At 40.7% G+C, this 261,053-nt stretch overlaps 12 protein-coding genes and 1 non-coding gene across 31 annotated transcripts; 5 read left to right on the forward strand and 8 right to left on the reverse strand.

Annotated features, from left to right (window-relative positions):
• Positions 1-709: 709 nt before the first annotated feature.
• Positions 710-3,473, reverse strand: LOC139637450 (uncharacterized). The gene is made up of 2 exons (XM_071506171.1): positions 3,187-3,473; positions 710-2,153 (listed from the first exon to the last, which is right to left on the reverse strand). The coding sequence occupies exon 2, from the start codon at positions 2,006-2,008 to the stop codon at positions 1,043-1,045; it is 966 nt and encodes a 321-aa protein (XP_071362272.1). The 5' UTR covers positions 2,009-2,153; positions 3,187-3,473; the 3' UTR covers positions 710-1,042.
• Positions 3,474-6,029: 2,556 nt separating this feature from the next.
• On the forward strand, positions 6,030-9,105 carry rfc3 (replication factor C (activator 1) 3). The gene is made up of 9 exons (XM_071506340.1): positions 6,030-6,239; positions 6,722-6,859; positions 6,971-7,038; positions 7,146-7,243; positions 7,406-7,587; positions 7,708-7,844; positions 7,941-8,039; positions 8,125-8,194; positions 8,295-9,105. Exons 1-9 carry the CDS (start codon positions 6,153-6,155, stop codon positions 8,484-8,486), a joined length of 1,071 nt encoding a protein of 356 aa, XP_071362441.1. The 5' UTR covers positions 6,030-6,152; the 3' UTR covers positions 8,487-9,105.
• A 14-nt stretch (positions 9,106-9,119) lies between these two features.
• kl (klotho) lies at positions 9,120-19,797 on the reverse strand. Its single transcript, XM_071506339.1, has 13 exons — positions 18,617-19,797; positions 17,692-18,122; positions 17,503-17,582; positions 17,250-17,412; positions 16,442-16,547; positions 15,708-15,857; positions 14,860-15,095; positions 13,488-13,683; positions 12,887-13,065; positions 12,257-12,364; positions 11,928-12,033; positions 11,449-11,575; positions 9,120-10,336 (listed from the first exon to the last, which is right to left on the reverse strand). The coding sequence occupies exons 1-13, from the start codon at positions 19,331-19,333 to the stop codon at positions 10,002-10,004; spliced, it is 2,934 nt and encodes a 977-aa protein (XP_071362440.1). The 5' UTR covers positions 19,334-19,797; the 3' UTR covers positions 9,120-10,001.
• A 2,414-nt stretch (positions 19,798-22,211) lies between these two features.
• On the reverse strand, positions 22,212-54,812 carry pds5b (PDS5 cohesin associated factor B). Its single transcript, XM_071506338.1, has 36 exons — positions 54,684-54,812; positions 52,566-52,753; positions 46,330-46,457; positions 44,368-44,571; positions 43,964-44,050; positions 40,126-40,223; positions 39,011-39,137; positions 38,571-38,651; positions 37,708-37,848; positions 36,759-36,874; positions 36,116-36,210; positions 35,742-35,887; positions 34,578-34,729; positions 32,892-33,005; positions 32,529-32,610; positions 32,370-32,418; positions 32,044-32,183; positions 31,321-31,436; positions 31,102-31,207; positions 30,493-30,653; positions 30,210-30,333; positions 29,697-29,855; positions 29,506-29,574; positions 29,111-29,247; positions 28,739-28,862; positions 28,293-28,497; positions 27,622-27,736; positions 27,150-27,282; positions 26,900-27,019; positions 26,322-26,384; positions 26,061-26,206; positions 25,679-25,751; positions 24,319-24,737; positions 24,106-24,186; positions 23,211-23,307; positions 22,212-23,087 (listed from the first exon to the last, which is right to left on the reverse strand). The coding sequence occupies exons 3-36, from the start codon at positions 46,435-46,437 to the stop codon at positions 23,055-23,057; spliced, it is 4,221 nt and encodes a 1,406-aa protein (XP_071362439.1). The 5' UTR covers positions 46,438-46,457; positions 52,566-52,753; positions 54,684-54,812; the 3' UTR covers positions 22,212-23,054.
• On the forward strand, positions 54,794-56,961 carry zar1l (zygote arrest 1-like). 2 transcript variants are annotated; one of them, XM_071506342.1, is made up of 4 exons: positions 54,794-55,381; positions 56,144-56,236; positions 56,316-56,390; positions 56,525-56,961. In XM_071506342.1, exons 1-4 carry the CDS (start codon positions 54,794-54,796, stop codon positions 56,666-56,668), a joined length of 900 nt encoding a protein of 299 aa, XP_071362443.1. In that variant the 3' UTR covers positions 56,669-56,961. The 2 variants fall into 2 exon arrangements, with proteins under 2 accessions (XP_071362443.1, XP_071362444.1); XM_071506343.1 differs by having other exon boundaries at positions 56,331-56,390.
• A 533-nt stretch (positions 56,962-57,494) lies between these two features.
• fryb (furry homolog b (Drosophila)) lies at positions 57,495-120,002 on the reverse strand. 9 transcript variants are annotated; one of them, XM_071506335.1, is made up of 66 exons: positions 119,845-120,002; positions 94,673-94,866; positions 92,689-92,742; positions 92,373-92,512; positions 91,767-91,857; positions 91,239-91,318; positions 90,935-91,015; positions 89,290-89,458; positions 88,884-88,976; positions 88,527-88,625; positions 86,114-86,215; positions 85,494-85,597; positions 85,217-85,325; positions 84,541-84,627; positions 83,670-83,841; positions 83,450-83,582; positions 83,035-83,142; positions 82,774-82,900; positions 82,023-82,136; positions 81,611-81,775; positions 81,216-81,302; positions 80,823-81,082; positions 80,531-80,720; positions 80,029-80,153; positions 79,249-79,306; positions 78,788-78,879; positions 78,454-78,626; positions 78,052-78,212; positions 77,806-77,916; positions 77,416-77,570; positions 76,966-77,065; positions 76,649-76,820; positions 76,277-76,533; positions 76,035-76,181; positions 75,729-75,897; positions 75,502-75,589; positions 75,229-75,302; positions 74,031-74,181; positions 73,113-73,216; positions 71,883-71,974; positions 71,606-71,699; positions 71,203-71,422; positions 70,853-71,004; positions 70,472-70,659; positions 70,238-70,332; positions 69,905-70,103; positions 69,199-69,420; positions 68,635-68,833; positions 68,397-68,494; positions 68,018-68,188; positions 67,521-67,661; positions 67,228-67,413; positions 66,934-67,098; positions 66,395-66,469; positions 65,820-65,990; positions 64,955-65,149; positions 64,681-64,818; positions 64,382-64,596; positions 63,799-64,003; positions 63,467-63,616; positions 63,205-63,303; positions 62,977-63,060; positions 62,601-62,618; positions 62,279-62,389; positions 60,804-61,039; positions 57,495-60,404 (listed from the first exon to the last, which is right to left on the reverse strand). In XM_071506335.1, exons 2-66 carry the CDS (start codon positions 94,790-94,792, stop codon positions 60,146-60,148), a joined length of 9,000 nt encoding a protein of 2,999 aa, XP_071362436.1. In that variant the 5' UTR covers positions 94,793-94,866; positions 119,845-120,002; the 3' UTR covers positions 57,495-60,145. The 9 variants fall into 9 exon arrangements, with proteins under 9 accessions (XP_071362436.1, XP_071362431.1, XP_071362433.1 ...); XM_071506330.1 differs by lacking the exon at positions 119,845-120,002 and adding an exon at positions 109,401-111,606 and having other exon boundaries at positions 75,229-75,299; XM_071506332.1 differs by lacking the exon at positions 119,845-120,002 and adding an exon at positions 109,401-111,605 and having other exon boundaries at positions 70,853-70,974.
• A 684-nt stretch (positions 120,003-120,686) lies between these two features.
• On the reverse strand, positions 120,687-163,885 carry rxfp2a (relaxin family peptide receptor 2a). 7 transcript variants are annotated; one of them, XM_071506351.1, is made up of 21 exons: positions 163,415-163,882; positions 156,154-156,300; positions 151,347-151,430; positions 149,512-149,617; positions 144,243-144,314; positions 142,360-142,431; positions 141,830-141,901; positions 140,959-141,030; positions 138,923-138,997; positions 138,188-138,259; positions 135,370-135,441; positions 134,347-134,421; positions 132,278-132,349; positions 132,120-132,191; positions 131,777-132,006; positions 129,330-129,475; positions 128,223-128,318; positions 126,961-127,129; positions 126,542-126,694; positions 124,055-124,273; positions 120,687-123,837 (listed from the first exon to the last, which is right to left on the reverse strand). In XM_071506351.1, exons 1-21 carry the CDS (start codon positions 163,497-163,499, stop codon positions 123,572-123,574), a joined length of 2,427 nt encoding a protein of 808 aa, XP_071362452.1. In that variant the 5' UTR covers positions 163,500-163,882; the 3' UTR covers positions 120,687-123,571. The 7 variants fall into 7 exon arrangements, with proteins under 7 accessions (XP_071362452.1, XP_071362454.1, XP_071362453.1 ...); XM_071506352.1 differs by lacking the exon at positions 163,415-163,882 and adding an exon at positions 156,710-157,152 and having other exon boundaries at positions 120,690-123,837; XM_071506353.1 differs by lacking the exon at positions 126,542-126,694 and having other exon boundaries at positions 163,415-163,872.
• Positions 163,886-191,968: 28,083 nt separating this feature from the next.
• On the reverse strand, positions 191,969-212,914 carry b3glctb (beta 3-glucosyltransferase b). 3 transcript variants are annotated; one of them, XM_071506069.1, is made up of 15 exons: positions 212,722-212,914; positions 211,818-211,855; positions 211,680-211,719; positions 210,934-211,043; positions 204,582-204,658; positions 204,357-204,468; positions 203,244-203,380; positions 202,635-202,698; positions 201,543-201,659; positions 199,378-199,447; positions 198,024-198,137; positions 196,026-196,125; positions 195,743-195,862; positions 194,867-195,011; positions 191,969-193,356 (listed from the first exon to the last, which is right to left on the reverse strand). In XM_071506069.1, exons 1-15 carry the CDS (start codon positions 212,780-212,782, stop codon positions 193,222-193,224), a joined length of 1,440 nt encoding a protein of 479 aa, XP_071362170.1. In that variant the 5' UTR covers positions 212,783-212,914; the 3' UTR covers positions 191,969-193,221. The 3 variants fall into 3 exon arrangements, 2 of the variants coding, with proteins under 2 accessions (XP_071362170.1, XP_071362169.1); XM_071506068.1 differs by having other exon boundaries at positions 193,082-193,356; positions 210,934-211,055; XR_011694592.1 differs by lacking the exon at positions 191,969-193,356 and having other exon boundaries at positions 194,876-195,011; positions 195,680-195,862; positions 210,934-211,055.
• Positions 212,915-215,758: 2,844 nt separating this feature from the next.
• LOC139637609 (mesenteric estrogen-dependent adipogenesis protein) lies at positions 215,759-217,620 on the forward strand. Its single transcript, XM_071506449.1, has 5 exons — positions 215,759-216,081; positions 216,197-216,333; positions 216,605-216,720; positions 216,816-216,989; positions 217,107-217,620. The coding sequence occupies exons 1-5, from the start codon at positions 215,873-215,875 to the stop codon at positions 217,119-217,121; spliced, it is 651 nt and encodes a 216-aa protein (XP_071362550.1). The 5' UTR covers positions 215,759-215,872; the 3' UTR covers positions 217,122-217,620.
• On the reverse strand, positions 217,548-220,950 carry alox5ap (arachidonate 5-lipoxygenase-activating protein). Its single transcript, XM_071506450.1, has 5 exons — positions 220,720-220,950; positions 220,518-220,599; positions 219,189-219,259; positions 217,946-218,027; positions 217,548-217,869 (listed from the first exon to the last, which is right to left on the reverse strand). Exons 1-5 carry the CDS (start codon positions 220,790-220,792, stop codon positions 217,707-217,709), a joined length of 471 nt encoding a protein of 156 aa, XP_071362551.1. The 5' UTR covers positions 220,793-220,950; the 3' UTR covers positions 217,548-217,706.
• Positions 220,951-226,933: 5,983 nt separating this feature from the next.
• On the forward strand, positions 226,934-227,005 carry trnae-uuc (transfer RNA glutamic acid (anticodon UUC)). Its single transcript has one exon. It is a non-coding gene; the product is annotated as a tRNA-Glu (tRNA).
• A 528-nt stretch (positions 227,006-227,533) lies between these two features.
• Positions 227,534-239,182, reverse strand: uspl1 (ubiquitin specific peptidase like 1). 2 transcript variants are annotated; one of them, XM_071505839.1, is made up of 9 exons: positions 239,024-239,182; positions 238,258-238,414; positions 237,508-237,630; positions 236,440-237,409; positions 235,583-235,693; positions 233,988-234,117; positions 233,747-233,872; positions 231,462-231,622; positions 227,534-230,730 (listed from the first exon to the last, which is right to left on the reverse strand). In XM_071505839.1, the coding sequence occupies exons 2-9, from the start codon at positions 238,381-238,383 to the stop codon at positions 228,920-228,922; spliced, it is 3,558 nt and encodes a 1,185-aa protein (XP_071361940.1). In that variant the 5' UTR covers positions 238,384-238,414; positions 239,024-239,182; the 3' UTR covers positions 227,534-228,919. The 2 variants fall into 2 exon arrangements, with proteins under 2 accessions (XP_071361940.1, XP_071361941.1); XM_071505840.1 differs by having other exon boundaries at positions 238,314-238,414; positions 239,024-239,158.
• A 3,508-nt stretch (positions 239,183-242,690) lies between these two features.
• On the forward strand, positions 242,691-247,180 carry LOC139637270 (high mobility group-T protein-like). Its single transcript, XM_071505841.1, has 5 exons — positions 242,691-242,849; positions 245,272-245,432; positions 245,744-245,892; positions 246,059-246,233; positions 246,371-247,180. The coding sequence occupies exons 2-5, from the start codon at positions 245,286-245,288 to the stop codon at positions 246,521-246,523; spliced, it is 624 nt and encodes a 207-aa protein (XP_071361942.1). The 5' UTR covers positions 242,691-242,849; positions 245,272-245,285; the 3' UTR covers positions 246,524-247,180.
• The last annotated feature ends 13,873 nt before the right edge of the window (positions 247,181-261,053 follow it).

Consider the following 261,053-nt stretch of genomic DNA (forward strand, 5'->3'; position numbering starts at 1 on the left):
CATTGGCCTAAGCCTGTCCCATAAGTGACTTTAAAGGCTACTTGGTCAAAACTCTGAGAACGACCTCACAAAAGGAGCAGGAGGAGAACAAATCCTTTCATTTCAGGCCAAGGAGTTGGAGAACGGCGTGCAGAGCGCCAGAGGACCGTTATGGGAACGTGCCAGCGGCTGAGGGCTGCACTGACAGGTGTGAGAACACAGTCCGGGGCACGCTCACACTAAACCATGCCTGCTGGTGAAGTGCATGCTGGGAGGTGGAGCACGGGCCAGGGTAAAAAAAAAATGAGAGGAATTTATGATTGAGGGTATATCTGCCAAAATATCGCTTTGCATTTTTCAACATATAAAGCCACTGTTTTCTCCTTCACTTCAAAAACTCATAAGAATTCAAATGATAGTGAGCACTTTGTCTCTGAGATTAGCAGCATAATATGCGTAGAAGACGACAAGGGGGTGTCTCTACACCAGATTACAGCTGCTACAACTACCTTTGACTAATGGACCAACAGTGGAGACATTCAGGATGCAAGCGATGCCCAAGCAAAGATGCCCAGCCACAGCCAGGGACACTGTGACCACATGTCTGCATCTCTGAGTCTTTGCATCTTTAATTTAAACCCAGAAATACATCCAGTTAAGTGGGGTAAATTAATTTTAACAACGCTGTTAGAGCTGTTATCTGGTGTATGGAGATCCTCTGCTTCCCTGGACATAGTATAAAAGCTTCACAACAAGCACATGCTGAAAAAAAAACAAATGAAACAATTTGACATTGCTGCCCTCTGGTGGTGCAAGGAGGCTTCACAAAATTGGCTTTTTTTAACACTGAGGACATTTTACACAGGTGTGAATAATAAAATCAGTGATATTTTGCGTGCTGGCTCACACTTGAATCATGAATGTAAAACGTGTGCTTTTCCTATGATGACGAGACAAATGTCCGGCTGTGACAAAGGCCACGTAACACAGACATGCAGCTCCTGAAGTGCTTTCTCTGGCAGCTCTACACAGTGAATAAGACGTCTCTGTCTGCGTTATCACACTACCCCCGTCTTGTTTGTCTTACCTGTTCTCCATTGTTCTCCTCTTCCTCCTGGCTACCTGTGAACTCGGGTTTGCCCTCGTCGGTGGGCTTTTGCCAGCCAGATGCAGCGCTGTTAGGCTGGGCATCCTGTCTCTTCCTCAAGCACTTCCTGTTCCTGCTCAAGTTTCTACGGCGACGACTGACCAGGAATTCCTTATATTGTAATGTCTCAGGAAAAACATCATCCTCATCATCATCATCATCACCACCATCATCGTCACCCTCTCCTTCTTCAGTGTTGGATGAGGAGGACCCCCCACCATCAGAGCTCCCATTGGCACAGATCGCCTGGCTGTCAGAGCTACAGTCATAATCGCAGAAGACAATAGCGCTCGGGTGGTGCTTTACTATTCTGAGCAGATCCAACGGGCCGTCCTCTGATGCATTCACAGATGCTGGCAGGTGGCTACAACTACTTTTATCCAGGGCTGGTGAAAAGGCAGGAAGCAACTCATCAGAGCAGGAGATCTCTGTGGGGCTCCTTTCCTGTTCCTGAGGGAGTGTGGCTCCACAATGGGCCTCCATCTGAGAGTTAATGTGAACAGCAGCTCCGCAGTCCAGGTCCGACACCTCCATGTCCTGGCCTGTTCCAGCAGCCATGTCTGGACTCTGGCTGCTTCCACGGTGTCCATTCTGCTTTAAATCAGGCCGAGCTGTGTCACAAGAGGAGCTGCTGTCCGTCTTCAGCTCTGTCCATCTTTGAACATGACCGGCAACAGGATCCAGAGCACAACTTAGCAGAGGAACAGGTTCAGACATGGTTCTTCTTTGATTGTTGGAGCTTTGGGTCAGAAGTGGAACTTGACCTTGCAGGTCATGCAGAGGGACACCCACAGCCTGGGGGTAAATATGCATGTCAGACTGCTGCTGGACAGACAGCGCAGCTACTGGACCGTCATGCATTACGACGGAACCAGTCCTCATCTGTTAGTTCTTTTCTGGTGTCTCTAATGTTGAGCCTGATGAATTGAGAGATCAGGTAAAGCTGCTGAAATGAAGCTATGAGTGGTTAATATTTTACACTTTGGTCCACATTTGAATTCATCTGAAAATCCCTCTGATACCTGAGCTGCAGAGAGAAGGACAGAAAGAAAGAGACTCGATGTAAATTTGGGCAAATTGATTCATGATCACACATGCACACTATAGAATATACCGAGAATAATCCAGTGTGATAGGTGTATGTGTCTGGATTCAAGTGTGCTGGTTAAGAAGCATAAATTTCTACTTTGACAGATTTATTTGCCCATTAAATCGAGGCCAATCAATCATTTTTGTCTCTAAACAAATAGACCTCTGGGCAGTGGGATGAGCCCTGTACTCCAGTTTAACAGTCTACTACAGGGTTTAAACTCTACTGGCATTAGACACGGTAAAGTTTAAAATAAAAGCTCATTATACTTGATTATCTAATTTTTCAGGACTAAAGTATAAATTGTAAATAAAAATAAATTTGTTGGGAAAGAGGATGACATGGTTTTAAATGGCATAAACAAGTGTAATTTTTCCATTATTTTTGAAACTGTGAAACTCTACTGTTCGTACTGGATATAAGTTCAATGGGATATTTTAGGCCAGAGGAACCACAAACGTCAATATGATTGGCTCATGCCAAAGTCAACAAAGTTTCTCTTCATAACAACCCCACAGCACACCCCTATGTAGCTGTCAGACTTTTTTTTTTTTTTTTGAACAAAATGCATTTTGCTCAAACACATTGTTTTTTCCTGGTGGATATTTTTGGCCGTGGCCAACACACCCTTTCCTTGCCTGACATATTTTCTTTGTCTTTCGAACACACAGCGGTGTGTTTTAAAATCCTGGAAATTCTATTGCTCTAAAACTCATAGAGGATGTGTCTGTAAAACGTACACGTTTTTTCCTACAAGAGTTTCACAGTACACACTTGCAAACAAAGAGGCGTTTGTTCCATGTATCAGCCGGTCTGTGAAAAGATATTACTGTACAGTCATTTAATAACTGTTATTCAATTATACCAATAAATAGTCAACAATTAACATAAAGGGGCATTTAAACATTTTCTTGACAAAAACATTCTATCGGAAGCTTTAAAGAAACCTAGATTTTATATTTCAACATACCAGATGTTTTTGTACAGAAGTTGTATCGTCCAAGAACACATCCAACACAGCAGCCTGAAGAACCAGGGGGTAACACTAAAGTCCAGCCAGCGCCTGTGAGCTGCATGACACGGATAAAACAGATAGAGTCAGTTTACGTCCGAAAAGACATGAAATGCTGTGAGGGGAGGAGAGAAGAAGAAAGGGCTGAGGAATGCTTTTCCCTCCTACATTACCTCAGCAAGAAAACAGGGAGCTCCACAGGCAGGTGTTTGTGCTATTTGTGCAAATGCGTGTGTGTGTGTGTGTGTGTGTGTGGATGTGAGACTGTTAATTTTCATGTGAAAGTACGCACTCAAAGCAAATATAACATTGTGTTGTGGAAGTGATGAACCAGAGTAAACAGCTGCATGTACATTAGTCTCACAAACTGTGATTAAAAGGCTTGGGGGTCTGTGGTGCATGGTTCGCCCTCCCCATTCCTCCTTTTCAGTCATTGCTGTATAATATGGCTGGAGGCAGATTTTTAAGGTTGGAAGCACATTCCTTGACAACACATGAGGTAATGCTTTAAACATGCGCTTATCCTTTCTTAAACTCTCTCATTTCATACCTTTGGTGACTACAGTAAAGCTGCCTGTGAGCCTCAAACATAAAGAAAGGACTTATGGCGCTTACAGAGCTGTCGACAGACTGAGGAATTCCTCAAATTTGCCAGCAAACATTGAATTTCATGTTTCGGAGGGAATGTCTTTGGTCAGGACTAAAGACCTGCTATTTGTACGTTAACACTGAGGATGATTCTGCCTGTTGAGGCGTGTTTGAACCTCAAGGTCTTGGGGAGAAGAGATCTGGTCAAGGTGGAGGTGTGATAAAGAGGTAAGAGGGCAGTATTTCTAATCTGCTCTCTGTGATGTCTCTTCACACACAACCACAATAAAACTTTCTCCCAGTGACACTGAAGAACCTAGAAAGCTTCAGATGGATTTGATGAGGTATAAAGATACTGGATGTGATTCATCTAAATACAAAGTGGCTCAGCAATGGTACAGTGTGTTTGTAGCGGTCACAGTATAACAAAATTATATTTGAAAAACTCCCCTCTTAGACAGACAGTTTATATTGAGTTTAGAGGATGAAAAGACCATAAACCAAAAGCCATTAAAAGTTTCTCTATGTTCTTGGGTGAACTGACCCTATAAAGTACCTTTTCTCCCCAGTACGTGAAATAGAAAGTACTATTTAAAGACCATCAAGCACAAGTTGAACTATCAAGCAGGCAATTCATAAAAACACACTTATTCATGAGTCAAACTGATACATTATGAATGAGCTTAATAGATTACTGTACCTGCAGGAACTTGATAAACTTCACCCCACTTCACGCCTGTCAGATGCTACACTGTCCTACATTGCTGTGATGATGGACGCATCCTAATTTAACTCAAACATTTCAATACAAGCAACGCCAACCTGCTGAGACACGCTCCTCCATATATAACATTCCTGTCATGGAGAGGTATAGTTACCTGGGTCAGGCCGAAAAAAATAGGGCAAAGAAAGAGAAGAGAGGAAGACTCTGTAGATACAGGTAGATACAGTAAACACACAGCGAACTGTATCAATAACAGCTTGGGTCTTTATTAAACTATAAATCAATTCCCCTGAGAGAAAGCACATTAAAAGCTTATGAAGACTAGCAGCAGAAAAAAAAACCACACCAATACATCCACACTGAATTATGTAAGCTGTGTTATCTTGCCAGTGTGTACTGTAGATACTGTGTAAATTATGAAAGACAATAAAATCTCATTTTGACAACAAACATTCACGTGCATGGAGTCAGATAAGAAAAAAATCCTAACTCTGTGATGGAAAACTTGGATTTTAAATTCTGCACTTTGTGCCTGGTGGGGTAATGGCTGAACCAAATACTTGCCTATTTGTTTTTTGTATGTGAGCCGAAATTGATTCGGGTGAAAGTTTTTACTATTTCATCCTTTTTTTTTTTTTTTTTTTTGCACAGCTCAAAATATTGCCAGATGGGGACCATAAAACAAGGGTGTTTAATAAGACCCCTGTACAAAAAGCAACACATTTACCGGCTCCTACCTTCTCATTATAGCATGGGGGACAGTTTGGTGACATTGTGAACTTTTGTTTCTGTTGCATGGGATTAACTGTCTCACATTCCTTGGTGGCAACAGACTGTTTCCCTGTAGCCGTGTAAACACCTACAAATCTCCTGCAATAAAGAAAAGATGTTATCCTCCCAATTCCATATGGGATATAGGAAGATTAACCTGCTAGTGGGCCTCTAGTGTGCTCGGCCTCTTTCAGACCCTCATCATCCTCTGGGCTTTCTACCAACAAGATAATGTTTGTCCCAGGCTGTGTACCTACAAATATCTACTTACACAAGGACATAACATAAGTTGATCTTTGGTATCATCTGTTTATGTATTGCATAAACAAATGTACAGTACATAGAGGTACAGTACTGAGCAATATGATGATTTGGAGTAGAGCTGCAAAGATTAGTTGATTAATCAATTAGTCATTCAACAAAAAATTAATCCGCAGCAGTTAATGGATTGTAGTAATATTACCTCCATATCAATAGATCTGACACTTACCTGCTGACTCCCACATTTGAGAATCAGACACCGGTGACTTTTTGACAAATCACCAATTAATAAGTTGTTAACTTAAATTTTCTTTGCTGGTTGGTTTTTTTTTTTTTTTTTTGGCGTCGGGTGAAATCATTCAACTGCTGCGGGGCAACGTCAACCTTTGCACAACAGTTTCCAGTGTTGTGCATTTCCCACTCGCCTGAAGCCATTTTGACCCTTTCGACTCTCCGTAGCTCGGAAACAAACGGCGGCGCGGTTCGTGCGTCAATAACAATATTTCGCGGGAGAGTAGCAGCTAGCGACCGGCTTTCCACTGTCAAAACGGACTTTAATTGTCACTAAATTCGTAACAAAATGAGTTTGTGGGTGGATAAATATCGACCGACTTCCCTCGGGAAACTTGACTACCACAAAGAGCAAGCGACGCTGCTGAAAAACCTGGTAAGAGGAGAAACAAACCTGTGTTCACCGTGTTTTCAGGCGAGCATTAGCATGAAGCCCAGTAGCTAACACGGGTCGAAACTAACAAGTTTAATTTGTGCAGGTCAGACGTGAAGAACTTGGTTAAAATCGGTCATTTGCTTGTTTATATAATGTGCAACCCTAAATACTCTCTGTGATGGCCTGTCATTTCTGCTTCAAACTTCCTTTCTCCCCAGTTTTATCAACAATGAAATAGTGTGTTAATCATCAAAACAAATGCATAGTGACACACAACTCTATTAGTCTCATGAATAGCAAGGGAAGCTAGGAAGACCCTCAATAAAGTGACTGTATTGGATAACAGGATCCCAAACAGAGTAAAACATCATTCAGTGCAAACTTTATTTCCTCAAGATTCATGAACATTATCAGGAGGTCTTTGCATTGAATCAGGCTAAATCGTTTTAAGGAAGAAACCTCTTTGTACATGTTTGTTTCAGGTTCAATGTGGCGACTTCCCACACTTGCTGGTGTACGGGCCGTCAGGCGCCGGGAAGAAGACCCGCATCATGTGTCTGCTGAGGGAGCTGTACGGAGCCGGGGTGGAGAAGCTTCGCATAGAGCACCAGACCATCGTGGTGAGACCCCTTTACAATATACCACTCACACGTCTACAGGCATCTCTACTTCATCTTCATCGGTGCAGTTTTCTGATGAAGGCTTGCTCGCTTTTCTGTTTTTGACTGCAGGCTCCTTCAAAGAAGAAAATTGAGATCAACACAATAGCCAGCAACTATCACTTGGAAGTCAATCCGAGGTACCTTTACATGAGCGTTTCCATTTTCTGCTGCTTATACTTCTACTTTATTACATTATTGTGCTTTTTATTATGAGACTTGACTATTTCTGTTCTGTGTCGTACAGTGATGCAGGAAACCAGGACCGTGTGGTGATTCAAGAGCTGATTAAAACTGTGGCTCAGTCTCAGCAGATCCAATCAAGCACCCAGAGAGAATTCAAAGGTAGGAAAGAAACACAACCGTTTGTTCCTTTAGCCTGTGAGTGCTGGAGCATGTTTTTAAAAATCAGAGCGTCATTCTTCCCCTATGAGCTAGCTTTCCCCGATGCCACACTGTAATATCAGACTGTCGGTCTTGTAGTAATTGGCACACTCTTGTTCTCAGTGGTGTTGCTAACAGAGGTGGACAGACTCACGAAGGATGCCCAGCATGCTTTGCGACGGACGATGGAAAAGTACATGGCCACCTGCCGCCTCATCCTCTGCTCCAACTCCACCTCCAGAGTCATTGGGCCAATTCGGAGCCGTTGTCTGGCTATCAGAGTTCCTCTGCCGAGCACCGAAGAGGTAAGACGGAGATGATGTGGTTTAGATTGTAAATAATGAGCATATGAAGTTGCCTAAAATGTTCAAAGTCAAACCATGACCAGGACATTTTCAGCTCTTCTGTTTTTTCCTGTTTTCCAGGTCTGTAATGTTCTGACAGCAGTCTGTAAAAAGGAGGGTTTGCTCCTCCCGCCTGAGCTGGCCAAGCAAATCAGTGAGAAGTCTGGTCGCAACCTCCGCAAAGCTCTTCTGATGTGTGAGGCCTGCAGAGTGCAGCAGTAAGTCGTCACAGAACTTAATGTTCGTCCACGGCATTATCTGTGGAATCTAAATGAAAAGTTCATTCTTATTTAGCCTGTGTTAATCTTTTCTAGGTATCCCTTTTCAGTGGACCAAGACGTCCCAGAGACGGACTGGGAGGTGTACCTCAGAGAAACAGCTAATGCCATTGTCAGCCAGCAGAGCCCTCAGAGGTAGGAGAGGCAAAGAGGGAGAGAGGAGCGGGTTGGTTCTGTGGAGAAGGTTCATGAGATTTGAATCCCCGTCTCTTTGTTCCAGGTTGCTGGAGGTTCGAGCCAGACTGTACGAGCTGCTGACTCACTGTATTCCTGCTGAGATCATTATGAAGGTACCGTTTACCACACGTCCTCTCCCATCATAGTGTTGAAACAGTGTAGTAATATTTTAAAGTAATGAGTATAAAATTTCCTTGTCCAATCCTCTAACAGGGGCTGGTGACAGAGTTGTTGAGTAATTGTGACGGCCATCTGAAGACAGAGGTCGCCCACATGGCAGCTTACTACGAACACAGGCTACAGCTGGGCAGTAAAGCTATCTACCACCTAGAGGCATTCGTCGCCAAGTTCATGGCCATCTACAAGAAGTTCATGGAGGATGGTCTGGATGCCATGATGTTTTGACTCTGAGTGGACTTAAATACTGGTTCTTTTCTTGGCAGGAGTTCAACAGCCCTCATTGATCTTTGCCCCAACAAGACAGTCATTGGACTTTACACAGATTTACGTGTGTATTCTGTAAGGCACTGTGGTGACCTAGAATGATTCTTGATAGTCTGACAGTTTGTGGCTCTGTGCCACGGATTGTTGCCCAAAACCTCAGCACTGTACACAGTTTGTAAACCTTGAACTGTCTCTTTAGTGGTGTAAAATACGTAATCTAAACAGCAGCTTTGATAGTGACTGTAGCAGGCAAAGGTTTGTACAAAAAATATACTGCAAGGACAAATGTTTCCCTAAAAATCTACATCAAAATATTACAATAAATTGCTTTGTGTACAATATGTAAAAAGTCTGATGTTGCTCTATGGATATGATCAAAGATGGACGTTATTACCATGAACAGACACAATCCTGTAACACTTAATGTTACAAACATCACATCAGCCTCATTGATCATTACTCCTGAAATCATAATGAGCTTGATGTTGACGTTCACAGGTACCCAGTATGTGAGTCCTAATAAAGATTCCCCACCCAAATCAAAGCAGGGGTGTGTTGCAAGTATCAAATTCACTAAAAACTGAAGTGTCTGCGTTTGTTTTTTTGTTTAAGAAGATTTATTGTCAGCTGAACAGTAACAACAGAAACAAATATTCATTACAGTCACAAAACTGCACAAACATGGGATGTCAGCTGTAATATGCGCAGGTTTCTTCTGGATAATTTCTCCTTTAGATGCTATGTGGAAATGATGGTGGAGTGCAAAGGGTCTCAAAAAACAGAAACCCCGTATTGGGTGATGCTCGAGTTTTGAAAAGTCCTGAGTTATACACGATCATCTGGATCAGAAAATGTTCAGCTTTGTTTCCAAACTTAATAAGTTGGCACATGATATTTTTCATTATATTAAATGTTAATGTGACTGATGCATTAACCTGAACCTAACCTGGAATTAGTTTTGTTAGGTTCGTCACTGACTGTCAGACCTCCTGCTCCTGTCACATTCGGCAAACTTATTATCTGTGGAGCTTCCTTTGTGATTCATCATACTTAATCCCTTTACTCGCAGTGTTTACCTATGTTTGTCTAAGAGCTGGGGTAGAAGAAGGGCCAAAGACATTAACCCATTTGTAAAGTTGCTCTTCCATATTAGTCATTCCACAATATTCTGAAAACAACTGGAGATGCCGTCAAGTCTTTAAAAGATGATCTAAAAACATCACTCCTGTGACATTTACAGATTTATCAGCTGTTAAAGGGGCCTAACAGCTCTGCAGCAAATTTACACCGACCTCACATCACATTTAACAAAAGCTGTGAGACCTAAAATGTGAGGATGATTTCATCACTTGGCACTTACTTCAGATGTCATTAAGTCAAAACAAGAACAATAATTAAAAGTTGACATGAATTCTACAGTGCTGAATGAGAGTCATTGATAAAAAGACACAAAACAAATCGGTACAGTCACAATCATCAGTAACACTCCTTGTGTCTCTTGGCCGTGTAGTAGATGATGAGGCCCAGGGTGATCAGCACGCCTGAGCCCACGAGAGTCAGGAAGCCCACCACAGGCCTCTTCACCAGCACATGGCAGCCCAGGCAGGGTTGAGGGAAGCTGGGACACTGCTGGGGCGGGGCTCCCTGAATGGGAAAGCCGTTGTGCTGGATGATGTTGTGATAGTTGGAGAGCGAGGCCTTGACGATGACCTCCTCGTGGACTTGGCCGTACAAGCCAAACCCCGGGTCCCTTTGGTCGCTCAGGGCGTAAGCAAAGTAACCCTTCAGGTTTACCCCGTCCAGAGTGTACGCTGAGGAGGGAGGGGGGCAGACTGAACATGTGAGATGTCCAAATTTAATTACATTCACTTGTGCTACTTATTACCTGAAACATAGAATAAATAGTTTCTAACAAAATATAATTAAATTATAAGAATGTAGGGACAAGTACTGTATTGTATTTTCAACAATTATAACTTCTCCTGTGTGAAGACACACTGTTATATAATAACAACTTCAGTAAAATATTTCAAAAATAAATTAAATCTGCTGCTTACAACTACATTATAGTGTGATATAAGATATTTATTGAATATTTATGAACTGCTTATAAATGTTATTTTGAGGTGTTAAAATAAAGTGTTTACAAAAACATATTTCACCTAAAGCTGTTTATAGATTGGAAATCGCGCAAAAAGTTGTAATAATAAATTAATTGAGTAGCATATCGTCTATATTGAGTATTTGTGTATTGGAAGCCCATAAATAAAATATTTCTCATAATCATGATGTCATTTTTTACAAGAATTTAACATGATTTTCAGACATTGCTATTTATAGAAAATGGCTCAAAATTATGCCACAGTCACATGTTTAACTTTGCATTACACTATTATTAGATATAATGTATATTAGAACATATTTACATTCTTTTTCATGTATTTATTTTCTCAGCCTGAATGCCCCCCCCCCCCCCCCCCCATGATAAATGCACAAAACTATAGACAAATATCTGTGGATGGCTGCCACTTAGTGGTGACAAAGCACACTACAACATATGACATACTACATCATAGTATGACACTGCAAGTTTGTGAGTGTGAGCTAAGAGTGAAACCCAGTAAACTTTACAAGGACAGGTAACTAGATAGTACATAACCTTGACTCAACAATTCAGTGTGGAGCGTGTCTCTCTGTTGATATTTTTGTGTGCATATGTGTGTGCTCTGAGTCAGCTGACTATTCAGAGGTCAGCGACTTGTCTAATATTTAAGCTCCGCAGAGGCTGTGTAATGAAAATTGTTGACGAGTAAGGAGGAAAACTTCAGTCAGCCCTGAAGGATTAATGACTCAGTACACAAATGCAGTAATACCAACCTAATATCAGCCTTCAACAGCAACATGCGTGTGTTTGCGTTCTCACCTTTCAGCGCCTCATTTATGTAGTTGTACAGGTAGTAGACTCGTAGGCTGTCTTTGAAGCGGGCCGGGTCTTCCTGGACCCCATTAGCCATCACATAGACAGGCACGTCACAGTAATGCTCCTTCACCTGACACAGCAAAGGAGCAACCTCACTGTTATCAGATCATGTTTAAATACATCTAAAAATACTCTGCTTTAAATAACAGTTGTTAAAAATATAATAACCCGTATAAAAAGCCTTAAAGCTAGAGCTTCTCTCTCTTTGAAAGATCCAGATTCTATGAATACGCATATGAATGTCTCCTACTTCACTGAAAAGCCCATTCTCAGTGTATATGCACTGAGAATTTACATATTGTGCATGTGTTATTTTGCACAGTGAAGAGCAAATATCCAAGTGAAGAATCAATAAGCAAAAAAAAAAAAAAAATCTGAAATTAGCACCAAACTAACAGTGACTCAGAGCCCTCCACTCTCACCCAGTTGAGGGCTTTCCTCAGGCCCCAGGGCACAACAGGCCTCGGGGACATGATCCACGTGGTGTCGATCATGTGTTGCACCTCTAGCATTGCTGTGTAGGTGTACCTGCAGACATGGAGATGATACAGAAGCTTATTATGGGCTGCAATCTCATGCCTTGTATCAGGGCAGCAGATTTGTCTTCAACTAAACTGGGCTACTTTAACACCGGGACAGTGAAGAACTCTTATAAAACTATAAAAAGGTGGTGTCCAGTGGAGTTGTGGTTAAGATGCATTTAATGTGCCACCTTCAAAATAAAGGCAAAAAAACTGATATCATCTCTTACGAGTCCTCCTTGACATGTGTCACCAACTTGGTACTGAAGTGACTGATGGCAAAGAAGTCGTACGTCCCTTTAACCAGCTGTCTGTCCTCCTCATTGAAGACTGGCAGGCTGTGGAAACACACAGAACAGGTGAATTTTTATACAGAAGATATAACAGTAGTATTTACTAGGTACAAGTTATTCGTTTTGGCTTTGCTCCATTCAGTATTAATTGTGTACACTTGACATTATTAATGAGACTTAAACCTAACACTAACTCTAAAATCATCAATAATCTACTAAATGTGAATATGTGGAGGATTCATGTCATAGTTATTACAGGTCTGAGCAGGAAATGCTCCTCACTGAAAGCTCTGAAAGTTATCTCGTCATGAATGTCAGATTTCATGACAGTCCATCCAAATTTTTTTTAAAGACATTTTACTCAAAACCAAAAATGTCAGACTCGTGGTGACAGTAGAGGAAAAGTCTTCAAAGCAAGTCACCCCCTGGAGACCACGGATGTCAGCACAAAACGTCATGGCATCATCCGTTAACGTTTCTTCATTTTGACTGTAAACAGTTCTTTCTGTTCTATAGCTACCAAAGTAACTGTGCCGATGTATGAAGTATGAACGAAAGTATTTGTACTCCAGTGAGTTGAGCTGACGCAGCCAGCTCCTCATTCCCAGAGGATAGTCCCCGCTGCCAAAGATGGGCTCAGCGAACCAGCCGACTCGGAAGTCTAAAACCCTTTTGGCTGGTTCCACGTCTTCACGGCTGAACGAGAAGGCTGGTTCCACCCAGTCCATGTGCAGAGCCAGAGACACCTGAGACACAGGACCAAGACATGTCAGATAGGAGTGATTCAACCTGTACCTAATTCATTTACACATGTTACACTGACTATATCTGCTGTCTCAAACACATTGTCCAGTCCTCTGGTGCACAGTGTTGTATTTTACATTACTTGCATTACTTTTCATAAACAGGTGTAGCACAAGCAGCAAAAGCGAACATGAGTAATCACAGGAAAAAATAAAAATAAAAAAATCCCACACACAAAATGTCATCAGCAGTAAATCTGTGAAATGATGTGTAGAGACTGATGCAAGAACGAAACAGCAAAGACCGCTTTGTTTCTACAATAAAAACAGAATCCAGCAGATCACCGTTGCAACGTTTAGACAGACCTTTACGAACACATACACAATAAATGAGGAAAGTATTTTGACACTGCAGCTCTACCGACCTGTCCTCCCTGCGTGTGTCTGAACTCGCGGTCGTAAGCGTGCCAGGCCAGGGCGTGCGCCCGCAGCATCTGGTGACCCTCCTGGTAGCTCACCATCTCATCATTGGGCTCGTTCAGGGTGATCCACATCTTCACATGGGCGCCTAGCTCTCTGTAGCAAAGTCTGGCATAGTCTGCGAACGCCTCCGGAGTCTTCCTGAGAGAAAAGTCAGGTGTGGAAATCTTACATACTAAGATGCGTCATATATATATATATATATATAATGTATGTATCTGCAGTCAGTCACATGTTCATGTATAAAGTAGTGCAAATGTTTACTCAGCAGATTAATAAATGATGAAAATATTCATTAGTTGCAGCTCTAGTATTAAGTCATTATGTAAACATGACTTAATACTCGCCCCCCCACCACCCAACACACACACAGTTATACGCCTACGTGTGAAGAAATAAATGATAATGAACATATTAGATGAACCTCTCAACAGTTTTGGTTACACCATTACACTTATCTGTAATGTAAATTTGGTCTGACAGATTGTAACAACAACACTAAATGTTGTGCCAATAAGGATGAAAATGCCAATTTATTAGTGGATTGTTCCATTTCAAATATTATGATTATATCAGTTTTAGTGACACCTCTTTATTACAGGAGTAAGATAAATGATACCACGGCAGCAAGTGATGGTTTTATGTTGATGGCAGCAGAGACAGACTGTTCCTAGGAGCATTGTTTCACGTTTACTTTTAAATCAGACAAGTCAGTAACTTGTCAGAAACTGTATCCAAACACAGATCAGGGGTCCCACTCTTTTCTAGAGATCAATTTCCATGATTTTTGGACTTTTCCAGCACATTTTCAGTGATGATGTAGCTCGGATGATAGACATGAATCACAGCATACACCAATGTGATTTAAAATAAGTGCAATCCTCCAACCTGCACGCATTTAATGTGACGTCGGCGTGCATTCACAGTATTGCCAAACAAAACCAATAGCAGCCTATTTTCATCCATAAACTAGCCTATTATTTGATGATCCTGACATGATCCTCAATATAACTTTGTCTGAAAATAGGAGCACGTTGGAATCATTTTCCAGGACATTTTACGTTTTCTCTCAGTTTTCCAGGTTTTTCAGGCTGTGTGGGCACAGATAGATGTTTATTAGTTCTGTATGTGGGACATATTTCTAAGTTCCACCGGTCATGAAACTTTTTCAACATTCGTAAATAAATAATTGACCATTTAAATTCAAAAGAGAAACAGACCCTTGAGGAAGAGTAGTGAGATAGAGGAGTGTTATTTAACTGAAGAAAGACGGCCCTCAAGCCCCCTGTCCTGCTGCTGCTCTGCCCTGTATCTGACCTGTTCAGCCACTTGTTGGCGGTGTCCAGCGGCGCCGGCAGGCTGCTGCGCTGGCGCGTGTGGTGCCACAGAGTGACCACAGGCGTGACGTTGGCCTGCAGGAGCTGACGGGTGAAGCAGCGGTAGTAGCCCAGCAGAGTGGTGTTAGGATGTGCTACGTCACCCGTGGGCACCAGAGCCGACCAGTTCAGAGAGAAATGGAAGTGGTTTACCCCCACGTGCCTGATGTCATCCACCTAAAAAGAGAGGGAGACAAACATGTCACAACTTCAAATATCATACATACTGCACACTGTGCAAATCTTTACAGTATTTTTAGTATGAAAGCTTGTTGCTGGGGGAGTAGTTTATATCAGCACATGACAGTAAGTGTTTCTGCAAACCACAGTTTGTAATGTCCAAAAATATATTAAGTTCTGTGACTGTGACAGAACAATGGCCAACTATATAATGATGTTTTCATTATCTTACAAATATGTACCATATGTGACAAAAATATTATTTTAAACAATACTTTAATTATTAGGTAATACTAAGAAAACCAATGTGCTGCAAACTTTTTGTTTATTACCTATTTATTCATTTGACGAGGACATAATCCCTCACTGACTTCCCACACATGATCACTGTCAGATGCGTTTGATACACACGTCAATTCTTAATCAATGTGGTACCTGAACTGGCTTTAGTTACTCAACCTTTAGTTCAGGGTGAAAAGCAATACATTTGTATTTAACTATCAGAAACTAGGTTGTGACTTTATCATGCACCCAGAGGTGGTGGTTCATAATGTGGCTGATATGTTAGGAAAGCTATTCAAATGATAAGTGATGGGCAGAAAGACAGACCTGGTGTCGGATGGAGGCGTAATCTGCACAGTGGGCGGTTCGGCGTAAAGGTGGCGCACTGAAGCCCTCCAGCTTTATCAGCGCTCCGTTGTTGGAGATGTTCCAAAGGTAAACACTGGGGTCTGCAAACTGGCTGGGTATGGTCTCCACCTATGACAAGAAGAGAAACCGAAAAAAAAAAAACACACACCAGTGCAAACATTACCAAACTATCGCTTGGTAACCCTCTACATTTACTACATTTACCTAATACACACAAATGCAAATATGGGCCAAATAGGGCAAATCGATATGAACAGTCGGTCCTGTGCTGTTAAACTCAGACGCTGTGAGGTTATGTGGTTTATGATTAAGAGAGGACTCATCGCCCTGGATGTTTCTGAGCTGGGCTTTCACCATGAAAACTGAAAGTCTGAAATAATGTAATGAACATGATATCAGTTAGTCAAGGAGAAGAGCAATTCCTCTTTTTTTAATTTCCTTTTTCAAAGCTCTCAGTCAAAAATAAAATAATAATTATAAGAGCAAGACTTAAAAATGTCCACTGGAGCAATGAGTTAAATATAAATGATATGCTGGGCCTTCATCATTCAGCTGATGTACAAAATTAACAAGGGGCATAACTTACATACACTGACGCCTCACTAAATATTACTGAGGTTTCCTGTCCTCCCACAAACACACATACAGTGCACACACTCCTCCTTCGCTGTCCCCAACAAACACACACATACCTGAATGGAGTTGGCAGACACCCCCCAGGCGAAATCACATGGGAAGACTCCCTGTGCTGGCCTGTTCTCTGGAAGTTCAGGGAAGCCATTCCTCTGGATGACGTTCCTTTGGGAATAAGAAATGAAATGATGACCACATTAGGAGGAGCTGTGCTGAGAGTGAAGACTATCTCTGTAGTTGTAAGGTAGCATCACATTATATGGAAAGTTTTATCAAAAAAAACAATACCACAAATGCAATACTTTCATGCCATACTGGCCAAATTTAAGAACTAATGTTCTGACCGTTATTCAAAATGTATACAACAACTGAATTAAAGCTGCCTAATATTTTGGTCATTGTATCTGTATTGAAAACATGATCAAACCCACGCTGCCTGTATCGAACTGAATCGAGTATAAAGGTTTGTTTACATATTGTTTAAATGTGACAGTTACTATGAATGTTTAAAAAAAACCTCTGTTGGCTGAAGGGAACTGAAGCAACAGTGTGACAGAAAAGCTTTCAATTATTCACCTGCAGTAAAAAAAAAAAAAAATGGAAGAACTAAGTGAAGTGACAAGTTTATCAAAAATAAATATTGGCTGCATAATGAGATTGTGCTCCGCTCCTTGCTCTAATAAATCAGAACCAGTAATAATAACATCTGCATCTGCGCCACAGTGTCACTCTTATGGTGCTCTGGGTAAACTCTGCAGGTGAGATCCAAACCTGCAGTTGTTTGGCAATGACAGAAAAATATTGCTATTGTTTTTGTTATCAGACCAAATCAATCATTGTTCATCCCATCACCACTCGGTCGTTTACTTGTAAAAGGTGGCAGATGTCTTTGGCTCCCTCTTCATGTCCGGAGTGTTGAAGTCAACATAGTAGAGTCCCCGTCGTATCCCGTACTCTCTGTGCCACTCGAAGCCATCGATCAGAGACCAGGCCGTGTATCCAATAACATGCACTCCATCTATGACAATCGCTGCACGGCAAACACAGACAGATGGTCGGCCCCAGATTTAAGCCAATACCCAGTGTCATGTCAAATGATTCATCCTGTGTCATTACTCACACTTAAGAGCCTCTGAGATGAACCTCTTGAGGTAGTACATGTGTTTCGGGTCTTCTGTCTTGGTGTTGCCGAGAACATACCTGTGTGGAGCAAAAAAACAAAAAAACAAAAACAAGATGCTGCACAGCACAGCAAGCACAAGAGGGATCACAGATGCACAGGTCAAACCAAGACGACATGGACACCTACCAACCACTCTGCACCACGAAGATGGGCGGCTTGTCGTACTCGGCGTTGACCCAGTAGAGCAGCATCCTCAGGTCCAGATCCTCCTGCTGCCCAAACTTCAGGCTGTCGTTGATGAGCTGGAAGCTCAGGGCCGCTCCGTGAGAGAGGGCGAAGAAGTCGGCCGTTCCCCTCACCTGCTCCCTCTCCTCCCGTGTGAAGGCGGGCAGCCGTGAGCCCAGCCTCGCCTTCATGCAGGGAGGGTAGTCCCCGTCTGTGAACAGCGGCCGTGCGAACCAGCCCAGGACGTGGTCCAGGGAGCACTGGCACTCCCGCAGGCTCTCCAGGCGGGTGCGGCTGGGCTTGATCCAGTGAGAGGCCAGCGCCATGGACAGCTTGCCCTGCTGACGAGGCCGGTAGCGGCGGTTGTAGAGGTGCCATGCTGCTGCATGAGCCTGGAGGACGGACAGACAGAGGAACGATGGGCGGACAGAGGGGAGGGAGGAGGAGGAGGAGAAGTTGCAGAGGATGGATCTACTTAGTTATTGTACTTTATACACAGAAAACTAATTCATTGCTTAAACAACTCAACAGTTTATAAACTAGCTTCATATTGCTCCACCAACAATAAAATGATCATAATAATGAATGGTAAAGGAAAAATAAATAAATAAAAACATATCTTAAATTATTATAACTGTGTAATATTATCATTCATTATCTGTTTATATACCAGCCTTCACTTACCCACGGGAGTTAAAATTACAAATACATTAATAAACACTATTTCCCAACTACATTATAGTGTGTAAACCCTTTATGACATGTTTACATATATAGTTTATGAATGTTAATGTTATAATAAGTAATTATTATAGTGTAATAATTAGTATTTAAAGTTACAGTTGAAGTTAAAGTTGACTGATCTTGTCAAACCTTTACCTCTCACCTTCAGCAGATTGTGTCCGACCCTGAACGGCAGATCGGGGTCGTTCTTTATCCCGGGAGCGACCACGCCGGTGCCGTACCCGTGCCGCGCCACCACAAACGGGTTATCAATGGTGATCCAAAACTTCACATCGTCCCCGAAAGTCTGGAAGCAGAAATCGGCGTAGTCCTTGAAGATCCCCACAAGCTCCGGGTTGCTCCAGCCGCCCAGGGTCTGCTGGAGGTGATCGGGCAGGTCCCAGTGGTAGAGCGTCACCACCGGCTGCACACGGATCTCCTTCAGCCTCTTGATGAGCGTCCGGTAATAGTTGGTGCCGATTTCGTTGTAACTCCCGCGGGTGCCGTTGGGAAATATCCTGGACCAGGACAGGGAGAACCTGTAGTGGCTGACCTCTAGCTGCTTGATGGCTCGGACGTCGGCGTGGATGTTGTGGTAGCTGTCGCTGCCCACGTCCCCGGTGGCCTTCCGGTTCCCACCGCGCGTAAAAGTGTCCCAAATGGAGAGCCCCTTGCCGTCCTTCTCAAACGCGCCCTCCACCTGGTACGCCGCCGTGCCCACCGCCCATATGAAGTCACCGGGGAAGGTATCGTAGAGGAAAGCCTTGTCGCCGGGATAGGGCAGTTTCCTGAAACGGCTCCACGTCTTCAGACCAGCGTTGGGCTTCGCGGCCGCAGGCGTGAGGGCGACAAATGTCAAAAGGGCGAGGAAAGCAGTCATGGCGCCTGAAGAAACCGGCCTCGGGTGTCCAGCTTTTGCCTCTTCACTTGACCATGCTTAGAGGCTTTTAGTGGCCAGGCAGCGGGCTGTGGAGTGCAGCCAGCCAGCTGTGAACCCACCACACGCCGCCTCTCCAGATCTATCAATTATTAGCCAAAGCACCTGACGCACGAAGGTCTCCGGGCGCAACACGACGTTAAGAGCCCCAAATGATCAATCTCCTGCAGAGCGGGGGCGCATCGGTTTCACTCTAACTAATGAGTGTGTTCATGTGATTGTTCTTTTTAAATCTGGCCTCTGTTTTTACATTGACCTGAATATGGTGACAGCTCATTCAGAGGGCAGAGCAGGAGAGTGACCCAGGTGCACAAGCCCGAGTGTGATCTCAGTGACAGCGCCATAATCGTATGTCTTCAGATGGCAGATAATCTCATAAGTCCCGTTTAAAATGTCACACGTCCAGAGCACCAAAAACTGCATCTGCATTTTTCCCTGGATCAAGTTCAGCCGGGAGGGCATGCAGGCAGAAGGTGATGGAGGGGGAGGGAGAGAGAGAGAGAGAGAGAGGAGGGGTGAGGAGAAGATATGCAAACAGCAGAGTCAGTGTTCCCTGCTGCACCACGGTCACATTACTTCCTTATCTTCCTGCTTTCAGCGCGGTTGCTTGGAAACTCAGGCCTCTAACTGCTGATCATCTTGGTCCACACAGCACATGGAGAAATATCTGAGGAGGTGCTGGCTGGAGTGAGTGAGTGAGTGTGTGTGTGGGGGGGCAAGAAGTTGTCAACTTGCAGCTTGAAGCGTGAAACCCAAGGTCAAGTTGAATGTTTTCTGGACAGGCCAACTTTTACATATTAGGCCCATAGTATTTTACATCTTTAACTTTAATACATTTATAATACAAGGTTTTGGAATAAACAAGATTAAAGTAGATCAACAATAATGTAAGACAGCGACAATTGAATTGTGTAGATCTGAAAAGATTAGTCTATTAATTGCTTAACAGAAACTAATCAATTAACTATGAATTTTCAAACTAAAATGCTTTTTAAACTCAATATATTTGGTTGTTTAAAGTGTTGGTTTGACCCAAAAAAAAGAGAAAAATTATTTGGGACTTAACATTTTGGATTTTTCGCAGTTTTTTTCCTTAAAAAAAGAAAAAAAAAAAGAATCAGTTAGTTGCAGCCCTAAAATTGTGAATACAGTTTGGAAAAATCCAGCTGTAAATTAACCACTTTGTTATTCACACAGACAAAAAAAAAGTGATCAGTTATCAACAGAAGTTATATAATATATAACTTATATAATAATTTATATATAGTAAAATACTGGCAACCTGTGCAAGCTGGGAATCTTACATCTGTCATCCACATGTATTTAAAATATAAATGTCAACATATATTTATATAAATCACAGCCACAGCCCAGGGGCCTGCTCTGAGGAATCAACCTATGATCTGGCAAAAACCATTTTGATATTTTTCACCTCAAGTGTCAGACGGTATTTGCCAATTTCTTCAGTGAACCGGCTCTTTATTGAATAAAGCTATCAATCACATAGTCACAAGTACTTAAGATGTTTCTTTTACATGCTGTGTTTGGTGACTTTGGTAAATTTAAACAGGAGCATAACAATCAGTGCAGCCACTGCTTCTCAGTGAGCGACAGAGGTGGAGGCGGTCGTCATTCATTGAATTTGCCTTGAAAGGCAGGTGGTTTATCTGATGCAGGAGACCAGTCACCTGGCAGCTGAGCAGACTGTGATTGCGGCCGGTCATGGATCATAACCAGGGCCAGAACGTGGTGTGTGGGTGTTTTTCCACTGAGCTGCTCTGCACTGGAAAGTTCGGATCTCCAGTGTACATGCATAAACAACGTAAAGCACTGCCAGTCCCCATATATAACACAGGAAGAACACCATAAAGTGATGCTAAGCAGCCTGAGAGCACAAACTGTCCGTGAATGGACTGTGTGTGTAGTTAAACTCAGTGCTGTACACACTGCAAATAATGAAATCAGTGCTGTTACCAAAAAAGACTGCTGTTAAGTTTTATTACTCTCATCATGTAGTGTGTGCTGTGTTGTGTACAGCAATACCTGAACAGCAGGAATTAACTCCTTCTTGCAGGATGCAAGGCTCCAAAACCTTTAGAAGCTGTAATGTCCCTTTGCTTTTTTTTCTCTTTTTGGCCTGACAACAGATGAAAGATGCATCAAATTAATTGCTCTTGTCCAGTGGTAGTTTTTTTTTTTTTTGACACATTGATGGATTAGCAGCTAATTTCATACTTTTCTAGATGATTATACAGAAAGATGTAGCATCAATATCTCAAAACCAGTATTTTTACAAACTGTCTATTGTAACAGAAAAGATACAATTTGTCCCAAAGCCATACACCTACTAATTGTTCGCAGTGGAATATCTAGCGTGTACACACTTAATAAAATAAAAGTAAACTCAAAACAGTTCGTATGCATACTAAAAAGGCTTGATTTGAGTGTGCCGGTGATGGACATTGTTTCCCTACAATTCAATACAGCATAAAGCAACGGAGAAGGTGCTCACAGCTGGGAACATTCATTCGTTCTTTCAGCAAACTCAATTAAACTAGTTGTGGGTGGTGATGAAAACAACAGACTCAATTATAGATGTTTTGAAAAGAAAAAAAAAAATTACCTTTCCACAGGGATTCCAGCACAGACAGACTCAAAACTAATCTCATCCGACTTGAAACACTAAATTGCAGCAGGTTTTGTGGCACCACTCGAAACAGTTTTCTGCCTGATCTGCCTTTCATCAGCTGACTGAATTGACAAGGACAAGTGAACAGCTTCATCCAAGACTTCAAAGTGAAATAAAGAGAGATGGAGCATGTCAGGTTTTATAGAGAATTATATTGATACAACGGAGGATCTGACTGGGTGGATGTGAAGCCAAGTTAATCAGCAGTGACAACACACGAGAACCACAGCTGCTCATGACTTCTGTCTACCAGTAAATACAAACCTAAAAAGGAGACGCACACTACAATCTTTTCCAGAGGCAACTCTACGATTGGACAGGTTTCTGACATTTTTTAAATTTTTCAGTACATGGTGTAAAAAAAAAAAAAAAAAAGAAAACAAAAAAAGGTATTAATATACAGAGCTGTAAACAAAAACGCATGTTTTCTGTTTTGTTTTGTTTTTTTTTTTTTTTAAGTAAAATGACACAATTAACGTCACAAAAAAAGATGATGGTTAATCTCTTTCTGTTTTTAAAAGTGGGACACAGTGGGGAGATTGATAAGCAATACTGCTTTATGGGAGCACTTTAATAATAATAATAATAATATTGGTGGGTAAAGGCTTTACAGCATCCCCCCAGTCAGCGTCAAACACAACAACAGAACATGAAACAGACATAAGAGACTATTTACAAGAGTGATCGTTTTTTTTTTCGTTTGTTTTTTGTTGTTTTCCTGTTAAAATTGTTTCTACTTAATGTGGCGAACATCATCACAATGCAACACAATGCAACAAACCACAGCTGATGACACGGATGTACGGATGTAGTGTGCATGTGGTATATGCAAGTGTGTGAATTTGTGTAACAGTAGGGAGCGTCGGCGTATGAAAAGTTTAAAAAGTTCAATGTCCTTATTTTCTTTCCTACGTCAATCCTCCACGACTTCAGAGCAGACATGGTGTCTTCTTTTGTCCTTTTTTTTTTTTTAGCTCATCTTCTTCGCCCAGCTGCCTTCTTGCGACCCTGTGAAGAAAATAAAATAAAAAAAAAACAAAACAAAAGAGCTCAGGCTCCTCTCCACTCTACGACTGAAGTTAGTCTAAGACCCAGAGTTCTCAGGAATGATTAACAGACCCCTCTCTGTACCTTCGGTGTTGGCTCATCTTCCTGCTCCTCCTCCTCCTCTTCTTCTTCTTCCTCAGAGTCATCTTTAGCAGCAGCTGCCTTTGATCGCCCACCACGACTGGATAACACAGAGGGGATAAACACTGAATTAGGATTGAGAATGCCTAAACATGTAACAGGGAGGCACCAGCAAATGTAGAAACATGAGGAAAACACAGCACCACCGCCCATATGAGCACATAGCTGCAGCCTGGCTCAACACAGAATATCTGATTTTATTTATTTATTTATTTATTTTTGGTTAATTCTCAAAATATCACACACACACACGCACGCGCGCGCACACACACACACACACACAATTAAGATACAGTATTGCTTCAAAACTTGTAATCTAGATTCTGTTGCACTTTGCTGCAGTCTGTACAGTTATGGCAACATGAACTTCTTAAATTTGACCAACTGAGAACAACTGACTCTGCAGACTCACATTTGATTTTCTTCTAACAATACCCTTAAAATTTACTGTAGTCATTGGACCAAAAGCAGCATAATTACTGAGACAGTATGACAGGACAGCCACCATGACTATGTTACACATGAAAAATGTATTTTGACAAAGAAAAGATATTTGAGGTTGAAGGTTTATTTTTGAACTCATGACATGGTGGTTTAAGGAAAAAAAACAAAACTCAAACTTGGTAAATGTTTTCTGCAGTTTTCAAATCTGGAAAACTGCCAGTGGACCTTTGAGCTATGAAGTTGGCGGGTCTTCTGTAATTATTTTCAGCAGGCAGTGGGTCAGGTGAGCAAAAAAATGTAAATTTCATGATACACTAACAATATTCCAACACCCTCACTATGATGGAGTTTATGTAAAAAACCTGGATTATCACAAAGTTACTGAGAAGCTTACGTCGGCTTCTTGGCAGGTGGCTGAGCTGATTTGGGTGGACGTCCTCTCCTCTTCTGTGGCGTGGACTCTGCTGACTCCAGGCTGTCGAGTGAAGGCAAAGTGCAAACACCAGAGTTAAAAGTGAATCTTGCTGACTGAGATTATCGGCGCCAAAACGGATGTTATTAGTGAAGCTGATCCCACTTCATGGGGGGCGGTTTTTCTCTTTCTTACCCTTGTGATCGCCGCGGTGCCCTGGCTTGCCTTCCCCCCTTGGTCTTCACCTCCATGCTTTCACTGCTCCTGTCATCCTCTTCCTCCTCCTCCTCTGCTTCCTCCTCGCCCCTGTCCTCGTCCTCCTCCTCCTCTTCCTCCTCGTCTTCTGGTGGGGGTGCGGCCTTCTTTCGCCCCCTCTTACCCTTGGGAGGTGTGTCCTGACTGGGAGTAGCGGATTTCGGAGGCCGGCCCCTGCGTCCTTTTTTCGGCGGGCTGTTCTGCTCATCCTCCGGCCGAGTGTCGTCGTCCCACTGGTCCTCGGACTCGGCAGCTGCGGTTGTGTTGGCTGCCGCCTTCTTGCGTCCACGCTTTGGCTTGTTGTCCTGGTCGTCATTAGAGGTCACGGCCCGTTTACGACCACGGGGCTTTTCAATATCCTGTAAAAGAGGGAACATGGTTGACGGGGACTGTCAGACTTCCTGCTGCAGCCTGTGTGAATCATGTTTTCATAGTTAAGCCAGAAGCCTTCTGGTTTCCATTGTTTTGCGCCCTGTGAAAATAAACTGCCTAAATCCCTAAATCTAAATTCAATGAGTGTGAGAAACAACTTGCAATGTACTTTTAAATAATACTACATTCCTGTAAAATAACGGAAATGACTGTACTATTCATATTTTTAAATAGAAAAAACCTTTACTGTTGTTAACTTTTGGAGAAGTATAGTGACACACAACAAAACACAGACCAAAGGTGGTGGAGCAGGTCTGATGGCTGTTATTAATGATAGTTTACACAACGTGTGCTTGCAAATCCAATCTTGACTTAGATCCAGCTGGTGTTTGCACAGTGGAATCAAAACACAGGGACACTAGAGTTTATGACTGGCAACTCTTAACTGGATCACAGCAACACGCCTGTTTCTATCTGACCTAAGCTACTGAGTCATTTCAGATCATGATCTTTTGTTTATTTGTGCAGTCACACTATAGAACATATTAGGAAAATGACAGTGAAAATTCTGTTTTTTCATAATCCATATTACTTTACAATAAAATGTAATTAAGATCAGCTTGTATCCAAAGGTCATTTTATTTTTGCTGTCTCCCTCTGGTGTCATGGGTACTCTTATCAAAAACTAAATTACAGTAATAAGAAGAAAATCAAGCTTCAGTTCCTAGAAATAGGGTTATCCAATCCCAGTGATCTTTCCAACTGGGAAGAGGAACATTTTCAACACGAATATTTTCAGGATGACTGCTGGGGCTTTCAGATCATCAATCATTTAGGTGTAGTGACCACACAGATGTTCATTTTCACTCTCATTCACTTTCTCACATCACAGCAGATTTTATATCAGGACATAAAAAGGTTTTAATACCTTGTCAGTGCTGTCTGCTCTCTTCAGGCTGATGTCCTCGTTTTCACTGTGATCCATCTCTGTGCTGTCGTGCCTGAAACCCAACCGTTATTATTCATATACAGAAAACAGAGATGCAACTCAAGGTGCAAAAAGTGTCAAGATAGAAAAGCCATGTCTTTCTGTTTTCCTGTGGCGTCTATTAGCATATATCAGTGAACATCTTCACTCTCTGTGCTGTGAGGCAGTTTGCTTTCTTTATTTACTTTCTCTGTAGGTTCAGAGATCGGAATCAGGGTCTTTTTTGACAGCACTTGTTTGACATCAGGGTCTGAACTTGGGTTTGTTGGTCCACCCTGTGGCAGGGTGAGACAAGTGTGTATGGGCGTTACATGCTTTGTACCTGGTCTTGCTGCGCTGTGGGGATCCTGGGTTGGACGAGGAGTCGTCGTTGCTGGCTGTCTCCATACGAGAAGCTTTGCTCTGGAGCTGTTTCCCTGCCGACGACAGTGGCTTGTTTACTGCACCCAAAACGTTAGCTGATTTAGGCTTAAGGAGGGAAGAGTGAGAAATGACAGGTGAGTTGGATTTCTTTCCATCCAACAAACACAGAAGTGATTAAAAAAAAACAAACATAACTATTTCAGGGGTTGATGAAACTTACCTTTCCTGGTGTGAAGAATGCCTTCATCTCTGGTGGGAGATAATTTTTTGTGTTGCTGAAATTCTGAAACAGAGAGCAATGTTATGTCAGGGAGCTTGTTTGTGTTGAAAGAAGAACAATTACCAAAAACCACGTCAAACACAAGCTGAGGATTATGAGGAGATTTGGGTTGGTCCTGCCAAACAATGTCATTAGTCAACATGTGTGCAGTTATGTTGATAATTCCTAAACCAAAGCCCACGTTGACAGAAAAAAACTGGGGCGCAGACACTAAAAACAAGGCTACAATCTACAAGCAGGAAAATACAAGTCATCTGTTCATCTGCGTTTACCCAACACTTTTGTATGTGCATCTTTCAAAGAGGTGCAAATGCATTCATGCCTGTAAGACTCAAAGGGCCTGTGCATCTTGACTCATCATTTACAAAGTCAAAGAAAGGAAAATGCTTTGCATATTGCAATAGAAGCTCAGATACTGCTATTAAAATACATCAAAAAAGAAGAAAAAAAAACAACATAAAAGTAACGGCTAGAAATAAAACATTTAGGATTTAGGCAACATTTAGGCAACCACCAACCTTGTCGGGTTTGGTGAAGAAGCGTGAGGGCAGCACGGGGTCTTTCGGAGACTCGAGGCTGTAGGTGGTGCTCTTTGACATGATAATGTGCATGGCTACATCACACACTGTGTAGAGTTTCTGCACAGGGAAGACAAAGGTCTGGTCAGAGGGATGGTACTCAGGATGGCAGTTAGAGCAGTGGATGAATATATACAGTCCATATATAATAAATATTCAGTGCACATGAACTTGCAGATGTACTGTGTACCTCGTTGGTTTTGGCGTCAGTGGGGGCCTGGGCATCTTTCGTCTGCTTGATATTTTCCACCATTTTCCTTATGAAGGCGTGGCTGTTGTTCTCGTTCTTGGCCATGATAATCTCAAGAACAAACCACAGAGCCCTGAAGAAGAGGGGGGTGTTTGACATCAGCATTCAGGACTTTGAATTATAGCAATCTTTTTTTTTTTTTTTAGTATTTTCCTTTTAAATTATTGGCCTTAAAATTCTTCAGATACTGCAGAAGATGCAATTTATGAGTAATGACAGTAATAAAATAATAATAGCACTATATAATCTCTGTGGGGGGAGGGGTTAATATCATTCAGTGCTTAGTGTTTTTAACATAGCTGCATGTCCCCTGAACATTTCACTCTACATGAAAACATACATATATATATATCCTTGTATTCATTTTCTGAATAACTAGGTGTATTTCTCCAATTTTATACATATCACTTACTCTTTAATTTCTTTGAGCTGCTCGATGTCTTGTACTTTGACGTAGTCAGGGTCATGTGCCAGCAGGTGGATGGTGTAGGGCACCACATACTCCGGCAGCAGAGAGAACAGCTTGTCTGTTGGTGCACACAGGGTAAATATTACAATGTTACCTCATCACAACAGGGCTAATGATTACTGTCATATGCAGTGAGATGCACTGCAAGGAAAGTTAAAGCTCTGATTAAATCCTTTTCCCCTGACCAATTCTTTTTCATTTCATCTTTCTAGTCTCATCACTTGATTTTATTCACCTCACAAATATTCTGGTTTCAGACACTTTACATGTTTGGATTCTTATCCGTCATACAATCCTTAAACAGATGGTCTGGCCCCCACAAAGACCTGATCTCAGCATCATGGAGACAGTCATGGGATTACATGAAGAGACAGAAGACACTGAGACAGACTAAATCCACAGATGAACTGTGGCAGATTCTCCGAGATGCTTGGAACAATCTTCCTGCCAAGTATCTTAAAACTTTGTGCAAGTGAAGCTAGAGAAATTGGTGCCATTTTAAAAGGGTAGTCACAGCAAATGTTGATTTGATTTAGGTGTTTTCTCTCTACTTTGTATGATGAACTGATTGATAAAAAAAAAATATTCGTGGCATTATCTTTCAGTTTCTTTACCGCTGATGGCCGCGTGCTGTTTGAGGTACTCTCGGCGTATGTTGACGTTTTTCACCAGGCACTGGCGAGCATGAGCCCTCCTCTCCTTAACAGGGTCCTTGGCGCACAAAGCAAACACTGCCATGTATTCCAGGGGCAGGCGGAGGCGGCACAGGCCGCGGTGGAGCTTCTGGGAAAAACACTGCCGCACCTGGTAGCACTCATCCTGCAGAGTGAAGACAAAAGACGCACAGAAAACAGTGACAGTGATTAGGAGGAAGAGACAGATGATGAAATGGTTGAGAGAAATGTGGGGATGGTGTGCAGAGGTGGAATACAGCTGGGTGCCGGAGAGGAAGTGACACCCGTTGGTAGTGCATCGTTTTCAAAACAATATGAAATTTAAACCATTAAAACCAAAACCCAGCAGAGTTTTGCATAAAAACAGGATACGTGGCGCTGCTTACATTGATGACGAGAGCACACAGCTGATATTGCTCCAGCGTGATTATTTCGTGATAGCAGGGCTCCTGTGCCAGCTTCAGCAGGGCGCACGCTGCTGCCAGCCGCAGCCTCGACATGTCTGGTTTACTGGGGGATGAGGGGAAAGAGACAGAGAACATAAGAGTAAACAAGGATTCCTTTATACAACTAAAAATGTGTGTTCGATTAAAGCCTAACATCCCCCAGGGTCCATAACACCCATGAAAATCCAGCAGTTCACTGAAAATTACACGACTATAATGTGGAGACAAAGCTTTCCCTGAGCTGCTCAAGAAGCTGACACACACAGGACCCTCAGGTTTGTCTGATAAAGAAGAATAGGCTTTGTCATTTACCCCATCCTGCCCTGTTCAGTTAGGTCGCCGTCACTGTGAAGAATAGCAGTCAGCATCCTCAGGGTGGAGTTGCCTGATTTGCTCTGGTTGTTCTTCACTCCTAGTAACCACCTCACCATCAGCTTAATACCCTGGATCTGAACGGAGGAGGAAAGTCCAAAATCAGTTTTGGGGAAATCACAGTGAGCATTCAGAACAAGGAAAGGTGTCATCTTTTCCATGTTAAGGTGAAGAAATAAAGCAAGACTGTAGGTATATGATAGTTAACATAAAAATTCTGTCTGTTTTATTTATTTATTTATTAAAATCTGAACAATACTTTCAAAGATGAAAACTCAGCAGCAGAGCGAACAGGTGGACAGATTTAGAGAGATACACAAGAGTTCACTGCTGACCTTGGCCAGAGTCTCCGGGGATACTTCATCATCAGGAACCCAAAGTTTGGTTGTCTTCTTGCCAGGGATCTACAGAAAAAAACAAAACACATAAAAGCCTTAGTTCACTTGATAAAAACAGACAGATGGCAACAACACTGATCCTAGAACTCTGATGGACACATCTGTTTTTCTACAGATGATGTGTGTACCCTGTCATTCATGAGCAGATCCTTCACGATGAAGTTGGCGACTAGAGATTTGAGCGGTGCAGCAAACTGCTCTGGGGCCAGCTGAGCCAGGTGACCCAGGGTGGTCAACGGAGTGATGAGCTGCTCCAGGTTAGCTGGGTCCAGACCTTTGTGCAGAGGCTGGAGAAACATGAACGCATAACGTTTAATAGACTGGTCACGTTCCACCAGTAGAGCTGCATGTCAAGGTCAGACAGACACTGACTCAGATGGATCAGGGTTTCATCATTTCATTTTACTGATATACTTTATATATAGTTTCTTTTTACAGTTTCTTAATATTTTACACACAATCTACCCCGATCCTCCTCATACAATAAGAAATGTCCACTTAAACTGAAAGAGCACAACAAATGGAAAAGCTTTGAAAAGTGCGTCAAACCAGGGGATGCACATGCTTTGTTAAAAGTGATTCACAAGTTCTTTTATCTCATGTGTTAAAAAGTATAGAGTCACAAAGAATCTTCGGCTGACCTCGAAGATTTGGGCGAAGTGTGTGTCTCTGTTGCTGAACATGGCGTTAATGCAGTGGATGGCATACTTGGCCTGACGAGGGGGGCCCCTCTTGGCTTTGGCCTGCAGTACCGGCAGCAAAACACTTGGGGGAGCAGGCAGGAGAAGGACAATTACAAACCATCAGAAAGTAATGTCACAGTCAGTCAGATACATAAAGAACCACAGATTTAACTGTGGCTGGTGTCCATCCTGCTGTAAGCTAGAGAATGAATGAAAGCTTCAATCAGGCGACGAAACGTACGATTTGATGTGAGGGAAACTCTCTTCCATCTTGCTGCCGGTGTTCTTGAAGATCTGCAGCGCAGCCTCGGCCACCTTCTCGTCATCCATCTTCAGACATCCCAGCAGAGACTCGAACGTCTCTGCGGAGTGGAATGACACCGGATGTGTGAACGACAGCACCTGTGGGAAAAGAACAACAAAGGGTCAAACATCTGGATAACATCTGACAAATAATGTTCAATAATTTTTATTGAACTGTTTTAAAGTGGCTGAATATAAACTAACTGAGAAGATGTGAGAAGGCTTCATGCCATCATTACTAAAGCGATAAATGTGTTCGCATCGCTATAATGGCCGCTGCTGTCGCCAGCCCTGCTTCCAGGGCAAAAACTGCAGGAGGGGCATTATTCATCACTGAATGTTCATTTCTTCCCCTAATTGTTATTCCATAATCATTTCATTTAACACGAACAGTGAAAAATTATACATTTAGTCCTCAATTCACACCGACATCCCAGCAGCAGCAGAACTGATAGAAGCACAGAGCCTATGATTTATCTTGCATGCACATCCATGTATCCATCATCACAGTCTGTAGAAAGAGATTGGTTTGGATTTTTCTCTTTACCTTCAGAAGTTCCAGTCCTGCTCTGATGGCCTCATCAGTAGGAACGCCCTCCTCCTCATCATCAGCTGTTCCGTCTATGGATTTGTTCACCTGTTTTATCAAAGCACTGATAGATGACAGAAGGGATGAAGAAAGAAATAAAAAGGTCAAATACTGCACAACTGAATCAAATGTTACTGATATTTGTAGCCTTTGTATTGTATATAATATGATGAGCACCTGATGGACTCGGTGTCGATGTGTACAGGAGCAATTCTCTCCAGCAGGAACTTGACCATTTCCAGGAACGGATTGCTGGGCTGTTTGGGACTGCCAAGCTTTTTAGTGATGTCTCGCTGAATGGGCGAGGAACAAATAATGAGAACAATAATTAATAAAAATAATCATACTGCAGTGCAGGAAAACTGACTATCCCTCTATAAGTTGTTGGGTTTGTCAGCTATTTAAATGTGTAATTTTCAGATCTGGTAAAGTACTTTTGGCCTTTTTAGTGCTGTAGAAATGTGAGTGTTAGTAACATATTGGAGCAATGACATAAGGGGGACATGCAAAAGGGGTCTGAAAAGTTTCTTTTAATATTTGGATCCTACCACATTAAAAACTAGTTACTGTTGGACTCCTCTGTAACAATGCTTTGTGAACAATGAAACTATAAAATGAATTATATAAAACAACCTTAAAATACTAATCTAAGACTCTACACTGACAATGACAACAGAAGCACTGCAAAAGAAACATCGAAAGGAATTGAATTTAAAATTAAAGACATTTCATACTAATGCTCGAGTATAATACGTCCATTTTAGACTGAAACCTTTATGAGTCAAACAAATTTCAGGCTACTAAATCTTTAAGGCCATCAATTAAAATAAAAACACATCCAGTGGGAGGATGACATCATTTCAGTTACAGGGCACTGCACAGTGAACCGTCAATACTCACCACACACACTTCAGCTTGCTTGCAGGAGCAGGTGGGACTGACTAAGGTTTCCAACTGATCTCTGATTCGCTCGTCATCATCCAGGACCTGAGCCAGCTTCTTCACAAAGTCCTGAGCCTTGCCCGGGTCTGGAAGGTTCCCTGTAGAAAGACAGAGTTGAAATGAAAGGGTGGCAAAGTCATTTCATTAGAAATGTTAATTTTCTTTTCCTACTTAAACTACACTAGGTGGGAGATTAGTAAGTTAGTAATTCAAACCACTGAATACAAGTTTTCTGAAACAAATGCAACTTATTGAAGTCATGTCATGTGTGTGAGGTCCCTTACTTGTGATCACCATGACCTTGGCAAATACAGCTTTGCTGGATGCTTCAGACTACAACAAAAACATAAACAACACAGCAACTAAAGGTTTAGAGACAGGAGGACAAGGTTTATTAATCAGCTTGCTTTTAAATGTGTGTAGTGTGCTTTGGTCACAGTTACCTTGGGTTTTTTGACCAAGTCCAGCAGGTCTTTGACATGGTGTCTCAGCAGATTCTGGCACTTCCACATCTCATTCAGAGCTCTGAGAGCCACAGAGGAGGAAACAAATGGCGCAGAGATAAACAAATGTGAAGGAGGTACAGTAATAATACAGTTGTAGTGGAAAATAAAGCCCTTCCTTTGACTTTTCCTACCCAACAGGTCAAAGTTGGGTTATTTTTAGATTAAATCTTCCTCAGACCATCACTTTCTTTTCCAAATCGTCACATTTCTACAAAACAAACAGGACTGAAAATGCCATGCTCTTTTTTGCTGCTGTCTTGATCTCATGCATACGAGTGTGTGAGAGTGAGAAAAACTCACTTGACAGCATTTGTGTCGAGGGTGGCATACAGGTAATACAGACACTTCATCCTCTCAGTGGTTTCCAGGTTGTGAGGAACCATGTACTGGGCGAAGACTCGCTCCACCAGCAACCTGTGCACACGCAGGGAAACATTAAAGGAGAAACACAGATTCAAATTAAAAATATCCTCAGAAAGTAACTCTGGTTGTTTGCCTTGTGTTTATTGTCCTTTAAATGCAATTTTACTGTCATCTCAATGGCTTATTTTTAATGTATTCCCTGTCATCTTAATGTCTTATTTTTAATGTATTCCCAGGCCTCAACAAAGTACTTTGAATTGTCTGGTGTCTGAATGGTGCTATATAAATAAACTTAATCTGTTCTGCTCTCTTTAAAGGGTCTGAGCTGACGGGACCTGACAGTCATTAACTGATCATTAGACGTGTTTAATAGGATTATCTACACCAGGGTCTGAAATGAAGGCGGCCTGGGAAAAAGTCTCATGAAAAAAACAAAAAAAACAATCAACATTTTTAGGTCCCCTGTTGATCTGCGTTTCTCATTATCAAATAGTTATGCATGACTGAGATTACAGTCCCTCACTGGCAGTTTCTAATCAAATATATGACAGATAAATCTAATTAAATAGATTGATATGATTTCTCCTCTGCCCAGAAATAATCTCAGATTTTAAAACCTCTCAAGTAAAAACAGGACCTTTTTAGGCATTCAGTGATCTTTAAGAAACAAGGAAATACACTCTTTGTCCCTCCTACCCACCTTCTCCCTGTCCCATATTTGGACAGACCACTGGGCATACTGGGACAAATCTCAGTGAGCAACTATATTGCAGTGTTTTTACTGGCGCTTTCTGTGTACCTGTCATGTGTTGTGCACATGAGAGTGTGCTGCATGTGTGTTTGGGGGCTGAGCTCACTGGACACTCACAGCAAACTCTGAGCTAATGTTGGCTTGCTAGCTAGTTAGTGAGCTAACTTCTGTATATCTGCAACACATTACACAGCCGTCTTTGACACCAACTTCAAAGCTGTTATTTCCTCACATTCTGTTGATAATCTTAGTGAATTTCTCAGTGTGTTCAACTCAAACACTTACATATTGGCTCTTTATGGGAGACTTTGCTGAGTGTTTCATTGCTGCCCGGCTTCACTTTCATCTAGTTACACACATTCACACACAGGAACTGCCTGTTTCAATACAGACTTTTCCTGTTGGCAGCTGAGCAGTCACACTGCAGCAGAGTGACTCAATGATTAACTACAGCCCCAAACGCTCCTATGCAGTTAGTTCTGAGACTATTGTGCTTTGTGGATTTGTTGTGTTATGTCATTTAGGCTTTTTGCAGAGGTAACCACTTTGCCTCGCCATGGCTCATCTACTTGACATTTCACAGAATGACTGTCAACAAACCCCAGAGAGGTATTGCAGGCTCTCCATGTTGTGCATGTGTAGGTGGAAAAACAGTTAACACCCCAAATTTTCCAGTTCAAAGTGAAGTGAGTGTTGAGTCAAGCATCTGACTCAACACGGATCCGAGAGTCAAATCAGCATCTTTTGGGAAACAGAGGATTTAAATGTGCTACACTTACCCCCCAAGGTATGAAACACTTGATTAAAATTCATGAGTGTTTTGATTTTCCATTATTTCTTAATAGAAGAGACGGGAACACATGCACGCTAACCTGTCATCGATACTGTTCTGGTAGTAGATGTGGAGCAGCTTGTCTTTGATCCAGGAAATCTGTTTGGAGGCCTCCCTCCCTCCCTCTCCCTGCAGCGAGTACTTCCTGTAGATAGATGCCAGGCCCATCATGGCTTCCTTACGTACACGCCACTGATGAAGGAGGACAGAAAAAGATGAATGGAGACAGCTAGTTGTGACAGCTTGTTAAGTCGGAGCTTTACGAGGTGCTACAGAGGCTGTAGTCTCCAAAAGAAAAATAGTTGTATGCTGACCGTGATGTAAATTCGATGAGCTATATTAATTTGATAGAAATTTGATAAGCTTAATTTGATGTGGTACTAAAAATTGATCACGTCAGAGCAACAAAGTTATTTCTTGCCAAACACATTGCAGTCCTTCTGGAATGAACAGCCGACTGAGTTAGCTACACACACCACATGCTGCTGTTTTGCTATCAGAACCTGGATAGTTAGACAGGAGAGACAAGTGCTCCCTCAAAGGAAACTTCATATGTCAGCAAAGGAAGCAAGAGCAACCCTAAACGCTAAGAGCTGCTATGGATAGAGAGGTAACACATTGGTGGTGTAGAGATGCTTTGGCCACTTGAAGCTCCGTTTGGCCACAGAGTGGATGAAACAGTCCCACACGTCGAGGCTAATGCTACCTTAAGTCCCCCATGAAACAGATATGTGATGTAGGTGATGTAAGCTAAAAAATGTGCCCACAGAGATGGGAAATACCACAAACTACACGTGTCACCTTTTAATAAAGCAGACTGAGTGCAAGCACTTACGCTCACCTGTCATTGGACTCCTCCACTGGAACAAGCAGGGGGGCTCTCAGAGCAGCATCCCAGCAACAAACTGTAACATGACTATATGCTCCCTCCCCTTTAATAGACATGCTGCTGTCTATTAACACTTTCTAAAGCTTTTTTTGTGCCGACAGATATTATTGAAAATGAGCATTTTAAATGCCACACACTGTGGGACTCCCAATTATTTAGACTGCAGGTTTATTTTTGCATAAATAACTAACTGTAACTATATTTTCTGTTTTCAGCTCATACAACTGTCACTTTTCTGGTTCTTGATATACTAGCAAATCTTTCAGCCCGACAGAAATCATTTATAGCATAATAAATATCAGAAAGAACTCTTACTCTCTTGTCCAAGGTCCTCTCCTTTACAAAATTGAGCAATGCATCGTTGACTAGAGACAAGTCTTTCTTGGCAGCGGTTACTATAGAGACAATGACATCATGGCGGATGGCCTCCTCTGGGTCATGTGATCTGACCCTCAAGTATTCTGAGAGAGAAAAAACAGGAACAAATGAGTGGGATGTGAGAGAAACGGCCACCTCTTCTACAGAGAAAACACCCGGCAACTGCCTCTCATTTCATCTACATCACACACTCACACTCTCGTTGGTGAATTGCAGTGGGGTTTTTGCTGATTAATATCTCATCACACAAGATGAAGGTTTCCCCTAAACTATATCTGCTTAGAACTTGGTTTTCTTTTCAGCTGATGTACCTGTGAGGTCTTTCGCCAGGTCTGGGTGGTTCATGAGACAGTGACTGGCAAACTTAACACACTCCAGTCTGATAGGCACGTGGATGTCATTAAACCTTTGGGGAAAAGAAATGAACATTACGATCAGCAGCTCTACAAGGTGACACACACGCACGCATGCGCACACACACACACAATCAATCATCCAGGCAAAAAAATAAATAACCTAGGGCATATTTGCTACACACACACACACATACTGCTTCTCTGGAGGCTAAATTTAAGACTTTGTAATGCACCAACAATGCAACAAACAAAGAGACAATCTGATAAAACAAGCTTATTCCAAAGTAAATATAGCAAAAATAATTTCACAAACCACCAAGAAGTGTGTGGTAGACAAATTAAGACAAGGCAATTGACTGTTATAGACTATGAATAAAAACTAATTAGGTAAAGCGAATGTGATTATGGTGCGAGACAACAACAAAGACTCGATTGTATCACAACAACAACAACCCTGTCTTGTATTATGTAACCTCCAATAAGAAACTAACTGCTTGTTCTGTACAGATTTTCGCCTCTTTAAAAAGTATCAAATCTAGGTATTTTTCTTTTCTTTTTTTCAAGCATCTGTAGATGGCATAGCCAGACTGAAACCCACCTGCCCAGGTAACACTGCCAGAGTGGTTTGTTCTGTGCGGCCAACTCAGAGTCCTTGGCTCCAAACATCTTAGCCAGCAGCTTCACCACCTGCAGCCTCTCATCATTATCATTACTCTGCAGAGACAGAGGGAAGGAGAGCCACAAAGAGAGAAATGACGCTCAGAATCTGGCTGTGTCCATCAGGCAGATGTGCCAACTCATTTACATTAACTTCATTGGAAACATCGCCGTTTTCACACAACATGAAGGCAGCAGTTTCTTTGGTATCAATCTTTTTTTCTTTTTGTTTTTTTTGTAGAATGAGTCATGAAGAAGAGCAAACAGCAGAAACAATGAGAAGTAAAGATAAAGGAAGAGGAGAGTTGGGAGGAAGGAAGGAGCGAGACTGAAAAGAAGTAAAAAGCAGTAGGGGGAGAAAGGAGAGAAAAGGAGTGGGGAGAGATGAAGATGAAAAGAGCGATGGTGAGAGAAAGAATGAGTGAACATGAGAGACACAGAGAGACTGTGTCGTCTGTGGGGGAGAGATTTTATCGCAGCTATTATTTTGAGGAGACAGCAGTGATATACACTCCCTCTGAACAGTTAATGAGCGTTATCCATCAGCAGGGCGCCTTTATGAGACACTGCAGAGGCAACATTATGCTGACTGGCTGGCTTTATCTTTCTAATATGAAACAACAAACCTGCAGAGAAAGAGAAAATGTGCAGTTCTGTGGGTAATGGGTCAGAGAATTCAGGTTTTTAGTCTGGTGTTTGGATAAACTCATTATACCAACATTATCAGAAGCATTGCTGCCGCTTCCATCTCTTTAACCGCTATTAATATTGCAATTCTGTATCTGGCAAATGTCCCAATAGAAATGCAGTAAGGTGTGTCAAAGAAAAACAGCTTTGAAAATCCACCAAGTTTGGCCTCAATGTTAAACTGAAAAGGTGTTTTTCTATACCTTGAGTTTAAACTCCAGCTGTGGCAGCACAGAGAGCAGCAGGTGGCTGTCGATGTTGTACAGCTCCAAGATGAGGTCAAAAACATGTTCAGACAGATCACTGACAGAGGTCTTCCCCAGCATCAGCACCTGGTTGAAGAACTGATGAAGAACACAGAGAGGGAGGAATAATAGTTACTGACATGTCCAAAAAAAAAAAAAAAAACTCTTTGCAAACTCTGACTTTTCTGATACATGGCTCCATTTTCCTGATGACCTCCATATGGCTCGCGTGAAGCAGATTTAGAGACAGGTGCAGACCTCATCTATGTTGAGGTCAAAGGTCAGGCACAGAACAGCATCTTTGGAGCAGGTAGGTGTGCAGTGGTTTACTCAAGCACCACTGCTCTGCGTGAACCTGGAGCCTCCAACTCTGGGACAATCTCTAAACCTACTATTACACCACATTCCAGCAGCCTCAACTAAAACCTGAATTCACAACACTGAAGCTGCATGTGTATGATGCAAGCCTGAGCATAGATATTTGGATGCATCAAATGTTTTATGTTCAACAGCTGATTTTAATGTCTACCATATCACTTAGCTTCATCATTTGCTCAGATATGAGCCTCTTGCAGTGCCAGACATTTCCAGCATGGCTGGCCCTTGTTCAAATACTCAGGGTTAGTATCCTGCTCGTCCCAGTAGGATACTTGAGACAAACTCTTAGACTACAGTATTCACCATTTCACCAATAACTGTTATAACTGTGGAAATAATCATTTCTCAATTTAATGATTATTACAGGATGTATACAACTACAAGATATCTAATGTTTAATGCAGAAAAAAATAATCAAGAGTGTGTCAAAGATTTAGTCTTACATTGGTGATGTAAGGCTCAATAGCCTGAGCGGTCCTCTTCAGCAGGGCTTTAGCCAGGTCATAAGCTTGTTTATTCAAATTCTAGACAGACAGAAAAACAAGTCAACAGCAGTTCAGAGAACATGTTCACACAGATGGCTTGAAGACAGACACTACATATAATGTGAAAAACACTGGTGCAGTCCATCACTTCTTGTTTATTCTTCACTCAGAAGAATCCCAAAATAAGCACTGGAGCAGACACAGATGTAGAGCTGCTCTACCTCTTCTCACCTGCAGGGGTCTCACTGAACTACAGGGTATGGAAAATGATATTGGCTTCACTCTACTGGTGATATCAACTCACTTCAGATTGTCCCTTACTGAGGTGTTTTCTACTTATATCATCATTCATGCTGGGACTGTGTGTGTGTGTGTTTTGTTTGATTGTGTGCACATACCTTGTGTGCTGGCACCAGGTTGACCAGTACTGTGTCCAGCAGCTCCTGCGATACAGTGTCTCCCTCGCAGATGATGGAGCTCATCAGGTCCACCATGTGCATGTGCACCTTCTGGTTGTGGCCGTTGCTAGGGAAACGGGAAACAAAGCAACAAGAGTCAAAAGTCAAGGAAAGCATCACTGCATAATTTGAAATGTAATATTAAACACAGGTTCCTTTAAGGAAATTATTCCTTGATATTCTTTTGTGTGAGCGTCACCCATTCTGAGTGAGGACAGTGAAATGTGTGCACCATGGCTGAGATGTACTTTGCTGGCAGCAGGCGTTTTGTAAGGATTCGTGTTGTTCACTTGCTGGATTTCTCATTTTGAAAACAATCTGGCCGCACAAACTGTCCACGACACAGCAGTGCGCTGACCACGTACAGGGTGGGCGTACATGCTCATAATGATCTGCATTAGAGTGGGAGGTAAAGCGTATTACCTCGATTCTAAGCAAATAAAACTAAACCCTGTATCTCAGCAACTGCTGTCCTCAACACTGCCAGGCATAACTGGTCTCATTACCTCCCATTCACTGAATGTGTCACTTCTGTGTACACACACAAACATGCGCACACACACACACACGCGCAGGCTGCATTCCCCTACACCTCCTAACTCACTGCAAACATTTCAAATGAGAGGCTCTTTAGAGAATCTTCTTATATAAAAAGGGCATTGTGTTGGCACAACCTTGACACATACACACACACACCACAATTTTGTTCAAATGGCAAAGAGCCAACTTCTGTACTGCAGAATTCAGCCCTCAAGGTTGTGTTGAGCAGAGTGAAATTGAGAGGAAGGTTGGGAGGAGGGATGTGGAAAGGGGGGGGGGGGGCAATCCAAGAGAAACAAGCAGACTGCTACTGTGCTGTTTTATGATGTAGCAGTGGAGACACACTGAGGTGTTAAGAGAGGGCCACAAGGGCTCATTTGTGTGATTAATGGCCACTGCAGCCAAAAACAGGAGGGAATGTGGAAAAATATAAGCTGCGCCCACAGAATACAAAATGATGAATATGGACACACAAATATTAATGAACTGGGGTGAGCATTGATAAAACAACTTACTTGATGACCTGGAAGAGTGTTCTGTAAAGCTGGGTGAATATCTCATTGCTGTCTTCAAGCTCAAAGCAAATATTGTAGGACTTCACCCAAGCTATGTTCTGAACAATAAGAGAGGAGGAAGGACGTTAGTGACAATGCAATTTACAATGCAGATGCAAACTAGGAAAGTGAAAGAAGAGTGTGGTGAGGGGAGGGAAGAACAGTCTTGTTTGCTTAGTAGTTGTCTTTAAATAGCAATCTGTCAAAAACCAAATCTGACTCATTTCCATTTACACCTGCAATACCAGATTGTTTTGGATCAGTTAGGGGTCAGCAGAGATTTTATTTACACAGAGCTTATTTACACATGCAGGAATTACAAAGCAACATTATCACTCAGAGTCATCAGTCCACCTGGTGAATACAAGTCCAATAGCCACTCTCTCTTTTTAGCACTGTTTTTGGTCTCGACCAACCCCTGACTCTTTATCTGCTCAATGCTCCACTATGTTCACCAGCTACCTGCCAACTTCGTCTGGCTGCTTTCTGGTGCTGACAGGTGATGGACAGTGCTGCCTGCGGCAGCCAAAAACAGCACAATGAGAGTGAACCAAAACAGTAAAGTTGTAGGCAGATAAACAATTAGATGAAAGGTTTGTAGAACCGAGGGGAGCTGCAGATTCAGGTGAATAAAAAAAAAAGCCACTTTAAATGATCCAGCATAGGCGAGCTCTGCTTGCATTCACTGTCTGTTTATAGAGATAAAGAGATTAGTTGAGGTTTCTACTCCATGTTAAATTAAAAAGCTTCATCTTATATACACCTTCATGCCTACTGTCGGTAATAATTTGGAGTGTAACAAAATTATCATCATTAAAATCGGTAGTTGGATTTCCTCTATCGCATAATTGCTTCCTATTGTCCAATTATGACCCGTAAATGGCGCTGGCTTTCTAATCACAATCTTAATAATAACAACTCACCTGCAAACAAAAGTTATTTACTTCCACTTAGACTAAAGTTGCCCCTTGATTTCATTGGGAAATAGCCTCTTGTTGCAAATTCCCATAAATGAATCAAAAATACTTAGATTCAACAAATAGAACCACACAGGCAACAAGACTGAAAAACAAACCAAACCATTAATGACAATCAGCAGAGTATCACTACAGAAATGATCCTAAGAATACTGAAGGATTGAGGCTAATAATGTTTGAAGGCATAAAACATTTTTAATGATCTGTTTCGACTTGGTGTATAAAAAGAAGTTCAGATGGTGTCTGCTGCATGTACTGACGGAGATTACAAGCAAAACAGCCAGACTGCCGCAGATATAAACACATTTCCTATAAGCCTCTGTTGCAGAGAGAGAGAGACACACAGAGAGAGAGAGAGAGAGAGAGAGAGAGACACACAGAGAGAGAGAGAGAGAGAGAGAGAGAGAGAGACACAGAGAGAGAGAGAGAGAGAGACACACAGAGAGAGAGAGAGAGAGACACACAGAGAGAGAGAGAGAGAGACACACAGAGAGAGAGAGAGAGAGACACACAGAGAGAGAGAGAGAGAGAGAGAGAGAGAGAGAGAGAGAGAGAGAGAGAGAGAGACACATTCTATCACCACTGCTTCCTCCTCCGTGTCTCTGCACTCTCCTTCCACATTATTTATTTAATACGATGTGGTTACATAAGATCTTAGAAATGCAGGGGTCAAATATTATGAAAAATTCAAATTCAAAGGGATAAAATAAAACTACAGACAGTTCTTCTATGCGCAGAATGAGCCACTGGGTCAACAATCCACACACCAGCTAAAGTCATACACAGGTTAAGTTGTTCACATTAACCTTTTTGAGTTAGTATCTCTGTTGAAATTTATAAACTCCAAAATAAAATATCAGTCTACCAGCAAAAACGTACAAAAAATGAGAAACCACTGGCTTCTCTTTTCTGGTTGGTATACAGTGGACCTTCAAAATTTTCATCAGTAGTCCAAGTGTACTGTGCAAGTTGGCAGTGAAGTAGAGAAACGTTTACATACCAAAACAACCTGTTACAAATTACATCCAACCCCAAACCAGGTGGCTTCATCCGCAGGGGTATTTCATCACCAGATTACCAGTCAAGCCAGGTTTACGCTTCAGGAATTCAGTTTAATAAAGGAGGTTTAAGTAAGTCAGGCTTAAGTTACTTAAAATTCCCCTACAGACATGTTTAAAGGCATAAAATGACTCTGCTAGGAATAATAATCTGTGTCTGATATAATCTATTACAAAGGTGTAACTTCTGGAAACAAGATGCCTCCTACTTCACTGAAAGGTTCATTCTCAGTGTATTTGCACAGAACGCTTCAACTTTCTATATCATACCTGTGTACATTGCATAATGAGCCACAACTGGCTTCTAAACTAACTAATGTCACACAATCCTGTTCCTATCTACATGTCCCAAAGGCACATTTAAGGGAACTCAGACAGACTTTTCCTCCAGCTCTCTAGTTTCAAACTATATCTTTCTGCACATTAGCTGCGGTGAACTGCGCATGTTTTTTCATTCTAATTGAAATTCATCCAAGTGAAAATTTCAGGTCAATTGTTTACATTGAATGTTATTAAATAGGGTCTGGTGTTTACATGCAATGATGCATTTAATGGAAACAGCTGTGTGGCATGCACTAAAGTGATGAAAACATCATCAGGAAAGTAATCAGGTTAAATCACTGACATGGTACAATGTTTATAAAGAAGGTTTAAACTACCCCTTTGCATGCGGTTGAAATTTCCATCAGTTTGGGTTTGTTTATTCTGAATGAGGTGTTTTGATGTGGAGCATACTCATTCTGTTTGGACATTTAAACCAATTCTAATCAGATTGTTAAGATCCACATAATCATACCTAGTGAAGCTCAAACATCCAAGCTAAGTAACAAGAAGGAAAACACATTTTTGAGTGAAAGGGCAAAGTAACCAGTGTTACAATAAATCATCCAGACAGAAACTATTTTTCCCAAATTTGCTCTTCCCTGCTCCATTGTGAACATGAAATGTGGAGTACAAGACAGGCTTCAATAAGCCCCACTCTTCTGAGTCTTCTTCATTAAACATTACTCAGGTCTGGGACGTGTCTCTGTGCATGTAACTACAGCAGCTCATTAAGGTTGGGTTCCAATACTCAGTTCCCAGCTGGCAAAATACCCAGATTTGTTAAGGTCCAACTCTAACAAATCTCTTTTTGAACCTTTTATTTCTCTCTATTTTTTTTTTATTAGCAATGAGCAATGTAGAAAACATTTGGGTCAGAGGCTTCTCATTTTACCCAGCACTGATTGTTTAACGATTAAGTATAATGGCAAATATCAATCATGGCCGACTGTATTAGCTGTCTCTAATTACTGCTAATTCTGTAATTAAGAAAATGAAACTTCATGTGCCCTCGCCACTTGGTAACATCCTCTACAGCAGAGAGTGGGCTGTTTTTGAAGTTCCCTTGCTTAGAGAAACCAGATCACATCTCTCAGTAAACTTTTATGAATCTCATATCAATATTTTAAGGTCATGAAATTAATAGTTGTGAATCTGTAGTAATTTGGATCAAGTCACTTGTACAAAATGCAGTGTACAAAGTGGGCGACAGCTGTTATTTCAATGTGCCAGACACATTTAATCAACACTTCAAACCTTCTGGTTCATTGCATTTTCACTTTGTAGCTATAAGTTGTGAACATTAATTAGGCTGCACCTTAAAAAGCTTCTTCCCTCACATCCGACAAATGGTGATTAGAGATCTTCAGATTCAATAAAATCAATATTCAATAAGATCAGACTTCCACCGTACCACTGATCAATACACATACAGTCACACACCTCAAGCAGGTAGAAGTATCTGTTGAACTGAGCACTTTTGGTGTCCTCCAGTCCTTTCAGCTGTCTGGTGATGAACATGAAAATGTCCTGGAGACAAGAAAGAAACACAAACAATGAATGCTGATTTGTGTCTGTCTGACAAAGAGCTTATGTTTAGAAGCTCCATAAAAAGGCGAGAGTCACGTCAAGTCTCCAGCCAAATGCCGCACAAATTTCAAGCCAACTTACGCAAAAGTTGGCAAATGAAACTAGAAATCAATTTGTCAGTTTGTGTTACATGAATACTCCAGAGAAGGTGCAACAAGGTTGTGTAATTCAAACATGGAGCAGTTCTGATGGTGCGGAGTGATGTCATTTTGCAGTATTTAGTTTTATGTGCACCAGCAACATCTTCTTCACTGTACCTTCAGTTTATCTGGGGAGGTGTAGGGCGCCTCCGGGGCGTATATTCTGAATATGTCTGCTAGACAGCAGGCCACCAGCAGACGCACGTCCTTGTCTGGGTGTTTGAGGAAGAAGTCTGAGGCCAGGTGGAGGGCTAGGTTCAGATACAGCTCCTTCTCCTCCTCAGAGTCCTGGTCCATGTCCATGAAGGTCTTCACAACCATCTGGAAGAGCAGTGAGGGACATTAAATGGGGAGAGCAGGCGCCAGAGAGTGCAGTAGTTCTCTAAACTTTTTTTGTAATTCACTTTTTTATTGCTTTTTAGATGGGGGGGGAGAGAAAAATACAGTAACCTCACACAGAACATAAAGAGACAACAAACAAAAGAGACAATGACAATAAAACCAAGACCACAGAAGATAAAAAAAGGGAAATTATAGATGAGGTAAATCTATCTATACACAGGGTAAGCATTGTCAGCACCTATCATATCACAATGCTTTCACTCACGTACCACCATGGCATATGAGGCAGCTATAATTAACACCTAGAACAAAATGGCAACAACAAATAGGATCTGCCAGGGCAAGTATAGCTACGCACATGGTTGTCACTCACAACCACAATAGTTCTCAAACGTTTTTGACACACCCCCCCTTAAGAAGAAAAAGTCCATGGCCCCCCAAAAACCCCAAAATTTTCATCAATAGGACTGGGGTGATATGCTTATGTCCCGATTCAATATGTATTGGGACATTGACTCTACAAGTATTGTGATTCACTAATTCAATTTATTGCTATTCTTTTTTACTTTTTTTTTTATAAAAACACTAGACCATGGAAAAAGTTGAATCATACACTACACTAGAGGCTACATACTCATGTATATTGTGAGTCATTTATATCACATGTCAGTCAGTCTAAGTTTTATTTCTGCAGCATCATTGCTGTAAACCACTTGACTCTGTCTTAAAGCCTTGCTAACACCTCTTCAGCCACTATGCTTAATCCCCTGCCTGTTAGTTAAATAAAGCACTGTTGTACTTGGGTTAAACAATCTGTTACAATAACATGAAATAAAGTTTAAGTTAAATTAAGTACTGTTGTAATAGAATTAAATACAGTACTGTTATAACTATCTTAAATAAACAAATATTATGAAATCAATCAAAGCAGAACCACTTCTGCTTTAATTCTGAAGCATGAAGCTTGTCTCAGGTCAGAGGTGTTGATGTAGTTGTAGTGAACTTGAAGCTTCTGGTCTAAAGACAGTCGGACAACAACAGTTAGCCGTTAGCTGTTTGCAGTTAACAGAAAGTTAAACCTTTACAAGTCAACGGCATCGTCAAACATCAGGATTTATTCACTGTGAGCGGGAAACAGGCGGCCGTTTTCTGGCTCATACGCCGAGGCTAAAAGGCTAACCATTTAGCTCTCAGGCCAACTGTTAGCTGCTATTACATTAAGCTCAGCATAAATAATAAAATATCAATATAATATCATTTCAGGATTAAGGAAATTAATACATTTTTCAATTCTGTATTTATCAATCATTAACAATGACAGGGAAAGCAACAAATAAACAAGGATCCTTGTTTACTTCCCAACATAAACCATATCCATTCCCCTTTGTTTCATTTCCATGTTCACACGCCCCACCCCCTCCCTGCAGAAGCCCGCCCCTCCAGTTTGAGAGCCAATGGTTAAGATGGGTTGGCTGAATAGCTAGTCCTGTTCATCCAATTTGGGTGAACCATCACTGCAGGACAATGAGGCTTAAAATCCCTCCATAGCATTCAGTTTCTGCTGTTGCACCAAGCAAAAATCAAACTTCAAAAAATAATCCTTTCAATAATGCATCAGTAATAATGTATTTTGGTGAATTACAAATAGGAACCACAACAAAAACACCTCATTTTTAAATCTTAAAATAAAACCTAAATATTGCTACTACTTATTGCAGCAGAGTGGGACACACTGACCTTGAGCCTGCGGACCATTTCCTCTTTGGAGATTTTGTCAGAGATCTCCTTGACCCCCGGGGGGTAGGTCACCTTCCCGTCTGTGGCTCGAGCTTTAGAGTGAGCCATCCTCTTTAGCTCTTCACTGCCTGAGGAGAGAAAGAGAATAATGTTTGTAATTCACCACCTCAGAGAAAGAAAGAAGGTGAAGGGGGAATAGAAATAGGGAGTACAAGCTTAAAAGAACTGCTGTGCTTGAAAAAAAAAAAAAAAAAGAAAAAGTAAGAAAAGGCACATTGTTAACTATTTGGAACCCAAGGCAAATCTTTTTAATACTTCAAAAAGAAGTCTGCAATAGAGCAACCTCTGAAATATTCGGCAAGGTATTCACAGCGCAGTAATAGCTTTCTACAAGCAGAATTGAGGATGTAATTGCTGTATTCAGAGAGCAGGCTGTCTTTTCATTGTGAGCTGCTACTATCATTATGTTCCACATTTCATTACTGTGGCCACTAGCCTGTCAAGGATTACACACAATTCATGTTTGGGGTTTTCACATGATGCAAAATGTGCGAACTGGTCAGATAAATCATGCTGCACTTTACAATGCTCTTTGGCAATGGCTACTAAACTGACGTGTCTCACCTCGCAACTGCTTTTTGTCCATTAAAAATATTTAAAAAGCCAAATATGTCCACCCACAAATATGACTTCATTTTTACTCCTACAGCTTAACTTCATCCCCCTTTGTCAGAGAAACTAAAGCCTGACTCATAGTTCATGCATATACAAGAGTCTGCATGGTGAACTTCAGTGCAGTAGGGGTTCATAAAATATCAGCATTTAATTCAGCAGTGTATTAATTACAGCAACGCGGCTTGAAGTCAGCGGTACTTGCCACGAGTTCTGAGTATATCAGACGGAAGCTGAACGGAGTCTGATACATAGCAACTGATAAATCAGAAGACTACAGTGCCTGTCTTGGTCTGTTTTTGTGCTAATTTTCTCAACTATTCATATCACAGTTCACAGGACTGTTGCAACTCAGACCAGATGATGTAGCCAGTTATCATCTATCAAAGCCTGACCGATCGTCAATATATTAATCACTGTGGTCAGCAAATGCATCAGAGCTCAGCTGAGCACAGAACGGAGTCAGCGTTTGTGGATGTGTCTTGTCTTCATGGACAGTTGCTCATTTTCAAGCATAACACATTGTTTGAATGATGACAATAAGCTAAGCCCCCCTCATGTCTCCCTTTCAGTAACCTAATTCAGTCTGGCAGCAGTTGTCAGCTGCGGAGGCTATAGCTTAAATTAACTTAATTTTAGGTTTATTTGTGAAATAGTCAGTGAGACAGTTCTAGTGAGTCAGTGAACAGCTCTGTCATTTTCTCCCTTGTCAGTATGGCGCTGACAGCTGATGTAAAACACATGCTTGCAGTTTATTTGTTGCTAAATCAGTTAGCAACGTAGCTCACCTACGCCATGGCTCGTCAGAGGAAGACGGCTAACTATCTATTAATATATAGTATTATACTAAATCAGTAAATTGCACGTCAACACAGTTACTATCAGTGCACTGAAAAAACACTGACACATTTTGATTTTCATCGATGATATTATAGCCCAACAACCCCCCCCATACCTAATGTCTGGCCATTACATCTCAAAACAGCTGTCACTTGAAAGGGATTATTATTACATTAGTGGAAAAAAGCTGAAAATAAATGTGTGCCCACTGAGACATGTAAAGACGGAGGAAGCGGATTCAGACGCTCACCACGCCCCCCCCCTCAATAACTACACGTTGACTGTGTTTTTGTTATTCAGTATGATGACCCAAGGCACAGTTCGCCTCTCGTTCACACACACCCACCAACGGCAGCAAGCTACTATGCATGGCACCGGGCTGGCCTTCGGGAGAAATTTGGGGCCCGGTTTCTTGCCCAAGGACATGTTGGCATGTGAACTGGAGAAGCTGTGATTAATGTGACAACTATCTCTATTTGCTGAGGTGATGCTGAGCTTCGCCGGAGTCTTCTATTTGAACTTTTCTGCAAATCACAACTTACGGACAGCAACTAACAACACTTACTATCATTACTTATCATGCATTATAATTATCAATTATTCTGACAATAATTGATAATTATTAAGTGAAAAACATCCTTTCACTCACAGTTACTAAAATGTGAAACTACTTTTGGTTGTCCTATGTGGCAGTAAACTGAATATCTTTTGGCTTTGGTCACCTTTAACTCTAGGAAATAGCGATTTCACATTTCAAAGACATGGTGTACAATCAGATTTTGTGTAAGTCATACCCAGAAACCACATTGTTAAAGTGTAAACACTGAGCAACCGTACTGTGACATGGACTACAGGGATTTCACACAGGATATTGGTTAGCTGAGGTGTTAGGCACTCACCTCCGCCAAAACTGAGCTACTCGCATGGTTAGTTTGTCTTTGTGAGTCTCATGAAGGTGTAGCACAGAGAAAACTGGTTTTGGATACTACTTCTTGCGTGAACATGTGGAAAGAATGTGTGTATGTGTTTTGGTGGGTTGCCTTTATTGGGTTGTAGAGGCTTTTTAAACACATATTTGTGTACCTAGCCTCTCCTTTTTCCAAAATGTTAACCAGCTCCATTACTGCCCTAATTTAATGAGTCTTAGAGTTCCAGTTTTCTTCCCTTTAAACACATTTTCAGGGCAAAAAAGAGAAGAGAAGTTGAGAATTTATTACACCACTTGTTTAAATTCTGATTTGGAGGCAACTGATTTAGAGTTTCAAAAATTAGTTGAGCGATCTATTACTCTATTGACGGGTTAATCTGCAACTACTCTGATAACTGAACCTTTTTTGGCCATTTTAAGCAAAAACAGAAACACTTCAGAAGTCACCTTGGCCTGTGAATCTTCTTTCAGTGCTTTCTTACATTTTAGAGACAAAACAATTGATGCAAGCTCAGAAAATGGATAAAGAAAATAGATGATGAAAGTAATTGTTAATTGCTTTACTTCATTTTTTAGTTTTTATTATCCAACTATAACACTGTCATACTAAACATCACATTAAAAACTGCACCTGATTTATACAAGCACATGCAAATCAGACGGCCCTCTTCAAGTTCAATCAGTAACAAAACATGTAATCTCGGACCCATTCTGACTCCTGTGATACAACAGTATTATAAGCAGTCAACTGGTGTGGTTTCATAGAAATCCAAAAATAAAAATTTAAATGCACTGCTTCTCCAAGTATTGTCAAAACCAACAAATGGCATCTGATGTACCTGGATGACAGATGGATGCCAGCTCAGGAAAATGGAAAGACAGAGGCCGGACACTGGCTGATCCATCGCCCTTTCTCAGATTACTGTCTCAAGTTCAGAACTACAGTGCAAAGGCAGTTGACACAAGGAAGATTTTTTTTATCACATTTTCACTTTGTCTACCTTCTCCGCTTTCACCGGTAATGTACCAAAATTGTCTGAAATGTGGAATGCATCAGCTGAACATCTTTTTCTGCCCCGCTCCAATATCTCACTGCACAAAATCCACCTCTGCCAAGAGGCTCGCCAAAACAAGGTTATACTACTTTTCAATAAACATCGCTGCATATACTCTGTTACAAACATGGACTTTTCTTCTCCAACTGCGTCCCTGTTTGTGACTTCTCATAATTTATGTTGCTTTGAAGCAGAATTGATTATTGTGAAGCAGTCTGGGTCAGTAGGTCTACTGTGTGACAAAAGCACTCTCTGGGTTTGATTTAGAGGCCAGACTGCAATACTGAGTTTTAATCACAACCCAACAATTTTCTGCAGCTGTACTTTGAGTTTTATAAAAAAAACACACACACACACACACTTGCAAGAGGGGCCAAACACACACACACTGGACACTGGAGAGCTGCCAAATTGCTTGATTCTGACCTTCTGTTCCACCCCACAGCTGCTGCCAAATTTGAGTCCATCTCTCTCTCCATCCACCACACTGACACACAGAGAGCCCTGGCAGCCAATCAGAGTAGTGTATTTCTCAACTTAGGGGGTCTGTCTGGGTACCATCCACCAGGGAAAATTTCATTTTAAGAAGCAGCAGTAAATACACACAGGCAAGCTTTACCCTTTACTAAACCGCTTGAACATGGGCTACTTTGAACTCATTACTGGTTTATCAAACACATTTATCCCCCCACCGAGGGGGGTTTCTATCTGTCCGCTGCTTCTGCTCTCCCCACTTTAGCCCTTTAACACAGCTGCCAGCAGAAATATGAGGAGTCAGAGCAGTTCTCCTAACCTCGTCTGAACCTTGACACAGACATCCCTGATTTTAACTCTGTGGACGATCAAGGGAAAAAGTGGTACTGCCAGCAAACAGCAAGGACTGGACACCAGCTGGTTCTAAGGGTGAACTCAACAACCTCCATATACACACACACAAAGTGAGGGAAAGCTTCTGAAAAGGGAAGCACTGGCCATGAGTCTAGTTTTCCCCAGATGACATGAAATAGACAAAATTTAGTCAAGCATGTCTCGACCAAATCTGATCCAGCGAAGACCAGCTAGAAATAACAATCAAAGAGTAAATGAGGAAGTGAAACAAGTCCAAGGGTTGTGAGAATGAGACAGTGAGGTTGGAGTAAACCTCCAAAGAAGCCACACGGGGAGGAAAGCCATATGACATGCCATCGACAATAAGACAACAGAATCTGAATCACACGTCTAAGGTTATTAGGCCTCTGTATTCATTCAGTGCAAACAAACCATCACAGAGAAACACAACTAAAGGTCAGTGTGGCTTTTGCAGAGTAAGAATTTAACCAAACATTATTCTTTGTTTCCCTTTTAGTTGAGAAAAGTTACGTTGAAGTTCTGCAGCACCAAACAAATGACCAAATCTAAGAATGAACTCCAACCATAAGTGCGACCAAGAAGTTCCTGATGAAACATTAGTCCATTACATTTGGTTTTGTGCACAGCCATTCAAGATAATAAGCACGAAAATATGTGCACAAGCTGAAACACAATCATTTTATTTGGCCAGCATTCATTAAAACATTAAATCCCAATTTGGCGTTTTAAGGAAAGTTATCTTAAATGGAATTAATTTTAGTGTGTTATTTAACAACATATTCCAATGAAAACACTTTCTAATAACCAAAGTCCTTAATAGATCAGAGTTCACTTCTTTTTCAACAGCCTGTGATCCGTTGACGAACCCACAATAATCGATAATCACAGGCTAGTAGCTGTCAAAACAAATGCACTGACACCTGTCTCAGTTTATAAAAGACCATGTGGTGCCTAATCTTAGACAGACCTCCTCCTGTCTTTGCGGTTTCTATTGCCGCTACTCCTTCGCTCAAATCCTTTTGTTGTTTGCAAACGTTGTGTTCATATCACAACAATAACTGTGCAGAGTACCAGGTGTGCTGCTTTGCAATAATAAAGGGCCCCGATTATAAAAAAAGTGAAATATTCATTTGATCGCAGCCGATCAACCACTAAATAAACCATTTACGCTACGAGACGATGTCTGCAATAAAAAAAAAAAAAAAAAAAAGCAACGCTAAGAGCCTCAGCGATATAATGTTACACCCGAACAGCCGCCGGATTTCTATTACCGTTATGTTGAATTTATTTCCACGGTAAAGTAAATACACAGAGGAAAACGTTGTATGAATGGTAGGTCTTATTGTTATGGTACGGCAGCATGTCAAGGCCGGGGACAGTGGTGTAGCCGGGCTCCTTGTTGCTGTAATGTTAACCGTGGCTAATCTAGTTAGCCGCAGTTAGCCAGCTAGCTGGTATGCACATCTCGCTAGCATAACGGAGCTAGCATTAGCAGCAGCAGCAATCTCAGTGACAGAGGGCGGACGGATAGCAACGTTACTCCAAACAAAACACCCCGGCTAACCGCTATTATAACGACATCCGGACCGCAGTCATACAACCAAGTCGAGCCGTCCTTTGCTCATGCCTTTGGGACGTAAAGTCTAGCGAAAGGGCTCGTATTTCTCTAGCTAGCCATTCTGCGCCGCAGGACCAGGTCAACCAGCGCCGTGAATCGGGACACGGCTGCCGAGAACACAGGCGAGCAAGGCGGGCTGCGCTTCACCTCTTCGGGCTGGAAACCCGGCTGCTCCGCGGATAAATCCCGGGTTGTACCTTGTTTTTCGCAGCAGCGCCTGAAAATACCGCTACGTTTGGATATCAAGGGTTTGCTTTTTTGTGCATTTTCTTACCTGTTACGGTGAATTGTGATCAATCGTGTCCTCCTCTGCAGCTCTCTTCCCCCTCCTAGCTCCAAAATGGCGCCAATATGTGTGGATCTAGTGCCCATGGGTACGAACCATGAATGAGGGCACAGCGCCACCTATAGAGCGAGTCCATGCAGGTCTACTGGGCCCTTCACGGGATGCTCGTATCATCCCTATTTCACAACATGATTACATTTATATACATACAAAAATATATATATTATTATATTATTGGATTTCTAAACACAAATTGGTCATAATGAACCCAGTAGCTATAGTTTACAGGACAGTTTTCCCTGTGAAGCCACTGATAATTTGTATGACAAATATCTTACAGAAAATTGACAATTTGTTACAGAAGGAGAATAATACAACTGCTCATTTTGTGAATCTGAAATTTACCCAGTGCTACATGTGTTTGAACTCTTTTTTTTTTTATTAAAAAAAAAAAAAAAAGTATTCAGACTACATGGTTGTCACAGATTTATAACTGCATGAAAACATCCCCAGCAATGTTTCTGATGAGATAGAAAACTTGATGCATCCCTTAACAGTCTCTAAAATTGAGAGGCACAAAAAACGGCCCTTGATTTGTTCTCTCAGATTTTTTGGGGGGGATTATTATATTTTATTAATTATTATTATAATTTGACTATGGAACTGTATGTATGTACAAAAATGTCATTTCCCTACTACAGTTTATGAATAAAGTTTAATATCTTCAAAATAAAAAAACAGACTAATAAAATATGAGTTCCTTTGCATTAAGTTAATTCAGCAAAGCAGGCAATTGCTGTGGTGCAAAAATAAGGAGAAAAACTCAACATTTTAATTATTCATGTAAAAATGTGGAAGTAACACTGCAGCCTATAAGTTAATAGTATTTACAGCAGATGCCAAACAAACACATTTTGCATACTAAGTGCCAGTTTGACAGTTGCCTTTACTGCCTTTCTGGGCTCTGAAAGCCGAGTGTTTCCGACAGCACTTGAATGCAGCAGCAGGCTGTGTTTCAAATGAGGGTTTTTTTCTGTGTGAAAAATGATCTCATAAATGAAATAGGGTCACAAAAACATAATGTTCTCATTAGGATGACATTCATGTTTCCTCTGTGTGAACTATATTTACAATCCAGTAGCTGCTTCTCAATAGGGCTATTCATATTTTTTAAAGGTGTCCCTGCCTATTAAAGTGCATTTTATCAAGTCACTGTGCCTCTATTCATGCAGCCTTTTCTCAGACACATTTTAGACTACTGTGGAGCCATTCATATTTCCCTTTCCATGCCCTGCTAACCTTTTCATTCATATAACACTTTCCCATGCTAGAACATCTGTTCCTCTTTAATCTCATCTGCTGTCACTGATTATCCGGAAAAAGCCACTTGACTTTAAACTACTCAGATCTTCTTTCCAAAATGGTTTTTAATAGAACCTCAAACTAAGAGGAATACATGTCTCAAAGATCAGCTGCTTGCATTGTCTTTTTACGATGGGTCTCTGGCCAACATGAGCTATAGGGGGAGCTCCAATATAATCTATCAGATTTGCACTGTATGGGCTGTTACACAGCAGAAAACATTCATATTTAGCACATTTTGAGAGAGTGTGACGTGTTTAGCTTCAAAGCATATTTCATTAAGGCTGTTTGAAGTTCAGGCCTACAGATGGTGTGGGACCCATAAGCTCTGGTTTCAGCAGTGAACCTTTGGTGCTGCTGAGTGAATTATTTTTGGATTAAGCATCTTTTATGGAAAAAGAATGGAGACAAGAGGACAATATCTAATTAGGCTACATGAAATTGCAATGAAATATAACTAATATCAAACATTTAACAGGGATTCTTCTTTTTTTTTTTTAAAGATGATCAACAAAAGCTATGGTACAACTAAACACAGTATGAAAAGGCTTTACCTAATATGAATTTTACAGAATGCATTGCTCTCTATACACAGGCCATATGCCTTGTGTCTCTGTGGGTCAGCAGCAAATGTAATGATGACACAAAATATGATGTAGGCATAAACCTTTTCATTTCCAACCTGTTGTAGCTGAATTATTCTTAATATTTTTATATATGGCAACGCAATTAGAACTCACTCACCCCTGTTCTCAATTAACCAATTAGTGCTGAAAAAAAAAAAAAAAAACAAAAAAAAACGCAACTGTATAAATCCCAGCTTGAAGAACTTGGACCGGTTTCATGGCTCCAGGATGGAGGGGTACCTGTCCACGTTTCCACCGTACAGCGTCTGCGGTAACGCGGTCTGCGCTCCCCCAGCTCAGGGCGGCAACTGGGGCAAGCGAGAGGGCCGCTTCATGACCCCCCAGGGCCTCAACTACCTGGAGCTCTGCAAGGCCATCCTGTCCCAGGTCAACCCCGGGTTACCCCCTCCGCTCAAGAAAGCCAACACCAGAGAGTGCGGCGTGCAGGTGAACGCCAGGGTGGATAAAATGGTTCAGTGCTCGCTGGGTCCCAAGACGCTGTTCGGCCTGGAAAGCGACCGTCCCCCTGCGCCCTGGAGGTCTCCCAAAAGCCCGGGTCTGCTCAGCGCCGGGGGGAGGGCGCCGTACAACACACCGCCGATGAGCAGCCTGCGTTTCCTGAGGCCCGTCTCCATCTACTCGCCGGTGTTTGACCGGAGGATCCTCCTGAAGAAAGTCGGCGGCGACGGAGGAAGCGAAGGAGAAGCTGAAGCCGCCGAGCAAGCCGAGTCTGACGGGGATGCTGAGGCGGATCGCAGCGGTGAGGACGCGGTGAAGACAGCTTTCCGCCAGCCTTCAAAGAGCTCAAACTTTCAGGTGGGTATCCGCACTTACGTGAAGACACACTCACTGGGGTCTAATTTCCACTGTGAGAACTAACCCCCAGCTTCCAGTTAGAAACCCAATGAAGACCAAAGCTACAGAATGGCCCAAACTGGCTATGATTAACCTGCAAAAGTGAGCTTCCAGCCCCCTGGAGCCCTGCTTCCCTTACACGTGTGTGTGTGTGTGTGTGTGTGTGTGTGTGTGTGGTAATTGAAGACATTTTTGTTATACAGAGGTACAAAACTGAGCTGATGAAGATTGCATGCAGACAACCTATTCAGGAAGTGCAGAGCTCCAAGATCAGGAACTAAAGAGTCACTCTAAGGCCCTTATAATTTATAGCACATTTAAACAAGACAAGTGAAAAGTGCTTTAAAAGAGACATATGGAAGATATAAAAGAAGCATATGGTAATATGAAATGAGACACACAAGTATGATTTTATAGGAGGCAGAAATAAAATGGATGATCAAAATAAGCTAAGACGGCATAAAAAATTACGATGCAGAAAGTGAACAGATACTTTTTTTTTTTTTTTTTTAAAACATGCATTAACCCTGGAACTTTTGAGGCCCCTGGAGTACTGGGGTCCCTGGGTCAGGTGATCCATTCTTGTTTGGTATGAAGGTTTGGGACTTTCAGGCTGTGTGTGTGTGTGTTTCCTGCATGCGTGTTTTCATTCAAAACATAATCTCTTGCAATGTCCCTGCACAAACAATCTCATAAAATTTCAGTTTTTGTTTTTCATTTCAGTTCCTGGAGCAGAGATATGGCTTTTTCCACTGCAAGAAGTGCAACATCCGGTGGGAGAGTGCTTACGTGTGGTGCATCTCTGGAACCAGTAAGGTAAGTGGTTCATTGTTTGCTACACTGTATGATTAACATGTTGATGATGATTCAGAGTAATTTTTTCTTATCCTCTCAGGTGTACTACAAGCAGCTCTGCCGGAAGTGTCAAGTGGGGTTTAACCCCTACAGAGTGGAGCCAATTCTCTGCAAGGTACATTTACTTGTCTTTATCCAAGAAGCAAATGTTGCAGTAAAAAGGTTTCTGATGATGTTTTTCAGTCTCTTAAAGCTTAAAATATCTTTGCCTCTCTGGTTCACATTCCCGTCTCCTCCCTTCTGGCTCAGGGCTGCTCTCAGACTTGCTGCAGCTGTGAGAAGAAGCAGAGGCACATCAACATGAAGAGGCCTCACCGTCAGGACCTGTGCTGTCGCTGCAAGGGCATGCGCCTGTCCTGCGACGCCACCTACAGCTTCAAATACATTGTCTGAGCTCCCCAGGGGGTTCGCTCTGGTCTGGAGTCACCCATTCCTCATGTTGATCTGATGGCACTTGTCACCAAGGGGTTGAGGCCATGTTCGTCCAGTAACGGACTCAAAGAGATTCACTTATTCTCCAGCCAGTGAGTAGCTGAATCTCTGAGGATTTGAGAAAACCTCTCAAAAGGGCTGTATTTGTTTCCCTCCATTTATCCTGGTGCTTAACTAATCATGAAAAAAAAAAAAAAAAAATTCCAGAAGAAACCAAGTTCATGAAATAAACATATGGCACCTCAAACATTAAATTCTTGTAGATGATTTTTATTCATTAAGATGTGTTGCATGTAACCTGGTATAAATCTTTTGAGCTCTAGCAGCTCAGCTGGATTTGACTCATGCTGCTTATGCAGGCAGCTTATTATCCTAATCAACAGAAACACTAAATGATATTTACCAAGTAATTATGTTCAGTACTGCAGAGTCAATGAAGAGCAAAAACATCAGCGCCAAGGCTTAATACAAGACAATAGGCCTAAATTTTAAATGTATAGCATTCATTCATTAGCAATACCACTTATGAGGGGGGCAATCCCACCTGATGCTGGATGAGACAAGTCGCCAGTTTATCACAGGGCAATTTAAAGAGTGGTGTATGTCTTTGGACTGTTGGAGGAAGCTGGAGTACCTGGAGGAGAAGATGCAAACTCCACCCAGAAAGGCTGCAGCCAGCAGGTTTGAACCCAGACCCGTCTTGCTGGGAGGCCACATTGTTAACCACTGCACCACTGTGCCAGTCAAACATTAAAGTGTGTAAGGGTTTTAAGTGAAACACTCAAGAAATATTTGATATGTCTTTACTTTGACACCGACTTGTACAGAGCATCAACTCAAAACAACTTCACAAAGGCTGTAAAAGTATTTACATGGTGGAAAAAAAACAACTACAGTCTTCATCTAAAAAGCTTTAAAAATGTGCAATTTCTTGTTTGGCATGCACACACACACGTTCTTCCACACACATGGGGGGGAAAAAAAACATACCCGCATGAGCTTAAAGCTCCCTTTTGTACCTCATACAAACATATCTTTCAGATAAAATATGATTTTTGTTAATAAATATTTCCAACACTCCATACAGTACACAGAAGATGCATGCATGGCAGTTTGATTTGAGAGAACAAACAACAATATAAAACCTAAATCAAAGGAGTGTTGATTTATAGCTGATCAGATATAAATAGGAAAAAGACATTTGTACAGCAAAGGGGCAAATGACTGCTCGAAGGGAAATGAGGGAGAGGTCACGAAAAGGGCTGACGACAGGAAGTGTTCGACTTCAGTAGTAGCACGAGTTTTGTTTTGAACGTCAACAATGAGTGCTGAATGTCAGCATTCCCTTACATGTAAGGTAACTACAAACCACACACAAGCATATGCTACTATGGTTGTGTGCCCATAACTATTAACAGAATACAGACAGAAAGACAAAATGTTTGAGTGTATACATGCACCATCCTCTTGGCATGTGAACACAGAAGGTCAAAGTGTTACAGTGTAGGACAGTGAGAGATATATTGTGCACACTCACTAATGATGCTTCAACTAGCCACAGAGGAGTGTGCCACGCACGGATAATGGCATAATTTGTCTACCAATGTTTACAACAGTAGTCAGAGGACAAGCTGGTTCACTGATACAGAATATAAACAGAGCAAGGGCAGCATAAGGAATTTGCGCTTGAATATTCTGCATCCGGTCTTTCTCAATCAGTCTCTTCAGTCAGTCTGGAGACGTCAGATGTTTAAGGAGCAAAAGGGACACTAGTGTACAGTAGAAAGCATTCAACTGGGTCATGCATTGCACAGTTTTCCTCCAGAGGAGGTCTCAAAACAGTAGACACAACAGGAGAGAAACGTTACTCCAGATTTTGGCTTTTCCTTCTCAGTAAAAGTTACAGCCTTTTCTCTCACAGTAACAAAACAAACAGTAACATGACTGCATTTCTGTAGCATTTCCTTTTAAAAACTAATACCAAAACTCCAATTTAGTGCAATAGTGAAAACCCTACCAGTGATATTACGTAGTGCCACGGGTAGTTTCCTCACTGTCTCTGCTGATACTACCAGCAAACTGTCCATCCTGATGGAGGCAGCAACAGTCAATCAAGTTCAATCAGGTCTTGAGTTCCTCTAGGAAGCGAGTTAGAAATCTGAGCGAAGTGCCTTCACAGGTCCTCAGGTGCAGAACAGGTTAGATGCTGAATGATGACCATCAAGCAGGACTTAAACTAGGAGCACATCAATTGTATTTTACAACATGAAGCTGTTAAGCGAAGCTTGTGCTCGGATATAATCGCATCAGGTCATCTTCATCAGCGTACAGCAGTTCTTATATCCAGTGGGTTCAGTGGTACGTCCCATTATGTCTGGGACGTGACTTACTGTTCTTAAAAGTGTAAAAGCTCCAGGTATCTCTGGGGCGTGTCATCTCCTTTTTATAGATACAAAGATCTAAGTGTTGGTCTGGAATAGTTAGTTCCAGATGTTTGGATCCACAGAGGTCTACGCTCTGTCGTGGTCAGTTTGACGTCTCAGGTCTGGACATCTGACGGTTCAGCATTCAGGAGCCCCCCTACTTTCAGTAGGGGCAGGGCGGCATGCCCCACCTTCCCCAGGTAGCGAGATAAGGGCATGGCAGCTCCACCGAGGGAGCAGCAACAACCCCATGCTGCAGCTTCTCCTGGAGCGGAGGGACAGGGAGGGGGAGGGGGGGCAGGGAGAAGGGATGAAGACGGGGCAGGGCCGTGGGTTAAGACTGTGTCATGGCCCGGGTGCAGAACTGAGGATAGGCATGAGTGTTTGTATGGCGAGCGGGGGAAATGGGGGAGATGGGAGCCCTGAGGCGGGATGGGTGATGCGTTTGTGTCAGAGCGTGTAAGCAAGGTGGGTTCTGAGGTGACAGTCAACAGCGTGTTAGGTGTTAGAGATGATATCGGGTGTTTGTTGCTGTGCGAATGTGACAGTGGTGAACTGTGTGATGAATGTCCTCTGAAAGGACAATAAAGATTAGTGTTCTCATCGAGATAACTCCTCCTTGGTTCTTTTGTGTGCGGCAGTGTCAAATCTGGTTGGCCTGGTGTGTTTGAGCAGCTGTGCGATGAGAACAGGTCCGGGGGTTTGGGGAAGTCAAGCCAAGAGCCATCAGAGTCCCCAGCGGAGGATGAGGAGAGCAGAGAAAGGTTTGGGTCATGGTCTGAATGTGGTTCTGGCTCTAGTGTTGTGCAGGGCGGTAGGCAGGTATCTGTCTGGAGCTGTGCAGCCGGGGCAGCAGACACACAGGAGGAGGCAATGGCCAGGTATGAGCGTGCTGGGCCTCCTCTGTGAGAGCAGGCTGAGATGGCAGCGAGGGATGTGGAGGCGGAGGTTTTGGCTGCAGCGAAGGGGGAGGTAAGGGTGGGGAGGGAGGGGGAGGGGGGCTCCTGAAGTCCTGTCAGAGGCTTGTCCCGGACACGCTGGAGTCGGGGAGGTAGGTTGTGACGACCCGGTAACCCTGGGCGCGGCGGATCATGTCGCGGATCTCCCCGTTGAGCTCCAAAAGCTTGGAGCAGATCAGGCTTAGGTCCTGGCGGGAGCCAACCAGGGCAATGGTCCCTGTCTGGCCCAGCGTCTGGTGGCGGAAGTAGATATTGAGCAGCGTCTGGACCTCGCTCTCTGAGCTGCCACCGAACACTCCACTGGGCCACTGCCTCCTGAAAACGGGACAAAAAGGAGGATGTGACTGGTCAGTATGAAGAGAGCAGTGTGCTGCGTGCACACATGTGACAGTGTGTTCAGGAAGTGGTTTTCTGGATGAGGTCTGCTGACTTGAAGGGGAGAGCAAAAAGAAGTTTCGATGTCATATTGATCAATCATGCATTGGTTTTTGATTAGATCCAATACTGGGCTTTCATTCCAATAATAGCAGCCTGTGGTGCAGCTCTGTAAAGCGACTGAGGACAACTTTTCATATTCAACAGTCTGATGTTTCAGAGTCTCTCCTACTATAATTTTCAAAGACACAAATGTGATTCTTTTTATAGAAATAAAAACATCCATATTTTACAACTATTATTGGCACAAGTTGTGTGTAGTTGTGAGTTGTTACTCACCTGCACTCCTGGATGTAGCGCACAGCTTTGGTGAACTCGTGGTTCTTAAGGCACTCCAGTATGGCCTGCACAGCTGCCTCTGAGGTGGGGAAGCTGGGCACAACCATGGCTGCCACCTGGTTGGCGTGCGCGTGAGTGTGGGCCAAGAGTTTGTGCTCCAGGTCGCTGGCTACAGCCGCCTCTGCTGCCTGCAGGCTGGTCTTCAGATCAGTGAGCTCTCGAGACATGTTCAGAAGCTACGAGGTGGGAGGGAAAGAGATGGTGGTTTAGTGTGTGTGTGTGAGCTTCTGTGTAATTACAGATGAACATTTATATCGTTTAGGAGATAGAGGTGTGGAAACGTGTTCTCTTTAGTTCAACAGCATTTTTAAAAATGGATTTATTTAAAATTGTTAAATGTTCAGTTTCTTTACGCCAACAACTTTCATGGACACAGGAAGGTACAGCAATGATGTAACTTATCTTCATTTGCTGCCATTAGAGTCAGTATTATCACATATACTGTGTCACAGATATGCTGTGCATACCATTAACTTTTTGTCATACCGTCTGTTGGTTGACACAAAAAAGTAACAAAAGATGTTAAATACCTACATGGTGGCGGAGAGTAACCTATGGGATTCTGAATAATTAGGTTTCGACAGCTGAATGTTTGAATATATGTTGAAGTGAGACACGTTTGCTCGGTGAAGAAGAGCTGTGCTCTTTCTGTCTGCCAAGACATGCTCCCAAAATAAAGTCAGGGACTAGGGGAGAAATCTGATTACTGACCTGCGTGTATGTGTGGATTTACAGCAAACAAGTAACTAGTGTCCAAGTAAACACACCGAGTGTCGCCATTACATAGTTGGTCCATCAGAGAGCACTGACTGTTTTTAACTGTAAAATGTCCTGCCTGGTGCATATCTTGGCCACAGTTGTTTAATAACCAAATGTGACGGATCCAAATTCAATGTGGATAAAACTTGATAAAAAAAAAAAAAAAGTTATATTGGCAGATAAATGATTTGTTCAACTACCCAAACTACCACTATTTTTCATTTTTATTGCAGGTGTGATCATGTGATCGTGATTTGAAAATGGTCACATGACACATGCAGTTGAAAGACAATAAAACAGGTGTAAAAATAGGTACAAAATATACAGTTAAATACAGTATAATTTTGCTAAAAATTGTTGTTTAATTGTTAACTAGGAATGAAAAATGTGTTTTGTTTCATTAGTAGTGTGATGAGAGCTCAACAGGCTGCAGAGTGTCATTGTTCTGTCTTCTGGCGTTGTGACACAAGACTGTGGACGTTTGTATCGTGGCTTCGGTCTCAGTTTCAGAATCGTTAAACCTCTACAAAACATCCACAGCAGTGGTATTGAATCTATTTGATTCTGGCAACAGATTAGTTGTATAGTGAATCTTGTCACATATACACAGAGGAACTAACAAGATAAACATCTTAATGAAGTGTGATTCGGCTCACCTCAGGCACAGAGCTGATGGCGTGAACCTGACCAATGAGCGAGCAGTAGGACTGGAAGAGGAGGAGAAGCTGGAAGTGCAGCTTGTAGAGCCTCTGACAAAGCTCCAGTTGCTAGAAGACAAGAGCCACATTCATCAGTGGCAGAGAACGTGCAGACACGACAACACAGTCACACGATCTCAAGAGAACACATCATGCGTACACACACATGCAAGGGACACAAACACACAGTAACGTGACTAGCTGATTGTCTTGTGAACTAAGCAGTTTATTTAAGATGAATCTGAGGCAGTGAAGTGAAGAAACTTGGAAGAGAACTTACTGCAAGAGACTCCATTTGCTAGACAGCGAGAGAGCATGTTAGGGCATCAGAGTGAGAGGAAGACAAAGCGTCAATCAAACACATGCACGGCACAGCATAAACCACAGTCCAGCTAGCAAGAATTAGTCAACAGTGTACAAAACCCAGCAACTTTCAAATTTCAATTAGTTCTTGTGTGGCTAAGGGAGAAAAAATCAGAAGGATAAAAAAACACACAAACATTTCAGTGTGACAAAATCACAGAGGAGCAGAGAGGCAAAGAAAAACAGGAAAACAAAGCACAGATGAAGGAGTTACCTATATGTTGAATGAGTTTGTCTGTAAACTATAGACAACAGTTTGTTACAGTGAACAAGATGTAAATAAGTCAACGTACCTTCTCCTCTGAGTCTCCAGGCTGGCAGGTAACCACGCTGTCACCAGGACACCTGGGAAATGTGTCCTTACAGTTCCTCAGCCACTGAAGGAAAAAATGAGACAGATAACAAGAGTGAGGGAAGCGGCTGGGAAAGAGGAGGATTGAATAAATTCAAATTTTATGGGTTAGTCACACATTTACATGAAGAACAAAAAATGTATCAATAATGTGGAGAGGCTGAGTTACCGATACAGCAGCCTCCTCTTTGGTGTTGTAGGTATCCAGGTATTCCTGCAGCTCCAGTGCACTGAACTTCATCTTTTCAAGGAGACCATAGGACATGATCTAGAAAGACCAACAAGGAAAAGGGAGGAGGTGAAAAAAATGGGACTTGTCTGACTAATTCAGCACAAATCCTGTTTCTCTCTGTTTGCAGGCAACCATCGGCTGGACCAAGCAATACGCCGCAATCACCGCCAAGTCAACTTCGTCTGCCAGCAGCGCTCACCGTGTCTGCATCAATGTAGATTGTGGGGCAATCTGAGCATGTGGTTAGCATCTGTGAGGACCTGAGGAACTTTGATCCGATGCCCCTTAAGCCCTCTCCAAGGTAAGTGGCAACATCGGTTGTCAGGGTGCAGAATTTACCCTGGATGTTCTGGGAAAGGGAGAAATGTTGAGGAATTATTGAACTGTTGCACATACATGCATTTAAATCCTACTGGATCTCTTGTTTGATGCTTTCTTAATGAATAAAGAGGAGGAAAATAGTCACAAGCAGAAACACAAGGACAAAAATCTACAAAGTGTGATGAATTATCAATGTTTTCAACCGTTTACCTTAAAGAGAGACGAGAAGACTTGAAAAGTGTAGACGGCGCAGGACCCATCGGAGTCTGTCACAAGCTGGTTGATATGACAACGCCACGCTTCCTCAGCGTCGTCACACACTGTGGGTTGGAAGGCTGCCAAGATGGCGGAGAAAAATGGAGAGGGGGGAGGAGGAAAACCAAGGTCTTCCAAGTCATCTACATCATCACGTAAGCTGTGACCATGGGAATGGGAAAGAAACGGGGGCACAAAGAAAAAAAAGGTTTTGATAGTTTTCCCCCCAAATAAAAAGGTTTTATATCAAAATCAAGTGCCCAGCTACCTCATGGGAATAAATAAGCTGGATAAAAATGGATACAAAATATAATGTATACACCTCAAGTATTATGTTAATTATGTTAATCTGCATTGCAACCTAATATTTCCCACTATGTTTGTAGTGTGTAGTGTTGGGGTTTGCATATCCATAAAAATTGGATGTCTGTTTAGACTGCAGTTTAACTGAGGTTTAGTCCGATTGTCGTTAAAACCTTCCAGTAAAACTATATTCCATGTTGTTTCCTGCCCTGTTACTCCTGTCTGTCACATTCACCTGGGCAGACAGTTGGGGTCTAGAAAGTCCAGCGGTGGTTGGCAGTAGTCTGGGTTGAGGGTGTGGTCCAGATTGGGCAGCTGATCCTGAGGCTGCCCCGGCAGCTCCAGGGTGAAGCTCTCACCGCAGTCTGAGCCGTGAGGGAGCTCGTTGGCGCTCAGTGACAGTTCGTCATCATGGGCCTGAGTGTCCTCATCCTCACCACAGACCCTCCCCTGAGGAGACAAAGGTTACATTTTCCTGACGATAACAAATGTAACCGTATAAATACATATCTTTACTAATAAGTGTTATCTCACATGTAGGCCACTGTGATCATCATGGAGGGCTCCCTGGCCAGGTGTGGTGGCATTGAGGGATTGTGGGTCGGCAGATGTGTCGTAAGAAGTGGATAAGGAATCAGTGTGATTGGTCTCCTCTGATGGAGAAGGGTTGGTCTGGAAAAGGAAGGCAAACCAAGAATATCCACAATTTTTAATTCTGTCAAATTAGGTCATGGAAATAAGGGACAATTAAGTATTTTCAGCTACCAGTGGATGTTTATGTACAGATCCAACTGTTAAGGCTACGCACAAGCTGAGAGTGAGAGAGGCTCTGGCTGGTCGAAGACTCCTCTTCCTCTGACGACTCGTCTGAATCGTGGGGGTCCTCGTGACCCAGACTGGGGGTGCTGCCTGAGTGCTGGCTCTCCTCTAACAGGTCACCCAGCTCTGTACTGTCCAGAGATCGACGACGCACGCCCCAGTTAAAGTTATCGACAGTCTCGCCCTAGATGAAACACACACACACACGCAAGCATTGGAAGACAAGAGCAGCGGCAGTGGTAGCAGTCGTTTCCACTGCTGTGAGAAGGCATTTTCATGTTAACTTACAATGAATGGTTGCTGCCTAAGAGCGTCTGGTGACAAGCACACGATGCAAAATGAACTGTTATTCATGGCATGAAAATATGCTGGAGAGGCTGTTTGCATTCAATCATAAACTATGATAATCTTTATCCCATAAAGACTTCATAATATCATTTATCTCCATTATGACAAATAGCAGTATTGTCAGAAATGTAGTTTAGCAACCAAGCTGTGAGAGCATAATGAAGCATGATCAATGTTTTTTTTTTTTTTTTTCCTAGTGGGAAACAAAGGAGCCAGCAACACCAAAGCGCTGATACAAGCTAATGCAAGTGCTCAGTGTGAGACACCTTACCTGGAGCTCCTAGGTAGCAAGGGGGAAGAGAGAGAGACACAGAGTTAGACAGAGAGGAGACAAGGAGGAGGGGCAGAGAAATACATTTCAAATATATCGATGTTAAAGAAAGACAGGCAGAAAAACTGAGACATACAATAAAGGTAAAAGGGGAAGGAAAGAGAAGGACACTTCACCATATATACTGTTAATGAAGTGACCATGGGTGAAATAACAGTGATATATGATATATCACCTCTCCGTCCTCCAGCTCCACGTCCAGGAAGTCGAAGTCTCTGAACACTCTGAACTGCTGCTCACTGGCAGTGTCATCTAGCGTGTCCTCCCTGGTTCCTCCGTCCTCTGATGACACGCCACTCTCCCGCACCTCCATCATGTCCAAGTCGCCACACGATGAGAAAATCACCTGACGAGAGGAGGAAAAAAAAAACTCATCACAGACAGCTGGGGAAGACGGAGGCCTTATTCTTCTGTAAATATCTGCAGAGATTGGAGGACCTCACGAAGTTTAACGATTTCAAAAGCTTAAACTCTGAGGAACACTTTGCACATCTGTTCAGTGAGGCAGATGTGTAGGAGCAGGAGGAATGGATCTGAAGAAACAAGCTTGGCAAGATTAAATAAATAGTTTATTGCTAATTAGACAGTGTGCAGGATTTTTTAGTTGCAAAAAGCCCTAATTCTAAAAAGAATAGAGACATAATTTGCCTAAAAAATGGGACTTCTTCTCTTTTGTAGATTTTTGTTGTCTGTAAACGAGCAGGCTGCACAGGTAGAATATTGTAAAACAAGACATGGGACATAGCTCACAGATGGGTTCTTGGTGAGTCCGACTTCTTGTCCGCAAAGAGACAAAACGTTCACCAGCTTCTCTCTGGTTCTTTTCTGTATGTGAGAGAAAGACAGAGAGAAATACAATAAAGCATTAATCAGAGAATGAATTGCCAAAAACTCTATAATCCTCAACTGTCCCTTTCAACTTTCTTGGCTTGTTCATTTTTATCTGCTTCAGTTTAAATAAGCTATAAACCATTTGAGACCAGTTGTTCCATGAATTTAACATTGACATCTACACAAAGTCGAGCACAGTTAATGCTTGTGCTATTTAACTGATAAATATGACGAAAAAAGGTAGGTGCCACAATGTTATTGGATACATCAAGCAGTGGCAGCTCTGATATTTGCACTTGTCATAATATTACAATTAAACTGTGTGTCAAATGTTAAAATACCAAGCAGTACTGAGAGGCTATGTGACAGGCGTACAGTTAGAGCTACATAAAGAAATCTACTTAAACCCACCTACAATTTCAATATGGCCACGCGTTAATGGTAGGGTCTAACTTTACCTGAGATGACTGTGGTCGCCTCCAGCTCACAGGCACCAGGATGGTGTTGGAGTTGGATCCAGAGGAAGTGGAGGAAGTACTGCGGGTTACCGCCATGGCTCTGGCCTTCCCCTCTCTACCCCCTGAACCCTGGAGCTCATCGAACCGACGCCCAATCACTGGAGTCTGTGGAGAAAACAATGAATAGTTTGGATATCACGAGCATTCATGACATGGAATCCTCTCTTACCTCAGAAATTGTTAATGAAGCACTGTGCTGTTAAAGGGTCTGGTTTGATTTAGTTGCTCCCTCACCTCAGAAATGTCAAAAGTGAAGTCCAGCGTCTTCCCGGGCAGAGCCTTGGCTGAACCGTCCCACACCCTGCTGACCTCCAGGTTGGAGAGGTCACCCTGCGTGTGGCCGTACACCGGATGAACTAGGCTGGCAGAGCGTGACACCACCAGCTTTAAGATGTTCAAAGCATCCTTCCAGTGCACTGTCTGTGGAATCACATCAAACACACAGTATGAGAGAGACAGCTGTGTGTACTTTACAGCACACAATAACACACTGAGCAGTGGTGAAACAAGCACTGTGGGACACTCACCTGGACAAACTTCTCAATGGTCTTCATGACATCGGCATTGAACTGTTTGACTTGTACAGCAGTCAGGTCCATGTGGCTGAGCAGGCAGTAGATGATCTGGAGGAGAGACTGCTGCATGCTGGGAAGGCCCTTATCCAGCAGCTAAGAGACGGAAAGAGACATTTATCCAGTGACAAAGCAGGCAACCACAACATTGATCTTGCTTAGGGGCAAAGTCAGTGGGTGAACAGCAAATATAACACTAGACTGCAGCTGATTGGATTATCTTGTTCTAGCTGGCAGAGTAAAGAGAAAAAAATCTTTCAGCAAAATATCAACATGAATCCATTCTGCACCTCACTGGAGAAATGGGCCACTTACTAGCTTCCATGCTTCATATACACCATGTCCTAAATGCAATGAGTTGAGTCCAATACTTGTAGTATGTTCGAGAAGCCACACAGGGAGAAAGCTAATCATGTAAACCTACAAAAAATTGTATATTTAAGAGCATTTACCTCAGCCATGTAGGTGACCATGTTGAGTGTGATGTCGGAGAAAGCCTCATGGAGGTAGCGGCAAACCACACTGACCCAGGAGAAAGGGTCCCGTGTGTAGGAGCGTGTCTTATAGAGAGTCATCACATGGGCCAGGTGGGACAACTTTGTGTGTTTCTCCTCCAAACACACCTGAGTGACGCAATGAGAGGCAATATGAGAGGGAGGAAGACGCACACAGTTCAGCCCAGTTCAACTTGGGCTTTTCACTTTTCTTGTCCCATTCAGATTTTTAGATAAACTTGCTTTAATGCCTAATAAAACCTGATCCAACCAAAACCAAACTGGAGGAACCAAAGGGAAACTCAAGTAAACTGGTCTAAGCTCAACTGCACTGTACCTGTGCGATCCTCTCAGCGCTCTCCTTACAAAACTGAGTCGGGTGGCCAAAGTGCTGCACCAGGTGCGGCAGCAGACACAGCACATTCAGAGGGAAACCTGCACAGAGAGAAGAGCTCAACCTTCTGCACTGCCCAGTATAAATAAAAACAACAGACTTTGTCACTGACTGAGCCAACAGAGCTCTGCAGGATTCTACAATGATCCAGACTGAGAACAGCCTGATCTCCAGCACCTACCTACGGACTGTGAGCTGTCGACCACAGGAACACGAGAGACTGGCGTGAGCTGGCAGAAGAGCTGTAGGGTGAGGTCAGAAGTGGCCTGGGAGGTAAAACCCTTCAACAAAAGCTGCTGAATCCCGGAGAACCCGCTCCACCTCAGCTGAGCCTGCAGCTTCTCCAAGCGCTCACGGTTCTCTGCTCTGTCTAAGGGAACCTGGGAAAAAGAGTTTTTGGATTTAAATTTTGTGTCTTCCTGAAATTCATGATGAATACCTGAGGATATTCTATTTTTTTTCTAAGGTCAGTGGATAATCCCCTTTTGCACAAATTAATAGCCAGTTGCTACTACTACAAAGTGCTGATAGCAGTTCTTGCTATTTATATGCTATTTATATGTTGGGAAGCTTAAATTGGGAAGCTTAAATTGTAATTTTTTATCCCCAATAGCAAGTGTTTGTGTATCTTATGATGGCTTGGTGAGTCAAATGTCTTCGTCCAGTAGGGAGCGGCCATCTCTGCCATATCGTTTGTTTCTACAATTACATAAGCTTTCGTATCAGTAAGTTTCATCTTATCTACCTTAGACAGCAGCTTGTGAACAAGGCGAAGTGACATCTGATATTCAAACTCAAAGTCCGACTCCATGAGAGACACCGCCACCCAGAAGACTGTGGCCAGTATTGATGAAGGATGGGAAACGTGGGCAGGATCCGATAGAACACTGGGATCGATACGATTGGTCGATGATGTGCAGGAGCCAGGGGTTCTTCCTGATCGGGAGAGGCCGTGACTGTTGCAGGCCTGTACGTTGAAAATTAAATCAAGAATAGATCTTTACTGTTCAGAATACAAGAGGTGTTTGATGTCATTAACAATAGACAGTTTTCCTACATACAGCAATATCACACAAAGCATCTACTCATCTTTGCTGCTACTTTACAATTTCCCGAGCTGGTTTTACAGCTCTGGCCAGTTTGTTTTTATTTGCTACAGTCCGGTTGCCGTACAAGGCTGAGATTAGACTGAGATAGCCTTTCCTGCTATCAGGCAGACATACACTTGTTCCAAAACATTTTGACTGACACCAAAAGCTCTTAATTTCTGATTAAGTTTAACTATCTTATATATAGCATCAACATTGTGTGTGAAATTCAGTTAATTCAGCCTCATATACCATGGCAAAATATGGAAGAGACCAACTATCATCAGCATATTCTAACTGTTTTAAACACAGCATCTCCTCAAGCATTAAGTATCTGACCAAACACCAATCTTCCTCTCTTGCCTGTATGCGATCCAGAGTCGCGCTGCGAGGAGGATCACTCGACTGGTTGCCACACTCGCCAAACTTCTTGGGGACCGAGTAGGAGCGCTGATGTCGTTGAGATGACAGACCAACAAATCCCGGGCCAGGGAAGTTCAGCTGACCTGTGCTCTTTCTGTTCATCAATTTGTCACTAGTCACAAAGTCTGGTGAGGACGTCCTGTGTATCAAGCACAGTAAAAAGTCATATACTTGAATACGGTTATATACAGTGAATATGGTTTCTGTATTAAATCCCTAGCAAAATGACATGGCTTTCAGCAGTATAAAGACTTGTAAAGAGCAGAGGCCTACCTGGTTAGAGCTGCCATAAGGTCGCTGTTTTTCAGACATTCTGCTAAATTCACCACCACTGACTCCAGCGTCAACAGTATCTCCATCACGTAGCCCTGAAACACACGTTTTGTTGAATTAAACGAGCACAAACATCAGCATCGGCATAAATTCTCATCTGCAGAGTAAATAAAAGTGTCAAGCACTAGAAAGTTCTCTCCTAGGCTGTCTCCAACCCAACAATCTCTCATTTACCTGCACCTCATCTCCATGTTCTCCCACCACCTCAACCAGTCGTGAGACCAGGTCAGAGACAGCGTGGTTGTTGATTGGCTGTTTGAGGGCTCTGAAGATCTGGAAAGAGCGGCCAGCATAGTGACGTGAGGAGCTGCACAGGGCTGTCTGTAGCGCCACGTCACTCAGCTCCTGCTCCAGGTGGAAGTCTGTATCAAATGATGGGTACGATAACGCATGAAGAGACACACACGCAAATTCAGGTTTGTCATCAATTATCGTGACATTTTTGGAGATAAGGCTTGTTACTTTTAATAAATGACATAGTTGTCGAGAAGATTGGAGATCTTTTTTATTATAGTAGTTAAAAGGCATCTGTTGTTAACATGAGCAGTTTCTCACCAGACTTGGACTCCTTGAAGACAGATACGACGTGGCGCAGGAAGTTGGAGAGCTGCTCCGTGCTCTTGGAGTTGGGGTTCTTTGGTGTGATGTCCTCATGCACCCACAGCGGCCCAAACGCTCTGAGCAACAACAACACAGTACTCCAGGCACTGTATACCCACCACCAGTAGCACCACATACATGTTACACAAGCACTTAAATCTGTGCACAGTGCACACAGCGTGCACCGCAGTGACACTTTCACAGACACACGCACCTTACGAACACACCTGTGTAAACATTTGTTTGCCAAAATGCAGCAGCGGCACCTCTAGAATTGGACAAAACATCAGAGGAGGTGTGCGTACCTGGTGGAGAGGAACTCGATGAGTTTGTTTGTCTTCTCATCCGTCTCATTGGGTGCATCATCAAGATCCTCCAGGTCATCAGGTGTTACAAGGGGCAAATTTCCTACACTACCCGCAGTGCTGCCGCCGCCCAGACTGGCAGAGGACGAGTTGGAGGTGGAGCTGAGGCCAGAGTCCACCACAGGAGACGCCTGCCACTCTCGCAGGAAGTCAGGTGCATCTAAGTGAACATGATGATAGAGCATACAGAATTAAGTGTAATATTAATATATAGCTCTGTAGCTTTATACTGTTGTTATGTACTGTACTGTTTCTGGACCTTTATATTAGTTACTATGTGAAACTGATGAAATGTCACAGGATTAATAAATGTGTATATGCAAGTTGAGCGTTTTCTACTTACGTGACTGCTGGTACTCTGTGTGGTAGCTGGACTTAATGGTGAGGGTCTTGTTGTCACTGATCTCCCTCGTCAGCATCAGAACTGAGGCTATGACCTGGAAACGCAAAAAGGAGGTTTCTTCAGTGGCTGGTGAAATATGACCAAAGCTCTGATGATGAGTGTATGAATTCATTTTTTGCCTGAATAACTTTCCATTGCCACTATGTGCATGTGTAATAATAATAATAATGATAATAATAATAATAATAATAATAATAATAATAATAATAGCTCTGACCTGGAAGTTGTTGTTGCAGGAGAGGGCAATGAGGAGGTGGAGAAGGAGGCGTTTGCTGTGTTCATAGACCTCTGCTCTGTAGTGGTCCAGACCTGACCAATAAAATACACATTCAGGAAGAAGACAGGACAACAGGATTAGGATTGCACACAAAGCTGAACACAGACTATATTACACAGAAATTTATCTGCACATCTGTCTAATGCTAGATTCTGTTGCTGCGCCCAGAAATGTTTGTGTATACTTTCTTCAACGGGCACAATCTTTTGTTTTACTTCACTGGTTGCTATAACAACTCCTAACAACTCTTATGCATAGTAGGTACCATAAATAGTACATCTGGAGCGCCCCATTGGCTCATCTGGTAGAGCGCATACCACAAAGGCTCGGCGCTAACTGCAGCGGCCTGGGTTCAAGTCCAACCAGTGGCCCTTTGCTGCATGTCACACCCCTTCCACCCCCCACACTTTACTGTCTCTCTCTCACTGTGACTATCAAAATAAAGGCAAAAAACAACTAAAAAAATATTTCTTCGAAAACCCTCCCTGTAAAAAAATTCATGAAACAATACAACATGTATTCTTGGACAACTTCATACACACAGTAACGTGATAATGATGATAATGAACAGCCTGGACTTGAGGGTTAGTATGCTGAATATGCAGAGTACATAATAATAGATTTCCACACAGCTTACTGTCAGGTATGTATACATGTATTAGATTACACAGTGGTGGGTGGTGAGAAATGCAGGCCCTGGGGAATGTGTCTGTGTCTGTGGTGACACAAAAGGACAGTCTGTCCTGAAGTGTGTGTCCATGCGGGATGGAGATAAGACCTCACACTGTCACGCCATGAGCTCACTGGGCGTCACAGAAAACACCTACACACCTCAAGGTTATTTTTGTGTGGACAGGTGTGTGAACGTCATGTTTGGACGGACAGTGACAGCGAGTGATGATTTTCGATCTTATCTTTCTAGAGCAAGTTCCTTTTAGTCAACCTCCTGTTCTCTCATGGGAAATAAGAAAAAGACAGGCTGGAGACGGCTGGCCAGCAAACTAGTCCAGTTTTTCACAAAATCATATCACACTCTAACAAAAACTGGCATGACAGGGTGTGTATTTTATCCATCTGTCTATATTTAGGCTGTGTGCGTGTTCTTATCTCTTTCCCTTTCCAAGATGAATCAGCTAAAGCCTTGTGTGTGTGTGTGTTGTGTATACCTACCCAAGAAGAGGGCATGTAGTAGCAGGGGCAGGTGTAAAGCCCAGTCCTCTCTCACGCTGTGGTCCACCACCATCTCAGTCATAAAGATCACTGCAATGTTACACCTGAGGACCGAAAACACATAGATCTAGTGAGAGCGCAATAAAATCAACAATATTTGCTACTTCCATCGGCTGTGGGGTGGTGAACTGGGCATAAACCCAAACTTATGACCATCCTTGGGTTAAGCTTGGGTTTATGCCCAAGTGACATCAATCAAGCCCACATGCAGCATCTTGGAGCAATGACTGAGGACAACGCTTTTCTGTTACTCCCTCAGACTTCAGTATAAAGCAGTAATGAGAAACAAATTCCCTCCTTCAGTCAATTTAATAAGAAAAGAAAAGATAAAGGCAAGTACATTCAAGAGGAAACCTTTATCTCTTATTGGTTATCTGTGTGAGCTATTTCAGGAATGTGCTAGAGACTGCTGAGAGACAGACTGTTGAAAAACACAATCCATCTTAGAAATGAATGGCAATTAAGGTGACACAGAAAATCTATTTGTCTGGATAAAAAGTTCCATTAATGTAGAATAGCAGCCTGCTCTCCTGTAATGTATGGTAAATACATGCATAAATCTAACCCGGATCTCGTTTTAATTAATGAGAGAGAGAAGAAGAAGATAAAAGAGTAAATCCCCTCTAATAATCATTCTCTACATAGCAGAGGTGGAGGGAGCTGGCTAGGTTTCATTCTGGGCCGGGGATTATCAGACCATCAGTGAGGAGGTGTCACTCCTCTGTGTGAAAGAATACCTTTGCTTTGCTGACTCTGCTGATCTGCTGCTGATAGTAACATTGCTGCTCTAGGTCTGAGCCGGTTTTCTGTGGTGGTTGTTTCTAAGAAGATTGTCTGCACAGTGTCGTTTGTGTGTACCTATGCAGTGGTCCTCTCGGTGTGATGGTTTCTGGGAGGTAGTCAACCAGAGGAGCCCAGCAACCCCCGTTAACGGGCATGGGTAACGGCTGAGGATGGTTGGTCTCCAGAACACTCAGCAGCCAACCAGCGTAAGGTGGCAGTGGGTCCGCTACAAAAACAGAGCAAGATTTAGTCAAGAAAAATATACTTAAACGTATATCACATACACAGGCTCTTTCTTTGACCTTCAATGTCACCTGCTCCAAATACACTGACCACAGACTTTCAAGCACAAGCCTGAGAAAGCAGCGACAGCTCATGTTACAGGTTACTTATAAAAAAGCTAATTCAAACTAAATGGAACTAAATTGGATGTTCATTTAATGTTTTTACAGTTTGGTTTCTGTACTGATTAAACAAACAAGACATAACCACAATACACAGAGGTGCTGGTAGGTGGATTTTGTTATCCTTGAGAGAGCCAGGCTAACTGTTTCCCTTTGTTTCCGGTAAGTGGCTAAGCTAAGATCGCCAGCTGGAGGTGGGAGTCTCATGCTTAGCAAACAGACATCATCTAGCTTTGCAATACGTTTGGCAAGAAAGCAAATAAGTGTAATTCCCAATATGTCCAACTTTTTACTTACTTACATTTGCATGCAAGAGTTTGGGCACATTACAAATTTTGTTGATTTATGAAGGGAAAAGAAGTAAACACAACCTCTGCAGCAAACAAAAATGTAAATGCACTGCTACTTTTTATTTTCTGAACTTCAAAGTTAAATTGGTTTAACTTCTAACTTTATAATAATATATTTTCTTTAAAAAATCTCTGACAACGTAAAACAGAACCTAATTGTCATGGTTTAGAAACTGACCCCTCCTTGTACTTGGCTGGTTACAGTCCGGCTTAATCACATGAGGACTACAGCAGCAGACTCATACCTGGAAGCTTCCCAACACAGATGCTTGCTGAAGATAGACTAAGTACCATCACTGTGGTCAAGGTTGTATTTGTGTCATAGGGACATTAGAGACAATTAAAGTAAGTGTGCTTGTAAGTGGGGAACAATAATGACTGATGGGAAGAATCCATATCCTGGAGCTCTCTCTGAATAACAGACAGATGTGAGTCCCCCTGGGGGTGCGCGCATGAGTACACATTGTACAAGTCCAGCAAGTTTGTACATTTATTCTCATGAGAACCAAAACGACTTACTCTTTTCATCCTCGTAGGAGCCTCCGGAGCTGTTGCTGTAGCGCGACTCCAGTCTGTTGTGAGCCCTGGCCCTACTGAAATGACATGAATGACATCAAAAGTGAAATTCTGAGTTTACAAATTCACACAATCTACAGTCTAATATGATGCTTACATATTTATATCTGCTTGCAATACAATGAATACAACAGTCTTAATGTGACAGCACATTCAGATTGTTTTTTTTTTTAAAGTCATGTCAATACAAGTTTATAAAAATGCGTTAGTACTGACCGCTCTTCCTCTCTGACCAGCTTGTTCTCATCTGTGTCTGGCAGGTTCTCCTGACCAGCCACCACAGTGTTACTGCTGGAGGTGGTGCCTACACATAAGAGACAGTAAAGATCATCCTCACAAACACAGAACTGTCCACCATCTGTCACATAAAAAAAGCTGTGAGGTTCACAAGGAGAGTCAGTGTTGAGATGGAAAATAAAGGGGGCAGGGACGTCTCCTCTCACCTGTCTGTGAGGTGGAGGCTTTGTTGCTGGCAGCGAAACGGTAGAAGGGAGGGTTGTCACAGTGCAAGACCACTGGGTTGACTGGGTCAGTCTGCTGCAGCTCAAACAGGAGCTCCTCCATAGTCTGGATCGTGTTGTTGCGACACAAGTAGATCACCACCTTCTTGATCTAGAACAGATTCAAAGATTGTATTTATTGGTTTTTATCACATTATCTCTATGTATTTGTTATCATAAAATGTAAAACACCCATTATCTTTGTATCAGTAAAATTCAAGTGCCTCTGTGTGCACAGACTAAACTTACATAAGGCAATAGCGTGGTATCGCTGCTGACTCCACACAAGCTAATAAGGAACTGCAGGGTGATCCGTAAGTTGTTGCTCCACCTCTCGTTGGAGACCAGAGCGTTCCAGGCATTCTCGATCTCTGGGCCGGGAACCTCGTCTCCATACTGATATAAGCAAAGAAAAGAAAATCCATTTGAAAGTCAGGAGATGTCATTGGTAAAGAGTAATTTCACAAACAAGCACAGAGATGATTTCCCACCTTAGCGGTCATAAACATGAGGTTGTTGAGCACCAGCGAGGTTGCCTGCAGGGAGCCCCAGCCGTTGCCTCTCAGACTCGGGGCCACACCCATGCCCTGTGCCTGACCGCGAGGTTCTTCCTCTGGTGTGCAGGGGCTCGAGGCAGGAGGTAGGAGTCCCGTGTCCACCAGCTCAATGTTACTAAGCCAGGGAAGCAGGTAGGATAACATGATCTGTCTGCCGTTGGGGTGGGTGGTTGGGAAACGCTGGCTCACCTCTGCAAAAATGAATGATTGAAGTGTTTTGAGGAAGCTGAACATTCTTTAAATGAGTATAATAACAGAAGAGCAAATTTAACATCTTTCTGAAGAAGAATACTGGGGAGTATTTACCTGAGAAAAGAGGCAGAGTGAGCTCTGGGTACATGCTGGCGAGCTGAATGGAGAGCTGAGACAGGTTGACACTGTACAGTGGAGGCAGGGGCCCGTGTGTTCCATACAAAATATTACCAGGCTTCTGCTCCACCATCCGCTTGGAGTACGCACACAGCTTAGACTCCAGCACCTGCAGACATGTTAATTATCTTTAACAGTCAAAATGCACCGACAAATTTTGGCTTTCTCCTTTGTTCCCCTTTCCACCTGTGCAATTAATGTAATATTGGATTTGTGTGCTGTCTGTGTGTGTGTGTGTGTGTGTGTGAATGTACCTGCATCAGCTGCATGGATATCTCATATATTTCTCTGCTGGTATCTGAGGCTTTGAACAGCACCAGATTGAGCAAGGTCACTAGGTCACATGGGTAATTCCTGGAAAATAAGGAGAAATGCTCGTTGGTGGTTGGTGGTTAAAATGAAAACTTCATTGGTTCAACAGGAAATAAGATAATAACTCTCATAAGACTAATAAAACTAGACTAAGTAAGTATCTATTATTAAAAAGAAACTTGTTCACATCCTGCATCAGTCTTTCTAAATGGTATTTTAATAACAGTAATGTGACCATTTGTTGATCCCCGTAGGGAAATTTTATTTTTACTTAAACTCTCCAGCACAGAGGTCAGAAGCTATAAAGCTGTTTCCCTGGAGCTGGAAGGTTTTCAGTGTCTTAAAGGGAAAACATCAGCGGAGCAGACTGTAACCAATGCATGATTCCCTACCTGTTACCGCAGACGGTGGCGATGGCCTTGAAGCAGCCACATGCCAGCTGGTAAGATCCAGTGAAGCAACGGTCCACGGCCCAGTTGAACAGGTTGATTTGGTCTGGGTTCAGTTCTAAGAGCAGAATCACCACCTCACAGCCGAGACGATGCACCTGTTGTTGCATGTTGTTACATGTTATCATGTAGAGGCACAAAATGAGTGTACAGAAAAAAACAAGATTTGAATCATAATTTCCTGCTTAAGTGCTGAAATTTAATAATGTCAGAAATATTCAAACTGTTTCATGTGTACTGTCCAGAATATATTTTCAGAAGAAACATAGCATGTACATACAAAGCTGCTGTGCAACAAGTTAAAGACAACGGTATTTCAAAACGCTGACATACCCGTAGGTCGTGGCAGGCCAAGATGTTGTCAAGCCATTTGTAGAGATAGCCATCAGTAGAGAGACCCACATTGTCAAACACTGGACCACAACACAGAACTGCTGACATAGCCTAGGTGAGAAAAGTTGAGCTCAATTTATTATTTTTTTAAATTAACACTAAAGTGTCTTTAAAACACAATGAAAGGAAATCAAATACAGTGACAGAATAACTCCTGCTGTGTAGCCGAGTTTGGGTATCACTTACCTTCAGAGCACAGTACTGGTAGCGAGTGATCTGGTGGTTGCGGTCACTGTAACGATCGAGGGGAGTGAACATGACACTGAAGGGTCCAGCCCATTGGCTGAAGAGGATGAAGAGATGGTGTCTCAGAGACTGCTGAGGGAAGAGGAAGCGCCTGTGGTGGACTGCACAGATGGTGAGTGTGAGAGAGGAGAGCCACGGAGGGTCAAACAGGGGACAGATACATTTAAGTTTACATTTGTAATCTATGAGCATTTGTGCTGACTGCCATTAAAATTAGTTTGTGGCTGCGGAACACTGCTTAATGGAAATATATGGATGATGGAATTTACTTCTATTGACAGATCAATGTAGAGTATAACGATATATAGTATAATATCGTAAAAGAGGAATTAAGTGATTTACCAGGAACACACTGGATGAGATTGGCCACCATCCCGCTGAAATGGGCTCTGATGTCTTTCAGCACGTCCAGCTCCTTCTCATTCTCAGCCTCCAGAAGCATCCGGGTTAGATCCACATACTCAAGAAACAAGGCACCCAGTGCCAGGGAGTCACGCTCCAGTGCTCCATTGGTGCTATAGAGGAAGGAAATCTAATTATAGCAATCATACAGATCTTTTATGTTACATGGGGAATGTTATACATGTATTTTCACGGGTAAAAGAATTAATTATCACAATAAAGTTGCATAAGACCAAAACAAAATGGCACAGAGTAGAGGAATTTTGTTTGCTACCTGTCACTGATAACTCCTGCATTGGCCAACAGCTCAAAGATCCTGAGCAGCTGCAGCCTGAGAAGATCCCTCCTCTCTCTGCGCTTCTTGTTCTGAAAGCACAGACAGGTTTTCAGTTTACTACACTACATACTGGGGAGTATGATCAACACTCAATGTACACTGCATCTTCAAGTCCTTAAACTAATAATGTCAATTCTGCAGCTGAAATCTAAAAGAAAAATGATGTTTTGTTTATACTGGGATACTGAAAGGAAAAGTAACTTTATATTAACAGAGAAATAATCCATAAATCTATATTTATAAATAAATAATAGCTTATTTATGGAAAACATCTGTAACAGCTATGAATACAGACTATAGATGTTATAGATACTTCATCTGCAAAATATACTCAATTTCCTGCCTGAGATCAATAAAGTCAAAGAGTTTCTCTCTCACTCTGTGTGTGTGTGTGTTACCTCAGGCCTGCGTTCCAGTGCTTCCTTCATCAGTGGATGGAGTTCTTCAACTAGCTCCCTGTAGACACACAGGATCAGAGGGGGGGGTCAAAATCAACTGATTGCCTCACTGCTGAGTTGCTAAATAAGACGGATCAATTCTTCCCTCCTTGGACATAAAGGACGGTTTGATTTAAGGGAACAGTGTGGTTTGTAATAGATATCTATCTTGTGCACACCCAAATGTCACATGCACTAAAACCACTAATCCCCAACCACAGTAACATTTGAAAAATTATTCTGGGGAGAACTAAATCCCTTTGATAACAGTGAGCGCCCTTTTGGAAAACATTTCAGGCTAAAAATAGATGATGGCTTTTAAAATGAAATACCTTCTTCACAATGGAACCACTGTATTTTGAAGAAAAATGTAATACATCTCTGTCCATAATAATTCCCTTGTAGATCAGTGATGGATTTTTCTCTCTCTGAATGTCACAGAGGTATGCAGCTCATCTCAGTTATGACGAGAATGTACAGACAGATGGGATTAAGTCATAGATGAAGGCAGCGTAAAACTGACAGATGAATCATGTCTTCTTTATGTAAAATAGAAAGACTTTCATTCCTGCACATCATCCATTTTCTGTTGTAATCTAAATATATTTAATGTGTGTGTTAACAAATTATTATTATTGCATGTAAAAAAAATGTTCCGTTTGACCCAAGTCTAACACATAAGATGCAGGTTGTGTGTGTGTTTTTTTAGGTGTGTATTTGTGCATGTTCCAGCACCAGTACCTGAAGACCAGAGCATTTGTGCATCCAAACCCCAGCACCAGAGACTCTGTGATCTCCAGACTCTCAGCTCTCATCAGCGGTACAAGCTGTTTTAGAAGCCAGGCTACTGAGGGAGTGCCTATCACCTGAGCAATAAAAAATAAAAAAAAAAACACACAAACATGGATCAGAATGACACATATAAAATCATAAATACTGATTCTGTAACTATGGGCAACATTAACTCTAAACTAATCTAAAATTGATCTAAATTTGCAAAAATGAATGCTGATCGTGCTAATATGATATTAAAGGCTGTCTCTAATTCAAATCACATTCATCTATGTGTTAGGTGAGAGCAACAGTAGATTAAATATTTTCCCTTAAGAGCTGAAATGATTCATTTTCAAGCAAAAATACCAATCAGTCACTGGTCCCAGCTTCTCCAGTGTGATGATTTGTTGCTTTTCTCTGTTTTATATCATTATAAACTGAATATTTTTGGATTTTGGACAACACACACCTTGTTGTCATAGGTGACACTGCCGTCGGGCGTGGTGGCTGTGATCTCTGGTGTGGAAGCCCTGAGGTGACCGGGAGACATGATGCTCGGCTTAGCCACACCGAGACACAGGATCAGGTAGTTGCGCCACAGTGAGATGTAGCTGTCACTGGAGCCTGCTGTGCTGGTCTTCTTAGCATTCACTGGGCTGCTGTGGAGAGAGGTGGATAGGCAGGTGGTCAGATATGTTAATGTCAGTTGTGTGGCCACAAATGTCTGAAGAGTGCGATGTAATTAATGTGTGTTCTTGTACTTGGGGTCAACCAGTGGCAGCAGCAGCTGTAGCCGCGTGAAAGCGTAGGGCCAGGCGTATCCCAGGGCGATGGGGCAGTGTTTGGGCAGGTGCTCCTGCCGCAAGAAGATGTGCAGACAGAGCACCCACGGGTCCTTTAAGCACTGGGCAAAGATCCAGACGTGGCTCGGGCTCTTCACGTCATAGGAACTGCTCACCAGGCGAGCCGTCCACTCCACCAGCCACTGGAGGTCGACGTGGTGGCTGAGTGGTAAGGTGGACTGAGGGAGAGGACGGGAGGAATTTAAGAATAATACACAACAGTAAAAGCAGCAATTTGGAAGATTGTGATCTAAACAGTTTATCTGATGCGCTAACGTTACTGATACACTGATACAAATACAGAATACTTACTGAGTCCGATACAGCCACATGAACAAAGCTGTCCATAACAGCTGGGCTCAGCTGGTCCATGACCTCTATCATGGGTTTGTCATCATCCTGGAGGGGGGGACATTTATAGAATCAGCTATTTTTGAAACTGCATCATACAATGTGAGAGAATTCACAAGCTGCAATGTGCTACAACTTTAATAACACCTTCTCCTTCCATCCAGCTATTTCCACACCCTTTGTCTTTCTTTGGTGACAATTTGCCACCAGCTGTCTGTTACATTTGAACTGTGTCTTTATCTGTCTTGCCAGTCAATTACAATCTATACAGGTTTTTAAATAGTGAGAGAAGATGGTGAGTTGTTTTCCATCCACTGTGTTTAGTTTGCTGAAGATGTGAGTTTCCTGCGTTGTACCTCAGCATGTCCCAGAGCTGTGAAGAGGCAACGGATTTCTCTTAACACACCGACCGCCAGCTTCCTCGTGCTGATCTGACATGAGCAGAGGAGCAGCAGAGCCAGACCCTCAACCGCATGGAGCACTGAGCAATGAGGGCTTCGATCTGGCAGTCTGGGGCTGGCCTGATGGAGAGGAAAGACACAGAGGTAAGAGAAGTTAGTGTGCGTCTTTGGACCAATGTATTTCAGAACAAAGAAACTAAAACAACCAATCATTTCTGAGATTTTTGGTTGTGATGAGTTAACAAATAACCAGATGTGTCTGTAAAAGTGTTTTTTGAAAGAAATAATTTTAAATGAAAAATCATTGCGACTGATGAAAAAGAGGAAAAAGCTGGCTGAAGTGTAACTAACTCTTCGCTGCACAAACCTCAACTCCACCTCGCATCTTCCCCTGGAGCTGCAGCGCTAACCTCCACTGTGTGAGCAGCTGGAGGAGGAGCTTCACAGATGCATCCTGCAGACCCTGATGGGTGTCTTGGACCTGGAGGGACATGTTTAGAAGGGCTGTCAGTGTCAATATGTTAGCATATGCTAACATATAAGGATAATTTTGAATCACTGTTTGATCTGTGGCTTCTGATTGGCCTTCTGTGGCACAGAAGATAATTTTGCACCAACAACCTACTTAGATCATAAACCATGGAGACAGATAACCAGGGGCAATGTTTTAAGGGTTTAAAAAAAATTAAGATTCACATTTAAAAAAGTGTTGTTGTAGCAACCTACTTTGAGACAGCCTGTTTTTTATTTCTATGTGGGTTCTCAATTTGACCTCGATATCAAGCATTCAAGCTTTTGTGTGATTCTGAATACATTATTTCTGCTGTTAAACAGCAACAAAGATTGTGATTGTTTTTATGACATTTTAACCTATCACTCTTTTAAATGGTTAAAAGATCAACTAGGAAACAACAGTAGCATAATGGCTCTTGTGAAAAACTGTATTTGCTTTTAGCAATTTGAGGCTGATCCCATCAATCTGTACTACCGTTTTCTTCTCTTATAAGATAAGACAAGCCTAAACACAAGTCTGAACAAGGCTAACGCAGGCTATAATCTTTCACTGTGTCTGTTGTACTGTCAAAGTTGCTGAAGGTTGCTGTCAAGCTGAGTTATACCTCGCGCAGAAGGAAATGTGTGTAACCAAACAGGACGTCTTCCCTCCAGTCTGAGAAATCCAGTAACAGGCTCTGCAGGGAGTTCTGGGAAATAAGACGAAGCTCGTCGTCCATGTGCACTGTAAGTCTGAGGGATAGATGACAACACATCAACAAAGGAGAATGAAAGAAGATCCAGCTGACAGAAATTAGAAACTGAATAAACTCATATTGTTAGTGATGACAAACCACTTAAAAACACAAGTTGTGCCTCTGACTCACCGTGAAAGCAGGTCAATGAGCTCAGGTTTGGACATGCCATCAGGAAGGATGCGAGGAATAGCAGCCACACATGTCCTGAACAGGTCGATTTTGGGCTTCCTCTCACCACTGTCAAAGACGGAGGGAGACGTTAAACAATACTCATTCATGAAACATGTGCTTAATCAGGAAAGGAACTATTTCTACCGTCCCCAACTCAAAATACAGATAAGTCATGTTTGCAAAAGTTAACAATATATCTATTAGAACCCATTAAAAACAGACAGAAGCTCTGACAGTAAAACAGCATAATATAAATAACAATTCTGTGTTCCGTTGTTAAAATAGTGTTTTAAATATTGAATCAAACAGAATAACCCTCAGCATTAAAAGGCAGAAGAAAACAGTTCATTTACTGCACTTTGTATTCACATACGTGATCATGTCCTCTGGTTCTTTGTTGAGCATCTGGACGCTGGTGAGCATCATGCACCGTCCCACCTCCTTGTCCAAGTGTCTAAGGATGTTGTCCAAAGCCTTTCGCACCTGGGAGTAGTACAAGGACATGCCTGGGAAGGGGGGGGTAGACAAAACATGGAGTTAGAGATGACAGTCAGATCACACTAGCTTGAATGCCTACAGAAACACAGACAGACCTATAAGTTTGGCTTCCTCTTCAGTAAGTGTCTTGCTGAGATAAGTTTTCTTCTTCTTCAGTGAGTTTCCAGAGGGCAGAGTGGCTCCTGTGTTGGGCATAGGGGGCTCTCCGTCTTTCTGTTGCAGAGCATCTGCTATCACCAGGAACGCCCGCAGGCCGATGTTCATGCGCTGGAACACAGATAAAGCTCCGTCACCATCCTTACTACATGCCAGAGAGTCTTGTTCATCAAGAGCAATGGAAGTGGGGATTGAGTGAACCACTTTAGCATTGCACTCCTATGTATCCAATGTGTCAGACAATGAAAAAAAAAAATTCTTCTTCCTCATCAAAACATGGCACCTATGTTACCCACAATACAACTCGCCTGCAGTTCAGCAAGGGAGTTGGGTGGGTTGTGTTAGCAGCAGCTAATGAATCGTGGGCTACAAAGATCAACTAAGCTCACCTCCTTCTAACTTCACACCCCCAGATTCTTTTTCATTTTAAAAATTTGTCTTCAAATCCAACTTACACTGACAAGTCACATCAGTTGAAACCGTTTATCAGATTTCAGATGTGTAAAGTCACTGGAGTTCTCCTTTGAGCTGCAGTGATTTTCACAGTTTGTTTCTGTTCATATAACCACAATCCTGCGGGCACGCATGTGTATATGATCGACCTACGGCTGAGATGGTGGTTATTCAGTCTGGTGGCACATTTAAATCCAAAGATTCAACAGAGAGCATACTGTTATCTCCCTCGCTGACTGAAAACCAAAACCGACTGACTACAAATAAAAACTAGAACGCTTACCCTAACATGGCCCTGGGGATACACTGTTGACTGAGTGCACACGATTGAATGTCTGTGTCTGCTTTCATTTTTACCTCCGGGTTGAGACTGAAGGCTTTGGCAGGTTTCCCGACACTCAGCAGGTCAAATATGATCTCCTTCATGGCGAAATCCAGTCTCTCCTGAACACAGGTCAAACATGCTGGTGTTAATGACTTAATGCAGTGTGACACTGGTTTCATGTTTATAACATAACTGATAATATTAATAAATCGTAAATAAGAGGTATAAGGTCTTATTCATTTGATCTATATTTGAGTCATGAATACATTCAGTACATCCACACTTTTGCTAAATAGCAAATATGCAGTTTGGTAACAGCAGCCATATTTGCACAGATGCAAAACACTTTAAAGAGTGAGTTTCAAAACCTCAACCTCTCAAACAGCCATTAGATATTCAATTTTGATCATGAATTCTGGTTAAATGTAAAAAATATCAGATAGTATTCTTGGTATTTTCTTATATAATATTCTTGGTAATTCTGTATTTTCACTTTTTTTTTAGCTTTTGACCAGTTTTTGGATTTACCCCACTTTATTTCTCATGTCCTCTGACCGAAACCAGAGACAACCAACCTACATCATGCAAGTCTGTACATCAGAGTGTGTGCAAGTACTTTATTTCTCATGTCCTCTGACCGAAACCAGAGACAACCAACCTACATCATGCAAGTCTGTACATCAGTGTGTGTGCAAGTGTTATACACACCTGAGCAATAAACTGGATAATCTTGACGAAAATATTAAGGGGCATGTCTCTGGGCACAACGCTCCGGCTGCCTTTGGGGAACAGAGTGGAGGTGATGGACGTCAGACGACTGAGGGAGGAAGGAGAGACAAGGCAGGAAAGATACAAAAATCATTTCCACATCACTTTTAAGGTGAAAGCATCAATTTTGTCACAGTATCATTTGTTCATAGCAATTATAACAAGTCACATTTGTCACATTTTAATGGTGAGGAATATAACCACGCGTGGCTGTTACCTCTGTGTTCCAGTGTTGCTCTCGCACTTTATTCGTATCATGTAGACCCACAGCAGGCGGTAGAGAGACTCCAAAGCCACACGTGCCATCTTGGGGTCTTTATTCTGCATCCACACATGCAGGAAAAAAAGGAGTCATGTTTCATGAAGTAGAGTATTTCACATACCTCCACTGAACAACGGGGGGTTCCTCTATGTCAAATGAAGTTTCTGAGGGAAATGCAGCAGCACCTTGGCAGGCATTCCTTCCTTCTTGACACGTCATAATTCCCTGTATTCACTACACACACTGCCTTCTCTGCATTTACAGTGTGATCATGAATCAAACTTGTACCGAAGTCTTTATGAGCTCCCATCGGGCGCAACGATCTTCACATGCTATGTTTCCCTTGAGGCAATACATACTGATAGTGGATTTTATAGTTGGAGAAGCATTAGCTATTGCTGCTGCAGCAGTTTGTTGCATGAAGTTCAGTGTTGTGTGCATGTAATGTTTTTTACTTTGTCAAAATCATAGCCCCAGGGCTGAAATTTACTACACAGTTTTTGTGATCTATTCAAATAACCCCTACTACTACAATAGCTCTTGCACTTGCAGTGGTGTAGACTGAAAAGGCTGACCTTGAGGTTTGACAGGCAGTTGTTGAGGAAAATGTGCCAGCGGCTGAGGAAGAACTGTTTCTGACTGACACACAGCAGGCAGGTCACCAGCGGATACAGAGCCTGGTGTGGAGAGAGAAGACAGATGAGAGACATTTACATTTCAGTTGAAGTATCAGTGTATCCACTTCATCAGTTGGTGAAAAGATCCAGCGTCGTTTCCTACATTAACTACGCAGCTTATTACTTTCTTCTCTATAGACATATAATCTTTTAATGAAGTCAAGTCTGAGAATCACTTATTCAATCTTAAATCTAATTTCTAAACTTCCCCTTCAGCTTTTAATAACAATGGGGAATTAAATTATTCAAGACTAATGTTAACATTTTTTTCACAATCATGTTCCACTTGTTTCAGGCCCTGTAAATCCACAATTAACCTATTTTTTTTCCTCAATCATCTATGTCTGGAATCAGTTCACTTTAACAAAATAAAACACTTCCCCCTCTGTGCTTTATTTTGCCTGTAGGTCTCATAAGAAGAACAGTTGTGTCTGACGTTCAGTTCATCTACAAACTTGAAATTGTTCATTGTTTTTTTCCCCTTCTTTTCTTGGACAAAATTAAAACAACGACAGTATGAAAAATGCCATGTTTAAAGAAGAGACCCACACGTCAAATAGTTCAACATAAAGTTCACTTACAGGAATGTGAACTTCAATCATGTGGCATGGGCATGAAAGTCTGCATGCAGATCATTCTTAAACGCGAATGCCTTGCTAATGGTCAATGTGAGCCCAGGTACACCCTTGTCATGACTGGTTTTGGAAATGCTCGGTTTGACAAGTGTATTATTTACCTGTCACTTCTTATCAAAGTCGGTATTTGTTATGTGTCTTTCTCCCATTTCAGCCTCTCCTCCCTCTCTCAGGCGCTCAGAATGTAAAAGAATAACAATTATGGGAATGCACCAGATGACTGTCATTCCTGACATGTTTGTCCAGTCAGCTCCGACATGGCAGGTTATTGTTTGTTTGTGTGCATGCCTGTGCGCTGTAGAAACAGTATGTATGCAAAGTGGTGAGTCAAGTCTTGAATGCATGGGTTGCCTGGGGTATTTGGAGAATCTATGGAAGGAAGTAACTCGTTGTAAGAGAAGAAGACCTTAAGTCAGGGGTGAAGAGTAACCAAGTACATTTACTTGAGTTTAGGACCTAATATAAGTATATAAGTATCTGTATTTGTATCTTGTTTTTTTTTTTTCAAACTTATGACTTTTACGTCTCTATACTTCATTGTCAGCAGAAGGAATTTTCTGTTATTTTCAAAAATGCGGTAGACCATACATTGTGTTCGCCACAGGAGAAAAACCAGTCACAGCAAACTCCTACGCTCTCAGTCGTGTTGTGATTTCTGCTCAGTTTGAACTTGGCAGTGTCCTAATGATGGCTATGTTAGGAGATAGAGAGGTGTAACTAGGTTAGGATTTTTTTTGGGGCGGGGGGTTTTTGGAAGCTGCATATACAGCAATTCAACTGTCTGTTTGATGGACACACGCATGAACACACACAGACACACACACCACACCACACACACACTGTGGAGCTGTGTCAGAACACTGGCATGCTGATTTGTGGGGGGTGGGGTGTGTTAAGAAATACGAAAACGACAGTGGATGTCCTCTTGTTGATTCTTTTGTGTTTCTATGGCCATTTCTATCAGCTAAGGAGCAGATCCTACACACTTTTTATCCTCCTGTGTCTACAGCAAGTCAGTGCATTCAGTAGGTTGCTTCAGAGTCATTAGGCTGTGTAAACGCACAATGGAACAGTGGAACACAGTGGAACAATACACTGACATAAAAAATGTTCTTTTCCCTGAACAACTTTCACTTCTATTGGGAGTCATATTTGAGTATTAGTATAAAAGAGTATCTATACTCCGACTCAAGACTGTGTTATGTACTTTGTCCACATCTGCCTAAAGTACTAAAATACTTACTAAAGGACCAAATAGGAGGTGTTTATTAGAAGAAATCTTGTTACAGGGAAAATTTTGATAATTCTGTCAAATTGTTGCCTGTTCATATTAATTCAAGTTAAAACTTTTTGGGAATGGCAAAGTTAAGTTCCATACCCGTCCGGACTATTAAACAGAGTTGTTTTATTGCATGCTTGCCCGTGTGAGACCTCTATCTTAATCAGGGAGATATACTGCATCTAATTTGCTGATCGCGCTGCCTGCTTCCATGCTGTGAGCAAATACTCCCCATCTGGCTGCGCTTCCAAAACTAGCCTGTGTACTGCACACTGCATGCAGCAATAAAAGCCCACATATAGGAGAGTTACAGTAAGTGCTTTCGCCAATTGCCGGTAATGGAGAGGAAATGAAGAGAGATAAGCAGTGATGACACAGAATATGTGGATAAACTTACCAGAGAGTGTTTCTTCCTAGAGGACAGGTCCAGCGTGGTATCGTACAAACTCTCTACGAAGTTTCGCAGACACGGCACGTTCACCTCATTCTTCACAGTCTGGAGGAGGACAAATACTGCAGAAGTCACATCCATACACATTCTTTCATTTTCCTTTAGAAAACAGTTTTTACCTGTGCCCTGAAAAGACACTGCATATCCATGAGCTTAAGATTTAAATAATTCTGTAGAGCAGACATACTGTACAGCAGCAAAAACAAACAATAATAATAAAATCTGACTGAGGCAAAAAAAAAAAAAAAAAAAAAACTGAAAAAGTGAAAGTGTATCTTGAGCAGTATGATGACATGCACTTACAGCAGCTACAGGTACGAGTATCTCCACAAAGAGTCCAGCTAATGAGTGTTTAATGTCTTTGTCCTTCACTTCCAGGAAATACTGTGCACACTCCTACAGAGACAGAGTCAGAGACAGCGAGAGAAACAAGTGCATGATGATTCTGTGAATGCAAGGTCACTGGTTCAAATGCTCTCACAGCTGCAATTACCATCATAGGGCCAATAAACAAAGCACTTAACTCCTAATTGCTTTTAGTGGAAGTTCTCCGGGGCTGACAGTACAGCTCTATGATAGCACTAAACTGCTTCCAGACATGAAATGTATGCAGAGAAATACTCCCTGAGATTCCTAAACCAGAGCCTTTTTACTATTTGTTGACATGTAAATAACAGGTGAGGAGCCGAGTGGTATCAGCTCAGTCTACCTGCATGAACTGGAAGGAGGCTTCGAAGTCTTCCACCGGGTACATTTTGATGCGGAAGAACTTGAGTCCCATGATGAGGCTGATGGTGGACTGGATGACGTAGGGGCTCTGCTCCTTCTGTCTCAGCTCCTTCAGCTCGGAGATGAACTTCTTCCTCACTGCTGGGAACCTGTGGAGGAAATGGGGGCCAGATGTGAACAGCCGCTCTTGGCTTATAGTAAATGTTGCCACATGCAGGGCTCAGCTGGGTGGTACTGTTAGTCGAATCAGCAGCAGAAAGTTTTTTTTTTCATGTTTGGTAGTATTGTGTACTTATCCTCCTCGATGCACCTGTTTCTTTTTGCATACGCACATTGGTGTGTGTACAACAGTGCTCTGCAGTCCTATATTTAGAATGGCATCTGGAGGGGTGATGTGGAGGGAATGTGTGTATGTGTGTGTGTGTGTGTGTGTGTGTGTGTGTGTGTGTGTGCTTGCTCTTAGGGCGTCTGTGTTTTTTTGCACATGCTTTTGGGGGGGGGGGGGCAGTTAAGTAAGATGAACAGTCATCAGCCTTCTGTTTAGTCCTGAGTGTTTAAATAAGATACACATATAAACACTGTGATCCATAAACCAAGCAGCAGAAACACACAGATATGTGCTCAGAGTCTTTATGTGTGCACTAAACATTTTCATAGCCCTGTGTGTAAATGATGCAAATAAATAACAGTGAAAAGGCTGCTGGAGTCAACTGAGGAGCTTAATCAAGTGGAAAACCAGTCATTTAGACGGAGGACATTTACATTTGCTACATTAGATCTAGAAGTATTGACTTTGATCCCTTGTTAAATGACTGTGTTAAATGATGTAATGGTTCAGCTTGTGTGTGTGTGTGTGTGTGTGTGTGTGTGTGTGTGTGTGTGTGTGTGTGTGTGACAGTGGCAACTAAGCTGCCCGGTGAACCCACGCCTCCTCCATCACAGTAATGACCTCTTAGAAAATGGGAACAGCGCTCATCTCTCATCACACACGGCATTACACAGACAGAGGATCATCATCTGGAGTGTCATTATCCTCAGTACATACACACACACACACACACACACACACACAAATGTATTTACTAACAGACACACACAACCAGACGACTAGCACACAGAGCACACACATCATTTGTAATTGGTGTTCCGACTGAAAATGGGGTCAAGAGGAGGACAGGTAGCTACTGTAACTACACATTCAGCTTTCCACCCTGACAACTCAGCCCGCAGCTGCAACATGACCTGGATTATGAATTCTGCTTTTACTGAGAGTAAAGACCCATAGACTTTCATTCTTCACTGTAAATATAAGTAAAATGAAGTGATTGCCGCACCTGCCTTGTGAGTAGTGGCACAAAAATAAGGGCGATTGCAGGATTCTTTTACTGTAACACACTGAATCTTCAGATGATGACACAGATTTTCACTTATGTGGGTATGTGGTAAACTGGAGATTACCTCAACAAATTTACATACAATTATCACCACAAATTAAAAAATATCAGTGTTAATGTGAACAGGTAGAATTAACTTTCTGTAGATATACAGACATTATTGTTTAAGTGCACACCGCCACACATGCAGTATAAACATTCATTTGCACAATTAGTGGAAGTCTACAGTACCTGGACTGAGCCACAACTCCCACTACTTCAGCATAGAGGTCAGCCACTATGTGCATGTTGCCTGTGTTGGGTCCCAGATATCTAAGAGGTAAACACAAACATCAATAACCACCATGTGTCATGCTGTGTAGGACTGTAACAATACATACATTTGGAAGAGCCGTGCATACATGCGTGTGGATGTCACAACTGCATGTCAGTATGTTGCAACTGGTGCAAAAGAGAACGCACTGAAACTCTAAACCGTGCTTCCTTCAATTCACTTATGTGAATTATCTGTGTTTCTAAATGTTATCATTCTTACCCCTCCTTGTACTTGAAGTGCTTGAAGGCCAGGTTTATGACTTCTTGGATGAGTCCATCCAAAAGAGGATGGAGGGGGATCTAGATGGACAGAAAACATTTCAATCCAGTCTGTCACTTGATGGATTTGAACATTTAATAAAAATAAGAATGCATCCAAATAAAAAGGTGCTATTTCCTCCTTTTCTGCCCATGTCTGGTGTTTATTATATTATCTATAGTCTTGACTTGATGAAGAATATGCAACATGTTTTAATGCAGTTACAGTTTCACATGAGTGGAGTGGGAAATACTGCATCTGGACAACTGAGGTCAAGTTAGTTTTTAGCCAGAGAAGATGTGTGTTAAATTTTCAAATTGTTTTAGATTATTACAGTGAGCAGGCATCCGTATTGTTTTACCACTGCTTTACCAATTGTTTCCAGTGATTGGAATAATGAGGACAGACTCTTTTATAGTTATGCTAATAGATATGGGAGACATTCAACATTTGAACATGCAGTACAGCTGAGTGCAGACTGAGACTCACCTGCTTTAAAACCTCTATAAGCACTAGAGAAAAGATGAAATCTATTGCCAAGTCTCTCCTCTCCAGTAAGTAGTCCTTCTGTTGCTCATCACTGTGACAGACAGCGAGAAACAGAAACAGAGGCATCATTTGTCACAGTCACTGTAATAGTGTTGATCCTGTTTGTGCACACTCCTGTTCCTGCCTACGCACACAAACATGTCACACGTGAAAATCTGCTCTTATTAAAGTTCCATTGATCAGTTAAATGTAGGCACCATCTGGTCCATCATAGGAGTCTGTGTACTCAGTGTGTTGTTTGTTTGAGATTCAGGAACAAGCTTCTGTCAAGGGGACAACACCTTCACTTGTTCATTAGTTGGAGCACCTGTGCAGTTTGTTTTTAATGGTAGTATAGTTTGTTTTTACTGCTACTTGTTGTGCACGATACAGTTTATTGTTTAACAGTTTCCGACTTGATGGTTTTCAGGGCCTTCATTACATTTCTGAATGAACAAGACATTAATGCCCAAGATTATTTAGTCGTCTGAATCTGTTCCCGCTCCTCAGGTAGGTGAAGATAAGAGCTCTGTGACTGAGTGTGCTGAGCTGCTTGTGTTCTCTTACTTTTTTGACTTGGTGTTGGCCCGGGGTCGATACTCATGGGACTCGTCTTCCAGGCCGTTCTGCCTCTTGTACCAGTCGAACAGAGTCCTCAGGATAGATGGCAGGCAGTACTCTGCTAGAGAACTCATACTGCTGATCAGCTGCACAGAAGGATGGAGGAAGAGGAGGTGAGGGTGGGAAAAGAGTGATCGAAGAAAGTAAGAGGTTAATACCATTTCCAAAATAAAAGCACATTTACAGCTAGATTTATATGATGGAGGAAAAATACATCGGCAGCACGTATTGCTGATGATGTGTCCATATCGGGTGTACACACCTGGTCAAACTGTGGGTCCTCTCCTCTCTGCAGAGATTTGTTAAGTGGCTTCTCCTGCGAGATAAGAACAGACAGAGGGGAAAACATTCATGTCAGAAGACATGTGTGCAGCTAAACAAATAAACTGATCTTCAAAACCTTCTGTCTTTCCTTTAAGATGTTTACATGGTGATGTTTAAACCTGAACTCTCTTTCAAATCCAAGCAACAAGCCTCATAGCTGCAGTAATCAAAACACAAGACCACTCGAAGGTGTCAGTGCTGTCTGGGTTTGTTAAAACTGCCTGTATTTCCCCAGACTTCAACCTGTATACCCTGTAAAAGTTTTGTAAACCTATGCTGGTGTTGCACTTTCAGCAAACTGAAAAAATGCCAGAAACAAATATGTAACTTTGAAGTTTGAAGCCTGGATCTGATTTCTTCACTTAGATTAGATTAGACTAGGTTCTTAGGAACTAATCTTGTTATGTTCCTTTCATGAAACATACCAGAGCTAAATGCCATGAAACACACACAAAAGGCCAAACCTCTTAATAGCAATACACAATTTAGATTGTGCTCCGACATTTTGATTTATTAATGAGCCCTAACTAAATATGCTTTTACTAAAACCCCAGCTCAAAAGAAGCAGTTTCTGGCACACTCACTGTCAGTGAGTCAAACATGAAACACAAGAGACTGGTTACGGTAATGTTACACTACCTCAGACATATTTGTTTAGTCCTGCAAGCAGAGAAAAATTGATGTAATGGATATAAATATTGGAATATGGGTATCCTAGACATCCACATGGCAAACCATTCATCTGTTTGGATCAAATCCCCCCAGCTTCTGTGTATTTATTTCAATTTAAAAACTACTGGACCTACATAAAAACTTTTTATGTATTTATGTAGTTTTATAAAAACTTTTTATGTAGGTCCAGCAACCAGTCAAGTCGCAGGAACTATCGGTCTCCAACCTCTGTTCCTAAATAAAGGCCACTAGTGTTTTTTCGGAACATTATGATGCCACAGGGAAGTTGTTGCTTGACTGATATAATATATCATCAGTTCATCATTTTATCATATAAGACATTAGTGTTAAATTCTGTTATAATCAGCATATGAATTATTGAGTTATGGGCAGAAATCTGTTTTGTTGGGTCAAAGTGACCTTTGACCTTTGACAACTAAATTGTTATCAGTTTATCCTTGAGTAAAAGTGGATGTTTGTGCCAGATGTAATGAAATCCCCTCTAGGTGTTCCTGAGATATCGTGTTCCCAAGAATGAGACGCATGTGAGGACACAGTGACCTCGACCTTTGACCTTTGACCACCAAAATCTAATCAGTTCATCCTTGAGTCCAAGTGTGTCCCTGAGATATCGCGTTCATGAGAATGGGACATAATGGCTCTGGTGCAGAAGCATAAAAATGTTTGTGTCTGCTCTAACAAACTTTTTGTAGCTGTGGCTGTTTCACAAGTGCATCAGAGGTTAGACAGAAAAAGGCAGTAAAACATACAGTGGCATTTTAAATCACTGGCAAAGGCCTTGATAGATTTGGTTTACTGTGTGAAATCTGCATATTTTACTCTCTTATTTTGTGTGGGTTTCAAGCTCAGGTACAACCTGCAGGCACAGTGTGTTTGTTTCTGTCTATGTGCTGTATTAGATTGTCTATCCCCTGTCTAGTGAATGCTGAAATATGCTCCATCCCTCATGACCTTGAAGAAAAATGGACAGACACAGATACAGATTGAAAATCTGTTGAACCTGTTCTTAATTAATAGACAAATAAGCCTGGAAGCTGAGTGTACACTATTTAAGAGAACGGCACACTGCATTTTTTCCATAAAAAAAAAAAATGAGTCAACAAATACTGTAATAAAAAGCCACTCTGCATAACATAATCAGATAAAATGTGGATAGTGTTGTAACCTGAGAGAGATGTCATGAGAAATATGGACAAGACAACACGAAAGATCGATGCAAAGTCACTCACCAGTGGCTCGGCCATGATGATGCGGATCTTGCGTTCGGAGAGCAAGGTGAAGTTGGCAAACAGGCTTTTTAGGACGAATTCGCCCGGCTTACTCTCAGGGTCCACGTTGACAGGCGCCATGACGACAGGACCCTTCCTCTCACCCAAAGTTCCACTGACTGGCGGGAGTGGTGGCTTCAGTCCCACTGGAGAGGCTGGGGAGAGTTAGGACAGGTCAGTCAGCCTAAAGTCTGATATTATGGGTGCGTTATGTTTTGTCTTACCTCTGTCTGAGCATTAAGTTTTAAAACTGTAGTTCCAATAATTTGGGGATTTCAGGGGATGCAAACAGGAAGCATGAATTGAGTGAGTCAGCAGTGGGTTATAATTTGAGCATTGTTTTTCAGCCTGTATTTGTCTAGTCTGTGTCTCTCTGCAATGTAGACATGGATGCACAGACAGCTAAGGGTTCTTTAAAAAAAAGTACCTTAATTGCCTCCATTTCTTGATAAACAGCCAAACCAATAGGCCATACCATGGTAACTAACTTTCAGCTGTTTTCAGAACACCAGCACAGACCTGACCCTTTGCCTCACGTCGCACCCTTTCCTCACAGTGTAGGGTCATGTAGTAACACCTCTTATGCCTGTCTGACATGCAGCTATAAATTCTCCACCCAGTTCTGTGACCATCTTCACACAACAACAGCTGAGGAACACAGCCCTCTCTCTCTTTATTGCACTTGTCTTAATGAACCTCATACTTTGAAGAAACAGAATTTGTCCGAAATTAGAATCATTTTATGATTTCTTTCTGTAAAGTTAAAACTCCTCAGTCGTGACTAATCTATGCTGAGTCAGCGTCCAGGTTTGACTAAGTACACCTTCCAGGCACACAGATGGACACACACACACACACACACACACACACACACACACACAGGGCTCTGCAGTCCATGTTTTAATTTCTGCCTTCTGATTACATCATTAAGAAAACTGGGCACTATTAATTCTCTGATAAACAGAGGAAGACAGACAGGGAGTGGCTGGAGTGTAGAAACGGCAAGAGTGAGAGACAGACAACAGACAGGGGGCATTTCCTGTCACGCGTCTCTAAGAATATTCACACGTCATGCCCTTAAAATATAACAAACTCATCACATAAAGGAACAACACATTTTCTCAACATCAGTGACTCTGCACTATAAGAGCTTAAGCTAGACTCTGCAAGTAACAAGCATGTTGCACTATGGCCTATTGTTGACGACAGTCAATCATAACCAATGTAATTACAAAAAACCCCAACACACCTTCACACACAGTTAGAACGGAGTATTGGCTACGGCTGCAACAACAGCCAACAAAGGAGGCTTGTGTGTCTGAAGCAAATTTGCAGGTTTGATCCCCTTCAACACGCCAACAAGAACAAGGTGCGGAAAAATACTTTGGTGAAACAAAGCAATAATTTACCCAAGCATTTCCCAGAAGTGACAAGTGAGTGCGAGTTCACAACTCTGTCAGATCTAACTGACCTTTTATGACCACGTGACCTGACCCCACTGGGGAGGTGGGATGTACACAGATACTAATTCCCAATCAGGACAGCACCCCAGGCCTCATACAGCACAGCAACTTGTTTGTGTGAAACCTAAGCACTCACACAATGCAAACATACTTGGACATGAACGCACACCCCTGCATGCTTACCGAGGCCCTTGATGAAGCTGATGACACTAGCCCTGCTCCATTTAGTTGGCATTTCCATGGTGCAGACAGTCAGATGGAAAGATGCAGATACAGTGGGTAGAGGTGGGTAAAATGGGAAGAACCCGTAGGATGGAGGAGGAACGGGACACTGTAGTTTACAGGGTGTAAAATACAGCTCCCATGATAAACAAAAGTAATTCCTTACAGGAGATTAGAGGCACAGGAGTCTGTCTTTATTATCCAACTACTCCACCATGACAGTAACCGCAGGCTTAGGTGCTAGGCAGGTTTAACCGAAGCTAAAAGTCGGAAACTCCATCCTCCAGAAAATGATAGACAGGTAAAGAGACAGACGTGTGCCAGAGGCAAGAAAAAAAAAAACTCTCATGTCAGCAGCATTACAGCTGTATCACGAATTCAAACCATCTGAAAGAGGAAGATCTGCTGTATCCACAGGCCTGAGCACGGGCAGCCAGAGTGAGACCGACGACTTGACGCCTCAGAGTTGTGGGTGTTGCAATCACAGAGGAAGAGATGGTGTCAGTGTCTTCTCAAAGTAACAGAAGAGGCAACCAACTTATTCCGCGGTGAGTGAATTCTACCAACTGGGATAGAGAAATATTCCACTGTGCAGCTCCAGCAGAGGCTTGGCGAGATCAGAGGTTGTGTAGGGCCCCATGCTTGTGAGCTATATGAGCCTACATACCAACTATCAGTTTCTACTTAAGCTTCTGCTGCAACTCCAGCCTGCCGTCACGTCTCTGTACGACGGCCCCCGTGACCTTGGGATCCTCCAAGCCCATTGGAAAGTTGTACTGAAATAAAGTGCTTCTTTAAGAGTGGTTTTGTGGCTGTCCTTTAGTTGTCAGTAGCAGTTAAGTAAAGTCTGCTCCTTGTGGAGATCTGACCAGAAGAGTTTGGTTGGAATTTCAACACTGCCCCGAGAGAGAGGCGAGGGGAGGAGGGAGGAGCTATATATAGACTACTGGCGGTCACTCTCTTACATACCCACCACTCCCACTGACCCCTACTCATACACAAGTGCACACACATGCAAATAGAGATACATTCACGGGGGCAGAAACACACACTAACACACACGCACGCACGCACACATACACATGTGCACTCCAGTTGTCCAAGGCAGAAGCGATAACTCAGGAAAACGAAGTAATGCGGTTAAACTACAAAGCAAATGGCACTAATCTAATTCTGTGAATACAAGGTTGACTCTAAACAGAGATAATCCATTGTAGCGTCTCGGTGACATGAATTTAAAATGTGTGTGAATGTGTACATGCATGTGCGTGCGAGTCTTAAGCATGTCGCTGGGGAGAAGAGATGAGAGGACGAAGACGTCACCGTGTTCGACAGAGTGTCAATATAGCGCACCGGTGCATTTCCCAGGACCCTCGGTGACATTTGCATGACTCTGCATTTTAAGAGATGAATCAGCAGAAATCTGTCATGTCTAGTCAATACGAGTCTACCTTGGTTTACAGCATATCGTATATCCTGAAAGGTTTATTGAACATACTGTGTGAGCAAGACTGAGACAAAGACAGAAAGGGGAAAGAAAAATATGTCGAGGAAGAGACCGAGACAGATGAGACAGAAGCAGTTAGGATGATGGTAACGGGATGTTAGTTACAACGATAAGTCAAATAAAAAAATTAATAAGCAACTATTTTGGTAATCAAATAATTATTTTTAAGCAAACAAAAATATTGCCTTGTTCCAGCTTCTCCATTGTGAATATTTGATGCCTTTTTTTGTCATACATAACAGTAAACTGAATATCTTTGTGTTTTGGACTGCCGGTTGGACAAAACAGGACAGTTTAGGACGTCAACTTGAGCTGTGAGAAATTGTAACTGGCAGTTTTCACTATTAAAATCCTGGCTGCAATCAACAGAATCACTGATAACGATGATGGTTAGCTGCAGGCCTAAAATCCAGCACATCATACAAGCAGACAAGCACATTTAAGTGATGAATCATGACATGCATTGTGAGGCAGGCGGATAACACACATGTACACATCCTCACACATCACGCAGCTATCAAACATAAGTCATCACAGCTAATCCTGCACTGCGTGTACACACTGCTGGCTAAGTGGATTGCAATGACTCACGTTTAAAAGCACAAACACACATCACCACAAACACATATCAACGGCCCTCGACAAGATCCAGCAGAACCAAACTTGCATGTTGTCAGAGGAGGCCCTTGACAAACTGCTATTGTGAGGATTTTCACTATGATACCTTGAGTTGGTTGCATTTGAGCGTATCTTTTTTGTTTCTATAAAAGATCAACAGGATTACGGGAAAGGTACTGAAGCCATTTGCACCAAGCTTTGTGGAGTCATGGGGCTGGGAAGAATCCTGGATCTGCAGGTCCAGATCCTGGAAACTTTTATCATTGTCATTAAGAGTTTTGTGAGATATTTCAACACTTTCTCAGTTTTTCAGGAAATAATATCTGGATTCTGATGACTTTATCTATGACTTTATACAATGTATAAAATAATAATCTGGATCTGACAGACATGTAGGATTATTTGGGCTTTACTGAATGCCATTCTAGTCACATACACCATTGACAGTTTGACATACAGCTGAAAAATAAAAATTATGTTTCTCAACAATAATTCCTTCTCTACTCCTGTTCTTCCACACGATAAGATGTAAACAAACCCATCAGACGGAGCAGAAAATAATTTACCTTAGATGTAGCTGACAGGTTACAATACAGTTTTTCTATTTTGATAGTAGGGCAACACTTTTGTTTACATTTTGATTCAGTATTGTTCTTTTAACCATCAATACCATGTAATAATGAAAACTAAAACGTCCTGTCTGTGTTAAAATCTCAGCTTGTTTCAAATATGTTTGTTGATGTAGTTGATATGGGTCTATATATGATTATTTCAGGAAGGCTGGTATGAGATGGAGCAGGTTCAGCTTGATGAGGTCAGCTATTTATCTAGTGATTTCACTCACTCAGTGCTTGAAGCACAGACCTAACTTGGACTTACGGGACCCTTTTCTTTGCTTTCTAGCCTCCTGACTGTCATCATTATCATGACCTTGGAGCAGACGAGCCCTCACATGATTGAATATGGACCTAAAGCTAAAACAAACAGGAGACTCAGATGAGGAAAACAAACATGGCCTCTGTGGTTTCTTTTTTATGACATCATCGTAAATGGGAGAGGGGAACCATCAACACATCCCCTGCGATTCCTCCGTAACCAGCATAACGCCTGCTGACAGTAACCTTCACCACACAACTAATATACGAGCTCGACCCTGCTGCCCTGCTAACCACACACACACACACACATACACACACACACACACGCTAGAATGTTTTCGTGGTATCTAATGAAAGATACACACAACATGAAGACCATTTAGCTACAGAGCACATACAGAGGCTTCTATACAACTCTTAAAGGACTCACATAAAAGTGCCCACACATATACTGTATGCACACATACACAAAATGAAAGCTAGCACAACCAGTGTTTAGTCAATATGTGAAATCGCACAACAACAGGAAAGCCTGCATGCTCATCTCCGCAATCTATGCCTATGTGATCTATATCAGGGATATATCAGGAAGTACTGTTGTTACAGTAAACTATATGTATCCCAGTGGTGCAATTAGACAGTAGAGCTTTCTGCTTACTGTAATGTCTCATGTTCAGGAGCCCACTGCTCACTCTGGGGGAAAGTACTGTATGTTCAGTTGGCAACAGTCTGGGATGATGCTGCTGGGCATTTATCTCAGACTGACTCAGAGTAGCATACAGCAGCTTTACCTTGGCTGTTTGGTAAACACTGACTCACTGACAGTGGACTTGATTAGGTGATTTGAGTCTTTTGAAATGTAAACAGAGCATTAGGGAAGGTTGACAGAATGATAACACATGTAAACATACTGATCTGTTTCATATTACATTATTAGTATTTACATTTTGGGTGAAATTGACAGAATTTTTTAACAAAACTCCTTTAGTTCCAGGCACAAAGACTGTAAGAAAGTCAAAGAGTGACTTCTTCTTTTGCTGAGTAATGTGTTGTATAATTAATATAGAAAACTGCTGAGGAGCCGGATTTATCCTCAGCTAACCCCTGGAGCACTTCTCTCTCTTTCTCCCCACCCCTTGTCTTTCATTGTTCCATTACGTAACATTGCCAAATATTGACTGTGTGGATCATGCTGTATACTGCCTGTTTTTCAGCTTCATCCACTCCTAACACACAGAGATACACAAACAACATACGCGTAATCTGTACACTGCAGGATGAACTGACGACGAGTCAGTCTTAAGAGAGCAGACCGTATCATGCATTTGTCTGGCATGCCAGCAACAACAACTGTGATGTGTTAGCTGTACTCACTCCCTCCTAAGGACTTGAGAAGAGACTTGATGCTGATGTCAAAGAAGCCTGAATCCTGCTGGCTGGTCGCCATGGCTGCGGAGGCTATGTCGCCACGGTGACAGACAGCAGAGGGGGGACAGGACGGCAGGATGAGACGTTGCGGACAGAGCAAGCAAGAGAAAGAGTATTCTCCGAGAGAGAAAGACTGGGAGAGAGGGAGAGAGGGATGCGGGTGGGCAGCCAGCGATGCGGATGCTGCGGCTGTCTGCTGCTGAGTGTGTGTGAGTTTGTTTGTGTGTGTGTACGTGTATGTGTGTGTGGTGGTGAGAAAGAAAAAAAAGAGCGGCACTCAGCCTTGTCTGCGCTCTGTGTTGCTAACACCCCCCAACCCCTCTCTGTTTTGCTCTCTCAGGACAGTGATACACAGATGTTGGTAGACGCAAGCAGCCAATCCTCTTAGAGGAAAGGAAGAGAGAGAGAGAGAGAGAGAGAGAGAGAGAGAGAGGGAGGGAGGGAGGGGGAGAGAGAGAGAGAGGGGGAGAAAAACATACAGTGGATAGTACCGCACAGGGGCATCACAGAAAATATGGGAGGGAAGATGGGAGGGAGAAAACTCCTGAGTAATGGACCATGAGGAGATAACAGAAGAAGGGATACTGGAATAATTAAGATGAATGAGGCAAAGAGCAGTAATGTAATGTTTCCTGATCACTGGATTACTGTCCAGTTCTGTCTCACAATAGTGCTGAGTGAGCACGCTGCAAGCCCACCCTGACCAATCAGAGCAAAGAAAAGCAGTGACAGGCAGGCTGCACCAACAAATAGCCAGAAATAACGACTAGTTTATGGCATCATTGCTTCAGATGTGTCCGAATTTCATTATAATAATAATTTTTAAAATAATAAATAAATAATAACAATAATAATAATAATAATAAGAAGAAGAAGAAGAATGGTAGGTTTATGGAGAAGTTAATCTAAATAAATAAATGAATAAAAACATGTTACATATACATTTTTATACATAAACGGTTTGGCAGGTTGTTCTCTAGTTTTGTTTCCCTGACAGCAAAAGCTCTGTCCCCTTTAGTTTTACAAGACGACATGGGAACCTCCAACTGGGTCCTGCCTGAGGAGCACAGACTGTGTGCAGGTCGATAAGGATGCAGTAATTGAAAGGGACACTCTGGAGCCAGGAAATGAAGTGCTTCAAAAGTAATGGGTAAAATCTTAAAATCAATTCTGTAATAAACTCATAGCCTGTGTAAAAACAACAAGGAGGGAGGAACAGGATGTTTTTTCTTGGTTTTTGTTAATAGTCTAGCTGCTGCACTCTGGGTTCAGTGTGTATGACAGTTATGAACGAATGATAGTTTTAAGCAACGTTCCCTTCAAGCAAGATTGGACGAACTTGCTAAAGTGACCAAGTAACAGGATTTTAAATCTAAGCGGTTGGGATCTGAATCTGAGTTTAACTGAAGACAGTTGGCACACATCCAGTTTTTAAAGTCAGACTTTTATGGTGAACAAGCTAGTAGGGTTCAGGCTTTCCCGGGACATATAGCGGTTTATCATCAGCATAAAGGTGGAAGGCAATGGCATGCCTAAGAAAGATATCCCCTAGTGGGATATATTTATACTATAAAAATAGAACCGGTCCAAAAATGGAGACCTGGGGGAACTCAAAAGTTATATATCATAACCAGGTTTTGAGTATGTGTGTTCACACTGAAATGGTGACAAAACAAAGTATGCTCAAAGATGCCAGCATATTACATACATTACACTTAATTCACTACTTCCTATCCTATGAACTATGAGTAGCCATGCCAATAGACAACAAATTTTGGATTACATTGAGTCAGTGCCAATAACATAGTACAAGTGTTAAAGCTTTTAAGAAACATTTTGCTTCCTTTCAAAGTTTCAAAATTTAGCATCCATCCTTCAGAGCACATCTTGTATCGTTTCCTCTTTGTAAAAAACAGTTCAGTCTATTTATTTCTATACTAACTAGAAGAAGAAGAGAAGAAGAAAAAATGGTATACTGATTATTTGTTGAAACTGTTTTAGAGAAGTGTTGAGTTAACCGTGCAGTCATTTTAGAGGACACAGTTTGTGGTGCTGTTGAACTGTATTGAATTATACAGTAAGACCTTTTTTTTTTTGTCTGCCTTCATTAATGTAAATGTGGTGGACAAAATAATAGAAACACGTGTCAGCAAAAAATATATCAAATGTATAAAAAAATCTGAAGGAGATAAAGTACAATCCTCCTGAAATACTTAACCACCTTCTACTTAACATGTGAAGGTCCAGTAGGCAGGACCGCATCAGAAAAATATGAAAGGTGATCAGCTGGAACATACTTAAAGATCTGCTTCTTCAACCTCAAGGCCATCACCAGCTGAGTGATAATCAAACCTCAAGCAACTAAGATGACACAGCAAACAAACATTCAGTGCATTCATTCAAGTACAGCTTTGTTACAGAACATATTAATTATAATTAACAGACAAAATTAGAAATTAGATTTCGACATGACCCAATCCAATGGACTGGGTCTGATACTGGATTTTTGAGTCCACTACCGTTATTGATATTTGGGAATTTACAAAAGCTGATAATAATATATCGGTCTGGCAATTTTATTATTTCATTATTCATTATTCATTGTTATTTCACAGATCTATTTTTCTTTAAAACATTTTGACCAAGCTACCGTACATACTGAGCTGATTTTAACAGATTAACTTGTGAGTGGTCCCTCTGGACAATAGTATTTATTAGTGACACTGTTTCCAAATTACCTCAAACCTAGTTTGGATTTCTGTACTTCTTACTCATCACCTTCCATACACTGATCCTGATATATTTGCATACAGCTAATATTGGTTGATATATTGGCCTTGCACGATTTATTGATCTGGGTTTAACAAGTACATGCGCTTGACACCAACAGCAGAAATAGATGATGCATCAGGTGATGAAATGACAGCACTGACATATAATGGTGTTGCACAGTTAATTAACTCTCAGGTCAATGTTTTCACAACCTGCTCAGCTACATTCACTGCTTGGCAAGTAAATTCATGTTTTGGATTAGTTTCAGGTGCCATGATGGATGACACATGACAAGCTGCCCAGTACCAAATGAACTTCAGTGGACTACAGCAGGCATATCTCTTTGTCATCCAAGAATTGCGTCACTGCTTTTTTTAGTTGTGGGATGTCAAAAAACTCCAATCGAAGCAAAACATGCAGCCGCCGTCATTAGCTTGTCCTAGTTTGAGTGATTTCACTGAGTTAAAAATATTTACATACTGTACATACTGGGCTTGCTTGATGAATCCTCCCTGACCTAACATTTCCACTGGTTTACCTCTCACTTGTTTTTTTTAATATGTTGCTTCCCTCCTAAAATTGTTTCATAGGCCAACACCAACATTTACGAGCACTCCTCCTCCAGTGGATACCTTCCACCCTAATTTTATGGTTAAATGCTTGATGAAATAGTTTCTGACATTTACACAAAGTGAGAGAGAAAAATATTCTCTCCCTCCACCTTGAACAGTCACATAGTTCTGTTCTTTGGCTGTCCTCACAGTTGTCTGTCTAAGCTGAAAGGTATGATGGCCATCATGGCAATGATGTTATGGGTGGCTGAGTAAGAGTGGAAGTACAACTGGATAATTAGGATCATCATGTAATTCCCTGGATGAGCTGTGGAAGTGCCACAGGACCTGAGCGGGTGAGGAACGGAGAATAGGGGCAGGGGGAGAGAAAATGAGAGTGAGGGGAGGGGAGGCGAACAGAAAGTGCATAAGATACAGTATCATGCACAGCTGCAGCTCACGGGAGAGCTACCGAGCACAGGATGGCCTGGTTCACATTAACAGACAATTACAGTCTAATCTCAAAGGAGGAGAAATATAGCAGAGAACCACTGCAGGCCTATTCCTGTCTGCAACTTCTGCTTACTTCATTACAGTCCTGGGCCAAATAGTATCAGCAAATAATCGTTTCTGCCTTGGTGTTAACCTGCTTACTGAATCAAGACAATTCAGTCAATCAAGACCAGCTAACACTCACACAAAATTAACACAATATGATTTTCAAAGTCTTGTCATGCAACTTTCCAAATGACCTCTGTAAGATTTCTGAGAATAATTTCCACTTACTCACTGCTGCAGCAGGCACCTCGACTCAAAGAATTCCTGTTTGGTGAACCTATTTCTCATATGTCTCATCTGGTTAAAAAGTTGTGGGGCGATGGGAGATTTTATATCTCAGCACATGTAGTTTTTTGTGTGAGAGTAAGCTGTGAGGCAGAGGGAGATCAACATTTTTTGTGAGATTAACTGGAAAAGATAAGAGAAAAAGAACTTTCCAAATAAGTGGAAGTTTGCAGTTTGCCTCAAATTCAAAGAGATCTACAGCTTCTATGGATGATATGTTCTCTCTGAGTAAATCAATCTACAAAATGAATCACGTTTTTTTAATTTGAATGATCCAATATTGATTCTTACAAACTCCGAGATCAATCTTTGCAATTCAATTTTCTCAGTAAACATGTACATCTACGTTAAATGTTCTGTGTATGTAGTGGTTATTTGTTGTAAGTGGTTCAGTTACGGCTGCATAATGTGTAAAATCTGCACAAAAAGATAACTTCTCCAGTTTGACTCCTGGCCAGCTGGACCATTTTCTGCATGTCATCCCCCTCCTCTCTCTCTCTCTCTCTCTCTCTCTCTCTCACTCTCTCCCTACATTTCCTGTCTGTCTCCACTGTTGCTATCCAATAAAGGCAGAAAATGGGGAAAAAAAGCCACATAGATGATGGTTGGCTCTATGAGCCACATTGAGTCATGATGGCCTTGTAAACTGTAATGTGAATAGTTACTCTATGCTGACCCACTGCAGTTTATGAGACTATCATGACTCAGGATGGTTAGCTTACCCTGGCTATCTCATGGTTAATGAAGAGATATTACCTCTGGTTATGAGATGTGAAGCTGTGTGGATGTGTTTAAGTTGCTTTTTTGTCATTTTTTGTCAAATGAATCTTTTTTTATATATATATAACAAGGGTTAGGGTTACAATTAAGCCTATAATTAGCTCTTTACATAATTTTATATTCAAGGAAACAACTGTGTTGCTCACTTGTTGAATGTAGAAGAAATTTACCTTCCCATGATAAATTCTGATTTATTCTGATGTTACTGAAGCAACAGGAATCAAATCAAATCAAAACCAAATTAATCAATTTTGGACTCTAAATCAAACTGAACTAAATTGAACTGCGAGTTTAGTGCCAATAACCAGCCCTTGTTCTCTTTATGATTGTGAAGAGGGAACAGCTGTTCAGCTGTTTGTTGGACAGAAGCTCATGTCCAAGATATGAAAATCTATTCAAATTCATGACCTACATGGGAAATAGGGACATGTTCTCCCACCGAATGACATGCAGTTATTCAGTTTACAAATAAAAATCATGGACATAAAGACACATATATACACAGACATACTCACTCACACACACACACACACACACACATACTCACAGAGCTCATAGGATTCCACACATTCTGAGCAGGGGCCTGAGCATGCCAGCTGTTGGAATGTGACTCCACACACACACACACACACACACACACACACACACACACACACACACACACACACACACACACACACACACACACACACAAGCATACATGCACACATACATACATACATACATTCATACATGCACACAGACACATGCACAAGACATAAATTACAATGCATTCCATTTAACCCCAAATTAATGATTCATTTAATCTTTCTTTTGAAGGCAGTTGTGAACATAAAAATTTATTGACCACATGTGGTCTCACACACCCACACAGACCCACACACACTGAGGGCAAGAAACCATATCTGGCCTCCCTGGATATGCACTAAACACTGGCTTTTATTAGATGGGCCCATTTCTTTTAGGGATGACCTGATCAGGTTTTTGCTTACAGATTAATCGAATGATTATTTCTGTGATTAATCTTTTAGTGTGGAAAATTTCCATAAATGTATGAACTGTTTTGTTTGACTAACAGTCAAAAATCTTATGATGTTCAGTATACTAGCAGCAAATCCTCTCATTTAAAAAGCTGGAACCAGTGAATGTCAAGCAATGTTCTTGAAAAATAACTAAGCTATTATCAGCGTAATTTCCAATTATTATTCTGTTGATCAGTGAATTAACTTATTGATTCTGCTCGAAATCAAGAATAAATCTTTGGAACTTTTTTTAAGTGAACCTGCATCATGCATTCTTATGGGTTTAGTTTTTGTCTTTGAGCAACAGCATTATACAAATGTACTACAACTGAAGTCATTACGCTGAACTAACTATAGCATCCATCATTAATGTCCTTAGTCTCCCAGAACTAGTAAACACCACCTACACAAAGATTGTTTCCCTGATAAAGATGCACCAGGTAGAAAAGGGATGGAGTGCTCATAAATGACAAACAACAGAAGAGAGTGGTATGTCCTCACAGAAAAACATCTTTGAAGTAGAGACAGACACAAAAGCCATGTAGATACTCCAAATGTAACTTTAATAGTTGTAAAGCACCTCTTTGGCTCAGGCCAGTTCATTCAGATCGAGGTGTTAACATGAGGTGCTTTACTCTGATAGTGAGTGTTTTGATCATGCAACTAATGATTATTTTGATGATTGATTAAGGTTATTTTCTTTATTGTTCAGTTAAAAAACAATGGTGCCCATCATGATTTCATAAAACCCAATGTGATGTAATCAAATGACCAACTGCCCAAAACCCAAAGAATATCAGTTTACTATCACATATGAAACAGAAAAACAGCAAACCCTCCCACTGCAGAGGCTAGAACGAGGCAACATTTTACTTTTTTGCTTGAAAATTACCTTAAAAAAAAAAGATCCATTATCACACACACACACACACACACACACACACACACACACACACACACACACACACACACACACACACACACACAGAGGTCACAGTTCACACAGTGGTATCTTCTTGACACAGCTGGGTTGATCAAATAGATAACTCTTGTGAAGAATGTGTGTGTCAGTGGTCTTCATGCCAGGCGTATCTGTCTCCCTAACATCAAAGCCTAGAGTCATGGACATTATCGCAGCATAGATGTCCCATGAGATTTCATTTCATGGCATTTTCTTGTGTCTACAAACAGGTGGTACTTGGTTACAAAGACACTACCTCACTCCAGATTTCCCCTTTTTGCTGCACGCTGTACGCCCACTTTTCTCTCTTCTTTTGAAGTTCAGCCAAATCCCGCTGAAAAAGGTATATTCAGACACACAGAACGCCTCCCAAAACCTTTCTGCTCTACTCGCACTAATATGTGATTATCTTCAAATTAATTTCTCCTGACTTTTCCATAAACGTCTCTCCGACATGATCCTGTTAGTGTCACAGGTTTATTGTGAAGACAAACTTAGCTTTGAAATTCTTAGTCTTTCCTTACTACTCCTTCCTTATTATCACTGGCTGTCTTGTTCATGACCTATGAATAGAGGATGATTCTATCAAAACTGTAACTCTGGGTAATAGCATTGGGTAATAACTGGAAAAATGTACGGCCTCCTGTTGATTTTGATCTTGCTGTGGCTCTCCAGGAATAGACAAAAACCCTGAATCATCTGTTGTGAGATCAACTGAGACTATTGTAATTTTTAGCAGAGCAGACAAGGACAGAAAGCAAGTCTCACAGAAAAAAATACATAATCCTGCAAGTAAAGATTACAACCTCTGGCACAGGAATAAAAAACAACATAAAACTGCAGTATTACTGTCTCAAAATACTTTAAAACGCAAGCCTGCTAATGCCATTTAATGGTACTTGCAAAGGTGCTAAGTTTATTAATGTCAGACCCCACAGTTGTGTCTGTAAAATCAGTAATATCACCACTGAATTTCACCAAACGCCCAGCTCCATTATACTTTGACTGACTACTTAAGGTCATGGTGTTCTCCCACAGTTGGAAGTGTTTGGACATGAAATTCCCAGAAGTGAAGTTAAGCTGAGACAGAGTGAGTGGTTTGGTCAAAAAACTGCACTTACATCTGAGGCCAGAACCACATAGCCCCCCCCCCCCACCCCCTCATTCTGTAGAATAAGGATTAGTAAAATAATCTCGTGCAGTTTTCTCAGGACACAGAAGGTATCACTTTTCACAGGGTCTACAAAAGCCACAACAAAGACACCTGCCAAGTTAAATCCTCAAATCACAGCAAAGACCATTATGGCATACATGGAGAGACAGAGAGAGACTAAATAAGTAGCAAGAGATCTACATTTTTTTTTTTTCAAATCCCAGGTTAGATAGAAACCCAGCCCACATTCCAGTGGGGGAGTTGAGGATAATTATTTCAGCTGGATGTTCAACCAGCCTTTTCACCACTTCCAGCCTGAGAAAACCCTCAGGTCATAGCATTCACATTCAAACAAACCAGAGTTATTACTAAACAGTATTTTTGCATGTTAGTGACTCACTGGCTAATTTTTCTCTCCTTGTCTACTCTTGTCATGTTCACGCGAATATTGCCTCTTGAAAACAAACAATTCCAAGCTCGTCTGCACCTACCTCCGATGATCCGTGTCCGCTTTCTGGACCTAGACTGGAACTTAGTGAACCTCCCAGTGAAGTCACTGGGGTCGAACATATCCAAAGACAGAGAGGCAATACGGTCCAGCACTATCCCATCCTGGCCTGGGCTCTGGTTCTCCAGTTTCTGGTCTTGACCTTGGCTCGGAGGCTGGCCATCACCGGGGTCTGACGCACCGCTTTCAGCCCCAAGACTGTTAGTGCTTGTAACATCTTCTAGAGACATGTCTCCACTATCTCAACCCCCTCCTGGTAGTCTACTGTCAAAACCTGGCAGTCCTCAGCACTAGCAAGGAGACACTACATGATGATCCAACAGTGGGCTCAGCATAAAAAAATGAAACAGCCAGCAAAAAAAGCCCTGTTAAACAAACTGTTCAGGCAATCCTAAAATCCTTGTTTTCATTTTCTTCATCTCCTTTTTGTCCACAGCTCGGTATCCAGTTTCTCCCCACAAGGATTTCTTCTCTTTATGTCAAGTTCATTCAATCCAGAGACAGTGAGCTCACTGCTTTGTTGTTTCAGAGACGCAGGCTCTCCTGAGAGTTCAGATCCACCTTTCTCAAGTCCCTTTTTTACTCTTCTGCTTAAAATAAAAGTTTAAAAAAATACACTTTATCCGTGTCCTCTTTTGTTTGAGAGGCAATTTTATGCTCTGTAGAAGTTCGCTGTCTTCTCCAAAACGACCTGTTTTTGCTCTCACCTGTTCTTTGTTTCGCGCTGCCTCTGTCAGTCTCACTCCTCTGAGGCTCTGAGGCACAGCTGTGTTTCTCCGCTCTCAGGTGGTGAACGAGGGAGGGATCCAATACCAAGAGTGCTGCTTGATTGGGTGGTTAGGGAAGTTTGGGTGGTTCCCTCATCCCCACTCACCGTCTTCTTTTCTCTTTCCTCTCTGTCCGGGAATTGGGGGGGGGGGGGGGGGGTTTCCTAACTCACCCCCTTGTGTCACTATGGACTGGGAAAATAATTTCTTTCTTGCGTCCTCTCTCACATACCCGTTTCCTTCTTCTTGTTTCACCCTTAGCTTCTCACACAGTAGTAAAGCACGGTGGAATGGTATACATCAGCTTGACTCAAACAGCCAGCACATGGCATGTGGGTGTGAGTAAGAGTTGGAGCCCCTGCACTCACTGGTCGAGGCTGTTTAGCCAGTTACAGTAACCTGAATGTGTTAATGGTGTAGGATTACAGAGAGTAGACACACCCCTTCACAGACGGGGGAAACAAAGCCAAACACAAACAGGAAGAATCCTCAACACAGGGACAGACAAAATGTGTTTGTATGAAAGTTAGCCGTTAGTCCTGATAAGCAGAATATATGTATGTATTCCGCAGATGTAATTTGAAGATAAATTTGAGGTAGCATTTTCAAGCATTTTTACAGATAGAAAAATATTTGTTTAAATACTCAGATGTCTTACTGAGCAGCTGGTTTAAAAACTGAATGTATAGAACTGCTGCCCATATGCAATGTCATGATATGAATAGCTAAGTAAAAGTCATTCTTGATGGCAAAAACTTCTTACATCTAAACCCTGAAAAGAGACCAGGAAAGAACCCAGGTCTCAAACCCAAAATGAATACCATGCACCTTATCTACAACAACAAATCTTACAGGAAGTACAGTACACTGTTTTGGTCTAGCTCTAATTACATCTCGTCCCGTCATGCTGGCAAAACTAGGCAATCTTAACGTTTGATGCACGTTTGATGACACGTACCCACTGCCTCAACACTGCACAAGCAATTTTGCCAAAACATTGCTTGACAGAAATGTTACAAAAGTCTGTTGTAACATCCTCTAAATAACCTTTTTTCCAAAAACTAAATAGAGGCACTGTTTGCACACTAAAGCAGTATAAAGTCTTCAATATGAATGTCCTTAAAAAGTGTCAATCATTTGTCTATGTATATGATCATTTCTTTATGCCTCACTCAAATACATGTTTGCTCATCCTGTTATTTTATTCTCTGTAGGTAGGGTAGTTTAGGTAGGGTAGTTAGTATCCCTCAGGAGATACCTACCCTGAGGTGACTTCCTGCTGTTTATAACACTATTGTCATGACATCAGCTCCACTGAGTGCCTCACCCAAGACCTCATGTGCTGAGGTGTGAAAACAACAAAACTTTCATATCCTTTTTGAAAAGACCGCTACACAAGTTTAAGTAAACATGGTGAATATGGAGGCAGTTGTTTTTTTTCCCACAGTGGTTGCACACAGCACATGTGGAGCGCAGAAAAAACATGTTGTATTATACACATCAAAGTTTGTTCGCAGGTCTTGTGGAGTACAGCTGCAAGTTGTACGGAGCCTTTTGCAGCTTCACAGGGAGCTGCCTTAAGTCTGATAAACTGCCTTAAGTGATGTCATGTAGCTTGATATCACTTGACTCAGTGCTACTGCTGCAGCATTACACACTCAAATCTCCAACAGAACAAGCCTGTCTCCTAGACATGATGTTTCTGTTCAACTAAATTGCAACAGCAAATAGGTTGTGTAGGAAACATTACTGCGACCAGATTACATAATGAGGATATGTTGTTATTTTAAGTATTTTGCAAGCTGCAAATACTCTGATACTGAACACATCAGTAAAATGTTCACAGACATTGTATTTGCTTTCAGCCAAAATATCTGTCTTTGTAGTACAACATGAAACTTGTACTGATAACAGCTTTATTTAACTTTTTTATGGTTATGTTTAAACTAGCAGCCCCTGGTTGAGGTTAGGGAAAGATTGTGGTCTGGTTTAAAACAGAAACAGTTCATCGTGACTTCAGACACAATAAAACTGTTTACATTTAACCAAAGCCACAATCTTTCCTGCCTCAACCGAAGTGCTTTTGTTGCCTAACCACAGACGGGACTGAATGAGAACCCTGGTCTCTGGTGTAATATTTGCGCGCACTGTACAGCTGCTGTCCACACAAAACGCCTCTTAGGAACACTGCTGCTGTTAATAAATGTTCATTTGTTCAAATAATGCGCTTCCTTTGAACGCGATCCCGCCAGTGATTACATTTCGTACAAAATGGATTTGCTCTTGGAGTTTAGTTGTATAGAAATGAAGGAGACATGTAAGGACAGAACCGTTGGCCATTATGTTGCATTGTGGGTAATGTAGATACCAAGCTTCCTTTGCCATGGAAGAAGAGCGTGTGGAACAAAAGAAGGTATCTTCATCTGCAACAACTGTGAGTCTGACACTGTTAGTGCTAGTGCGGGGAGCTCAGGTTGGTGGAACACAGGCTGACAGAGAGGGCTGCTCACCAGGATTTGTCCCGGTATGTTTGATGGCCATATATCTAACCGTGGCTGTTCTTGTTCTAATGGCGTTCCCAGGAACGAGCGGTTCGTCAGCTGTGCTTCGTTAACCCAAGACTGGAGAGTCGACAAAGTGTTTTAACCAACAGATGTCACTTAAATCTAGGTTTCCAACCAAGCTGTCCCAGATGTTTAGGCCCGGCATGGGTCAACTTAGAATACTTGTAATATACAGGCGGAAACCCTCAAGCGAACGGAAAAATCTGCTTTTTTCCGAGATTGTCACCTGTGACCTTGTTGTCACCTTCTGCCAATGTACTTTTTAACATGTCCTCTAACATGAGGAATGCGTTGATGCACGTTGAACAAAACTGAAAAAGAACTATAGGAGATATTTTCACTCACTCTTTTATATAAAATATACACATTTTAAATGAGCTGTTAAAACAGACTTTTCAACAGTTTGCTACTGTTTCTGCAATGTGTCACCAAATGCCCTGTCAACAGAGCAGCAAACACAATGAGGGTGCCTCCTTAAATCTGGAAAGGAAATAGTTAAAGGTGGCAAACAAGCTGAGGGAGGCACATTGCCAAAGTCAGTTAGAGAGGCGTGCCATCCCCTCGGGGAGTACAAGAGCCAAGTATTAAGACACTCACTCTTACACACACACACGCACACACAATGAACACACAAACAGGAGATTGTTTTTGCCTTTTCATTAACTGACAGCTCTGGCCAATCAATCAAAGAAAACACAGAGATTAACCAATCATCTTCAGGATTGTGTTGGAAAAACAGATCCACGTGCTTTGATTTATTTATTCTCGTCAACTGTAGATTTCAGTCTACTGAATATGTTGTTTGCAGATGGAAAACATCATAGAGAGGATATTTCTGATAGGCTCTGGTTCCACAGTGGTTGATGGGTGATAAAGGACTCCACTGTGTTTCTCTGACAAGCTACACAGGTTTGTCACTCTCTTGTTTGCTTGACCTGATTAGTCAGTTGTGTTTATAGTGAAATGCTGTCAATCTTACACTTCATACACACAGAATAATCCCATCTATTCTTCCCTTTGTGCTCATCACAAGCTGCTCACTGATGTGAGATAGAGCAGCTTCAGGAGATTCAAATTATACCCTACCATGTAGAATCACAGGGAATTTAATGAAACAAATTCCTGGGTGTCAATACTAATGGCTCACACATCACTGACAATCACGATTATTTCGTCTTCATTATCTGAACTTCATAGAGTTAGCAAGCAGGATAGGATTTCAATCAGCCTGAATATGAATTATGAGCTAAGCATCACCTTCCACCCACTGTTCAGACATGCTTTGGTTGACTGGGACAACCAAACACACCCAAACAGACACACAAAACCACAAGGTCATGGCCTGTTTTAGCCTGAAATACTGGGTAAACAATAATGTCTCAGCTTATGATTGCTCCCCTGCCTCAGCGTCTTCAGTCGTTCTTTTTTTCCCCCCATTTTATTTAGCTACATTCCCCAACTTTTCCTCTCTTCACATCAGTCATTATTTTATCATGTCTCATTGTTTCTGTCTTTCTCTAATGTCCCAACAAACACAAACCTTATCTAACCTCAAGTCAAAAGGAAGCTGTGAGGAATGTGCCACAATCATTTTTTTTTGGCAGTTACTATTATCATTTGTGTCTTCATTTCCTCATCGTTTGCTACCTTGTGGAGGTGGTGCAGCTGCCTAATAGTCACATTACATTTGGGCCAGAAGTTGTGCTTTTAAACATTTGACATGAATTATCATGATTTTCTCTTTAAACATCCTACACTAGACGCTACCAGCAGGTACGACACACCTTTTTCATCTACATGCCTTGTTCTTTCATCGTCCTTTCAAACTAACTCGGAGGCAACCTCACCCCATGAACCATTTCTTCTCTCATTATCACCCTTGCACTTATCATTTAAATTGCACCCTGCGAGACCTCTGCTACCACGGAAAGCCTTTTAATTCTGCTGTCACTCAAATATGTTCCCATGTTAGCAGTTGCCCAGACCGCCCCAGACGCTCAGCAACCCGGTCTGACAGGAGAACCGGGAGCATAAACAAGTTTACTTTTGGCTTATTCACTGAAGCAAGACTCCGGTTCAGGGGTTCACTGGGATGAAGGGTAAAATTAATGATAGCAGAGCCTCGCCACAAGAGTCAGTCTCTTTGTGATGCAAAGCTGCATTGTCAGTTCCCAGTTGTAGTCTCAGATCTATTCAGAGTACATATAATCAAGTACATATTTTAAGCACTTGTCAACAATAGTGCAAATAAAAATACAGAGAGTATTTTAGAGGGACATCTTTGTGATTTCGTTGGTTAAAATAACAATGACTTTGTTTAAGAGCAGACTTTTTCTAACATCCTTTTGTTAAAATATTATTATTGATATTTATGACATTATAAATTATCGATCTCGCATCAGTTTTTGGCACTGCTGGACTCGGGTCTTGTGCTTTCATAAAAGTAGAACACCACAGTGTAGAAATACTCTTAAACAAAAGCATAAATGTATTAGCATCAAAATAATTGCTAAAAGCAAAAGTACCTATTATGAATGGCCAATTTCAGAGTAATGTACTGTTTTATATTATTAGATTATAATTACTAATACATTAATACTGTATGTACATTACTTATAGCATTGTATGGTAGCTGCTTAACTCCTTATATACTGCTAGGTAGCTTGTGAATTTCCCTTTGGGGATCAATAAAGTCCTGTCTTATCTTATCCTATAATGTAATAACACAGTAGATTTGCTGTATTTGTATTTGTATTATTTGATCAGAATCTGCAAAGTAACTAGTAACTAACCCTAATCAAATAAATGTAGTGGAATAAACAATATTTGCCTCTGAAATGAAGTACAGTAGAATTACAAAGTAGCAGCAAATGGACAAGTATCTCAAAACTATACTTCAGTTGCGTGCTTTAGTAAATGCACTCAGTTATTATGTGCATTGGTGTATTCTTACAAGTGGTTTTAAACAAGAACAGTAACTGATATACAGTACATGTTTATTTTTACTGCAAGTTTACACTGAGGGTGGCGCGCACACACCTTCTCGGAGTAAAAGCAAAACTTTCACTTTCCTTTCACTTCTCTCTGCAGCGATTTCTTCTACTTTTTTTTGCAACAGTCCTGTTCACGAAGCTGTTTCAAAGCTTAGAGAGGTCATCTGAAACTGCGTGATCATCATTAGCAGGTACTTGGGCAACAGTGGCCTGATTATCAGACTGGACTGTCCTTTCCTTTTAACCTCACTTTAATCTGTGAATTTGGAGGGGGGTTGTGGGCAGTAATTCAGATGTGTGGGACTAGGCTTGGGCAGCAGTGTCAGGTAATATGAAAATGTTGTCATCATGCAACTAGTACGATCAGTTGTATTGGCAGTAGCAGTAGTCTGACAATAATAACAGTCGAATGTCCTTGATTTCCCCTGTTTTTTTCTCCTGCTGTCAACAAGCCTACACACTGGCTCTGCAATGGTGCCCCCTTGAGCCTAATAGAGAAATAATAATTCTGCTTATGCAATTAGCCACAGTTCTGATTCAGTGAATTTCCCTTCTGAAGACACTTTCAGACGTTACACTGTTGTTTGTTTTTAGACACTATCCCCCCTTTGTGAATAAGTTAATCTCTTTTTTTTTGCTTGAAAAAAACTGCTTTCAGCTAAATGACCTCGCTTCTTGGTCTGAGCATCTTGTACTATACTGTATAACAAAAGATGCATTCACAGAGACATTTAAAATCCGTGCGTGTGATTGCTAAGCACTGCCATAAATATAAAATATAAATACTTCTCTCTCTCAATGTCCATGCTTCTAGGCCCGATCACTTTATATCATATCACAAAAAGTTTATCTCGAATGAAGGACCTGAGTTTAAAAACTTACTTAAACTCAGTTACTGTTAATTCTATAAGGAAGGAGAGGGAATATGTGCTGTAGTCATTAAGTCATGTGTGCGTATTAACCATGGATGTGCACATACAAACACACACAGTGCAGTATGCCCATCGGCCTTTCCATATATATATATATATATATATATATATATATATATATACACACACACACTTGTGTTATGTAACACCACCTCTGGGGTCTCTAATGTGTAGACTAATGCATCAGCAAACAGCCTCAGAGCTCCATCAAAACAACATTCCCTGACCAATTACACAAAGTCCTCAAACAAATACACAAAACACACAAGCCAGATAAATTAATTCTCTAATTATGCCAACACAAGGCAACAACAGGCTTATCCAGTCATTTAAAGTAAAAAAAACCGTTCTGCTAATCTCTAAGCAATATTGAGGAGAAGAGCATGAATCTCTAACAAAACAACAAAAGCACCTGAGGCAAAATCACAAAGGGAGTGAGATGGTGAGGAATGTCTGTGCGTGTGTGCGTATGTGTACCGATGTCTCTGTATATGTGTGGACTTGTGTTTGCCTGGCAGAACTACCAGGTTATGTAAGCCGGTGGGAGTGAGGTGCCTGGTGGTATCTATGGAAACGATGACAGCGAGGAAAGATAGATAGTTCACCAGCTGACTGAGGTTCACCAGTCGAGAGTGTGGGAGGTCAAGTACAGTTTCGGCTTCTTTCCCACAGGCCTGATGAAGCTCAGCAGCATCTCTCCAGCAAAAGTAACTAATCAGTGGCCGGCACATGTCAGCAAGAGAGCTGACACGAGCTAAAATAGAGCACTGTGTCACTGGGTAAAATTATCCATGAACTTGAACCATGACACACACTATCAACACACATGAAACCCATTTAACCATTCTGTCCCTGCTTTGAGCCAAAGATGACTGGCACAGTGTCACACTCCCTCCAACTTTCCTTGTCACCTTCTACTGTCGACAGCTAACCACTGAAGACAAATGCAATGAATATAAAATACAAATATACTCAAGTAGGCCTTATGGTCCCTGATAGATGGTTCTACATTACACAAACTAGTGCTTTCCATAAAGAATGGTGCTGCTGTAACCACAGTGTACAACCATAATTAAACTTCCAAAAGAGGGTGTAGAATATATATTTGTATACCAAATTTTTGTATACCATATAAAATCTTATTTTTTTCTAACTGTTAACACCATCATACTCAGGAATTACATCTGTTTAGATTAATCTATGTGACCCAGGTTGTTAACTCTCAAGCAAGGTGTGAAACAATCTACTGGACTGGTAAGTGTACAGCTGGAGACATTTCACTATTCATCTTGATGGCCTCTTCAGTTCTGGTGCCTAGGCTGTTAAGTACAAAGAGAAATGCACAGACTCATACATTAAGTGGGATTTAACAGCCTCTCTACAAATGCATGGCACTGTTTGCAGGAGCTCAACCATTTGCAATCACTTGCATGACCAATAAAACACAGCTTCAAGGATCAGGAACAACACATTTTTATGTGATTGTTGATATAAAATCAAAAGTTGTTTCGTTGTTCCTGAAACACTGACATTCTTAAGGTTTTGACAGAGCATCAACATACAGTGTTGTTTATTGTCCTTTACTATAAACTGCATTTTTCATGTTTTTCTTATGGTACTAAAAAAAATTTAATTAATAATGGTGAAGTATTTATATTGTACTAGCTATGGCCACCCTGGTAGCCCACTCAACGTATTATAATACACCCTCACATGCTTTCCAACATACATGTAATTAGAAAAGATTACTACAACCAAGTCAATAGAAAACCCTAAGTCCTTGCATTTTTTAATAATGCTTTTGCATCATGTGGCTCCACTGAATTCTTGCTGTAGTTATTCTTTCTGCCATATCAACTTTATGCTCATACTTATATTAATAGCAGTATCCCCAGATGGAATTGGGCTAAAAATTAGGCTAGTGAAGAGATATACTATAACTCCAAGAAGATAGGTTTTGTAAATTGGCAAGGGAAAAGTGGGAGTGTGGGCACAACACAGAAGCACAATGCTGTGACACACATGACATAATGTCTGTGTGTGTTACTTGTAGCGTAAGTCCAGACACAGAACAATGGCGTTAACTGGGTCGCCGACTGGCTGTGCCAAACAGCTGGAGAGATGGAGAGGGAGGTTGATTGAGTCATGAGGAAGGAGGGGAGGGAGGGCGAGGAATAAGGAGGAATGGGCTGAAAATAGGAGCATGAACAGACCAGGCTGGGAAGGAAAACTAAGCAAAAGCGGGAGGTTATGATCATCCTGATACCTGCTGACCTCATCTCAGAGCAAACCCATCAAAGTATGTAAAATGACAACACCACCGAAAATCATTCCCATAGATAAATATGTATGATTCCATGTTGCCAGATGACAAGAAATGAAGGAGATCTCAATAAGTGCTGCTGCCTGCTATCCGGCTGTATCTGGGTGCATGTAAATAATACATGCTCACACACTGCCCCTCTCTCACCAAATATTCAACCTGACTCCTGAGCATCTCAGCTGCAGAATAATAAAGTGCACAGCTACTCAGGCGGGATGATGCTCGCCACTGGACCATAACCAATTTAAGTTTCATAATATTAAGGCAACCAATAACTATGTCCTCATCTTCACAATGAGGGGAAAAAAAAAACATTACATCAGTGAGTGGTCCACGGGCTCTGACATGCTATCAGACAGACACTGTTAAGTTATGTTTCACGGTATATTACATTTATGCCTTCAAAGTGTATTCGTTCGCAGCTGGTAATGGTGACTTGACTGGAAATTAATCAACGTAAGCTACGTAGCGGGGAGCTAACATGCGGTGTAGCATATAATCTTTCACCGCCATCACCAAGTGTGTATTTACAATCAGCGTCGCTGTTGACATAAAGACTGTTGCTTAGCTAATCCTGCCCCACAAAGCGAGGCGGCATTGTTCGCTGTGTGAGTGCTGCCGGGGAAGCATGGAAAGCGTGTTTTAGGCTGGTCACATTTTCTTTTACATTTAATGGAGGTCGACCACTATAACCAGCTATGCCCGTAGCTAACTCGGTAGCTAACGAGCTAGTACAAGCCCCCTGTGGCAGTTAATCGATGTTATATCAAGACATTTCTTTGTAGTCACCACAGAACCATTAAACACCACCAGACACAACACTAATGTGATATTAAACCAAATAGTACCTTTTCTGCGTCGAGCTTGGCGACTACAGGATCATTTCCTGGCACGGATTCTTTGTTTATGTGATTTTGCGGCTTGTTTTCATCAATCCGTCTCGTCTCTCTCCTCCAGGAGTCGTGCCGCCCCGGCTGACAGCACTACTGCTTGGGATGATAGGGCCCCGCCCTTAGCAACCAATCAGATGCCGAGGTTCTGGAAACTGAGGCAAGGGACGTTTCCTATTGGTTGGCGGCTGTGTCCATCAACGTGTCGCTAGGGGCGCACCTTGGTCCAAGGGCAGGGCACCTGCCATTGAAGGATGCTGAGCGCCGCAGGTGCAGCCAAACCAAGTGATGAAGAAATGAATGGAGAGAATAGAAAAGACATGTTGCGGAGTGATAACAAACACAGGAAAATGACGAGATGAAACAGTCAGCTTCTTCTCTTGACTATGCATTTGTGCCAAGGTTTTTGTTTTTGTTTTGTTTTATATAATACAGAATTATCTAATATGCTTAAATAAGAGTTGAATATGCTTATGTACAACACATCCAAATCAGCACTTTATTTCATTTTTGGTTTCTATAGCGTAAACTAATTACTAATTGGTATATATATATATATATATATATATATATATATATATATATGTTGCATCTTGCATCTCTGAGGACTTGCCACAGTTTTTCTGTGGATTGAGGCTGTGTCGGTGTCTTCTGTCTCCTCATGTAATATCAGAAGGACTCCTCCATGAAGTTGAGATTCAGACCATCTGTTGCAGGGCTCCTTGTTCTACTTGTCTCTGAAGATAGCTCTATATGTCTCTGGCTGTGTGTTTGGGGTCGTTGTCATGTTTCAGAATGAATTAGGGAACTAACAGATGCCTCCTGATGGTACATATGAAGAGCCCAAAACTTTACTGTGCCACATATTTAGCCTATATTCTTAAATTATTCAATTTCTCAGTCTATTAACTTCTCTTTGTGATGCTACATTCATAATCCATAGCTACTCTTAATTCATAAATTTCTATTTAACATGCGATTACATTACTTATTTATGCTCATATAGCAGCATTAAACAATTAACAGCTCTAATGAGGTTTTGATAGCTCATTGGAAATGGAGTGTTGAACAAAATGATTTATCTGGACTAATATAAGAACTTTACTAAAATGTTTCTGTCCCATACAATAGCAAGATGTGCATTTAGATTTGAGATAGATATGAATAGAAAACTGTTATCTGCTGTAACTGCTATCATGTCTCTGCTTTTCAGAAAAACAGATGAAAGAAACAGGAAAGTGGGGCAGTGCTTCAAATCACTGTTGTGTGTTTTTTTTTTGTTTTGTTTTGTTTTTTGGTCACTTTTTTGGTGGCTTTAATCATTTTAGAACAGAATTGCTTTGTCAGCTTTGTTCCTTTGAATTTACATCCAAGCTTATTTTATTTTTGCTGTGTTCTTTTTTAGGTTACAGGAAGCTTTTATCCACATATTATTGTTCACACAAAATATCTACAGTAAATGTACTCCAAGTTTGTTCTCATCTTTTTTTTTAATTTTCTCTGTAGGGGACACCATTAAACACAAAAATTTCCATCCCCTCTTCAATAAACACAATGACATACAGAACATACGCTGACAAGGCTGTCTCCTGTGGCAAATATTATACAGCAAAAACAAACATATGCACATCTGCACAGCATGATAGTGAGTGAGTCCTTATTTCCAGGGGTTCCTTTGCAGAAATGTGTTTAAACCATCCCTTCGCTTCATAACTTCCACTGTCTTGTTCCTCTCTCACCATTATTTCACTGTTGTTGATAACTGTCATTGAATTAAAGCAACTGTTAAAAGATAGCTAAACAAAAAGAAAACATACAATAACATATACATATATATATATATAGTATCAAAAAAAAAGTATAAATAGAAACATGAACCAAAGTAGAACAGTCCAGGTAACGTCTGACAAGCACAGTGACAACAACAATGTATAGAACAAATTCCTCATGTATGGATTGGTGATTTCAATGTAATTCAACCAAGTGTTTTAATCCAGCACACAAACTCAGCCACAAACTCAGGTGGCCTGAATAAAAAAAAAAAAAGTATTAATTAACAATATCAAAATGCTGCAGCATATTGGCTCAGGTTCATAATTAGTCACAATGTTGATGTAGATGGAGTGTAAAATGGCATGTAACAAACAAGTGAAGAAGAATTCAGATTATGCCCATTATATCAGAACAACATAGAAAATATGGCAAAAATAGTCATCAGTTTAAAGTCAGTGGTGAACAGGAAGATTTTCATGTTTTGACATAATGCAAATGCAAAAGCCCAGTTTACATGGAAATTTTTGACCACATGGCGCACACATGTTGGTGGGAAACTTAACGTTCTCTTGCCCTTCATGGACACAGTCTTTAAAACGTGACTTTATTATTAGTCATGATGTGTGTTAAACATTAACATTTAATGCGCCATTGAAAAATGTCATAATCAGATTTGTTTCATGAACTAAACATTTGTTGCATTTATTTAATAATCTTACAGGATAACACATTACCCTACCAAAATGCAAATACACCCCTTCCTTTGCAGCTTTCTACATTTCTGTGTAGAGGAGGCTCTAGAAAAAAGTACTCAGAATTAAATCTAACCAGAAAAGCTAGTCAGGCCAGTAAATCCAACATCTGATGAAGCATGAGGAATTACCAGAAGACAGCATAAGCAAAAACAGAGAGCAGAAATACAGAGGGAGGAAGCAGGGGACACCATAAATGTAACAGACTGTTTGGATTGCACAATAAATATATAACTTTAATTGTGTCAATTTGAACTTGATTTGTATCATGACAGATATTATAATGACATGTTGAGTTGACTTTGCATTTGCACTCAGTTGAAATAAGAAAATGCAAGCCAGATTTTGGCATTTGGATTTTAAATATGTATTTGTTTTTGCACACATGAAATGAAACAGCTGGTTTTCATTTTCAGTTGTATTATACAAGCTTTATAATTCCATAAACAATGTCTGAGTGCTACATTTTGTGCCATCCAAGACTCATTCTTTCTTTTTATAGATACCGAAACCATTAATCCTTGAATCTCTCAGCTCAGCATCTGATGAGCTTCACATCTGTGACTCAGTGAGCTTCATCCACCAGTCACTCCATGGAAAACAGAGGCTGTGAGATAAGAGAGACATTTGGCTCCTTCTAATGCTTTAGCTCCAAAACCTGACCAAAGAGTCACCTAAGTAAAAACAAACTGAATTTCAAGTCCATTGTGAGCATCCTCAGGGTAGAAAGGAGATGCACAGTATGTGCTGGTGTTCATTCTTTCATCCATCTCCTCTTCTTTGTTATCCCTATTATCCTCTGGAACAATATCAAATTCATGGCCACATAAGCATGCAAGCATGGGAGCGACTGTAGCTCACATGGCACAAAGGGTCGGTTTGCGGTTTGATCTCTGGCTCCTCCCGTCTGCATGTCAAAGTGCCTTAAAGAGCAAGACACCAATGAAAAAAGGTAAACTGCTTTGGACAAAAGCGTACAATTGTTGTCATTTTTACAAAATGTGGAGCATGTCAGAGCATAATGAGACATCTCGGTGATTGTTGCTGTTGTTCCAGTTGGAAGCCAAACTCAGTACTAGTGCAACTGTCATGTAGGAGCCTTAAGATCTAACAGTTATAGGCCCCGGACCCGTAGTTAACCAAGAAAGTTCCTGTCTCCCTCAGGCGTAGCGGGGATCTGCGCTGGTCAGTGACACCCGCTGGAGGTAGGCTGGCTGCTGGTAGCAAGCAGCCCGTGACATCTCCATGAAGATCGTGGAGGAAGTGAGGCTTTTGCGATCTTTTTTCAAAATGTGTCTTCTCTGCCAACGACAGAGTAAGAGTTCCACCTGCTCTCTGAAGAAGCTGGTGGTCAAGGTGTAAAGGATGGGGTTTAAGGCGCTGTTGATTGGAAGGATGAAGATGACCACCCAGCTGGAGATGGTTCCTAAGGGAGACCAGGGGAAAAGTAGTCAAAAAGTGCATGCCTGTGGATGCTTTTTTTTAAATTTTTTTTTTAATAAATAATACCATTCTATTAGTAAAGAGTTCAAACAGTGATCTAGTGATTAATGACATGTTAATAATAAATTATAATTATAATTAATGTAAATGTCCAAGATGTAAATGTGGCCATAAACAGTCAGTGTTGTTTCATTCCTTACCTGGTATTTCCACCTTCAACAGGGAGAGGATTTTCACCAAAAATATGGGAATCCAGCAGAGGGCATCAGAGAACACTATGAAGAAAAATCTGTTGGCCACAGCCACGTCTCTGTGCAGTCTGCTCCTCAAGTCTGTGGCGTTGATGCCAGTTTTATAGATGGAGAAGAACATGCTGGAGTAGGAGAAGACGATCACCAGGAACGCCACCAGGTTCAGACCTAAAGAAATGCACATGCTGTTCACACACATAAAGGCAGTGGTGGAAGAAGTGTTCAGATCCTTTACTTTAACAAAAGCACAAATACTTTGATGTTAAAACACAGGTCAAAAGCTTTCACTCAAAATCCTGCTTAACTAAAAGTGTCATCAGCAAAATGCACTTGAAAGTATCAAAAGTAAAAGCACCTGTTCTGCTCCTGTAACTGATATAGTATTGTTAATACAAAAAAATATGCAAAGCATTTGTATGAAATTTTAATCTAAACCTATTTTATTACTTAATTTATCATTGTACATCTTTGGGTCTGAAGCAATTGTTTAAATGAAACCAACTGAGAAGTTTAGAGGAGACATTTTATTATTATTTAATTAATATCTGAAACAGGAGAAGAAACCCCACCTAAAATATTGAGAACCACTGGTTTTATTTTTAACAATGCACTGTATTTTATAAGCTCAATGCATTAGCATCTTTTTTTTAATCTTTAAAAATCTTTTTTGGGGGTTTTTTATTAAAAAAGCAACCAGAAGTCACAGCTGTCAACTAAACGTTGTGTTGTAAAAAGTGCAATATTTCTTCTTGAAATGAAGTCTAAAGTCACATAAAATCGAAATACTCAAGTAAAATACAAACTTCAATTAAGTAATCTACTAAGTTACTTCCCACCACTACATAAATGTGTATATGACAGGTACAGTATACAGTATAGAATATTTCCTCATATACATTTGAATTGTTCATATTTTTGCAGATCTTAGACTGATTTTAGTGATGAACAACAAGCTGTCACACCTCTTCAAATGAATTCACAAGATTTTAACAGTGCAGTGATGTGAATGCTGGCACCATTTTAGACAGAATATCTCTATCACTGTTGCCAGACACACTTTCACTGGTTCTCGGTGAGAACACTGAGTTATATGAACTCAGACTAATCATGCATTGTTGATGGAGCCACGGTGTTTGCTGTGTAATAGCCCAGTCTAAAGTGCAATTCTTTTCCCTGTGCTGGTACAGGGTGATGATGTGTAAACGCAGCAGTTTAAGTGAGATCAGTTTTCTCTTGGAACCAAAAAATAAAAAATAAAGCTGCATCACATTCACCTGCACATCATTAAATACAAACCATGCGATGTGTTAGTTACCTTCATTTAGTATATTATAGGAAGTTTTAATCTCACTGTTTCCACGATAAGAAGCAGCGTGGTTTATTGGAATAAAAGCTCTGTATTTAACCTCAGTGTGTAGTGTGTTTGATCACTGTGTGCAAAAGTTAAACTAAAAGCAAAGTGAGGATACTTTCAAAAGTAGTGCAATAAATAGTTTTTATCAATCAAATGCAGTACATACAAAAAAAAAAAAAAGAAAAAAAAATCCCAAATCAAATTAACACTTGATGTGACCACCCTTTGCCTTTAAGACAGCGCCAGTTCTCCTGGTCACACTTTCACACAAGGGAGTCTGCAGGTAGGTTGTTCTCTGTGGGGGCCATACCATCTGTTGCAAGAGTCCTTTTTCTTCTTGTCGCTGAACACAGCTCGTCATGACTCTGCCTGTATGTTTTTGCACAGTACTGTATTAATAACTAAACACCTCAGTTTGCCTCAAGTGCTAAAAAACAAACCCAGAATAGCAGCTACCAACTTTTTTTTTACTGTACTACATGTGAAGCAATTTACATGCATTAATTATTTTTTTTATTGCCAATGTGTGAACAACATAACTTTAAAAATGAGACCTTCTCTACCATCACTAACTTTCTTGGTAGCCTATAACAGCCTGAGGGCTAAGATTTCCTGGAAAAGCCAAAGGATGTGACATTTCTGCTCGCTCTCAAGTGCCTTGCCTCAACGCCTCTCTTCCAATCCCTTACAGCACCAACAATGTGTAACACTAGCTGACATTAGTGTCTGCCAAGGTCAACGAACAACTGGCTTGCAGCGCAACACACACACTCCGACACAAACCCCATGGCAGCACAAAACACAAAGGAAAGTTTTATCTAGTTTTAACTGTCTGGCCAAACAGGAATGTGACCGACGTCAGGGGAGAACTAGGGTCAACATCAGCAACATCACCATCCTATTTAAAAAAATACACGTTAGTCAATCTATAGTCTCACATGGGAAGACCTATCTCCGTGCTTCGTTTTAGCACTGCGCCAGCAAATAAATCAAATCGAACAGGTTGTCAGGACTAGCGGGACAAATCGATGGGCCAGTGGTGTGTCAGAAAAGGTGTTAACCATCCATGTCGGTCTCTTTACCTGCCCTCTCTGTGTGCCTGTCATTCAGGGTGCTCATAAGAACGTGTACCATGCATGTTCCAGTAGATAAGTCCAGGGCGTCCTGCTGCCCCCGCTTGGCATTCCTTCCATGCACTCGCCTTTTCGTTGCCGCCGGTCTCTCGTCTGCCATCCCTATAAATCCCATTCAAAGCTCCACACGAGGCTGAATTTTTTTTTCACAGTATAAACATCACAGCACTGTTTTGGCTGATGCCCAAGATGTTGCTTGTGCCTACCTGCAAAGTATGTTCACACAATCGAGCACGGGCAACAAGATGTTGACAGTAATGATAATTGTTACAATATTAACAAGGGTTTTCTGAATGTTACATACAGAACCTTTCATTTATAAAATCTGTATTCACTGTAAAATGAAACTGTTGTTTTCTTAAATTTACCCAGAAAAATCCCTGTGGAATATCCTTGGGCAGTAGGTTTTTCTTGCCTGTCAGAGTGCAGGGGGAAGCAGACTCCATTGCGTCCATAATAATTTCCAAACATGTCCTCATTCATTAGGGGCACAGCAGCGATAATGAATCCCAGTAGCCAGATAGAGGCCAGGACCACCTAGCAGCAAGATGACAAACATGTTGTTAGAATTTCCACCAGGGGACTCTTCAAAGCCCACAATAAAAAAATAAATAAAAAATAAATGACTGAAACAAATTCATGACTTTCCACACTTTCACTGACATTAACTAGAACTTAGAACAAACATTTAGTTCAGTCTAATTGTCTCCTGCTGACTGACGAGAGATGTCTCAGGCTCTACCTCCATCTGAACTCTCTGATAAAGCCAGCAGTAGGTGGCAGAGCTCTCTCACAGAGCAGACAGACCCTCTTTCAAGCAGGAGCATTTAAAGCAAATGGTTATACAGTAAGACTTGGCTGAAAACGCTCAGAGAATCCAAGCAGCAATGAGGATTCTGCTGAAGAACTAATCCCCCATAACAAACACTGCTCTTAGTTTCATCAAAAACAAGAGAAATGTGGCACATGAAGAGGAGGCTGCAGTCGCGGAAGAAGCTGCAGCAGCAAAAGCAAACTGAAACAGCTGAACTTACACTATGCTTTATAGATCAGGTTTTCCACAGCTGAAGAAGTTGAATTGAACTAAAGTGAACCAAGAGTTGAGTTTCCTTCCTCAGGACTAAAAGGTCCAAACATCAACTGCTGTTTTGATGAGGATCTTCATTAAGCTTTTAATCTCAGTCTTGATAAAGAGTTCCTAATTAGATGTTTTCACACGCACCAGGAGAGTCAGCTGACAGCATGTTTGGCTGAGTTGTGCTCATGGAATGATTGCAGTGTCATTTGTATTGAATTTTGCATATGCATTTTTATATTTACCTAAACATTAATCTGGTGTAGCAAAGACTCTCTGACTCAAGGCCGAGACACTGCACCTCCAAACATTAAACAGCCTTTCTGGCTCTACCTTGCTGTAATTAGGATCTGCTCTGCATGTTTCAGGCTGAGCCCACTAGAGCAGAACACTTAGAGTAACAGCAAATTTCTTTTCAAAGACGAACTACAGGAGCACAGCGAATCCAACATTTTCACATCATAACATTATTTTACACACCACCAACAACAAAAAGGGCCCCAACAGATCAGTGTGAAAGACATGTTGCAGATCTTTATTAGGAGCACAGCTCACCCCAGTCTGAAGTTTGCCTGGGCGCAGATTGCTGAAGGGGAAGACGATCACCAGGAACTTTTCCATGGTCAGGTAGGTCAGAAGGAGAACGGACACCTGAAGGAAAACACTCATCAGAAACTTAGGCATGGATGGTTTTCCTTCCGTCCACAGAGATTGTTTTGGTATTCCTCAAGCTAATAAGGGGCTTGAAACTTGCTGCAGATGAACCATCGTGACAACATTGATCTGCTTTATTGCTGTTTCAGTTATTTCCAGGTTCCAGTGTGTCTCCTTGTCTCCTTGTGTCCTAGGTGCTTTTGTTACAGCTTTTGAGTCAGCTGTTAAAATCAATCGCTTCACTGCACAAAACAAATAAACATAAACCTTTCAAGATTGTTTACGTCTTGTCTGATGTAATTATAGCTTGTGAGCACGATGTTTAATTTGTAGTAATGTGATGTAAACATGGTTTATAGTTAGCGTAGGATAAAATATGAAAATGCATTGCTATGGTCCATTAATCACGGCTCAGTAGAATGCTTGTTTTATTCATTAGATAAAGGAGTCCACTGTTTTTTGCGCGACTTAGAAATCTGTACCTGGCATCGGTTCCACACACTGAGGTTTACAGACTAAATCTGACAAAAACGGAGCACCAATCAGTACCGGAGCCTCAGATTCTCTGCCTTGAGGCACTGGCATCGGTATCAGTAGGATAAAAAACAGATTGTTGCATCAATCAATTTGCTGAGAATGAGTTGTGGTGTGTAAACAGTTAAATTTAGCATGCAGAGGCTCTGAGGCTGTCGCTGCCTGCAGGCATAAAACATAGTATTATGAGCAGAAACGGGTGAGAAAACGAGGATCAGAGCCTATAGCTGAACGCTGGGCTGACAAAATTCTGGACGCAGCAACAGCAGTAGTGGCTGATGTGGGATCAGTGAAAAAGCAAGTTCGGCAGAATTTAAGAGCTTAAAAAGAACACTGTCACGTCTGGAATATGCATCGCAGTGAATATATTTTGTTGTTTGTCACAGGCTCCATTTTGCAGAGCAGGTTCACGCATGTCTTTGTCTCTATGCATGTTTGTGGTTGTCAGTGGGATGTTGGTCTGTGTGAAGTTACCTCTGAGGAGAGCATGGCCAGGAATCCAATGGTCCGACACTCCACACTCTCCATCCAGAGCAGGGCGTTACGATTGTACTGCCCACGAAACTTGACATCAAACACCCCAACGAAAAACAGGTACACGCCCATGAGGCAGTCTGCACCTGGATTTCAAGAGACAGTGACATAGAAGAGTCCATCCACAGAGACAAGTGTGCTCAGTGTGGGGTTTTTACAGGTGGTGAGGCCCTTCTTTCAGCTGGTGGCACTTCCTGCAGCCCGAAACCCAATATTTCTCATTAAAATACTGGCAACAGAGGAGTATTTCTGCCTTCGAGAGCAGACAGAAGTAATCACTTGCATGGGACACACACACACACACACACACACACACACTGTATAACTGATTGTCACTGTGTGTAGGTGGGTGAGAAAGTAGGTGAGTCATCTAGTTAATTTGATAGTTACCGAAGCCACCATGACTTTTCTTTTTAGTTCTCCTGCCACAATTTGGATATAAAGTTAGAAATAAGATTGGTTGGAGTTAAAGGATTCACAGTAGAGTATATATTTTTTTTAAGATATGAGTGAGATAGAGAGTTAGGTGAGAGAGCAGAGCGAGGGGAGTGAACCCTGGAGGATGAGCAAAACCCAAAAGGAGGAAGAGGCGTGGGAGGGAGGGTCGGGGGAGTGACAGCTTGAGGCTGTCAAGAGAAGTGACTGAGGATACAGAAGTGAAGAGAGAGGAAATAAATGGTGCATAAGGGAGATGAGGAGTGTGATAAAACTGGTGTATGGATTGTTTTTGGTTTTTAGAAAAGCCTTCTGAAAACACACTTCCATCCCATCAGAGAGGAGCAGTCTTTTGAAGTGCTTATCTTCGATTTGTACAGCTCATCCCCTGTGCTATGTGTAATTGTTTTCTGGAATAGGTCCTCTCGTCTTCTTCTCCTAATTCATTTAGTCTGATCTCTTTTTCTCTAATTTAATTTCATTGAAATACCTCTCTTCTCTTTCCAAGCTGGATTCATAAACAATTTTTACGTCACCCAAAATGAAATAGAAATTAATCCTCGCTGTGAACTTTGAGTGTTCTGTTTGAAGCTACAGCCCCTCGGTCTTTACCATAAGTTGTGTGGCTGTTGTCTTTTTCAAATATAAATAAAACAACTGAGGAATAATAACTATAATTGTAAGAATAACAGGGCAGCTACAACAATAACAGCATTTATTATTTATTCTGACATGCTGTTCATTATTTTTACCCACAGTTTTCTGTCTGCACTTTAACTTTTCTCCATGAAACCAGGAGGAATCACTGAGACAGACAGAAATCAATTACAGGAATGCTGAACTATATAGATCAAGCTCAGAGATATTCATTCCAATACTGCTGCTAAAGACTCAGGATCAGTAATAACTCTGCCAGTAATCGCTGCTAAAGCTCATAACCTAAGGTTTGTGTTTTGTGCAAATGATCTTTTCCCACTGACATTTGGGCTGCTCAGTTTTTTCAGAGGTATTTCTCACATGAAGAACTGAATTCAGTGTTTTATATGCAGTATACTATCACACGTTTCATTTAGCCCCAGAAAAGGCTGATCCATCAGCCTCTATTTACATCTAGAAACTAATTCATAAAAGTATTGTGATCACTGCTCATCAAGTCAGGCCCAGATGGTGCAGTTTTGCTCCACCTGATGCCTCATTTTACACCTGTTTTTATTGCAATAAAACAGGTGGTTGATCTCGGACCAGCCTGGATAACACCACTTTTGTTATCCTAAAATCAGAGAAAACAACAAAACAAATGTCTGGCCTCCCTGACATCCTGTGTCCACTGTACGGCATCGGTGAAATAAAAGTTTTTATGTGAAGCTGCTTCATTCAGTGTTTTTAACGCTTAAACTTTTTTGATTTGGCGAGAAGGAGACCTCTGCGGATAAGTCAGCTCCCAGTAAAAAGTGAAGGAATTCAAACCAGGAGAAGCTTGCGGCAATGGTGGTGAAGATTATAATATCATATATAGGTTAAATCGAGGGTTACCTCTACCCAACTCGCTCAGGACTGTTGTGGAGAGACGGATGCACTGTAAGATACATAAGATATATAAAATATCAATCACCCTCTCCACCACATTCTGGCCAGAGGAGCAGCTACAGCAGCAGCCAACGTCTCACCTCGCTGCGCTGCAGGACTGAGCGGCTCAGGAGATCCTTTGTCCCAACTGCCGTCAGGCTGTACAACACCTCAGCCAAAGGGAGTGGCTCATGACATCGTTATCAATATAAACTGCACATGCTGCTGGAGAATTGAATTTTCCCCCTTGAGGATGAATAAAGTATTCCTATCCTACCCTGCAAAGTCAGATGCTGCACCTGTTCTATTGAGTGTTTCTGTGTTTATAAATAGTATTAAAGTATATTTTCCGAGCTTATGGTGCGTATTCACGTGGAGCTACTCACAGCAGAGGACTTTGATGCAAGCAGCATGCAGATTGTTCTCCGCTCGTATCAGTGACCTCATGCCGATGACAAAGAGGTTACCGAAGCAGGTGATGAAGGCCATGACCCAGACGGACACTCGCAGCACTATGTTAGCCAGCAGGTCCTCAAAGGATGAGATGCCGTCTGTGTTGGGCTTACAGGACCTGACATGAGGAGCATAAGAGCAGTACTGGAACTTCTTAAAGTATCTGGCAGGGAGAAGGAGTAGATAGAGAGAAAGACAGATTTAGACAAACAATGACATCATGGTCATTCAGTGGCAGATGTGAGGACTGTGACGCTTGTGTGGGATCGTACGGACATGTGGGACAGGTTCTTCATTGGCAGAAACATCTTAGTCTGGATATCAGGGATCTCTATTCCCTCCAGCGCCCTTAAAGAAAACAGAACATTTCATCACCTCACAGGGTGGAGCAGGCAGCGTGAGTGGTGAGTGAGCGTGTGCGTCTGTGTACTCACAGAGACTGAAGATGTGTCAGGTGGTGGAAGTGGCTGGGGTGAAACAGAAGAAGGGGATTGTGGGAGATATTTCTACAACAGGAAACAGACAATAACAAACTCAGTACAGCTCATCAGGATGAAATGGAGCATGTGGTGAAACGACAGTAAACTCCAGATGGTCTGGGTTTATTGCTGAATAGGAAACAAGCCTGTGACTTCTGCATGTTCAGTCTAACCTCACGCTGTTAACAGAATGGTTAATGTACTAATTCCACAGTCTAATTACAGTACGAAACTCCATATCCAAAAACTGTACATAACATTTAGTAGATAGATTTATACCTGTGTGTAATAAACACCAGCTGGATGCACACCTTTGGTTGGTGCTGATTATTTTATCCCTGACATTTTAAAAATGTAATTGAATGCAGCATTGTAGTACAATGCAGATAAAGCAAAGCCACAAGACCTGAGCCTAATACCACTGAGTTCAGTCTGATCAAATACAATGAAAATTGGTCTTTTTGAGCTTCTGAGTTTCCACTTTAGTCCTCCACTCATCTATCAAAAGTTACTTACTCATACCTCCTCTTGATTACAGTTTAATATCCCCTCTGTTATTATAATGTCTGTTCTCTGCAACAAGACATTGCAGCAGCATCTATCCCTGCAATATCCGACTCAGATATTTCCAAAGATTTCATATTTCTTCATCACACTTCTAGACCAATTGACATTGTTCTATTTTTGAATTGGGAGCATTGGCGTGTGAAAGCATTTGTCTGTGTCTCATTATCATGCAGCGCACGTATGTCCATAGCTAACCCCAGGGCTGGTCTGCAGGGTTTGTCTAAGTGTTTGATTTGATTCCATGCTGGCATTTTTCAGGATGGCTGCAGATGAAGGACAAGGAGAGACCAAGGCTTGAGTATACAGAATGACTATAATAAATAAATAAATATCTGACAGAGAAAACACTTTCTGTCAAGCTCATTCAAACTTTGTATGAAGGTGATTTCAGACCCAGTTTAAAGCAGAGGGTGTTCGCCTTATGACAAACAAGCATAACGACGCTTTGTCTATGAAACACATCTGGCATTTTTTTACTGAAAGTAATTTGTTTTGCAATGCCTCACCCTTGCCACTAATGAAACTGTTTGGAGCTCATTAACTTTATAATAGCATTATTCATGAGGCAGGACTCTGCCTGGCAGTATCGCTGGCCCTCCCGGCGAGCAGCTGTGTTTGAATCTTTCTGCTGAAAAGTAAAAGTGCCGAAATGCTAATAGTTGCAGGCAAATTTCCAGCACAGGCCGCCCATTCATTTGCTTTGTTGTCCCTATATTGTTTTGAACAAGATGCAGATTACCACACAGTTGTCATCATGTGCGGACCAACTGCGGTACTGTGTAGCTTTCACCAGTGATGGAAGAAGAAGTGTTGAGATCCTTTACCTCCTCACTTACCTCGAGCAAAAGCTGAATACCACAGTGTAAGAATAGAATAAAATAAAGTAAAAGTTAAATCAGAATAACATGTGAATAATATTCAAAAAAATTTATTTAAAGGATCAAAAGTAAAAGTAATCTTTATGCAATGAGTGTTACACCATTACATATTATATTATTGAATTATTATTAGTGATGCAATATTGTGTAAGTAGCATTTTATTTTTAGTTGGTTGTTCATTTTAACTACCTTGTGATATGTTGGCGAGTTTAATCTCCAACAATGCATCATATTTATAAGATGAACACATGTTTTCTGTGTAAAATCTTAATTTGTAAAGTAACTAATATCTAAAACCGTCAGATAAATGTAGTGGAGTACAAAGTACACTATTTTCCAAAGAAAATGGAAATAAAGAAAGAAGTATGAAGAAAATAATAAAGTGCAGGAGTAAATGCACTCAGTTACTTTTCACCACTGTCTGGGAGGAAATACCAGTAAGATAAGGACACAGTCTCTGAATCCAGCCTCAAAACTGGAGATCTGGGAGATCATTTCACCTTAAACCCCTCCTGTTACAATCCTGATATAATGACGCACACCTCTGCTCGGGGTCAAACTAACTATCAGTTACTCACAGTTTAAGGAGGGACTTGGACAGGCTCTTAAAAGTGTTTTTTGGAAGCTCCCTGATCCGGTTGCTGGACAGATCCCTAAACAGGATGAAAGACAAGAAAAAAAAAGGAAAACAAAACAAAAGCAAAATGAAAAATGCAAAGATTCACTCGCATTCACAGATAGCACAAAGCACAGAACAACACAGCCAAAAAAAAATCAAAACAGAGACACTTTATTCAGACATAGCATTAACTGAAGTTCTTAAATGCCAATTTTCAAAAAACACTACTGGTCATCATGAGCATTTTGTCACAACTGTTAGAAATAGCTGTGATACATTTTATTTGCTTTGCAGGGATTTGTTATGTGATATTTATAAACGTTTTTATAAACTTTTCTATGAATTCTTGCATGACTGCTGATTTATTTCTTGTTCATCATTTTCTGTTCATTTCAAATATGTTTTACTATGCGTCATCATTTCAGTCTCAACCATGTACTGTATTAACATTTTATGCAATTCTGCTATGTTGCATCTCACTTTCTGGTTGTTTATTCGTCCCGCTTATTGGTTAATGTGGGATCCATCCATGAATGAACATAATCAACTTAACTTAAAATGAAATGGTGAAATAGAATTTACATAATTCACGAATCCAGACCTGATGCTGTTTCTCTAACATTTTGGGAATTGATTCATGCTAACCACTAAGTAATGACAAACAGCAGGTCCCATAGTTTAATCAATCTGTTTTGTATCAACAGCTGAAAACAATGAATCTCTGTATTATTTTTTCACGATTAGATCTTTTAGATTCAATTTGTAGAGCTGAAAAAAGATCTGCTGCTAGTTTATAAAGTAAGTAGATTTGAGTAAAATCCATTCTCACTCGATCCACTATAGACCTTTATATAGACGTTTCAATTTTCACTGAAACCCAGTAACTGCTTCAACTGTCTCTTATTTAATTTCAGCAGATTAAAGACTGAATTTATTATGTGAACAGAATGAGAACGATACAAACAACCTGGGTGATACTCACAGTTCGGCCAGTTTCCACAGAGACTGGAAGGTGTTTTCAGGAACCCTGCGTATCTTGTTGTCCATCAGTAATCTGCACAGGACAGAGCTGCTGTCAGAAACCACGCAGACTGCTACAAAGTGGCTGTTTCGATCCCCCGTGGTGGATCCCTGCTAGGGCTACATACAGTCTCATTTGTTGCAGTATCTGAAACATGTGGCTACCACTTCCCACAACGCTGCTTCCGTTAACACTGACTCAATGCTGACTTAACAAGTCTGCCTGAGAAGGTTTTATATCAAACATTTTTTTTTAGCCTTTTTAGTCAACAAGAGACAAACAGGAGCTGTTCTTTCACTTCATCTCCCAGGGTCAAACTGTCGAGTCTTCTGCCATTATCCTGTTCACAGTTTTCATCTGCCTCTCTGGCCCTGTGCAGACCTGGTATTAATATGCATCTTCAGTGATCACTTGTGATAGGATCTCACTTTCCCGCTTCACATGCAAATAAATAGGTAGGTGGTGTTGTTTCCAGCCAATCTGACAGATGGGTCCGTTGTCAATGTGTTTCTGTGTGTGTGTGTGTGTGTGTGTGTGTGTGTGTGTGTGTGTGTGTGTGTGTGTGTGTGTGTGTAAGAAAGAGAGAGACAGTAAGAGAGAGAGCAGGATGGAGGGGTTGAGTGAATTAATGCGCTGCACGCAGTGAAATGAGGCTTTAGCCATTAGAAAGAGTAAAATGTTTTTGGTTCATTATGAAACTGTGTTGGGACTAATTCGTCTGTGGCAGAGGACGTCAGTAGAGTAGGCGGTCCTTCACAATGTGGCAAGGACGCATTTGTGTTCACACTGCTAAAAGAATGTGGCCACAGACCATCTCTCAATGTGGTCTGATCTCAAATGTGTCCTCAATGTGGCCTGGATTTGTCCCCAGTGAGAAAAGGTTTACATGTAGTTCCTTGCTACCAGTAATGAAAAGCTGTTAGAAGACGACAGCGCGGCCTGTAAATGCTTCTGGGGGATATTATAACTGACTCACTCTACTAAAGACAACTGTGACTTATAAAGCCAGTGAATTTCAGGCTACACCAGCTTGTGTGAGGGACCTTTGTGATTCATAAAAAAAAAACAAAAAAAAAACAACAACACTAGATGGCTTGAAAACTACAGGAAGACTGAGATTGTTACTACAGAGAAATTACTGTTTTGGGAGCAGGGTGTACTTTATGGTGTGGTGAAAGGATACCTCACAAAAGGTTTTAAAACACCTGTCATTACTACTGTCACACAGCTTGAAATCAAAGCAGGCAGCTCGTATTTATGTTTGGCAGCCAAGTCGAAAGCTGGTGATGATGAAAATGTGTCCTCTACAGTGGTGTGTCTGTCAGATGTTAAGTGCCACATGTCTAAAAATGTCCTCCAGGTGAATGATGCCCTCTCTGAAATCCTTCCATCTGTTCCTTGTCCCATTATCAACAGGTGCAGGTGTAGTCTGGAGGCCTTCATGACTTTTATTAAGGTGTCCTTTTAGATTCTGCTTTTTCCTCTGATGTTTACTGTGACAAGGTTGCACAGTCACATTGAGGGAAGGGAAAAACAGTCACATTCAAAAGCACACTGGTGCACTGACAGCAGCAATTTGTATTATAGCTGCAGGCTGGATTTTACCCCGAAGGCCAGATTAAGGGGAATTACAGAACTCAACGGTTGCTCCAAGTAAATGCATGTGTGATGCTTTCAAACTGCTCAAATGACAAAGGAACCTGAGCTTTTAAAAGTTATTTCTCAGGCATTTTTGCTTTTACTGTGATAAAGAGAATTTAATAATTTTATGTGTTTATATTTATATATATATCTGTGTGTGTGTGTGTGTGTGTGTGTGTGTGTGTGTGTGTGGGGGGGGGGGGGGGGGGGTTAACTTTGATCTGAATTGATTTGTGTTCTATGGTGCACTTTATGCTTCAAGGTTTTTTAAGTATATCCACATTCAGTCTTGTTGCTGCATTTCACTACTTTTATCTGCCACATGTTCTTGTACAACCAGGTTTTACTATTTTGTTTTAGGTGCTCATAAGGGGAATCAGAGTTGATCAAAAACACATTCATAAACACGTCTCTTCTGTGTCTGTAGTTTATCGGCTGTCAATACTTTTGGAGAGGATGCAGCTGTTTGTGTCCTTGTTTGATCCATTTCCTAGTGATGTGATGATACAGGGCACTTTGCCGAGCGTTTGTTGTTGTTTGTGTTTACTTATGAAATTAATACAAGTAGATAAATGATAAATGAGAGAGAGAGAGAGAGAGAGAGAGAGAGAGAGAGAGAGAGAGAGAGAGAGAGAGAGAGAGAGAGAGAGAGAGAGAGAGAGAGAGAGAGAGAGAGAGAGAGAGAGAGAGAGAGTGGACATTCAGATTTAACTGGTTTGTCTTGAACACTATCAGTCCAGATGGTAGTAATGAATATTAAACTCTGCATGATGAAGTGATGAAACATAACTTACTAACATATCCAACTTCTCATAAGAACTGACATCAATCACTTTCATGCTCAATTGAGGAAGAGAACGTTTTGTTCGTGACGACAATGTGGCGTAAGTGATAACAGAAACACTATTGCTGAGTGACTGATGTGCAGGAGGAGTCTTCTGTAGCCACATTCAGAAAACCAACTCATGTACTTCATCGCAGCTGATGAAAAAGCAACTAATTTGTGGTTTATCTTTTGGGCAACTTCAGAAGCTCCCTGAATGGTGAGAAACATTGCCTGGGACTCTTTGTAAACTCTTAAAAGTGATTACATTTCAAGCATTTTGCTTTTCATCAAGTTTTAAAGTAGGATACTCACAGGACTTCAAGCTTGCTGCAGGTCTTCAAGATAGAGTAGTTAAGAGTTTGAATATGGTTTCCCTCAAGATCCCTGAAAGCAGAGAAAAATGGGGATTGGGAACAGAGTGTGGAGACTTGACAAGACACAAACACCTGGTGCTCAGATGTAAATATACTGTGTGTGTAGTGCTCTTTGAGTTCATTTGATTTCATTAAAATGAACTTTTTCCAAATGAGCATAAAAGCAGAAATAAAAGCTCTCATTTGTCTGGTGTTTGTGTTTGAGGGTAATAAAAGAAAAGAGAGGGAAGGGAACATAGTGACAGGCAGAGTTTGCTTTGGAATTTAAATGAGCAGAGTGGGTATGAGTGATGAGAGGCAGCACTCTGCAAATAGAAACATATAAAAGCTACAGATAGCATGAGGTCATCACAATGTCAGACTCATCCTGCGGGTGCTCTCCAGTCCACACTCAGACCAAAATTAGCTGGTCGAGCTGACCGACCACGATGACATCAGCCGAGGACACTTCACCTCTCGTGCAGTCAGGAGGACCACTCGTCTGAGCCTCATATAGTCAGCTACCCAACCCCCCCGTCACCTCCATCTACCAGTCCTCATTTGCTTCTAAGTATGCACACAGGCTCAAACGCACACATCCGTCTGTCTGCCACATTCTTCAGAGCACAGACGTCTACTGAGTCCCACACTACACACCTGCACACACACAAGCACACTGTCAGAGCAGACTCACAGCCAGACCAAGGCAGGCATGTGTTGACAGAAGCTCAGCTGTGGAAGCTGCTGCAGCGAGGTGTCCACCATGGATCTGGTGAGAGGAGGAGGAGGAGGAGGAGGAACGTTTTATTGCAAAACAGAGATTAAAAGTTGCACAGCAGTTACAAGTGTTACAGAGAAGAGCTGATGCACTGTTGCGCTCTCATTTCCAGCTTGTTCTGAAAAAGAGAAACAGCGGATGAGGAAAAATGTATCAACATTAGAAAAGCTGCTACGACAGAAAGGCCTGTGACTACCAGCTGGACGTTAAGTCAGCGCACACATCTTGCAGTAATGTCTAATTTCACTAACATCAGTCAATAACACAACAAATATAAATAAACAAATGTCATTCAACCACTGTCTCGTAAAAATAGGGCAAAATAATTCTGAGTTAGCAACAGCAAAATTTAAGTATCTACAGCATCTAACAAAATATATATACATCAATATAATATTATATAAAATAATATTACAATAAAATAATCAAGCTAATTTAATTAAAATGAGCGAATACTGGATAGATATTACTGTACGAGATTAAGTGATCCATTAATGTCATACCATACATTTCTGCAAGGCATAATTAAAGCGTGTTTCTCCAGGGATTCACATAAATAACAGTTAAAAAGTGCCGTATCAAAGAACAGGAGACACAGTTTTAAAAGTGTGTGTTTTAGTTAATGTTTAAATGAAAATGCAGGAGCAGCTGCACGGATTGTGAACAGCAATTTATTCCTGCGTTTAGGTGCCACAACGGGATACAACAAGACACCCCTCTGATATGGTCTTTTAACTAAATGGAGCAAAATATCACCAGATGCTGTCACTTGAGACAGCTGTGGGAGAGTAGACGCAGATACCAGGGACAAGGGACTCTTCTTTTAATTTGACAGACAAATGGAGAAACCAAAAGAGAGACATATGGTCACTTCTGTGTAACGGTCGCTCCAGGGAGGCACTGAGCCTCTCTGAAGAGGCAGACAGAGTTAGAGCACATTTACAAGGCTTTTATCTTTCAAGCATAAACAGAAAGAGGACATTTATTGAAACTGATACCTGTTGTGAACACAGTTGAGAAAACAAATCACAGGCAGAATGAATCAAGAGGAAAGATAAACTCTGGCCGTAAACAAAGACTGGGAGAACAATATCACAGTCTTGCCATTGTACAAAGAACATTAATGAGGGCTGATACAAGCCGGGTCAGTGAGATAAAGACAGGATAAGTCACAATGACGGGAGGAGACAGAAAAACAGGTAAGGATGGAGACAGAAATATGGTTTGTAAGGACGAAGACTAGGCATGGACGTACATTTTGGAGAAGAAAAACAAAGAGGACAAAGGGCACTAATGGCTATTAAAGAGCACTATCTAACGTAAATTTGACACTGATTCAAGGCGTGCTGTCTGTTACACTTATTTATCTATTTGGCTTTTAACTATTGTAATAGTGGTTTACACTTTGGTTATTTTTAAATGTGCTCTATAAATAAATTTGACGGACGTGACTGACTCTTATGAAATAAACTAAACTAAACTGCCAGGAGCCACTTACATTTTGACCCAGTGTAAGACTCCACTGACTCCCACAATACTCAATCACCATCATAACACAGAGACGTGACTGAGCATGAAATGAGCTGTGTAATTTAGTCACACAAATTATTACCAGGATATAATCAGGAAGACATTTGACAAGCGTTTGATCTCCTCTGAGCATTTAGAGGAAAAGAAAAAATTTTATACTATTTCTGCAATTTTAAGTTGACCCTGAATATATCTGAAAAATATCACCATACCATCTCTGTGGTCTGACTTTTTATTTTCCTGTCTTCTCACAGAGTAACTGTTGGTTTTCTTCAAACTGTAAAAACACATTCAGTAGATATATCCACAAATGAAACCTCAAACATCCTTCATCTCAGAGAACTCAGAGGTCAAAGTGTTTGAGATCATTCAACACGAAAGAGAGACGCTGATGATGTTGAAGACAAAATGATGCAACTCACAGGTACATGAGAGACTGGAGCCCAATGAATGTGTCCTGGGACAAGCTGCTTAGTGGGTTATGATCCAACACCCTGCCACAAAAAAACAAAAGCAAAACAACAACAAAAAAATTAATGAAATTATGCGATAATTTGACCTATTATTCATTTATTTAATATTCATAACAAAGGCAGATTTAACATGAAAAGTTCAATTCCACTTATATCTCTACACTAAATATGAAGGTACAGCAGGCAGGTGATTAGCTTAGCTTAGCATAAATACTGGAAAGAAAGGAAAAAAATAATAACTGTTTCCTGACTGGGTGCAGTGACTTTGTTTAATTTTATTAGTTTAGTTTTATTAATAAAAATATCTTATTAATTATTAAGAATAAAAGGTGCTTGAAAGTGCATTGTTTGGACTTCGGTGCCAAAGCAAGGCTGGCAGTTTCCTGCTTCTTTCCCGGTTTAAAGTGGATCTCCCCGTCTAACTCTTGGAAATAACAGACTAAAATATTTCCCAAACTGTTAAACTATTCTTTTTAAGCAGCACAGTGAATCTTAAGTAGATTGAGGCAGCAACACCAGTCACACATACTGTACACATCTACACTATATATGCGCTTTAACGTCGTAGACTCACCACGAAGCTAGGATACTGTGAAATATCATATATCAGTTTTCCACCATCAGAGCTAGAACCGACCCAGAAAAGCACAGCACAGTGTGGCTTTTAACACAGTGTAAGTGCTTTTTGGTGATTACTTCTTCTCTGGCTGGTTGCCAACTGTCACTATGCCTCTCACAAAAAATCATCCAGATCTGATTTCACACATTTCTCAGTTATATACTGTACCATTAGGTGTGTGTGTGTGTGTGTGTTACTCACAGCCACTCTAACTGATGGAGATCTCTGAACACACCAGGACTGAGGGAGGATATCAAGTTCTCACTGAGAAACCTGATCCATACAGGGCATAAAAACATACATACTGTCATTATGTTTTTAAGTTATATGTGAAACACAGCAAACAGGGCTGAAACAATTAGTTCATCAATCGATTAGCTGATAGTTGCAAATATTCTGATTATCGTATTTTAAGCAATAAAAATGATAAACTGCTGAAAATGTCTCTGTACTATCAGCTTCTCAGATGTGAGGATTTGGTGATTCTCTTTGTCATATATTATTGTAAACTGAAGATCTTTGTGTTTTCAGACAAAAAACAAAAACAAACATCTGAAAAAGTCATATTTACAGTCACCAATAAATTTATTAATTGAAAAAAATAACCAGGAGATTAATCAATAATGAAAATAATTAGTTGCAGCCCTGATACAGTGACAGACAACTTTCTTGGTATCTGTAGACAGAATAAGATGACTGCAGTTATTTGATGAAGTGAGCAGGATACTCACAACTTCTTTAAATTGTGCAGGCCACTGAAGGCATGTTTGGATACAAACTGGAGACTGTTGTTCTGAAGAAACCTGGATAAAGAGAAAAAAAAAAAAGACTGGGATCATAATCCACCGGCTACCACTCCAGCCACTGAACTCACTCATGAATATAAACATCATACACACACACACACACACACACACACACACACACACACACACACACACACACACACACACACACACACTCTCGCACTTATGACTTGAACAGAATGTCAAAGTGATTAATACCCTGTTGTTAGAGTAATATCAAAATTATCAACCAGTGCACGATTGTTTCTTTCCCTCTTTAGACCGCAGTAACAGGATAATACACTAATCAGCATATTTCGCCACATCAGCACACAGGGGACAATCATCTGCAGATGCAAATTATGACACTAAAAACACAATAATAACAAACCGGCACTTACTGACCTTTAAACCATAAAAAAATGTTTGTGAATGTGTGCTCCCTATGATTTAGCAGCTATTATTATTATTAAGATTCTGTAGACAGACCCAGAGAGCTATTTATCATTATCCACCCCACCGGACATTTTGTTAAGAACGTGTCCCTTGACAAAACCCTCATTAAAGAGGGCCTGGACTGGAGCTGCACTGCTGTGCTAACTCTTACTCTAACTGAAACAAAAAAGGCAGCTTTAATTCTTTGATTCTTTAAAAACCCTAACCCATATCTAAACACATTAATGACACATATTACACTGTTTCTACTCTTATAGACCTATAATGTGTCACCTTGGCGCACTTTTACAATAGCCAGTAAGTGTCCTATGATGATGATATAGTGCTGTGCAATTAAATGTTGATGTTATCTGGAATAAGCTTCTGACATCAAAAAGCATTTAGCCGAGGTATTAGTAATCATGAAGAAGAAGATGGATTTATTATGTTTTACCACAGAGTGTGAAGGATGCTTGTGCTGTGCTAGTTTTCCCTCTTGATATCTTTTCTGATTTCCAAGATAAAATGGGTTTGTGTCAGGACAAGGTCGTGTCATATTGTGAAAGTGCTACAATCTATTGGAAATTAAACAAAATCAGTTACAACACAAGGTACTTTGATTTCCTTATGTCCCACCATGATTTCCATGGCTAAATAACACACATGTTCACAGTGCTAGTACTTTCTCATCAAGAATACTAACAGAAGATTTAAAAAAATGTTTTTTCTCATTAAAATGCAGATTTATGCATCAAGGCACAGCAAAATCTAATAAGATCATCTACTCCATATGGGGTGCCTGTGGTGTAAATATGAAGTTTCTACAAGGCAATTTATTCTCCTTGATTTATCATTTCTTCCTCATTAAATCAATTTGCTCATAAATAAGAAAAGATTTTCATACCAACATCTTTGTCTCTGTATGCACCATATCTGGTTACAGCAGCTTATGGGAAATCAGCATTCATCATTAATATGCAGATTTATGCAAAAATGTGCAGAAATGAAGGTGCTCTTTGATTCTGATCAGATCAACTAATCTCTATGATATTACAAAGAACCGTTCGCAAGAATGACGCCAGCACGATGACATGATGTCCCACCCACCATGCACCATCGTTATGAGACATAAAAGTGTCTTTAATTTCTTTGCCTTTCTCAGTTTTTATCAGCAGTGAAAACAGCTGACTTAAGATATCAGTCCAGTGTTTAGTTCTTCGACAGCACTAATCCCAGTGCCATTCTTTAACCTCCATTTGTTTATTTGTTCTATCAGAGTCCACTAAGACAGCAAATTTCAATAAAAAGTGGAAAAATTGGGGTGTTCCAAAACATCTGACCAGTAGTGCATTGTGACGATGTGGAAAGTAACACACAAGTGCACAAATACTCACAGTCTCTGTAGGGCAGAGTATTCAGAGAAAACAAAATCTGACAACGCTCGGATCTCGTTGCTCCTCAGTGACCTGTAACACAACCCATGAAATGCACATGTTAGAAAAACTCGACATGCATTTTGCATAAACAGACACCTGGAGTGCTGATAGACTCAGAGAGAGAGAGAGAGAGAGAGAGAGAGAGAGAGAGAGAGAGAGAGAGAGAGAGAGAGAGAGAGAGTAAAGGTCTGAAGCGTTATGTGCAATAGACACTCACACAAAACTCTTAACTGCTGATGCTACATTCAGAAATTGCTTTTAAAAAGTTGCTGCCAATCTCCACGGTAACAGACGGACTCATAACATCCATTGTCCTGGAATCAGGAGACGTTACTACAAGGACTACAAGACTACAAGAACTACAAACCTCCAGGAAATAGTCAACACAGACAACATGACAGCAGCAATATTTTAGATCCAGGCATCAAGCATCTATAAATCTGAACATAGCAACACCTTCTCTTTAACGAGACTGTTATGAGCCTGTAACTGTACGAAGGATTTCACTCATTCTAAATTTGAATTTCCTCAAATTAAACATTACAAAAGGCGTTACAGAAGACCAAGCTAAACAAACAGAAAAACAAGACAAGGTCAAAACCTAGAATATGGCTAAAGGGCATATGGTCAATGTGTGGAATTGAGGATGTTGTTGAAAACTGTTGTGAAACCTGTAAATAACTGAAGTCATTACACACACACTTTATCTGTTTGCTTCTCTCCTACAGTCTGTGCTCACATATACAGTGATTTAAAACAGCTGAGTTCCCAGTAAAGATGTTCTCATTTACATGTTTTTCTTTGACAATGGAATAAATATGAAATAATGAAACATGGCCCATTAACACTACATGTTAACTTCCAAGCCATTTCCAAGCTGCTGCTGCTAAAACCCTGATTTTATAACCACAACCTCATGTAACAAGATCAACAAACAGATCAATTAAAGACAGAGACTGTGCTGTGATTTTGGTTTTATTTACTTGTAAAATGATCACCCAGAGAGAATGATGATCACACAGACCACAGCCTCTGGGTAAGAAAGTGCTGCTCTGCCTCTCTGCCTTACAGAGAGAACAGACTCGAGAGAGCATTACTGGAGACTGTCATTACTGGAGTAGCCAAGGTTGGTCCCAAAAAAAAAAAAAAGCAACAACAGCAACAAACGCGGCAAGTTGGCAACACTGCACGCTGCACACGCCCCTCTAATGCAATCTGTTTCCGCCTTTTCATTTTGAAAGAGAAACAGCCAATAGGAAACTCCAACTCAGTCACATAGCATTGAGTTGGACCAATGGTGGGACAATGATCACTCAGTCAGTCAATCAAAGACATTTGCAGCGACTGTTGCCATTAAAACCAACCATTGAAACACAACCGGCAGAAACTTAATCAAAGACTTTTGCATACAACAACTGAAGCTTCATGATGAAACCAGACTTTTAAAAAAAATGTAAATCTTCAGAATAATCCAGTGATACTGGAAGCAGCGAAGGTAAAATAAAGATAATGAGATTCCCTTTTTCACACCAAATGCAAATGGGAAAAAAAAAAATGAACAAGGTTTTCAATGGGAGTTGATTCAGTGAGCACAATGACCATTATCCACAGATATAAAAAAAAAAAAAGGTCTCAAAGTTGCAGTTCACATTCATGTCTGTCCAGACACATAATATCTGTGGTGAAGGCTTTGAATTAATTTGATAAGAAGATTTAAGTGTATTTTGTCATAGTAGCATATGATTTCTTTAGTTATGGCCATAAATGTGTTTTTTGAGGACACAGTGACTTTTGATGATCAGCTTCTAATCAGTTCATATTAAGTGTGAGTGAGCATTTGGGCTAGATGTAATGAAGTTGTCTCCAAGTGTTCCAGATATATTGTGTCCACAATGAGACATTTGGACATACAGATGGACGGACAACCTGAAAACATTTCTTCTTGTTATGATAGGATATTGAGGTTTAAAAGGCCTGAACTTGTTTATTAATTAAACAGATTTTTATGTATTCTTTAGGTGCAATATCAAGGCCCCTGACCCAGAGCCAAGTCTTATGTCACTTCATACTTTCATCACTATCATCTGCAAATACTGTGACAGTGTCAATCTACTTAAAGTCTAACAAGCTGGGGGTCTTGTTAGACTTGAATCTAAAAACATGTATGTTAAAATCAATGTACCAAGGGCCAAGATATCCTGACTTTTAGTCCCTAATGAGCAGAGAATCACACCTTTCAGGATTTCCTTTAAAAATTGCTCCCCTCCAGGCTCAGGCGGAGATAACCCTGACGATGCCTCGCTGGCTGTCAGATTTGACAAAGCCTCTCCAGAGCCTCAAGACTACTTAACTGACTTTGATGTGCAAAATCTGCAAAGCTCTCTCTTAATGGTTCTCTTGAGAAACTCCAGATTCCCTGTTGACCTGCAGGTACGTGATTCTGCCCACGTGAATGAATTCGATCCTCAACAGACAGGTAACCTCTTCCACCTGTGAGGGTAGGGCCTCACCATGACCACCAGGAAGAAAAAGCAGAAGTAGAAACTGGATGGACTGATGTTACTGCATGTATTCAGCATGTGAGGGGGAAAATTTACAGAGTGCTTCACAGCAATTAAGAACAAAGACAGCTCATCTACATTATATTACTCACCAACTAAGAAAAGACAGGAAACAAAAGCAAGTCATTTGCATGTTTAAAAAAACTAAAAATAAAGAGATTTCAGTTTTTACCTTTAATAAATTTGATGGCATTTCAGATTATCAAAAATCAAATCACAACAAGTCAAAGGTCTAATGTTCTCTGTGGATAGGTCCACTGTGTGTGTGCAACAAAGACCCATTCACCTTTTGTGTGTAGACTTAGTAAAATCATGTGGTTTTTCCAAGTGGATCCTGTTCTGTGCTCAAGTGGACTTGGCGTGATTTTATTCTGAAATTGAAATCTAAGCCAGGCCAGACACTGCCTTAAGATTATCAGAAAACCCATTGATTTCAAAATATATATATAAATAAAAGCAGCCACTGCAGAGAATACAGAAAAAGAGCCGGTGATGAGTCCACTCCTGTATTTACTGGACCTTGGCCTGAACACTGATTTCTGGCTGAGGTGAGGACAGATAAACTTAAAGAACCTTTTAAAGATCATCTACTCCATCTACAGACGCATATAAAATGACTGGTTTTCTTAAGCATAACAATCCTGGATAAAAACAAAACTAAGAAAGTAAAATAAGGCCAAATTTGCCTCAGTAAACTCCCCAAGGATCCCAGTGTTAGTCACTAACAGCTTGTTGTGGTCGGCTTAGGCTATGTAACAAAGTCTGCCCAGATTGTTGGTGAGCTGTGCTTTGAGAGTACAGGCTGATAAATCACCAGGACTTCAGGAAAACAAGCTGAAAGTAAAGATTAAAAGGTGTGGATGAAAGATGAAGGGCTACAGCTAAAGGCCATTTTATGGATGAGAGCTGCAACACACCAGTCTACAGTCATTCAGCAGAAACCGTCTGGCTTCAGTAAATAAGGCACCGTGATCAGGATGCAACTCATTTTTCAGCCAATTTGAGGAAGATAATGAACCCCCAATTAACAAAATCATTCAAATTACACAGCTTGTTTTTTAGAGAGCTGACATTTTGGAGGTCAGTAGGTGAGTGATTTTATTGTTTCTCAGGCAACACAGTGATCAATGGTGTGAAGCTTCTTCCCAAGAGACCAAATTAGAAATTAATTGTTGATTCAATTAAGCAATGGGGCCTCAAACTAGAGTGCGTTTTCAGATGCAGACAAGTTGAGACAGAGTTGAGGGATGCTAAAATTACCCACCAATCTCTGTAAGAAGGTATAGATAATCAAACAGAAACACAAGAGACTGCAGATGATAAATTAACTTTCATACCCACTAAATAAAGAAAAATGAGACAGTGAATGAATTAAACCGCAGCACAGAATGCTTCATAAGAGATGGTAAAATACATTAATGCTGAAACATTGAAGCCATATCATGAATAGTGTGAAAGCATATAGATAAAAGAAAAGAGATTGAGAAATGTAATTCTAGGATATTTATCTTATACATTCATTAATGATTGTTGATTAATTGATGATGCTTAGCATGTCATACTTTCGTATTTTACGTTTAAATTATATAATTTATGTTTAAATTACATTCTACTTTATTACTGGTAAAATCACACTGGGTCAAAGTAGAATAGCCAAGTTTACCTTGAAGGAAAATTACATTGGTTTAATATAATATGGCAAAGTTTGCTCGTAAGGAAAATCTCATTGTGACCGGGAAATTTATTAATGTAAACAATTAAATTACATCTAAAGCTCAAAAATCCACCTGTCAACACCTGTAACACAACATGTCTCTTTTGTTTAATACATTCACAAACCAAAGGTTGTCAGGTTATCAGAGAACCAGCACATGAGCCTCTGTTCCAATGGGGTTGAACTATTCCCTTAAAGACACTGTGTGGGACAAAAGTTAAACTGCCCTTCCCTAATCAAATTACCAAAAAGCCAAATTCAGGAAAACTAGAGCACATTTTTAGCCGTCATGCTCTGCGGACTGTCCTGCTGATGCTGGCTGCTTCTCTAGTCTCTGAGGATTTCCCTGCTGGTGAAATGGGCTCAGGTTTCCATGGAGACGGTAATAAGTGTGACCCCTGGTCTCTGGCTTTGCTCTCCAATAAAAATCAGACCTATGGTGTATCGCCACTGTTGAGATACTGACCAGCACTCAAGGATAACAGCGGAGTTTCTGACTTTCCTCACTAACTGTACTGGGTCACAAGAAAACACTCAAATAAATTCATTTTCAGACGATATCAGAAAAAAGACCAGGCAGGCACTTAGTCCTGAAAGAGCAAAAAGGGCTGAAAAGAAAGCAGTGTAATACAGAAAGGTCAACAATCAGGGGGATAGTTGATAATTATAAAATTGCTGAGAGCAAAATACAACAGAGGGCAAAGGAAATTTAAACATCTCCCTGATTTTTATTCATTGGAGAAGAGTCATGGTAATTGGACTGTACTGTACTGCGTTAAAATCAATGAAATGCCTCAAAGTTTTCATCATCAGTTCCTCTGCTGCTGCTTCTACGAGAACAGAGAGAACAACCTTCACTGTCTATTCTCACGTCAGACGCAGACCTGAAATAGCTTCTTGAAGAAACAGAGACTTCTCGCTTTCTACCTCAGATTGGAGAGAGGACACTTACAGCCAGGTAACATTCGGAGAGAGGGGAGGAACGGCCTGCAGGTTGACCTCCACACACTCAACATCTGTCTGTATGCAGTCACAAGTCTCTGGATACTCCTGCAAAACTGCACGCACACACACACACACACACACACACACACACACACACACACACACACACACACACACACACACACACACACACACTTTAGAATAGGAATTGCATAAATTGATTTTTAATGTTGAGGGTTATTACAGAACACTCATGGTTGTTTACAACACAACATCAAACCTGCATGACGACTCAAACTAATGATTTTATTTATTTATTTATTTTTTAAGTTTTTGGGAGCTTTTTTATAGTTGCAATGAGAGAGAAAGACGGGAAAGTTAGGGTAGAGAGAGAGAGGGGATGATTAGGAATACACCTTAATGGTACACACTTTACCAGATGAGCCACTGAGACGCCCCCATAATTACTTTCATCGTAGATTAATTGTTGAATGAAGAACGCATTATTTCCCAGAGCTTAGTTGATACGAGCTGTTCATTAGTGTCAGTATTTAGTAAAATTTGTATTTCTGCTTTTAGTTATATTCATGAAGTCACGGCAGGTCACTGACTCACAGCAATTCCTGGTGTCCTGGCACCTTCCCAGTGAGTTCTGTGCAGTGCGGTTTACAGGTTTTTTTAATTTGGGGAAAGTTTGTTGAGGTACCAGAATCTGTTTTTGGGAGAGAAATGTACAACCAGTGAATCCTTAATTAAGATAGCTGTGATTACATTTTTGGTCAATCAACTTTTGATTAATCAACTAATTGTTTCAGCTCATTTTTCCACCGTGTGGAAATTTGTTTTCAGTACAAATTAGGGAGACGATCACAGACCGCCAGGTCTGCTGAATGACGTCCAGACCTGACATGATGTTATTATCTCCCATTGTCTTCACCTCTGCTGTGCCCTCGCAGGAGCTTGTTATTTTGTGCAGTAAATCGTTTTGTAACAGATATAAAAAAAACTAGCAAGGGATGAAGATTGGAGTTAGAGCCTCATCTGTTGTTGTCACAACACAATCTTGTCTCCTAGAAATTACATTAATACACAACTAAACCGCAACAGCAATTACATTTTGTAATTGGTGGACGTAACTGGGACCAGATTACATTTTCTGGTCCCAGTTACGAGGATTATGTTGTTTATTATTTGTTAAATGCAAGTTGCAAATGTGTTGATATTGAATGCTTAAGTAAAATGTATGTTTTCTGGCAAAATAACCAATCTTACAGTACAGTATCTGCTTGTAGCAACAACTGCATTGTTAAGCTGTTTTATGGTTATGTTTAGACTCTCACTGCTCCTGATTAAGGTATGAGAAAGGCCGCTGTCTGGATTAATACAGAAACAGTTCACAGTGACTTCAGACATGTTTATTTACATTTAACAAAAACCATAATCTTTCTGTAAGCTTAACCTAAATGCTTGTTGCTTAAACATGACCACAGACAGGTCTCAAGATGCAAACCCAGGTCTCTGGTGTGACAGATGTGCACTTTATACATTCACCATCCACTCCAACCACATCCTGGCGACTGCTGCTGTGGTGCTTTATTCATTCAAAAAGTTCCTTGCCTCTGAATGTCAGCCAGCCACAGTTGTATGTACTGTAGTTGTATATGAATGTAATAAACCTTCTAGGAGATAGTGTTAGGTGAGGTGTCCCTACACGTTGCTCAACACATAAAACATCATGTACCAATCCTCATCAGATAACTGTAACAACACACAAGCATACACGCATGCTAGAAGTAAATACACACATTTAGGCATACTAGCAGGAGCACTGTGTACACTTACAACACTCATTCAGGAAGTACTGGTCCACTGGATTGGCATTATGTAGCGTTCGACCAAATAAGTCTGCCCATCCGATGTTGTCCCCTGCGAAGCCAAACAAAGAGCAATAGTTATCTGTTCATCACAAAAGACATGTGTGTGTGTACACTGCTTGATCATCACTGAGGTTGCTAGGTTACAGGCATAAAAAGTAAATACTGGAGTGACGGTCTGTGTCCAAAATCTCTCACTAATCACTCGTCCCTAATCACTACCCTGGGAGTTCTATGTACGGGCTTATATAGTGGACACACTGTCTTTTAGTCTTTCACCACAAGCCCAATGCATGATGGTATATATTGCTTGTTTAGTGACCATCACTACTTTTCATGTTGCATTGTGGGGTACTATATACTATATACATTGTGGGAGTCCACTATATAGGTTATAATAATTCTCACTATACATTCAGACAGCACTACAAAATGGCAAACTCACTATATGGTGGACTACAGAGGGAGTAGTGAGTGATTTCGGACACAGACATGGAGTCAGCCAGTAATGCAATCTTCTCCTGTTCTGTGTCCTGATTAATTACCATCACCATCATAGAGGGATTCTCTTTCGTTAAACCACTGCAGCGCAGGAAGACATATCTTTGCACTTGGAACGACTCTCTCTAGATTTTGGACAGGAGAAGACTTAATTAAGAATGCAGTTATTTTAGGGACAGATTCAACAACAATGCAACTACAAATAAGATCTGACAGGCAGCACTGCAGGGAATGTAATAATCTAACTCATGTTATTAAGATCACTTCTATCCAAACATACGTTGGCTCCAGGCTATTGGTATGTCTACTGCAAAACCTCATCAACACACATCTTCTATACTTAACAAAGGTGTCACACATAATTACACCACAGTGAGGGCAGACCTTCTATTGTGCTTGGCTGACATAATTGGCATATTTAAATGAAACACTCCTGTCATTACTCCATTATTTACCATGCATGTATCCTAGCAACCTATCAGGGGACAAAGAAGTAATCCACGCACACTCACGTCTTCTGTTAAAAGGGTTTATAACGACTATCTCCGGCAAAGTGGTAGATGTTGGGATTTTGCATCAGCGCCTTACGGCCGAGCCAACTGTGTCTGTCAAACATGCTGTCAAACATGTCTCTGAAAAGATGCCAGCGCGTTCAGTGTGCGCACAGACCTCAGTCCTTTAGTCAGCTGCCATTCAAAGCCTGTCTGATGCTGTGAATGAACATGGTTAAGAAGCAGCTTCGAAGAGCCACTGGTGTTGAGGAGCAGAAGTGATGGAGGGACATTTTTCTTTTGTTTAGGACATATAGCTATATGGAACAATTTATTTTTTTATTTATTTTTTTTGATGTCATCTCCAGGAAATAAAGTCTCAAAGCTTTTGGTGAGCTAGTTGCCTCAAATTACAGCAACAGAAATCCTAAATCTTAAGGATGAAATTGCCTTTTACTGTATGAATACATGCATCAGGCAGCGCTGAGCCCTCTAACGAGTGACACCCTTCTCTAACCCATAAATTATGAATCCTCTGACTCAGCATTTTGATTTGACCTTATATCTGCATTACATTTCCTCAGGCTGGTCTACACTGGCAGCTTCAACTAAACTCCACAGTCTGCTCAGCTGCACACAGCTGTCGTCTCTGTCCATTTACTTTACCTGGCTCCACTTTGTGTTGCTGTTGATGCAGACAATCGGCACTCTGACGAAGGTTGTGCACTGCACTGGTGAAAATGCGGAGCTGCTTTTCACTCCGATATTTCAGCACCTAGTTTGCTCCTCCTCAGCAGCTAATCGGAAATATCAACAACAGTATACTGAAGATCATCCTATACCATCTGATACTCTGCTAATCTATGACACAGATCCAGCCTCAGCTCACAGTGCAATGCAGTGGCACTCCCTCTTATGTGTGTGTATAGCTGTTTAAGTCTTACACCTGTAGCATGAGCAGCATGCAGTCCTCTGTCCTCTGTGTCTGCTTTAAGGCACAGTATTAAGTGTAGGTCACTTGTGCTTTGGCAGCGCTCACTGCCCAACACATATTCAGCTGAAACACAGTCTGTACAGACACACTGTTAGACTTTCTGAGCCTTTTAACTGACATATTATCTGTACTTTTATTTCATTCTTATCAACAGGATGGTTGTTCACTGGAGCCTAGAGAGCAGAGCGTGCAGTAATGCAGGACAGCACCTGGAAGACTGACCTTAAGAGCTCTCGGCAGAAAGATCAGCTATTCAGCAGATGCAGCAGTTGTATGAAATCGGAGCCCAGCTGATACATCGACGGCCGATTTTTATCGGTTAATTAAAACTCATTGCAGCTAAACTGGTATCTGTGTTGACAATGGCTGATAAGTAACAAGAAAATTGAAGTAACGGAAAGTCAAAGACAGGTGCTTGAGCTATTTCATTACCAGCTCAGCGACTCCACTGTAGGTAACAAACTAATCCCTGTGACTCCATCAACCATTTGCTTCACAGCTCAGTTGGTCGCAGCAGAGGAGGATGGAGTTGGCATGATGGTCAGATGCTCATTTCCATGTGTAATCCATTACTCGAATAATAACAAACCATGCCCCCTCATTTCTCCCCCCATTTGTGGCGGCCATGGGGGCTACAGCTCGCGGACAAAACTGTTTTGCGTTTATTTATAAAGCAGTAAGAAAGTTCTGGCAAGCACTAAATATAACTAACTATAGCCCTAACATTTTTCCCCTTGTCAGTGCAGCGCTGACAGCCGCTATAAAACACGTACTTGCAATTTACAGTCACGCTCACCACATTCGAGCTGTATGCAGTACTCTGATCAGGATGCTTTACCTTCAATAACAATGCAGAGACAAGGCAGCGGAGGTGATGATGTATTGTGTCCCGTGTGAGCAGTGTGAGGGCCTGGTGCCCATTGTTAGATGAGGTTTTTTTTTTTTTTTTTCCCTCTCTCTCTCTCTCTCTCGAATCCTTGTTATGATGGCAGTGCTGCACAGCATGGCAGTGAGGGCAGGCTGCCTGATGAGGAGGGTGGGAAAGAGGAGAGGTGATTCAGCAGAGAATGGGTTTCTGGTTATTGGCATGAAGGCGCAGTCATAGCCAGGCTGAGACTAATTTGAGCTCCTTCTTGATCAAGCCGATACGCAAAATATGCCTGTGCCCTGTAGCAAACACAATGTTTTTTAAAATATGATAATGTTTTTGAATACTGCTCACCTAATGAAACAAAGGGTTGAACCCTGGCAATATTGATGCTTTACTTAAATATTTGAAAATATTTCATTCTCAGTATCTATGGAAATGTGTTTTAATATTTAAAAGATAATTAAACACTAGAGTGGCTGCACAAAAGAGTAAATATCCAGTAGATAAGGAGCTTGGTCTTGATGATGATGTGAAACTGAATAAATCTCTGAAGGGTAAATTGTTTTTTTTTTTTAGAAATGTTAGAATGTCCTCTCCTCTCCAATTCAAAGTGTTCACAGTTGTAGAGAATATAAAGGAGAATGTGGTGAGGAGGTTTTTCCAGTCGCTCACATTGTAGACAGCCAAGGATCCCGAGAGGTTACAGGAGAGCAAGGCTCCAGCGGGTCTGGACGCCCTGGTCTGGTGTTTTCACTAAAATAAAAGAGCTGTATTTGCTCTCAAAAAAAAACTGCCGTCACATTAAGTATTGCTTAACTTCACTTTCAAAGCATGGTCGTTTTAAAAATAACTCAGTACGATGTGAACCGGCATTTCTGATTAATACTAAGCCCAGCCCCCTTTAGTATAAACCTGCCATGACACAACGACTGCTGTGAGCACAAACTGGCTGTATAAACGGTGTGTGATGATTTTGTAACAAGCATGTCATCCTCAATTCTGAATCTTGTCGTCATGGCTGAGAAGCTGGATCATGACGTTTGTTGGAGTCCACACTTGCACCACGCTGACTCCAGTGGAACGCCTTCATAATGAACTGTCAGAGTGGTAGAAGTCTAGCTCTCCCAGGAGACTGGTCTATCTCACTGTCTGAAAGCTGTTAAAAAACTGAAGCGCTCATGAATCCGCTTATGAGCAGCCTGTTCCTCTGCGAATGGAAGGAAGTAAAGCGACTGCAAAATATCTCCAGCGCCTTTGAATGGTGTTCTTTCTTTGCGGCTGGGCAGTTACTCCAACACGTCAAACCGCCTGCAAAGTTACTGCTTTTATTTTCTGAGATACTGTCCAGTTCCTTGCTATAGGTCATGATTACAGACTGTGCAAATGTACATGTTGTTAGTCCAGTTAAACCCTCTTCTATACACTTTACATGAATCTGAAAATAAATAATTTAATTTGAGAACCCTTAAATAATTACTTGATTTCCCCTCTTCACACAATTCTCTCACCAGGACCTGCAAAGGACATAATCAGCTCTCTTTGCTTTTTCTCTTTGAGATGATATTTAAAATAACAGTGATATTGTTAACTTTCATCCTTTGCTTGATGGTGTTAAATGAGGATTTCTGTTTTTGTTGTGTAATGTCTCTACTGCTGGATGATTTTTTTTTTCCCATCTAAAGTTTGTTTATTTTGCTATGATTGCACTGTTTGAGAACTGGCACTAGATTATTTGTGTGCCAGACAAAAGTGCTCTTTTAGAGGAAAACAACAAGACAAAAACTCCTCATGTGAAATTACTTGGTAAAAATAAAAATCTACTTCTTACTTATTTTTTTGTTGTCAATATTCCTAAATGCTCCCTGAGGCCTCCTTGTATGTTTACCACCACTATTCTAGTTTATATACACACACTCACCACAGCGCCGCTCGTCGGCCCCGTTTGGACAGTCTTTGTGTCCGTTACACTGCAAAGCCTGAGGGAGGCACTCGCTCATGTTCCCACATGGGAACTGGCCAAGGGGGCATCCCGTCTCTTCTTCCACCCTGCTGCTGGCCACCAGTGCTGAGGGAGACATGGAGGAACAAGGGTGACGTTACACGGACCATTCTTAGCAAATTTCAGAGGTGGAACGTTTTTTGCTGTTTGAAATATGACAGAAATGTGCGACTTGGAAACAACCCTGTTTTGTGTTCAAATTTTAAATCAGGATGAAATACACATGAGAGGTGACAAAACCTCAAACCATAAAACCACAGAGCACTGACGCTTTAGTTTTGTCAGCATTAATTGGCAGGATGTCACTGAGCATGGTGTTAGCTTCTCTAACTTTTGGCAATTACTGTATTTAGTATAATGGCAATGAGACATCTGTCAGATATAGATGGCATTGACATATGAATTTAAGTAATAGTCATCTTTCTGAAATATTTTTTTTGCCAGGGGCATAGGAATGGAAGATATGTTTGCTTACCTGGGCAAAATACATGTTGCATGGATTTTAGCAGATTTAGATTGAGTTATCTTTTCATCTTGAGTCTGCACTACAAAGCTAGAAGATCCTCTTGTGGCTAAAGTTGTACTTGAAGATGGTTGGTGGTATGAATGGGACAAATGGAGCAGCATGCAGATAAAAAAAAAATGTATTCAGACTGACCAAAAAAAAAGGTTTAACAGAAACTTATAGAGCTTTTATCTTTTAGAGCCTTCAGCAGACAATTCATGGACATCCATGCACAAAAGACTGGCTCTTTCATTTTCCCAGAGAGAGAAAAAACTAGACCAACCAGTTTGCTGTTTTTTCAAAACCTTTTATACCCTGTCACCTGCTGTCTGTGGCCAATCAGGGACGATCTGTGGAATTAGTGCCCCCTTGACCCAGGTGTCATCAATCTCCCCTTCACTGAAACTGGCAACCCTTTCAGCTGTGTTGCATGTCTTATGTCCTTGTAACACGCCTTTTTCATTGAAGACATGTCAACATCATCACGGCTTAGCGGGATACTTGAAGAGAACAGAGCCATCACTGTGCTTTTGCTACATGACAAGTCAAAACGTCTGCTGTGAAAATGGCCTATAAGCATGAACCTGGCACGGAGCCCTGTGGCACTCTTCCCGACCCTGTGTGATGACATGCACTTGACAAAACACAGAATGAGATCTGTGATAGACATGAAACCAAGAAAATGACTCATTTCAACTTACATAATTCTCTAGGTGAAAACTGCAACTCAAGAAAAATGTCACTATCAATTTTTATTAGGATTTGCAAATCACACGTGTCTCTGTGTGTTCTGAAGCAGCAGTAAATCAGTCCTATGAGACGATATTAGGCTTCTTTTATGCACATCTATATAAACCTATATCAACTGCTACAGATTGAATCTTCCTGCTTGGAAGTGATGTTTGAGTGCCACAGCCTACACAGCCCATTTCACACAGCCGGATGAGAAATTATTGCTTGCCAAATTTTGTCAAAGTTTTTAAGTTTGTCTCTGATATGAGCCAAACCTCCTACAATGAAGAGAATCCATCACAGCTGTTTAAGTTTGACTAAAGTGACTCCTCCTTAGTTTCTGAAATTATCAAAATATTTGGATCTAGATTTATCTGACGGTGCACCTTCTTTTACCTCTCTATTCCTCACCATTGCAACGATTACCCCATTACCTATATATTGATCAATGGCTAGGTTTACTGAACTGGCCTACCAGGCAAAGGGCCCCCCAGGAGCTCAAGAAATCTGAGGGCCTTTATATGAAGTGAGGGGAAAAAAAAACAAACACACAAAAAAGAGATGCAAAAGTACCACAAAAATATTCAAAGGACAACAAACGTGTCTCTTTGAGTCTGGGGATCATCAGAGGTGTGGGGTATCTTGTCTTTTATCTGTCTTTACCCAGGACCTGATTTCTCATAATCCATGACTAGTCAAGACTAGTCATTTATTACTGCGTCACACAAATGTGACACACAAGACTGCAGCTGGCACAAGGACTTCTGGCAGTTCATTGACTGCAGCCTGTTTCATCGTCTCGTCTCTGGCCTGTAAAACAAGTCCCTCATTTTTTCCTGCTAGCGAACACAAAGGCCCCACTCATGTCTGCAAGTGACACATGCAGCAAAACTCCCATCTTATAGTCTCTCTGTCGACACCTTATAAAAACAGACCTTAAAGGTTGATCTTGTACTTTCCTTCTTGTGCTGTTTTTGGTTTAGTGGTTCAGTAATCAGCCAACAACATTGTGTCCTCAGTGACTGCACTTTTTTCTAAAGATGCCACAACCAATTTTAAGAAGAAAAAAAAAAAAAGTTTCAGCTGCAGAAATGAAAGAGCTTTGAGGTAAGTGAGGACTGGTTTGTTCATAAATAAGAGTTCTACTGTGTCAAATTGGAATTAAGCTGCTTATTACTTGGCACCATAATCTCATTCCGTTTTAAAATGTTGTTGGATACAAACCAGTTGGCTGATATTTCAATGCGCAGGAACTTCTCAGTATATTATCACCTGGATGTTTCTCTGAGATATGATACGATAATTCTGTGCAATTCATATCTATTAATACTTTGCTGTGGATGTCCCACTTGTCAGTGTTTCAAGAATGTGAATGCAGGGAGATCGAAATTCCTAAGAAGTGCTCACACTGTTATGTTCTGTTTTTTATAGATCCCAACCTCGTTGTAGAAAGTGCACAACTTTATGCACATTTAAAGCAGCCATTTGTGCATGTACAACATTTGAAAAAATGAAGTTGCTGAAATTTGCATCAATAAACTTGCACCACGAGGGCCAAACAAACTACAACCTATCAGAAGTTTCCACAGAGTGTACAGCAGACCGTCACAATCAAGACCAACACACACCCAGACAGGTAACAAGTTTTAACACAGGCAGCGATCCACTGCTGACTCAGTGCTAGGTCACAGGGGTGCCTGGTGGACAGGTGAGGAATAGCCAAGACAAAAACAGAAACATCATGGGAGGAAAACAGAGAACAGAGGAGGAGGTCAGGGTGCCAAAGCTGTGGCCATTCATATGAATAAACCACAAGATTCAATTTGCAGTAAATGATGTTTTGATTTAACTGCAGGCATCATTGTTTTAGCTGAAATATTATATGTTCTAACACCAGCTCCTTCATCCTTATATAGGGTTGGAAGGTATGTGTCCAGAAAAATCAATAGAAACATTATCACACACTACAAATGCAAAGCTCCATAAACACTATAAATGTTTTACTCCCTATTTCCAAACTGTTAGAAGTTAGAGGAAGGAACAGTCCAGGTTAAATCCTATTAAAAACCTGGATGCTGAAAAAGTAATGCCATACTGTGCCAGAAAATATGAGGTCAGAGCACTGAGAGTACAAACTACTGTGCAAGTAGCACACTGGATTTGAGATGAAACACTGTCTATGAGGTTTAAGTGCTGACGTTCAGTTCGACTTATAGACCTGAAATTCACCCGGTATGGAAAATGCACCAAAACACGCTCAAAACCGAAAGTCATCTATGTACCCTCACAGTAAATGTCTTGTTTCAGACCTAATGCGATGGAGAACAGAGCCAGCACAACGACAAATAGGTGGGAATGTGTTATTAATCGCTGTGTCGGAAAGATCCACCATGCTAAAGGAAAACACAGCGGCCATAAAAATGTCAAAAAAATTCAGATAAATAGACAAAGTGCTTGAGGAAAAACTCACATGCTAGAGGAAAGGTCACTGAAACAAGAACATCTAAATAGATAAAACCTCAGGGAACGTGTTTCACCACAGGGAAAAACAGACTGAACTGACTGAGAGCAGATCCAAACCACACACAAAGAAAACATCCATCCATCCATTAACTATACTGCTTATCCGTACAGGGTCGAGGGGGGGCTGGACCCGATCTCAGCTGACATTGGGTGAGGGCAGGGTAAAGAAAACAGCAACTATCCCCACATTTCCTGTTTATCTACACTGTCCTATCAAATGAAGGCGCAAAATGCCTAAAAAATAAAAAATTGATCAAATAAAATAAAAATGTAGCTCTTCTACTGTAGTGCTGAAGTGTTAAAACTACAGCTGCTATTCTTTTCTCTTTGTGTAGGTGGCGTCATCACCACATCTACGTGTGCGGATCTAAACTGCTGTTGCTGATTCTTTCCTTTCCTGTAGATGAAGCAGGCAGGGGTCCGGTGCAGCACTGAGAGTAAATCGGTGGGTTTGTGAGTGACTTATAAGCCACTTCCACAGTTGAAAGCGCTCTATATTCTGTTTCCCTTCACTTTATCATAAACAGACATTATTTGTAACTGAATGTTTCAGTTGAGCAAAGAAAACTGGACAAATATTGAGACCATCTGGCGAAGCCTCCGCCTTCGCCAAGTCAATATTAGAAAAGACTATTTGAATCAGTTTACCAGCCTCTAAAGGATATTCCCAGCTATAAAGAGCAGATTCAGTCTGACACAACACCTCTGTGTGCGACAGGGAACCTTCACACACAGAGACTGAAGCCAAGAAGTGATGTAAACTGAGATCATGCCAGCCTCAGTAGCCTTCCAGACTGGAGGATGTTTACACCATTAAAAAAAAAAAAATTGAAAACTGGTTTTATTCATAAATTTTGAAATTCTCAACTTGTCTCTTACCTTTGGGCTCTGAATGACCAGCCCCCATAAATATCCTGATGCCTCAAACAGATCATGATTGTGTCAATCAGTCAATCAGACTTTAGGTATAAAGCACCTGTCATACAAGTCAAATGCAATTCAAAGCTCTTTACTAGTGTCCGACAAAGGCACAGGCTAAACAGACGGGTTTTTAGTGTGTATTTTCAGAGTCTCTCGGCTCCTCTGGACGACTGATCCAGTCATTCTCAACAGCTGAGGGCAGCATCACTGAAGGTTTTCGTTCTGCAGCTAAAAGAGAAGAGCCAGAGGATCTGGGAGGTCCTCCTGGGTCACAAGTGGAAAGAATTTCTCATAGGTAGTCTGGTACAAGACTCAGTGAGAATCAATGAGAGCATTACCACAGTCTAGCCAGCTCGTTATAAAGGTGGTCACTAATATATGAACAAGATTTTGAAATGAGTAGGTTTTCATGTGAATGCCATCACGTCACTATTCTGTGTCATAATCGGGCCAGAATACTGAATCAAGCTCTTCTGAGAAAACCAGTGACAAGCAAAAATATATAAATCCTCTTGTAATCTTCATGGTCTGATTCCTGATCCTTGTTCCACCGTCTCTGTTGTAGTAGGATCTCTGTGTTCTCAAAACTGGAAATTTCCTGTGTGCGAGCCAACCGCTCCCTCTCCCTAAAGACAGAAAAGACTTGATCTGACAGATGTAAGCAATCGCTATCTGATTATGGTTACATTATCTGAATACATTATCTGAAATCTTTGTGAAAAATCTGAAATGGGGTCTCCTCCTAATTGCCATTAATCCCCATGTCGTAGAAAATGTGACTGTGTTTTGCTTTGTGACTGAACACTGATCATCTGGATAAAGTCCAGAGTTTAATGATCCTGAATGATGACTGTAACTGTCCAATGATGCTAAAACAGTGGTGCTACAGTAAGTACATGAACTTTTGCAGAACCTGTACTTGAGTATTTTCATTTTATGCTACTTTATACTTCTAATCCATGTCATTTCAGAGAGGAATATTGCACTTTTTTACTCACTACATTTATTTTACAGGTACAGTTACTTATCAGATCAGTATATGGCCAGTTTATAAAGTATTGAAATAGATTAACCTACCTAACAGCATAAGTTAGCTCTACTTTGAAATTAAAATGCTGCTTAAATTTACATTTACTCATTTGGCAAATGCTTTTATCTAAAGGAACTTACAAGTGAGGGATATCACTAATTTCAGCCCAGTAGGAGACATTGGTCTAAGTATATATATATCTACATATATATATATATAATAGTACAGATATTTTGCAAAATGAGTACCTTTACTTTTTTTTGTATGTTTTGCAGCCAATGTCTACTCAGATTTTTTTTATTGTGTTTCTGCTACAAGTAAAAGATCTCAGTTCCTCTACCCCCTCTGGACAAAGTTTTCAAAATTACTGTGATGAAATAAAAAGTCTGATTTTTTTTTTTAAACAAAATCAAAGACTGGTATTGGTCTTTCTGGAAGATCAACAGTGTTCATTTTGCTAGTGTCCCAGTGAGCCACCAATCACCACGAATCTCTCAGGAAGAGAATGAAAGAGTCCTCCACCCACTGATTGAAACACAATGTGAATTATCTGTAACAACAACACCAGTAACAACACCAGAGTGTGAAACAGAACATCAGATTGTCTGGCAGGTCTGTATCTGTCTGTATCTTTGAGAGTCAAAGAAATGCTCAGACAACACCTCATCCAGCCAAACACTTGAGGAGACCTGAGGATGAATCACAGCCTGGGAGGTGGGGGCACTGAGTGTGTACTGCTTAATGTTTCAGCTGCCTTAATGAGCTCACCTACACACTTAGCTAAGCATGAAATTAGCTCATTAAGCATCATCCTGAATAAGAGAAGAGTTTTTTTCCCTTCAATCTCTGAGAGGACAGTGGTCAAACAAAATAATAACAGTAATAATAAATAAATGAACTTATTGGTATTATTGGTATAGTGTGTTTCATATAAGAAATGGAATGGAATGAAATAGGAAATTACATACTTCACTTACTTCAGTGCTTCACATGAAAATAGACACAGACCGACCATAAAAACTCAGATAAAATGACACGATGCGTGACAAAATAAAACCCGTCGAACAAGTTGCATGCAGTAAATAATAATAATAATTATAATTAATAATAATAATAATAAGCAGAATAAGAGGCACTATTACAACATTAGAAGAGGTAGCTGGTTTTAAAACTGTGGCTGATCGGTGTATTTGTTATTATTGTCATTATAATTATGATTATTATTATTTCACTTAGTCAAAACACGAAGCCATTGGAAATAATTGAAACTACAAAATAAGTTTTAATCACATTAACGACACTTATTATTGATATACACTGATCAGCCACAACATTAAAACGCGTTTAAATGCTGTGACTGGTCGGTGTGAACAACCAACAAAATCCAATTCATAAAATAATTTGAGATAAATATCACAGAAGATTCTTGTGGGTCTTAATCACCTTCTCCACCCTGCATTTGACCTTACCTCTAATCTCAGTGTGGGTCAGGTGGATGAGCAGGAAGATGACAGGCACGTCCACCCGGAGGCTCAGAAGTTTTCCTGCGCTCATGTCGCTCCGTGTTTAATGTCTCAGACCAATCCAGGACAGGTCCCCCCCCCCGTGAAAACCGCCTAACAACCGACAGGTAGGTCAGCAGATGTCCCACTCAGTCCAATATGTTGGAGCATAGCTCACATTTAAAAGGACCGGAGAGGGCAGCTCAGGCGTGGGGTGGCTTCAGCTGAAGCAGCGGCATTGAAAGTAAAAGCCGGCGCGTAAAAACAGCCGCATGCTCTCCACACTGCTCTCTGTAGACTCTGTTAAAGCCACCGAGTCCTCCTCCTCTTCTTCCTCTCTCTCTCTGACACTCACACATAATCCACGCACACGCAGTGCGCAGAGGCTTCCTCCACCTCCCCTCTTTCTCTCCCTCTGTTTCTTAAAATACATCTTTTCATCCTCGGTCTCGTCTTTAATACTTTTCACACAAAACACATTATCTCTGTGACACACCTGCAGAGGCTCAGTCCTTTTGCCCCCCAGGCGGAGCAAGGTGTGAAATGAAGGGATAAAAGAAGTGCTGCCCCCACCCACCTGTGCAGGATTTAAGCACCTGCTGGACTGCGGGCCAGGTGCACCATCCAGCCTGAGGGCGCACAGTTCACTTCAATTCATGGAGGTGACAGCAGCACAGGGGGGTGCTGTGATTTATATCAGTTGTATTATTACTACATTGTTTTCTCCTGAATGAGCATGTCTTTGTTTAAGAAAGAAGAACTAGAACTGAAAAGCAGAAATAGCTTGAGCTTATTTCTGTATTCAACAATGAGTTTATTGTGATATTGAAGCAGGCGATTCTTTCATTTTTAGAGTGATTTTATGTGAAATAGGCAAATTTGCTTTTCTGCAGAGTTAAATGAGAAGATTGATCCTACTCTTTTGTATGCTTTAGTCTGTTTAACACCAAGCCACAGCCAAAAGATGGTTCACTTAGTTTTGTATGAAGGCTGTAAACAGGGAAACAGCCAGTCTAGCTCTGTCCAGAGACCAAAAAACACATCTGGCTAAGAAATAAGCACATAACCTCCATAGCACCACAACTTGTTTCTGCACAGATTAGAGATAGAGACATAATGTCTTAGTTAGTGCGCTTGAGAGGCGCTGTTTCCCTGTTCACAGTCTTTGTGTTGAGCTAAACATCTCCTGGCTGTAGCTTCGTCCTTTTTTCTCATTGTATGATGTAGTACTACTAATACTACCACGACTACTACTACTACTACTACTAATAATAATAATAATAATAATAATAATAATGCTGCACTCACAGGGGCTTGTTATATTATGACTGATACTGATCCAGTTCTGGTTGGCCCCCAAGGTTAGAAGGAGCTGGTCCATTGTGGGCTTGATCCCTTCACAAACCACTCTCAGACCCTAAGGAGAGGGCATGTGTATTAGAGACTGGCAGCCAGATTCAGCTGTGGCCCTGGTGGAGTGGAGGAATAAGATGAACCAGCCTCCCCCTCTCCAGAGAGATCCATCAGCGGGACAAGGTGCAGCAACTCCTTGTCCAACTATACCTATAAATCTCCAGTGATTTGTCATCCCATTCAGAGTGGTTGTTCATTAAACACATCAGACTGTGAACAGTAATGAATGGCTAGAATGGTTTATTATTATTTTCAAACAGAGAGGGATTGAAACACAGATCACATAAATTCACAGCGAAGGACACAGAGACAAAACGATATTTCACATATATTCTGTGTAGTTCAGTTCAAGGACAAACGTTGGCCACATGAGCCCAACATGATAAAATACTGCAGTCATTATTGCTTTAAAAAACCTGCCAGAGATGAGCTCACCTGGATATAGTTGGAAACATTTACTTCTCAATTACTTACCTGCTTATGTCATTATCATTATGTTGAATCTGTGCTGAAACTGACACTTAAAAACAAGCCTTTTGGATGTAATGGGATCGGTACATGCTGTGTTTCATTTTATTTGGAGATTATAGATTATATTTTTATATTTTCATCACTTTTTTTAAAAAATCAGTTGTTATTGACATTTCTGTGCTGGATGGTATGATGTCTACATTTGGTCTCACAGTTCTGAAGACAAAAATTTTTAAACAGTCCAAGTGTCAGAGAGAAGAGAACGGAAAAAATGTTCAGGGTCTTCCAAAGGAGCGAGAAGAGAAGGAGCAGGGAGGGAGATTTGGTGGCAAGTGTGTTTAACAAAGGTTTATTATGAACTAAGAAAACAGTGGCAGCGCACACAGCTCCACATCCTAAGCACTGTCCTGGATGCACGGTCGAAGCTGACCAAACAAGATGAAGAAGGCTGATGAAGGCTTATATCTTAAACACAATCACTGATTGCTGCATATTGAACAATAAGACTATTTAACTGTGCCGGCATTTCCTTTATTTTATTTTAAACCACACGGCAAAGGCAGTCTAGAGAGGCTGGCAGCAGCAGCAGGGTTGAAAATGTAGTCAGGATAAACAGTGAACACATGTCTCAGAGCTGCTCATTGTTTTGCTTGGAAGGCCCGGAGTTGTTGCTGGCTTAACAGGGACAGGAACAAAATCTGATCTGGACCTACACCATGTAGCCAATGTGCCCCTAAAGCATACTCTGAACTGTGAGCCCTCTGCTGCAGGTTTGTTACCCACCGGGCAGCTCTTTGCTTGTTTGCCAACAGAGAATAACAACTTTTTTTTTTTTTTACATGGAGCTATATGTAAGACTATACTTTATCAGATACACAGTTTTACTCTTACCTATCATGTATCTGAGTTTCGTTGATGCCCCTGTAAATCCTCTGTCCCTCCGGTTTAAGAGCCTCATCTGGGAATGGATCACCGGCTCTTTTTCTCTCTTTATTGGTTTATTTAACAAGAACAGGGCACATTAATAAACATTTCTGTGAATGCTCCAGAATAACCCAAAAAAAGCCGTTTTTCATCTGCAGTCCCTGGACAGCTGTCACATAGCTACCCAGAAAAGAATATAAAGTACACATTAAAACAGTAAGTGAAATAGATAACGTGCATGTAGCGCAAAAACTGAAAGGCAATGTTTGAAGATACCATACAGGACATCGTTAGGCACTAATTGAAACATGCAACACAGAAGCAAACAATACACAGCATGCAAAACACTAAAATGTGAATATCAATGTCAATAGAAATATATACTAAATAAGCGCTACGTTATCAGGCATTAAATGAAAAGCCTCACATTAAATATAAATCACTCTACATTAAAGGCAAAACCAGAATGAAAAACGTACATGTGGGCATATAAAGACATTGATTGTGGGATCAGATGCCTTCTTTATTACTTTAATATTCAAGATTAGATCTCACAAAACCTTTCTGTTTTTTGGTTTTTTTTACCCACTGACTTGGTTGGACTGTTGTTAGACACAAGTTGCATGTAGAAATTGGTTTCTCTTTAATACCTTTGCTGGTTACTATCAAGTGTAAAGTCTAAATACTTGCCCACAGACAAAAAAGCCTTCCAGCAGGTTGTGATGTTTCGGTATTTTAGCCAAGAAGCCCCTTTTGTAATCTCTTTATATTCTCCATAAAAAGTTGATTAGCTGTTCAATGCGTTTTCTTTGTCACCTTTTTAAAGCTGGTCACTATGTTCGTGCTGCGATGCTCCTCATTTTGCAAACCTGGATTGAATTAGTGATCCTGTAAATCATGGATTATCTCTTTTCAAAGCTCCATGCTTACTGAGATCACACCATGTGAATGTCTGAATGTTTTTATTGTTGTAGAACAGGCCTATAACCTGCAAATCAGTCTCAGCTATAAAGCTCACTGACAGCACCCGACCCTCGTGAACCGACAGCTGTGCGAGTCCTCGACTGTCACATGAGAGGATGTGAACATTTTCAGATGTTTCGCCAATTGAAGTGTCCACTTTGGAAAATTTAAGGAGCTTTCGGGGCAAAAGTAACTCACAAACTTCACAGTCAAACTCTTATGAGTTAATATACAAATATGTCAACTTTCTGTGGCACAAACACAATTTCATCAGAAGAAACATCTCCTCACAAATATTTGATTTTCCAGGATATATTACTTAGTTTCATCAGATCATACGGCAGATTAAACTCCACTCAACTAATTTGATGACATTGACTTTGACTGTCATTTTCATGTAATTGATACGGCTGTTTTCTATGCACCAGTAAACAAAGCAAAACTGAGACACGACAACTGTAGAATACAGAAAAAGAAATGTCCCTGAAAATAAAACCTCTGAGTTGCCTCTTAGTAGATTTAATCTGAATCACTTAAAGGGACCAAATGAAAGCACAATGAAGAGATTTATTTCACTGATTTGCTTTTTATTTGATAAAAGCTTAAAGGAGGTCTTGGGACTTGACGTTTTCTTACCTATTTTTTACTCATCAGGCTGTTGCATTTGTTATGTTATCATTTGCCGAATCAATTTAAGAACAAACTAAGGTCCTGTCTCTTCTGACGTTGGAACAGATGTCCTGTATGATGTTGTGAGGCAGGACTGTGTGGTAGTAGACTGTATTACGCAACACAGGAGAAATGAGTTGGCACAAAACAACATCTCTCTGCATGTGAGATGAGACTGTGGAGCAACAGTTGTTCTTGTGTTTCCACACTGAAGTCACAGAAAGCACAAGTGGCTTCAGTTCAAAAGACCACATGCTATTTCACCGTGACATGATTTTTTATTGGCAGTTGAATAATCTCTAAACACAACATGGACATATGATCAATCTGTAAATTTGATAGGGTGAGCAAACAGTTTCTTATTTACACTAAAGTGTAACCAAGTCTGAGAGAATAGTAACCGAGCCCGGCCCAAACACGACGGCCATTGTTTTTTCTTTTATCTCCGGACCTGTCTCGAGTCCAACACAGTTATTGTAAGATAAAGCACTGGGTCTGAGTTACCCAGTCACACAGTTGTTGTTACCATGGCTACAGCTTGCCTGTTGACCCTGATAACAATGTGGGGACATCTTGTAAATGACCATCAAAATGCCAACATTATTTAAATGTTTTTGTCCAAGCCCGGCCCGACCCGTCAGGTCCTGGCACGTCCTGTCGGGTTGTTGGGTATCCACCTTCTAATTTTACACATCCACCAGACACAGCGCAACAGTTTTGTCTTTATCATCAGAGTTGGCTGACAATGAGGTTTTGACTTGGAGTGACATCTTTCAAATAATATATAGTCATTTTTACATTGTTAATATAAAAATACTGAGTAATGAGTGCAGCTTTAATCCACAGATGTGGCTATGAGAATATGGTTATATATTACATGCAGACCAACTTCTTAGCAGTGGCTTTGATCATGTTTAGAGTCTGCTTCTATTCAGAAAGATAAAAATTTAAAAGTAAATTTGAATGTGCAAAATATTGAGAGGTGAGCTGGAAGAGCAACATAAAACAAAGGTGTCATAAAGGAAATTTGGGGCTTTGTGTTGCCCATGTAATAAAAAGCTTGAAAAAAACCCATTCATGCATCAATAATTCTAATTTAATTACATAATAGATGTAATCTTGAAATAGGTAACACAGTGTATTGAGTACTTTTACTAGTGGTGCTTTAAGTATATTTTGATGAAGAGTATTCCTTCACTGTAGTTATGTTACATAAGTACAAGACCTGAATACTTCTTCTACCACTGCTCACTTACCATAGTTGGGCTTTGACATGTCATGTAATTACACAAAAAAATATTAATAAAAAAATATTAATAAAGAAATGAATAAAAACCATGATTTAAGTTGAAGTTGGTGTGGTGAAGCTCCACATTTTAGCAGGACAAGACCTAATTTCAGATTTTAGCTTTCCCCATGGCTCAATTTAGGCTAAGTCACAATTCCATTACATTCAGTTTGTGATATGCAGTGTCCTTGTGTCCTTAACTGGAGAAAAGCCTGGCAAAAAACTTGATGGATTAAATTCGTATATTAGAAAACCCAGTGCATTTGAGAAGCCGCAGTGAAAGCATGAGAAGGCTCAGAAGCACCGAAGAGACCAGAGAAACAACGAAGGGCCGCGCCTGTCGGTTCAAAATTAACATAGAGAGTGAAAACAGACAAATTAACTTTTACAAGGGATCAGCCTTCACCATCTGCAATGGATTACATTTGGAAGGACAAGAGTGCACAGACACACAAATACACACACAAACTACAGTGGTTGATTGCACACAAATGAGTATAATCTTGTTGTTAAAGATAAAAAGAACAAACGCGTGAGCTGATGTTTATTCAAGAGGAAAGAGGAGACCACTTAATTTCTGTTTAGAGACACATTTACATTCATCATCATTTATGGACTCCACTGAGCTGAAAACATCAATAGTAAGAGATCAATAATTCTGACTTTCATCATCATGTTTCTTTTATCCTCTGAGTGTTTTCTTCTTGATGGGGAAAAACAATTAGTCCTCAAATCTAGATTAGCTTTTTCTTTTTCAAATCTAGATTAGTCAGCTTTTATCTGGGCATTAGATATGCAAATAGATTTAATTAATCAATCATTTTTTAATGATTAAAAAAAAAATGAACCTAGATAATTTTTTTTACAATAAGCTCATTTTAGCATGATTTTCATATATATAAATAAATATAAAATAAATGAAATAAATAAAATTGAGTGGAAAAGGAAATATAGAGCTACTTACTTAAGGTGAACTACTTTTAGATTACATTCCTTTTTTTCCTTTACGACCAGTTGACAAAATAAATTAAATAAATAAATTCTTCATTTTTGTATTCTCCTTTTTTTTTTTATTCCAATTTTTGGTTCCTGGACCAATCTCTACCCACGTCACACGTACATACTCACAACCCATGTCATCATCATAAAAGCATTAGAACAACTGGAAATGTGGCGACTAAAGTAAATGTTGGTTGGGGAAAATGGGAACAGATAAATGATTAAATGTGTAAGATCCCTCAGAAGATGACAATAGGCTAAGGGCTTGAAAAATGATATGAGGTACTAAAAATGAATAGGAGTAAAATGATTTGTTTTAATTAATATTTTGTCAAGCGTGGTGTAACTACAAGGTATAAAGCTTTCTGTTTCATTTTACACTCCATTTTAATTATTTGAATATCGATATAATAGTATCTCTTATTCTGTCTATTTATATTTCTGACTTGTAGCTGTTTGCCACATTTTGTCGGGGCTCCACAGTGTAGCAGCTGGATCATTCAGAGTATCTGAGTCGCACTAACTGCATTGTTTTTCCTTCTTTTCTCTGATGTTCCACTTAATTGTAAAAATGCAACCTAAAGGCTGACATGTGTATCGAGACGCCCTGATTAATAGAGTAAAAAGGTGGAGGGCTGCATACCCAGAGCACTGCCTAAAGAAGGCACTGTATTTCTTTGTCTACTTTCTTTGAGTTTGTGTTTTGTCTTTAAAATTGCAGAGTTTTAATCCTTTGGAAACTGCTACAGTTTAATTTTGTTTCCGTAGATACACACTTAAAACTGTTGTTTCTTTCATTTACTTTTGGAAAAATAAAATGCAGGACATTGGTTCTTATAGCTTAACATTTATACACACACATTTAAACCTTTGCACTATACTTGTGAGGACCTCACTGACTCAATAGATTCCTCATCCCATAATCCTTCACAATTTATTGTCTAACCTCATCCTCACCTAATGCTGACTTTAATCAAGTCTTAATCTTCAAACAGCTCTGTGAAGGACTGGAGAAAATGTCACCACCTTAAGATATAAAACTCAAATTCTTCCTCATAAATTTAAGTGACAAGGAGAAAAGGAGACACATGGTCTTGCATCTTTATACATTTCTTCCTTCAACAGGGAATTTAATTAAAAATTTGGAGTGTGTAAGAAGTTTTCTCTCCAAATAGCTGCTTAGTTTGGAGCATTGGTGGCAGTTTTAATCCAAGAATTTGGAGCAAACTAATGCGACGTACAAACTGACACATCATTAATTTAATTAATGTCAAACTGACCAAATATTCCTTCAAGAGAGTTTTGGTTGTCAGAAGAAATATACAGTATCACTGAGCTACAGCACAAGATGTGAGAGGACATGGTCTAACATCAAATGTATTGTTTTGTTTCTCTGACCACTTGTTGATTTATCAGTGTCGATTGCTAACATGGAAACATTGATAATTGACCCTTGAACATTTTACATATGGAAGTAAAATTACTTCTTCATGGGAACTGTAACTGATCAAATTTATGAAGTCAGAGAAGTTGGAAAGCTTGTTAATCAAATCCAATAGGGGGCGTTGCATTGAAAGTTTTTGATAGTATTTATTGAGGTGGCAACAGAGAAAAGCTTTTGGCAATTTGACTCCGATGATGTGAAACAACTTCATTAAGCATAGACAGAAATGAAGATAGGAGCAGAAATATTTTAATAAATATTTAAAAACAGCAGCCGGGGACTGACTGGCTCAGGACATGCTGGCTCAAGTATCATTGGTCTTAACAGTGATGTCGAAATTGTGAATGTAGGGACTTTGAGGGCGTGGGAAAGCGGTTTTGACTGAGGAAATAGAAGAGCAGTCACCCATAGAGGAATAAAGCAGAATGTGAGAGAACAGATCTTCCCCAGTGAACTTTCACCAAAGCTTCATACGGAGAAGTGGATTTAACTATAGGACGGACAGATTTATTAGCTTAAAGTTAAAATAATAAAGGAAAAGTGCGCATCAAGTGCAGGTTAAGTGTGCAGTTTGTATTTTTCTGACACGGGACACACTTGCCTACAACCAATGACATTCACTGAAGTGCTCAAGACCATAAGTGGCCAGACCCAGCATCGACACATGTGTCATCGCTGTCATCATATGACAAAGTTGTTGTTCTTCTTCTCTCTTTGTGTCTCCACTGTGATCACGTCAAACTCCTGAGGGAAATATCTCTCAGTCTGTGAGAGTGAACTAAAACAGTGAACTTTACAGACCAAACAGCTAAAGAAAGAGCTGAAACTCACTTTAAAGCCGATCAGAGCTGCAGATTAAGGTTGTAATTATCTGTGGGTTCATCTCTACAAGCAACTCCTTTCACACTGTTTCCACAGTCATTTGAAGTGCTGTTATTAAATATCAGTAATAGCTGATTTAAGGTGGAAACATACTGCACAGAGGTGAGCGTGCATGGTTGTCTTTCAGGTATGTTTGTGTAGTTGTTTGACCTACATCTTGTCCTTCGGCTTGCTCTTCGGCAAACCTTTACGAGCTATGTTACGTATAACACCCTTCTCTGTGTAGGAGCAGTAACAGCACAGTAAAAACAACAACAGGGGCTACAGTGGTAGAAGCTTGTTGTCTCAAGTACGAGTGAGAAGATGAAATACAATCTCCACTTTGTGGCAAAGTGAAAAGATTGGTGTTGAGTCCAGATGGAAGGTTCAAGCAGCAGTCTTGGTAGTTCTTGGCAATATCGTCATCACTTCAACTTCAGAAATGTTCAAGACAAGAATGTCTGTGTCTGGAGCAATTTGTGCAAACCAAGAATAAAGTTTCTGTCATCCACAAAGACCTCGAGTTCAAGATCTGAAGAAGCACGTGGAGATAAGTTTCCTTTTACAGTTATCTGATTGACGTCGCATTTTTACCACAGTGCTCACCAGCTACATTTATTTGCATTTGGACATGAAAACATTTTGTGTGAAGACGTTCATCTCCTCTGCTCCTTAAAAAGATAGAGAGCATGTGCAACACAGACATAATGAGCAGAATTGGATATGTTATGGCAAAATGACCTGCAAATCATTTAAATATAAGTTGCAAACCAAGTGCATGAACTCAAAATGGTTCTTTTTTGTTTGTTGGTTGGTTAATGTGTTCTGGCCCACAAGTCATACATGAGCGTCAGAGGCCTTAAAAATAAATAAATCATAGCTTTTTCTAGGATCTAAGTTTTCCAATTACTGAGATGTCATGGTCCTAAATGGTCCTCTGAGAAATCCATGGAACCACTGTGCTGCTTCCTGGTGAGCCTGATGTTTCTGACGTACCGTACAGCTGCAAGATGAAAGTTTCCCTTCACTTCCTCTGAACTCCCACGGCAAGTGTTCCTCTCTGCTCCTCCCTGCTCATCTCAACTATATTCATATACCAACCAGTGAAAATCTGAATCACACTTTTTTTCAAACATGATGAGGAATCGTTTTTAATGAGCACATCTGTATAGTCACAAAAATATTCCTATTCTATGGTAACTGCAAAAAATGTTCTTACAACTTTAGGTTTTTCATAGTTGCTGTATGTTCAAGCATTCAAAGAACTGAAAGTTTAGTTAAAGTTAGGGAAAGATTGTAGTCTTGGTTCTATATTGAAAAAAGGCAACAGTTTAATGAAATGGTTAATGAAATACTACAGTTGCCTAATCAAAGAAAGATTGCTGCACTTATTTAATAGGAAAATACTGAACATTATCAGCAATTACATTTCCCTCAAAAAGCATTTGGCAAAACAAATGAATGGTGTATAAGTAGAATTTCAAGGAGACGGGTTTGAGCAGCCTGCAGCAATGTGCGCTATCATGAAAAATAACGTTAACTCTCATTTAAAGAGGTTTGGAAAATAAAATAAATGATCCAATAACAAAATGTCAAGAGTTAACATCTGGTATTTTTCCAGCCAGTTGTATTGCGTTGTTTAGAAGCTATTTCTTTCCTTGTGCTCTTGTGTGTAAAAAATGGTGTTTGGTACGGAGGGTGAAGGACCCCATTAACAAATTCTACCATGAAACCCAACTTGAAGGCAGACGCAACCCATCATGGCTGAAAGAAAGAAACAAAATAACAAAGACAGAAAAATCACTTAGAAAGCAAAGAAAATAAAAATAGCGTGTCAACTCATAAGTTGAGAACAGCTTGGGGTGAGAACAGCTTGGGGTGAGAACAGCGTCACTCTGCTCTGAAGGTCAGTCAGCCCCTCTCCCCTGCAGCGTCATCAGTGTCCTCTCAGCTTCACGCCCACAGTGACACGACCAGAAGAAACTTTCTGTTTCTTCTGCTAAGAAACGGCGCTGATCAAGTTCCCATCCTGAGTCCACAGCATAATGGAGAGGATATAACACATTTATTTCATTGTAGAGGCATGCACCTGAAAAGACTATCAAAATTCCCCCAGATTAAGATATCGGTCTTTTCATTAATTCATCTCTGGCTAACATCCCTTCCTTGCTTCGTGGGTTCTGCGACTTATTACGTGAGGGAAAGATACAAGAATGAGTTGTGACAATGGAGAGAGAGACACATTTGCCAAATGGGACGTCCCTGCTCACTGTGTGTGTCATTTTAAAAGTGATGTTAATTTCTTGTGAAGCACTTTAAAGAGGAACTCGGCTTTATCTAATCTCAGTCAGTCGGCTCACTGGGAATAGATTATTATGTAAATGTAGAATATGTACAGCATTAATATTTAATGTCCGTGCTCTGACTTCATAACCTCTTCAGTATAAACGCACATCTTGTACATAAGTTATATGTTTGCTCTTCCTGAACATTGTTGCACCTTTATCTTTGAGAGCCAGTATAAACTAGAAAATAAGAAAATTCCTTGTATGTAAACTTTGCCAATGAAGCTGATTCTGATTCTCACCAGCACTATGTATTTGTGTGAGGATGTTTTTCTTATGATGCACACCTCTAAATATGTTATTTTGGTCCAACAGATCAGTTTTGATGATAAAAATAGAACGATCAACAAACACTCTTATTCATGAAGCTGAATATAAAATCCAAGCCTTGCACTCCTCCTCTGCAGAAACATGTCTGTGAAGGTAGCACGATTTCACGACTGAAGTGAAGGCCGAATCCTGATGCATCACTTGGAGTCCTCACACGTTCCTGCTGTCAGAGGCAGGGATCACGCGGTTAATGTCAGTTAATATCTGCAGAGGTTCAGTGCTGAGAGCACTGGAGGTGAGCCCGGGCCTGCACCAATTCTCAGCAGGATGTGCCATTTTTCTACAAACAACAAAAACTTTCTGTGTTCAGAATCATTTGAAATATGCTGTCACCGCATAAAACATCTACACAGACAAACTTTAAAGAGCACAGCAGTAAATTTCATTTATTATTCATGGCTGAGATCATCTAATGTACCTGCTATTTGTTTTGATTGTGCTTTGTAGCCAGACAGGGGTTTAACTGAAGGTGCTTTGCATAGTTTTTAAACCTCAATGATAAATCACCACAGACAGCTCTAATCACATCTCCCTGAAAACTCTGAAATTCCTTATTATTTGTTAACTTAATAGAAGCCCACAGTTTTCTATCATTCTATTCATTTTCATGTCTTTGCCCACTGCAGAATTCTGCAGTAATAGTGATGAACTGGTCGCTACAGGGAGACTGTTCACATGTTATGATCTCATACTTCAAACTGCTCTGGAGGAGATGAGCTTGACCTTCATCACACTGAGAAACCAGGGTCTAACGAGCCGGACTCAAGAATCAACAGGAGAATAGGGCGAGATCGTCACTGTAGCTCTGCAGAAATGATCTGCTCTCACCTTATTACTCATACTGGTACAACAGGAGAAAATCCTGGGTATGATGGCGGTGCCACTGCCGCTACCGTAGATGGTAATGTCAGTCTATTGGGAAGTCTGTCATTCTGGTCCAGTCTGAAATATCTCAACAACTCCATACAATTCTGAACATTCACACACTCCTGAGTAAAATGTCAACAACTACTGAATGGATTTTGTAATGAGTTCTGGCACAGACAGACATTCATGTTCCCCTGTCTTAACTTAATAACGTGATTCCTTCACTTCTCATCTAGCACCATCATCAGGTCAAATGTATTTGGACAAGAATCATATCCTGAAAAAAATTAAGCAAACAACAACAACAAAAAGAAATTTGTACTATAGTTGGATTTTTCAACTACTTGTCTGACCTTACTGAGCACAAACAACAGCTGTTCCTCCTTCTCGGAGGGGTTTGTTGTGTGGGATGCATTTTGGCTCCTTATTCACAGTAAGATAAATTCAGGAATGTGGCCAGAACTCAACCCAGCGATGTGGCGTCTGCCAAGTGCCTGAGACAGAAGCAAAGGTAAGACAACAAGAGGCAGACAGAGACGGGAGAGAACCACGTCATGGATTAATAACACAGAGGGACCAAAATTTCTGATCCCTCATTAAATATCACAGGCAGGTCTGAGAGAACTCTGGAGAACCTTAGAGATAAAATTTACACAGACATCCTTACTCTCAACCCCCACATGAATTCACAGCTTAATAATCACATGGATCTGTCTCCCTGTGCATCTGTAATTATCACGTCTTGACACAAGGTTCAAATGCTGAGTTATTTTGAGATGAGGTGTAATTCAGTTCCTTGGTGTTCTACTTCCTACGTTCACAAGGACTCACATGAACAACTTCTCTTATGAGAGGTGGAAGTACTATTTTTTTTTTTTAAATAAAAACTCATATCTGTAGAGTCACATTAATGGTGACATTGGGGATCATGCACTGATTCATAATGAATCATGAGCTACAATCATATATATATAGCATACATATTAAAATTCACTTGGGCTCCAGAGACTCATCATTGGCATTTTTCTGAATTTTATGACACGTTATACACAGAACAATCAATTGATTATTAAAGAAAAATAACACATAGATGTATTGATAATGAATAAAAGACAATATCTGTTGGTTGCAGTACTCCTCTGATGGGATAATACTACCTCCTCCCAAATTCTTTGTGCATTAATTACATGACACACAAAAAAAAACCCACAGAAATTTGATAAAACACAGTTCATTATAACCTAAAACAATAAAAGTCTTAAAAGGAGATTTTGACACAGAGTCCTTCTACAGGACAAGGCCGCATGATGGAGGACCAGCCAAAGTTCATACTGTACTTCAGTGCTGCAAGTATAATATTTAAGATTAATCAGATTTGTAGACCCAAATGAGAAATTGCAAAGGGTTTTGGGGCATCTGGGGGTGTGGGTTACTCGCTTTGCCAGGTTGGTAATCCAGCCTTGGTTGGTATTTTACAGCCACAAACACAAACAAAACAACAAAACATTTTCAGCAGGACGACCTGAACTGTGACGGTCTTCATACGGCAGCACGGCCCTGGAGCTCTCCCAAATCCTGGTGGAGAGAGAATTACTTTCCATGCTGAGAAACTGTTGCTTCTCTACTACCCAGACCAAATCTACCTCACTCTGAGACCTCTGGGATTGTTAGGACCAATTTCTTACTCTGCCGGCCTAGGTGTGAATGTGCTGCAATCACACGTAGGCGGAGTGATCGGTGTTTCTGGGAAAATGAGAAGAGTCATGTTTCTAAAATATCTAGTGACTAAATTGGATTCTAGCGTTGTGCAGCTTCTTTGCAGAAGTCCAAATTATATTTAACTTTTGATGGATCACTCACTATATCAGTGTTAAGTCTAGATGAAGTCCATGATCTGTAATCCAGAGGGACTAGAATTTGTTACACATTCTCAGACATTACCAATGATAAGAGCTGGTCCATGGTGATGAAATTAAATGACACTGTTAAACAGATAATATTCTCTAAAAAAACAATTTACCAGTTTGCTTTAAATCAAGATCACATTCAGAAAGCATCTTAAATCTTAATCTCACAAAGTGAAGATCAGTCAGGAGTACAGAGGAGGATGTTTCATAATGGCTGTGGAAGTTAAGATGACAGAAAAGCTTTTCACAGTTAATACAACGCTGCAGATTAGATCGATTTTTTCCCATTCAAGATGTGTTCTCATTTCTCACTCAATAAACTAATGCAGTTAGGCTTTCAACCTTACCAGGTGTGCAAACCTTGTAAGTAACAAAACAACAACAGTGGATACAGCAAAGCCAGGTAGTGTTGTCAGTGATACATTCACAGATCTGTAGTCTATACTTGTTCAACAACCCTAGAAATCTACCCTGATCCACTTTAACAAACTCTTTATGTCAAATTGATCAAAAAGTCATAATTATATTACCACACCCAAATTAAAGTAATGATTCTCAGTTTTGATTGTATCAGTAGATAACAAGAGGGTAACAATGTTAAGGTGCAAGAAGAACAAACACATCAAATCCAGAGAAAGGAAGGTTCTCACTATGGGCTGATGTGAGTATTTACTGATACAGCCAATATTTCTGTCTTTACATTTTCACCTGGCCGAGTTTTGACAGAAGGAATTTTAGAGCTCATGGTGCATCCACACAACTGGGAACAGGCCAATATAGCAATGTGTAATATTCTGACTACATTCATGTAGAATATGTGTGACTGCCTCTTTCCATATCCATTGTGGAAATATGGAAATGGAAATATCCATATACCATACAAAGGTTTTAAGCGAAGTCAGTTGTTGTTGTCACTTGTGAGTCACAACTGTTGTTCTGAAGTGCCCAAAAACACATGAAGGTCAGCAGATAGAACCAAACATATCACAAAAACTGAGGATAAATCTTGAAGCAATCAGGAAATCGGTTCGTGCAAACAGTTTTTCTCATCTGAACAGCTCTAAAATTACCTGCCCAGCAGCAACAGGCAGACAGACAGTTATTGAGTACCTGGTGAACAAACTGTGCTTTTGGCGGCTGAGACGCCAGATATTTCCCTCAGGAGTTAGCAAGCCACAGTTAAATAAGAGTAAATATTGGCCTGACATTCATCAGATGGCCAGAGACACAACCACAAATGAATGCTAATGTTTCTCTGCATGCCCTGGATATATAAATAGGCAATTGTTGCTCACAAGTTAACTTTAGCAACTTTAGACTTGCTATGTGCTAATTCTGTTTTGTAGCTGCAAATATCCCGTCTTGTTGTCACACTGTGTAGTTTAACTTATTATGGACAGAAATGGGAAGAATTTGCCACCAACCACAAAACAGAAACAGAAATGTGAAAGACATCACCACTGGTTTTTATATGAGTCCAACTGTCTTTGGCTGATTTCTTTTTAATGGACTCTCCTTAACTTCTTAAAACCAAGACTTTTTAATGACTTGAATTATTAAGTATGGTTTGGCACCGCACCACAAATGATGCTTGTTAAAGTTACGATGTGTATAAATGTCCAAATTTGGTTCTCCTCAGAGGTACTGTAGTACAGAATCAAAAAAAGCACAGACACTGACGTGAACACAGACTGCATCAGTTTTCACAGAGAATATTTCATTTTTTTCCAACCAAAAACCCATGAAACCATAATAATATAAAAATCCATTATGGCTTTAAGATGAGCTCATTGGTGTTCACTAAACCACCAAGTTCTGTTGTGGTCCCAACATTGTGTGTTGATTGTTGACTATAGTAGTGGATTTTTGGCTGCAGTGTGCTCGCTGAATGGTTGCTCTTCTATGAATCAGCAGATGCATCCAGTGGGTTCATACAGTAAATACTGTTTTCAGATACCCATTCTTTTTTTCACAAAGACAGCAGTGGCTGCAGATTAATCAGACTCAGGTGTCACATTGATATGATCAGATTAGTGTCACCTCATCATGTGTTTGATCTCATTGTCCCGCATCATGTCTGTGAAGTCTTTACTGCAAGATGCTGCAACACGGTGTGCGTATTACACCGGTGTAGCACAAGATGACACAGTTCTTGTTCTGAGTTCACGTGAGGCTGTCTTGTGCAACATATGACGGTTGGATCAAACATGTGACTCTCTGGTTTCTGAAAACCTTTGGCTCAAAAAGTTTCTCTGTGTCCAACAGTAGTTTTATATCCTGTGTGAGATTTTATGAGATTCTCCCTATGATCCAGGAACACGATAATATCTTTTGTTAATCATCAGCAAAGCTGTGAAAAGTATTCTGTCTGTTGTGCAGAGGCAGAGGAGGAGTGGGAGTGGGAAGATAACGAATAAGGAATGCGGGACATGCTGCACCGATACTGTGATAATGAGCTGCCATGGTAGGCTACATGTGAGCGGAGCCGAGCCAGCTTTTTGACAAAGAACAACACACAGCCCCATTGTTGCACATGGTGAAGCACTGCTCTTGGGAACAGGAGGTACTATATAAGGTAAGAGAGAAGAGTAAAGGCCAGACTAATCTACCTTAACCACCTGCTCACACACATGCACCTCTGTATCTTAAAAATGTAATGTTTGCTCTGCCTCCGCCCTGATGATTGAGTTTTTATTTTTCAAGCTGCTGAGATGAAAGTTATTATATTTTTCATAAGAGGATGATAAAAAACAGTTTTGACATATTTTTCTAAACATATTTATGGAAACAGTACTGTAGCTTCATTCCTGGGCAGTGGTTGACTGACATATAAAAGCTGCACTGTTTCTATCCATAAATGTTGATACAAGACTTTTTTCTCCCCTTTTCTTAAAGAGCCCACATAACAATTTAAGCCATCTGTCCCCTCACAACATTAAACTTAACCAAATCTCTGTAGCCCATTCCTCATCTCTGCACGAGGCTCGCAGCCTGAGGCCACATCAGCCACTGCTCGCACAATATACTCATATATGGAATAAAAGAGATGATATCGCTTGTTCCGCTGCATCAACTTTGATCCTTTTTTGTTTGTCTGCTTTTACTATCAATCATGTAATCCTAATTCAGTGGAGTACTCTTTTAAATATAACTTAACTGCAAATTATAATCTATTATATATCTGGTTTTAAGATGGTAAAAATACTCCTTAAATGAGCTTTTGAGTTTTGCTATTGCTAAATAGCCAGTGTTAGCATTAAGAGCCGTTTATGTACCAGTCTTGTCAAGAGCTGAAACTATTATTATTGCGTTTTCATGATACCCCCTCTGAGCAGTGCTACTTCTTCAGCACAGACTGGAGGCTACAGTAGGGTGACCAGACATCCCTGTTTTTAACTGTGAATTAAAAACACATCTGTAACATTTGTCTCCCATAGATCTGCACTGAACTGAGTCTCAAAAGCACTGCACAAAACTGGTCCCATATCAGTTCACTATGGAACCGGTCCTTTAGTTTCCAGTTACAGATGATCCCATATTTTGGCAACCCTACCAATTTTATCAGTCGGCCTTCACCGTAGTTTATTGCAGTACAACAGTTTCCATGATCAACACACATGAAACTGGGACTGCAGCCCTTTTATATTTCATTGATAAAAACATTGGTTATATTGACCACCGAAGTGGAAATGTCCCCACTTTTTATTTCAGAAATCTGGCCACGTTATGCTACAGCGACTTCCTGTCACAAAGTGACAAAACAGGCCGGCCAGACTGGGGCTAGCTGGTTAGCATGCTAACTTCAGCAGAAGAAAAGAAGTGATGACGAGTTTACACTGGTGTTGGTGTCAGACAGATCTTGCTGAGTAAAGGAATGAAGTTTGATGATGAACTCGCAACGTTTCCTCACTCACTTCCTACACTCACTGACTCCAACTGCAAACTGTAATATTTGTTGGGGGATACCCACAACAAAGTGGGGAATAAGAAAGTAATTTGTTTGGATATACATTTTTTAACAAACTATAAGATCTGATAAAGATTTGAAAGGATTTGTCCTTCAGAGATTGTTATTGACCAGAGGACTGTCACACCATCAGGGGGATTGATTATCAGTCGGCCCCCACATTATACAAACTGATGCTCTCATGCAGTGACCATGGTTAAATTTAACCAATTATATTTTGGGGCACTGAGAGGGCACATGTACTGTTCCAGTGGAGGGTGATTAGATCGTATGGGACATAAGCTGAGCTCAAAATATTTTGAAGTGAAACTGCATAATCTTCAAAAATAAAGTCGTTCAGATCCTTTTTCTCCCCTGTGTCCTTTTACTCCCGCTGCTCCTTTCTCTCCGTCATACAGCTCATCACACACACACTAACTGCTTCTCTGATCCAGAGTATTTTTGAAAGACTGATTCAGAACATTTTAAGATTCCTGATGCTTTATTAATACATTCAAAAAAGATGTTATTTTCCATCATTAATCAAAATACTGAATAGTGAACATCTATGCAGCAAATTAATTTGTCCTTTGTATAAAAATAATTTCCTGGAGACACAGTGATTGATGGCTGCCAATATGTGATCATTATGCAACGCTGAGCTGAATACTGTCATTTTTATTATCCCAAAGTCACCTTTAAATAGAAAGGTTTTATTGAAGAGAGGATAGTCAAACTAGCTTAGAAGAAAAGTCTCAGATAAGTTTTACCCTAAGGTAAAACCTCAGCTTGGAAAAATCACCTCCACAATGCAGTTAGTCCTTTCAGAAAGGCATCTCTCGGACCATTGTGCTGTGTGTCTGCGAAGGCACTCAGGACACTACTCTCTTAACTAATACAATGCAATGAAAAGATTAAATCCCATCAGTTCATAGGAAAAAATAATAAGCTCAATATGAAACATTTGCGCTAAAATTACAATTAATAGAGTTTCCAGTTACAGGGTTGTATTTGTTCCTCTTTTGGTGCCGGGATTGGTCACAGTTTCAGAGGACAGTGTGTCTTTCACATGTCAACATGAGTGGACAAGTCAAATAACTTCTTAGAATTACAATGGAAATTTCCAAAAATATCCCGGAACAGCACCTCAAAATATTGTAGTGGTTTGCTTCCTTTCACAGCTTTAGTTTGTGAGACATAATACGATCCTTCACAGTAACTCAGAAAAAAGAGACGATAATAAGTGTACATAATTAGTTGAATGCTGCCTCTGAATGAATAATCGGAGCATAATGTACCATTTTTAACTGAGTTAGGAGTCTCATGATAGTAAGTAGCAGATGAGTGGCTCAGGGCGGGTTGTATTTGTTCCTCTTTTGTTGCCGGGATTGGTCACAGTTTCAGAGGACAGTGTGTCTTTCACATGTCAACATGAGGTTTTGTGCTGGGAAAACATTAATGACTTACAGAGATATTGAAAAAACAAAGAATAAAAAAGTTTTGGAATATGTACAGTGAAGAAGCAGAGAGAGACAGAAGTTGACCCAGAAAGATGAAGGCTGAGGTTTGATCATTTTCCAGATGTAATCCCCATCGCTTTGCAGCGGTAAACCACTTAATAAACCAAATGTCCACAGGTTGAAGCATATGTGGATACTGAACATCCACCCATCTATCCATTCATCTAGTAATCAGGGACATATCCAACATCAAACATTGACTTCATTATAATACAAAACTGCAGCGCAGCCTAGATTCAGCCTCTATAAATCACAACCATGCCCACAGCATAACACACCAGACTGATGTCAACAATCCAACTGTTAGCATGTTATCACAGTACAAATCAAGCAAAATGACACCGATGTCCAGTATTGGTGGAATCTGTGTCCACATAGATTTGTGTACTTTTGGTCTCGTAGTTCAAATTTAGAGAAATCTTAAATTGACAGTTCAGGTTATTTGATGTGGTGTTGTGTGAGGTAGTTATCTACCTGCAGTAGATTCAGATTGTAAAGCGGTGAAAATTGTCAAAATATAATGTTCACTTGAGAGGATATTTTCTGTGGGTATGTTTTAAAGTGGCTAAAACCCATTTCTGTGGATGGCCGGTCTGCAGCAGTACATCACTCAGCTTCTGTGCCGGTGCTGCCGCTGCTTCTCTGACCTGAGAACGCGCCGATCCAAATCTACTGCAGGTAATACACCGACTATACCTATAACAACTTCATACAACCCCATGTGGAATAACCCAAACTATACTTTAATGCTTCAGAATAAACTTATATTTTAGACAAAAATTGGAACATGACAGTCAATCTTCACAAAGCCAAGTCTGTAAAAAATTGTTTTAAAAGTTTTGAGTGGAAAAACTTGACTTGCCCCAATCTCAACCCCATCCAGCACCTTTGGGATGAAGTGGAACGCTGACTGCAAGCCAGACTTTATTGCCCAATTTCAGTGCCTGACCTTCCACATACCTACCGGCTTGCAAAATCTTGTGGAAATCATTCCCACAGGAGCGGAGGCTGTTATGGCAGCAGAACAATGCCCATAGTTTTGGAACAAGAAGTTCACATAGTGGAGTAATATTTGGGTGTCCACATACTGTACCTCACAGCTTAAAAGAGACAATGTCCTCATTTGAAATGTTATGTAGCATTGTCAAGCAGCAGATGACCATCAGTACAGTTGGCAGTGATTACGGCTGTGTGTATCTCCAGCACAGCCCTTAGAGCAGGCTAGATTTAGCCGTCATACAAACAAACACTTTACTTAAATCCAAATTTAAAAAAAAAAAAAAGTTGCTCAGTTTGCAATAGCATTTCAAACTTGGTACTCCAGCAGCAGCAGCATAGCTGAATGTGCTGTGTTTGTAGTCTTCAGTACACCTCATTCTTTGCACAAAGTGAGCAGATTGAATTTCTATCCTTTCTACATCAAACCCATCCCCTCGTGGTTACTAGTGACCTGTTTAAGAAGCTCAGTTTACCACCATTTCTGTGTGGACTTTCTGTTCAGCTGAACATGAAGTGCGCAGTGAAACTGTGACAGTGACCACCTTTCTGTTGTGTGTGATAAAAGGTAATAAGATCTTGATCTTACTCTATAAAATGCCTTAAAAAAAACCTCAACTTGACATAAATGAACTGAGTTAAACTAAATGTTGAGTTTCAGATGAACTATTATAGGGAAATGATTAATGAATAATTCAACCCTTACTTGACACTTGATTTCTAATGAGTTAACAGGACACCACAAAACTGTGATAACAAACTTGTGAGGACCTACACCACAAAACCAGTTCAGCCCATTAAAATGAAACAGCCAAACTCAAACATGAATGTTCTTAATTCACACCTTTGTAAACCACTGACGTGAAAGCATCATCATTCATGAGCTCAGCAACGGGCAAGAGACAAATAGGCTCCACTACAACAAACACAATTAGCAATGCAAATACTCACCAGCAGCCTGAGAGCAGAAATTAACGGGAAACAGAGAGCATGACATTCCCCAAACAGATTAACACTCACAGAATGTGAAACACAGCAATCAAATAGCCAGCAGTATTTCCAAGTGCACAAACACAATGACACAAATTAACCACAAGCAGCAAATACTTAGCTTGGTAAAGTGAAGCAAATATCCCCGTCAAGAGTAAATTAACCCTTTGGAAAGAGTTTGACAGCAGATAATGATGGACAGCTGACAAACAGAATTGCAATGAATGTGGTGTGAACGGGATTGTAATACCGTCACTGAGCCTTGTGACAGCAGCTGTTAGCAGCTGAAATTGCTTATGAAATGCTAGCTGCGCAGTGGTACAAGTGTTTTCAGCTATGTTACAGAAGCGTGGCAAATCAGCAGCACAGCAGCTGCATGACAAAGCAAAAGCACTGAAAGATGACAGCTGAAACAGATCGCCTTGTTGCAAAGGTTGCAGCAGCGTGGCTGCAAATGTCGGACTGTCAAAGACTCAAATTGTAACTTTGTCTCCCTCAGAAAAATCACAGGCTTTTTTCCTTTTAGGCATATTTTCTAAAAATTTGTACAACATTCAGAATCAATAAGAAAAAAATATTTTCTGATGTGGAGAGCAAGAATGAACAACTGTGTTGCAGAATAGTTCTGCAGCATCAATTAAAATAGAATGGCTGCGATAAACTGCATTTCTCCATCTTCAGCTCAAATATAATCAGCTCTTAACTGCTTTCATCAGACCAAACAGTAAGACAGGGCCTTTGTTTACGTTCAGGTCTGCATACTCCTTCCTGTCTGCACGCCAGCTCTTCTTGTCCGTCTGTGTTTATCTTTTGGGCAGAACTGCTCTATGTGCAAGACATAAACATGCTCTAGTTGTTTGTCTCCTTTATATCAGTATTGGAATGGCAGTGGAGCCCTCTGGCCTCAGCTCTCTGCCCACACAAAGTGAAAGTGCCAAAGAAGCTGGTGGCAGCGCCTTGTTTTCGTGCAGGCCAGCCAAGAGAGCAGACGGATCAAGCAAGACAGAAATACTTAACGCTCAACACTGACTCATGAGTGCTGTGTTCACTTAGAAAACTCAAATGTGCATCGCTGCCTTCTGTCCACTCTCGTGCCAGTATCTATCGTAGCAGCTTCTTTGAAACTGGGCCCACTGATGTGAGAGACTTTGTGAATATACAGCGAGTACACAACATAGCACCTGTAGCACCTGTTCTTCTCATGAAATAGACTGTGAGCTGGTGAATGCAGGTCGTTGGATTCATCACATAAAAAGAAAAGCCCATCCTTTGATGCTATAATACTGGTGCAGTCCTGGCATTTTGCGATGAAGTGCCTCTTTCGCTTCGGTTAGTTATTACCAAGCTTTCCTGCGATGTCTTTTGGCAGCTTTCAGGGAACACGCCTCAACACATTGCAGGTGAGAGTTTCTTATGTGGTTTGTAGGTGTAATAGAAATGGTCGATTTTATTCCCTCTCAGAAAACTGCCCTGCAGCCACGGACAAACAATACAATCCCCATGAGATAGTGCACTTACACATCTGTCACAGCTGTAGTTCTGTATTCTGCGCACTTCATATTAAATTAAACAATGAGGCTAAAGTCCTGAATCTCAGCCGTGCAATTATTTAAGGTCAGGACAGCAGTTTTAGGCGAATGCTGTAGGACAATGACCCATAGAAAAAGGGTGAATATGGAGTTTTTATGGCTAAAAGGTTTTCATCTGGCCTCAGTCCAGCTGAACAGGTGTTCCACTGAGGTAAAAATCCCCTGAAATAATCAAGTAGTGCAGGTGGCTGCAGCACCACCATGGCAGAATATTGGCAGAGAAGCTTGTCCGTCTTTGAGTTGGAGCTGCCCCACAGTAGTTGAGTGACACTCAGTCACTCAGTCAGTCATGGACAAACACTGATTACATTGCAAATCCCTGAAGCTATTAGATAGTAATTACATACATCAAGCAGGAAATCCTAAGTGTGAGATCATTTCAGTAAAGGACGACCCCAAGAAGGTGACATGCAGACTCTGCAGACATTCTCCCATCATTCGTTGACCTCAAACGTGGCTCATCACGTGAAACATGTAAGTATTCTAACGTTAGCCATTTAGTTTGATAGCTTAGATAAATATACGATATCAAGCTTATCCAAGTAATCATGGGGTTATTTACTGCATGTCTGTGCATTTGTGAATAACGTTCATTTCTCTCTATATCGTGTTGGTGTTACAAGGTCATAGGTTGAGTGATGTTTTGAAATACATCAACAAAATGTTCAGTCTTCGTGCTGGTTGTTCTGACACATTCAGAATCATTACAGCCTTTTCCAGTGTCGTTAAGAGGCGGCTCGCTTTGTGTGTGCACTTATAAAATCTATATTTTAAATGCTCATTATTGCAGCCTTGTATTTCTCTGTCATGTAGCACAGTGTTAACAATGTCACTTATTAAATTCACTTTCAACCAAAAAAATATATTTAAACAATTAAATTGATATCATAAATGTGCAACAACTAGTTGACTAACGGCTTGAACTAACAACTACTCGTCAACTAGGAAAATCTTTGGTTGGGGGCAGCGCCACTTTGAGTTGTGGACCTCTGCCAGTTAGTGATTGAAAAACCAATGATTAAATGTTAATGACGCACTCTTTATTTTATTTCTCCGATACATCTTGGTCACGAAAAATTGGGGGAATATGTATAAAAAGGACAAACAATTTCTACATTGTTCATCTAATGTGGACGCAAACATCCTTAAATTAAAAGATGCTATCTAGACAAATGGAAGGAAACATTTTAGAGGTAGGTTTGTAAGACTTGTCTCGGGGGAAGATGACTGGGTATATTCGATATATCGCACACCCCTGGTCAATATAAGTATTACAATTCAGTAAATTATATAAAAAATAGCACTGACACTGTCTCTGAACAACAAATAAACTTAATTGCATAAGGGCTGTATTGATTGACAAATTTTCTAAATTTCAATAAGTCTTTATTGTAAAATTAAGGTTCCACTAAGGCTGCACAATAAATCAAAATGTGTTATTTTATCATGTAAAAATTACCTTCCCACTATAATCGTTCACCTCTCAGTTCCTCCATCACCATCACAATACATCCATTACCTGCAGGAAGCACTTTCATTCATGATCATTCGTTATTGGTTTACTGGCAGCGGGAAGCTTTCTAACTGGGCTAATCCTTTATTGCCTCCTGTTATAAGAATGAGAGGGACAAATATGACAGCAATAATATGGTCCGCTGAGACATGAAACATTAAACATAACACATTGTCTCAAGATAAGAATCAAACCATGAGCCAAAATGATTTTAAAATACCACCTGCTTAGATGGTGCCAGAAAAATAAAAATAGTTTGTTAATAAATAATATAATGAATAAATAAATCAGGCACTCAGAAGCTGTGTTGTGCAGTCATAAAAATGAGATGGAAAGTAAGTGGTTGTCTGGTACCAGTCAGTCAGTGAGTTAATAATCTTCGAGGGGATCTGTGTGTGCTTTGAGAGCGATAAATTATTCCTCTGGTATATATCAAAGCAGTCAGTGCTGCAAAAAAAACACCTCTTGAAACAAGCTACTTTCACATTGATGTTCAGAAGTGATACAAATGTGTTCTCATCTCTCTTTGAAGCTTAGCACTTAATGAATCACTTGAATGGACTGTTAAGAAGTTCCTCACTTCTATTCCCAAACTAGGCCAAATAAGTGACTGTGATGGTCCTTGGTTGTTGTTGATTTTTAAAGCTAGATGCACTTCCACTTAGCTACACCTGCGTGATTAACAACAGGTGGCTGCTTTGCAGCTGAGCTTCTAAACCTGCAGATCTGGGTTGTTATTTTATTACTGGGAAGGATCTGATGAAGTTGCTGTCGTGCCATCTGATGTTGTGACTCAAAAACATTTGAGACGTTACCAACCACAGGAAACAGAGTCAGCATTGCTTTTTTCCAGCACTGATCTATACACTTTGATAAGGGTTTAGAAGATGACCTGATTAGACAACTGGATATTGTCAACAAGGCATTCATACACGTTTGTGTGAATTTATGTTGCATTGCATGCTCATGCATTCACACAATCCACTAAAAAATACTCAAAGCCTACACAGTCTGTGGATCCTTCTTGTTCTGTTAGATGAGAATATCTCCTAAACCTTAAAAAGCAGTACCTATATGAGTTTAAAAAAAACAATTATGCATATTTTTATGGCATGAGATGTTAGACTGTCAAAGACTCAAATTGTAACAAGGTGGTTTTGTGCAGATAAAGTGGAAGACAGATGGCATCGTGTTCAAATGTAACTTCTGAGAAAATAAGAGGGGAAAACACGGCAGGCGTGAGAGAGACAGACATGCATTATAAAACGACTTTACTCATGACAAATGAGCAGCAAGGCAGCAAGCTGTTGCAGTGTCACAGAGTTTTCTGCAGTGGCCGCTTGCTTGTATCCTGACTTGTAACGTCTCACAGCACAAATAATCCAACCAAGAGCTTTTATAAAGTAAAATAGTAAATCACTGATTTTTTCTTTGTTAAGCTTCCAAGTTCATCTGCAGAAAACACTCATTTAGTGGCACTATATGCAAATCAGAGGAATTGCAGTTGGGCTCATTAACATCTGTAGTCTCTGTAAATACCCTACTAAACAGAGAAAGTTTGCATCTGTAATCACAACAGGCTTGTAAATTATATCCCACTGTGTATGTTTGTGATACTATCTTTGAGAGACAAGAACAAGTATATGACATAGAAATCTGAAAATTACATTTTTATATTTCTCGAGTAAAAATGCAAATTTTGACCTGATGGTGAACCTACAAAAACATTCAGGGATCAAGAACATCCACAGCTAATTTTATACAAATCAGGATATGAGCTTATTAATTACAATTTTCATTGACTAAAATGTTGGTCAAGGGTTAAGTCCCTGGATCAATTCACTCATCAATCAATTTGTAAGTGATTGCAGGTTCCAGTCCTGTGTTTGGGTGACAGATTGTGCCTTTAACAATCAATAACTGCTTTTAACTTGACAGCAAATAAAAGTTAAAACGGCATCAACTTAAAACCTAAGAATTTACTTATTGCCGTAAAGGGATAAAGATTTACTCAGGAAAGTACTGAAAGCTAAAGAGGGTCAGTAAAGGTCAACGCACTAAGCGCAGCCGTGACTAAACTCCGTCTGACACACTAACAGGAAACGCACAGACGATCTGTGCGTTTCCTGAAGCTGATTGGTTTGTTGGTCGGTTTGATGGAAATGGGGAGAAACAGGGAAGCACTGGAGGGAGAGTTACACGCTTTAGCGTTGCTGCTGCCAACTTACAGCTGCATTAGACTCAGAGAAACACAAGCAACAGCTTTTGTTTGTGAACTGACCCACTGACGAGGGTGTGTTTGGATGTGTCTGTGAATGGAAGCGTGTGATGTAATGACAGGCCTGGAACTGTACAACATCCCTGCGGCTGCATGCTGATATGTAATTTAAGGGAACGTTAATAAAAAATTGAGAGTTTAACTTCTGAGAGTTAAGGAGAGCGAAGGAGAGGAGACAGATTATACTGACCATCCTGTCTTGCTTTAAGTAATGAAACATTTCATCTATGTCACGCTCGCACAGTAGCACATAATCTATGTGACACATCATATGAATGATAACAGATAACGGTAACAATTCAAGCGATTAATGCCCGCTGCTATGAATAATGTGACTTTCTGCATGACTGGATGCTGAATAAATAGCTATTTGTCACAATATGTCATCTGACAAGCATCATACCGAGCCTTCAAAGGTAATTTATTACTATGGGCACTCAGCATCCTGTTGCTACAGTAACTAATGTCACAGTGACACATGATACTGACACTCCGGGACTTACGGGTTTTTGACCTCAATGATGTGACAAGTTTGGAAAAATGAAAAACACACAGGCTGAGGCAGAGAAAAGAAAAAGGTGAAAAGAGTGGTATCCCCCACGGTGATCAACCAGCGATCTATAAGCCTTTGTTTTAAAACTTACATCACCTACATATGTTGAAAAAGGAACAATTTCAACCATTATCACTGGCCGAATGAGACAGCTGGAGTTGTTGGGATCATTAAACAAAGTTTAGTCATGGTGACGTTGTGGTGGTGTGGCTGATAGTGGTGTAGTTAGTTTATAGCCTAACATTAGCTTTTTACTTCTGGTGATTGTATTTAGGAGATTATGGAGCAAAACACCTAAGTATCATAGACTTCTTTCGTCAGAGCTTATTTTCTGCACTAATCCAAAAGCCAGTGTAAAAATCCCAGTGGCTTTTTGTTGAGGGAACCAGGGTGATGCTAACTTCTGGGTCAGCCTACAAAAATGCATCATCCCTTTATTACTCCACTATATCTTTACATAGAAAATAGTTGTTTGCTGCTGTTATCGCTTAAAATCTGGTTTACATAACCTTTAAAGTTCATAACACTGAGTCTGTGTGTGATTATTTTCTACATGAGAAAGAAAAGTGGAGGAAGACAAACATAATTTTGTGTTTCTGTGTCATAAAACAGAAAAAAAAACACAAATAAAAGTTCTATTATTCAACCAAATGAAAAAAAAAAAAACGTTTATGTAATTTTAGTTTTTTAGCAAGCACACATAAATATTTATATATTCTCAAAAACAGCATTTTAATGCAGGCTTGCCAGCTGTGGCCATAATCACTCTTACACACATCCACACTAACTGACTCACATACACACAGTTTGGCTGTTAACAGATTTTTAAAAAATGTAATAAACCATATTGAAAACTTCAGTACAGACTCATTCACACAATATTATTCCGTGTGTTAAAGATCCAAAAAAGAAGAGAAAAAAAAGAAGAAATGTAAAGAATCTTTTGGGAAATAGTTTTACTCTTAAATGTATAACGAGTGTATTTCAAAAAGTGTCAACCTATTCTGTTTTTGTCTGTCAGAGAAATGAACACAACAGAAAATAACTGAATTATGCAGCATTATGTTCATGTTATTATGTCAGTCTTCAGTTTCAAATCAAACTTAAACTGAGGAATCTGCTATCACTGACTGAAATCCAGATTACTGGTTTATTTTAGCCTTCTTAACACTTAAAGAGCTTTTGACAAATACATTAAGGTAATCTTTCTTAAATAAATTAAACATCTTGGTTCATGACTTTGTTAAAATTTAGTTTGGGGGTAAAGTGACAGCAGTGACACTCAGACGTTCGTTCAGATGCTGTCCCTCCAGCAGCTGCTAAACATAGAAAACCCTTCCCGTTGAAACCACGTTCTCCAATTTCTCAGTAGAAATTTCTAATCAACACAACATGTTTTCTGCATGTTAGGATTTTAGTAGCTAACTTCACTGACAATTTCGAAAATTACATCAAAAAGATCCATTAAAGCTGCACTAATTTTTTTTTGTGGGCCATTACTGGGCAGGACATTTTCAAAACGAGCTGACACACATCCAGTGGGGGCGGAGAAACATTAGCACCCACTCTGCAGTAGAGCCTTTTTGCTCTGACCCAATCATACAGCCAGTGTGCAGGCTATTAAACCAAGATGATGACCTAAATGAATCTTTGAACCTCTGAAGAGTCACACTTGGGTGATAATTTTCTGCAACCCATTACACACAGTCATTTGATTCAATCCTGATATCAAAAATATAAATGAATGCAGACATTAAGTCTTGTAAGAATTACATTTCAGGGCATGTTTGCCAGCTCTCTCTTGGCATTACAGTAGTGGTTACTGATCTTAAGCTCTAAGCCGTTGTGCAAATATGGATTCAAAGTTTGTCTACAGTAAGTTATACATACTGTATATGCACAGTGTTTCTACAGTTCATCTCGCGGCTGTGTGTCCTGCAGCCAGTGTTTGTAGACAGCCACAGGATCTATGTTCCAGTGCTTGTGGAAGGAGATGGCCTGCTGCAAAGAGGTCAGTGTCTCAGCGTAGTCCTCTGGTCGGGCCTAAAACATCAAAAACAAGTGGTTACTCTTCTGTGTGTGTGTGTGCCCATCCATGTGTCTACCCAATGATTCATGTTTCATTTACTCAGGGGTTTCCCACTGTTGCAAACAATTTGACTGTTGCCTCAGGGTAGCACAGTTCAATGTTCTGTTTTCAAAGCCTCTATAACCCACAGGACAGGTCTTTCTGTCTTTTATCACCTACATTTAGGGAAGGATAACATGCAGAGAGTGTCACGCAGAGCATCATCTGACACCGAATAAAGGCCAGTGTCTTCAATCTGGCTCCCATCAACACTTGGAGCGGTTTTGGCTGAGCAGTTTCTACTCACACGTCATCCCTCTGCGAGCGAGGTGACAGATGATTTCGTGAAGGCAGCAGTAACAGAAACTGGGTGAGATAGAAATTCATGGGGATGACATTGCACTATTACATCCTTCATCCTGCCAAACAGACTGGCTGTAACTTTAGAGCTGCTTCTACCTAACACGTCAAACACAGAGCCCACAGTCTCAGTGTGAAACCATCAGCCACAGCCTTAAGGTCACTGAAAACAGCAGCTAATTCTGCTCTCTGAGCTAACAGGCAGGTTTCCTTCTTCAGCTAATGAACATTTTCTACTATTCATTTTTGTGATTTGTGCTGTTTTTCATGTCGAGTTCATGGTACTGTGAGCGCTCACTAATCTTGGGTCATTTCCTGACCCCTGCCTTCATCTTGTCTTTCTCCCTCTAGATATCCTTTGACCTGGGTTTCCTTCACAGAAAAGGGAAATCTATATTATCTCAGAAGATGCCGCCTGTCTGAGCTTTTCTCTCTATTACCAAATTATATGTGATTCATCTCACAGATATTGGTTTTGGAAAGGTATTAGGCCATTAAATCCATTGTATTTGAACTCTAATACCTACTATATTGACATACTAGTCCCAAATGCCTGGTTTCAACAGCGCTTTTCTGTGAAGAAGGCCCTTAAGAGCTCTTTTCCAATAATTAGACAAGGCAGTCTATGTGTCATCCACTTCCATAGCACTTTGCTTCATGGGTCTATCATTTCTTAACTAAGGAGTTTACTGTAATTTGGTCCTTATAAAGAAATTAGAGACAAAGTTCTGAGGCTATTAATGAAGATTGTGTTGTGTGCTTAAAAGCTGATACTTTCCACAACATTGTGATTGAAAGAATTGCTCCATCTTAATATTAGTAATCATCTAGTCATCAGCTAATTATTATTGGAAACATCATCCTTAATTTTTGCATTTTCAGCTGACCTGCAGTTCAATGACTGAAAGATTCTCTGTAAGCCACAAACTGAAAACTGTTATTTTCACTTATAATTTGTGTCTTTCAGAGTCTTTATTATTTACAAAAAGATATGGGACCTGTAAAGTTATGCAACCTTGCTCTTATTGAGCATGTCTGAACATTTAAAGGCATGGTCCTCACAAATATACTGTGTACTGTGCTTGGTGTGTGTGTGTGTGTGTGTGTGTGTGTATTGTTCTCTACCTGGTGGAACAGTGGACTGTGTGTGATGGGGACACCCAGGGAAGTGAAGCACCTGCCCAGCACCATGTCATCAGGAGCATCATCACTGTAGCACCTACAACCACTGGAAAGTAGTTTGGACACTGCCACCCTACTGAGCACCATCCTACACACACACACACACACACACACACACACACACACACACACACACACACACACACACACACACACACACACACACACACACACACACACACACACACACACACACACACACACACACACACACACACACACACAAGACTTTTCATGAAGAAATTGATTTAATTGCCCATAATTGTAACCGATAGAGGATTTATTTGCCTGTGTGTGATTTCCTGACCTTCAAGTAATATCTACTTTTATTTTTAATTGTGTACCAATTAAGCAGCGATAAATGCTTTTCTGATTTTTTTCATTTTGAAGAAGTAGTGTTGCTTGATTTTTTTTGAGGGGGGGATTGAACCCCCTCAAGCATCAACAGTTTGTTTCTTTGCTGTCAGATCTGAAAGGTGCTTCCTTTATTGTTGTCTAAACATCTAAAAATGTCATGTATCTAAGAGATGTTCAATCCTCCAAAACTTTATTTAGAGTTCTATAATTCAGAATATTTCATTCACTGCTGTCATGAATGATAGCTACAATTAAGGTTTGGGAGAAGTAGCCAGTAGACTGTACTACACTGTAAATTCAAATCATTCGTACTTGTAAAAAAATTTTTTTTTGGTTTTTTTTTATCTTTAGCTTAATAGCAATACTGGGTATTTTGTTTTACTGCAACACTGTATAAACCTTGCAGAGCAGCTTTGAATGTCCCTCTACTACCACGACGTTCCTTTCATCCTGCAGCCTCACCCTCCTCCTCCTGTGGTGTAGCTGTATCCGCTCTGAACCAAGTTGTAGCCGTATCTCTCCCCGAGGCTCACCGCCTCCTTTGGGTCATAGCAACGCAGCAGTCGCTGCAACCTGGGTAAACTATAAGCAGACAGGAAGTGAGGTTGCAACTTTTAGCTGCAACAGCAACAGTCTTAGTCTCCTCTGCAACATCAATCAAAAGTGCACTGTGGCAGCGTACTTTAAATTTTTATATTCATCCTCTCGTAGAGGAAGGTGAAACAAAAACTCTTCTCTCAGGTACCTGATGAGTGTATCATCGTCAACAATGAGAAGCCAATCAGCCTTTGGCACAGCGTTACTCAGGAACCGCCTCAAGATGGCAAATGTCTTTCCACAGTGTCCTGCAGGGACACAACAAGAAAGACAACAAGTGTGAGAAAGTGTGAGAAAGATGACGCAGGGGTCCATAATTCTGGTCCTGGAGGTTTGTGACTCATAATATGCGAGAGAGGCAGAAACCTCAAACCTCACTGTGTACTGAGAAAGAGAATGTGTCTGTGGCTACGTTTACAATGATACATTTTTCTTTTAAAACAGTGTTTTAAAAGGAAAACGATCTAAGAATAGTGTTGCGGAAACACATATCACATGACCATTTACACACACAGACATTTCTTGAAGGATGTTCAAAATGTTGAACTATACTGTTTTAAACAGGGGGGTGTCGTATGCTCTTTGGACTATTGCCTTTTATATAAATAAGGTGGAAAAAAATAACAGACACACCTGTCATACAATTCAACAGCACCACAAACTGCAGCTGCCATAAAGACTCTAGAGATGAATCAACATCTCTCTGGAAAAGTCTGAACAAAAACTGAATGTTAAAACCATGATGAAGGGAGGATTTATTGCAGGACTGTTGTATAAGACTCCATTAATTTTAGCCAGGTGCACCTAATAAACCTCCACCAGTGTGCTGGTATTGATAAGGGAAAAAAAAGAAATAAAAGGAAGAACAGGAGCATTCTTTTTGCTTTTATTCTCCTGAGCATACGATTAATGTGGTGTTTTAATTAAATGGAAACAGGGAGAGAGAGAGAGAGAGAGAGGCAGTTCACTAAAAGTAAAAAGCGAGAGAATGAAGGAAAGCACAGGCTTGGAAAACATTAAATTGTGGGAGAAAATACAGAAAGAATGACATAAAAGGTAGGAGGCAGAGAACAGGACAGGCAAAACTTCCATCAGCCTGTGAACAAGTGCAGAGAGAGAGGAATATAGAAATGAACAGGAGCAAGAGATGGAGGTGGCGCTGACACTATCCCCTGCTGTGCGACAGGACTCTAGTACATTAGAGGGAGTGACTCAAGTAAATCTGTGCTGTGATCAGGGGTGTCTCAGACAAGGAAACACATCACACAGATATATGTTCCCCTCTCACTAAAGCTGCTCATTAGTGCAGTTGTTGTTTTCTGGCTCTTGAGCCTGTTGTGAGGAAATTCATGACTCATCCATCCACCTCCTCGCTGGCTTTGTGATTATCGTTGTGATTCAGCTGGACTCCGTGGTCTTTTGATTGAGAGGTAGCGATTTGTCCACACATCCATTCATCCATCTGTGGTGCACGTAGAGTGTGAGAGGAGGAGGTCAGCAGAATTACACCTCGGTCTTCAAGAGGCTGAAAGACTTTCTGTCAGCTTTTCTAAAAATGATCTCACATCAGGAGCGAAACACTGGAAAACAAAAGGGGATGATGGGAGACACGGCTGTGTGGCGACTGAACCACCACGTGAACTCCAGTTTGTACGTAAAATTTTGAACCGGTGGTTGGTTCTAGATGAAAAGTCTTCAGAGTCATTTGGATTCATTGTGTGTGAACCACAAATTTCTGTGCAAGATTTTGTGACAATCCACCTGGTAAAAGTTGAGATATTTCATAGAATAAGTGAAGATTTTTACCTGATGGTGGCGCAACACTGCCTACACCCGCCTCAGAAACCAAATGAAAGGGATCGGAATCAGAAATCTTTGTTTATATCATGGGTTTCTGTTTAAAAAGCTGACACATTATTATCAAATATCAAAATCAGCATCAGCCTTGAAAATCGTTGCAAACCTAAGAGCCATGTCAGTGGCTCGGCTAAAGAGTCTACATAGTGAGTTTCTTCTCTATAAATGTGCAGATCTGATCTTAAGCTGCACATCATCGAGTGGCATCCCGTCGATCACCACCCACGCTTCTGTTTCTAACCTGATCTGTCCTGCAGGGATCAGTAAACATTGCTGCAGCCCAGCTCACCTCTCTCAGTGTTGCGCACTCCCAGACTGATTGTGGGTACGGAGGCATCAGTGACATCGCTGTAGTACTCCAAATACCCAGCGTCTTTCCCCCAGGTTGCCTTCACCACTGACACTGTGAGGAGAAAGCGGAGGGGGGGTGATTAAAAAGATAATTAAAACTATGTCCAAGTCCCTCACTGAAGTGAGGAGTGTGATTAAATGATGGAAAATGTCTCCTGCCTCTCTGCCTGCAGGGAGAAAACAATTACGATGTCTCTGAACACTGGTTAACTATATGCTTACTTGCTGCGTCTATATTAAAAATACAAAATAATAACTGGCAATCATACCACACATAATTAATTTTACCTCTGACAGGTGGGAACCAATCCTACATTAATTTAATTTCAAAAAAAAAAAATGAATTGCTCATACAGAGAACACCGTGACAGCTTGTTATTACATTTTAATTACCTGAAAGTCAAGTAATAGCAAATTAACAAACTCTTACCAAAGTCAATCACACAGTGTTCTTTGTACTTTTGATTTTGTTAATGGCTTTAAAATAGTCAGTCCATAACTACCTGCTGACTTTGACCCTGAAAACAGACATCAATGTTTTGGATAATTACACAAACTGTTGCAATTTCAGCGGAGAGTCCAGATGAGGTTGTGAATTTCAACAGCTAGTTTTTCACCTGACAGGTTAACGGGGACTGAATGACCACCAGACTGTTAAGCAGGTAAACAACACAGCAGTGATATGTTAAAAGACAGCAGTAAAACTTTTGCAGCTACATTTCCATTTAATTTTCATTTACTCGGTGATAAACAGGAACTGAAAGAGTTTGTTTTGGCAACCGGAAGCAACAGCAGCTGCCCAGGCTCAGAGGATCAATCCAACTTTTACACCAAAAGGGCCGCACAGGAAGCCAGCAGGTGCATTACAAGTCAAACATTTACTATTTCTCTTCACAGCACCTTCACCGTGGACAAAATGCGGTAACATTATACTTTTACATTCACTACATGAATGCAGGAAGGTAACAGAACATCAGTTGTGTAAAGAATCTGAGTACATTTACTCAAATACTTTACTTAAGAGCAAATTGAGATATTTGTACTTTACTGTAATTTCAATTTTTTATGCTTTACATGTTTTACTCCACTACATTTATTTGACAGCTTTACTTGTTGCTTCTCAGATTAGATAAATGAATAAATACAATTCATTGCCAAAGATTAAAATTAAAGGATTAATTTATCTGGTGCCCCTATGAAAGGAAAAAGTCTGACCCCCATAGGTTTGGACTTGACTTTTAATTCATGAAACCATGTCCTTTCAAAACTGGTAATTATTAACAAACACGCACCTCGCTCCGAGTGGAATTTTTGACAAGTTTTCACAGCAACAAATACGTCTTTCTTTGAGAGCGGATCTCCCTAAAAATAGAGAGAAACAGAAACAGCAGTCTTCATTGTCAAGAATATGATGCATAAGAGCAATAAGATGAGGCAGAAAAAAAGAGTGCACAGGTGCACACACACAAACACAGAGTGAGGAGCAGCATATACAGAGTGTAATGGACCTAAATTTGAGTCAGGATGGCTGAATGAGGTACACTCAGTTCTGACAGTATTATCATGTGTGGGTTAGTGTGCCACTTAGATTCTCTGGCCAGAGATAGCAATACTTTCTTCTGCACTGAAGTCCCATTTCAGATGTCTCTTCTTATTCCAGAAAATGACCAACAGTAATCAATGTGTTATTACTTATTTATAGCTGTCGGTTTTGATCTGCTACGACTGCAGGATGTTCAGCATGAACACACATGAACACACCTGCACATGATGGATAACTTCCATTCCTCCGTGTTAATAGGTATTAGATTCTTGATCTATTCTTAGTGTGTGACTTTTGTTCCTTGGCTTGTTAGTTTGGACCTTTGTTGTCAACAATGCGGACAATTCAACCAGTCAAACTTTATTTGTTTAGAACTTTTCATACAGGTCAGTGCAGTTCAAAGTGCTTCACATATGAGTGATAAGCTATAAAGAAAAGGATAATCAGGTAAGAGTTGCAGAGCTGCAACTGCAGGCTTCAGCTTTACTACACAGCATTAAAAACTACGAGACCATCAACACACATGATTTAAAAAATATAAACAGAGGAGAGAATAAAAATGGGGTGCTGGATGTTCATATGGAAGGTGTGCTTTTAGCATCCTAATTGCATTGAAAGGAAAGATTTGCTGAACACTTTTAATGGCTCTTAATCTCCCTGAGGGTAAAAGCTCAAAGTGTGTGTAGAAGGGTGGGATGAATCACTTATATTTAATTCATATTTCTCATTTATTCCCAAAATTCAGATTCCTATACGACATCAAGATGTTAATGTGACCATCAATCAGTCTTTCAAGATATTTATAACTACTGTCGATTTCTGCAGGGAATCCAGAAATTGTCAAGAGCTGCAGTTTATCCAGAGCCTGTTGCTTAATGAACTAAGGTGGTGTTAACTCCATTTACATCAATCTACTTCTCATCACTGCTAAAGAGAAACTTAACGATTAAGAAATGGTCGATTTTAAATGTTTTCTTCTTTGTTCTGTCCCAAGAAACTGGATCTATGGGCCACACAAGTGTAGTTTTACTTTACTTCTATACCAGCTGACATTGTATTGACATCATCCCCTTTACTGTTCTGGTATAAGAGAGATGTATCTGCTCCAGATATCAGAATCAGAATCAGGTTTATTGCCAAGTAGGTTTTCACATACAAATATAACAGTAAACATAGTAAGAGTAAATATAAAGAATGATCTTAAATATAATAGCTAACATTTAAATAGAAAAATACAATATAATATTCACATAATAAAATAAAAACTTTCACTATAAGGTCTGGTGAACTTGTCAAGCTGTGCATGTGAGAGGTCTATTATATGCTATTTGCTTCTACTGTATATCTAGGAAGTATAGAAATTAAGACTTTCCCTCCTGTCTTTCATTCATTCATTCATTGTTCTGTGTGGCCACTTTCTTCTTTAGCCTTCACCCTGAAATCTGCCATCCTGTGCTCATTTTCATTGGCTTAAAAAACAAATGCTGCAGTGACCCGTCATCACAGACGCAGTGCGGTTGAAAGTGTACTTGGTTTCCGTACAGCCTTCACAGTGACTCAGCTCACTCATCCCTGCGGCCCCGCCTGCATCATGGGCTCAGCGTTTGATATTTAACTAAGCTCGACATCTGAGTTGTAAATGTGACTGAAGGCGATGGAATATAAAAACAAACATTACAGATGTCCTTGATTTTGTCCTGTTGTGAATCACCTACACTAAATCCTAGTCATGTCAACATGAATCACACATGTTCAGCCCAGAACAACTGCCAGCTGTGTTAACCTGATGAGCCTTTGGCCGATGAACACACACATGCTCACATATGTTCACACACATATGCGACAAGTTAAGTTCTATATTGATCCCAGTATAATGATGTAAAGGTCATAAATTAAGAGTTGTACTGTACATACACAGTTGGGCAGGTAGGTTGTAAATGTGGTCGCACAGTTGTCTGCAGGCTCTGTACAAAACTCTGGCACCGCCGTCAGCTTTGGACCATTTCCCTCCTCCCAAATATACAAGGCAATCTAGAAAAACAGAGACAGAGACGAATGTAGGAAGAAACAGTGACAGTGACAATTTTCTGCTTAATGTAAAGTTTAATCCTTTCTGGTTGAAAAGATGGAAAAAAAAGCATCAGTGACATTTGACAAAGTAAAAGATACAACGGCAGCACTGATAGTCACTGTCATGATATGAAAAACCAATTATTCTCAGTCTGGGACAGGTGCAACATCTCACTCTCGCTCACTCCTCAAACAGTACATTTATTTCCTGGCAGCTCTGAACCTCTTCATAACTCGATGTTGGTAGTATACTCTCACATGGACGATGATTTATTTTGTATTACCCATAACTCCTTAAAGACACTGCTTAAAGACTCACGCTATGCATTTACATTTTATTATTCCCTTGCATTTTAATGAGGATTAACATTATCAATTAATAACTTTGGACACCACAAAATTTAAAGTAAAACGCAACTTTCTTTGACCTTGAATTTACTGTAATCTTAGGACAAGAGGAATTAAAAAATATCACATAGAAAAAAGATTTTTTCCATAACATTATAATAATAACCTAATAATAAAGATAAAAACACAAGAACACCAAAGGTTCTCACAATACCTACCATTTCTGTTCGTGCAAAGCAGTATATAATTGTCACACTATTGATTGTTCCCCCAACACACAAATACTCACAAATATTCAGACACACTTAGAAATAGAGCTCTTGCATTAGTTATATAATAACAGCTGCTGTAACAAAAAGCTGCAGGGGTTGAGTCTCAGAACTTTTCAACAAAATACTAGTCAGCCGCTGGGGGAATGCTGTCTATCATCATTATATGATCAGCAGGCAGCCTTCAAGGTGACACTGATGATGATGATGATGCTTTTGACAGCATTTACTGAGGCGCAAAGTATTGGAGAAGTGAACCAGAGTCTTAACAAAAATGCTACTATAGCGACTGGCAGGAGATGAAATTGTTTTAAAGTACCTCGTGGTTCAAGTCGATGGTGAAATCTGACTTCAGGTGCTCGTGTTGGATCCGCTCAGCGAGTCTGAAACACATGACGGTGAAAGAAAATGAAAGAAGGACGACAAACAGCCGAATGGAAGCAGGAACCTTCCTACACTGTATATGTGAATGTGCAACAGTGAGACAGTGTCGCTCAGCAATTCCTCCAGCAATTTCATCAGACATTTATACCAAATACATCAAGAGTCTTTTTGTTATTATTTCAGGTATGATTACACAGGCACTAGAAAACAGCTAAAGACTGGAATAAATGCAATGATAGAGATGGCATCCTATGAGTCTGTGTTCAATAGATTAAAAACCTCTGAAGATAGAACTTCCTTCTGGGACCTTTTATGGGCTGTTTAGTTTTCAGTTATAGCCACAAATGTGATTGTGACATGTTTTCCTTTCATTTTTCTTGCTACTTATTTAACTTATGCAATAGCTGTAATGGTTTCTTCTCCTACAACCCTGAGATGATGATATGAAGGCTTTCTCTCTACTCTGTACCACCTTGTTCTTGAATGTCAAAGAAAGAAAGGAGAGAAACTTATAAGTGACACATTGATGCTCAGACACACAAACCTCTGGAGCAGCGGGGCGCTGAGAGCCCAGCCTGCTGCAGGGTCAGGGTAACCAAAGGAACTGGGGTCTTCAGAGAAGGCATAATGGTGGATGATGGAGGCCTCGTTGTCATGGATACGCTTACCCAAAAACCATTCCTGTGAGTTTCAAAGAGGGAAACGGGGCAGGGTGTTTTAAAAAGAAACTTGCTCAGTTATTTTCTTTGCGTTCCTTGTTTAATATTGCGTATCAGAGTAGTGAACTAAATCACCATCAGGACACTCACACAGCATGAAGAGCTGAAGACTGTGTAATGCTGAAGTTGTTGTAAAAGAGTGGACACCCCTGGGCAAATTCCTTATTCTGAAGATATTCGAAGTGAAAAGAAAATACAATACAATCCACGCCGCAAGCAGGCGTTAAAAATCAGCAGGTCAAGAATGCGGAAAACACAACAATGGGCCCCTCAGAGCAACTGAGTGAGGATCTGAAAATGAAATTGATGGGGAGGCTACAAAAAGACGCCAAAGTGATTTCCACTGTCTGAAATGTCATCAAGAAATGTCAGTTAAGGGAAACTTTGGAAGTCAAGAGAAGGTCCTGAAGACTAAGAAAACTCTGCTGGGCAGAGACGCAAAGCTCAGCCCCCATGTGATTAGAAAGCGCCTGCGGGGAGGTTCAGCTGACACAGGAGTGGTGGTGCACAGTTCCACTGTGCAGCATTGACACACAAAGAGGGAAGAGAAGGACACTCACATTTTCAATGTGATTGAAAATCTGTGGATAGATCTTTAACAAGCTGTGCTTGTGCAAAACAGCTTAAAATATCAGAGAACCTGAAGTGATCTGCAGGAAGAGAGGGTGAAACGTCCTAAATCAACAACAGAAAGTCGCTCAGCTGGCCACAGACAGTGTTTGCAAGCTGTGATATCCACCAAAGGGCTGTTAGTAAGTACTGACTGAGTAGGCTGCCCAAACCTTTGCACATGCCACAATTACCATTTAATTTACCCTTTTTTCAGAAACAAAAACGTAACATTTGAAAAGAGGTTGATTTTTCTGTCTCATCAAAATGTATTATTTGACCAAACTTTTGAATACAACTGCATACATTCAGTTTTTTGTGCATCTCACCTCATGGACTTGGTATCTATGGAGGACCTCCAGCAGAGCAGCGAGTGTGACTCTGGTTTCTTCCTCTATGAAGAAAAACCAGGATGCTGATTGGCCATAAGTGGCAAAGAGCCTGGAAAAGATCCCCAAGAAGACATATGCTTTATGCCACGGTTTCCCCCACAGGAATCATAGTTATATGTTATTGAAGTGAATTGAATTCCCATATGTGTGTTTACCACTCACTGAGGAAGTGCAGGGAGGATACTCCAGTCCCCAACATATGCTGACAGCTCATGGAGAAGAAGAACAACTGGAACTCCCTGTATAACACAAAACAATTAGATTTACAAAAAGTCCTTAAATGAATACTGCAAACATCCTGCAGTCACATGAACAACATGAAATACAGTGCAAAAAGTCTTCTAAACCAGTTTTATTTTAGCGCATTTCATTTATGATGAGTACAGACTTCTTTCTGTGTGTGTGTGTGTGTGTGTGTGTGTGTGTGTGTGTGTGTGTGTGTGTGTGTGTGTGTGTGTGTGTGTGTGTGTGTGTGTGTGCATCTGAGGGAAACAAGCAAACAAATCTATGCAGACATACAGGTAAATGTGTTTCTTTTGAATTTTGTTATCAGGAATTCAACTCTGTGGTTTGTTAAACATGTTTCAGATGAGGTGTTTGTAAAGTGTTTGTTATCTTAAATGATGAAAATCACTTTCCTCTATGATAGCATAATGCATGTCAACGTTGCATTGCAATCTTTTTATGTTTGCTCTGGAAAATTAAGATGTTAAGAAGCTTAATTCAATTAATTTCATATGGATAGTAGTATAATTTATATTGCATGGTTATCCAACATACATAGGTATGTCTTTCTGGGATCAAACCAGTTTCTGTTGAAGATACATTTATTAAATTCCTCTGACAATCATGGCTAACACATTAGGTCTATCAAAAAATATATCCATTGCATCTGTGATTAAATTTAGGTGTAAAATAAGAAAAAAAGCATGTTTGAAACTCTTTTACTTGACTGATTTTAAGAAGATCTCAATTCCACTAAATACAATAAAAAATTGTCACCACTGAGTAAAACAGTTCAGCACATGGCAATCAAAGAGAACAAAGGTCCTTTAGGCAATGATGCTCATTTTTACCACTAGAGGGCCCTGTCTGAGGGTCCCTGAAGGATACGTGATGGCAAAGCTGTAACAACAGAGGAACAACTGTATGAAAGGTTAAACACAAACAACACAATTAAGAAAAGAATAAAATGTTTTTGTCACGATATATTGCATTTTACGGCGAGTAAACAAAACTACATTTATTCTTGTTCCTTTTCATTTTGTTAAAAGATTAAGATTCATGCACAGTCATCACTTAACATTAGGTCAATATTACATGTGTTCATGTCTTTCAGTGTGACATCTATACATGTTCGTCGTCCATCTGATCATTTCTAATTTGAAGGAGAATGTTAAAACACTCCTTTACCAGTAAAGGTCCTACATTCAAAGTCCAACTTCAGTAAAACTACAGAAGTATCAGCAAAATGTACTTCAAGCACCAAAAGCAAAAGGCAGAAAAAGGCCAGTGCATGAGTGGAAGAAGTTTGAACTTATTTTGCAGTTAGCACGCAGTGGTTCCCAACCTAGGGGCCTTGGTCACTCTAAAGAGTCATAAGCTATATCTAAAGGTCATGAGATGACTGTTGAGATAGGAAAGGAGAAAAAACAAAGTTCTGGTTTCTGGAGTTTTCTCTAATCTTATTTATAATTTCACCTGTTTGGGTTTATACTGTTATTTAAATGAAACCATCTGAGAAGTTTAGAGGGGAAACGTCTCTTTGGCTTCTTTGCTAACAACTCATTGACATCTGAAACATGACAAACACTGCTTTTATTGTTCGGGTTAACACGCCACAAAGGTTGCAGATCTCTGCTTTAATAATGCCTTGTATTTTATAGGATTATCATATGTTTTCAAATGTAAAATCTTAATCCAAATCTAGTCATTACAGCTGTTAAATACATCAAGTGGAGTAAAAAGTTGGAATATTTCACTCTGCTGGATGTAGAAGTCTGAAGTAGCACAAAATGGAAATAGTCAAGCAGGTACAAATATCTCAAATTTGTTAAATTTGTCCTTAAGGACAGCACTTGAGCAAATGTCATGAAAGAAAAAATAACAACACAAGGACAGACGATGATGAGCCGGACTCTCATCTGGAAATGAGTTCTTCACTGACGGCCTGTAGGAAATGATAGATGCTGCACTGACACTGACGGATGATCTGCTGAATACACCTGAGCAGGCTGGTGGGTGGATGTTGAGCATCAGCATTCGCACCCCCTGCTGTGTGTAACCGTTTGTTTTATGTGGTTTCGATCATAGTTTTGGCTCAAAATGAGGACAAAACAAGTCGCCTCCTTCCTCACCAAGTGACTCCTGCAGAAGAACGTACAAATCTCCTCCATGCAGCTATTTATAGCACTGATGCAGACACAGTTGTATGGATTAATAAAGCAAAAAACAGGTTTGAAATAAAAGTCCTGCTTCTGTCTTGTCTGAGCAGAGATCAAGCACCTCTGTCAGTTATACCCATGTTTACCCTAAGTAGCAGCGAGCGACCAAAGGGATGCTGCAGAGCTCTAAATGAGGCGTTTGAAACAGCAGCATTATATCAATGTAACAGATCATTACTATATACAATAGTTCCTGCAAGCAAGTGTGACAGGGTAATGGAGAACACTCCACAAACTACACTGTGAGTAGGCTTTAACCTTTTGGAGGCCATGACTGACTGTACAAAATTTCTTGGCAATCCATGTAACAGTTGTTGAGATATTTCAGTCTGGACCAATGTGGTGGACTGACCGACAGATTAACAATACCTCACCCAGAGCTTTGCTGCAAGTGTGGCTAGAAAAGAGTGTTTCAATTGTCACATACAGCTTGGTGCAGGTAAGAAAAAGCACCATGGGAATACCTCATTACATCGTGTGTCTGAAGTCCACATGCAAACACAGGTCTACTTCTTTGTTTTTTTTATTACCATCTGCTGTAAGTGTTGCGGTGAGATGTGAACCGAAAAGAGCTGAGAGAGCAGCGGCCAAATGAGACGACTCTGTAATGAGGTTGGAAGATGAAGTCAAAAGGATGTGACATTGTGACATTAACCAAATGTTTATCTTTCACTGTAATATTAAGCCAGGTTGTGGATTTAAATCCGCTGCTCGTATATAGTTGATATCATGACCGCAGCTGTGTGACTATGAATTATTGTATGAGCCTTTTAAGCGTCAACAGGTAAACGATGAAACATCTGTGCGCCACACAACAAGCTGACAGCATGTCAAGAGTCTGTGACTGTTTGCCGCCTTTAATCTCCATCTTAACACCTGGTTATACGTCAGTCAGAAAAACGCATGACGCACAACCTGCCCTCACTCCAAACAGCTTTCTACAATCAAGGCCCATCTTGCTGCAATAAACATCAAGTCTGGAGAAAGCTCGCACTCGCTCAGATGACACACTCTTATCACAGCCCGTAAGCACACGGATGCCTCCAATGGTGCTATTTCTGAAAGCTCGCCTATTTTTCACAGCATGCAAGTCTGATTTTACATTGATTTTGATTATTCGATACAACCTTTCAACATCTCTGTTCCCAGAAAGAATACCCCCTCTTTCTCCTGAGAGACACCTGTTTCTGTCAAAGTGCTTTTTATGAACAGGTGCTATGTTGTTGATGACTCATTCTATTGTTCTTGTCAATACTGAGCACATCACAGTGTAGGTCGGGGTTTATGTGAACCCCTCGTTTAATGACATCAACAAAAGCTAACTGGGATCCGGAGTTTGTAAATCTGGAGTCCAGTCAATAAAACTAAATTGGAGATGAGGGTTAGATTAATTAATAATTATTAATCAAATAATATGATTAAAATAATTAAATAAATAAATAATTAATAGAAATACATCAATATATCATATATATATATATATATATATATATATATATATATATCAATATTACATTATATATATATATATATATATATATATATATATATATATATATAATTTTCACTCTGCTGTTCACAAGAAGCATCTGCTGGAAGTTTCTCCCATCTCCACACAGGATCTCCGGACCTCAGCCAGACTGAACATCAGGTTCTTGGTCACCTCTCGTACCAAGGCCCCTCTCCTGATTGCTCAGTTTGGACCAGCAGCCAGCTCTCGGAAGAGTCTTGGTTGTTCCACACATCTTCTATTAAAGAATAATGGCAGCCAGGGGCGACCCGATAGCTGATTGGTTGGGGCACGTACCATGTGAGTGCAAGATGCAGTCGCCGGTTCAACTCCCCACCGGCCCAACTGCATGTCATTGCCCTCTCTCTACCCCCTTTCCTGTCAGTCTCCACTGTCCTGTCTGATAATAAAGGCACAAAAGCCTGAAAAAAAAAAAAAAGAGTAATGGCAGCCACTGTGCTCTTTGGGAACCTCCAATGCGGCAGAAATGCTTTGAGGAATTCCCCAGATCTCCTGTGAATGAATTGTGAATTGACCACAGGTGGACTCCTATCAAGGTGCAGAAACGTCTCAGAGATGATCGGGAGAAATAGGAGCTTACAGTCACAGCAAAGGGTCTGAATACTTGTGTCGATGTGATATTTCAGTTTTTCCTTTTTATTAAATTTGCAAAAATCTCTAGTCATTATGGGGTACTGGGTGTAGACTGATGAGCGGAAACATGATTTTTAATAATAACATAAGGCTGGAACATATCAGAATGTGAAAAAGTGAAGGGGTCTGAATACTTTCTGAATGGACTGCATGTCCTCTTCTTCTGTCTTTGTTTCCTTCTGTTCTGATATTCTTCTCTGACATATTCCCCCTGAGTGTATAATTGCTGTTCACAGCTGCCATGAAAGAACAGCCACTGAATAAGCCATGAATGACAAAGTGGAGACTGCTGGCGGGCAGCCTGCCCAATTTTGCATATATTTTATAAGCGTGGAGCTAAACTGACATTCCTTGACATTCTCACTAACCGCATCTTCTTTCTGTCTCACAGGGAGAAATTAGTTCGGTAAACACCTCGAATCCCCACCAACAACAACGCATGGCTTCGAAACAAGAAAATCATAGACGTGTCAAATTCAATCACCGCTCCCACTGGGTCACCGGGGAACCCTACACTGATGTGTTCACAAACAAAGCATATGTGATTTAAGTTTTTCCAGCTGCTACAGCGCATTCGTTGTTTACAGGCAGCAGTGTGATTGCACAGGTCTCTGCACTAAATAAAGGCGACACAGACTCAGGGAGAGGTTAAGAGACTATGGTAAGAGCATGAATATGAAATGTTCCTTTGTCGAGGGAAAAGAAGATTTTAAATAACTTCTGTTCTTCACAACAGCCTCGGACAGTTTTGATTTTTAATATGTTGCTGTAGAAATTGTTGCACGGAGCCCCTGCTGACGGCCTTCTGCCATTTTTTCTATCCAGGAGGGTTTTGTGGATTAAAACTGAGGTTGGAGGAAGAATCAAAGACTAGCGCAGAACTCTCTCTTTTTATTTCACAGCATCCTTTCCCATACAGAGAAAATCAAGACTTCTGTGTCTCTACTGCAGGCCGTCGTGTCCACATATGACTGATGTCTCATTTCATTGATGTCTTGAACAAATTAATTTTCACAGGCACACATTGTGAAATAACTACTGTATGACAGCTTGGTTCCTCTCATCTCAGGTAGGGGAGCTGTACGACAAGGAGGACACCTATTGGTGCCAGTGTAATACCACAGTAATGCATGAAGCCAAACCCCAAAAGTCACTGACACTGATTAAAAATAAAGAGGTTTGCTTCTGCATTATACTGTTGTCGCCATCACCACATTGTGTGCACGTTGTCAGCATATGCGCAACCTTTTCGAGCCCTTATTGGTGATTACAACATTTCTAACTTTAAACCATAAACTGAAGTGCTGCCTATGAACCTGCCCTAAGCACTAAGATACATAAATACAGAAGGTTTTATGTTTATACGCTGTTACCACACTGCTGCTGACCATTTTTGCTGATGATAGAATATATTGAAAATATACTTTTAAAAATATAAATGTATATTGTAATACATTTACTATTAATAAATATATGCTATACTTATATTGTAAGTATAAAATTGAGCTTTGATTCACATTTACAGACAGATAACAAAATGCAAGTTGTTGTGCTGCCTGTGCAGACACCTGGACTGATCAAAATAGATTAAAAGGTGTATCTGTTCCATCAGATGTGTGTGAGAGAGACGACGCTGATGAAGTGCTTTCTTTCTAGACACGGTTAGTCTACAGTCATGAGGCCGGCACAGCGCTGCTCTGAACCACATGCTAAAGTTAGCAGGCAAACATGCTCATAAACAAATTAGCGTTTAACATTTCTTAACACAATTAGCAGTAAAACAAAGTATTCGGTGACTGGAATGGTGACCTGATGGTGGTGTGGGATGGAAAGTCAGAGGTAGATATTATTCCTGTGAGCTTCACAGTGCTAACAGCTCAGCCATCCAGTGCCTGCCATGTGTTACCTGTCCAAGTTCAGCCGCCTGCTGCAGAATCTCCACCTTCCTCTGAACACCTCGACGGGCGTGGAAAGAGTTTCTCTGACTCTGGATCACTATCACCACCTCTTCCAATCCTAGGAGGAACACTCACAGAAAAGGCAGAGGGATGACGTATTAGGAAAAGAAAAGAGACATGGCGATGCAAACAGACAAGGAGAAGCAATAGAAACACACAGGAATCTGCAATAATTCGGATAATACAACAATACAACACAATAATCATTTGTTTTCTTGCCATGAAAACATCACAGTGACAACAAGACTGCACAAAATCACTGCACCCAGCCAAGAAATAGTTCCACTCCTTCCGCTCATAAAACCACTGCTTATCATTTTTATGTTTAGTTTTTTTGTATGGATTAGATAAACAAGATACAACATGTTAATTAGTGAGCTTTAAAGGTGCTGGTAGGTGGGTTTTGCTTCCTTGTCACAGAGCCAAGCAAACTGTTTCCCTTTATATATCTATTCCCTCTAAATAATGTATTTCCCAAAATGTTGAGCTATTCCTTCAACTCCTCCTCCTATTAGATTTATTTATTGTAATTTACAATCTTCAAGATGTTAGTGTCTGGGTTGAGCTTTTCATGCACACACACACACAACTTCAAATACAAAATGGCGGCATGGGAAATTACTCCTCATTAACATGCACCACAAAACTGATTTGCTTTAATTTCTGACCATCTGCAGCGAAATCCCTCACTCACCAACAGAGCTGTGTGCGGTGTGGCCCTGATGCTCTGCTGCCTGCGGGGAGTCAGAGTTGATTCTCGTTAAGTCTGACACACGCTGCTGAGCTGCATAATGAAGCATAATCACGACAAGAATCTGAGGGGGGCACTTACATGAGCTCGACCTGTGTGTCTGTCTTCAGCAGAGGGACCTGAAGGCGGCAAGAAAGACGCAACAGTGTTATCATAGTATCATCGAAATGCAAAAACTATTACTGCTGACATCAGTAATGAATCAATCTATCAGTCAATCAGTGAATCTACAGAAAAAATTACTTTGCAGCAGCTTTAATGAGCAATAAGTGTGTGTAATTAGTTTATGCACACTGGGTTTGTCTACACTTGTGACTGAGATGAAGATCAGATCACATTTTATGACCAATTAATGCAGAAAACCAGGTATTTCCAAGGGCTTCATACTTTTTCTTGCCATTGCATTTATTCTTAAAATTTCTGATATTTTTGATAATTTTCGTTAACTGACAATCACCTTCATCATGTCTTCCTACAAAGGCTTCTGAATAATTCTGCCTGTGAACACTTTTCAAGATGGCATATTAAATTAAACAAAATAAAGCAAAATTAGCTTTGACAACATTTATTTAATTAACCTTGTGCGAATATATGTAATTTATATCTCCTGTTTGCACAACCCCATGGAATCACCTGGTCTGGCCTGTTGGTTTGTGATGTGTCAAGTTACACAGAATAAAATCAACATTTCCTATTTCTAATTTCAAAATTAAACATCCCAATATTTTGTAACACGACAAATGCCACAATGACACGCTTGAATGTCTCATCTGTGTACATCTTAATTTCAGGATATCCACTGATACACTTCCAAACTATAATGTGCTTTATGCGTTGTTATATTATATTGATAACATTTTACTTTGAAGCCCGAATCGGAGTAATTTCCGGTCCCTTCCAGCCCGTCTGACGCAGTGTATCTTACTTGATGCTAGCGGGCTAGCTAACACAGTAGCTGCGTCGGCCGGACATTGACCCCACTTACCAAGCCACAGAAGGAGCACAGCGACCAGTTTACATCCGGTAACCACATTACGGTGTGACATGACTCCCGTGGGTGTAGGTTTTCGTTTGAAATCACCGTCTACTCATGGCGACCTGAGGAAAAGTGGTCATCTACATTCCTGCGCTGGCAGGAGCGTGTGTGCCGGACTGACAGTGGCTGTCAGTGTGGGGGTGCAGCGACCTCTGGTGGACGCTAGTTTGCTGCAGATGAGCAGGGAGCATCCAGGCTGAGTGACACCTGCTCTGACCCACACTACCCCACGCTGGCTTCCCTTCTTCACTCAGCTCTCTAGACATGCTGCTTAGTACCAGCCTCACACCCAAAATGCACAAATGCAACCTGGTACATATCTCAGGGTCAACTCTCCCAACACGAAATACAAGTTTGTCAGTAATTATACGCTGAACTACAACAGCACAAACAACAGGCGGCATCAGAGAAATAATTATAATTTTATCTTCATTCATTTGGCTTAAACCAAGAACTCACATCATCGCACCTTAGAAAGTTAATTCACTGTTTTCCCACTCAAACTCAAGCATCAGCCAGTCTGTGTATCTAGAGCCCATTTTGCACATGTTTACATACGTATTGTCAAGACTGTTCATTCAGAAACCTTAAGGCATTATTAGATTAAAAAGAAATACCCAAATAATTGGATTGACGAGGACCTGTTGACAAACAGTTTTTTAAGTGTGATTTGCCAGAAAACTGTCCCACGTTACCTGAAATCACCTACATCAAAATAATGTTGTGTCATTCTGACACAGAAAAAATGTTCAGCATACTTTATGCTCACAGACGTGAGTGTTGGCATCTTTTTCATGTTAAACCCATTCACACATCAAAAATAGGTCAATTACAAGGCTGTCAAACACTGCATACTGGAGATATTTAAGGTTCAAAAAATGGTCCTTTCATCATTTGCAGTACATTCATCAAGTAATGGAGGAAAATAAATCTTCCTGTTAGCTGAGCTCGGACTAATGTTTATCAAACTCTGGTTTTTAATCTTTCACAATCATTTTGTAATTGATATACATAATTAACTGTGAATCACTCGCAACATTACATCAAACTGTTGCTAAAAACACATGGGAGTCTAAGCTTTAGGAACATACTGTACTGAGGATGAAACATGAGGAAAAATATGTAAGAATGTGTCAATACTCATACACAATGCACTAATACGCTAATACACAAATACTTGTGAGGAATGCTGAATAAACAGGAGCCTGTCGCAGGAAATGTAGAGAACAAGTGGTGAACAGGAACAGAGCAGGTGACGATCAACTGGACTGAAATTTGTCCTCTCAGAAGATATGCTTTTAATTATGAAATGCCCCCTTTGTTGTTCCCCAGAAGAGAGGTATCCAGACAAGAGGCTGACAGCATGTTTTCTGTTGTAGGCCGTGCAGACTGGTGGAACATCCAGAACAAATGAGTCAATAGTCTCCTGACCACAGAGGCTAAACACGGACTTCTTGGCCACACAAATTAAACAGGCTGGTTCTGCTGTGAAACCACAGTTGTGAGTGTTCACATTTTTGTGCAAATAAAGTGAACTGTGCAAAGAGAAATCCAGACGAGAAGACTGTGATCTATGGCAGCTTGAAGAAATCAGGAAAGTGGCATAGGTGGTATATTTCTCTATACACAAGTGGGAAAGGTTCCATGTTATCACAAATCTAGCAATATGTGAATTATGAATCTGTGTAATCTGAAGAAAGCAGTAGTGAATCTATATTGTCATATAGAGGGGAAAAAAAGCCTGAGCAAACATTTTGTTTGAACAAATAAAGGTAAAATATTGAAGCAAGATCAGAAAAGTTTCTGATATGAAACACAAATACGCAGCACATCAAATATTGTCACTGCACCACAAAGGCTCTCAGGTGACTCATGATTCACCGATGTTTCAGATTAGGTGCTGTAATTTTCCTTCTGGGCTGAAGAGTGATGTTATTTCCAAGCACAAGGCCAAGCGCTGCCTACAACTGTGGCTTCCCGTAAAGTCCTACATTCCACCCTCAAAAGTCTTCAAGTCTGAGCAAAATAATTACTCTTTCATTTCTATATGTGTTTGTGTATGACTTTGTTTGTATGTTTATTGTTATTGTTTACTTATGTGTCTTTATATAGGCATGTGTAGGCTATGTAGGGAGAAGCCCCCCCAGCCTTGGCAGGACCCTTTGATGAGTAATAACGTTGTCAGAGTGCCTTTGAAAGAGCTGTGTCATGTGCATTGAAACAAGAAGCAAATACATTTGCCTTCAAAATAAAAGCACAGCGATTGTTACTTTAGGCCCTAAAGTAACAATCGCTAAACCCTAAAGTTTAGGGGGTAAGAACATGGGCCAAATCCTAGACATCTGAGACATTACCATCAACTAAATAAATAAACTGACTATATGGTCACTTTTTATGCAGACACCATATCAGCCAAGTAAGTCATCCGTTACATCTGAAACGCCTGATCACATTTCTTGAATATTGTGTTATTCTCACATTTTACTTCGACACCATTGGACGGTACTAACAGTTAATGTTACTATTATTCTCTCAACTAATTGATTTGTTGTTTGGTCTATGAGAAATGCACATTACAGTTTCTACAGAGCCTTCACAGTATTGTCCAAAACCCAAGTTATGTTTTAACAATTTAAAACGGTATAAAATTATGCACCTTTGATTGATAAATGACTTAAACCAAAATTTTTTCCAAGTTAATCGACTAACTTATTGACTAAAAGATTAACTGACTTCAAATATGAGCTGTAGGCTACTAATTAATGCTCTTTGATGGCATTGTCAAAGATTTTATTATCTGTTATCTTCATCACGTTTGGTGTTTTTGCTTCTTGAATAACTTTAGTAAAAGGTCGCCGATTCATTATCTGTCGACTGACTAATTGATTACAATATAATATTATAATTAATTAATAATCGATTATAATTTCAGCTGCATACAGTTTTCCCAGTGAGGGGATTTATTTTGGCGGAGGGAGACCGGAAGTCTCATGTGGTAAACACGTCTAACTCGACAGTGGTTGGTGGTTATTAAAGCTGCGGACTGGAGTCTGGCAAAAAATAAACAGCAGCGACGGCAGCAGCAGAAAACCCTGGAGAGATGCGCAACACCACGACGCCAAGAGTGTCCCACAGCCGGATGAGGGTGACGGAGGTGGAGGAGTTCCTGAGAGACCCTCCGGCAGGTCTCTCCGTGCAGGCTCTCGGCTCCGGTTACCGAGTCCTCAGCGACCCGGAGAAGAGCCTGGTGCTCATCGATGACTTCCACTCCTGCAGAGGGAAAATAGTTTTCGAGAACTCGCTGGGAAGGTGAGGAGGGGGTGGGGAGAGAAAAAGACTTGGACGCAGCTGAGTACATACATACATGCATTTCCACGCACAAACAAAACTCACATGAAACTGTTTCATTTGTTTCCCACGACAGGAAAGTTAAAATGCAGAATTTGTGGGAGTACACCAGCATGAGGAAGAGCCTGCTGTCCAAGAGGATCTATCTGCTCATGTCTGCCTGCCAAAAAAACTTTTCAACGACCAACAGAAAGGCAGCCACGGATTTCAGAGGTAACTCCAGCTGTCTATCTCTGCATGGATTAAAAAATAAATGGTCCTTGAAGGCATCACTAGTCTATTTTTTTCATTTTTGAAACCACTATGTAGGTCATGCAGTTCGGTGGTATGAGTGACTCATGGTGGCTTTTCAGACTTGAAATGCTTGCAGTGGGTGGGGTGGAGAATTTACAGTGGTAGATGACAACATGTTTTTCTGCAAACTCTCCCCTTTTCAGTCCCTTGGCCTGTTTTTCATCATGAGTTATCTGCAATCCTGTTTCAGTGCTGAAGCAGTACGTGGTGTCCATCGACGGCAATGATCCTCTGATCAAGTGGCAGATGGAGAGAGGCCTGGACTGGACCATCTCTTCTGTCGCTGGGGAAAGCTACAGGGTGGATGTAAGCACTTTTGTGTCACTTTCATGCTGTTCAAAAGAGTTGCTGTATTCTGCTGATAATTTGCTGATGTTGAAAATGACATTTCCTTATGCCAGATTGACTTGACCGAAGCACTGGACAGCTGGGCAGCAAAAAACATCCACATTAAAACGGACAAACTAATGAAGGTCCAACCTGTCTGGAGAGATGCATCCTTCACCCTCAAATACTACTCGGATGCCCTCTTTGATTTCCCACACTGGTTCGGCTTCAGCAAAAGAAACTTTAAGGTAATTGTCTCATGTTTTTCCTATTGCACATTAATATTAATCTACACATCTGCATTTGGCAGCGTGCACATGCTTCTCTAACCCATCCTTCTCTCCTTGTATCTCTTACCATTAAAGTTGAGACTGACCTGAGCCAGCAGTGGATGAAGAGGTCGGAGAAGTCGAGTTTTATCTCCTCAGTTTTTGGTGGAGGCTTGGTCTGCTTCTGCAGGAAAAGGTTCAACTGATGAGCGGGTTGAATAGCAACCTGCCAGGTGAAGGACCAGCCTGCCTGTTGGGACTGCAGTAACTCGTTTCTGACTGCTGTTGGGTCCAAATATTCCTTCTGTTCAGAGGATGTAAACTACTGCCAGGGACTGATGAGGAAATTCTTTAATGGCATGAAGATTTTTTTTGGCAAATTATGTCTAACTTGAATTTTAAACATATTTTTTTAAAAACCAACCATGCAATTACCTCGTGATTTACAACTGTTGTTTTATATGAAGTGTTAAAGGGGTTAAATCTGTGCTACTGCGATGTAAAATGTTTGCAGACTTTTGTACCAATGAGTCAGCGTTTGTTTATAAGCTGTTTTAATTTTTACCAAACTCCAATACAATAAATGCTCTTTTACAAACAAACAAAAAAAGAAGACTGTGTTTTAATTCATCAGTTCACATCAGATAAAAGATAAATGTGGGCAAGTGTTGTTGCCTTTAGGTGACACACGCTGGATTAAGGGATGAGGAGAAGAGCAGATGCAGCACCGGTGATGGTTTGTACATATTCTTTGTAGTTGCTGCCGTAGTAGCGCAGCAGCAGGTGGTTAAAGATACCCACAATGCACATCAGGAACAGGAAGAAGATGATGCGTTTCCCAAACAGGTAGCCTGGGGTGCTACAAAGAGATCAAAGAATGAGTTTTACCATGTCTCTTAACACACACACAGCATAGATCATTTGTGTTCATTTACCATTGAGAGGTGTGGCCCAAGTATCCAACAAAGTACTTCTGCCTCACGAGAAGGTAGATGATCCCGGCGAAGGCAGCAGGAGCTTCAAACAGATGACAGAAGAGAAAAAAAAATGAAACCGGAAATTATTTATATGGGAAATTCCTCCTTTAGACACTAAAGAAACTTGTTATGGGTTTAATGTTAAATGTTTTATAATGTGGTTTATTTGCTATTTTGATGTTCTAAGAATCTAGTGACGCTCTCAGGCGTTGGTCAGTATGTTTACCTGTGCAACTAGAAAAGTCTCATGTTAAAGTGATCAAGTGTTAATTTGGCTTAAAGGGCTGCTGCTGATAAACTCCAGTGAGTGAAGGGTTAACATCCCTGAAGAAAATGTGATATTTATATCAATATGAATATGTCTATGTTTTATGTATATGTGAAGTTATTTTTGCAGGGAAATACACGAGTTAAATGGACCGTATTTTCTGTCAGTTGAAACATCCTGAATATTTATGGTTAATTATGTGCAAGAATCTAATTATGCTTCATGTGCAGATAAATAGAAATATAGTGCGAATTTGAATAAGAACTTGTTTTGTACCGAGTGCACCCAATCTGATAACAACAAACTCTTGCCTCATCAGTTCTCCTCTGAAACAGTGCATTTGTATGTGGTTGCCGTCTGTGCCATCTGGGAGCTGCAACAGCTACAGTTTGGTAAAGGCCTTTTCCTGTTTAAGCAACTACCATTTGCACAAAGGTAGGTCTGTGCAGAAATGGTGGAGAAATGGTTTTCCGTGTTTAGGCAAAACTAACCTCAACCCCTTTAAAAACCTTTGGGATGAACTGGGATGCAAACTGTGAGGCAGGCCTGATGGCCCTACACCAATATCTGAAATCTCTAATGCTCTTGTGGCTTAAATGAGACAAACTCCTTGAGGCCAGATCCCAAAATCTTTGTCTGAGGAGTAGAGGCTGTTATAACAACACATTAATATGGTTTTGGAATGACGTGTGTAACAATCACATAAGGTCTCCACTGACTTTTGGCCATATAGTGTAGACGTTACTGATTTGACTTAAGGTATAGGTCTAAATTTGCAAAATAATCTATTTATAAAACCTATTTGTACAGAACAAAGCCACTCTTGTATGTCTACCTGACCTTCCGCAGTTGCATTGACTTAAGGTGGGTGTGGGTTTTATTTACAATATAAAAGTGTGACTGTTTCCTTTATGGTAGCTGATTAATGATTACCTTGACTGAGACACACACCGGCACACCACATCACTGCCAGGAAAGTGGGATAAGCATCCATGCAGTTACGGCTGAAAGAAACACAAACAAGACCTGTTATTAGCACGTTTCCAAGAAGTCACCTGCAAATGAGAACCTATGGAGCAATCACCAATCTGTTACTGACAGCAGCGGACGATACCAAGAGCCCTTTCTACAAATGTTGAGAAATGTTTTGAAATTGCAAAGCAGAAGTGGCTTTGAAAAAAAAAAAACTAAAAAATGATCCTTTGGCTTTCTGAGTGTTAAAGGAGCAAAGCTGAAGTGGAAAGCCAGGAAAAAGTGAGGCCTCTCTCCGAGTCGGCACGAACTGGCTGGTGCAATAAATTGCAATAATCAGTACAGTATGTTGCACAGAACCATGACCCTCAAACCTTTTCCAATCTCACACATCAGGAGAGTTATCCAAGATACACCACACTTTACAAGCTGATTTAATGAATCTGGTAAGTTTTAAACCGTCACCAAAAGTTTGCATCACATTTGGCTTTTTTTTTTTTTTGAAATCCTAACATCAAGACCGGATGTGGCTCAGATATTTCCTTTTAAAAACAGGTAGTACATTGTTGCTGATGAACTAATAGAGCCCCAAAGGCCAAGACTTAGCTGTTATATCAGGTACAACTATTAGATTTGAATTTCTGATTAATTTGTTCACTATTTTTTCTGATGGACAGATTCATTGTGCGTCTTTACTGATGGCAGAAAAAAATGGACAAATGTCTGTTTCAGTCTCTGAAAGCCAGAGATGATGTATCTGACCAACAGTCAGAAAGAGAAACACAGCAAATCCTAGAGATTAATTTTCTCCCCATCAACTGATCAAATAATGGATTAATCAGCACTAATTATCTGTGACACTTGTTCATGAGGAATCTCAGTAGTTAATAATAAGTAGATCTGCTCTTGGCAAACGCTTATGTGACAAAGCCAAGGCACTATTTTGAAATGTCCACAGCCCGCAGACCGCCAACGTACGAGCAGTTTTCACTCATTTAACTTGCTCTGATGACGATGACTCACCTTACTGAAAAGCTGGGGGACTAATTGTTTTTCCAGCTTTCCCAGCAAACATTCAAATGAGTTCTATTCCAGCCCCCCCCCCCCCCCCACCCCGTCTGGGAGTGCACAGGCAAATGAGGCCTGCCTCTCGATGGAAGTAACAATGGGGGAATGTAAAACCGAATGGAAAGTTTGTAGTAGGAAATAGAATAACACAATGTCGCTCAGTGTGTCACTGTGTTCGAATAGATGAACAGAGGAGGCGAGTATGGAAGAAAGAGCACTCACTTGGCACAAGACACTCGCTCAAAAGAAGACATGTGGGACCTTTGATTCTTGCATTCCCTCTCTACCTTCTGGGCAAAGAATGCTTCAAACAGAGACAAAGAAAAAGCAAAAAAATGAACTGAATGTCATCATTTCTAACATCTTTAATTACTGAAAGTTTAAAAAAAAAAAAAATCGACATTGGATTCTTGCTTGTTCTTACTGTTCTGAAGGACGCTGAGCAGGGTGACGATGACCAGGAGGTAGATGTTTTTCACCACTTCGTCAGAGTCCATGATCAACGCGGGAGCTGCGGGAGCAGGTGGATGCTGAGGCTGAGGGAGGCAGAGTGTGAATGCATAGCTATGGTCCGTCGCAGAGCATAAACCTGATCTATGGCGTCATAGTCCCTATCTCACCTCCATCTCTCGTAAACACTCATTTGTGGCTTCCCCTTTATGTAAATGATCCTCTGGCTTAAAACAGAGGGGTGCAAGCAGGCTGCCCGCTACTTCCTCTCTGTGTGTTTGTGTGAGACTCATCAGACCGCAGAGGCAAAGGCTCAGGCACAGGCCTCTAAAGAAATGTACATCGCTGTTCCTGTATATTTTTGTTTTCATCAGCCAGCTGTTATCATTCAATGAGGCATTAACATTATACCTCTGCTCCTCCTTCTATGACAAAGTCAAACTGTCTGCTGCAGGGGTATTTGACATGTTAGAGTCACACTATAAAAATATTCTTTTACAAGTAGAAGTCCTGCAGTCAGAAGTAGAAGCTCAAAGAAATGTGCTAATTTTATTTTATAAGTTGATCCTATAATTTATGCGTAAAATCTTTATCTTCAAACTTACCGGTAAATGTAGCTGTCAAATACACGTAGTGGAGAGTATTCACCTCTGAAATGTCATGGACTGAAAGTATAATCGTTTATAAGAAGTAATACTCAACTGAAGTGCCTAGAAACTTGTTTAGGCACAGCGCTAGTGGTAGTAAATGTACTTACTCCACCAGCAGTATGCTGTGAAACAGGCTTTGAATGCATAAGTACAGTAAACCCTAGCTATTAACAAGCTGTCTCAGTGACTGGGTTATTCTGACTTGGCCCACCTACAGTCAAACAGCACCTGCATGTGCTTTTGAATGGTAATGCACTTCCCTCTGCTTTTCTTCCCCACTGATTGTATGAATTTACTGTAATTTCTCCACAATTTAATCCAACAGATGTTGTGCACAAAGAAAGCTGCATCTTTTCCTTTTGGTAAAATGAATTCTATTAAGGCCACTACGACCCCTCCCCAAATTGTTTTGCTATAAGTGCTACATTAATAAAAAGGATTATAAATGAATCAAATTGCCCAGATGTTGTGTGTTTGAAGGAGTCTGGTCAATCACAGCAAATCCTGCTGCTCTGTGGCTTTAGTTTATTTTGTATCGTTCAAAAACCATAAATCATATGAACAATGACTCTAACTTATTACTTGATGTGATTAACTTAGACTGCGACAGCTTCAAATAATCATCAAATAATTTTGTTCAAAATTTAGAGATTTCACCTTCCTCTTATCATGGCTGACACTTAGATACTTCCAGGTCATTTCACTCACTTAGGAACCTTCCTAAGCAAAGACTTTTCAACTGCAGCCCATGTTTGAGAGAAAGTCTGAGTGTTTTGAACATAGTATTCCTACAGATGGACAGAGGGGGAGTGGATCACACTGCAGGGCGTTTTGAGGAGGTTAAATAAATGCTGTGATGCTTTTTTTCTGCTGTAGAACGACCACAGCTGTTGTTTTAAGAGCTTTTCCTCAAGTTCAAAGCAGATGAACCTGGTGGAGTTTTACATTTACTGCAGAGATTTTTCTTTATTTTGAAAGAGGCTCAGTTGGTTTGGACTTAGTCTGTGGCTCACCTGGAAAATAAACACACACACACAAAAACCGATTCAAACTATATGGTTTTGATGGTTTAATATTTGAGTACATGATCTCCAAGAAAATGCATGTTTTAATAGTAGGAACTTGTCTTGTTAAAGCTGATTGGGTGTTGAAGACACTTCACATACAGAACAGTACTTCAGTCCTGTCACCTCAGACCTGCACCTCAGAGAGGAGCCTGGCTCCTGTGAGCTCTCTGTGTGCACATGCTCCTAAACTTTGATTTATCAGTCAAATAACTGATAACACAGTGCTTGTTGAGTGACCCCAAGTGTTGCAAAATAGGGACGACATACATGTTGTTTCACCTGCATTTATTCAGATTTGTTATTCTGAGTTGACTGTGTGTGGTGTCATTGTTGTTTATTAATCAGCAACGATGTGATGATGATGATGAAGAAAACTCCGCTGATACCGTCTTGCTCGAATATAAAGAGGTTTATTACAAAGAAGTCCAGCATCAAATCAAGCACCCTGGGTTGCCTGAGAGAGGAGTCGAAGCCAATATGAATCTCCTCTGAATAACAGCTCTAACTCTCCTCCTATATAGGTTGGTTGTTTTCATGAACCTAAGACAAAACATATGGTTCATAAATAAAAAAGGGCTTCATTACATAAGATGAGGGAGTCACCCATCTCCCAATGGCACCTAGAACTTTTGACCTAGAACCTCTTAGCTAAGGCCCTTAAATCTTTTTGACCTGGGGACTCCTAGCTAAACATAACAAACCCATAAAGTCACATAATATATAGAACTTCAGATACTACGTCATCATTAGAGGTGATCAAATACACATCAACCTGATATCATTTTTACACATTTTATATTTGAAACAGATTCCAGATCCAAAGGCCCTGCTGACCGAGAAGAAGAATGCATTCAGGTCAGGGATCAAGGAGGAGCTGCAGAGGGAGCAGACTGAGCTGAGGAGAGTCGTACACACAGCTGGCTACATCTCTGCTGTGAACTGGGATCAGAAAAACTACCAGACTCCTGTCTCTTAGCATCTTATCACTTATAGCAAGACATTTGAAATTCTTTAAACCTTACGTCTGGTAATTCCCATTGAGTTGTACTGATATAAAACACAGTGTCGTACAAAGACTGATAAATAAATCCACTGCCACTGCCCCAGACAGACAAAGAGACAAGTGACAAGGAAGTGACGTCTTCACTGATGATAACCCGCCTTGATGAGAGGACTACATTTTCATTTTGACCCCTCCTGAGCGTCGTGGCATGTAAATGTAATTGAATGGACTGTTTGCTTATTGTTTTTGAATATTGTCACTGTAGAGCAGGTAAAGTCTTTGAAAATGAAATGGCAAACAGCTTTTCAGTTTTCATTTTAACATGATCATAGAACGCCCACATGAGTGTGTGAAAATCAAAATACTAATTGAATTACTGCATTTTATTTTTAATTTTTTACTTAAATAATACCTCCTGTTGGAAGTGGAGTTACGTGACTATTGGGTGGAAGAGAAGCAGCTGCACATGTGCACTGAGTTTTCTTTGATCTGTCCTGAGCTCGTTCTCTGTTTGACCTTCAGTCGAGCTGCTCCCGTCCATCATTTCACCTTTGTTCCTGAGTGTGTTGAGTGAGTGGTTTATTTCATAATATTATATTGTAGTCGTGTTTATTTTGTTTTAAGTAATACATCTAATCTCCTTAGTTTGTTTTCATATGATTATATATTTAAAGTGAGACTGTGTTGATGTAGTGGTGCCAATTTATAATTTTTTGTGGCTTTATTCAAAATAATATAATAGAATTGACCTGTATGTACACTTTCTTTAATTTGTAGAAATATAACCACCCACCTGTAACCACTCTCACCCGACTGACTGCAAGTGAAAGATTAAATACTTTCAAATGGAACCTGCCTCTGCTGCTTGTCTTATTCTTGAAGTCAAGTCTTACAACACATAAATGCGTGGGAAGTTACATTTTCAAGTTTACAGGATCATTTGATTAAAGCCCCCTCCAGGCTTCTATAACGGTCATAACATTTATAATTTTACTCTGTTATTTTTCTGCACCAGATGCTTTTAGGGTGGGTACACTATGATATAATCATGGATTGTGCTTTTAAAGGAGAACAGCTATATAACTCAAACAGCCTGACTGATGAGACTTCGCCTTTGACTTTTTTTTAAATATGACATTTGCAAGAGACTCTACATTAACAGAGAATGTTTTTCTGCTGTTAGTTCATCATTTACACTCAATAGCTCTTAATGTGGATTCAATTAAAAAGAGTGATGCAGTTCCTGCATTCCACCATTTTATTAGTCGTTTAGGACATTTATTTTCATGGAACATCCACTGATACAGAGTCGCTTGTGTAGTATAAGGAGTATCTTTGTTTGGGGATTCTCTAGATTTCTGACTTGAGGACAGAGTGATGCATGTTTCTAAATAAAGAACTCACTGTCCTTGGGCACAGGAATTACATATGTGACATTTAAACCTTTTATTTAATCAAAATTGCTTTCACATGAATGAACTGTATAGTTATGATTTGAATCTATTGCTAACTTGAACTTTATGCTCAGCTGCTGTCGGCTTTTTACCGTCTCTTTTCGCTGCAGTTTATGGATTTTTGCTGAATTTGATGAACTTTCAACTTTCCTTCTCTCACAGCTTACGTTTATGGATTTTGTTTCACTTGCAGCTGATAATTTTCTGGACTCTTGCTTCTTGTTTGCTGGTTTACTCTGTGTCCATGAGGATATGAGTACTGTTGTGTAAATGTGTTATTTAATAAAATAAAAATAGTCATTTCTCGATGTAACATGATTCTATTCTGCATCTAAGAGAAGGGTCGGCATGGGGAAATTAACAAAAGCCAGAACTGACAATGGGCCGACTCGGCCTGGTTGTGGGTTGGTGGACACTGGACACCAGTCAGACCACACTTGAGCCGAATCTCTTGGCCCATATTCGTCCAAGTCTCTGCCAGAGTAATATGAAGAAGAACAGCACAGGAAAATTAAACTGGGGAGCAAACAAACACAAACACAGCGCAAACCTCTAACAGTTGGAAGTCTGATACACAGGAAGCAGGGGCTTGCAGGGAAAAACCAGAACAGACAAAAGCTAACTGCATTTATGGAGGGCCCACATACGGGGACTGGACAGTAAACCCGCCATCACTGTGTGAGTGTAATATGGGCAAATGCAAACATTTGTATATTAAAAATTAAATATTACTGTATAAGGGAAACCATGATGGTATTTTGTATTCTAATAGTCATTACAGTAAAAGCAATAAAAACATATTTTCTATGGATCACATGTTCTTATATCGCTTCTTCGGTGGAGAGGAAGGCAACAGAACCACCTGCCCTCTGATTGAACTCTTCTCTGTGATTGGACCGTCAGTGTCCAGTCATATTCAGGTGTGAAAATAGGGTCTAAATTTTACTTGTAACTTCAGTGTCCCACACTGTTTGGGGACTTTAAAGACTGAGTTTTACTCTGTTTTCTGTTGTATCCGTACACAGATGTTCACAAAAACACTGCTGGTTGTGCTAGAAGTGGTAAATTTATTAGTACATTTTACAGTTATACTTACAGTTTATGCTATTTCAGATTTAAATGGATGATTGAATGGAGGGAAACAGGGAGAGGGGCATTTTTAAAATTGCTACACCTCCCACATTTTTGACTCCACAGACAAAAATATTTAATATCGCTGGATTCAGCAACAGATTCAACTTTATTCTTGTAGAGGCTGCTGTTGACCTCCAGGCCTATTGCATTACAGAGAGGTGTGTTATGGTGTTTAATGATTTAAATGTGGTGGACAAAATAAAAGGAACACCTGTCACTGCATCCTCGAAATGATCTCACAGTTTCATCAATACCTCTTTAACATAACATTATAACCTTTATGAATGAGGATTTATTGCTGGACTGTTACATTAAACTGATTATTATTATTAATTATTGTTAAGTGTGTTTAACAATGATGTTGCCTGTTCATTTGAAAATGTTAATAAAGATTTAAAAAAACAAAACAAAACACATTTTCCACAATGTAAGTAGTTAAGTCATGTCAGCCTAACAATACACTCTCTCTTCTATCGAGATTAAAAGTAACTGAGATTAAAACTTTTTTCCTACTCCACATAGATCATAAATCCTTTAAAGAGGTTGAAATGTAAACATTATAGGGTTTTTTTGTTGTTTTTTTTTCATTCAGAAAAACTGCAGTTCTTCCGTTTACCCGTAATTTTTGACAGGTCAGTCTTGCCAGGTCCAATAAGGCGGTGGTGTTGTCACTATGAGCGTATTTACCTGTAGGTGTCACCTTTTCACCTCAAATCATATCAACTTCATCCACGACGTTGCTTAAAACCTAAAGAGCTTCGTCATATAAGTTGTGCAGGGGCGGTGATGCCAGGTTACATCAAGAAAACCACACAACAATAAAGATACAGATCACAGTTATCAGGTATTAATATAAAATAAAACTTCACATGGCAACATGTCCCATATGGTCTAGCGGTTAGGATTCCTGGTTTTCACCCAGGCGGCCCGGGTTCGACTCCCGGTATGGGAACTCGAGCTTTTTTACCTGGCTGTGAAAAACAACTACCAGCAATTGAATATTAGTGCGACAACACTCAAGATGAAAAAATATATTACTGTAAAAAGAAATAATCATAGATTCAAGCGAAATATCTCATATGCTCAGCTGCCAACAATGCAAAAACATGTTTTAATTCATTTTTTATTTATTTTTATCATTAGCAATTTCAAATCGTCTGATATTTCAAAGCACCTTGACAGATTTTAAATATTTTGTTTGTGTCCACTTGTGTTGCCTGTGGCAGACATAGTTCCCAGTTTAACCACAAAGATTATGATTTCGCCTTTTGATAGTGTTGAATTCTGGGTCTGGCAGTTTCTCTAACTTGTTTTTATTTTTTTTTTTAACTTCAGAAGAGTCATAACTTGAGCTAAAAATGATGCTGCAGTTTCTGGTTGATAAGAACATGTGCAAAACTGTGACTCATCAATAACCATTTACAGTATGTACAGTAACTTTAAAATGAAAATATAAATATTTAACTTCTCTACAAGGGAGCTGGTTGAGGTGAGTTTTAATCTGGTACACACATTTTGTTCAAGTTGAATTTCAAAACAATCATTCTCACAATTTGAAAATATAAGATTCATCTAAAGTATTTATTAAATGACACTAAAAAAAAAAAAAAAAAGAAATATATTTCATGAGAATCTTCAAGTAATTGTCAAAAGGGCAAAACAGAGCAAACAAACAAGGAGATTGCTTTATACAATCCATATATGTACAGTATATATAAACAACAAAGTGCCAAACTTGCAGAAAACATTTAAAGATGTGGTTTACACATTTTATCCAAGGTCAAACACACAATTGCCAACATTGTTGACACACACGCAAACTTCATGAAGTTATCTAAATTAATAGCAACATAAATACACCAAGAGATGTCGCTACTTTAAACTGAAAACTACACCTCAGTGTGGGGACAAACAGACAAGTCTGACTGATGAATAGAGATGGGGATGTTATCAAATCTGAATCCAGTTTTCAAATCCCTTTTTGGGTAGTTAATTTGATGTTGTTGTATTATGGTATAATATAACTATCAAAGCTAAACCCTGGTCGTACTACGGTGGTGAATGGTTGTGAGGATTTCTCCACATTTTTTTGTCACTGCTTTGTGAAATTTATCAACCCTGTCCTGACCCCCTTTGCACCTCACTGGGAGGGGGGGAGCGTAGAAGCTAAAGTGAAAACAACACAGTGGGAACAACGTTAATTCTACTTCATCATTCAGTGAATATCAATTAAATGGAGTGCTGATGTTTTGCATGCACGGTGGGCCTTATGTTATCTGAAGACAAGACTGCTACAGGTCACAGAATCTGATGGGGCACAGAATACGGTGCTACATCAGCGGGCCGAGTACTCGTCCTTCTCATCTTCTCAAAAATGCCACAAATTCTTACTTTAACAAGTTGGTTGGTAGATATTTACAAAAAAGGACTTGTTGTTTCCCCCTTCATTCTGAACACCATCCTACAAATATTACATTTTGCAGTTTTGTAGACTTTGAAAAGCCAGTCCTCCGTGTGTGCTCTTAACAACAGCATCACAGATTTGTCCTGCATTTGTATTTGCCTTTTTGTAGATGTCTACATCTTTTTCTTTAGTGACACCTGTAGTGTCAGAGAGAGAAGCCTCACTAAAATACACAGAACGAGAATGAAGGATTCTTGAAGGAATAAGTGATTCTTTGGCTTTGGATTCTTAAATCTTTGTATTTTACCAAATTGGAACCAGATCCTAAATGAATGCTGGTATCAGAACCCATCCCTTCTGATAATGAGGTGTAGCTCGTTAAACAAGTAAAATTTTGCATAATTTTCTCACAACAGTAACTTAATGTTATCTTATCTGCAGACTACACTCGTCCCCCACATCTCAAATGAAAAATTCAAGTGCACTGAGCGCCTCGCTCTCCATCTCAGTCTGTCTCTGAGCCGCAGCCTGCGAGAGAAACTCGTCCAGGAAGTTTTCAGAATGGCTCCCGCTCGTACAGATGTTCGTCTGCGACACTGCACCGAACGCATTAACCCCGCAGTCCAACTGCTCGACTCCATCTTGTTTGCTGGTGAGCATCTCTAGGAAGTCGGTGCTGTCTGGTGATAGGTTGCTGGCTGTCGTTGCCGGTGAGATCAGGTCTGAGAGGAAGTCGTCGGAGGGGGAGCCGCCATATGTACTGGAGGTAACTGCGTAAGGAGAACTCAGGTCAGTGCTGTCCGGTCGGAGGCTGGCTCCCCCCTGATGACCCAACAGTTCGTCCAGTTTGGCGAGCTTCTTCTTCTTTGCTTTCAGTTTCTTTAGCAGCTTGTACCTGAGAGCTTGAGTGTCGCTGAGCCCCAGAGGAACCTTTGAGTGGCTGCTCTGCTTCTTGGAGGAGATCTCAGGGGGCCCCTTTGCTTTAGGCTCAGAGAATAATGCACCAGACACCACTGTGGTGTTTGTTAGTGGTTTTTGGGGGTGAGAGGTGACGGGTTGAGACGGATTTGATTTGCCATTGAGCAGTGCGGGGAATGGGAGTGGACTCTTGGCGCTGAATGCACCGTACATTTCTGCAGCTTTCATTGAGAGACCATCACTCTCCTCTGTCCTGAGCTGTGGTTTGGGGAAGAGAGCTCCAGCAATCTGCTGTCTTCTCTCAGGGTTGGGGGTAGAGCGAGCAGAAGGAGAGGGCCTTACCTGTGTGACCGGGGTAGGTGTGTGGGTGGGAGCGGGTTTCGCAGGGGACTTTTGAATATGGGTTAGTGGGTGTCTGCTGACTAGGAAGGACCAGCGAGCGCTCTGATCTAGCGTTGGTGGACTTTGCTTACTGCTGGGCAGGGGTGAGGTATCAGTAGAGAAGGGGGGGGGCGTTTGCTGTGTAGTTTCAACAGGTGGTGCCTTTTCCTGAGCAGCAGCAGCCAAAGGTTGATTACTGATTACTTCAGGGGGCTCAGAGGACACAGGCGGTGAAGTATGTGGAGCTGACGCTGCTTTTTTACCTTTCTGCCTACTAACGGTTGTGCCTGTGCCTGTGCCAGTTCCCCTCCCTCTCCCTTGTCCTCTCCTGGCAGCGGGCACATATGTTGGATCACTCGACGAGCCATCAACAGATTCAGACGAGCTTGAGGTGGTGGGAAGCTCAACATCAGGGTTGTTACCCACCTCACTGCCCATCACAGCGGAGGAGCTATCTGGTGTCGCATCGGGTATTTCATTCGGGCTGGGAACACTCAAATCCTGAGTTTGTTCGTTGTCATTTATCAGCTGCATTTCTGAATCAGGTTTTAATTCCACCAGTGTGAGTGTAACAATGTCATCATGGCTAAGGCCCTCGAAGGTGTCGAGCAGAGTTGTGGAACCTATTGATGCATCAAGGCCAGCTGTGAGGGTTGTGTCTATGATATTGCCGCCGTCCTCAGATACTGAGAGTGCACAGACAATGTCGGTGTCATTGTGAGAAGCGAGAAGAGACTGATCCGGAGAGCGAGCCGACAGTTCGTCTGCTGCTAAGTCTTTGTCACTCACACTGGGGTTCATCTTATTTTTAGGTGGGGTAGAGTCAGAAAATGTGCTGGTGGGAGAACAGACGCGAGGCTCTTCATCCTCCTCCACTTCCCAGAAGACAATGTGCATCTCCTGAGCAGGAACCGGGAGCTTCTGATGGGTCTTACAGTCCGAATGTTTCAGGTCGTCATATTCCAGCCACGATCCTGCGAAGAACAGGCACACAGTTACGACAAAATCAGCATGTGTTGCATGTATGTTTAGACTAATGTGTTATGATTAGATTCTCAGCCTGATGATGATGATGATAATGGCATCTTTTTTTTTTTCGCCAAGAAATTAATCAAGAGGCAGCAGCACATACAAACAAATGTAGATATGGCAAAACATAATGCAGATTAATCATATAGATCCAATGTAGAAATAATAATTAACTGTATTGGTGAAATCTTAGGTAAATAAAGAAAATTCTGTATAAATGAAAGCGAAACAAATCCTACATGGCTGGAGCTTTTCAAAGTTTAACACTACATAAACTGTCCAGCAGACTGTGCTGTTGGAAAACTACAATGTGGAGGAATAAAAAATATGAACCTTAATGTGTCTTAACTATGAGCTTTAGTGTTTGTGGTTTCACACCAAGTGTGAGTGCAACTTAGAGACTGATAAAGAAGCAAAAAAAAAAAGGTGCGTGTCATTTCACCTCAGTTATCTATGTAGGAAGTCTGTAATAAATATATAAACATCCTCTCAGAACTAAATATGGCAAAGTAACTCAAACATATTTAGAATTGCTCTGTTGCATCCAAACCAAACCTCCACTGCAACCTCATTAACTGACCCACATCTTAGCCAAGTCATTGGTCAAAAGATATTGTTTACATATGGTGAAAAAAATGCAATAAACCCACAACAGAATCTGCCTCAAAATACGCACCATCAGAATTACAAAGCCAGGTGACAAAGTGCTTCAGCTGGCGGTCGTACTGTATCACAGTGGTGACCGAGTAGCGCTTCCCTTTGAAGCTGAAGGTGTAGAGTCTGACGTCGTTGTCAGGAAGGCCCTCGACGAAGTGTAGCACAAACACTGGAGGCGCGCTAAACAAAACACATGGCAGACGTCTGGTTAAATGGATGAACAAGTGAAGTTTCTCTAAATAATGTAAAACAGTTTCAACAGAGCTACAAAACCTTCTGCGTATAAAATGTGTTATTACAAGAATATATGTTTTATTATAAGATAGCTGCAGTTGATATTCAGTTGTGAACATTGATATTTAATGATAAATCTGTAATATTTCAGAGAAGTACAATTCATTAATAGTTAGTCATTTCGTTCACCCTGGTAGTCAGTTACTTACATAGTTAATTAGTGAATGAGTAGCATAACTATGGAGGCACAGTTTCTTTATCGTGTCCTGTGGAGAAGTTTTTTTGTAATCCTGCTAACCTGAGGTTTTATGTTGGACTTGGAAATGAACGGTTGGACTGATTCTGGTGTAGCTAATCTGGAGACAATGGCTGGACATACGTGAGCTTTTTTACTGCTACATAGTCATTAATTATTCAATGGCTAATATGTATGTTAAAATTCACACCCTTTGTTGACATAGTAATCAATAACGGCATGTAATCAACATGTGCTTCAACAGCTACACTAACATCATCTCCTAAGGCCCTGTGCACACCTGGTATCAACATCCGTCTCAGGTGATCCAATCACAAGTGGCCAGCTCTAAGTACAGGTGTGAACACAGCATTTCAGATCCGATCACTCAGACCACATTAGGAGGTGGTCCGAGCCACATGTGGCCACATTCTTTTAGCAGTGTGAACACAAATGCGTCCTGGGCCACACTGAAGGACCCCCTCCTCTACCAACGTCCTCTGCCACAGTCTAATGAGTCTCAACACAGTTTCACAACAAACCAAAAATATTTTACTATTGCAAATGGATAAAACCTCATTTCACTGTAGAGCTACATGCAGCACATTCATTTGCTCAACCCCCCCCCGTACTGCTCTCTCTTTACTCGCACTCTCTCACTCACACACACAAGCGCATTGCCAATGGATGAGTCTGTCTTTCTAAAAACTGTGCATACCTGTTTATTTGCATATAAAGTTGGAAAGTGAGATACCATCACATGTGGAGATACATTTCAAAGCCAGGTGTGAACAGACGTATTTAGAGAGCCAACCACTGAACAGGGCCTAGGATTACTGCAAGTGTTAATCTTTGTTACTTTTTAATTCATTCATTTTAAAAAATTGAGAGAAAATTTGACTATTTGTGGCATGTGCACGAGTCTGACCACCCTACTAAGTCAGTTTTTAGTGACCCCACCCACACCCTTTGGCAGATATCATATTTTACAAACACTTTCTGCAGCCTGCTAAGACTCTTTCTATTGTTCTATTGTTATTGTTGTTCTATTGTTAGGAGGTTTCACCCACTCTTCCTGCAGATCACTTCAAGTTCTCAGATATTTTTAGGCTGTTTCGCGCACACAAAACAAAATCTACCCATAGATTTTCAGTCACGCTCAGGTCAGGGGACTGCGAGTGCTTAAGCTTGTTTTTCTTGAAGAAGTCTATGGTGGATTTTAAGGTTTGCTTTGGTTCACTGTCTGGCTGTAGAAGCCAGTTTCACTTTCTCAACTGAATGGATGATATTTGCATCCAGAGTTTGCTGATATTTAGCGGAAGCCGATCTTCCACACTCTCTATCTGTGCAGTGTTTCGTGTGCCATTGGCTGCCACATAGCCCCAAAGCAGAACATTTCCAGCCCCATGCTCAACAGTTGGCAAAGGAGCAGTTACCATGCACTGACTTGGTAGGGTGGCTAAACTTTTGCACATCACAATTACTGTTATTTTTCTACTTTTTACATTCATTAAAAGGAAAAATAAGAGTACATTAACATTTTAAGAGAGACTTATTTTTAAAGTCTGTTTGCTTCTTTTCGCTTCAAATAAGCAAATACATGTGTCATTTGCCCAGGAGTGCCCAAAGGTTTGCATAAAACATTCACAGCGCTAAAACACATTGGTCTTCATTTTTAAATTGTACAGTTTGGTATATGCACAAGTAAATACAATGCTCTGACATGAAGTAAATGCATCTTACTCAATATTCAAATTGTGACTTATAAAACCTTTTGTAATAATGCAACATTTTTAAAACTACAAAGGTAGACACATTAAAAGCTTAGTTCTCACCTCTCCAGCATCATAGTCCTCCTCTGGTTCTTTTTGCAGCATACGTTGCACGGGGCCGAATGGACTGCATGAAGAGGGCGCCAATCAGGCACAATATTTGTGAAGGTGGGAAGAGTTTTCGTAATCCTGAAAAGTACAGCATCAACTACATTTAGGATTTATACAGTTTTGACCATTTCCCAAAGGAATAATAATTTTAAAAAAAAAATAATATGTAGATTAATTCTATTTTCCTTCCTACCTTTCTTTGGAAACAGCTTTGCATTCACTGCACTTGAACTCCCAGTGAAAGGTCGACTGAAAGAGAGGCTCCACCCAAGAGTCCATCCTGAGCAGAAGTGGCATGGCAAATACAGGTGTTTCCCTCTGGCCTGAAAAGCACATGCAGCAGTTAGAGCATGGTCACTGGTACGAGTGCTGACAGCTGCTGTTCTAGATAATTTTAAAGAATCTAAATCTCTGGAGGAGATATGGGTTCGTTTTTAGAGATCACATGTGTCTGCACACCTGAAAGTGAAAAAACGATGTCTCTTGGGGTTTATTTAAAACAGCATCTGCATTACTTGCTGCATTCACATCCCCACCCAACCGCACTTTCATATAATATAAAGATTTGGCTGAAACAAGCTGAGCAAACCCAAGGTTTGCAGGTCGAGACATGTCGCTTTTTGGTATCATCAGATGAGAATGGTTACTTTGAAAGATTAAGTTTAACTCTTGCTTAACGGGGGTTGATGACTCAGTAAAGCTTTGTGATATGTCAAGGTAGGAAAGCAGTGAAGGTAATTGAGTTTTTTAGCTGTTCGACGTTTTTACATGGAGCCTTTCACATTGTGTATAAGTGATGTGATTACATTTTACAGAGGCAACTTGCCAAAACAAGACAGACTACTCCTTAATATATGTTTGTTTTTGTCACTGTAATCTCTTTGGCAAAAAAAAGTGGCATTAGGGTATATGAAATCTAATATTCATGAGGAGAAGGCTTGAGGGGCCTTGGGAACATTGTGCTGTTCAGTTTGAAAAGCATTCGCTCAGACATCTCTCCCTTGCTTACAGTAGCTTGGCACAATTTGCATGTTGCTGCTGATCTAACTCTGGTTTCTTATCAGTGCTGGTGACTCCAGAAACACAGTCCAAATAAATATTTTTGTTTCTTTATATTTATTAACTTCTTCATATCCTGAAACTTTTCTCCAGCTGTCTGGGACAATCTGTTCTCACCTCAAAGGAAAAGTACATATTCATGAAACTGACTGAAAATATGAACTTCAGGGAAACGTTGTCTGATTTCAATATTACTCTTTTTGTTGTTTAATCAGTGTACTCTAAAGTAGGAAGAACTAGCAACTGTGAAATTATGGCTCTTATACTTTGCACACTCTCCATACTAAACTGAGAGAAAGAAGGGCAAGAGAACAACAATTAAGTAGTGCACAACAACTTTAACCAAATTTCTTTTCTTGCCTTTCTTGTCACGTTTCATACAAATGTATCTTGAACAGAACAAGTGCGCGGTGCAAATAAACCTCAGGTATGACACATATCAACTCAGGATGCATTAATATCATCTCCTGATACCTAAAATCAGATATGATCACAGCACTTCCTGGCTGACACTAACCTGATCAGGTAATAACAGTGAAAACATGCATGGTCCCTGCAGGTTTATGAGATATTCATGAATGTGAAAACCTATAACTAAGAAGTCTTCAACTGCCTTGGTGCAGTGAGTCAGTGGAAACAGACTAACTAAGAGCATCCAAAATCTTTTATTTCTCATACTGAATTGAATATCAGTTTAGTGGCTGCTTTATATGTCTTCAGTGATCTTACCCAGTTTGCAATGCAGCTTGGGCTGCAGTAGTTTGAAGGCTGACATCCTGAGACTCTGTAGGTCTGCTTTGGCCTTTTGCAGCACATGGTTTGGCACCATCACAATGCCATCTAGACAGAAACAACTTCAGGTGAGTGAACTACACTTCAAAACATTGCAATTTATTATAAAAAATGAAGAGGACATTCACCTGTAAATGAACTTAAAGTAATTTTTAGAGAGTAGGATCGGCACATGGTCATTGGTACTATATTTACAGTCAGATGGAGGAATGATATTTCTGCTATTTCGTGCAAACATATCGCATTTAAAGGGTCAGTTCACGCAGATTACAAAAAAAAACCAAAAACAAAAAAACAACAACTACCAAAACAAAAAATAATGTATTTTCAATTAACCTTGTGGCATCGTGCAGAATTTCAGTTTTATGTGACCAGGTCTTGATGTATTCAACCCTTAAACATCTGCCAACATCCCAAGACAATAGAATTAAGTCATGTTGATGTTGTGTTTTTCAATATTTCAATGTTTTTAACAGCACAAACAAAACTCTATTCACCTCCTTTATATATAGGTGGCAGAGGATTTTCCATTGATGGTATCTTAAAACCATGGCAACTCAAAACAAAACGGACTGCAAAGCCAGATACCACTAGAGGTGCCGAGTGAGAAAATATCGGTGACTCAGTCCTTTAAGTAAAATTAGTTTATGTTTAGTGTATTTTTACAAACAAGAACCATATATGCAAAGAAGACATGAATCACCAACTTTCTGTTTATTGTACATGCAAGAGAACAAAATAAAAATACCACTAAAAAAAATGCTGTGTGTGCTGGAGATTATCTTTAAACTTACCTCTGCCAGTATGTTGATGGACTTGAATGGCAGCGCAAATGTCTTCATATCTTCTCATCAGCTGCCAGACAGATGACTGCTGAGGCTCATCTCTAGGTTTACACCTTCTTAAGCTCTTACAGTTTACCAAAGCCGCAAGCAGTGAGTCCAGCCAACACAGGTTATCGCTGTTCCTCCAGAGGAGCTGATTCGGAACAGATACAAGCTCCTCTGACTCCATTAAAGAAGAGGTTGAGGACAAATCCTCTGTTTTTGACTCAATGTCTGCTATGTCCTTACACGTGGTGACGTCTGCAGTCTGTGATTTCTGTTCTGTCCGTGCTGTCTGTTCATTGAGCTGACACGATGGAGTGATGATTTTAGTTGAAACAATTTTCTCGTTGGTGATGCCACACTGACTGGAGGACAGACTGCACCGTCTGTTCAGCACCTCAGGCTGACTCTTCACCTGCCTGGAGTCATCCTCAGCTTCTGATATCCCTAGAGCACGGCTGTGAGGAGACAGCGCAAGCTCATCCCGCTCAGCAGTCAACAAGGCTTCTGATGAGCTCTGCAGGTGTCCAGCTGAGGCTGCGCATGTAGGAGGAGCAAAACCTTCTGTACCTGCAGCACTGTCCAGAACTACATTGTCATCCTTTAGTGTTTCCGGTCCTTTTGTCTCTGCAATTGGACAATCAAAATCCCTGCGGTATCCGTTTAACTTTTCTCCATCTGTCTTGGGTGCTGCATGTTGGCCATTACTGACGGTGTTTACAGCACAGTGCTCTGCCTGGCTGATAAGCCTGTCAGTAACACTTTGCGTCCCACGGCTGCCAAGTTCGCTTGATCGCAGACATTTGGGCGAGCGTTCAAGCAACTCTTCCTTTTCAAGCGGCAGAGGGTTTTTTCTTTTGTTCCCAACCATGGGCTCCACAGGACCCAAGCTAGCCAAAACATCCTCCAAGGGCCGGCTGACCAGAGGGAAAAGGCACTACGTGGGAATAGATACGGAAAGGTTAACACAGCAGCAGTGTGTGTGTGTGTGTGTGTGTGTGTGTGTGTGTGTGTGTCAGCAGCATTGGGAGTTACCTGTGGGTTTGTGCAGAGGGTGATTGACTCCTGGAGGTTGATGCGGTAAGAGCGCAGAGCATAGGTTAAGCCCTTCGACGTGCACCAAGGACAATGCTCCAGTGAAGCAGCTCTTTCCTGTACCTTTAAAAAACATGAAATTAATTAAGTTATAATAATTAAGTCTGACCTCTACAAACCTAAGATATCAAACAGTTTAAAAGAACATGCAAGTCTGGATGAAGCATTTTTTTTGACAACTTCACTGTTGGCAACTCTTTCATCTCCCTGCAACATTCATAGTTTTATTCTTCAAACAACACTGAAATACTCATTTGTGCACAAGCATTAGTAAATTAGTAGGGTATTACTTTATTTACCTTGCAGAGGTGATGCATAGAAGTAAAGGTAAGAACTGCTTAAAGTAACTGTCAGGTAAAATGTATGTTTACTGTCTCTGGCCTCAGATTTTTTATCATCCATATCAGGGAGAAAGTGGCACATGAAATGATAACAATTATTTCTTAACATTTTCATTCAACATTTCACATATAACAATATTTGACTCTCCACAACATTCGTGGCTTCGAGCCTACCAAAATACTTTCGCCTTTTACTACACAAGATTTCCATTTGTGTTTCGTTTGCTTTTTTTTTTTTTTTTTTTTTTTTTAAATTTGGATTGGTACTGCCCAGTCACAGTATTTCTCAAATGTAATTCAGCTTTGCGCAAGTGACAAGAGTTGAGAGGAAAGCATGAGCTCTACTGACTTTTCCCAAATACCCCGCCAGTGGTGAGGCCAAAGCCTCCAAACCAGTGTCTTCACCAGTCATTGGCAAACCACTGCTGCTCTTCAGGTCAACAGCTGTCTGGTGCCATTCAAAAAATATCACCATGTCACTTCAGTCTGGCGCACTTCAGAGGGAGCTAAGGAAAAACACAGCAACACGTAGGACATGTTATTTAAAGCCTACAATGTGCTACAAACTCTATGGCAATATTGCATTTCCAGAATGTTTGCACCAATTCAACGAAGCATCTTTTTTTGTAAGGTGATCAACTCATTATATCAGCCATGTGCCATTCAAGAATATCTGGACAACTTACTCTGTCATGATTAACACTCAGATGGGAGTTTCTTTGGTAACCCTAACTGACCTAACTATGAAAACTGCACTCAAAAGTTCTTAATACATTACAAAAACAGATAAAGATTCGCGGTATATATTTCATTGTGAGACACTGGCAATTCGGAGTAACATATAATCACTGAAAAGGTCAAATGCACTTAACGCTAACCACATTTAGGAGAAAAACTATGTAATAAAATGCATAACGCCACAATCCAGATAACCTATTAACGCTATAATACTTTATTTTGGATTTAATCAAATCCGTTAACAATCCCTCATGCACTAAACTGTCAGTCCCTGCACCTAGCGGCTAGCATGCTAACACAATAGCCTACAGCCGAACGTTAATTTCAGTCTCTGTCGACCTGTATTTCCAGTTTTAGTGAATAAATATTATACATACCGAAACCGAAGTTAAATTGTAAGTGATAATACGGTGCTGGTCGGCGAAATCCATCCACGCAGAGCTGTATTTAATACTCCCCACCTGCGGAATGAGTCCATGTGCATCGTCTCGCCAGTTCGTGTCAAAAACGTTCTTCTTCCGTTTGCCGCCGGTTGTGCAGCGGTCTTTGTCTTCCCTCGTCTTGACGGACAATGGTTCCGCTGAGCCCCCGTTGGTCGCTTAAGTGAATTGCAGTCGCTTGACCTCAACTTATTGTTCATATTGGTGCCGCACGGTAGGTTTGTATGGCTCTGCTCGTAAAACCAGTGCTAATCGATGTTAAAAGCAATTATTCGCGGTATTAATTATAATTAATTGATGGTAGTAGGCCTGAGTAATTGGTGGGATTGCTGACAAAGTAATCACACCATATCTTGTTTCTCGCATTCAAAGGCATAACATGCCATCTTTTTGAAAGTGTAATAATAGGCACAGGTTATAGTCGGCCAAAAATAAAACAGGCTCAGCTACAATTCTAGTTTTAGATTTTAATTAATTTTCAACCTTATTATTACCATTTAATCATAGTAGTGGTACCTTTATTAGAAAAAGTTTTTTCTTTTAAATCATTTACTTCACTTTAATAATGGCATTGCTCATTGCAAGTTACAATGCCCCATGGTGGCTTTAAACTAAACCGGTGGCTTAAAATCAGAAACAAAAAAAAAAAAGAAAAAGAAAAAAAAGAAGAAGAAATCAGTCAAATTTTCTGTAGGCCTTCTTCTATTTTTCTATTTTGAAATACTATCTATAAATTGCTCCTTTATCCAGTCTGTGTAAATCTGACTACACCAGGCTATATTATTTATTTATTTGTTTTTGTGGAGCTACTGTATGTGGCTTTGGGATAAGTAGAGGGGTGGAGTTGGCTGGAAGGGGGTGGGATGGGGGCTACATATGTCCCTCACTCTGGTTCTATAACACAGCCCACCTCTGACACCTCCTGCTCTTGTATCCCCCCAACCCGCACAAACGCATTCACAAACATGCACACGCACACACACACACACACATTATCTCCCTCCACCCAATCCCGCCTCTTGTATGTGCCCTCCTCCCTTAAGCCCCTCCTGTATCTGCTGCTTTCCTGTCCTCTATTTTCCTCTTGATGACAAAATGAATTTGCATATTTTTCCCAGGGAGCGCTCATTAGAATGCATAAACCGGCCGCCTCCAAGCCTCATGAGCAGGCTATAGCTTTCTGCCGTGGCATCTCCTGGTGCAAAATGAGACACAGACAGGCAGCATCACAGGCAGCCATGTGGCCTGAGTCTGGCTTGTGATTGGCATTTGGAATCAGTTCACCCTTCCCATTCTTAATTCAAGGATAAGAATAAACTATGTGTCAGCCATTTTCCTTTGTTTCTTTATAAGCTGTTAAGCAGAAGCATATTAATTAGATATTCATTTCATTATTAAATCTATATAGACATAATTAACCATTTCTTAAACGCCTATGATTACAAGATTATCTTCAGAGGGTATATGACTTCATTTTGCAAATCAGAACATAATGGACATTTGCTTTATTTTACCCCCACCCACCCACCCACCACATTTAAACACAGGGACCAGCCTTTAACGACTGATAACTACGTTACCTCCACTGTGGGCAAAGTAAGCAAATCATCTTGTGAAAAGCCCCTTTCACAGTCTGAAATCATTGTCTTGAAATCTTAGTTGGCAGGCCTGCTTAATGGATGCTCATTTGTCCTATGCTTATATCTGAAGGTTTTGCCTAATGGTGGCGCTAGAGTTCAGGTCACTAGGTCACAAAAATCAGAATGTAACTCATTTGAGATAGGAATCTAAACAGAAACATATTTATGCACAGTTTTTACAATAACGATAATAACAATAATAATAAATAGGTGAAACAGTTAGTTATGCTCCATTTTACTACTATAATACACAGACCACAACAGGTTTTATGTATGATTTACAAGTCAGGAGATATCATACAGGGACAGTTTTGCAGATATATTAAATAAATTCTAATCATTGCCTGACGGTGGCGCTAGAGAAAGATCATAGGGGCACGAAACTCATTAGGCTTCTCTGAATAGCACGAATGTGCATATCAAATTTGGCACCTACTTAACCAGATTTTACATTATTTGTCACTGATCAGACAGACAAACACAATCACATGACCTCCTGACATCTCTTGGCAAAGATAGAAGCCGACTTATTCAACTCTATAGCAGCACAATAAAATGTGGTTTTAGAGTGTTGTTGAATTAGAATCAGATATGTACGAAAGGCAAAAAGGTAGAAAAACTATGAAAACCTTATGTGATAAAATATATATTCTTTATGGTAATCTGTACGAAATTATCAACCAGGGTTCTGTTGAATAACATATGACTAACCGTATTAGTTATTCATTTGGAAGAACACAACTTTTCCTGATCTGTTTATGTAATATGGCTGGCAAAAGTGGGTTGCATTAAAATGAATTGATTCGTCAGTGCTGCCTTTTTCCTATTACAGTATATTGTAATTTAGGGCTTTAACCATGTCACTGCACAACGCAACAATATGTGTGGGGTTGGGAATAAAAAGCCATCTGCAATGACACTATCATGCAGACCTGTTATATCTATGGGACTTGCTATTGGCAAATTTGAATATGTTACAACAAGCAATACCTCACACTCTCACTGTAAAAAAAAAAAAAAAAAAAATTTGCCATAAGCCTAACATATTGCCTTCCTTCAGACTATAAACTGCTTTATCCACTAACTTTAGCTTAAAAGGAGTAGACCTTTAATCACCTTATGTCTGTGTTTTAATTGGGCATGAGCACACTATTATCTTTAAATCAGCTAAAGCCTAAAGAAATCAGACAAAAAAAAAAAAAAAACCCAAAAAAACCACGTTGTGCTGAGAAAAAAATTTAAAAGAATACATCTGGAGGCCTAGTATACATATCTAAAGCATTTATTATAGTTTTGATGTCTGATGATGTTAATTGGGACAGCAGCAGCACCTAATGAGTGCCTGCCAAACGTGATGATTGTGTACACTTGCCCGAGAGAATTAAAGAAAAAACACTGTCATATCCAGCGTTTTCTCAATAATGACCCGAAAATGAAAACCACAAACAAACACAGCAATCAAAAAAAAAAAAAAAAAAAAAAAAAAAAAAAGGGCATACTATTAGCTGAAATGTTCTTCTGTTTTCACAGGTGATTTTAAAATGCGAGATACATGGGGAGAGAGAGGGGGGGGGGGCTTGTGCATGTGAATTACGCGTTTTTAACAGGTACAATTTGCAAAAACAAAATAAATAAAGCTCCCCACGTATTGCAGGGAAGCCAACAAACGGAGGTGGTTAATGAAGAGGGAAGTGGGGGGGGGGGCGGCGGCCTGCGCGGACACAACCGCATGTTATTTTACAGCTGGATACAAGCGTCGTCTCATTCATTTAACTCGCCTACTGTACACTGTGCTCAACGTAGTGAATCCAATACTATGGCAAACTACACTACACTACACTACTACCAGCTCCGGCACGCCGCACGGAAGTGTTTTTGTATCCACGCGCCTCGGAAAACTTCGGTGACGTTTCACAAAAGACGACCAATCGGATCCCGTCTTCTATTAGGACAATGAAAAGCCTCCTACCAATGGGAGCGGCGCCAGACCGGACGCCGGCCAATGGCGTGAGGGCCCCGCCGAGAGTAATGTTAGAGAGCCGAAGACTGAAGACATTGCGTATCGCCTGTGTTCCCTCATACACAGCCATTGCAGAGCATTGAGATCCAGCGATAGTCCCCGGGTAAGTATACCACACACACGAACATCTGAGGGTCCGTTTTCCTCAGAAGGACGATAACATTCAGAAAATGTTATACTAATGTGTTTGACACGATCGAGTGTGAAAGCTTATTTTCTTGCGGAGAACCATGCCCAAAAAAAAAAAAAAAAAAAAAAAAAAAAAAGGAAAAAAAAAAAAAAAAAGAAAAAACAACAACAACAAAAAAAATAAATAAAAAAAGAAAAAGAAAGAGAAATAGCCGGCGCTTAAGCAGGTAACGTTACATTACTCTGCCTGGGGAGTGTGGAACAGACGCTCCGTTAAAAAAAAAAAAGAAGAAAAGAATATTAACCTTGACCGATTTCGACGGAAATTGTCGATTTCGTGAAATAGGAATAATTTTGTGTGTCACTGTCGTGTCGTTTTTACAAAATGGAGTCGAATCAAACGGTAGTTATCGCGTAAAAATTCAGGAATGTCTAGCGGACAACACAGCGTACAATGGTAGAAGACTCACCGTTAGCTAGCCATTGGCATTGCAGTGCATTGCGAGGCTGAACGCCTGTCATGTGAAGGCTGGGGAGCGTGTGGTTTGTGATAGAAACATTAAAAATTTATAAAAACACGAGAAAAAGAAAGAGCGTCTTTAAATACACTCGGACCTGTGTTTGTTTGCTGCAATTCAGCCGAGAAGACGGTGAAAAAATTACCTCACGATCTGCGCTTTACTGTAATGGCTGACTGTATTCGCATAGGAAACAAGGCAGCGAGGCGAATGGGAAGCCAGCGACAGAGGCGCAGTTCGCTTCAACTTTTTCTAACCGTGTTTTCTCGAGAAACAAACCCGCAACTATGACATGTGACGACGGCAAAAGAAAGTTCAACCTTTCCCGTTTCCAACGACACCCCTGCGGGATTTTTCCGACGTCTGCAAAAGCTTTAAATCCCGGGTTGAAGCGAAGCGGTCGCCGCGGTCGCTCTGCCCTCTATTGCATGCAGTGCAATGGCTGTGCGCTGACACAAAGAGAAGGAGCCATATTCTCCATGTTAGTGGATGAAGACGAGCGGCCATTAGGAGCTCATAGAAACCAAGTCAGTAGCACAGCCCGCTCATAGACACAGCACAGACCCAATGTATTACTATACAAGGCGGCTAGTGCAATAGGATTCAATCGGGGGAAATATTTTGCCAAGATCGCCGGCTTTCTAAACATATTTGTCGTGTTGCAAAGCGAACTGGGAGGCGGGAGGAGACATTTGAGGGGGACTTTCTTTCATGAAGAAGGCATTCTCACAAAATGGAAGAAGAAATATTGCCGTCGTTGTTGACCTCCTTTTCCTCAACGAGAGCCTATGCGCCATTACTACTTCGGTCGACGCAGCTTACTTGGGAGTTACAGTAGCATTTGATGGGAAAATGTATAGGAGAAAATAATCAGTTTTACACGTTTTTGCAAATCATGCTGAATTATTCCCAGAATAAAGAAAAGGCAAGACTGATAGGGGATGAGTGTTAAATCATGTCGAATCGCAGTTTTTAGTGACACATTTTCAATAAATACGTCTTTATGTGTAATTTGTGTCTTTTTGTGTCAAAGTTATTTATTTGATGAAAACATGAACATTAATGGAACTGGTGGTTTCCCGAAGGCCTTTTCTTATTGCAGATGAGGTTTGATGATATATATTTATATTTTTTTTAATTTTTTTTTTATTTTTTTGCAAAAACATGAGCCATGTTTTTTTTAAAAGCCAAGTCCACTGTTATAGTCCCACAGATGGACGTGGTTTATGTTATGCAGTTGAACTTGGGCAACTTTTGCAGTTACATCTGGAAGTGACCGGAAAGTGTGTCACTGCAAAGAAAAACATATTTATAGATGTTGGTGTGATTTATTTATTTATTTATTTATTTTTTCCTTTCTTGAAGTCAGTTGTAAACCAACATAATGAGAGCTGGCCACGGACCACTGAGTTTTATGCAAAGGCCTCTGTGCAGATTGCATCAATAAAGAAAGTCCATTTTCGTGGCATCAGCTCCGTCTGTGCTGGTCGGGTTTATTTCAGCGGACTGCGTGAACGGGTCCCAGCTTAGTGCGGTTTGACAGCGGCGAGGGCGGGTCACTCAAGTAGCGCCGTCAATACTAGTGATCAATGGAGAGAAATGAAAGACGTGCTATTGTGTGGTAGAGGAGGATGGGTGGGCAAGAGGAGTAAACACAATCATACCTTATCTGCTTTACATCATTTTAATTATCTAAATTGAGAATAATTAATTTAAGAGATAATTATTTAATTAAAAAAAAGATATATTTTCAGAAGTCATTTTTCTGTTTGAGGTTGATCCACCTACCCCACCCTAACAATAAAATTAATATAATTCAATGTCTATGCAGTTGCACAGCTAATTTGAACTTGAAATGTTTGTTGTTGTTTTTTTTAGATACTGCCGCAAGGATGGGGAAAGATCCAACCAAACCAAGGGGCAAGATGTCCTCCTATGCTTATTTTGTCCAGACCTGTCGGGAGGAGCACAAGAAGAAGCACCCCGAAGCTTCTGTTAACTTTGCCGAGTTTTCCAAGAAGTGCTCTGAGCGATGGAAGGTAGGGGATGGATGATGGTTTTATAAACTTGTAGTCTGTTTTTAAGCTCTGAATTAACTTTTGCCCCTGAGAATGGACTATATGCCACTCCCTATTGGTGTACATTAAGATATTTCAGATACAGGATGTTGTGGTTTGATTATTGCAGCTTTTGATTACAGTTACATTGAGATGCCAACATTTTCCAATAAGTTAGACAGTGCTCCCTTCCAAACTTATGGGATCAGAGGAGAAAGGGAATACTTTGTAGCATCTGTAGTGACACCCTTTGGAAAGCAAGTATTCAGTCAGCAAGTTACTTCTGTTTTCAGACAATGTCTGCTAAGGAGAAGGGCAAGTTTGAGGACCTGGCCAGGCAGGACAAGGCGCGCTATGAGAGGGAGATGATGAGCTACGTTCCAGCCAGGGGAGGAAAGAAGAAGAAGAAGTACAAGGACCCTAATGCCCCCAAGAGACCTCCGTAAGTATTGCAAGGCAACGCTTGATGATTTTTATAGCCCTTTTCAGCAGAAAATGTCTCTGCAAAACAAAACAATTCTGACTCATGAGCAGCTGACTCATGTTTTTATGACAGAACATGAAGCATGCTATGTTGTGTAAATGACAAAACTTTTTTTGTTTTCCAGATCTGCCTTCTTCATCTTTTGCTCAGAGTTCCGCCCCAAGGTGAAAGGCGAGAGCCCTGGTCTTACCATTGGAGACGTTGCCAAGAAGCTGGGTGAGATGTGGAACAGCACCCCTGCTGAGGACAAGCAGCCCTATGAGAAGAAGGCCGCTAAACTGAAGGAGAAGTATGAGAAGGTAAAGACACGGTGATCCTTTCTAACTCACTTTACTGAAGATTGGTGACGTGTTGCTGTTCTTTAATTAAGTCTGAGCTTTGATTACAAATGGCTGAGTCTAAACAGTCTGATATCTTGTCATTCCTCCCATCGCAGGACGTCAGAGCATATCGCGCCAAGGGCAAGACAGGCGACGGAGCTCCAGCAAAAGCCCCGTCCAAGGCAGAGAAGAAGGATGATGATGATGACGATGATGACGAAGATGACGAGGAGGAGGAGGAAGACGATGATGACGATGATGACGAGTAGATTGCGAGTGACATATATAGTGGTCATTTTCTTGTTTATAAAGCATTTAACCCCCTTGTACACACTTCACTTACTGAAAGAAAATACATTAGTATTCAAGGGGTAAAAAAAAAAAAACGACAAAAACAAAAAAGGCTGTGTATATCAGTTGTTTTTATGCTGTACAGTTTTTTTCTCCTTTTTGTATAGTTAACACTACACAAGTATCGTGTCTGTATCTTTCTGCCAGTCTTATTTTTCCAGTGGTAGTTCCTAGACCACTATCCTGCCTGGTACAGTGTAAAGGGGTGGGCTTACAGTATTTACCGTAGCTAGAGGTCCACAGCACATAAGAACTGTTCTGAAACTGAGTTAGAGCTGAGTGTTTCTTCCTTTTTTTTTTTTTTTTTTTTTTTTTCCTTTTCCTGTGTGTTTTTATTTTAAATGACGTTATCAAAGTTGACGTATCACAGTTGTTTTACTGATCTTTATGTACCACTGTAATAGCAAAAATAAAAAAAAAAACGCCTTGTTTATTGTTGAAATCTAAATTGCTTCTGATGTCAATAAACATTTTTTTTTTTTTTTAATAAATCGGTTTTGTGTTGTGTCTTAAAAGTTACTGTGCATGTATCCTGTAGGTTTCCTTTTCCCAAGATTAAACGGCTTCAATTTTGAGTAGTCTCATTTGTTAAATGAACATAAATGCACAGGTAAAAACTAATATGGCTGATCTGGAGGAGGAAGTAGGGTCAACAGCAGCTCTGTCAAAACGATGGAATATCAGCGCCACCAAAATCAATACGACTGACAATTAAAACAGTCGGCGATTAAACACCATAAAACAGTCTAATGCTGCGTGGAAATAAACAGCAGTGACTGGGCCAATTGTGCTCCATGAATATTTAAGACCTAGGGGTGATTAATTTAGATTTTTCAGGAGGTGAGGCGTGTTTTAACTTGAATTGCTGTCAACTCACTAAAGTCAAATTGGGTTGACATTATGGTGCCCGGGGAAAATGAAATAAAGCAGCAAAGCATCGAACAACCCAGGCCTTGATAAGCTGTTCCTATGAAGTATGACTCATCACCACAACTGTTTATGTATCCTGTGTTTCTTAACCTACTGTGGTTGTATGCAAACAAGCTGTGCATTGAGGCTCCTTGGCTTGGTCGAGCCACACTGAAAGTTGCAGGATTGTTGTCAGCTCTGCATGCCAACATGCATCACTGACTCTTCCTGTTTTATTTAGATACAGCTGCTTCATCTCTCACGTACTCTCTAGGTCCCATTCAGGGTGGAAAAAATAAAAAATAAATAAATAAAAAAGGACCATTTATATAAGAAGGATTATGTGCTTTGACAAACCCAGTGACATAAGAATATGGCTGATGTGTACAAACCACCACAGTCCAAATCTAAAAGGCACACACACATATACTCTACGTCGTGGTCTCAACAACACAGTTTCCCTCATGGGAGAGAGCTTATTCATCTGGGGGTTAGCAGCTCTCAGCCTGAGCATACACAGCACTCACAGAAATGAGCAAAGCACCACAGACGTGTTTCTGATCTGTGGTGTAAATTACAAGGATGTGTCTTTGTCTCTGCTGCATGTCTCCTCACTCTCTGCACAGATGTCAGCCTTGGCCTACTGAATGATCCCCGGTATCAAGTAGGCCAGAGGACAGGCAGACACAGGGCAGCAGCTGACCTCTGCACTGCTCTGATAAAGCCCAGCGAGTCCCTGAAGGTGACATAGCTTCCTGCTATCCCTGATCATTCCTCACGCTCACTGGTGATGCTTGTTTTTCCTGCTAAATCTGAATCCAGCGGACGATTATAGCCATGGTGAAATTTCCTAAACCCTCAACCTTGGGTCATATCACGCATGTGTTGTCTACATCTGTTACTGTTCCTGAAAAATAAGAAAGCAGCATGGATTACCAACTGGAGGCAAACATATACAGTTACCAAACATGTGACAGCTGCAAGCTGCTGTTACTGCTGATGATCATTTCCCCACTGTTTTTGTTTGCAACATGCAGTATGGGCTGTTTACAGAGTCACAGCAGATTGAGGAAGGGGGGGGGCAGTTAAAATGGTGAATGTCCACACACCTCCCCTGCCTTGGACAACAAATTGTCCTTTTCATACTGCAGTGGATCACGGCAGTGAGTGGCAGGAAAGGGAAACTAGTTGCAGCGCCTGGTGGCTGCTCTCAGCTGTTGATCAGTGTCTGTGTGGGCCTGAGCAGACCAGAAGTGCGCATACAGTAAAGCTGCTTTAGCTACACAGCGCCACTGCCGGCTCCAAAGCCTGCTAATCCCAGCCACCTGGTGTGCACTGCGCCCACTGATCGGCGGTCTCCGGGCGACACCCAGTGGTCACATCCCCGCAGCTGCACCACAGCCGCCGGGGAGACTCATCAGCAGAGGGGGCGTCAGGGTCCGCTGTCAGCAGAAAAAAAAGATGAGCCAGAAGTAAAAACACCTCCTCCTAAACCTGAAGATAAATCAATGATTTTGACTTAAAAAATGCTCAAAACAAAAAATGATTGAAATGTGTTTATAATGATGGTAAATGACACATTAGCTGAAGCATTGTGTGAACAGAGCAGTCTCAGTCCACTGTTTGCATTTTAACATTTAGTAGGATGTTACACCACTTTTTCTTTTATCTTATGTTTTGGTATTTATCAGGACAAATAAACACAAGAATAATTCATTAGCATCATCACTGTCTGCACTTAAGATATTCTACTTAAGTATAAGTGGAAAAACTACACTGTGGATGTACTCAAGTAAAAGTATTATTAGGCAGAATGGCTCCTGTCAAAGAGATATATAATATTATGTGTAATTGGCATTTTAATGTTTTAACAGGTGGAGGTGGGACTTTCTGTTTGATCTATTATGCTGTTGAGTATTTGCATCATATTTATAAGATTATCAAATGTTTTGAATGTAAAACCTACAGCAGATGAGTTGAACTATAAAGTACTGCACAATGTAAATTACTCAAGTAAAGAATATGTAAGTCAAAACTGTAATTAAATACAATACTTGAGTAAATGTACTTAATTACTTTCCACAGCTGCGATCTGTTAGATAATTTATAAATGTGCACAAAAGTGAGAATACTAATTATGTCTCTAAATGCTCTGTAAAATCTATTGATATTTTTTTATGAACCTGATTTGATGTGAGAGTGACATAAGGATGTTCAGGTCTGAACGCTTGATCAAAATAAAAACAAACATGGACATAAATCACTCTTCCTCCACAAAATGTAACACTTAAGATAAGATGTTAAACTTGTAAAAAAAAAATGTGTGTGTGTGTGTTTGTACTTGGAAACAGGATTTTAGCATTAATAATGAATGAGTGAATGATGTCCCATCAGGATTTTACCACCACCTAGAGGTAAAGGTGAACTTAACAGTTTATGCAAAGCAGAAACTTTCTTTATCCTGACACATTAAAAATAATGTTTTTGTATTGTGTCTGTATTGTGTCTGTATTTTGTTAGAGGGCGTTATTTGCAAATGTGATATTATTGCAAATTTTTTTCTTCAATCTCCTCATAACCCAATCTCACCTCCTCCATCACTGGCAACATCTGTCAAAGCCTGGAAAACAGGATTTTTATAGTAAACATCAGATTTTATGTCTTTTATATCTAACTTCTGCTTGTTCTGACAATACGTATTTGCTTCATTCCTATTCTACCATGTTTTCAACCCTTTCGTTAACATTACTGTTGTACCTCTCCATAACATTGAAAGTTGAGAGCACTCTCTGGGGAACTTTTACCTTTTTGTTTTAAGTTTCTTTCTCTTTCCTTTTTTTTAATGTTTCTTCTATTTGTCTTTACTTTAGTTTTGTCTGTCTTGTTGTCTTAGCATGATTATAGTTTGGCTTGTTTTCTTCTCTGTATATTAATTTACTCTGTATTGCTGTATATTTATTTATTTTTCAAAATCTTTTTACCTTGATGTTTTTATTGTCAAATCTGTTTCCAATGATACAATACTTTTAAAATACACCTTTCTTACCATATAGACCACCATTTGTCCTGTTTGATTCCCAAGTTCAATAGAGTCACAATATGTCGGTCATGAACCTGCATCGTATTCACAATTTGAAACAATCATGTCTTTATACTAGATTCACAGACACACTGCTTTGCCTTTTTCTAAGGTTGTGCAGATATTTACAGTTTTTGTACAGAACTAAAAATTACACATTGCATTACCCGCCATTTCTTTTTTCTATTATGATTTTAATTCTATGGAATTTGATATATTGTTTGTCTCATTGTGAGAATAAGTTTTATCAGTAAGTTATATAGTAATTGCCTGATGTCTTTAAGATTTGGTTTCCATTTTGATTACTTGTTGTAGCTCTATTATAAAGATGTTGATCTGATGTCTGAAGAGGATCCGTGGCTGGCAGTGTACGGGAATTCAACCTCTTCTTTCGCATGGTTCCACTTTCCTACCTTCGTGTTCACCAGGTGTGCAGTAAGCATCACTCGCTTTGATTCCCAAGCTGAGAAATGAAAAACTACTTGTCATCCTGGAGCCTGCATTCGGCATGAGAAGCACAACACAACCCTGTAGCTATCGAGTTTGTGTCCACTGAAGTGAGCATATCACGGCTCTGCAGGAGACTGGCAGAATGGTCTGATTAATTGCTTTTTCTGGATAAGAGAGACACGTTCAATAGGATTGTGATTCAGCAAGTCTTTGTCTCTCCTTTTTTTATTGTCTATGGCTAGTGTTTTTTTTTTTGTTTTTTTTTAAAGTATGTCATAATACTTGAATGTATATATGACCAATGTAAAACTAAATCCATATTTTTACTGTGTGAAATGTGTTGAAAATCTGTGTTTCATGTAAACAAAAGACCTGCACACTGACAAAGAACTAGAAGAGGCTTTGATTAAAAAAAAGTCAATCACAAAACAATTAATTTCATAATTGAAAGGTCACAAAGTGTGAAATATGTATATGTTTTACCAAATATGACAGAATACTACATACTACTACAGAATAATAATATATTCTTAACTAGTTTTTGTGTACTGATTGATAAATATTAATTTAATGTCAGTGTAAATTAAAAAGTGGACTTGCATGTTTGTCAGTCATGAATGTAACCTGGTCATAATCTTCTGTATTTGAGGAGAAATTAATAGATTGGACAGAAGAGCGTAAAACGTTGCACAGCACAGGATGTGACTCAGTGGATTCACCACAGGAGTGTACATGCATGCACACAGATGCAGGTAAGGTGTTTGTGTGTGTGTGTGTGTGTGTGTGTGTGAATCTGAAGGACCAATCAGGTGATTTTTCTCAGGACCAGCCCACCTCTGCACCAATTATGTGAGGGCTGGTTCCCTCAGCATGAGGGCCCACACTCTGTGTGACTTTGCAGAGAAACATCAGTTTTCATTTGATAAGGATGTGCATGAGGGAATTATTTCATTGGACACACAGTCTGAGCTGCTCTGAATGAAGCAGTGTATTAAAGATGCTTCTCCAGTGTCCTTTGACACAAACTGTTTCTCCCATAATAAACCTCCTCGTCCACTGGGTGATGCTATTGCAAAGGATAAAGTTATCCTGTGCATCTTACCCACAGTCACAGTCCTTTGCAAGTCTGAGCAACATCACTTGTAGTTTCACGTTTTCCTCCTACAGAAGGTGGAACATGTCAGCTTCTTTATTTCGATTCACTGGCTCCACAAAGAGACAGAAATCAAACTCAGAGGCAAGAAGCAGCTCTCATTAATGCCACAGTTCACATAAAAGTATTTGAAATGTGCTGACGGTATAAAGGCAGCAAATTGCAGCAGGATATTGAATGAAAATACAGAAGAGGCGTGTGGTCCAAGCTTGAGTTAGAGCCAGAGTTTTAACAGTATTTCCAATACAACTCACTTTGTATTCTTTTTTTGTTTGTTTTGTTTGATTGTAGATTGTAGAATTTATGAAATTTGAGTTTTCAGAGAGAGAGAGAGAGAGAGAGAGAGAGAGAGAGAGAGAGAGAGAGAGAGAGTGTCTGTGTGTGTTTGTGTTTGTGTTTGTGTTTGTGTTTGTGTTTGTGTTTGTGTTTGTGTTTGTGTTTGTGTAAGGCAGCAGTGGAGCGTGTGTTTGCATGTTCTTGTGTTTTCTGTGAACAAAGTTGTTGCCAGTGAGTGAGTGGGCGTCGAGTTCTTGTGAAATTGCATTTGTCATCCTTCACTTGTGGTTGTATCTCATGAGTCAGCTTCTGTTTCTTTTCTCTGTGTGTGTGTGTGTGTGTGTTTGTGTGTGTGTGTGTGTGTGTGCGCGCGCGCACTTGTCTGTACTTTATGTGTAAGGGGCAGTATTGGTGTTTTTGCAGTGGATTTTGCAGTGCATGTGCTTGTGTTTTCTGTGCTTATGTGACCAACTGTGTGATGACTTGTAGCTGGTGCACAGGACAAAGAAGTGTATATTGTACTAGTGTAGAGAGGGAGAAAGACACACATAGGCAGAACAACAAAGAGAGTGACTAACACCATGTGGAGCAACAATATTTATGAAGTATCTTCTGCCGAAGTACACTCAGACAAAATACAGGGAATTGTGTTTAAGTAAATCCACCACAAAACTTTTATGACATACAGATGAGTCAGAAATTTTTTGGAGAAAAAACAAAAGCACCATTCTTATCAAAGATATTCCCTTTGATGAGGATGCTGGAGAGCGCTGGTAATAATCTGTTACAGGTATTAAGTTAGTCTGAGATCTGGTGACTCATTTTCATTTGAATCAAACCACCCGGTGAAGAGATCAATCCCATCAGGTTTTAAAACAGAATAAAGGTGATAATTCACAATAACCTTGTATTGATTTGCTGTAGCCCTTCTCTTTAAGCAGATAAATTGATCCCACTTTGCAAGAAAAAGACTTTCATGATTCCCAGATGATGTGTCCCAACGAGAGCCCTTCACTTTCCCCCTGCTGCCAGCAGCAGGCTGACATCTGTTGTGTTGAGTGAAATTTCACAACAACTACTGAATGTGTTGACATCAAGTTGTGTACAGACATTCAAGTACCTTTCAGCATGACTCAACTGTAGACCCTCATAATCTCGTTAAAATATTTTAAATAGAAAAAAAGTCTCTTCCATCCAGCCAAACAACAGAAAAATAGCCTCAACGATAATCTGGTAGTTTTAACTCTACAAGGCACAGCTGTGGCAGGTAATCAGAGGGTCGGTGGTTGGATCCCCGCCTCCATCAGCTTACATGTCATCGCCGTGTTCATGGGAAAGATACTGAATCCCATATTGCCACCTAATGTATTACCAGTGTGTGACTGTGTTTGTGATTGAAAAGCGCTGAAGGCGAAGCAAAAGTGTTGCATGTGTGCAAGAATGAACATTGTGAATATGACGAGAAAAGTGCTAAATGACTGCGGCCCATTTACAAACAGTGATCTTAAACAGGTGTAGAAGCTCAGTCTTGAGGAATAAATACATTTACTGTGTGGCTCTGTCTTAGGAACAAGATATTTCTAAAACAAATTTTTGAATCAAGTAACCAGACCTGACCTGACTTCCTAGTTGACCAATAGTCATGGGATTTCTTTCATTACTTAATTTGTCAGTTCTTTCTCTATATTGACATAGAGTGACTTTATTTTTTTAATTTAATCTCTCATTTAAAAAGCACTAGGTACTAGGTTCTAGGTATTTTGTAGAAGCCCCTTTAACAGCAATTGCAGCTTCATGTCTTGTGTGGATTATTGAATGCATATTGATGAGCAAAAAATGGGCAAAAAGTGAATACTCCCTGAAGCCAGTGTAGGAGAACAGACTGGAAACAAATGACGGGACGCATCACAGAAATAAGAAATGCGCTTTTAACAGCAGTGTTAAAAATCCATTCATTAACCTGTAATCAATACCTTTGGCAGTTCGATTCTCCACTGAGTCCCTCCATCAGTGTATAACTGTGTGCTGTTGTCCCATTATTCAGACAAACAAATCAAGTTTGGGATGAAACTCAAATGTCAGAGGGTTTGCTGAGTATTGTCTTAATTTAATATTGAGAGAAGAACCATAGATGATTAAATCAACAGAAAGATGTGGAAGGAGAAAAAGAGGTGGGGAGGAATGGAGGGATGTGAACAGGATGTGAATAAATGTGATTGGTATTGATATGGTAAAAGTTGAAGATAATTTAGAAAAAAAAGGATGAGTGGAATTAACTTTGGTATACTGCTGCTTCTGCTGCTGCAGTCTGTGGAGCATGTTTAGACTGAACAGACTCAATAAGGTGATAAGATCTTTACATCAACACATTATAGCTTTAATTCACACTGATTACACAGTAAGTAAAGATATATGGTAATATTTACAAGGCTACATTAATTAGAGGACTGGTCTGACTGTGGGGCTTTAAGCATCTAACAGACTGAACAAACATGCTATCATGGTTAGCAGTGATAATGTTTTAATCTTTATGTATCCTTACCCTGTCTCTGTAAGACAGCTGGGAGTGTTTGCATAGAGAGATAAACAGAAAAGTCAAAGTTTAATGTGAAATTCCTTAATACAGAAAGTGTAGAAGATATGTACATTTATACCAGGCAGTTAAACAATTTACTGTGTCACTGTACTGGTTGAATAGCAACAATACAAATGAAATATTGCAGATTTTAAACCTGCTTTGATTTAAATTTTGATACTAACACTGAATTACAACATACAGTAAGAAAGGGGTCGCTCATTGCAACAGTCACCCAGCTTTGCAGCTCTACATGGCTTTTAAGCCCTTTTTAGTGACATATTTTGGCTCCACATTTGGTACAATACAATGCAACATCATCTGGCAAATTGCTACACTGGCCAATCAAATATGTGCAAGCATGAATTCCTGATTACTTTGGACCAGGGCAACCCCAGAGGTCATTTGTGCAGGCACCTTATTACAACCCATTTATGTTTTATTGTTGAGTGACCTCTAGTGGTCGTGTTAGACAACATCAGTCATTTCAGCTGAGGCCTAAAACAATATTTTCATGTTCGTGTGACAAAGCCCTCTATTGGCTGTAATAATCATGACAGCATCATAGGAGGAAGTCAGCTGACACTGATATAGAGACACAAAGTCAGTGTGGGGAGGTGGTCTGGGTGTATGGATGGGTCAACAAAACACTGAGCTTTAACATGAGTCAGCGTTGTTTCTTTTAATCACAATCGCTCCATAACGTCAACCTTATGTTTAGAATTGTAACCAAGATGACAAAGGTCCAAACCATGACCTCTGGGGTTTTTACATAACCAAACCTTTACCATAGCATTGTCACATGAAAGGGTTAGTTAGAGGGTAGGGACAAAGGCCCTATATGATGGTTTAGGTTGGAGGACTAATTGTTTGTAAAGTGAGCAGTTTTTTCTACTGTTAACCACATGACTGATGCAATTAAAGATAAAATGATTTACAGAGTTGTAAAATCCTCTCTCATAATACTCATAATCTCTGATAAGCATAAGATAAGATCTATTTCTCAAACCAACCGTGCTTATATTTAATTGTTTTACCACTTCATGGAAAACAACCTCCCATCAACACAGCCCATAACACATGGTTAGACCTTAAGTTTTGAATGAGGACTAAAAAAATCTTAGTTTTCGCTCTGAACACTTACTTAATTCATACCAGGCATGAACACTGTCTCACTTTCCTCTCTGGTTGAAAGTTTCAAGTTGGTTGTACCTCTGAGCACATTCAGCATCTGTAAAGTTTCTCTTTAAAGATGCAGTGTAGTCTTAAAAGCTCCAAAGTGACCTGGGAGGAACGTTGAGGATTTAGAACCACTCACAAAATCACTACTTGTACTTTGAAACAGTTATTATGAGTAAATATGGGCCAGTGGTTTATATTATCAGACTCTCGTAAATTAATGTCTTCTATGTAGAATTAGGACGCTGATTTGGCACTTTCATTAATGGACTGGTTCTCAGCTAAAATCATTATACTGATTAATGGTATTAGGATGCGAGTCAAAAATCATTATTGTTACATTGCACCCACATTTAAGACCCACCACCAATGTAGTGTCACTATAGGGGGTGAATACAATATCATTAACACCTCTATGTCAATAAAATTCAACCATGCCAATTAAATATAGATCTTACAAATTTTGTGAACCTTATATAAACCTTTATACAGATTGTAAAAGAAAATAATTTAGCTGATTTTTTCAGTTCAGCTTTTTGAGGAAGATTTTGATTGAACTCCGCATATTTCTGAGTCTGTAGTTTGAGTCGTTGTTTCATGGGCCTGTGTTATATTGGAGAAGAGATATGATTGCGTAATATCAAATAGTGTGCGCACCTTGCTGACTAATTTTCCAGGTTGTTCTGGGAATTGATTTACAGCTGCTTGACCGTTTGGATGATTTCCTGCACTTTTTTTTCCCCCTCTTGTATCATGAGGAAGAGATCATTTAATTTGGGATCTCCTTCAGTGGGAGTAATTTAATTAGGTCAAAAACCCTAAATCACTCACATAATTTTAAGCCATTGGTGCCTAATCAACTTTGAGTGTTTGCGTGTTTGAGCGTGTTAGAGTACATGCAGGCACGTCCTCTCTTGACTTTAAGCCAGTGCATTTCAGCTGATCGAAACCCAAGCAGGAAGTGAGGCACAGACAGCAGAGGGAACACACACAACCACACCCGATAGACAAGCTGTCTTATTTAGAGACTTAACACTACTTATCATAAAAATAATGTTTGTATCTATGTGTTTAACTGATTTCATGATACTGACTGAGACAGAGGATAAAAAATCAAGGATTACGTGCATCATATGCCAGAAACCGCTCCCTAAATCACAGGTTCATGTGTTGTTGAAGCAAGTGTATGAGTGTGTTGTCCACTAAAGTTTTTCAAAGTGGGAAATCAAACCAGAAGTTTGTGTTGACTTACTAGACTTACCGTGTCTACTGCTGCAGATTATCTTGTTGTCACTGTTGGGGAGTCTGGCTTGAATTTGTTTAGCCTTCTCATTTTCTCTGCCTGTGTTTTTCTTTTGAGTCCTGCAAACAGTTGGTGTTGATGAATCTGCCGTGTTCTGTCCGTACAAAAACAAAACCCAACACAGCACTCACCCAAGATGACTCAGAGCGGCATCCTGGAACAAACAGCGATCAACTGACCACCTGAACAACAAAGAGCCGTGCAAAAATAACATGTAATCCCATTATGTACTCTTTGTAGATTGACACATGCCCATTGAATGAAGACCGAATGAAGCAGAGAACATGAACAGAGTCTACTTTTCTATTGTATCACGAAGTGACTAAAGGATAACCATGGAAGGGAAACAGCAACAATCAGTTCTAACCCACAGTGTTTTTGTTTTGAGCTCTACGGGGTGGGGGGGCAGAGCTCATCTAATCACAGCTATTCTGAGCCATAATAACTGCCTGACATCCACATGGCGGCCGTAATGCCAGTCGTTTACTGCTGATAACCCCGCCTCAGCCTGCGCTCTACACCTGCCTAGTCACCATGAGAGAGGGATGAATGGAAAGAAGAAGGGCAAAAGAGGGGGAGGTGAAGAAGGAAGTGGAGGCTGACTCAGGTAGTTGGAGGTTGGCACTGCCTGTGGCTTGCTCTGAAAACACAGCTGCGCGTCCACACCCTTGTGGAGCGTTACTGTGACTGTGCCTACTGTGCCTACTGTATGTGTGTGTTTGTCTGCAGTTGGCTGTGTGTGCGGCAACAATGTCTCACTGCAACTGTAGCAGTGAAAAGGTTGCAGAGAAGAAAATCACAAGAATAGACATGTGACATGATTATGTCAACTGCAGGCTCAGGCAGGTGAGGTGATTCACAAGGAGAACGTGCGCGCGTAGAAAGGCCGCAGCTTTGAACCCAAAACCTTTTGCTGTGAGGCAACAGTGCAGACCACCCCAATATGATAGATATATACCTATTGAGATAGACACACACACACACACACACACACACACTCAAAACACACACACAAATACACACAGAAACTTGTTGAACGGCTGCATTCCTTGGCATACTCTGATCAGACATAACCTGATAAGCCTGTACATTCACAGCACAGAGACACAGCCACTGGTAGTGTTACGTGTTATGCACAAGCCCTTGTGTGAATGTGAGCTTGTCAGCTGAACAGGTCGAACAGGTAAGAGGATGTAAGAAGCTAGTTAACGTAGAACGAACACAACCTCTGGGACATATTGTACTCATACAAACCGAGACTGACTTAAAGTGCTGAATGTCTCCTACAGACAGGTAAACAGAAAAACAACAGATAAGCATCTGGGCTCCCAGAGGCAGGCATGAGTGATACAAAATACAAGCACAGAGCATGTACTATATTCCCCTTCTTTGGCAGACAGATGGCAAAAACAGGGAGGAGGTTTCTAACTGTAGGAGTGTGTGAGTGCTGCCTTTCTCCTTGTGTACAGCCTAAGAAACCACTGGTTCAAAACACAAAAACTTGGAATCACAGATACAACCTGTATCTCAGATTTAGCCTCAAGCAAACTGTTTATCAGAGGGCTCTCAGGACAAATCCCTGTATATATATTTACCACTGAGTGCATTAGACAGGTGGGCAGATTAGAGAAGCACCCACCTCCTCCTGATCCCCTCAACAACAGTTCGTTGTAGATAAGCTCAGGCTTAGGTTGTCTCCTGGTAAATCTGAGCCAAATCCAACTGAGGTTTAGACTATTGCCAATGAGAGGGACTTGATCCTGAGTAATAAAGGCAGCTCTTTGAGGACAGGTGACACTGTTACAGAATTGTCAGCCACAGAAAAGAATGGTTTATGTCGCTGTTGATAACAATGAGAGGATTTCAAATGCAGGTGACAGAGAAATCTGGGGATTTACGTCTTGCACCCTGGAGCACAACAACCATTACTGTAAAATCCAGTTGGAGGGTTGGACTAATGACATTTGTCAATTTCCCACTAATAGATGAACATTAGGAATATTATTCAGTCCTTATTTATAACAGATTTAAGAGAAGGTGTTAGATTGATATTTTTTATCACAGGATGGACATGAAAATGCTGTGTACAAGTGCTAGCTCTCTTAGCATTCAGACCTAATTTGTCAGCATATCAGTGTAATTATAAAACATAAATGGTTTTGGCCATTTTACTCCGTTACTCAGCAAAAAAGCGAAACCATCCCCATACACCATAACATTATTAAATGTGTAGGCAGGTGAGGTACCGATGCAGTAATAACGGCTTTAGTTATATACAACAGTGCTTTGAGTTACATGCTAATACTAACATGCTAACATGTGCACTTTGACAAAGCTAACATGTTAATGTTTAGCATGCATAATGTTCCCAATCTTAGTTTAGTGCGCTAGCATGCTAACATTTTCTAAGTAGCATTAAGCACAAATTACAGCTGAGGCTCAAAGGGAATGCCATTAGTTTTGCAGGTATTTAGACATTAAAATAATTTTTTACAAACTAAAGTTTTGGTGGAATGATGGCCAGATGAAGCATCAGGGGATGTCCAAAGCTACTACAGGTCATCTCGAGGAGGGCATTCATAATTCACAATTTCATGACAAGCTACCCAATAGTTGTCGAGACGTTTCAATCAAGGTGACAAACATCAACCTCATGGTGTTGCTGGAGGAAAAATCCAGGGATCACTAAAGTCGTTAGTATTTGTCATCTGGGCACCATAGATATTTATACTAGATTTCATAGCAAGACAAGAGAAAAGCGAAAAGAGAAGAAAGAAAGCAATATACTCAATATTTTTTTAATAGAAAAAAAAATGTGCATATAAAAGAAGTTTACAGTGATTTGAGATATTCAGAACTGCTGTGAGTCCTGAAAACAGAATTTCATTGACTTCCATTGCATTGGGCTGGTTACAGAAGACGATATTACACACATAACACCATAGCTATCTAGGTGTATATGACTAAATTAATGTGAGATTCTGTTTTTTACATGGGGGAGATAGCCAGACAGCCAGAGGTTGTGTCAATGATTACTCTCAGTCAGGGACTGATAGGCATGAGGGAGCCTATGGACGGACACTGTGATTATGCTAGGGAAATAATTGCTGACACCTCCTCTGGGAGAGTCAAACTGAATCGTCCTCTCAGTCTGGGGTTGTGAAGCATCGGTGGCTCACAGCATCAACCTTTGCACCATCGTTGAGCTGAAAGTCTGCTTCAGGATCTCAGAATAGCTGAGGACAAATGGCGCACGTTAACTATCTGTGAGAAGCATGGGGAGGCAGCGGAAGCAAAGCAGTGGGATGTTCGAGTGCTATGCTGAGCGTCAGTGTTTATATATGGAGCAGTGGTAACCACCAAGTGTGTTGTGCATGCCGCCCTTCAAAGCCAAAAAGCAGCAACTGTTTTGTAGTGACACTGGAAACAGAAATAGATCAAAGTTAATCTTCTTCACTGACAGTGCGCAAGTAGATACAGAATGCTGGTTAAACTTTAATCATGCCCTTTGACCTTTGAATCAC

This window comes from Trachinotus anak, unplaced genomic scaffold (genome assembly GCF_046630095.1).
Source record: "Trachinotus anak isolate AG129_WGS33_773 ecotype Australia unplaced genomic scaffold, CSIRO_AGI_Tana_v1 ptg000020l, whole genome shotgun sequence".
In the NCBI taxonomy this organism is placed as follows: Eukaryota; Metazoa; Chordata; class Actinopteri; order Carangiformes; family Carangidae; genus Trachinotus; species Trachinotus anak.

Bases quoted from the DNA above. Each gene is read 5' to 3' on its own strand.
- kl (XM_071506339.1), bottom strand. From the start codon at position 19,333: ATGACTGCTTTCCTCGCCCTTTTGACATTTGTCGCCCTCACGCCTGCG. The intron at 18,123-18,616 runs GTGAGAGGTAAA...TCCGTCCTCCAG, and splicing joins TCGGACACAATCTGCTGAAG to GCTCATGCAGCAGCATGGCA. The intron at 13,066-13,487 runs GTCGGTAGAGCT...CCTGTGTCTCAG, and splicing joins GACACACGCAGGGAGGACAG to GTGTCTCTGGCTCTGCACAT.
- rxfp2a (XM_071506351.1), bottom strand. From the start codon at position 163,499: ATGAGCGCAGGAAAACTTCTGAGCCTCCGGGTGGACGTGCCTGTCATC. The intron at 144,315-149,511 runs GTAAGTGTCCTC...GTTGTGTTACAG, and splicing joins TCTCCGAATGTTACCTGGCT to GTCACTGAGGAGCAACGAGA. The intron at 132,350-134,346 runs GTGAGTAACTGA...TTCCTGTTGTAG, and splicing joins TCCAAGTCCCTCCTTAAACT to AAATATCTCCCACAATCCCC.
- alox5ap (XM_071506450.1), bottom strand. From the start codon at position 220,792: ATGGACTCTGACGAAGTGGTGAAAAACATCTACCTCCTGGTCATCGTC. The intron at 220,600-220,719 runs GTAAGAACAAGC...CTCTGTTTGAAG, and splicing joins GCTCAGCGTCCTTCAGAACA to CATTCTTTGCCCAGAAGGTA. The intron at 217,870-217,945 runs GTAAATGAACAC...ATCTCTTTGTAG, and splicing joins TTGGGCCACACCTCTCAATG to CACCCCAGGCTACCTGTTTG.
- uspl1 (XM_071505839.1), bottom strand. From the start codon at position 238,383: ATGGTGATATTTTTTGAATGGCACCAGACAGCTGTTGACCTGAAGAGC. The intron at 231,623-233,746 runs GTGAGAACTAAG...TGTTTTGTTTAG, and splicing joins AGGACTATGATGCTGGAGAG to CGCGCCTCCAGTGTTTGTGC. The intron at 230,731-231,461 runs GTGCGTATTTTG...TGTTCTTCGCAG, and splicing joins CTGGCTTTGTAATTCTGATG to GATCGTGGCTGGAATATGAC.
- LOC139637450 (XM_071506171.1), bottom strand. From the start codon at position 2,008: ATGAGGACTGGTTCCGTCGTAATGCATGACGGTCCAGTAGCTGCGCTG.
- pds5b (XM_071506338.1), bottom strand. From the start codon at position 46,437: ATGGCTCACTCTAAAGCTCGAGCCACAGACGGGAAGGTGACCTACCCC. The intron at 39,138-40,125 runs GTAAGTTGTTTT...CCGTTTCCCTAG, and splicing joins ACACTCTTCCAGGTCATCAA to CAACGGCCACAACCAGAAGG. The intron at 31,208-31,320 runs GTGCTCATCATA...GTCATCTATCAG, and splicing joins ATCGACACCGAGTCCATCAG to TGCTTTGATAAAACAGGTGA.
- LOC139637270 (XM_071505841.1), top strand. From the start codon at position 245,286: ATGGGGAAAGATCCAACCAAACCAAGGGGCAAGATGTCCTCCTATGCT. The intron at 245,893-246,058 runs GTAAGTATTGCA...TTTGTTTTCCAG, and splicing joins AATGCCCCCAAGAGACCTCC to ATCTGCCTTCTTCATCTTTT. The intron at 246,234-246,370 runs GTAAAGACACGG...CTCCCATCGCAG, and splicing joins TGAAGGAGAAGTATGAGAAG to GACGTCAGAGCATATCGCGC.
- rfc3 (XM_071506340.1), top strand. From the start codon at position 6,153: ATGAGTTTGTGGGTGGATAAATATCGACCGACTTCCCTCGGGAAACTT. The intron at 6,860-6,970 runs GTGAGACCCCTT...TTTTGACTGCAG, and splicing joins TAGAGCACCAGACCATCGTG to GCTCCTTCAAAGAAGAAAAT. The intron at 8,040-8,124 runs GTAGGAGAGGCA...TCTTTGTTCCAG, and splicing joins AGCCAGCAGAGCCCTCAGAG to GTTGCTGGAGGTTCGAGCCA.
- zar1l (XM_071506342.1), top strand. From the start codon at position 54,794: ATGGAGGGGTACCTGTCCACGTTTCCACCGTACAGCGTCTGCGGTAAC. The intron at 56,237-56,315 runs GTAAGTGGTTCA...TTATCCTCTCAG, and splicing joins GCATCTCTGGAACCAGTAAG to GTGTACTACAAGCAGCTCTG. The intron at 56,391-56,524 runs GTACATTTACTT...CTTCTGGCTCAG, and splicing joins TGGAGCCAATTCTCTGCAAG to GGCTGCTCTCAGACTTGCTG.
- fryb (XM_071506329.1), bottom strand. From the start codon at position 109,647: ATGTCTCTAGAAGATGTTACAAGCACTAACAGTCTTGGGGCTGAAAGC. The intron at 77,571-77,805 runs GTATGTCAGCGT...ATGCAACAACAG, and splicing joins TGGCCTGCCACGACCTACGG to GTGCATCGTCTCGGCTGTGA. The intron at 67,662-68,017 runs GTAAATGCTCTT...TCCGTCTCTTAG, and splicing joins TGGTCACCTACATGGCTGAG to CTGCTGGATAAGGGCCTTCC.
- LOC139637609 (XM_071506449.1), top strand. From the start codon at position 215,873: ATGCGCAACACCACGACGCCAAGAGTGTCCCACAGCCGGATGAGGGTG. The intron at 216,082-216,196 runs GTGAGGAGGGGG...TTCCCACGACAG, and splicing joins TTCGAGAACTCGCTGGGAAG to GAAAGTTAAAATGCAGAATT. The intron at 216,721-216,815 runs GTAAGCACTTTT...TCCTTATGCCAG, and splicing joins GGGAAAGCTACAGGGTGGAT to ATTGACTTGACCGAAGCACT.
- b3glctb (XM_071506068.1), bottom strand. From the start codon at position 212,782: ATGTCACACCGTAATGTGGTTACCGGATGTAAACTGGTCGCTGTGCTC. The intron at 211,720-211,817 runs GTAAGTGCCCCC...GACTCCCCGCAG, and splicing joins GACACACAGGTCGAGCTCAT to GCAGCAGAGCATCAGGGCCA. The intron at 193,357-194,866 runs GTAGAGAACAAT...TTGATGTTTTAG, and splicing joins ACAGTCCACTGTTCCACCAG to GCCCGACCAGAGGACTACGC.